The sequence below is a fragment of the Martes martes genome, assembly GCF_963455335.1.
Source record: "Martes martes genome assembly, chromosome: 2".
Lineage (NCBI taxonomy): Eukaryota > Metazoa > Chordata > Mammalia > Carnivora > Mustelidae > Martes > Martes martes.
Window position 1 is genome coordinate 111,102,661 of NC_137889.1, and position 288,358 is coordinate 111,391,018.

Consider the following 288,358-nt stretch of genomic DNA (forward strand, 5'->3'; position numbering starts at 1 on the left):
CCATGATCTTCTGGTTTTTATTATCGGTGTTGAGTAGTCTGCTGAGGGTCATGGTTCCCATAAATATAAAATGTTTCTTTGCTGGGTTCTTTTGAAGATCTTTATGACTTGGATAGATGTTTTTTAGTTTTGATATGATGTGTCCATATATGAATTTTTAAAAATTTTCCTGAGGAATTGCATTTTACAGATCTGAAGATTCATATCAACTGTTGATATTACTTTAGATATTATTTCCTTGAGTATTTCCAAACACTATTCTTTCTTGCTTCTCCTTCTAGAACGCCTATCATACTTGCTCATTCCATATCCCAGTCTACTAACTTCTCTTTCATAGTTTCATTTTTACGTACTAAATCTTGGGCAACTTCCTCAGAATTTTTTACTAGTTCATAAGTTTATGTTTTCTTTAAAATATTTATTTGTATCAAAGTAATGCATGCAAATAGTTTAAAGTACCAAGGAGGCAAACACTTGAAATTTTTTTTACCAATTCCGTAATTATGATTTTCATATCACTAAATAATATGGTTTTATTGCTAGTTCTTGATTTTTCAGATGTAGGTAGTATTTCTATTATCTATTGCTGCATTAAAAAACACCCCCAAAATTAATGCCTTAAAGCAATTTATTTCTCACTATACTGTGAGGCAATAGGATGTTTCTTCTGTTTCATATGATATTAGCTAAGATGTCAGATAACTAGAGGGACGAAATGATCTCACTTATATCCCTGGCCATTTGTCCTGGCTGCCAGCTGGAGGCTTGGCAGGAGCTGTCAGCTAGAGCATTTCAGTTCTCCTCCAAATGGTCTCTTTATGGCAGCTGGAGTCTCATATTCGATTATTAGATATACACATAAGTTAGGATTATTATGCCTTCTTAATGAATTCACCTTCTCATCATAATGAAACATCCCTCTGTCGAGGCTCAGAAAGTCCCCCCAGTATATGCCACTTGGGCATGGGGATTATTTTAAACTAAAGGTAATCAAGGCCCAGTGGCCTCAGGAAAAGCTCTTTACTTCCCTCTTATCTGTATAAAAGAAAGAAAAATTTCCCTATTTATTGTGAAATTTTGCAATTTCTGTACCAGAAAAAGAACTATTGCCAGAGATAATTTTTTATCTAAGAAACTGACATGCACAACAGGGCATGCTTGGTTTCCCAAACACTGCCCCCTCTCCCCTTCCTATGAATGGCCTTCCTCCCCTTGGTAGCCCCAGACCTCGGCACTTTTCCTTAACACAGGATGTTACAGAAACCTCAATTGTCTGGCTGCCTTTTGAGTTTCATATCTTTTGGGGGCTCCCATACATAGGTTATTAAATTTGTGTTTCTCTTGTTTTTCTCTGTCTTTTGTCATATTAATTGTTAGACCAGTCACAGAACCTAGAAGGGTAAAATGAAAATTTTTCATTTTCCCAACACCTCTTTATCACTAGTCATGTTCTTTATATTAATGTCTAATTTGTCTGATATTAATATAATCACACCAGCTCTATGATTATAGTGTTTGCATGGTTATATCTTTCTTCATTCCTCCTTTCAATCTATGTTTTCACATTAGAAGTGCATCACTGTGAACAACACATGGAGACCTTTTTTTTTTTTTTTTAAATAAACTCTGGAAAAAAAAACCCTCCCTAGCTTTTAATTGTTGTGCTTAGCCCATTTACATTTAAAGTATTTATAGAGTTGGTTTAAGGCTACCATCTTGTAATTTGTTATTCATTTGTCCTATCAGTTCTTCCTTCTTTTTCTTTCACTGAGCTCTTTTCAATTGAGTTCTTTATCATGTTTCGTTGCTTTTAATATTCCCTTTTACCTCTTCTATTGGATGTATAGCTATAACTCTTTGGGGGTGTGTTTATGTGCATGTGTATCCTTTACTGTGTCTTTTAGTGATTGCTCTAGGGCAGTGGTTTTCAACAGGGGAAGATAATGATTCCCAAGGGACATAAGGCAACATCGGAATAAATTTTGGTTATCACATTTGGAATGATGGGTGCAAATGATCTAGTAAGTAGAGGCTGGGGATGCTGCTAAATATCTTAAAATGTACAGGATAGGCCTTCGGGACAAAGATTATCTGGCCCAACATGATAATAAAACTCAGATTAAGAAATCCTGCTTTACAGATTATTATATGCATCCTTCATTAGCCATAGACTACCTTGGAATTATATTAAACCATGTTTCCATTAAGAGAAGAATCTTACAACTACACATTTCCATTTAACGTCTCCCTTCCTTTGTGTTACTGTTATATATTTCACTTCTCATGCTACAACTCCTATAATACATTGTTATTTTTTTATTTTTGTTTTATAAGGTCAACCATTCTTTTAAAAATTAAAATAAAATAGTATTTATATTTATCTATATTTCCAGTGCTCGCCATTCTTTTTTGTAAGTATGAGCATCAATTTGGTTTCATTTTCATGCAGCCTGATGAGCTTCCTTTAGCATTTTTCCCTTAAATTCTAGGTTTATTTCCTATACCCTACTTATAAAGTTCAGAGCAGATTTTCAGCATTAAATAGTGACACATATCAAGTTTCAGATATTTATTATTCAGTGTAAATCCCAACACAATACACCAACATGATTTCATGCATTTAGAGGGGAAATATTTTCTGGGTAAGTGGAAAACTGTGCGGATGGCTTCTGGAAGCTCTTCAGTCTAAGCAGCTTTATACTGAAACGTTTCATTGAGAAATCTGGACCTTCTTTCTTCAGTTTGCTGTAACCTACATTCACTGAGCAGAACTTGTGTTGATCACTGGGATCTAGTTTGTTCCAGAGTTCTGGGTTATTCTTCCTATCCCGACTGACGTCTGGATTGAACAATGCCAGTCACAAGACTACAGCACTGCTCTAGTACCTCTTGCCCCAATAAATACTAAAAGAGGGATCAAGCGCGGACGCTCCTTGACCTGACCAATGATCTGTCATAACATGGTTGTGGCAAAGGCTTCTTGTCCAGGAGAAGAAAAAAAACAAATCTGCAAGGCCCAGCACTTGCAGAATAATCCCTACACTGGGAATGAACCCCCTTAGCACTTTTTTTTTTTTTTTGTAGTAGAAATCTGTTATATTGAATTCTCTATTTATCAGAAAATATCCTTATTTTGCCTTCATTTCTGAAAGTTATTTTCCCTTAATGTAGAATTTTATGTTGACAATTGTTTTCTTTCTCTTTCTCTTTTTCTTTCTGTCCTTTAAAAATATCATTCCTTTGGCTTGCATTTATTCTAAGGGGAGGTCAGGCGGAGTTCTTATTGTTGTTCCCCTGTAATGTATTCTTTTTCTTTTTCCCCAAGATTTTTTTTTTCCTTTGGAGATTTGCTCTTTATCTTTTGTTTTCCACAATTTTACTATGATATGCCTAGGTGTAAATTCTTATTTTTCACTTTGAGGATTTATTGAGATTTAGGAGTCCATGTTTGGTTTTTGTTTTGTTTTGTTTTTTGTCAAAATAAATAATTTTTTTTCTTTTGCCATTATTTGTTCTTCAAATACTTTCTCTATCCAATTCTCTCTTTCCACCCCTTTTGGAACTTATAGCACACAAGTATGTTGGACCACTTGATATTATTTCATAAGCCTTAGATGCTGATATTTTTTTTCAACACTTTTTCTCTCCGGATTAATTTCAACTGAACTGTTTTCAAATTTGATAATCCCTTCTTCTATCAAACCCACTGTTCAGCCCAACTGATAATTTTTTTTAAGATTTTTATTTATTTATTTGACAGCAAGAGTGAGCAAGAGAGAGAGATAGAGAGCAAGCACAAGCAGGGGGAACTGCAGGCAGGGGAGAAGCAGGTTCCCAGCTGAGCAAGGAGCCTGATGTGGGGCTTGATCCCAGGACCCTGGGACTATGACGTAAGCCAAAGGCAGATGCTTAATCGACTGAGCCACCCAGGCACTGATAATTTTTTATTTCTGATACTGTATTTTTCAAAAAAATTTTAAGTTCTAAAATTTGTTTGCTTCTTCCTGATGTTTCTACTTCTTTCCTGAAATACCACATATTTAACCTATTACATCCATACTTTCTTATATATGCTTTCAATATTTATAGTGGTTGTACTAAAGTTCTCTATAAAGTCTAATAAATGGGTTATCTTCTCTAGGTCTACTTTTATTGTTGTCTTTTTCTTGATTATGGGTTCCATTTTTATTTTCATGCCCATTAAAAAATTAATTTATAGAGATTATATGTAAAAGAACAATGAAGCTAAAGCATAATTTTTGCTCTGTTTTGATTCTTCCCAGAGCATAAGCCCTTTCTTCAGCTAGGGTAAGAATGATAATTCAGATTCTTCCAAGAGTCATGTTGCACACACTCAAGCCATATATATATTTTTAAACTCAACTGTAATTAGTCTTTGATGATAATGATTTTTTTTAAAGTATTTGAGCTCGGAGTAGGTCAGGTTACTTTCAGGTAATTTTGGCTCATCTTCAGATTCAACTCCAGCAGGACTCATAATCCAAACATTGCAAGGATGCAGAGAAATGTACAGTTTATTCTGGTTGTCCAGCCTTTCCTCCATTGCAGCTTTCTTGGCAATATTTGGATGTGAGTGGCATGTGGAGAGAGAATTGTCAAAATAATTTATTTTCAAATCTGGAGCTTATTCTGGTTATCTATTACACTAAATTTAAGTTTAAACATTTGAAATGAAGATATTTCAGTTGAAACAAAATGATAATACTTGAGGGGTGCCTGGCTGGCTCAGTCAGTTAACCACCTGCCTTCAGCACAGGTCATGATCCTAGGGTCCTGGGATTGAGCCCTGTGTCTGGCTCCCTGCTCATCAGGGAGCCTGTCTCTCTCCCTCTGCATCTCCCCCTAATCTGCTCTCTCTCTCTCTCAAATAAATAAAGTCTTTTAAAAAAAAAGTAATATTTGAAATAAAAATATTTTATTATGGGGGTGCGTGGGTGGCTCAGTCAGTTAAGTGTCTGACTCTTGACCTCTGCTCAGGTCTTTATTTCAGGACCAGGAGTTCTAGCCCCACGTTGAGCTCCACAGTGGGTATGGAGCCTACTTGAAATTTAAAAAAAAATAAAAATTATTATGTGGACCTGGCTGGAGGTAACCCAATGGCAAGGAACAAGAATTACCTTGAGATGGTCTAATTACAGGCTTGCTATTGCCTGGGAACTCCACTTGGGATGACCAGATCATCCCCACACATCATATCACACATGGACTCCTTACACTGCACTCAAGGTTGCAAAATCATGTGTCCCAAGAAGGTCAGAGAGAACTATATCACCTTTATCATTCAGCCTCAAAAGTCACAATTGTTTCCACCATTGTTGAAACCTGACCAGATTCAAGAAGGATCATGGATACTACTACTTGATGGAGGATGTCAATGTCACATTGTAGAAAAGGGAATGTAGGATGGAATATATGGTTGAGGCCATTTTGAAAACTCAATCTGCTATAGTCTACCTCCAGATTTCAGTGTCTCCCACAAACCCACACTGCTGTCTAAAGCTTAGTTAGTTTTTCCTGATCTCCATCTTTGGTGGGCGAATTCTTCAACTGCCCATATTTTGATTAGCTGCTTACACCCAAGTATAATTTGTTCATTTATGAGTATCTCATTTCTTCCTGAGTATTAGTTCATTTAGGCCTTCTTCTGTTTATTGTACTTTGCTGATCTCATAAAAAATGATTTTAATTTTGTTAATGTTTTTGTTACCATGTGCCTTTCATGTCCTATATTTTAACTGGAAGCAGAAATCATTAATGTTTAATTTCAGTGTCTTTTTTTTCTATTTCTATTAATTGCTTTATTTTAATTAACTTTTCTTTCATATTTTCTTGTTTTCCTTTTTATGACATTAACTATTTTAAACATGCTTATTTTATAGTGTCTGACTGCTTGTTTATATTTGGTCTATAAAACCCATGTATTTGTTTTTTTCTCTGCTATCCCATGTGTCTGCTTCGTACCATGGTAGTTTGTTTGTAATATGTGATTGCAGGCTAATTTTCAGTGTTGTTTTTTATCTACGGAAATCCTGTGCAAGCTAGATGGAAAGTATATGTGCCCCCTCCTCTCCTCCAGTGAATGTTTTTGCTTTACAACAAATCTCAAGTATCAATACCTAAAAACCACTTTTTATGTTAATATCTTACCCTGGGGTTCCAAGACTAAGGTTATTGTAAATCCCAATTCCTTAACAGAAAAAGAGTATTTTTTTTTTCTAACCCAGATCACAACAATAATAACAAATTTGCTTTTTGTCTCCTACCTTTCCTAGCCCTACTTTCCAACGCTAGAACTGAACTCAGCAAAATACTTTCTCTTTTGCTAGCAGGTGCTATGTTGCGTTCTTCCAATGGGGGTACTGAAGGGACAGTACAAGATTTGAAAAAGCAACTTAATTATTTTTTTGCTACTTTGTTCTCCATATGATGGCAAATGGATCAGCAGCAAGGAGTCCTGGCAGTATTTACCACAGTGGCCCCAGCCCTCCTGCTCCAGTGGTAAGTGCCCCCGGGGCCACAGAGTTGGGCTCACAGGCAGATAACTTCCATCTAGCTTTTCCATGACCATAATGGCAGAGTATATTTCTATAGCATCCACAGTCTTTTCAGAGGTCTGAATATGTACCTTGTAGGGCTGTTCTCTAAATGTCTAAATTCCTCTTCTGTTTACTTTTCCTCAGTCCCAGGGTGATGGCTGCTCCTAGAAGTAGCTACACCTGTTTCCTTCTAGCACTAACCACCATTTATCTATTTAATAACTTCCAATGTTCCTTGTTCAAATTACTAGCTGAGTTTCTGACCAGGCAAAAGAGATCTGGAACAAATTCTGCTCAGTGGAAGAACTCCGTATGAATTACATAATTATTCTTATTAGTTTTTCTGTTTGTGAAATGTAAATGTAGGGTGAGCAAAAAAAGGAAGCAAATCACTTAATGTGCATTGTACTCCGAGACACTGACCAGCTAATGAAGCTCATCACATACCCAAAAGTCAGGAGAAATGGGGCACTGGTGATTCAGCCAAGAAATTAAGTAATTTCCTCTTGACTTTCCCTTTTCTCTTTAAGCATATCTTTGCATGTCTTTGTTCTTGGAAAAATCACTTAAATGTTTCATTGAGCTATTTAGTTATTCAAATGTAAAGTAAAAGACCATTGCAGAAATAAAGGCATTTGAGAGCAGCAATTTTTAAAGAGCTAAACCACTCTGCATAACAACACAAAGGTTTACATTATAGGCAGAGTTGGTTCACTTGGGACTTTTTTTTGGAGAAATATTTGGTTTTTACATATGAAATTTAGCTATGATGTGCTTGCAAAGTGTTATTCTTATGGAATTATGTTCGTTGTTGAGCCATGGTTTACCACTTAGTTACTGCAGCCAGCCTTAATGCACCTAAATTTTCACTTTATAATGTACATAAATATGTACAAAAGAACTAGGCAATTCTGGATCAAGTCAAACCTGGACTGGACTATAGTTCTTTCACATACTACTTAAGACTGAATATATAAGACTTTAGGAACCATAATGATACTGGATTATTATATTATGAAGAGAATGTTCTATTTGTTTCTAAGGCCAATACTTCCAGTTGGTAGTGGGTGAGGTCTCCTCATAAATCAGTGAATAATCTTATATTCAATCATCCTGAAAAGAGGCAGATCATGGGACAGACAATGCCTGAGAGATGGAGAATTCTTTCCTCCCTGTAGGCCACACTTTCTTAGAGCCTGACTTCATGAAGTGGTGTAAAGTATGCCTGAGTGCATGTCGAAGAGGTAGAATTTTTAAAAACTTAGTGTTTTTCATAGGAAGCTAGAGATACAGCTACAAAGAATAAAATAACTTATTGATGACATCTCCTTCAATCTGAGGACAATAAAAAAACAGCTAATATTTATATTATGCTTAGGGTATTATAGGTAATTCTACTATGGTATATATAGTACATTATGGAAATTATAGTATAATCATATTATACTAAGCAATGGTTTTTAATATTATGCTAAGCTCTTGGTTAAATAATCATGTATCCTGACAACAAACCCAACAGGTAAATTTTATTATCTCATTATCTATATATGTTATAGCCATTGTATCTAGTATTCTGCTCCACGAATTAAAAGAATGAATTTAGGGGCACCTGGGTGGCTCAGTGGGTTAAAGCCTCTGCCTTTGGCTCACGTCATGATCCCAGGGTCCTGGGATCAAGCCCCCATCAGGCTCCCTGCTTAGTGGGGAGCCTGCTCCCCCCACCTTCTGCCCGCCTCTCTGCCTACTTGTGCTCTCTCTCTGTCAAATAAATAAATATTTTTTAAAAATCAAAACATTAAAAAAAAAAGAATGAATTTATGTCCATTCTTGGACCAATGTGGTAATGGAGAACACAGAATTCTTCCCTTTGCAAGAACCTCCTAATCCTGAGAAAAAATATGATTGTAGCAACGGATCTCAAGACAACAAAAAGTGATTAGTAGCCAACAGAGGAATTCTGAGCAAAAAGAGATTCATATTTGGAACCACATAATCCAGAAGACAAGTAGAGGCACAGATTGCATGCTGACTGACTTCAGAGTATTCATGAGAAAAACTCTTCATTTGACTTAAGAATAAATCCCTAAAGGGAAAGGAATTTTGCAAGGCATGGGGAAGGAAAAGGTCCTGCTACCTGGAAGGTGGGTAGGTTGGGTCTCTAGCAAGCTGATATTAAGTGGCCATCACTGTAGATAAGCTCTGTGTCTCCTACTGGCAAATTGAATAGTCTACCTGGCAAACTGCCATAGATATGAATGTGCTAGCCATGAATATATCTTTCCGGAATATACTTGACTATTGTCTTTAATGATTTTATAACCATGTCCAAATGTAGGATTGATGACACAATACTGTGCCATGGCAGAAGCACAACAAGCCTTGTTGTCCAGAGACCTGTGTTTTCTTCATCTTACACCTTTGATACAGTGTGTGACTCTGGGAAAATCATGTAATTCCTCTAGAGGTCCTCTTTCTCATCTATAAAATGAAGGAGTTCATCTGCTTTACAAACATCCCTTCCAGTTACAGGGTTTCTCCCTGCTAATTCTGCTTAACTAATAGCAGATCATTCAACTGAATGTTTACAAACTTTTAAAGCTACATTGCAGTGAAGATAAGATTCTTGATGTCAAATTTGGTAAAAAAATAAAATAAAATAAAAATAAAAATTGCATAATAAATTTCAGGAACAGCCTATATTAGCTTCATAATTTATTTCCAGAAAAATATTAAGTAGCTCGACTCAATTTATTAGAATCCACCCACACTTATATCTTCATCACTTTCTAAATGTCTACATTTGTTATAAAACTTAATTAAGCTGGCTATCAATTAATCTTTCCTCCTGATAGGCCAGATTAAAAAATTTTTTCTTCTGATCACTTTTAAAAATTGAGACAATACAAAAAAAGAATCTCCCCAAATCCACATTCTTGATATAATATTATTAGTATTATTATTTACCAACTAGCTTTTATTTTCCCCTAGGAATATATTCAAGAAAGAAAGTATATGTGTATTTAAGAATGTATATGCTTTGTTTTAAACATGATTTGGAACACACAACATATAATTTTCTATCCTGATGTTTGACATTATTCAGCAGCATTTTGCGATGCTATTAGAGTTTTTTTCAAAATATATTTCAGATGGTTATGTAATATTATAAGACCATACCAGCAAATATAACCATCTTTCAATTATTGAGCATTAAGTTTGTTTCTGGCTCTTGACAAGTATTTCCAAATGATTTTTCAGAAAGAGTTTCACTAGCCCCAGTTCAGGAGAATACTATTTGATTGTCCCCTTGGAAAATCTGAACATTTTATTTGTAAATTTTTGTTGACCTGACAAGTGAACAATGACTTCTCTTTATGTTTTAATTTGCATTGTTTTGATTAGTGAAGTCAATTTTTTTATGAGTTAAGTCAATTTTAAATGTTTTAATCATTTGTACTGATTCTGAGGATCATTCATATAGATCTACTTTTAATAGAGGTTTATAAGAATGCCTATATATAGCAAAAAGTATCCATCAAGTGTCCATAATTGTGGTCTCGCATGCAATTGTGAAAAATAATAAGAGAAATCACCACATATACCCTTTACCCAGTTTTCCACAATGGTAACAACTTGCAAAACTGTAATGTAATATCACAAAGAAGATACTGACCTTGACACAACCCAGATACACATTTTCCATCACATGATTCCACTCCTTACTCTCTGACCCCTGGCAATCATGTAATCTACTCACTGTTCCCATAATTTTGTCATTTCTGGGATGTTATATAAATGGAATTATACAATATGAAAACTTTTCAGACTGGCTTTTCAATTCTATATAATTTCCTGCAGATTATTTACTATGTGTGTTATATCAATAGTATGTCCTTTTTGTTGTTGAATAGTATTCCACAGCTTTCTTTATAGCTTTCTAGTTGAATTTTAAAGATTATTTCAGAATATATTTGCTTGACTTTAGGGGCTGAAGAAGGGACAGAAAATATAGCTGCTATTTAGGAAGTCATTCAGTTGTTTCACTAACATCCACTGACTGCAGACTACTGGGCTAAACATTCTTATGCACTTGGTTACAAAAACGACTAACACCCAAATAAGGTCAAAATTATTTTTGTAGCAGTGCTAAGACTGAAACCCAGTTGGGCCTAGACTTCAGGAAACACGAAAATGACTAGCTCAATAACATTTTTTCATTAATAACAATTTTCTAAAATGTAACAACTGTCCTGGGTTAAATTATAACTGGTTATAAAAAGACACAGTTTAAAAAAAAAAGGCATTTTATCCAAAGGACTAGGCGCTTATTAAGCCACCCCTTATGTCCGATTTTTCCCCCTTATATTCGATTTTAAGACCAACTACAAAAATCGAGTTTTACAGGAGCACTTGAGGATGTAAACCAAGCCGCGTCTGAGTAGCTATCTCTTCCCATCTACTACAGTTCCCTGCAGCACACTTGGATCGGAAAGGCTGGTGTCCCTGAAAAACTTTAGCCCTTTACTTCCTCTGGACGACAACCACCCATCCGAAATTATTCGAAGGTTTGATTTTAAACAAAACAAAAAAGATGCCATTAGATCGCCATTAAAAAGTTTCTTTACAATACTGACAATACAGAGATAGAAACGCAAAGTAGAGACCGGAAAAGAAAAAATTTTGGGTGCGTTCAAAACTTCAATCAGTCCCTTGACACTTACGGTGCGGTATTAGCAAAACCTAAGCACACACTACACAAAGAAGTGCCCCTTCTCATACCCGATGACTCCCGGCCTTGGGCTCTAAGTAAGCCGCTCACAAGGCTTTGGTACAAAGTTCGAAGCTTGAGCCTTGACCGTTGCGACACACGGAAATAGTTGGGAGCCAGAGGCGGGAAATGCTAGGAGAAAAGGAGGTTGCTAGTCCGGTCAAGGTCCAACGAAGCAAATGCAACCAGGAATTGGACTAACCGCAAGGTAGAAGCTGCGGACAGCCGAGCTTGTGGAAGTGACGTAAGAACCGGTGGCCGGAGGAGGCGGGGCCGCAAAGGGAGCGCGCCCTATTGGGGCCCGGGAGAGGCCGGGGGGTGTGGCAGCGCCGGCCGCGAGGCGTCGGCCCGGACGCACGGGAGGGCGGGGTCTGGGCGCGCGACGCGCGCGGACTGGCTTCTTTCAGGGGCTGGAGGCGGTCACTTTAGCTAGATTGGGGTCCCGAGGCGAGCGAGGGGCCATGAGGACGGCGAGGGAGTCCAGATCCCGCAGCCTCACACTCCTCCCTCAAGCGGCAGCGACTCGGTGGCCCGTGGAGTAACCGCTGCCTTTGTTCCGAGCGCCTGTCCCTCCTGTCACCTCAGCCCCTCACGCCGTCACGCTCCAGCTGGCCCGCCCTTGGTCCCCGAAGCCTCATTCGGCTCGTGCCGCGCGGATGCGGCTGCCGGGCCTGAGTGTGGGCTTTGAGAGGGAGGAGGAGGAGAAGCGGCGCCTGGGCGGCATGCGATGGGGAACTGCTGCTGGACGCAGTGCTTCGGGCTCCTCCGCAAGGAAGCGGGGCGGCTGCAACGTGTAGGAGGCGGTGGAGGGTAAGCCCGCTGGGGGAAGGGCCGGACTCCTTCTGGCTCCTCCCTTTCGGCCCTTGCGGGGAACCCTCTTCACTGTCTGAACTGCGACGGCTTAGACTAGGCCGGGAGCCCCTCTGCCCTCACCACCTAGCGGGCGTCGAGCTGGTGGTCATAGTGGAGGCCCTGGTCGAGGGGGGCCTCCCAGGGAAAGCTAGAGAAGGGGGCGGGCGTCGCTCTTACCGCCTCCTGCAAGACTCCCTCTGATCGCGCTGTCACGCGGGGTAAGAGCCATGGAGGGCATCACCTCTGGGAAGCACGAGGCACCCTCCAAACGAAAGGGCAGTGGAACGGGCTCCACAACAACCCGAACACACCCTACGTTGAGTTTGGGCTTGATGCCAAAGGTTGTAGCTCTGTATTTGACCCTCCCTTTGCTCTGATGGAGCCGCTGAGAATCTGGCTCCAAAAAGTTGATGCCTCAAAGGGAATTTTAGTAAAAGTCATTGGGATGCTGTAGTAAAATAAGTAAGGTTCCAGACATTGAGTAACTCTTTGACAATGTGCGAAGACTTGCCGAATTGCTGGGATTCCAGTGGGCTTTCGGATTCTTAGTATTGATAATAAGAGAAGCAGTGTGTAGCTTTTCCATATTAATATTTTGTTTATTTCCAGAGGAATGTTGTACTCTGAGTGCTACCCATAAACTCCATAATCCTAGAGAAATAACAGTCCTTCTGAACCTTACTTCTCTTTATTAAAACTGGTATATGTAAAACTGACACGCGTAGGTTTTTCAACCCACACCATCCATAAGATAATAGAATTTCATAATCCATTTTTTGTGGTTTTTTAATTTCTTAGGGTATTGAAAAAAAATTGAACAAATTCCTTTGAAGTTGGCTTTGTTGTAAAATATTTCCCAGGAATTCAAACTTAGAATCAAAAATCTTAACCAAGCCACTTTCTGTACAGAATAAGACTTTGCACTTTATAGAACAGATTGCTACGTTTTCAGATCTCCCTCATTTAACCAACATTAGCAGGTCATAAGGTGTTCAGAATACATAAAGTGGAGACACGATTTATAATCTGGATCTTTTGGTGATAGGATCTTATATATGATTCACTCATTGGTTCATCAGGCACAGATTCGTTGCCTTCATTGAGTCACCTCTCTCATACAAAGTAGCCAAAATTGTATTTTAAGTGTCCCTGAATGGAGAAGTAAGGAATTAAAGATTTTGTGCCTAGTTTAGTATTTTGATTTCCCTGACTTAAGGGCTGTTACTGTCAAAGGGGAACATAACAGCTGTTTTTATCATATCAGAGAGAATCATCTAATTTACTTCTAATTTTTGTGTGCAGGTGCACCAGTGTAGTCAAGTATGCTTAAATAGGTTTGCCTAAGGATGAGATGCCACAAAGTCTCTGGCTTTGTTAATATTTTATTTGTACTTGTGTTGTAGCATATTCAATTCTAATTGTGGAAATCGGGTCTTATACTCTAATTGGGTAGACAAAAATCACTTGTTTTTTATTTTTGAGTACAATGGGGTATCTGGGATTTTTGTTTTGTTCTTTCTTTGTGATTTGACAAACTAATTAAGTTTTCCTTAGAGGGTAGCATTAAAATTGTAGATTTTATTCCCTGAGCAGGTGAGGTTGGCAGGATAGGGAAGGGGTTTGGAGAGATCAGTGAATTAGTGTGTTAATTGTCTGTAGATATGCCATAAAAACATAATAGTTGGATCAGTATTCTTTTGTTATGGGCAAAACTTGAACAAACAAGTCTTGTTGAAGCAGTGAATGTCTGTGGGTGTGGACACTGTCATCTAAAACCTTATAATGGTGATATTGGTACTGTTTATTTCAGTCCATAAACATAAGTATAGACAGTTTCCTTACTTGAATATTCTGAATAACTTATTGTTTTACATTAATTTTCACATTGTTTTAGGAGCTTCCAGTAAGCATGCAGAGACAGGTGGATATAGTTCATTGTTATTTACAGAATAAAGTTAAACTTTACCTCATTTTAGTTGCTTTTCTTTTTCTTTTTTAATCACCTGGGAATTCTGATTTTCTTTCAAGTATACGTCTTGAGAGTTAACTAATAGTTCATCTAAGGGCAAAATATTGAGGGGTGATCACAAAGACTTGATCTGATTTATATTTATCACTATAGTGGCCACAGGTAGAATAATCCTGGGCTTTCATAGAGTGTTTTAAGTTGGACATCACAAGGGTGCTTTATGATATAGGGCCTTAGCCTGACAGATTTCTCAAAGGCATCTCAAAAGTCAGATCCCTCAGTTTTCACTATCAGTTTCAAAACCAGAATTACTAATGTTTTAGTTTATAAAATATTAGAGAATTCTAGATTTTATATTCTAGAATATCTGTCAATAGTCAAAATATTAATATCAGTATTGAGATATGTCAGAAACCTTTCTACTAATAAAATTATCTGGGGATTAAAGCAGAGGGAGTTAAATATCTTTAAGCAGTAAAATTTAGACATCCTAAGGAGTCATCCTTTTCTACTGCAGGGAGTTTTGTTTACCAACATGTTCTAGAGGGCTCCACCTGCTGGTTGGTTCTTGGGCAGTACTAGAAATCTTTTGTATAGATAATTTTGGTGTTTTTTTTCCTCAAACTGAAGACCCATTTATGTTTTGTTGTATTTTCTCACTTTTATCTTGCCATATAATTCCACACAGTGGTTCCAGTTAAAATGTACTATAGTTTTATATAAATGTATGATCATGTTTTGTATCCTTGATATTTAACATTTGTTGGCTTTTTGGCTCCAGTAGCAAAGTTGCTTCAGGCAGTAGTTTACGGTGATTTGCTATTTTCTTTCCTGGTAAGAAATATTTTAGTAATAGCTGCCAACATTCAATTACTTCCTATATGTGCTGGCTCTGTTATAAGTACTTTACCTTATCTCATTTATTCCTCACCACAATCCTGTGAGGAAGATAAGTACTATTACATAGATCATAGATTAAAAACTGAAAAGTTTACCTTGCTTAAGACAGCTGAACTGTGATTGGTTCCAGGTCACTCTGAATTCAGAGCTTTTACCCTTAACTTCTAATGGCTCATGGCTTTTTATTTTGTAGGTAATGTGTGCATACTTCTGAAAACTTTGACTTTATTCTGTGTGATAAAACTGTTCTTTTCTTGAAACTATGCACTTGACCTTGGCAACATTACTTTTATTATTTTCCTGTTTATCTCCTGACTAGTTCTTACTCTATCTGCCTATTAAATAAACATTTTTCTGTCTTGTCTTCGCTTTATTTAGTTCTCTTCACACGTATACCCAAGCCTGAAGAAATTTTATCCATTCCTATGATTTCAACTACCGTGACTTCCAATCTCATTTCTTCTAAACAAACCTCTCGAGGCAGCTGGGAGGGTCAGTCGATAAACGTCTGCCTTTGGCTCAGGTCATGATCCCAGGGTCCTGGGAGATTGAGACCTGCATTGAACTCCCTGCACTGGGCAAGCCTGCTTTTCCCTCTCCCTCCTCCTGCTGCTCCCCCTGCTGTGCTCTCTCTCTCTCCGTCAAATAAAAAAATAAAATCTTTAAATAAATAAACAGACCTCCTTTCAAAGGTTCAGCACTATATTTTCAGTTGCCAACTGAATACACTGGATACACTTGGATATACGAAGGCTCCTCAAATCAACCTATCTAAAATACCTAAGAAATATCTAGAATAGGTATTTCTCTCCCCCAAGATTTCTTCTTCCTCTGCTTCATGTATTCTCTCATTCCCTTACCAGCTACATTCATAGTTTTCCAAGCTACTAACTCAACTTCATAGTCCTGTACCCCTCTCTTATCTGCTAAGTTAGTCTCTCCTTAATACATACTGAACCCATTTCCTTTGTTGGTATTTGTGCCTTAAACCTTGTCTTTCAAATCACCAGGTTTCCCCGTCTTAACTGTTCTCCGCTCTTGTATCTCTCATACTTCAGTCCCATCTTCCCTTTCTGTCATTGGAGTTAGGCTTTCTAAAACCCATATTGGATCATACCATGCCCTTGCTTAAGCCACTTTGTCTGTGTCCCATTTCCTGCAGGTAACTTGCTCAGTCTTTTTTCCCTTCTGTGACAGATGATAAGTTCCATGGCATTCAGATGGGCAACATAACATCCATTTGTATGCTCAGGATTTTATGCAGCTTCTGCATTTGGGGGTGAAGAGTGTAATCTCACTCTTTTTTGTTCTCTCGTTCAGAAAATCATTTCAGAATACAAATCAGTGAGAATAACATTGAAAAGAAAACAATGAATCTATTCTAATTTCAAAAAACTTAACTAATTCATAAGCCTTAATATCTTAACTTTTTTGATAAATGATACCTTCATAGAGAGTATCAAAAATAAACTCCCGACAAAAATAAACTCCTGACAAGGGGCATCTGACTCTTAATTTTGGCTCAGGTCATGATCTCAGGGTTGTGGGATTGAGCCCCATCAGATTCTTTATCTCCCTCTCAATCTGTCCCCCCCCCCCACATGCTTGGTCTCTCCAAATAAATAAATAAATAAATAACTTCCAACAAGATAACCATATCCATTTTACCAGCCTAATTGTGTTTTCTAATTATAGTTGTCTTAGAGTATACCATTTAAAATTGTAGATTTTACTTCCTGCTCACATGAACTTGGCAGCATAGGCAGGGAAGATCAGTGAAAGTATTCTCTGCCATTCTTTCACTTGCCATATCCCCAATATGCTATATACTAGATGGGCTATACGCATTCCTGTTTTCCTAAAATACAATGTTCTCTCATCCTTGGCCTTTGTGATGTTTCTTCATTTCCTATTCTTCGTGAGCTTTAACTTATCCATTGATTTTTCTATGAAACCCGCTCTAGCCCCCTGAGACAATATTATCTCCCTGAGGAAATAATATTTTCTATAGGCTTAAATCTGTTTTATAACGGATTGGCAAGCTTTTTCTGTAATGAGACAGATAATATATATTTTAGGCTTTGCAGGCCATAAGGTTGCAGCTTTGTTGCAACTGCTGTACTTTGCTGTATTAGTTAAAAAACACAGGCAATATATAAACAAATGCATGTGACTTTTACAATAAAACTTTGCCTTTCATGGACCACCGTTCGCTGACTTTTAGTATCTTACTTGGTAGAGGATTAAGAGCTCCTCAAGGTCAGGGACTATGCTTTATCTTTATTGCTCTCTACTCTCAGTGTCTCATGTTTGTTGAATGAATAGCCAGAGAGTATTATTTTTGAACTTGTAAGATTTAGAAAACAGTTTTCTCTTATCCTTCTTTTTCTTTTAGATGATTGTCTAACTTTCGCAAAAATGTCACTCATTCACAGAGTTAAACATAAAACCTACCAGTTTAATGTTGTTTTACTTAAAAAAATCATAGAGTACCAGTGAGCATTTAATATTTTATCATAATATATGTTGCTAAAATGGTAATCAATAGTGTCATTATTGAGAGATTCAGTTTACTTTTCTACATCTTTGTCAGCTTTGAAAAATATACAAGTTTAAGATGTTTCTTTTGAAATTTCAGAAATTAGGAAGGAAAACTGTAATAGATTTAAATGGATACGAATTTTCTGAATATTCTGTATTTTACCTTAAAGACTTCCCAGGGCTGTGTTCTGAACCTTACTCTATTCTTCCTTGATATATTTTTTTCTTCTTTAATGTACTTTTCCTGGGCAATGGCATGAAAACACATGTCTTTATCTATTATGTGCATACTAATGAGCCTGGTCATCTCAGTGTTAGCTCTGAAACATCATATTGCCCACTCAGTATTTCCATTTGGGTATCAAACATAACTTCAAAATCAGTTTACAAAGCCAACCTCATCTTTCTTTCCTTCTCACAGGTCTTAACTCATTTTTTTTTCTTTTATAAAGCACCAACCATTTCTGCTACTTTGTGCCCTACCTTGTGAGTGGTAAACAATGTATAGTCACCTAAACCACGAACCTGAGAATCATGTTAAACTCCTCCCTTTCAATCACCCTCCAAATCCAGGCTGTTAAGGTTCTGAATGGCCTCTACATCTTTCCAACTTCTACATCTTCCCTGCCTTCGTACAGATCCTTTCATCTTCTATATATTTATAGCTCTACCCTCTTGCCGATACCTTTTTGAGCTGAAAATCTGAAATCTGAAAACCAAAAAGAAACACTAAACCTTACTCAGATTCCCACATCTCCCTGTAGCTACTACCCTATTTCCTGTCCTTTCCCTTTAAAAACCTAAAGAATTGTCTTGGTATCTCCATTTCCTCACTTCTTACTCAGTCTTCAAGGCAAGCTAACATTCATTATCCCTGCTACTGCTGATGTTGTTGCCGACTACCAGCATAACATCAAAACAGCCATCATAATCCAGTGGATATTAGTAATCCTTATTGTAGGTGATTTTTTAGCTGCATTTATTGCTGTTGGCTCTCCCTTCACTCCTGTAATTTCATACTTACCATGTTTTCTATCTGCCTCCCTGGGTAGTGGATTTAAATTGATCTGTCTTCCCTATCTTCTGTGAATGTTCGTTTTCATCACTTCAGTTATTAAATGTTGGAGTCATTCAAAACTGAATTAGACTCTTCTTGTACTATACTTTCCTTAAAGCATAGCGTGCATGTCGTCACTAATCTAGGAGCATCTTTAACTGTTCCCACATTTCTTAGCCCATCCCCAAAACCAGATTTTTTTTGTACCTCCTAGTTTTTCAGCCTACCCATTTCTCTCACCACTGCCACATTGGTGCAAGCTGTCCTCATAGCTTGCTTAGATTTCCAATAACCTGTGTTAAAATAACACTGTTCCTCATTCACCATTTTCTGACACTGCTTTAGTCCCTCATAGCACTTACCATTCCATGACTTTGTAAACTGTTTGTTGTCTGTTCCCCTTTAATATGGCATAAATTTCATGAGGTCAGGAACTTTTGTTTATTCCTATGAATCCAGTATAGCAATAGTACTTGCCAGTATTAGGCACTAAATAAATACTTGTTGACTGAGTGAGTAGACTACCCACATGTACCCACATCTATTCTTGACCTTTTTCAGTTGGTCCTGTATTTTGGAGTCAAAGTAATCTCATGCAAATCCATAATACAAACACAACTTAAAATTCTTCAGTGGCTTATTGTACTTTTAGAATAAACACTGAAATCTTTAACTAGGTTTCAAGGCTTTGCATTATCTATTCCTTGCCTTCATTTTGGAGGAGGGGTGGCCCTCATCTGTGTCACATTCTTCCTTGAATCCATTTCTTCTCTTTTTACTTATGTAACTTCTCTCATCTTTAGATGCCAGCTCAAGGATTATTTCTCACAGAAGTCTTCCCAAACCACCTCCTACTCTCAGGGGATAAGTCCTCATACCATCATGGAATCATCTTCCTTTTTGAGCACTTCTTCAGGTTTTTATTATACCTAAAATAGTGTGATTAATTAGTATCTGTTTTCTGCTTTCAATGTAAAGGAAGCAGTCCATGCTTGTTTTTGCTGACCATTGAAGACTCAGCTCCAAGTTATATGCCTAATATGTAGTATTTAGGCAATAAATACTTGTTTATAGAATTAATGAGTATGTTTCTTAAATGTATCTTGCTCTTTTCATTCCCCCTTGCTTTTGGTACCTGCTACTCCCTGAAACATTTTTTTCTAACTACTTGGGGCCTGGCTAATTCCTCCTCCATCTGATTTTTGATGCCACTCAGAGTGTGCTGAGTTGTTAATGTAGTTGTTAATTTACCTGTGTATCTACCCCCATTAGATCCTAAGCCTCTTGGATACATGGGTCAGCTTTTATTCACTTCTGTATTTTAGCTACAAAGCTATATATATCTGTCATTCAGTAATCCAGGGAACTTCACTTAGAATTAGAAAGTTCAGTATCATAGATACATAAGCAGCAACAGTTTCTAAAAGAAGAAGGTGGTCAGCAATTTCAGATGCTGCACACAGATTACAGAGGATGGATAAGAAAGAACCAAAAGATTTCTAAGGTCCCTTCTAGTTACTAGTTTCCTCTAATTCAGGCCCCTTTAAATAGCAGTGACCTTCATACCATGCATCTTTTTTGGACACAGTGCTATAAACCTAGAAATCAACCACAAGAAAAAGTCTGGAAAGACCACAAATATGTGAAGGTTAAATAACATGCTACTAAACAGTGGATGAGTGAAGCAAGAAATCAAAGAAGAAATTTTAAAAATTACATGGAAACAAATGAAAATGAAAACATGACAGTCTAAAACCTCTGAGATGCAGCAAAAGCTGTTCTAAGAGGAAAGTTTATAACAATATAGGCCTACCTCAAGAAGCAAGAAAAATCTCAAACAAACAACCTAACCTTGCACCTAAAGGAGCTAGAAAAAGAACAAACAAAACCCAAAACCAACACAAAGGATTAATAAAAATCAGCAGAAATAAATGATGTAGAAACTTAACAACAATAACAAAAGAACAGATCACTGAAACCAGGAGATGGTTCTTTGAAAAAAGTCAACAAAACTGATAGGCCTTTTGCTAGACTCATCAAGAAAAAGGACTCAAAATCACAAATGAGAGAGGAGAATTAACAGAAATACATACAATTATAAGAGAATATTATGAAAAATAATATGCCAACAAATTGGGGCCTGAAGCCAGAAGAGATAGATAAATTTCTACCCAAAGCCAGAAGAGATGGATAAATTTCTGGAAATGTATAATTTATGAAAGCTGAAGCAGGAAGAAATAGAGAATTTGAACAGACCAATTACCAGGGAAAAAATTAATCAGTAATAAAATAAAACTCCCGAAAAACAAAAGTCCAGGGATCAGACGGCTTCACAGGGCAATTCTACCAAACATTAAAAGAAGAGTTAAGTGATAAGTTCCATGGCATTCAGATGGGCAACATAACATCCATTTGTATGCTCAGGATTTTATGCAGCTTCTGCATTTGGGGGTGAAGAGTGTAATCTCACTCTTTTTTGTTCTCTCGTTCAGAAAATCATTTCAGAATACAAATCAGTGAGAATAACATTGAAAAGAAAACAATGAATCTATTCTAATTTCAAAAAACTTAACTAATTCATAAGCCTTAATATCTTAACTTTTTTGATAAATGATACCTTCATAGAGAGTATCAAAAATAAACTCCTGACAAGGGGCATCTGACTCTTAATTTTGGCAGCATAGGCAGGGAAGATCAGTGAAAGTATTCTCTGCCATTCTTTCACTTGCCATATCCCCAATATGCTATATACTAGATAAATTTCTTCTCAAATTAGCCCCCAAAAATAGAAAGGAAGAAAAACTTACAAATTCATTCTATGAGGCCAGCATTAATGTGATAGCAAAACCAGACAAAGGTGCCACCAAAAAAGAGAACTATATGCCAGTATCTCTGATGAACATAGATGCAAAAGCCTCAACAAAATACTAGCAAACTGAATTCAACAATACATTAAAAAAAATCATTCACCACAATCATGAGATTTATTCCTGGGTTGCAAGGGTGGTTCAGTATTCAGAAATCAATCATTGCGATACATCACATCAAGGGGAGAAAGGATAAAAACCATGTGGTCGTTTCATAGATGCAGAAAAGGCATTTCACAAAGTACAACATCCATTCATGATAAAAACCCTTAACAAAGTAGAGTGAGAGGGAACATACCTCATATGTAATATGTACATTAATATATATGTTATATATGTTAATAAAGGCCATATATGAAAAACCCACAGCAAACAATATACTCATTGGGGAAAACAGAGCTTTTCCCCTATGGTCAGGAACAAGACAATACCACATAGTACTGGAAGTCATAGCCACAGAAATCAGACAATAAAAAGAAATAAAAAGACTCCATATTGGTAAGGAAGGAGTAAAACTTGCACTATTTGCAGATGACATGATACTATATAAAGAAAATCTTAAAGACTTCACCAAAAAACTAAAACTGATAAATGAATTCAGTAAAGTCTTGGGATACAAAATCAATGTACAGAAATCTGTTGCATTCCTGTATACTAATAATGAAGCAGCAGAAAGATAAATTAAGAAAAACAGTCGCATTTATAATTGCACCAAAAATAATAAAGTATGAAAGACTGTACTCTAAAAACTATAAAACACTGGTGAAAGAAATTCAAGAAGAACCAAAGAAATGGAAAGATAGTCTATGTTCATGGATTAGAAGAACAAATATCATTAAAATGTCTATACTACCCAAAGCAATTTACACATTTAATGCAATCGCTATTAAAAGACCAACAGCATTTTTCACAGAAGTGGAACAAATAATCCTAAACTTTGTATGGAACCATAAAAAAACCCTGAATAGCCAACGCAACCTTGAAAAGCAAAGCTGGGAGCATCACAATTCCAGACCTCACGTTAAATTACAAAGCTGTAATCATCAAGACAGTATGGTACTGGCACAAAAATAGACACACAGGTCAGTGGAACAGAATAGAGACCCCAGAAATGGACCTTCAACTCTATGGTCAACTAATCATTGACAAAACAGGAAAGAATATCCAATGGAAAAAGGACAGTCTCTTCAACAAATGATGTTGGGAAAATTGGACAGCCACATATAGAAGAAAGAAAGCAAAAATAAACTGAGACTGCAAAACTACAATGAGAGATCACCTCACACCTGTCAGAATGGCTAAAATCAACAACACAAGAAGCAACAGGTTGGTGAGGATGTGGAGAAAAAGGAACCCTCATGCAGTGTTGGTGGGAATGCAAACTGGTGCAGCCACCAAGAAAAACAATGTGGAAGTTTCTTTAAAAAGTTAAAAATAGAACTACCCTACAATCCAGCACTAGTAGGTAACTACTCAAAAAAATATAAAAACACCAATTCAAAGAGATACACATGCCCCTATGTTTATAGCAACATTATTTACTATAGCAAAGTCGTGGAAACAGCCCAAGTGTCCATCTATTGATGAATGGATAAAGAAGATGTGGTGTATATATTCAGCCGTATAAAAGAATGTAATTTTTCTATTTGCAACAATATGTGTGGGATTATAGAGTATAATGCTAATTGAAATAAGGCAGTCTAAGAAAGGCAAATGCCGTAAGATTTCACTCATGTGGAATGTAAGAAACAAGCAAAGGGGGAAAAAAGACAAAGCAAGAAACAGACTCTTAACTATAGAGAACAAACATGGTTATCAGAGGAGAGTTGGGTGGGGGTATGGGTGACCTAGGTGATGGGGTTTCAAATCCTAATGGGCACTGGGCAATGTATGCAATTGTTGAATTACTATATTGCATACCTGAAATTAATATAACACTGTATGTTAACTGTACTGCCATTAAAAATTTTTAAAAAAGCAGTGACCTTTTTTAACCCATGTTTTCTGTCTTAAACATGTTTAACAGAAAGAGTTGTCTTTCCCTTCCAAGGCATAAAATAAATTTTCTGAACATCCATTCTTCCTAAATTTGCCCTCATTAATGAGGGACTTAATAAACAGTAAATATTATTACTTTATTTTAAAATCAGTTAAGCATCTGCCTTTGACTTAGGTCATGATTCCAAGGTCCTGGGATTGAGTCCTGCATCAGGTTCTCTGCTCAACAAGGAGCCTACTTCTCTCTGCCTGCTTTTCCCCCTGCTTGTGCATTCTCTCTCTGACAAATAAATAAATAAAATCTTTAAATTAAAAAAATTACCTCTGTTGACACTATCCCCACCTGGAAAATCTATTGATGGATCATCCCTTGAGATTTGAATTATTAAACCTCCATTGAAGTATATGATAATAATTGAAAAATGATGTGTCTGTCATCTTTATTGTAATAGTCTGAGAGACATCTGATTTGTAACCTTTCCAATCTTCTGTTCAAAAGAAAAAAAGTCTTGGGAAGCTTTTAATTTTTAATATACTTTGAAACAGTTTATCATGGTTCTTCATTATTTATTTATAATGTTAAACAGAAGATGTAAGGAAAGACTTTCCTATTTTATTTTAACATATAGAAGTGTATGAAAAAAAGGAACAATGCCAATGTAGGATTTGTGAAAATTTTTCAGTTATCTTTTAGTTAAGTCACTTTGGTGTAAAAGAGTATCTGCTATGCAAAATAACATGTAGAAGCATAAAAAACTGCATTTTTGGTCTACTCTTTATGAGACTAATTTATTAGTAAAAGATTGTCTTGATATTTGCTTTTGTTAACATTGATAAAGATATATACAAGAATCTTCACTTGTTTAATACATTTACTTTTAAACTTTCCCAAATTCTTTTAAAAGATTTATTTATTAGAGAGAGAGAGAGAGAGAGAGAGAGCGCGATCGCCCTCAGGGAGAGGGGAGAGGGAGATGGACAGAGAATCTCAAGGAGACTCCCTGCTGAGTGTGAAGCCTATCGCAGACCTTGATCCCACAGCCCTGAAGATCATGACCCGAGTTGAAATCAAGAGTCCGAAGCTTAAGCAACTGAGCCACCCAGGTGTCCCACTCGTCTTAAGTTTTTTATGTGCCACCATTATTCAGAGTATGTTAGCTTATCTTTTCTCTCTCTTTAATATCCTTTACATGTTTGAGTCCACTTTCACTTTTTTGGCACTAGTAGAATGAATATACAGAAACTTTGTTTAGAGACATAAGGGCTATAAGTATTATATACAAATGAATGTCCATGAATGACTTTGGGGAGTTCTAGACTGTTATGGGAGAAGAAAAATAACCTACTATTTCCTTTAAATCATTGTTTTTGGAGCCACTTTTTCTTAGCAGCTCAGTTTTCACCATAATTATACACCTGAATATATATGATCTTAAATAGAACAGTGGATTTTTGCCCACATTATTTCCAACTTCCCCTTTCCCTCCAAGGCTTATGGCTGAATTCATAAAAATTAAATGCACACATGTTGTAACTTTAATCATTTTCTTTACAGTTAAGCTTTACTTTTTGTGATACTGATGTATTCCTAGAGGACTCTTCCAGCTTCTCATATCACTTATTTCTTTATTTTTACCCCTGGCATTTAAGTCTTATACCTTGGATTTGTCACATTTTTTTTTTTCCTCTCACACCTTCATTCTTGACTCCTGCTTTCATACTATGAAATCATACTATTATGATTCTGATCTCTCCATCATACCATTTTTCCAATCCATTCCCCATCCAGACGATTTTCATTTTCTAAATGTTTCTTTAATCTATCAGTTTCTCTCACTGACTTCACTATAGTACCTAGACTCAAATTTAATTGCAAGCATTATTCATGTATTCCCTTATTCTTTATGCATTTATCTCTACTCATTTCTCTAGGAGTCACATGGTTTCTGACACCTGGAGGAGCAACTTCTTATGTGGACCTAAGTTTAATCTCAGCTTGAAGGGAAAAGTGGTGTTTTTATTCCCCTGTAGTCATTCTGAATATAGTAAACATTGATTGATTAGTTCTTTGACTGAGGGTATTGATTTTTTTTTTTTTTTAAAGATTTTATTTATTTATTTGACAGAGAGAGAGAGATCACAAGTAGGCAGAGAAAGAGGGGGAAGCAGGCTCTCTGCTTGGCGGAGAGCCTGATGCGGGGCTCGATCCCAAGACCCTGGGATCATGACCTGAGCTGAAGGCAGAGGCTTTAACCCACTGAGCCACCCAGGTGCCCCGAGGGTATTGATTTTACCTGGAGTATTTATTCAAAATTTCCACTTTCATACATGCAGTTCTGGTTCATTCATTCATTTATGCTCCTGTGTGGTATGTCATTGTATAAATAGGCTATCATTAATTTATCCATTCTCTTGTTGATGAGCATTTAGATTATCTTGAGGTTTTTTTGCTATTACTACTTCAGTTAACATTCTTATAAATGACTCTTTGTATGTGTGTATGAGAGATTCTTTAGGTACCTATACCCAGGAATGGAATAGCTTTGTCATAGCTGACATATATCTTCAAACTTAAGGGAAAATGTCAAACTTTTCAAAGTAATTTTACCAGTTTATACTTTTACCAACCGTGGGTTTACATTGTTCTACTTCCTAACACTTGGTGTTGTCAGATATTTTTCCCTGTTAATGTGAATGCTGTCTAATATTTACACTAAAATTTTATTGTATTCCTATATTCTAGCAACAAATAATACATATTTTTAAAATTATTTTCCATGTTAGCAGTGAAAAATAAGCTAGGAATAAGTCAATAATAGATGTGTAAAATCAAAATAGGATTTAAAAACAAAAAACAAATGGAGGATAGTGACATGTTTATGGGTAGAAAGATGAGAATTGAGTGCAATTCCAGCAATTGCACTGAACTTAACAAACTGATTCCAACAAATTTTATGAAAGAACAAGAAACCAAAAATAGCCTGCAAATTTTGAGGAAGGCAACTTGCCTTATCAGATATGTTCTAATAATCAAAACCCTGTTGAATGGTCCAAGGCCAGATAAATAGATGAGTAGAACAGAATATAATACCCAGGCTCTGGAAATCAACCTGATGGGGAGCTCAGGAATCTTCATTTTTTAAGAAGGTGACTGTTACATGCCAAAGTATAAGAATGGCAGATTATTAAAACAGCTGTTAGAACTAAATATGTATTATTGGAGGTATTTTCATGTATTGTGTCTATTTCAGGGACTCACTTTTTTTCCCTTTCTTTTTTTTTTCTCTTAAAGATTTCATTTATTTATTTGACAGGCAGAGATCACAAGTAGGCAGAGAGGCAGGCAGAGAGAGAGGAGGAAACAGGCTCCCTGCTGAGCAGAGAGCCCAATGCGGGGCTTGATCCCAGGACCCTGAGATCATGACCTGAGCCAAAGGCAGAGGCTTTAACCTACTGAGCCACCCAGGTGCCCCTTTTTTTCCCTTTCTTATTTCAGCTCTCAGAGGTGTACTTCAGTTTCCTGTCAGTAATAATAACTTAATAATTGATTTTTGTCCCAAGGTAGGAAATGGATGCCATTCCTAGATTTACCGTTGCCATTTTCTCATGTTGTTTTCTTTTTTCCTTTTTTTTTTTTTAAGATTTTATTTATTTGACAGAGATCACAAGTAGGCACAGAAGCAGTCAGAGAGTGAGGAGGAAGCAGGCTCCACACTGAGCAGAGAGCCTGATGCAGGGCTCGATCCCAGGACCCCGGGATCATGACCTGAGCTGAAGGTAGAGGCTTTAACCCACTGAGCCACCCAGACGCCCCTCTCATGTTGTTTTCTCTGATACTTCCAACATTCACTCCTCTAAAAATCTCTGGTTTGTATGAGCTTGGGAGTTCTCTCTTGGAGTTTTGTTATTATAAATGAAACAAGTTGAGATTCTTTGAGATTCAATAGCTTTAGTCAAGAGTTACAAATATGAAAGCAGATAATATGGTTTTTAGCTGCCTATTTTTATTTTTAAGCAGTTATATTTGCATAGTGAAAAATCTTAAATTGTTCTGTACTGATTTACTTCAAATTTTTTAGTGACGTTTAAGGAACTTTGTACAACATGACCCATTTATGTGCTAACAATGGGTCTACAAAAGTAGGATGGCTATTCTTTATTTTTAGATTCTTAAGAAGTTAATGAAAGTATTAGACCAGATTTTCTTATAATTTTAAGTGTCAGCAGGTTTATTTACCCCTAATATTTAGTGAAGAACTTTTTATGAATAACAGAACAAATGCTTTATGAATGCTAAAAGCATATATTGTTAGCAGTGTTTTGTATAAAATCAGCATACGTTTAGATTCTCAGCTGCACACAGTATTGGAACATGCACATCAGTGTTTTCAACTGAAGAACTATGATCATTTGAACTTGGAGGAGGAATTGAGGAAGATCTAAAAGATGTTTGTGTTTGATCATGGATTTATGTTGAAAAGAGCTTAGTTATTGGAGCTAGATCATTTTATTTTTGTTGTTGTTGTTTTGGTTTGGTTTGGTTTGTTTTTTTTTGGTTTGGTGCTAAGTCTTCAAAAATCCAGTATCTATTTGAAATATTCAGACTGAATTCTTAATTCAGACTAGCCACATTTCAACTGCTCAATAGCCACACCTGGCTAATGGCTATCATATTGAACAGTTCAGATCCATAAGATTATAGTATCTCATAGAATTATTGTGGAGAGGAAATGTATATAAAAATACATATAAAAACTAAGTTCATTTAAGAAAAAAAACCCTAAGTTCATAATACATTATAATAGCCAGTTATAGGTACTGAATAAATGTAAATCTCTCTTTGATCTCCATTACAGTAATAGCTTGTTATACTTTGGTTTTTGTAACATTATGTATTCTAGGAAGCTTCAAGTCAATAAAACATTTTTTTCAAATTGAAGAAAGCAGTGTTATTTCTCTAAACCAAGTAACAGTAATCAAGAGTCCGGCTTTGGAATAGACATTGCTACTTTTTTTTTTTTTTAAGATTTTATTTTTATTTATTTGGGAGAGAGAGAGAATACAAGTAGGCAGAGCAGCAGGCAGGGGAGAGGCAGAAGCAGGCTCTCCGTTGAGCAGGGAACCCAATGTGGGACTCGATCCCAGGACCCTGGGATCATGACCTAAGCTAAAGGCAGCCACTTAACTGACTGAGCCACCCAGGGCCCCAGACATTACTACTTTTAATCATTTTGTTTATCTCCTAACATTTAACTTTGATCAAAGGTTGTTGTAAATGTAGTTTAATTAGTTGATATCGAATCTGGTTTTAAACTGATCCAGTTTCTTTTTTATCTCATTTTCCTCTGTTCTTTTTTAATGGTGCCATTTATATACAACTAAAACTTCATTTTTGAGGAAAATATTCTCAACTAGTACCTATGTACTATAATGAAATATTACTGCACAGGACTTGGGAGACCTGGATAAAGCAAGTCCTGTGATTTTTTTTCCTATGGCTAGCTTTGTTGTTTCATTAACACATAGCAATTTTGTTTGAACAATCACATTGGTGATTTCTCCTTGTCCCAGGCTCTTGCCCTCAGCTTTATTGGGTCAAATAGAGAAAACCAGAAGGCATATTTGGTAATTAAAAGTGTGAGATATAACTGTCCAGGAACTGCATAGTACTTGTATCTTCAGATAAGGACAGTCTTTCACTGTGATTAAGAATAATGGGGTGGAAGCTCTTAGTGAGTACAGATTTAGAAAATATTAGGCAGTTCAAATAACCTGTCACCTGGGAGCACAACCTACCACTGGAGCCAGACAGATCAGTTCCTTGAACCAGGGACTCCTCTACATATAGGCTTTGGATTAACTCTGCTAACATTTGCTTCTCTGTTTCCTGTACTTCCATTTCCTCTACTTTAACATATGCTTCTTTTAGATGTTAACTACTTCTGTTTAAGTTTCAGAACCCAAGAGCTATTCTGTCTCTTTAAGGTAATTTAGCTTGTCAAGGTAGCAGGTGCATTAATGGTATATTGCTTTTATAGTTTTAACTTTTGTTTCTTGGTATTTCACTTTTGGGGAAATAACTCATTCTTCCTCTCTTTCCCAGGAATAAGCTATACTTCTATATCTCCATAGTGATTGGAAGTAAAATTCTTAAAAAATAATAGCCATGTGTATGTATTAGTAATAACATGAAGCAGATGTATGGGAGAGGAAAAATTGTTGGCTTTGCATCTTTGTTTATAGGAAACCTTCCTTGAGATAGGAAAAGAAAACAAAGATGAATTTCCTGGGTTTGAAGCCAAGAAGAAAAGAATGGTGTTCTTAAAGATCGGGAATTGAGAAGTAGCCCCAGCGTTAATTATAGAAAATATAAGGGCATTTTGGACTGATGTTTATCTTAATGTGCTAGACTTGGAATTTGAATAGAGAACTCTTATCTAGAGTTCTAGAGAACTCTAACTGTGTATGGATGTCAAGCTTAAGGCATCTAAAAACACCAGGCCTCTCCTTTCCTAGCTTTTTTCATCTCAGTAAATGGCAACTTCTCATTCTTCTGGTTGTTCGGGACAAAAACTTAGGAGATTTCCTTGATTCTTCCTTTTTACATACTTTCCTACAACTAATTCATTAGCAAATTCTGTCAGTCTTGTCTTCAGAACTGCCTCTGAGAACTTCAACTTGATCCATCCAAGCTACCATCATTTCTCTGTTGTGCTATTACAAAAGATTCCTAATTGGCCTCTTAAAACTTATATCAGATCATCTGTGTAGGATCTTCCAGTGAAGTGCTTATTCAGCTAATAAATTCTTAAAGAATGGTAGATTTAAAAAGTCGTGATTTTGTACCTTCTCGTGAAATAATGGAGCTAAGCAATGATTAGTAGTGGATGCTGAAACCATTTGGTAAAATGTTGATGGAAGCTTTATAATAGATGAATTGGGCTGACAATACCTGAACCAACAAATCATTCTTAGAGTCAGTAAAAGGCAGACAAAAATAAAATTCCTCATAATTTGGTTCAGTAGCAGGTACCACATATGAAGTGTTCTTGCCTTAAAAAACTTCCCTCAATTTAAATCAAATTGTCAGTACATAGGAAATACAGAGAATAGAGGAGGCAAACAACACCAAGAGGAAAAAAGTCAGCCAAACCTAGGAAGTAAGAAATTCTACAGGACAAATGACACAATTTCTCCAAGAAATTGGGACATGAAAAAAGGTGATGGCGCAGCAAGGAGGGCTGTTGTAGACTTTAAAAGAGACTTAGATGGGGCCTAACAAGCAAATGCAGTAGGTAGACCTTGTTGGAAATCTGATTTGACCAAATCATTTATAAAAAGATAGGAAGGTTGAAATATAGACTGGCTATTAGGTGATGTTAAGAAATGATTTTTAATTTTGTTAGGTGGTAATATGATTAGGTTGACAAAAATGTTCTTAACAAATAGAGGTAGTAACTGAGGTAAGGGTAAGATAATATACATGTCTGGGATTTGCTTTAAGATACTCTACCAAAACAAAAGAAGGGAGTTGTAGTAATAAGACTAGGAAAATGGTAATTTTTTAAGTAGGGTGATGGGTACAAGGAGGTTTATGATGCTTTCCTCTCTACTTTATTGTATATTTCAAAATTTTCATAATAAAAGCTAAAAAAACAAAAAAAAACAAAAAACGGTAAATGCCAAAGACCAAAATATCTTTTGTGAATTCTCAGCTATTGAGAAGAAACTCCAAAACCCTCTCTATGGCCAACAAAGGCCCAAAGACCCTGGCTGTTTCCCAGACCCTATCTCTTTCTCCTCTACTCCAGCCATTCAGGTCCCCCGCTCATTTAGAGTATGCCAAGCACAATTTTGCCTCAGAGCTTTTGTTTGTCTTCTGCTCAGAATTCTTTTCCTCCAGTTATCTAGCTAGCTGGCTTTGTTTAAAGCCTTAGGAGTCTTTGTTTCAGTTTTTCTTTAATAGAAAGACTTGCCCTGACCACCCTATGTAAAATAACCTCCCTCTCCTGAGGTATTTATTTTTTCATAGCATTTCCCACCACCTGATCATTTATGTACTTATTGTTATTCATTCCCAGGAATGTTAGCTGCAAGGCAGCAGGTTCTTTGCCTGTTTAATTGACAGTTGTATTGCCAGCACTTTAGAGCTGTGCCAGGCACTTAGTTAGGTATTCAATAAATATTTATGAAATAAAAATGTAAACGCTTGAGGCCACATTTAATAAACAAGTACTCCCCATCCCCCACCCCCGTTGTTCTACTTACCTTTCACTTGTATTCTCATCTATACCTAGAAGTAGAGGAGGATTGCCAGGAGTCTCGCTCCTTACTCTAGAATAAAACTGTGAGGTAGAAAATACAAAATATCAGGGCAGTTTATTATAGAAAACACTGAGAAAGTTATATTCCAAATATATTAGGATTTTAAGGATCCAATAATATGAAAAGATTTTAGTTTTAATTTCTTTCATTTACTGCTTAAGTAATGGAGAGCTCTGAAATCTGAAATGCTACTTTCAAACAGCTGGCTTTCCAATTACTTTTAAAATGTGTATCACAATATTTCTCAACTTCCTTTCAGATAAATCCCAGGATAAAGCTCTTCTAATAAAAAATTTTGCCTCTGAGGTTGCCAAATTGAGTATTTACTTTAATCTATTAATATAATCTTGGCATTTATGGTACTAGTAGCCAATATATGCCCTTTGTGAATAGTAAGGTCACAATCTAATCTATCTGAAAAAGGAAAGCTTAAATTTTTTTTTACGTATTTTGCTTTTCTGTTTACCTTCCATCTTCATTGTTTTGGTTTTAGTAGGTTTTTTCCTATTAATTTGCTCTTTTGCCATTCTATTATATAGACTCATGTTTATTTATTAGTCGGGACTTTGGTTGTGGGATGAAAATCCAGATCAAACAATCTTGGGCAAAAGGTAGAACTTCTTATAAGAATACTAGGTTTCTCAACTACTGCCAAATCATGGGCAGATTGGGGATGTAACTAATTATTAGGGATGACTTCAGCACTGTCAGAACATTCATTTGATTGATTTCAGTCCTCTCTTTGCAGATTTTCAGAAGCTTAACTCCTAGCACCACCCTAGAGCTCTGAGGAAAATATTGTCTGTCTGCTCAGTTTCTGTATAACCCTGAATCAATCAAATGAGGTCTGGGGGTTGGCTGTGGTCTAGTTAGGTCAGATAATCAGAAAGTCAGTCATGCAAGAGCATGATCATCCTCACTATAGTTAGATGTTAATAAAAGGGACAGAAAAGTGAGGCATTTACCACAGCCAATACCTTGGAATTCTAAGTTTAGTCATGTATCTGTGTATAATTAGAATAGAACATAGTGCTCTGCCATCTAATATAGTGTAGTGCAGTGGTTACTTCCCTTGGTTTGGACAATGTACCACTCGGCTTTAGGTTTTGCTTCAGCAGTGAAGTCACACTGATGGTTTATACTGAGATACTTAGTATTATTGAATTTTATTTCATTATCCAGCTACATCACTCAGTAAATCTGGAGGGAAAAATTGACTAATCAGAGACAACTTTTTCATTCAGGAAAGAGAGTAATGGTTATAGGGAGAGAGCATACAGTATTTTAAGCATGAATTCGAATGCCAGAACACAGTGCTATTCAAAAGCTCAACTCGTTTCTGTTTTTGTCTCAGAAATAGGGAAAATAGAATAATGGGACAACTAGATGCTTAGAGAATTAAGGGTATTTTTTTAATACTGGATATGTTCTATAAATTATTAAATCTAGGAAATGACATTACCAAATCCTCTTGTTTTTACTAATGATCTCTTAATGGGCAATAAAACTGTTTTGCATTTGTTAGCAAATAAAGATTGTACTAAAAATGGGGCCAGTGATTTCATTGTTCTTTCTGTTCTTTATAATAATAAAAATTTAATCATGATAATATAACATTTTCTTTCACTAAACCTATATGCCCCTTCATACAAACATATACACATAATACTCACAAAGCATTCTGAACTGTCCTAATCCAGGATTCTTCTGATCTCTTAAGGGGGTACTTTCTGTCCAAGGATCCTGACACATCAGGAACCCTCAGTGTGACTTTTGATCTCTGTGGGAGCATGGAAGTCCTTTCCTCCATTAATTTAAGCAGTATAACAGGAACCACATTTTAAGTTAAAGTCTTATGGTCTCCTGGCACTTCTAGTACTAAAGAAATTTGGGTGCTTCTGCCCTACAACCAACTTCCATACTATAATAGAGGACATACATGTCTTTGGAGCAGCTATAACAAAGGTTCTCATTTGATTACATGTAAATTTCACTAATAGGCATGGAAGAGAATGATTAAAATTTGTATGGGCATGGAAAGAATAGAAACCACCTAGCTTTATATAAACATGGGATTCCAGCATCTGGAGATAACCACTCTTAGCATATTGGCATATATATTTTCAGATTTTTATTGTTTTGCAAATGTTTAAGAAAATTGGAAACATACTCTTACACATTATTTAACACATCAGTATTTTAACATGTTGCTTTCCTTGATACAGTAAAAATAATGAGATAAATTTTGAAACTTAATTATATCCTGTTCTGTGTAGTAAATACAACAAATTTATTATTACAGGTTTAGTAAATATTAGGATTAGTGGAAAAATATTGGTTGAATACTTCTAAACTCATAACTTAGTTTGAAAGTCTCAAAAATGTTTTTACAGAAATGTTTTTATGCTACTATATTGGCTCAGTTTTGGGATTAATTGTAGTTTTGTAAAGCTTTTCTGTTTTTCTTCCCAGATCCAAGTATTTTAGAACATGCTCAAGAGGTGAGCACTTAACTATAGAGGTGAGTAGAGTCATGAATCTGATTGGATAAAAATACCTTCAGGAGGACAGGAGGGACATTTTTCTTTTCATTAAATTTAGTATGGACTTTTTATATTTCAGTATTATTGATGCTAGCAAAGAGGGAAGGAATTGGGGTGATGAAGGGAGGGTGAACAAAGAAAAGTTTGTAGATTAAGGGCCTGTTCTTCTAATAGAATTGCTGTTTCTACTTAAGAAGTGGTGTTTTTGTTTTTGTCTTTTTCACTCCGCACAATTCAGAGAGGGAGTACTCTTCTTGCAGTTATAATGGCTCAACAGGCAGTGATTCTAGAGATAGATGGTTGGCCTGCCCCAGTAGAGAGGTGTAGCAGGATCAAAGCAGAAAGTTAATTTTAAGCAACTTTACGATTTGAGTCACTGAGTTGCTTATTCTCTGTATGTAAAATATGATAATAGAATCTATTCAGCTCCTGCTATGTATTACCTACTTCACCATATAGGTTATAAATGTCATCAACATAATTCTTGATACAGTCGCGTTGAACAGGGGGCAGTCATCCCATTTTAGGGATGAGAATCAGAGGCTTAGTTAGACAGGTGATGAAGAAGTTGGGCTTTGTTACACAGCCCCTTAAGTGGCAGAACCTAATTCTAGTCCCAATCTGCCTGGCTTCAAAGATTGAACACTGTACTTTACTGCCTTCTATATTAAATAAAGAAGCATATAAATCAGAAACTAGTTTTTTTTTTTAATCTCAAATAAAAAAAGTTCAAGATAGTTTGAAAAATTTTTGTCATCTCTTTAAATTCTTGTCTTTCTAAACCTTATGAATTCATTGTTTTCTTGATCTTTAAGTAATAAAACAATGTTAGCAATAAAACTCTTTTCTTTCAGTGCTTATTTAGCAAATTATTTATATTTAAAATATACATATATTTGTAATATAATTTAGTAGTAATGACTTTCATCCAATCATTTGACATACTCCTGTTTATCACATCATCATCTAATTGTTTACATTCCTTTATGCAGAAAGACACTGTATTTGGGAGTAGTGACTGACATCTGGCAGATATTCAGTAAATAGTTAAGTGAATGAGTAGATGAATAAATATAAACATTATAAGATATATTCTTATTTGGGTATCTTTGAAGTCCCTGTTTCTTGAGTAAATTCTCCCTATGACACTTGATTTGTTTGGAACTCAAATGGAAACTGGTAGTGTGGGTTTAAAAAACCCATATGAAATAATTCAGGTGAAAGTTTTAGTTTATAAATTTTAAAAAGTTTCTGATTGATGAAGAAAATTGCTGTACTTATCCTTTTTTTCACATAAAATCATAAATAATAGTATATGCTTATCTTGGCTATCTTACTGGATTATTGGATGTATCAAATGAACTCATGTATGAAGGGACACATGACTCAAATATCCTAAAAATTAAAGATATATTATTTCGGAAGTGAAAAAAAGTGACAGTTTTTTCTGAGATACGTATCTTAGACAAATATCCCTCCTAACACTTACTTTCTTGTTCTTTCAGTTTGAGAATCTAGTAGAAAGTGATGAAGTAAGTATTTCCACAATAGTATAAAACCTATATTTGTTCTCATGAGTCATCTCATTAATTCTAAAAGTTGTTTTTGAAATGTTTATTTTATTGTCTTTATTTTAGAATTTTTATCTTTTGATTTTTATTTAGTCTTTTTAGTCCTTTACTATGTCCTTTTACTAATTTATATTAGTATGTAATTCATAATTTTCTCATATATAATGTATATAATGTTGTATATATGATATGTATATAGTTTTATGTATTAGTTTCATATACTCTATATATGTAAGTGTGTGTATATAGACATAAAATATGATTTTAATATTTTATGTAGAAAATATATATTATATAAACATATAAAATATATTTTAAAGCATACTGTAGAACTCCAGGAACTTTAAAAAGAGCTATTTCTAACCTCTTGCCATTAGGTAAGTAAAATTCCTCAACAATCCAGGGTGGATACATTCTTTAACCATAGTTTTCATAGATTTCTCAGGATGGAATTTATACATGTCCATTCTACAATCACTTTCTGACTTTAGTCATTATCTATTTTAACAGTTACTCTTTTTGTTGATTTCTTTGCATTTCATCTCATCTAAAACTGAAATATAAGATGCATTTCAAGTACAGATGTATGAAAATAGGGGGAAAGTATGGTTTAGAATTATGAAATGTAGTGTGTATTTCTGATGCCCTGGTTGTAGTTAGAAGAGTTTTAGTCTATGAGCTAAGTTTCAACTTAACTAAACTAATTGTATGAATTTGTACAAGTTACTTAGCCCCCATTGGGCCTACTCTATACAACTCTAAAATGAGTTCTACTGGAAGAACACTGCAAGCTCTGACCTTTTATCACTTTTGTTTCCTAAGGAAAGAGGAAAACATATCAAACAAATTTAAATTATTCTCTAGCCCAACGTTTCCCACAGTGTGTATGGAAGAATACTTGTCTCAGAATGTAAATTAGCACATTAAAGCTTCTAAGAAGAACTATTAAAGAAACTATTAAGAAAATTATTTAAACCTATTTAACTTAGCCTTTCCCAAATTAATTTGGGTGTAAATCCTTTTTAAAAACAGTAATACATATTTATTATCATCTGGTAGAACACATTTGAAAACTAGCTTGACCTTTTGTTTCCCAGTAAAATTTCTGCCAAATATTTTAATGTTTCCTAGAACCTAGTTTCTTTCCCATTTCAAAGGTTACTTTAATTCCATGTATTTTTTAGAACTAGTATAAGCAAACACTTACTGTAGTATTTTTAAAGTTTCTAAACTTCAGAAGTGCTAAATGTAAGAGCTCTTTCAGTCTTTATTACGGTTCACCCCAGCATCACACTGCTTTTTAAAAGAATATGGTTCCATGGGGTGCCTGGGTAGCTCAGTAGGTTAAAGTCTCTGCCTTTGGCTCAAGTCATGATCCCAGGGTCCTGGCTCTCTGTTCAATGGGGAGCCTGCTTTCTCCTCTCTCTCTGCCTGCCTCTCTGCCTACTTGTGGTCTGTGTCTGTCAAATAAATAAAATCTTTAACAAAAAACAAACAAACAAACAAACAAAAGATTATGGTTCCATGTATTTTCCTAAGGTGTTTTTTGTTTGGTTGAGTTTTTTGTTTGCTTTCATTTTTACTAACCAGTCTTTTCCTCTTTCGTGTCATATTTTGTGTTTGCTTTAATTGAGCATCATCTTGTTTTATAGTGCTATTTCTTATCATTTGGAGTTTTATTCCTGCTGTTACTTGGCCATATATTTTAACTATCACATATGAATAGCTTAAGTGTGTAAGAAAGATACATAAATCCGAATCAGTCTTGAAAGTAGTTATGGTTTACTTTGGAGGAAAAAAAAAAACTATAGGTAATTTCATAACCATGTAAAAAAAAAAGAAAAACAATTAATTCTCATTATTTATGGTAGTTATGTCCTATAAAGTTGCCATAAATGCTGAATTAGTGAATACCAACTGTAACATTACTCTCAGGGGGAATAGAGAGATTCCTGTAAGCTTTTAGTCATATTTTCATAAACCAATCAGTAAATAACCTTGTTTCATGTGTCTGTTTGACAACTTATTTTAATATATATTATTGATTCATTAACTTTGAACTCAAGCCTAGCAGCACTATAAGTCATACCTGAAGTCTGTCTAACACACACATTTTCTCCCTAAGGCTTGCTTCAGCCTCCTTGGGACAAGGAACATTAGACAGCACTTCAACACCACACAGGGGGGTCATTTTAAATAGTGGAATCACCAACAAAAAAGCACAAACATACCAAAAACATGGTCCTCAATAGTCTGTAAAGAGGACAGTATGAGAACTGAAACGAGAAGGCAGAGCATCACCATGTTCTACTTCCACTGGGAATATGTATTTTGGGCAACTCAAAGTTTTTGCTGTTTTGTGGAAGTCTATTCATGATTACAAAAGCACAGGGATTATTAATTTTGATGTTACATAGTTGAATTTGCAAATATGGAATTTATAAATAATGAGGATAACTGTAAATGATGAAGTCATAGAAGATATCTTGTCTAATACTATCCTGACCCCAGAAGTTCATTTGGTATAGAATATATATTAGTTAGAAAAAATTAAGAGGGGTGCTTCGGTGACTCAGTTGGTTAAGCGGCTGCCTTCGGCTCAGGTCATGATCCTAGGGTTCTGGGATCGAGCCCTGCATCAGACTCCCTGCTCAGTGGAGAGCCTGCTTCTCCCTCTGCCTGCTGCTCTGCCTACTTGTGTGCTCTCGTTCTCTCTCTCTCTCTCTCTCTCTCTGTCAAATAAATAAATAAATAAATACATCTTTTATTTAAAAAATTAATTATTTTTTAATTTAAATTTAATTTTAAAAAATTAATTATTGGACATTTCTTAATTTTTTCTTTAAAGATTTTATTTATTATTTTATTATTATTATTATTATTATTTATTTATTTATTTGACAGAGAGAGAGAGAGAGATCACAAGTAGGCAGAGAGGCAAGTAGAGAGACAGGAGGAAACAGGCTCCCTGCTGAGCAGAGAGCCCGATGCGGGGCTTGATCCTAGGACCCTGAGATCATGACCTGAGCCGAAGGCAGAGGCTTTAACCCACTGAGCCACCCAGGCGCCCCCCAATTAATTGTTATATAATTTAGCTAGATATTAAATTTTGCTCTTGAGAAACAGTAAAATTTTAAAGCTTTTTAAGATAGTTTTAATAATAGAATTTATTTACTGTGATAAAAATAAGAAATATTTTGATTAAGTAAAAATTTTGTTGACTTGCCTTATTCAGGAAGTGAAATTTCTTTGTTTAATTTTTGCACAGGGGGAAAGCCCAGGAAGCAGTCATAGGTAAGGCTTTTTATTTTTTAAACAATGTCTGTGTGAACCATGAGAAGCTAAGAATCGAGGCTCTGTGATTTGCTTGTTTTGAGGCATTGAATAGTTTACAATTCAGGACCTTAGTTTTCTCCTTCTATAAGTTTGAGGCAAATAATATCTCAAAGTATTATTTTGAACATTAAGGAATTTAATGTACATAAGTACCTAGTGCTCTCCTATTGAACCTAAGTCATGTATTTTTTAGTTTTAAAAAAATACTATTTAATATAAAGAAATACATTTCCTTGAATTTTTAAAATATTACCCCTCTTTTCCTTCCTCATGACATTCTAAAACTTGTTTTACTAATAGGTTAACTAGAACCTTGATATTCTAATTTATTTAAGCAACCTTTTTAGATTCTTTTGAAATTATATGAGCTACTTGAAAAAGAACCATCTGTCTTTAACTGAAGAGTTCTTCATATCAAGAGAATATTTTCATACACTGTTTCATATTTTGAATGCATATTCTTTACCTTTTTTAGTTTAGCATACATTTATTAGGCAATTAATTATGTGGCACTGCACTAGGCACTGGAATTAAAAAGTCAAACATGCTTCTCTACATTAGAAGAAAGGATATCCTGGTCTGGGAGGTAGTTCATGTAAATGACTAATTTCAACATAAGATGGAAAAAGAGATTAAATAGCAGTTATAAAATATGCAAGGAAAACCTAAAGGAAAGAACATTTGCCCAAAATGTGTGAGAAGAGGTGTGTCCAGGTAGACTTTTTAAAGGAGATGACACTTAGGTTGGTCCTGGAAGTGTTAGCTCATGAGAACTAACCAGTGGAGGAGAGCATTTCAGACAGAAGAAATTGCAAGAACAAAGTGGGTTGAATGAAAAGAGGCACAAGAGAACTTTGTGGAGGGATGGATATGTTTGTATCTTGCTTTGTGTGGCAGTTACACAAGTGTATGCAATTGTCAAAACTTAATGAACTGAACACTTAAAATTTTATTTGTTAAACCTAAAAAAAAAAAAAGCTGTAGGCAGAAAGGGCTAGAGGAACAGAAGTAGGGGACATTAGCTTATACTGGTGGTTAAAACCGTAATTATCAAGTTAACCTACCTGAGATTGAGAACAGGAGGAAGTGAGGTACTTGGAGCATGGAGAGAGAGTAGCAGTCTGAAGATTGAATGAGCAAATACTGTAAGAGGATTCTGAAAACAACCAAGACTAAGTAAGCAAAAAGAAGTACGAGAGTATAGAAAGCCAAGGGAAGTCACAGAGATGACTGGCCAAGAGAAGGAATGGAGAGAATGGCCATCACTGTTGCATCAAACTGAAGTAAGAAGATGAAGACTTAAAAGTGTCTGCTGGGGGCGCTTGGGTGGCTCAGTGGGTTAGGCCTCTGCTTTTGGCTTAGGTCGTGACCTCAGGGTCCTGGGATCAAGCCCTGTATCGGGCTCTCTGCTAGCAGGGAGCCTGCTTCCCCCTCTCTCTCTGCCTACCTCTCTGCCTACTTGTGATCTCTGTCAAATAAATAAATAAATAATCTTAAAAAAAAAAAAAGTGTCTACTGTATTTGGCAACATAGAAACCACCTTTGCTAGAGTTACTGAGGAGGAAAGCAAAGCTAGACTGCCATGAAGTTATGAGAGAATGGGAGGTAAGGACAGAGAGGGTAAGATAAGCATAGTAGTTAAGACCAAGGAGCTAGACTACTTGGATTCAGATCTGAGGTTTGTCACATATTATGTGACTTACTTGGACATAATCTTTCTTCATCTCATTTCCCTCATGTGTATTATCTCTATATCTACCTGATAGTGTTGGTGTGAGGATTAAAATTAGTTAATATGTGTAAAGTGCATGGGAGAGAACTTGACACAATAAGTGCTAGATGTGCTAGCAGTATACATTCAATTTCATGAGTTTTAGCAGAAGTGGGAAGGAGAGAGGGTGTAGCTAAAAATAATTACAGTCAAATGAAGGTTTTCCTCTCTTTTCTCCTTTTTTTCTTTCTTCCCACTTCCCTTCACATGGAAGAGAGGTGAAGACAGGAAGAAAAAGAGTAGGTTAAGATGAAAGAGAGGGGCTAATTGTTAGAGCAATGTCCCAGAGAATTCGGTGGAGTAGGGGAGGAAGGGTGGTATCAGTGGTGAATGAGTCAAGAGTATAAGTGTAGCAGATGACCTTGAATAAGTTAAGGAATGCCACCTCTTCAGAGGATGGAGGGGAAAATAGAGAAGATCAACTTTAGGTAAGAGGAGGAGGAGAAAGAAGTTGAAGGAGTTGCTGGTTGGTGCTCCCCATGTCTCAGAGTGGGATGGAATTGACTTCTAAGAGAAAAGAGTTTGAATGAGGAACTTAGAGTACTTGAAGATTTGAAGTAATTAGCTTAAGATGTGAGAAGGAGTTGACCATGTCTAAGAAAAGGGTTATTGCTAATGTTAGGTTTTCTCTAGCAGCTCTCAGGAGAAAGGGCTAATCATGGAATTGATCCAAGGTCAGAAAGTAAGCTGGGTGAATGAGGTATCATGATAGGAGTGCAAGAAGGTGAGTATGTTGGTAAGAAAGTACTTCAGATTTGCCATGGTGTCCACATTGGTTGTATGTGAAGCATGGCAAAGTAATTAGGATAAGTAGACTGGGAGGAAAGGGAAGGATCAAGGCCCTGGAGTAGTCAGAGCAACTGAGCAGGATAAACAGGAGAGTAGTGTGTATGTGAGTTAAGAGTTCCAGAATGGTAAGAGGGCTATCAGAGCATAGTGTACTGAAGTTTATACTTTATGGTGAACATTTTGGCATATGGTCAGATGGCTGAAGCAGAGCCAAAGTAATAAATGTAGTCCGCATTTCTTAAAAGTGGTTGTAGTCCTGATGATGATCTCTGATGATCTATCATCATCTTGTTCAACGTATATACCAAATTATAGCAAATGTTAGAATGTATACCTTTTTACTCTTAACCATTGAAGTTATAGCATCAAATTGCTTTAGTACTTTTTTGACAATACAATTTCAATATTTTTCTGGTTGATCAGTGTTTTATTTGGACTTGTTCTCTTCAAAAATGTTTTTTCTTTTCTTTCTTTTTTCTCCCTCATTTTTTTCTGTAGGCCTCTTACTGAGGAAGAAATTGTCAACCTAAGAGAGAGGCATTATGATTCTATTGCTGAAAAACAGAAAGATCTTGATATGAAAATTCAAAAAGAGGTAAATAGTATTTTTATGTTGCTTAAGTATATGTTATCATAAGACCTCTGTTTATGTTATGGAGAAACTTTTCACAGTCACTGGATCTATATTTAGATATTATACAGATGAAGATTATTTAAAATTTAAAAAAGATTATTTAAAAATTTTTTAAGATTATTTAAAATTTTAAAAAAAGTTTAGTCTATTATATAGTTTGTTTTATTTCAGTTTAATTTATCAGAAATCATATGCTGCCAAAAATGAAGATAATATGTTCTTTTAAAAACTAATTTCTTAATTCACAAATAGAGACTCTGACAAGATACATGTATTTTTATGTTTAAAAACAACTTTTAAAAAGTCTGTTTAACAATAAATATTTTTAAGTCTTTTTGTTTGTCTTAATTTGTTTATTCTTAGTAAGTGAACCATAAACTATAATCATAAATGTTATACTTACTTTAATGTGTTTATAGGAATGGTCTGTAATTATAGTTTTGCTATTCACTAAATGGAATTAGTCATAGTCTATTATAGATTTAAGAATAATCTTTTAAGTATTAACTAGTGATTTCAGCAGCATTCATTTAAGCAATGCAATAGATGCTAATATTAGGCTAAAGAGAAAAATTGTTGAAATTTTTTTAAGTTTGATATGACATGCAGTGGATTACCACTAAAGCAGTTAGTATGCTTATTATGAATGGCAAGAACTTAAATTTGAAAGTAACTTTTGATTAACTTGATAGAAATAAAATTCAGAACACATGTACATCAATGAGACATGAACTTTGTGAAAGCTTACTTTACTTTGATAGATGGTGATATGATTGGCCTTAGTTTAAAGACCTTGGACTTATGAAAGCCAAACCATTAAACTAGTCAGGGTGATAGGCATTGGAACAGTTGTTGAGAATGAAGATCACTGCATATTCTAAAGGAAGAAACAGTTTTGTATTTCTGCAAATTAAATGCTACTACTTCATAATTCAACTTCTAAAGAGTTCGATAATATGTTTGATAGAATTGGAATTATTTTATAAAAGGAGAAATTGAAATGAGAAATCACAAATTTTGATTCTGTTATGCTTTGTAGAGATCATTTATTTTTTTAATAATTTATTTTTAATTTTACAAACAAACATTTTGTTTTTAGAGCAGTTAGACAGGTTCTGATTTTTGTTAATCCTTATTGTTTTGTTCATGTACAGTTAGCCTTACAAGAAGAGAAGTTAAGACTAGAAGAAGAAGCTTTATACGCTGCACAGCGTGAAGCAGCCAGGGCAGCAAAGCAGCGAAAGCTCTTGGAGGTGAGGGGAAAAGACCCCAACATATATTAGGGCTGCTTTTCTCCTGATTTTCTCTGACAAATCCTAGTTGAGATTCTTTCCCCATCCTAGAATCAAGGGCTTCTTGTTGAACAATGAATGTATTTATGTATATATTCTTAGGAATTTTAAAGACAAATTAGCTTGTATTTAAAAACTAGAAATAACATCAAAGTATGTGCTTGATATTGAATGTTGTTTCGCTTTAAATTAGCAGAAGCTAATTCTTGTTTATCCCAAAGATGAAATGTAGTTTTCCAAAATCCAGTATTCTTCTGGAAAAATAAATATACTCTTAGGTGGAAACATTGTAAAACTACTCTTTAAACATAATTTCTGCAGCATTTTTTAGTTTATTTTTGTGAGTATTTTTTTTAAACAATTCCTTGAACTACTGCAATTTCTTATACTTCTTTGAATCTGGTAAGCTGGGCAATTTGTTTCTTTTTCAAATATCGTATATTTTTCGTCTTTATTCTTGTGTCTTTGGGAGATTTGGGGTTTGAGTCTTAAGAAATCTTTGGCATATTATCAGAGAAAGCAACAGATTTATTATATCTCACCATGCTACATGCTAATACGGCATTACTATAATGCTAGACCATTATTAATAACAGACACTTACGGTATTACTGTTTTACTTAGTTTACATGTTTTACTTTGTTTAATACTCACAACAATCCTAGCAGGTGACATTTTCAATCCTCATTTTATAGATGGGGAAGCCAAAGGACAGAGATGTTAAATAACTTGCTTAATAAAATCCTAGTTAATAAATGGTAGAGCCAGCATTCAAGTACAACAGTGTTTAGCCAGTTATTCTGCTTAGTATCTTCCTCCATATCTTGCCTATGTGAACTCTCTACTGTAACATTAACTGAAGTAGTACAAAGATCATGTCACATTATAATTATTGTAGCTTAGAGAAACTGAAAAATCATGTCATACTGCTATGAGTTTATATGTGACCTGCGCCTTTTTTCTCCCTCTCATTCTGCCCCTGCTCCCCTGTCATTTTGATTAATCTGTTTCAGCAGACTAATTAGATTATATGGGAGCGTGGGGGGGGTTGTTTTTTTAGTAAGTTCTAACTAGTTACTAGTTAGAAAAGTTTAAAAATTAACTCACCTTCTAAGAAATAAAAATATTTTTCTGGCTGTAATTTGTATAACTCTTTTTACTATAATAAATTCTCTACTGCTCACCTTTTAAAGACAAAAGCCTTCCATATGCAGAATCTATTTGGGTCCTCTGAGTTTTTCCCGAGTTCTCTGAGTTTTTTCTTCCCTGATTAAATACTGATGCAGGAACATATAGCAGTCTGTACAACATCCATTGGCACAGAAAAGATACACAGATATATGCAAGTTCATCTGATTTTCACAATAGCTCTGTGAGTTTGCTCGGGCAGTAGTATAGCCATCCATAATTTACAGATGAAAAAAAAAAAAACAGAAAGTGAAGTACATGCCACGGGCACATAGCTAATAACTGTCAGAGCCTTAACTATCTGACAGGTCTTCTAAATCCTTTGTTTTTATTATTTCTGAGTCAGCTTAGCCAGGTCTTGTAGATCTTTAGTTCTTTTGCTACTTATTTCAGCCAAAATAGAACTTCATCTACTGTTTGAACTATTTTTTTTCTTACCATTCATCCTTCCAGTTATTAGAAGTTCTTAGGGGTAAGAAGAATGTTCAATACACCAATGTATATCTGTTTAAAAGTTAGTTTTTAATAACATTATGAATATTCTGACCCTTAATGATTATACACTGAAAGATCAGGAGAAATTGCAACCATAAATAAGAGGATATAGAAATGAACAGTGATACATTTAAGGAAAAAGACTTAAGTAGAATAACTTTCAAAGTTTTTTTTAGGAACTAGAAAAAATATCTTTTGGTGTTGCATGAATGATTTTTTAAAGTATAATTTTGCAATGGAGAGTGATTTTGTATTGCATTATGTTTCCAAAGCAAGAAAGGCAGAGAGTTGTGCAGCGATACCATCCTTCAAACAATGGAGAATATCAGAGGTAAATAGTGAAACATACTACTTCCCTTTGTGGTAGAAAATGTAATTTCCAAAGAGACTACAGTTCAGCTCTGGGTGTTTGTATACATATTATGTTTGTGTGTTCCCTAAAAAACATAGACACTATCTTGTAAGAATACTGAGAACATTTGCTTTCTTTACATTGGAAAGTGATCATTATTTAATTGAATTGATTTCATTGCATTTTTAAGAGTGCTCATATCTTCCAGTTGAAAATGATGCAGTAATACATTGAATGCTTTTGGATAAATTGCTTATCTCTTGCCTTGCTTGTGTTTTCCTTAGCACATCTCTCTTTTTTATAAACATCTCTCTCTATTTATAAACAATAAAGTTTATATGTGATCGTTTTTTAGAAGACACATTCCAGAGTCATATTTTCCACTCATTCAAAGAACCTTGTTCATGATTCATTATTATAAATTATGAAGATGGGCTTACTACTAAACATTGACTTCAGTGTTAACCAAAATCTTAACATTTTCAATTTACTGCTAGCATTAAGAAAATTAAGACCCATTTTCATTAGGTTACTCTAATTGTATAATAATTATAAATTTGTGTGGGATAGACCTTCAGACTAAAATGCCATAAATTAACTTAAGCATGCATTATGTTGCATCTATTACGAATATATTTCTTTTACTTTACTTACAGTTCAGGACCAGAAGATGACTTTGAATCTTGTTTGAGAAATATAAAGTCACAGTATGAAGTTTTTCGAAGTAGTAGTAAGTCTTTTAAAATATATGCATACTTTTTTACTTCATGCCACTGTAAACAGATAATTGGAGATCTTGGCTCTGTTTCGATAGAACTTTCTGACCTCTAAATTTGTATTTTCCAGATAGGTCAGTTAACTAGTCCTTAATATACAATTTTATCTTTCCTTTTTATTTTTCATTTTATTTATTTTTTTTTAAATTAGGCGCCACGCCCAGGCGTGGAGCACAACAGGGGGCCTAAATTTGTGACCCCAAGATCAAGACCTGAGCTGAGATCAAGAATTGGATGCTCAACCGACCAAGCCACCCAATCACCCCCTATCTTTCCTTTTTAAAAAGGAGTTGGAGCAAAGAAAAATCTCAGGCTATTACTGTAGATCTGGATGGAGAATCAAACACTCATTTTTCCATTTCTACTGTGGTGCTACCTCTCTGCCTCCCAGAAAAAGGGAAGGTGGGAAGAAGTAGTACAAAAGTATACTTATTTTACTTACTACAAATTGAGTTATAAGATCGAAGTGTTTTTCTCTAAGTTTCAAAAGTCAGAACTCCTGTACTTCCAATAATGGAAGCATAGTAGTGTTTCATTTTGAAAACAGACTTCTTTCGTTTTTATTTTTTCATTTATTTTTTGTTCCTCTTTGTAATTGACTGTTACCTAGAGTTCATTGTATTGGAAAAGTTTATAATTCATTTAAATTTGCATGTTTATCATGCTGTATGGCAAAAAAAGAAAAGAAAAGAAAAAAAGGGAAAAAAGCACTATGTTCCTAACAAAAACTTACCAGTGTGATGATTTCAATAATTGTTTCTTAAGATATTAAAAGGAATAATAATAATATATATTATTATATATTAATATATACTTGGTATATATTAATATATATTATAAATTATATCATTATAATAATATAGATAATATTACAGAATAAATGGTTGTGATAAAAGAGTACAAATGACCACATTTGTGGTATAGTATAATGACCACATTATATTTGGTGTATATCCTAGGACTCTCATCAGATGCCACAGTTCTGACACCAAATACAGAAAGCAGTTGTGATTTAATGACCAAAACTAAATCAAGTGGAAATGATGACAGCACATCCCTTGATCTAGAGTGGGAAGATGAAGAAGGTATTTTATATTCACAGTTTTACCTTAAATTTTAATCCATGTTAGCCTATAGAAATCTACTTGGTATTTTACTTTATATTGAAGGGAGTGCAAGGCCTTAAAAAATCGGTATAAAAATTTCTTGGTCTCTTACCTTATTAGTGATTATCATTTGTTGATAAATGGTTTAGAAAATAGTGTAATTCTTAGTGTTTCTTGAGCTTTTAAAAATAAATGTTAATTTTTCACTTTAATATTTCTGTAATCCACCCATTTTATATTACTCAGTAAGAAGAATTACTGCCCCCTTGTGGTCAACCTAAAGCCAAAACTTATTATCTTTTGGTTCATTATAAATTTAGCCATTTGTTAGGAGTTTTTTGTGTAGTACAACAGCTTTAATATGAACATAGGTTTTAATTTTAGCTGGTATGTTTTCCTAGCTGTAGTATTTTAGGTAGATTTCTTATTCTCTTTAAGCTGCAGTTTGTTCATCATAAAAAGGGAATAATAAGCTTACTTTAAAGGATGATTATTCACCATTGTATACCCAGGGTCTAAAAATGCCTGGCACATAATAAGCAGTTAGTAAATATTGAACAAATAAACATATGAATGTTGTGAGGATGAAATGAAACTTACATAAAACACCTGTACAGGTATGGCAGATAGCAAGGCCTCTAATGTGGATTTTTTTTTTAAGATTTTATTTATTTATTTGACACAGAGGGAGATCACAAGTAGGTGGAGAGGCAGGCAGAGAGAGAGGGAGAAGCAGGCTCCCTGCTGAGCAGAGAGCCCGATGGGGGGCTTGATCCCAGGACCTTGAGATCATGACCTGAGCCGAAGGCAGAGGCTTAACCCACTGAGCCACCCAGGCACCCCTCAAATGTGGATTTTTTTTTTTAAGGCCATTTCACTGAATAAGGCTCAAGTTTTCATTTTCATTTTAAGAACTATGTAATCCATGATAATGAAGAACCTATTACAGAATGTAGGACTTTAAGAAGAATAGTAAGCATGAAATATTTCATAGAATTTTGGGATGGAATACCTTAGTCCTCTAATTGAGCCATTTTTTTTTTTATCATAAAGAAACAGAGATACAGAAAGCTTGAATAACTTTACCAAAGATTGCATTAACTTAATTAAGTCTTCTTCTCAGCCAAACAGTGTTACCACAATGCTGTACTTATGTTATTTCCTATCTGGATCCCAATTAGCAGACTTTAATAAAATATATTTTTATTGTAGTATCTTGTTCAGTGTGATCTAAAGCCTTTTAGATATTTTAATTCCTGATTCTGTCATCCAGACTATCCGTATGCTAATTAGATTTGTAGATAACATGACTTTCAAGGTTATTATTCAAGTCATTAACACAGTTATTAAACCAGACTATGTAGAAGACAGAGCCCACCAGAAACCTTCCCATAACATAAGGCCTCCATAGGACTGACTCTTTAAGTAAATTTACAAATCAAGTCTGATTATTAAACAAAAACTACATTATTAAACCGTAATGTCTTTTAATATAGCCTTTAAAATTTTCACTGAGATTTCTAATAACTCCTTCCAAATAACAGGAATGAATCGCATGCTTCCAATGAGAGAACGTTCCAGAACAGAGGAAGACATTCTCCGAGCAGCACTTAAGTATAGCAGCAAGAAGACTGGAAGTAATCCTACATCAGCCTCTGATGATTCCAATGGCCTGGAGTGGGAGAATGACTTTGTTAGTGCTGAAATGGATGATAATGGCAATTCCGAGTATTCTGGATTTGTAAATCCTGTATTAGAACTGTCTGATTCTGGCATAAAGCAGTCTGATGCAGATCAACAGAAACGATAGGGTAAAATTGTATGACCCTATTTATCAGTTGTGACCAAATGTTAAAAACCAACTAGAATGTATCAGTGGTTGTGCTGAGCCTTTTTGTAAGAGGGAGATAAGAAAACATGTTTTAAATGCTTATTAGAAAGGAATAGGAATGATAGGCTATATCTGAGTTGCTTCAGAATTAAGTGCAATTTCATCATCTGCCTTCTGCTTTTCAAAAACAATGTAATGGTTCTGTCATGTTATCAGTTAAATTTATTTTAACTCTTCTTTATAGCATTTATGTTTACTATTTGTAGATTTTCACTTTTAAAAATAGTTTTATTAGTTTTACTTTGAATGCTTTCTTAAGCCTATTTCAGTAGTTAACTGTGAAAATATTAAGGCATTTTGTGTTAATTCTCAGCAGATGTGAAGGGAGCATGAGGAGGGACTGCCAGATCAGATTTATAAGTGTTCCCTTTTCCAACATTATTTATTCCTGTGACTTATTTAAATTTTATTATCTAATAGTAAGCACAATTGAGTTGATGACCCTAAAGAATGCTGAAATATCAGTTTTTTTCTACACTTAACTGCATATCCTAGTATAATAATGTTGATTCAGTCTGAACAAAGGATATGAGATGTTCAAATAGGCTTTTAGAGTTCAGACACTTGAAGCAAGTATTCAAAAGTAATATTTAAGAAAATATATATATTTAGGTTTTCACTTCCTTTTACATGCTGCCACTATAAATGAATATTGACTTTAAGTTAATTGATATATTAAATTTCTAGGTGTCATTTTTTTAAATTCTATATTTCCAATGAATGGTCTTAGAAAGATTTTACACAGAACATATTCTCTGTGCATGATTTATAAGAAAGGAAAACCTAAAAAGGCAATACGGGTATTTCAAAATAAAATCCTTTCTGGTGTGAAAGGATTCATTGATTTTATTAAGCTTTCCTTTGCCTTGTAATACAAGGTACTTTAATGGGATGGAACTAAGCATATCAGTATAAATAACTGCATTTGTGATATACAGTGAACTCTTCTTTTCCCTAAAGCTTGTGTCTCACTTTGAAAGGCCAGGGCTATAAAGCACTCCCTAATTGCTTGTCTTAATTTTGCTGAGGATCGAATATGATTTTAGTAAGCAAACTCTTTTCTGATTTTTCCTTGGTGTTTTTTTTTCTTTTTTTCTTGCAGCGATGACAGTGCATGTTCTCAAAAATATAGGAAGGTCCAGATATAAATAGTAACTTAAAGTTCTTGCTGTACTTAAAAAAAAAATCATGTGGCCCTTTCAATATTTGAACTGCTAGGCAATGACATCTATAGTTTCATCTTCTTTTTATCTCATAGAAATAAATATGATGCTTTAAATATGTAAATATATTAGGTAATGCTATTATTTATGACTATCTTAACATAATTTAAGTTGTAGCTTTGTCACTGGAAATATTTTAAAGGTAATCTATATTCACATTGCCTGTGTTATGCTTTTTAAAGTTTGTATACATCAGATGTATATTTTTGGTTTGGCATAAGCTACTATTGTAATTTTTCTTGGCATTTTGTTCATAAAAAATTTTTTGAAGGAATGGTAACTTCTCAAGGATTGTGAATAAACACATTTTTACATTTAAAAATAATAAATTATTTGATCATTACTAGTTTTAGTCTATAAACATAACCATAATTATGTCTCCTTAGGTATAATTACTTTATTAAATCTGCTGTGAAGACAAAAAGGAGTGAGTTAGGAAAGCAGGATGGAACTAAATTTGAAAATGTTTGTGTTTTAACTGCTAAGAAAACATTAATTTTCTTGTCTTATATATTTATAAAAAAGACTGGAAATAACTTTTTTTTATTCAGCAGATACTTGAGAATCTACTGAGTCTGATAGCTTGTTAGGGACAGAGTAGTAAAAAGACAGTGCCCAAGCTCTCGCCTACATTCTGATGAGAGAGACAAGGCAATAACGAGTAAACATGTAAATAAGAAAACAACAGATCACAATTAGAAAATATACGAGATGATAGGATGCAGGATAGCTGGGGACCAGGTGACTGCTTTGATAGTTCAAGAAAGTCTTCTCTGAGATGATATTTGAGCTGAGACCTAACTGTTGAGCAGGAACCAGCCAAGTAAAAAGCCTGCATATAAAAAGCATGTTTATAAAACTCCTGAGGTATAGGAGAACGTTTGGTATGTTCTGAGAATAAAAAGATCATGGGGACTGAAGCATCATGAGGTAGAATAATATATGATATTGGAGGGGTGTTTAAGGGCCAGATCGTGTAATGTTTTGTAGACTATGGTTAACAGTTAATTTTATTTGATGTATAAAGCCACTGACTTTCTGTAAGCCAGAGTGGACTGTGATCCAATTTGCATTTTTTAAAAATTTAAAAATTTAAATTAAAAAAAAATTTAAAAATTCCTCTAGCTGCTGTGTAGAGAATCGGTTATAAGAGGACAAGAGTGTATGTGCGATACTTGCCATGAGACATGAAGTGACTTGGGTTGATAATTGTGATAGGAATGCAGAGCTGACAAACTTCAGAGGTAGAGTTAATAAGATTTTCTGATGGGCTAGCTGGGGGGGCAAAAGTAGAGCTGGAACCCGAGAGAATCCAAGAGAACTGTAGGATAATGCATCTAGCATGGTGCTCTGGCGACCTTGCTCACCGCACATCTATATAGCAACACTCAACCACACTCCTACTGAAATCTTGACAAAGCCCTGTGATCCTCCCCAGAACATGGCAAGATAGGCAGTCTTCTGGATGAGACAAAGCCATTTATCATCTGCTCCCCTATCTTGCAGAAGGCTGCCATGAGGCAACTTCTCATTTCACTCCCTGGTTCTAGTGAAGCAGAGATTTCCGCTTCACTCCCCTTCACTACAGATGTAGGCTAATAGGCTGGAGTTTAGAGTTGGCTCTTCAACAACAGAGCTGTCCTCCATTTAGGTGTCATTTGGCCTCCCTGGTCCAATGTCCAGGGGATAGCCCTAGGGTCCAGGGATGTGGAACACTGACTTCATGCTGACCTTGCTTTTGCTATCTGTGGAAGTAATTAAGTCTATTTGAGCTTATTGTCTCCCTGCTGGTTAAATCTGGAAATACGACAGCCAACCTAGCAGCTACAACTACACTTCACAATAACTTTGGTTTCCAACTTGACAAATGTAGTGGGAGGAACAGATTTAGGAAGGTGAAGGAAATTAAGAGTTCTGTTTTGGAAGTTAAATTTGAGGTGTTTATGAGGAATTTATATCAAGACATCAAGAAGGTGATGGGATGCATATGTCTGTCGTTCAGAGAACAGGTCGAGGTACAAGTTTAGAAGTCATTAATAAGTAAATGGTATTTTAAGTCATACTAGGTAAGATCACCCTGGTGCAGCATATAGGCAGAGCAGCCCAACTAAGTGTTGATATTTAGAGGTCAGGGGTAGAGAAACTGGCAAAAGAAGCAGATTTAAGATGGATGCAGGAAACCAAAGAATGTGTATCACAGGAAATACTGGTGGCCATGTGCCACCACGTGGAGCGATGTATGGAGATTTGGAGCCAATACGCATTGAGAGGCAGAGCTAGAGCCATCTTAATCCCCAGTCACAGCCTCTGCCTGAGGCCTATGGCACTCCTTCCTTAGAGTAAGCAGTCTGAGAACAGTTCTTTCCCTTCTCCATAATGAGTTTCAAAGAACATGGTTACAGAATTAAACTTTGACTTTATTATATGCATGAATGTTGTTAAAATTTCAAATTCATGGAATTTAAAAATGCATGGTACATAAAAGTCAATGTTTGGTAAGAAAACTGAAAAAGAATCCTAAACATAGCAATGGTTCATTAGAATGTCCAAAATACTGGTTTTAGATACTGAATATATACAAGGAGAACTCTATTTTTGGGAATAAACACTATTATTCTATAGAAAGGAAATCATAGAAAAGATTATTGCTCAGATAGGGCTTCCTATACTAAAACCACAATGATGCACTGACAGTTCTCCAAAACACATTACGCTAGTACTCTAGTACTGCAGGTACCAACAGGCTACACCACCAGTAACAACATGCCCACAGCCTTGACCTTGAAAAACGGCTACTTGTGAAATAATATGACCAAACCAAGAGACTGTTCCTTACAGAACAGAACATAGGACTAAAAGCAAGCATAAAAAGAAAACAATCCTACTGAGAAAACTATCCCTTCATCACCACGGATACTTCTTGTACATTAACCCTCACAGATGTACACTTAAATATGCTTAATAATTCTTAATAATACACAGTAATTCCAAAATACATCTAGGAATGTAACAAATGACTAAACTGATGACTAATACAATTTAAAGACTTCAAAACGATAATAAGAGATGCCAAATTTGACAACAGATGACAGTAATATACTAATAAACTGTGAAGTATCCATAAAATGTCTACAGATTTCTTCATCCTTCATGATTCTCCTCTCAGCCCTCCGTGTTCACAATTCATTTTCATCCATTTCTGTAGGAGAAGTGTTTTGGGTGGAATAGGATGAGTAATAACCATACTCAGGTATGGGCTTCTGGAGCGGCCAGTTGTTTTCTTGCAAGAGTGATCTTGGAGACAAAATAAATTGAGTCTCAAAAAACTCTAATGACTCTCCATCTTCCTTCTCTATCAGGAACTGATAGTCACCAAATCTGACCATGCACTTGTAAGGCAGGTCTATTTTATTTAGGTAGCACAGCTCCTTGTTGTCCACAAGCAGACTGGTCTTCTTACTCATGTTTTTAATTTCAAAAGAGAGAACTGAACTATCAAACTTTTTAAACAGCTGCAGAGAAAACTGAACTCGGGAAACCTGTTTGTCCTGAAAGGTATAATGACAGATGTTGGAATTTCGGCCAAATTTCACCACTTCGCTGGAAGGAAGTTTTTCTCGGTTATAAAACCTTATTGATTGGAATACTCCACTTTGCTGCTGGCCAGGATGGTAAACAGTTATCTGGAGACAAGTCACTGTCTCTTCTGTATCAGCATCTTCGAAATTGGACATGATGCGTCTTGGAATATGACTTGCCTGCAAGAATCAAACCAGCTTGTTAGTACACTCCCATTTTTTAGGCACTGAAATCTTTAATTCTAATATTTTGATGAAAATCTGATAGGGATTTATTTAGACTTTAAGAAAATAATACATAGACTATGGTGAGTGCTGTGAAGTATGTAAACCTGGCAATTCACAGACCTGTACCCCTGGGACTAATAATACATTATATGTTTATAAAAAAAATTAAAAAATTAAAAAAATAAACTATGCTAAAAAGAAAAGATCATACATAGAATACTCAATTAACTAGCACATATGTAAAATTTTATACCAAGTCCCATGAGATCTGGTATATTACTTTTTTTTTTTAAGATTTTATTTATTTATTTGAGAGAGAGAGAGAGAATGAGAGTAAGAGAGAGAGAGAGCATGAGAAGGGGAAGGGTCAGAGGGAGAAGCAGACTCCCTGCTGAGCAGGGATCCTGATGTGGGAATCGATCCCAGGACTCCAGGATCATGACCTGAGCCGAAGGCAGTCGCTTAACCAACTGAGCCACCCAGGCACCCTATTACTTTATCTATCTCTTTTTTCACTTCCAGTTTGACAACAGACCATACACACAATCTAGACAATAACAAGGAACACTTGTTAATAATCAAGTGATTTGATAGGGGCATAAAGAAACTTCAGTTCCATTCTCATTTAAATATAGTGACTTGGCCCATAGAAAATATGACAGCTATATTTTAAAAATCAGGAATAAATAATCCCCTTGGTTTGAATGCCCTCAGAGGATATACACATAAAGAAAACCTACAGTTTATTAATTAAATTGGAATTAGATGTTATGAATTATAAAACCTGATTAAAGAAATTTAAAAATTATAAACAATTGCAACATTTGTTATTTACATACTCATATTTCTAGCAGGTAAAGGGTTAAATATAATAAATACTTAGCTAAGATAGGGAAGCAAGCTAAGTGTCCACTGATAGATGAACAGGTAAAAAAGATGTACACACAGACACACAGACACACAGACACACACACACACACACACACACACACACACACACACAGGTATATTATGCAGCCATAAAAGGAGATGAGATTGCACCATTTGCAATAACTAGGATGAACCTAGAAGGTATTATCCTAAATTAAATTAAGTCAGACTGAGAAAGACAAATACCGTATGATTATACTCATATGTGGAATCTAAAAACAAATGAATAGACAAATAAAAAGCACAATATGACCTGCAAATACAGAGAACAAACTGAGAGTTGCCAGAGGGGAGGGAAGTTGTTAGGCAAAATGAGTGAAGGGGAGTGGAAGATACAGGCTTCCAGTTACAAAATGAGTAAATCACAGGAATAAAAGGCACAGCATAGGGAATACAGTCAATGTTACTGTAATAGGTGTGTATTGTGACAGATGGTAGCTACACTTGCAGTGAGCATAAGTATAGAGAAGTTCAATCACTATGTTGTACACCTGAAACTAATATAACATTGTACATTAACTATACTAAAAAAAAAGTACTTAAGTGCTTTAAAAGTTTTATACTTGTAAAATTAGACATTACATAAGTTAGTTCTAAATAACATAGTCTGTACTTCTATTGGAATTATTTATTTTTATCAATTGTTCCCTAATGACTGAACAAACTGTCATTAGTCACATTCTAACTGCTATTAAGAGCTAAATCCCTCTAGAGCTCTTGGCCCTGTGGTGCCCTCCATCTACACTTGCCTACATGCACCTTTGATAATCAGTGGAGTAAAGCAGTATAACAGGACCGGAGAATTAATTACCAAACTCTTGGAGAGATTATTCTGACACAGAACTGCCATTTTAAAACTAATTTATTTTAAAATAATTAAATGCACACAATTTAAAAACTGATATGGTAAAAAAAAAAAAAAAGATTTTTAAAGAGTATCTTCCCTCCACCCTAATCCTTCTAGAGTCAATCACTGTAAAAGTTGCTCTTATCCTTACAGAAATTTTCTTTATACAATAAACATAACTATGTGTGTGCTCATACACACAAACACTTATGTTCTACACATAGAGAAAATTTTTTCTGACACAAACAGGAACAAACTATATTTAGTTCTAGACCCTGCATTCTTAAATTAATAATACAAATGGGTGATTTGTTTCCATATCCACACATATACATATACCTTATATTTGAATGGCTACGGAGAATTCCTTTAATCCAGCGTGGTGATAAATTACATCAATAGAGTGATGCTGACTGTTCCCTGCATTCCTTAAAAACTGTCTAGGGTTTGGAAATCAATGATCTTAAGTGAAGTTGATTTGTGGTTTTGTTTGCCATCTATATTAGATGTTGGTATCAGAATTATTATGCTGCTTAAAAAAAAATGCTTTCCTTTTCTTTCTACACTTGCTATTTATTTCTAAAATACAATCTTTCCTCCTGTTTTGCAGCTATGGTGCTATTTTTTTTTCTATTATTAAATTCTTTATTTAAATTCAATTTAGTTAACATATACTGTATTATTAGTTTCAGGGAGAAAATTTAGTGGTTCATCATTTGTATATAACACCCAGTGCTCATTTACATCAAGTGCCCTCCTTAATGCCTATCACCCAATTATCTTCCCTCCACCCACCTCCCCTCCAGCAACCCTCAGTTGCTCAGAGTTCAGCATCTCTTATGCTTCGCCTTCCTCTCTATTTTTGTCTTATTTTTCCTTCCCTTCCCCTATGTTCATTTGTTTTGTTTCTTAAATTCCACATATGAGTGAGTGCTAAAAATCAAACTATCAATTTATTCAATTTTCAACAAATGATAGAGCTAAGAAAAATTTCTTTTAAAAAAAAAGATTTTATTTATTTGTCAGACAGAGATCACAAGTAGGCAGAGAGGCAGGCAGAGAGAGAGAGGGGGAAGCAGGCTCCCTGCTGAGCAGAGAGCCCAATGTGGGGCTCAATCCGAGGGCCCAATGCGGGGCTCGATCCCAGGACCCTGGGATCATGACCTGAGCCGAAGGCAGAGGCTTTAACCCACTGAGCCACTCAGGCACCCCCAAAATTTCTTTTTTATGGATTCAGAAATATATCTTTAATTTTAAATTTAGTGGTCATACATTGGTTTTGGACATTATTACATCATATCACACTACCCAAGCAAATAGGACATGCCCAGCTATCAGCAACAAAGTGAGAGGAACCCTCAAAATCACGGACCAAGGATAGTAAAAATTACTATGAAACCAATGCAGCAAGAATTAACACAGAATGGGTAGAACTGTGATTCGAAGATGACTTTAATTTTGGTAATAAAGTCTCATTATTCAAGAAGCTGACAGCATTAAAGAGAATAATTATAACAAATCATCAGATGATACAATTAGTGGCTGACAAGAAAAGAATTAGCTGTTAAAAAGTAAAGAACCTAAAAAGGAGGGGCAAGAATCTGTCAGTGATCTCGGCCTTGTCTAGGACACACCACCACCATTCCGGTTTGTTCTTGGACTTTGGACAATAACAGTTCCAAAGGGAGAATTGGATTAAAAACCATTGTGTATTCTGGGTACAGTGTTTTGGTAACACCCAAATTTTGTTTTGTGTTCTTCCTGTAACAAATTAGCTTAGAATTCGTGCTTTTGAGCAAATCTACCAAGAAAAGTTTGCCCCATACAAGTTCTTATGCCTAGTTCTCAGGGTAGATATATTACTCACTGCAAGGGGGGAAAATTGGCATTCTGGTTTATCAAATCAATGGCTACAAGTTTCTTGGTGTGAATCAATTCTTAGGGTTTGACAAATTTTGGGATCACAATGTGACTCTCCAAAAATACTGAGGTAGACAGTACTACTGTCAAATATTTGCTGCCCCTCCCTACCAGGCCTTGCCCCTTCAGAGAGATGATACTCCCACTGCAGTGACAACCATGTCAATGAAACATGAATGGAAGTAACACAGAAGCTTCTTTGCAAGCAGAAGCTTTAAAAGCCACTGTATAGTTCCACCAATACTCTTGGCCTCTGCCACCCCAGCCGTCCCCCGGAGCAGCTCAGCTTCCATCCCAGAGGGGAGAAGGGCCAAAGACAGAGCCAAAAAGGATGTGTATGTAATATGAGCACGAAATCAAATTTTTTTTTAAGTCATTTGTTCTTGAGCCCTAATATAGCCTGGGCTGACAGGCACCCACCTCTCCAGTGAAGGTACGAAATGACCACACAGACCCTGACAGTTAACAGGGTTACTACTTACTGTACGCCCTCCATGTGCCAGATACCATGCTAGCCATTTACACATACTGTCTCATCTTCAGAATAACCCTATCAATCACCCTTCACAGATGAGGGAGCTAAGTCTCAGAGGGTTTAGCTGAGTAGCCCAGGTCACAGCCAGTATCAAAGGCAGGATTCAAACAGAAAAGAAATACACCCTCGGGCGCCTGGGTGGCTCAGTGGGTTAAGCCGCTGCCTTCGGCTCAGGTCGTGATCTCAGGGTCCTGGGATCGAGTCCCACATCGGGCTCTCTGCTCAGCAGGGAGCCTGCTTCCCTCTCTCTCTGCCTGCCTCTCTGTCTACTTGTGATCTCTGTCTGTCAAATAAATAAATAAAATCTTTAAAAAAAAAAAAAAAGAAATACACCCTCACTGACCCACAACAAATAACTGCTCCCTGTTACCAGTTACTCCACAAGCGATAGCAGTTAATCGATAGAGAGGAAGGCCAAGGAAGTGTACTAAAACCAGCAAGACACCAACTTAGACTCTAGTGTTTGGGAGAGAAATGTGCTGTTACTGCTACCTCATAGGCGAAAGAGGATTTGAAGCAGGAGGTTACTGATAGTATTAGTTATCCCTAAGTCTGCTTGTATGGGTATTCGCAGGGACCCAGTACTCACTAGGAATTGTGGTGGGTTGTTTGTGGAGCTCCAAAGTTGAATAAATCATGGTCTCTCAGCTCAAGGAACTGAGAAAGTAATTTATTTGTTAATTTCTAGAGCGGCAAGTTCCCTCTACCACGTGGCCTGTATCTCTGCCATTTCTGAGTGGTCAGTAGAAAAACAGGAAAGACTGAAACTAACAAAAACCCTAAAGTAAACTAAAATAAATTGGTAGGGGTTTTTTTTAGATCTTATTTATTTATTTGAGAGAGAGAATGAGTGAGAGAGAACATGAGCTGGGGGAGGGGCAGAAGGAGAAGCAGATGCCCCACTGAGCAGGGAGCCCAATGCGCGAGGATCCTGGCTGGCATCATGACCTGAACCAAAGGCAGACACTTAAATGACTGAGCAACCCCGGTGCCGTGGTAGATCTTAAAAAAAAAAAAAAAAAAAAAAAAAAAAAAAAAAAAAAAAAATTACTAATGTGCAAATGCTCAAAAGCAGCTTTTTGAAATGCCTGGCATAAGTTATCAAAGATAGAAAAACAATGAGCTTATATAGTCATAAAAGTGGTTACCTCTGGAAGGAACCTGGGGTCAGAGGTGGAAAGGAGTCTTTTCATTGCACATTCTATACTTTTGAAATTGTATACCATGTGTACTTAATGTCTAATCAAACATTTAACAAATATTTTCTTTACAAAATTACAAACCATCTGATTCTTGTGGAATTAAATGGAAGTGGAGATTAGCTAAGTATTAAAGGGGCTAACTGTGATGATACCTGACATTAAAAAATTATAAAACATGGTTTGCCTGGTTGGCTCAGTCAGTAGAGCATGCAACCCCTAACCTCAGGGTCATGAGTTCTCACTCCATGATGGGTATAGAGCTTAAAGAAAAAGTTCCAAAACACTGCGGTGATACATAGTAACATCTATATTCACAAATGAACCACAATAAATAGATAAATATATAGAAATGAAAATGAGAAAATGAGCCCTGCTATCAAGAACTTTATCACAGAAAGCATAATACATAAGGTGAGGGCCCCATTCTTGAGTGTCAGAAGAGTAAACCTCTCCTTTGCTGGACACGAAGAAGTAAGTACATACTTACCTGGGAGTCTCTGAGCTGTCAAGAGAAGGGTTAGACTCTGAGGCTGCCTTCTGACTCCTCTCAAAGGAAATAAAAATAGATTTGTATAGAGGTGGTATGAGCAAAAATATGGTCTCTAGGGGCCTGCTCACACTCCCACATCCCCACCCCTGCCTGCCTCTCTCTCTCTCTCTCTCTCTCACACACACACACACACACACACACACACACACACACACACCCCAGCTATCCCCCCCCAAAGTTGGGCAAAGCCAGTAAAGAGACATACTACCTGACCTTGCAAAAAGGCTGCTTGGACCTCAACTGTCATGAACAAAAAGATATTTCTGCTCAAAGGAGGAGCCAGGTGTCCAAGCAGTTTAACAGAAAGTTTGGTGCCCCTGGGTGGTCATGCATGCCAAGAGCATTCTCATGCTTTAAGTTTGTTTTTTAAGGTAAGCTGTAGTGAAATAATGGAGTTTGTTCTGGGCCATGTGTTAATAAGCAAGGTATTCTAACAGTTTTATTTTCATCCCTCCTCAGCTCCCACCCTATGGATAATCTCAAGAGAAAGTATGTCATCGGTCGTTGCAAGTAGCCTTTTTTAAAGGCCCCCTCCCTGACCAACACCCAACACTGAGCTAACAAGAGGGAAGAGAAACCCGAAGCACAGCCAAAGGCAGGGTTATTCCCGCGACTAACTTCCCTCGCCGGTCATCACCCCCAGTGAGTCTTCGAAGACATCTGTGAACTCTACTACCGTTCAGCAGAATCAATTCTTGAAAGAACAGGTTTCTCAAAAGGAGTGGTGAAAACCAAAAAAAGCAAGAGGAAAACCTTAAGAGAGCTCACTTTTGCTTCCGAGACAGGGTCCTCCTTCTCCCACTCGACCTGATTAACCTGTTACCCTAATCAGATCTGCAGAGTCCAGCTTCTTGGTGGCTGGGGACATCCGCTACGGGGTACAGCGTGGGTTCTGGCTTCCGGAGGCTTTGCGAAATTCCTCCTTTCAAGCTGAAAGCTGGGGAAAGTCCCAGAAAACAGGAGATTACTGTATTTTCCTAATGAACCACTGAGGCAAGAAGGGCAGGTCCAGAAGAACCCTCGGCAGAGAACCGGAATTCCAGGGAAGCCGAAGCCCCGCGGAAAAGTCCCCTGGGGGACGCTGAGGAGTCCGCGCACAACTGCTCTGTGAGCTCCGCTTGATAAATGGAATTCTTTTTTGTTCTCTGATTAGGAAAACAAACAAACAGAACTCTTGCAAAGCACACGGAAAATTATAAAGAAAACTCATCCCATTTCTGGTATTTCCTTTCAGTATTCCCCACCCTCCACCCCGCATTTATAAATACTCCTAAATTTTATAAAGCTGGGGCCGTGCCGCATCGAATTGTTCGAGCGCGCCGTGCGCTGAGCCCGCAGGAGCAGTGGGTGTGACTTTCCACCGAGCCCCGCGAAAGACTCCGGGACAAACTTCCCTCTCGGGGCGATGAACAGACAAGACACACTCCCCACTTCACCCCCAGCCCGCAGCCCGCCAAGTACCTTCGGGCCCCGGAGTCGGTGACTAACTCCCCAGAGCGGCTTCGCTTTCGGGGTTCCACGCGACACTAATGGAGGCCACCCCGCGGAGGCTGGAGTCGGGAGACGGTCCCCGCCCACCGCCCGGCGCCCTCAGCCACACTAGAAAGCGCCAGCCGGCCGCGCTGCAGCTCCTGGGGGAGGGACAGGGCGGGAGTGAGCCGAGGGGGCGGGGCCGAGCTGGGGAACCGAGGGGCGCAGACGCGCGCGAACCCGGGGAGCGGGCGGCTGCTGGTCACGGATCCTCCGGCGCGCGCCACCCTCCTCCGGCTCCCGGCTGACTGCGCCCCCTAGCCCGCCCCGAAGCCTTCATAAAGCCCGGACGCAAGCCCCGCGCCCGCACACGCGCCTGCACCCTCCCTCCTCCGCCAGGTATCTGCGGCTGCAGACGCCGGATCCACGCGAAGCCCAGACGCCCGACCACCTTGCTACGCTTCCAGGCCAGGTCTGAGGCGCAGTAAACTGGTGGGGACCTCACCGCCCCAAACAAGAGGCCCCTCCGAAGAGGATGTGGCTAGTGAGCTAGATTTTTGAAAAGGGAACAGAATCCCTTCAATGTTGAGGACCCCTCACCTCTCCCCGCCCTTCCGCCGCCCCACTTCCAGTGTAGGCCTGGGACCGGCTAGGGACAGGCGGAGAGTTGAACTTACTTCCTAAATTAGCCAGGTGCGCGGCTTGTATTATCTCATTTACAGGTGACTGAGCTGTGGCCTTGAGAGTGGCTAAGTGTCCTGCTGAGCAAGAGCAGAGGCGGGATTTGAACGTGCCCCAGAGCTCCAGATGAGCCCGTGGCTACCCATGATGTCCTCACCTTGTCCCAGACCACTCCAGGGGCTTCCTCTCCCGCCCCCAGGCACCCGACGGTACCCTCACTCAACATCCAGGCTCTGGGGTTCCACAGGTACAGGCTGGTACAAGGTACATTGAGAAACACTTAACCTCCCAGGAGTCCTTTATAGCCTCCAGTGAAATAGGTAATAGTATTTTTTCTGCCTCAGGGAGAAGGTTTGAAATGAACTAAAAATGAAGAGAACCTCAAAACAGTATAGAGCAGGATAGGAGTGAGATTCTATAATGAGTAGAACACCGAGAAGACAGGAGGAAGGACGTGACTGACATGGAACGGGCCCACTTAACATCAGAGCATGGAACTCTACCCGCCAATCCTGGTAGGTGTCAGATGGAAGCCGCTTACCTGTCTGGGTTCTAGCCTTGCCTTGCGGAACAGTTGCTCTTTGCAGGTCAGTTTCCTTGACAATAAAGTGACATTAATACTTGCTGCTTCCCCATCTGATAAAGAGATTCTGTGAGGGGTTAAATTTTGACCTCTCAGTTAGATGTGATCAGGAACGATAAGCCTGGGGAAGGAAGAGTACAATTACATATGAGGCTGATTTCCTGTAAGGCTGCAACTTTGTTTGTTAATCATCAACATTTATTATCTCTTCGCTGGAGTGGGGATAGCCAGAGTATCTTCTGAAGAACATTAGAGCAGGTAGAAGGTAAGATATGTAACTTGTCAATGCCGATAAACCTATACAATAAAATAATATTATCAGAACTGGAGTTTCTGATCTCCAGCCTTTAAGATTAAGACTTGGAAATGCTTTAAAAGCTGTAAAGGACTGGTGTAGTAGATGTTATTAAAAATACTAATAAAGAAAATGAAATGAAACAATTGCCAAAATTTAAGATGCTGAATATCATTTCATTTTTCTGTTCCCTTTAAGTAAGTATTCCTAGGCTACGGATTTAGGAAGAGATTAAAAGGAACCCTTCAGAGAAATGGATACCCCAAAAGTCAGGCTAGGATTGTTTATCAAGGCAAAACAGAGAAAACAGTAGGCAGATATTTCGTTGATACAAAAAAAGAGGTATTTGCTATTTGAAATATCAGTGATGAATCATTTAGTGTAAAAATAACATAAAATGCCCACAATCTAGTATATTTTTCCATGGAAAGATTCTCAAAAATAGTTTTTTGATATTTTCAGTAGCCCGTAATTAAGCAAATATACCTGAAAGCCTATTGTATTTCACTTAAGATCAAAAACAGAGGAAGCTAATTTGTGATAATACAATCACACCTTATAGGGAAAAAAAGAAAAGTGTTGCTTGTTTGTGTTGCTTGCTAATAATTGGGTTATATGAAACCCACCTTCTGTTCAATGCACTCTATGCCCATTGGATACACATTCATCCAAGTCTCCACTGCCCAGCTCAGATGCTCAGATTTGGGGTAACTCAACTCAGGAGTGCCTCATTTCATGGCTCATGTTTTCTACCAACTGGTGAAAATACTCAAAATTACTTGAAATTTCTCATTTAACTCTTTTGCCATTATTCTCTAAATGGGAGACAAGTGGAAGCCCGAAGTGTTGCGATTGGGACAAAGGAAAGCTAGTGTGGACTTCTCTTCCTCCTCCATATTGTTGGAGTCACGTGACTACAATTAACCTGAACAACTTAGATCTACGTGGAAAGATCTGCCAGATGCACTACTAAAGAAAAAAACCAAAGTGCTGAACAAAGATGCTGCCATTTGCAGAAAAAACAACAAACAAACAAACAAACAAAAACCTGTCTGTAAATGAATGAACTACCTGCAAAGAAATGCAAGGAACAGAATAATTAATCTGAGAAAAAGAATTTGGGAGAGAGAATGCAGAAGATCCATGTGGGGAGATATTTTTCATTATGTACTTTTTCATGCTGTTCAGAATTTTTCTTATTTGCATGCATTGTCGTTACACACTCAAAAAAATCAGCTTTTAAAAGAAGAACCAAGCAAGAGAAATCTCCCAGGAGACAGGTTTCAATGCTCTAATGCCTCAGTATTTCTCATAAGATAGAAGACTACAATAGAATTCAGATTCTCAAGAGAGTGGTCAGATGGTGAGATGAAAATTAGAGCCTGTAAAGGCAGGGCACCGGAAGGTGAAGGAGGAGGAGTCAGCCTGTTTGGGGCCATCTGTTTTGCTCCTCCCTGGAGGTAGTTGTGGGAAAGTTCTGTGGTAAGATAGCCCCCAACATACCCACCCACTGGTGTATGCAATTTATATAACCTCCTGCCCTTGAGTGTGGACAGAACCTGTGACTATGGTGGGATATCACTCCTATGACTAGGTTTCCAATCATTTGTCTTTGAGATAATCCAAAGGGAAATTATCTAGCTGGGCTGGACCTAATCACATAAATCCCTAAAAGGGACTGAGCCCTTCAGGAAGGCAGAGACATATGCCCATGTTAGCCAGGAACTGCCTATGGAGACCACGTGGCAAGGAACTACTGGTGGTATCTAAGAGGTAAGAGCGGTCCCTGGACAACAGCTAGCAAAAAAAGGAGGACCTCAGTCCTACAACTAGAATTCTGCCAATAATCGGAATGAGCCTTGAAGGAGACCCAAGCCTCAGATTAGGATTGCAGCATTCTCAACTATAATGTGCCCAGACTTCTGACTGCTGGGAACAGAAATAACAGATGAGTGCTTGGGTTTTTTGCTTGTTTTTCTATATCATAGAACCTTTGTTATTTTTTCTTCTAAATTTTTAAATATTATTGTAACATCCATCTTTTAGTTATGATACCATTTGCTGACATTTAAAATGTATCTTCATGGAGCCCCTGGGTGGCCCAGTTGGTTGGGCGCCTCTTCTTCTTTTTTTTTTTTTTTTTAAGATTTTATTATTTACTTATTTATTTGACACAGAGAGAGAGAGATCACAAGTAGGCAGAGAGGCAGGCAGAGAGAGAGGGGGAAGCAGGCTCCCTGCTGAGCAGAGACTCCGATGTGGGGCTCCATCCCAGGCCCCTGGGATCATGACCTGAGCTGAAGGCAGAGGCTTTAACCCACTGAGCCACCCAGGTGCCCCCGGGCACCTCTTCTTGATTTTGGCTTAGGTCTTGGTCTTGGTCTCAGGGTAGTGAGATCGATCAGTGAATCAGGCTCCTTGGTGAGCAGGGAGTCTCCTCATCCCTCTTCCTCCCCCTGCTTGTGTGCATGTGTACGTGCGTGTTCTCTCTCTCTCTCTCTCTCTAAAAAAAAAAAAAAAAAAAAAAATCTTTTTTAAAAGTAAATAAAATAAAACATATCTTCATTTACAAATATTTTATGTTTAATGGGTTTATTTAATGCGTGCTGCTTTATGCTGCTAAATTTGTGGTAATTTTTTTATGTAACAATAAAACAGTCTTCTAATAGAGTTTTTTTGTTAGAGGATCTCAGTGGATTATGAGAATCCCCAGTAGATCCAGTCCTAATAACCCATTATGCGATCTAGAGGCTTTGTAAGCAGGGAAAAAAGGGTCAGTTTCGGGGGGGGGGTGCATAATTTCTACCTATTACATGTCCTCCAAACCAAATAACTTAATCTTTCGCTTGTTGATTCTAAACTTTGTCATATAGTACTCCTCACTGGTGTAATTTTTAGGAAAAAACTAAAACAAAACCCAAAAACCTCACCTCTCCTTTAATATTATACTTAAGTATTTACATTTGTTAGTGCTTCTTATTAATTTTTAAAATCTAAGGAATCACTAGCATTCTAGCAAATAACACTTTATACTACTGAGAAATCAGAAGCTATACATTAAATAATGTATAACACAATACTTTTATTTTCTCATTTTTTTAAATGATTTTATTTATTTGACAGAGAAAGATCACAAGTAGGCAGAGAGGCAGGCAGAGAAAGAGAGGGGGGAAGCAGGCTCCCCACTGAGCAGAGAGCCCGATGCAGGGCTCGATCTCAGGACCCTGTGATCATGACCTGAGCTGAAGGCAGAGGCTTAACCCTCTGAACCACCCAGGCACCTCTTATTTTCTCATTTAAAAAAGAAAACATTGCCTTAGAGAAATGCCATACCTGGAATAAGTTCTCCATCTGGCCTCCATCTCTAGTTTTCTGTTTATGTTTACCATAATTGTGCTGCCAACTAAGTGCATAATTCAGGGGGAAAAGTTCCAGAGTAACATTCTGGTCATTAACACCATAGAAATATCACTGTTCCTTGCTGTTGGTGGCCCTCAAGTTCATTATATATGTAATTATAGGATATAATAAAAGGGTAAAGTTAGTCTTCAGATCATCTTACTCCAACCCAGAAGTAACTTCAGAAGTGTAACCCCTTCTGAACACGGGCTCCATGTGTACACTTTATGTAATCTAGGATGGAAAGACTTATCTAATCCAAGATGGAAAAACTCTCTTTCTACGCTACTTAGTTATCTTCTTAGGATTTAAAAATATTGGGGCGCCTGGGTGGCTCAGTGGGTTGAAGCCTCTGCCTTTGGCTCGGGTCATGATCTCAGGGTCCTGGGATCGAGCCCCGCATCAGGCTCTCTCCTTGGTGGGGAGCCTCCTTCCTCCTCTCTCTCTGCCTGCCTCTCTGAATACTTGTGATCTCTCTCTCTCTGTCAAATAAATAAATAAACAATCTTAAAAAAAAAAAAAAATTCCATCTGCTTTCTGCCACCACTTCACTGAATTTGTACTTGTTAAAGCTATCTTTGACCTACTTGCCAAGCCAGTGGACACTTCGTGTCCTCATCCTTTGTCACTTCCCAGCACCTTTTAGTACTGTTGACCACCCCCACTTTGAAATGGAGTCCTAACGTGAGTTTGTGTTTTGATAATAGATCAAAAGCAATGTCATGTTCATTGTTTCTTACTGACCTTCTTTTTCATTGGCCCTCAGACGACTGACTCCATCCTGACTTCATTCAAATAAGGAGTTTCCTTGCACTTTGTTTAAAAGAGGAAACTTCTCTGTAGTAATACAACTCCCAGAATACCTCTCACCAAAGCCATCCCTAAAGGGGTGTGTCTTATGGTGCAAAACTGCTGAAAGTCCCAGAGTTGAATTACACAATCAGATTCTGGCACAGTGACAGACTGTTTTTGGTCAAACTCCTGCTTCCTGAAACCGAGGCGGTTTATGAGAAACAGTGTATTTCGGGGAGATTACACTAAAATTAACCTTTTTCAGAGTCAGATTTGCTGGTCTTAAAAGTGTTTATCCTCTTCTTCGAGACAAAGGTGAGTATCAGCCTTTAAATGACAAAACACAGTAGATGTGGATACAAAAGATGCCATAATGTATAAGAAAGTATTTTTTCTGAACTGTGACCTTGTTTCTACTTCCTGATCTTGTCTACATTTAATAACTTTAAAGCTCTAAGAATACTTGGACTTCCAAAAAACTCCACAGAAAGGGGGTAAGGATTGGGAAGGGGAAGGAGCAATAAACTTTGGTTACTGGGGAAAGGAAAAAGGAACCTGTTTTTTAGAAGGTTTTTTGTTTTGTTTTGCTTTGTTTTTTATAGAAGGTTTTAGTAACAAAGTCCCTATGTCAGGTAGCTTGCTATTGAACATCTGGCTTTGTCACTGAATTGAGGTGCTTGATTAAAGCATTAAAAGAGATGGGACTGGGACACCTGGGTGGCTTAGTCGGTTAAGCGGCTGCCTTTGGCTCAGGTCATGATCCCAGGGTCCTGGGGTCAAACCCCACATTGGGCTTCCCTGCTCAGCGGGGAGCCTGCTTCTCCCTCTGCCTGGCTCTCCCTCTGCTTGCTCTCGCCCTCTCTCTCTCTCTGTCAAATAAATAAATAAAACCTTAAAAAAAAAAAAAAAAGAGGTGGGATTACTTACATGAAAAATTAACCCCAGGACTTTTGCCTGGAGTACGTAGGTAATCATAACAGAAACTATCACTTGTACGATGACCTCAGTGATTTTGCCAGGAAACAGATAAGAGTGGAGAATTACTCTTTTTGTTTGGGAAGAATTGACGGGAATTCTGGGTGTGGTGAAGCATTATATAGACAGAAAGCATCTAGAAAAATTAAATTACTTCATGCTTTATGCAAAGGAGTCTTTTCATTAACAAATTTTATCATTTGGAATTAGGGCTCTAAGACTAAATTGGAAAGCCACAAATTGTGAGCTTTAGAATAGGTTGGGACTTGCAGGTGGGCAGAAAGGAGGGGATTTATGTGGCAACATAATGGCACCACTGTAATATTTGCTTCTAGCTTCTTCTGCCTTTTCTTTTCTTTTTACTTAGTGCAGCTAGTGCTTTTATGAGAAGCAATCTCTGCTTTTGACTGATACTTCATTGTTAAGAACCTTTTAAATTCCTTACACATAATCACTGCTGCTGTTCAAGTCTACACATGATACTTCAGCATAGTCTCCATGTTCCTTTGTTTCTCCTGTTTCCTCCTTTGCCTCGAATACATTTTTAGTTTTGAACTATATAGAGCATTTGTAATTGTACTACGGGAGCTGTGCACCCCTGTCTACATGGGGCGTCAGCAGATTATATGTATGGTGAGCACAATTTTGGGTAGGGCTGGGTGTAGGTTCACTTACCACCTGAGAGACACACCAGACCTAAACAAATGCCAAGTCAAGTCTTTATATCCAGTGACCAAAATCACTTACTTCTCTCTTTCCACCTCCCCCTTCCAAACTCTGTCAACTTGCAGCCTCGAGAGAAACAAAACACTTAAAAGTATTCTGGCAGTAATTTTACTTTCCACTTCAAATATCTTTTGAATTGAAGTTGAAGGAATTCAAGTTCTTCCCTAACAAGACACCAGAATTTTATAGTATCCTTCACTGGCATGAGTAATGTTAGGGTGGCTGATGATGGTGGCAGCAAAAAATGTACAAAGAGTAGAGCAACAGGCAGGAGACAGTTTATTCACTCTCCAAGGGAAGACAAGGGCCGGATGTCAAGAGAGATGTCAGCCTGAGTTTCTATTAGGTTGGGCTTTTGAGGGATTTTAAAGGATGTGTGAGGGTTTCAGCTATGCCCATGCGGGCGGGGTGTGTGTGACATGACTCTTGGCCAGGTAGAGTGGGAGGTGACAGGTATCTCCAGGAGCTCTCTCCAGGGCTTGTCCAGGATGTGCATTGTGGTCAGGCCAGAGAAGAGTATGTTTTGTAGTGGGGTCTATTTTCTGAGAATAAAGCGTACCATGACATAGAAAAACAAAGAGTGGGGCGCCTGGGTGGCTCAGTGGGTTAAAGCCTCTGCCTTTAGCTCAGGTCATGATCTCAGGGTCCTGGGATCGAGCCCCACATCGGGCTCTCTGCTTGGCGGTGAGCCTGCTTCCTCCTCTCTTTCTCTGCCTGCATCTCTGCCTACTTGTGATCTCTGACTGTCAAATAAATAAATAAAATCTTAAAAAAAAAAAAAAGAAAAAGAAAAACAAAGAGTGAGGGCCAGGTATAAACACCTATGAGTTTTGTCTGTAAGATTGGCTGGGGGGGGGGGCTTTAAATAGATTCCTTTCCAGAAAGGAGCCAATAATTACTTTAAATATATATATATATGTATGTATATATATGTATGTATTTTATATTTTAAATATATATTAATTTTAAATATATATTTATATTTTAAATATATATTTTAAATATTTATATTTGAATATATTTTTATTTTAAATATATATATTTAATATATATACACATACATATATATTTTAAATATATATGTATTTTATGTATATATAATATATATATTTTATAAATAAATATATATATTTATATTTATTTATTTATATATAAATAAAAAATTGTATATAATATATAAAATTTTATATATATATAATTTTATATATTATATACAATTATTTTTAGAGCCATATGTAAATCATGATGGATGTTATAAAATCTCACATGAAATAATACTGTATAATGAGCACACCTGACATATTAAGCTCTAACAATCTCCCCTTGAGTCCTATGTGATCTAAATTTGGGTTTAGAACCTGGAATTTTCTTTAAGAATAAGTGTATTCATTTCAAAATATTTTCTGAAACTCTGTGGTTCCTCCCATTCCAAAAGAATTTCACTGACTCCTTTCCCTGAACACAGTACACTGACTACTTTTACTGTCCCTTAATCTATTTCAGAGGATGATGGCTTTTTAGCATAAAATGTTCATTGAAAATGCTTTCCTGAAATTTTAAGCACCTAAGTTTTGGAGAATTTTCATAGGAATGTGTATTCAAACTTTTGATGTAAACTCACACCATATTTTTGTTATTGTATCTGTTGCCTCTCTATATAGGGGATTCTGTTTCTTGTTAATGATAGTGACATCAATTTTTGCAGGATATTATGGTTTCCTGTGTTTATAGAGTTCTGTGAGATAGTCAAATTAAAAAGTAAGAATATTATCTGGTGTCACCATTCTATGTGTAAGGAACAGAAAGAGATGAACATAGCTTTAATATCAGTGATATATTAATAGTTTTCTCAAAGTGTGTTGTACAAACTACTGATTTTAGCTGACACATATGCAAACTTCAAAAATTTGAGTTTTATCTTTGGTTTAATGTGAATTGAAACGATAATTAGCTCAGGACATCTAGGTGGCTCAGTCAGTTAAGCATCTGACTCTTGATTACGGCTCAGGTCATGTTCTCTGGGTGGTAGGATGAATCCTGGTGTTGGGCTCTGCACTCAGCACAGAGTCTGCTTGCGATTCTCTCTCTCCTTCTGCCTCTGCCCATCCCTCTGCTTGCATGTGCTCTCTCTAAATAAGTAAATAAATAAATAAATAAATAATTTTTAAGACCAAATAATTAGCTCATAAAATTTATGATTTAATGGATATTATTGCTCAGGAAGATGTTAAGTGAAAAGAAAGTGAGGTGTTTACTACTGATTTTAAGGAAATGAATTACTCTCACAGGTAATATGCAGATATGGTAAAAATTATGAAGGTGGAATGTAAATGGCTAAAGTTTTGGAAATATTGAACTAATGTGTTTGAAAAGTGGGTATTTTCTAAATCACTGTAGAAATTTGAACCTCACTGATCCTTGATTACACAGCCCAATTAATAATAACAATCTGCTAAATTTCATAATTACAGATGTACAAAATAGTTGATAAAAAATCCTTTATCATTTTATCATATCTTCAGTCCTCATGAATTGCCATAAAATTGAAGGAATATAGAAGGTAACTGGTATTTTTTGAAACAAGAATCATAGAGAGGATGGGGTATCTGGGTGGCTCAGCATTTGGGCAACCAACTCTTGATTTCCACTCAGGTCTTGATCTCAGGGTCATGGGATAGGCCCATGCTGGGCTCTGCACTCAGCGTGGAGTCTGCTTAGGATTCTCTCCATCTCCCTTTGCCTTTTCCCCGGCTCTCTCTATCTCTGTCTAAAATAAATAAATCTAAAAATAAAAAAAAAAGTTGGAGAGAGGGTGAATCAACCCCAAATAAGCGCTATAGTTCTATTCTGCCTGTTTTCCCACATCCTGATATCTTTGCAGGGCAGAGAGGGGTGGTGTGGGCTAAAGGGTGGGAGAGGAGGAGGGAACCATGAGCATCATCTAGGTCAAGGGTCATTAATGTATCATGAAGTATGCCAATGGTCCTTAAAAAAATGATCATATTGGTCATTTCTTTTAGGGAATCCATTCTAGGGAGGATATAATTCTTAATATGGAGAAAATTCACAAAGATGTTTATCATAAAGTTATTTATGGTAACAAATTATAAGCATTCTAACAAAAGGGAAAGGTCAAGCAAATTATAGTACAGTAGTCTCTCCTTTATCCATGGTTTTACTTTCCACTGTCTCAGTTTCCTGCAGTCAACCACCACCAGAAGCAGATGATCTTTTCTGACACTTTGTCACATGCCTGCATCGTTCACCTGACTTCATCTCCTCACATAGTCATTTTATCAGCTCACATCACCACAAGAGAAGAACGGTGAGTACAGGACAGGCGTATCTCTTTTTATTGTGATTGCTTTATTGCACTTTACAGATACTGAGCTTTTTATAAACAGAAGGTTTACGGCAACCTTGCATGGGGCAAGTCTGCCGGTGCTGTTTGTCCAAGAACATTTGCTCACTTCATGTCTCAACGTCACATTTTGGTAATTCTCTCCAACTTTGTTGTTATTGTTATGTGTGCTCTGGTGATCTGTGATGAGTGATTACAACAACTTACAAAAGCTTCAGATGATGATTAGCATTTTCTAGCAATAAAGTATTTTTTTCATTAAGCTATGTACATTTTTTAGACATAATGCTATTCCACACTTAAAAGACTAAAGTATAGTGTAAACGTAACTTTTATATGTACAGGGAAACCAAAAACATTTATTTGACTCACTTTATTGCAATATTCACTTTATGGTGGTAGTCTAGAACTGAACCCAAGATATCTTCAAATTATGCCTGCACAGGAGTGCCCGGGTGGCTCAGTCGGTTAAACATGTGCCTTCGGCTCAGGTTGTGATCCCAATGTCCTGGGATTGAGCCCTGCATTGAGCTCCCTGCTGGGCGGGGAGCCTGCTTCTCCTTCTCCATACTTGTATGTGTGCGCGCGCTCTCTCTCTCTCTCTCTCGCTATCTCTGTCTCTCTCTCTCTCTCAAAAAAAAAAAGGTATGCCTGTACAATAAGGTATTTTGAGAGAGATACCATATTAACATATGTTTTATTACAGTATGTTGTTATTACTGTTTTATTATTATTGCTGTTAATCTCTTCCTGTGCCTAATTTATTTTTTTTAAAGATTTTATTTATTTATTTGACAGACAGAGATCACAAGCAGGCAGAGAAGCAGGCAGAGAGAGAGGAGGAAGCAGGTTCCCCGCTGAGCAGAGAGCCCAATGCGGGGCTCGATCCCAGGACCCTGGGATCATGACCTGGGCCGAAGGCAGAGGCTTTAACCGGCTGAGCCACCCAGACGCCCCCCTGTGCCTAATTTATAAATACATACTTTATGTATGTATATATGGAAAAAAAATACGGTTTATATTGGGTTCAGTATGGCTTCAGGCGTCCATGGTCTTGTAATGTATCCCCCAAGGATGGGGGGGAAGGCTATGGTATATCTGTAAAACAAGGTGAAGAATAGTACCAGCATAGAAAATACTGAGTGAAAAACAGATTCAGGATCAATTAACTATTATACTTACAACTACACAATTCATATACAAAATATAGAAAGATATAAATTCACAAATATTCTAAAAGTGGTTGCTGTCTTAAATTAATTGTTCCTTTTCCTTTTTCTATGTCTGTATATTTATTTTTATATTACTATATAAAATAGTAATATACAGGGGCACCTGGGTGGCTCAGTGGGTTTAGCCTCTGCCTTCAGCTCGGGTCATGATCCCAGGGTCCTGGGATCGAGCCCCACATTGGGCTCTCTGCTCGGCAGGGAGCCTGCTTCCTCCTCTCTCTCTGCCTGCCTCTCTGCCCACTTGTGATCTCTCTGTCAAATAAATAAACAAAATCTTTTTTAAAAAGTAATATATATATTATATATATAAATATATAACATATATGACATTATATATAACATATATAATATATATTATATAAGATATAATATATTATATAACATACTTATATTACTTTTTGACATAACTAATAGAATGTGTTAAATAAAACTATGCTGCTGCCTACTTAAAAACCACTGTGCAGTCTTTGAAAAATAAATCTTACCTTTCCTTTATTTGGCATACAAATAACTAGCTGTCTCAAAAAGAGAGGATTGAGTCTCAGTGCTAGAGAGAATGGGCATAGCAGAGTCAGAGAACATAGATGGACATACCCATTGAAACACTTACTCTCAGTTGATTTTTCTTGCATTGATTGCTTCAGTCTCAACCATGGTTTTTACTGCAGTCAACTTATTCTTTTGAAGAAAGGAAAGAAAGAGGCATGGAAACTTTACATGGTATGCATGCTAATAATTTCCTAATTAGTTTCTCATTCTTTTGGATTCCCATAAGCTGGAGTTGTATATTTATGTCTATATGTGTTATACTTAACATTCATTGTTGCCATATCTTTGCCTATACTCCTAGCACCCCTCAAAGTATATTGTGTTGTTGGCTTGCCCAGGAAACTTTGCTTAGAATCTTAACCCTAGCATATCTAGTTACTGTGATACATTCCCCATGAGTGCATTATAAGCACTAAAAAATATGAAAAATTTTCAACAAAATCCTTGTCCGTTCATAAGTGTTTTTCTTTTCTATAAAAAAGAAAATGCTTTGGTCCTCATTACATGTCCTTTTATTTGACCACTTTTTCAGAACTTAATCTCTGATTATAGTTTGGATGCTGCAGGTCATCATTTTCCAAGATAACTGTATTCCTACCCAGAAATTTGCTTCCCTAAATCCTGCCCCTTGTTATTGTGAGGGATAATAAAATGTGAGTGAATAGCATCTCTTCCAAGATATTACTCAACCAGGTTTGATTCACATCTCCAAAAGTTGCAGGTTCTTTAATAAGAAACATTTGAAACATTTTGATCCCAGATTCCCCCTGCCACCTCCCACCTCCCCTCTTCCACAGTGGGCCAGAGAGATGGGTGGAGGACACCAGGAACTAGGTGGAGCTTCTAAAGGCACAGCTTGCCAGACAGCTAAGAAGCAGACAGAAACACCCCTACACGGTCAATTCCAGGCTGCAGGCTCCAGCCTCTTAATGTTGATGTGGCAAAGCACTTCATCTTTGTAACTCTCCTTCAGGACTTTTTTTTTTTTTTAAAGATTTTGTTTATTTATTGACAAGGAGAGACACAGGGAGAGAGGGAATACAAGCAGGGGGCATGGGAGAGTGGGGAGGCAGGCTTCCTGCAGAGCAGGGAGCCCAACGTGGGGCTCGATCCCAGGACCCAGGGATCATGACCTGAGCCAAAGGCAGATGCTTAATGACTGAGCCACCCAGGCACCCCTCCTTCAGGACTTCTGGAAGCATATTCTTTAAGTATATATCCACTCAGTAAAATGACCTCTCATTACTTTACTCAAATCCAAAGGTGATTTTTAGACTTCATCTTTCTCTGTCTTTGCAATTTTGACACTGTTGACTTGTGTGAATTTTCTTTTTTGGTTTCCATATCACCATGCATTTCTGACTTCTTTCCTACTTCTCTGGCTGCACTTCCTTTTTTTTTTTTTTTTTAAGATTTTATTTATTTGAGAGAGAGAGAGCATGAAAGGGGTGAGGGGCAGAGGGAGAAGCTGGCTCCCTGATGAGCAGAGGGCCTGATGTGGGACTTGATCCTGGGACTCCAGGATCATGACCTGAGCCGAAGGCAGTTGCTTAACCAACTGAGCCACCCAGGTGCCCCTGCACTTCCTTTTTATATGCTCTTTCTCTGCCCACATCATATACTGCTTTGTGCTCTCTGCTTCCTCTCTCTCCTGCGTGTTCACATTGGATGAATGCCTGTTGCTGCACTTGTACCAGTTTTCACTAAAGGTCCTGCGGTTCTTCTTCCAGAGTTCTGGACTCACATCCAAGTGTAAACTTCTATTACTAAGTACCTGTATTCTACATCCCACAGGCATCTCACATCAAACATTTTCAACACTGGATTTATTTACCACCTCCATGAATATTTTTTTATATTGATATCTGGCACTAAAAACCATGCACTTGCTCAAGCTAAACACTTGAGGCTCTCCTAGACCCCTTATTTTTTAATCAATAATACGTAATCAATTTTGAAGTGACATTGATTCCATTTCTTAAATGTCTTTGGAAACTACCCGTATGTACATATTCCTGGCTTAGGCCCTCAAGATCACACAGTATATCCTGATCTCCTCAGCCTCTAGCCTTTGTCCTGTTGGACAAGATATTTCCAAGAGCCCAGAGCATTCTTCTACCCCAGAACTTTTTTGCAGTAATCATTTTGGAAAACTAAGTCTGTACCTTTTATTTCTGAATTCCCATTACCTAGCCCAATGCATGACACATTGTAGATACCCAATATGGATTTGCTATATAAGTAAAATTTCATGGATTCCTACTTCTCTGCCCTATTTCTTTTGTTTAAATGAGACTTACCACAACTTAAAGCTCTCTAGCTCACAAAGGACATAGTTTTTCTCCAGAATTAAATTTTTTAAAAAAATCCATCAACTCAACACTTGAAGAATTACATCTGCTTTCCCACACACACATAATGATGTCTACTCAACTAGAGGCAGTAGAAGGTTGAGACATTTGACAAGTTGTGAACCCTGCCAAATGTGTCTTCTAATTTGGTATTTTTTTTTTAATCTGATAATAGCTCTTTTGTGTGAGATGACATACTTGTCAGACGAGATTTTCCTCATCTGTGCCTATGGTAGCTACAGATGTGTCCGCCCTTCAAGGAGGTTCTGGCCCTACTCCAGTCTCTTCCATCCTGCTATATCTGCATCATGCTGTCCTAGACACAATATGAGGGGCCTTTTCCTTAGATAAGGTGTGATAAAGATGAATATACCACTGACGAAGTTTGGTTACTGGGATTCATCATTTGTGTTAGGTGGGATTAAAGAGGGAGGCAGAGAGGTGAAAGTGTCTAGTTCTAAAGTAAGGCTGAAAGAAAACAGAAGATAATACATGCAAAAAGCATACCTAAGTTAACCATAAGACTTGAGTGGAAAGGAAGTGCCACTAATATATGTACAGTGTCACAATGTTTGGTTAAATCACTTCTGACTACACCTAGCTACCTCAATTGAGAAGCAAAAATCAGACTGCTCAGTAATTGTCAAAGAATGCTTAGTTTAATTTTGAAAACTTACACTTTTAAATACTTTATTATAAATATGAAGATATATGTATATATAATAAAATATTTATATAAACATATAACTATGCAAAGAAACAATGATATCAAAATGTTTATAGTGCTTATGTCTTAGTGGTACTTTGGGTTATTGTTATTTTCCTTTTTTTTTTTTAAAGATTTATTTATTTATTTATATGACAGGCAGAGATCACAAGTAGGCAGAGAGGCAGGCAGAGAGAGAGAGAAGGAAGCAGGCCCCCTGCTGAGCAGAGAGTCCGATGCGGGGCTTGATCCCAGGACCCTGGGATCATGACCTGAGCCGAAGGCAGAGGCTTTAACCCACTGAGCCACCCAGGCGCCCTCTTATTTTCCTTTTTACCACATTTTTTTCTCCACATTTTAAAATAACATCATTTTGTGCTCATTATAATGAAATGTTTCAAAAAATCTAGATCTTTAGGGGCACCTGGGTGGCTCAGTGGGTTAAAGCCTCTGCCTTCAGCTCGGGTCATGATCCTAGGGTCCTGGGATCGAGCCCCGCATTGGGCTCTCTGCTCAGCAGGGAGCCTGCTTCCTCCTCTCTCTCTGCCTGCCTCTCTGCCTACTTGTGATCTCCATCTGTCAAATAAATAAATAAAATCCTAAAAAAAAAAAAAAATTTATATCTTTAAAAATACATCAGAGGTGGTGGCTCAGATGGTTAAAAATACATCAGAGACCACTATGGTACAATCTTCAAGATTTTCATGACTTAAATACTTCGTGATGGAGGCTACTGGAAGATATCCAGTAGACTGGTAATACCTTTCACTCGCAAGCCAGAAGCCGCCATACATGAAAAAGCAAGTTACAGTGAAAGAAAAGAAAAGCACTACTTACTATGCAACATAGATTACAGAAGTCTTATAGTACCTCAACACAGTCTTTCCCCAAATCACAGTTGTCAAGGAAAAGCTTTTGACCACAGCTGCACATACACAACATGTGAAAGTCTGAGGGAACATGAAGGAATTAGGGAGTTCCCCCTGGCCAAGTTTTCTCCAAAAAATATATCCCTTCAGGGAAGAAAAAAAAAAAAAAAGAGTGGGGTGGGGGGACAAACCATAAGAGACTCTTAATGGTAGAGAACAAACTGAGGATTGATGAAAGGCAATGGGTCGGGGGATGGGCTAGATGAGTGATGGGTATTAAGGAGGGCACTTGTTATGATGAACACTGAGTATTGTATGTAAGTGATGAATCACTGAATTCTATCCCTGAAACCAATATTGCACTGTATGTTAACTAACCCGAATTTAAATAAAAATTTGTAAGAACAAAATATGTATATATCCCTTCAGGTCGCCCCATCTGCTCCCATTCAGCCTGTTCTGAATGCACAGCTCAACTAAGACCTGGCCTTTCATTTCACTTTCCCGGAAAGGTAGAGACCTTAGCTGAGACCCATTTGGAGTTCAAAGTGGACGTGTTGAGAATGTGATGCTTACTGGGTATGCAAGTGCAGATATCCAATAAACAGTTGGAAGTATGCATCTGAAAATTTCAAGAGAGAAGTTTGGGACTCAGGAACATGAGTTTCCTCTATTCTCTTATCTGGATGTTTCAAGGAGCAATCATGCAACAATCCCTATGACATAATGCAGGAAATAAAGAGTAGAGATTATCCCTTATTCTGTTCATTCTCTTCTTATAATAAAGTCCTTTGTGTTCAATATTTTTTTAAAGATTTTGTTTATTTATTTGACAGACAGAGATCACAAGTAGGCAGAGAGGCAGGCAGAGAGAGAGAGAGGGAAGCAGGCTCCCCACTGAGCAGAGAGCCTGATGCAGGGCTCGATTCCAGGACCCTGGGATCATGACCTGAGCCGAAGGCAGAGGCTTTAACCCACTGAGCCACCCAGGCACCCCCTCTGTGTTCAATATTATTTTAAACTAGAAAGTTCTAAATTACAAATGGATCAGAATCTATGAAAATCTATTTTGGGTGATTTCATATGAAGCTTTTGAATTAATTCCTTTTCATAATTATATAGCTATACATAGTCATTGTAGAAATTATGAAAAGAAGGGGAAAATAATTGAAAAGTATCACTGAGAGCCAAGACTTAATATTTTGATGTATTTTTCTCTGATTATGTTTCTGCCATTTTTAAAAATTATGGTGAGGTGCACATAAAGTTTGCCATCATAATCATTTTAAGTGTACAGTAGAGTGGTGCTAATTTACATTCACACTCTCGTGCCCCATCACTCCCATCTATCCACAGAATTCTTTTCATCTTGCAAAACTGAAACTCTGTACCATCAAACCATAGTTTCTCATTCCCTCCCTTCGCTCTCCCCTTGCAAACACCATTCTACTGTCTGTCACTATGAATTTGACGACTCGAGGTACCCTCATGTAAGTAATGTTGTGCAATATTTGTCTTTTAGTGACTGGCTTATTTCACTTTGTATAATGTCCTCAAATAGCATGTGTCACAATTTCCTTTTTAAGGCTAAATAATATTCCATTTATGTATATACCACATTTTGTTTATTCATCTGTTGACGGGGGCATAAGTTCCTTCCACCTTTTGGTTACTGTAAATAGTGCTGTTATGAACATGGGATACAGATGTCCCTGAAAGTTCCTGCTTAAGGTTATTTTGGACATGTTCTCAGAAGTGGGATTCCTGGATCATATGATAATTCTGTTTTTAATTTTTCTGGAAATACCGTGTCTTCCATAGCAGTTGTACCATTTTCTGTTCCCACCAACAGTGTGCTAAGATTCCAATTTTCCACATCCTGGCCAATATTTATTTTATTTTCTTTCTTTCTTTTTTCTCTCTTTCTTTCTTCCTTCCTTTCTTTCTTTCTTTCTTTCTTTGTCATGTAGCCATACCTGTGGGTGTGAAGTGGTTTCTCATTGTGATTTTTATTTGTATTCCCTATTAGTGATAATGAGCATCTTTTCATGTGCTTATTGAACATTTGTATATCTTCTTTCAAGAAATGTCTATTCAAGCCCTTTGCTATTGATTAAATTAGGTTGTTTGTATTTTTACTGTTGAGTGGTATGAATTCTTTATATATTCTGGATATTGACTCTTTACCAGGTATATGATTGGCTAATATTTTTCTATTCCATGGGTTTCCTTTTCACTCTGTTTAATATGACCTTTGATGCACAGAAGTTTTTAAAATTTTGTGTAGTTCAATTTATTTGGGGTTTTTGTTTGTTTGTTTGTTTCTTATCTATGCTTTTGAGATCATACCCAAGGAATCACTGCAAAATTCAGTATCATAAAGATTTTCCTGTTTTTTTTCTAAGGCTTTTATAGTTTTAGGCTCTATGTTTTTGAGTTGGTTTTGTTTTTTTTTAAAGATTTTTATTTATTTATTCGACAGATCACAAGCAGACAGAGAGGCAGGCAGAGAGAGAAGGAGGGGAAGCAGGCTCCCTGCTGAGCAGAGAGCCCAATGGGGGGCTCTATCCCAGAACCCTGGGATCATGGCCTGAGCCAAAGGCAGAGGCTTAACCCACTAAGCCACCCAGGTGCCCCGAGTTGTTTTTTTTTATTGTGTAAGGTAAGGGTCCAACTTTATTCTTTTGCATATGCATATCCTGTTTTTCCAATGCCATTTATTGAAAAGATTGTTCTTTCCCCCATTGAATGGTCTTGACATCCTTTTCAGAAATCATTTGACCATATAATGAAGGTTTATTTCTGGGCTATCTCTGCTATTTCATTGGTCTGGGTATCTGTCTTTATGCCAGTACCACACTGTTTTGATAGTGTAGTTTTGTAGAAAGTTTTAGAATTAGGAAGTGAGAGATCTCCAACATTGTTCTTCTTTTTCAATATTGCTTTGGCTATTTGGCTATTCAGCATTTTTTGAGATTTTATATGAATTTTAGGATGGATTTTTTCTATTTCTGGAAAAAACTTCATTGATCTTCATTGACTTTTTTTTAAACATAACAGCTATCACACTGTGTGGACAATGTTATATTCTGCTTTTCTTCCTTAATATTATATTTATCTTATTATTAAAAATAAACACTACTTCTTAGGGCACCTAAATGGCTTAGTTAAGTGATCAACTTGATTCCAGCTCAGGTCACCATCTCAGGGCTGTGAGATCAAGGCCAGCATCTGGGCCTGCAGTGGGTGTGGCGTCTGCTTAAGATTCTCTTTCTCCTTCTCCCTCTGCCCCTACCCACCCTGGAAAAAAATAAAAAACAAATAAAAATAAATAACCATAACTTCTTTTAATTTAAATACTTTTTTTTAAAGATTTTATTTATTTATTTGACAGACAGAGATCACAAGTAGGCAGAGAGGCAGGAAGGGAAGCAGGCTCCCTGCTGAGCAGAGAGCCGGATGCGTGGCTTGATCCCAGGACCCTGACCTGAGCGGAAGGCAGAGGCTTTAACCCACTGAGCCACCCAGGCGCCCCTAATTTAAATACTTTGTAAACATACTTTACAATGACTACATAAAGGAAAATGTACAAATGGAAGTATAACTGAAAGATTAGAAAAATTTATACCTCAAATTATGTGACTTGTATATGTATTAGATACTATAAACATAGAAGTGGGAAAAATTTGATTCAACATTGTAATTCTTACATTATTTTTGACCAACTACAATTCTGGGATTCATTTATTTACTTAGCAAACTTTACTGAGTCTTTATAGTTTTTCAAGCCCTGGAAACCTAGACATAAATTCGATATGATCTTCACCCTCAGCAAAAGGGAAAAAATACTAAAATTTTGTGAAAATCTAGTATGTGTCATGAGTTTTCACTTTCTATTTTAATGTTTGCCTTAATCTAATGGGGAAGTGGTGTTAATCCCATTTAGAGATTGGGAAAATAATGTTCATTTCAGAAAGGCTGAAGCCACCTGTCGGAGGTGACACAGAGTGAGTGGCAGAGCTGGGACACAGCTCAGGGCTAACTGCTTCCAAAGCTCATGCCCATTTCCCTCTTCCTAGTTGCCTTTTGGAACTTACGACCTCGAACAAGAGACAATACATACAGCTAAATGTAACATGAACAAAACGCTGTTATAGCTATTAATTGTGCTGGAAGGGAGTCAACAAGGGCTTTAGAGAAATAGCTTTATAATTGAAGACTTGAAACCTGAGAATTTCATTAGCTACAATGGGGAGAGCAGCATTCACTGACTCATCCATTCACAAACCTGCACCGAGCTTCTACTGTGTGCTAGTCCCACAGGTAGATCCAGCTGTGCTCCAAAGACTTGAAAGAGAATGAGTGTGACACTGACCACCCTCAGGAGTCAGTCTCTTGGGAGACTAGGAGGTAACTGACAAATGACAGAGCCTTGCGCCAAGTTCTGCCACAGAGTCAAATACAGAGTGCTGGGGGCCACGCTTAGGGTACTCAGGCCAGAAGCCATGCTGTGTTGCAGGTATGCTGAGCACGGCAGACTGGATTCTCCATGCGAAGTTCAGATGCTTGCACTTGATTTGATAGGCAACAGCAAGTCAGCAGACATTTTTAAGCAGGGGAGTGATAAGGTTAATTCTGATTTTAAAAAGCTTTCTGGCAGCGTGTGAAGTACAGAGTGTAGAAACGTGGAAGAGACAGGTGGCAGGACAACCAGTCTGGAGGCTAACGGTGTCAACTAGAGATGGAGAGGACCCCGTCCAGATAACAACAGAAGAAACTAGAAGAGTAGAGACCATCTTTATAAGAAGATGGCAGAATTCATGGACTGTAGGATGTATAGCAAGAATCAAGAGAACAGCATATACAAAAGCTTCAGGTCATATATATGTTCAGAACCACGGCATTGTTTACAAGTGAAGGACTCATTCAGCATTTTATAAATAAATAATGAATTCTCTTTGAATTATCAGTATTCATTTTAAATATTTAGTCATTCTAAAACACTAATAGTTTAATATTTGTGGTTTTTTTTTTCCCCAAGCAGTTTACACATAGCCTGCAATGCTATTTACACTGTTAATTCTGTTAGCAAACTCTTCCTACATGGATAATATAAGTGAAATTTTTATCGTTGTTATATTGAAACATAAATTTTGAGAAAATGGACTAGAGAATTTTTTTCTATAATGAAATTCAAAAGATTAATGGACTTTTTTTCTGAAATGCGGTTCAGAAAAGGTCAGAAATGGTCAGGTAAATAATATGCAACCCTATTTTAATGTTTCACAAAAGTTTTCCATTTTCTTAGGTCATTACTAAGTCTTGTAATTTATTTGGTTCTTTTTCATTTTGTAGAGCCACATTTGTTTTCATTAATAAGCAAAGATACACATCCGGTTAAAAGTGGAATCTCTTGCGCCTGTGCTGTTATGTGTGACCAGAAGAGGGCGGCAGTGAGGCACTACAAAGAACAAACAGGCCCTTAAATTGCAGAGGCAGTTAAGACCATCCTGTAAATGACCTAAACATCCGTTTGGGCTGACATCTTAATTAACTGATTCATTTTCTGAGCCAGAGACTATAACATAAATATTGTTACAGAATTTTCAGAACATCAGGTGATGTCCTTATAATGCAACAGAGTAATAAATTTGTGGAAATTTCTGTTAAGATTGATGACCATTAACGCTGAGACATATTCTGAAAATTTTACATCAGAAGGGAAAAGATTAGAGGATGGATTAAAAGTAAACATGTTATTTCTTGTTCAAGAGCATAAATTCTCTAATTTAATAGTTTACAAAGACAATAAAAGGAATCTTATTTACTTTGAACATTGCAGATACTCCTGAAATAAAAAGAAGTATTTCCAATTTATCAAATATATGGTAAGCAAGGCATAGGATTAAGCAACTAAGAGAGGTTTCCCAGATTCAGTAAATATCTCTTCTTATAATCAATTACTGAAAACAAATATATTTTGAGTACCTCATATGTGCTAGGAATTACTCCAGACTATAGAAGGGAATAAAACTGACACAGGCCCTGCCCTATTGGAGCATATATTTTGGTGGGGAAGAAAAACATTAAGCAAAACCGCAATTAATTCCTAGTTTTACAACTGAGAAAAAAATGAAAACCAGTCTACCACAGGGCCCCAAGTAAACTAGTTTACTTTCATTCTCAAAATTGGAAATTAAATACAATTTAAAATAGGACTTGGGGCGCCTGGGTGGCTCAGTGGGTTAAAGCCTCTGCCTTCGGCTCAGATCATGATCCCAGGGTCCTGGGATCGAGCCTCACATCAGGCTCTCTGCTCTGCGGGGAGCCTGCTTCCTCCTCTCTCTCTGCCTGCCTCTCTGCCTACTTGTGAGCTCTGTCTGTCAAATAAATAAATAAAATCTTTAAAAAATAAAAATAAAAATAAAAAAATAGGACTTAAGAACAACTCATTTGAAGTTCTTAATACCAATTTATATTATGTATTTCCCTTAACAATAAATAAAATGGGTAAGGAGGAATTTAAATATTGATTAAAATATCATTGCGTAAGAGTATTTGGGTAGTTGATATACGGCAATAAAACACTGCCAATCGAAGTGTCATAAAATGCCGCAAGCCTTCTCTGGTGGCCTGAATTTGATTAAACACCATGTCAGTCATCAGGCTGGCTCCAGCTGCAACTGAGAATCTGTCCTCACTTGATCCACTCTAAATCCTAGGTCCCAAACCTGGAGAACACTTATGTAAATAGAATCCCCCACCTCCTCTTTTTCATTCATCTTCATCGGCATCTCTGACATCCCGGATTTCCAGTTTTCCCAGGCTATGAACCCACTTGTAGGCCCTCCAGCCTTTCTCTGAGCAGGGACCCATTGGCTCAAAAGGTTATCTATATTTTTTTTTCATTCATTCAAGCCTTTATTCATTTTTGTTCTCAGTACATGTTCTAGACATTTCCCAGACCCTGAGCCTATGGCAGTTACTAAAACAGTCCATTCCCTTATGACATCCTAACCCCTCTTTGTTTTGTTTCATCTTGTTTCTTCCCTGTTTATCCCCCTTGTCCATTCTTATTCCTTTCTCTCTGCCTATAATAACCCTTTAGTATCCATCTTTTTCATATTGATTTAAATATATGTATATTCTTTTTCTTTAATTAATTTATTTATTTTAATAAACATATAATGTATTTTTATCCCTAGGGGTACAGGTCTGTGAATCGCCAGGTTTACATATTTCACAACACTCATCATAGCCCATACCCTCCCCAATGTCCATATCCCCACCACCCTCTCCCGTCCCCCCTCCCCCCAGCAACCCTCAGTCTGTTTTTTGAGATTGAGTCTTTTATGGTTTGTCTCCCTCCCAATCCCATCTTTTCATTTTTTCTTTTCCTACCTCCCCCCAACACCCCACATTGCATCTCCACTTCCTCATATCAAAGAGATCATATGATAGTTGTCTTTCTCCGATTGACTTATTTCGCTAAGCATAATACCCTCTAGTTCCATCCATGTCGTCGCAAATGGCAAGATTTCATTTCTTTTGATGGCTGCATAGTATTCCGTTGTGTATATATACCACATCTTCTTTATCCATTCGTCTGTTGATGGACATCTAAGTTCTTTCCATAGTTTGGCTACTGTGGACATTGCTGCTATAAACATTCGGGTGCACGTGCCCCTTTGGAGCACCACATTTGTATCTTTAGGATATATACCCAGTAGTGCAATTGCTGGGTCATAGGGTAGCTCTATTTTCAGTTTTTTGAGGAACCTCCACACTGTTTTCCAGAGTGGTTGCACCAGCTTGCATTCCCACCAACAGTGTAGGAGGGTTCCCCTCTCTCCACATCCTCGCCAGCATCTGTCGTTTCTTGACTTGTTAATTTTAGCCATTCTGACTGGTGTGAGGTGGTATCTCATTGTGGTTTTGATTTGTATTTCCCTGATGCCGAGTGATGTGGAGCATTTTTTCATGTGTCTGTTGGCCATCTGGATGTCTTCTTTGCAGAAATGTCTGTTCATGTCCTCTGCCCATTTCTTGATTGGATTATTTATTCTTTGGGTGTTGAGTTTGCTAAGCTCTTTATAGATTTTGGATACTAGCCCTTTATCTGATATGTCGTTTGCAAGTATCTTCTCCCATTCTGTCCGTTGTCTTTTGGTTTTGTTAACTGTTTCCTTTGCTGTGCAAAAGCTTTTGATCTTGATGAAATCCCAATAGTTCATTTTTGCTCTTGCTTCTGTTGCCTTTGGCGATGTTCCTAGGAAGAAGTTGCTGCGGTTGAGGTCAAAGAGGTTGCTGCCTGCATTCTCCTCAAGGATTTTGATGGATTCCTTTCTCACATTGAGGTCCTTCATCCATTTTGAGTCTATTTTCATGTGTGGTGTAAGGAAATAGTCCAATTTCATTTTTCTGCATGTGGCTGTCCAATTTTCCCAGCACCATTTGTTGAAGAGGCTGTCTTTTTTCCATTGGACGTTCCTTCCTGCTTTGTCGAAGATTAGTTGACCATAGAGTTGAGGGTCTATTTCTGGGCTCTCTATTCTGTTCCATTGATCTATTTGTCTGTTTTTGTGCCAGTACCATACTGTCTTGATGATGACAGCTTTGTAATAGAGCTTGAAGTCTGGAATTGTGATGCCACCGACTTTGGCTTTCTTTTTCAATATTCCTTTGGCTATTCGAGGTCTTTTCTGGTCCCATATAAATTTTAGGATTATTTGTTCTATTTCTTTAAAAAAAATGGATGGGATTTTGATAGGGATTGCATTAAATGTGTAGATTGTTTTAGGTAGAATAGACATTTTCACAATATTTGTTCTTCCAATCCATGAGCATAGAACATTTTTCCATTTCTTTGTGTCTTCCTCAATTTCTTTCATGAGTACTTTATAATTTTCTGAATATAGATGCTTTGCCTCTTTGGTTAGATTTATTCCTAGGTATCTTATGGTTTTGGGAGCGATTGTAAATGGGACTGACTCCTCAATTTCTCTTTCTTCTGTCTTGTTGTTAGTGTAAAGAAATGCGACTGATTTCTGTGCATTGACTTTATATCCTGACACTTTACTGAATTCCTGTACAAGTTCTAGCAGTTTTGGAGTGGAGCCTTTTGGGTTTTCCACATATGGTATCATATCATCTGCAAAGAGTGATAGTTTGACTTCTTCTTTGCCAATTTGGATGCCTTTAATTTCTTTTTGTTGTCTGATTGCTGAGGCTAGGACTTCTAGTACTATGTTGAACAGCAGTGGTGATAACGGACATCCTTGCCGTGTTCCTGACCTTAGTGGAAAAGCTTTCAGTTTTTCTCCATTGAGAATGATATTTGCAGTGGGTTTTTCATAGATGGCTTTGATAATATTGAGGTATGTGCCCTCTATCCCTACACTTTGAAGAGTTTTAATTAGGAAAGGATGTTGCACTTTGTCAGATGCTTTTTCAGCATCTATTGAGAGTATCATATGGTTCTTACTCTTTCTTTTATTAATGTATTGTATCACATTGATTGATTTGTGGCTGTTGAACAAACCTTGCAGCCCTGGAATAAATCCCACTTGGTCGTGGTGAATAATCCTTCTAATGTACTGTTCGATCCTATTGGCCAGTATTTTGGTGAGAATTTTCGCATCTGTGTTCATTAAGGATATTGGTCTGTAATTCTCTTTTTTGATGGGATCCTCATCTTGTTTTGGGATCAAGGTGATGCTGGCCTCATAAAATGAGTTTGGAAGTTTTCCTTCCATTTCTATTTTTTGGAACAGTTTCAGGAGAATAGGAATTAATTCTTCTTTAAATGTTTGGTAGAATTCCCCTGGGAAGCCGTCTGGTCCTGGACTTTTGTTTGTTTGGAGATTTTTGATGACTGTTTCAATCTCCTTACTGGTTATGGGTCTGTTCAGGTTTTCTATTTCTTCCTGGTTCAGTTGTGGTAGTTTATATGTCTCTAGAAATGTATCCATGTCTTCCAGATTGTCGAATTTGTTGGCGTAGAGTTGCTCATAGTATGTTCTTATAATTGTTTGTATTTCTTTGGTGTTTGGTTGTGATATCTCCTCTTTCATTCATGATTTTATTTATTTGGGTCCTTTCTCTTTTCTTTTTGATAAGTCTGGCCAGGGGTTTGTCAATCTTATTAATTCTTTCAAAGAACCAGCTCCTAGTTTCGTTGATTTGTTCTATTGTTTTTTAAGTTTCTATTTCATTGATTTCTGCTCTGATCTTTATGATTTCTCTTCTCCTGCTGGGTTTAGGCTTTCTTTGTTGTTCTTTCTCCAGCTCCTTTAGGTGTAGGGTTAGGTTGTGTACTTGAGACCTTTCTTGTTTCTTGAGAAAGGCTTGTACCGCTATATATTTTCCTCTCAGGACTGCCTTTGTTGTGTCCCACAGATTTTGAACCGTTGTGTTTTCATTGTCATTTGTTTCCATGAATTTTTTCAATTCTTCTTTAATTTCCTGGTTGACCCATTCATTTTTTAGAAGGATGCTGTTTAGTCTCCGTGTATTTGCGTTCTTTCCAAATTTCCTCTTGTGATTGAGTTCTAGCTTCAGAGCATTGTGGTCTGTAAATATGCAGGGAATGATCCCAATCTTTTGATACTGGTTGAGACCTGATTTATGACCCAGGATGTGGTCTATTCTGGAGAATGTTCCATGTGCACTAGAGAAGAATGTGTATTCTGTTGCTTTGGGATGGAATGTTCTGAATATATCTGTGATGTCCATCTGGTCCAGTGTGTCATTTAAGGCCTTTATTTCCTTGTTGATCTTTTGCTTAGATGATCTGTCCATTTCAGTGAGGGGAGTGTTAAAGTCCCCTGCTATTATTGTATGACTGTCGATGTATTTCTTTGATTTTGTTATTAATTGGTTTATATAGTTGGCTGTTCCCATGTTAGGGGCATAGATATTTAAGATTGTTAGGTCTTCTTGTTGGACAGACCCTTTGAGTATGATATAATGTCCTTCCTCATCTCTTATTATAGTCTTTGGCTTAAAATCTAATTGATCTGATATAAGGATTGCCACCCCAGCTTTCTTCTGATGTCCATTAGCATGGTACATTGTTTTCCACCCCCTCACTTTAAATCTGGAGGTGTCTTCGGGTCTAAAATGAGTTTCTTGTAGGCAGCATATTGATGGGTTTTGTTTTTTTTTATCCATTCTGATACCCTGTGTCTTTTGATTGGGGCATTTAGCCCATTAACATTCAGGGTAACTATAGAGATATGAATTTATTGCCATTGTATTGCCTGTAAGGTGACTGTTACTGTATATTGTCTGTTCCTTTCTGATCTACTACTTTTAGGGTCTCTCTTTGCTTAGAGGACCCCTTTCAATATTTCCTGTAGAGCTGGTTTGGTGTTTGCAAATTCTTTCAGCTTTTGTTTGTCCTGGAAGCTCTTTATCTCTCCTTCTATTTTCAATGATAGCCTAGCTGGGTATAGTATTCTTGGCTGCATGTTTTTCTCATTTAGTGCTCTGAATATATCATGCCAGTTCTTTCTGGCCTGCCAGGTCTCTGTGGATAGGTCCGCTGCCAATCTAATGTTTTTACCCTTGTATGTTACAGAGTTCTTTTCCCGGGCTGCTTTCAGGTTTTCTCTTTGTCGCTAAGACTTGTAAATTTTGCTATCAGGTGATGAGGTGTGGACCTATTTTTATTGGTTTTGAGGGGCATTCTTAGCATCTCCTGGATTTTGATGTTTGTTCCCTTTGCCATATTAGGAAAATTCTCTCCAATAATTCTCCCCAATATACCTTCTGCTCCCCTCTCTCTTTCTTCTTCTTCTGGAATCCCAATTATTCTAATGTTGTGTCGTCTTATGGTGTCGCTTATCTCTAGAATTCTCTCCTCATAGTCCAGTATTTGTTTGTCCCTCTTTTGCTCAGCTTCTTTATTCTCTGTCATTTGGTCTTCTACGTCACTAATTCTTTCTTCTGCCTCATTTATCCTAGCAGTAAGAGCTTCCATTTTTGATTGCACCTCATTAATAGCTTTTTTGATTTCAACTTGGTTAGATTTTAGTTCTTTTATTTCTCCAGCAAGGGCTTTTAGCTCTCCGGAGAGGATTTCTCTAATATCTTCTTCTATGCCTTTTTCGAGCCCGGCTAGAACCTTGAGAATCATCATTCTGAACTCTAGATCTGTCATATTACCAATGTCCATACTGATTAGGTCCCCAGCCTTCGGTACTGCCTCTTGTTCTTGTGAGTTTTTCTGCCTTGTCATTTTGTCCAGATAAGATTTGCTTTCTCCTCCTCTAGAATTCCACTGTTCTTGGCGAGTGAAGTTGGTTTTGGATGGGTTTCTTGTTGATCTTCAGGGGGAGGGGCCTGTTGTGGTGATTCTCAAGTGTCTTTGCTGCAGGCGGAATTGAACTGCCCTTGCCAGGGGCCGGGCTAAGTAATCCGCTCGGGTTTGCTTTCGGGAGCTTTTGTTCCCTGAGCGCTTTCTGTAGAGTTCCAGAGGACGGGAATGAAGATGGCAACGTCCCAATCTCCGCCCGGAGGAGCCGAGAGCTTGGGGTCCTGCTCCTCAGTGCGCCCTCAGAGAAAAGCGCCCAACCGCCCCGCCTCCCTGGCCTGCAGTTGCACCTAGAGGAAAGCAGTCAATTGCTGGCACTTGGAGAAAAGTGCCCGGTTGTTTCCGTCTCTGTGGCCTCCGGCCATGCTCCGAGCCCACCCAGCCTGCGACCGGCACAAGGTAACCCCGGGCTGAGAGCTCACTCCTCGGCTTTGTCGCTGTAGCCGGCTTCCCCGCTCTAATACCTGCGAGCTGTGCGGCACTCAGACACCCCCGGTCCTTCTGTGACCCCGTGGGACCTGGGGTTACGCTGACCCCGCCTGGGCTTCCCCCCGGTTTAGCCTCTGGAGCGATATCCCTCCATGGAGCAGACTTTTAAAAGTCCCGATTTTGTGCTCCGTTGCTGTGCCGCTTGCCGGGAGCCGGCCCCTCCCCCCGCAGTCTGTCTTCCCGTCGCTTTGGATTCACTTCTCCGCAGGTCCTACCTTTCAGAAAGTGATCGATTTTCTGTTTCTAGAATTGTTGCTCTTCTTCTCTTCGATTTCCCGTTGGATTTGTAGGTGTTCACAATGGTTAGATAAGCTATCTAGCTGATCTCCTACTACCCAATGTCATCTCAGCCTGCTACTTCTCTGTCATCTTGACTCCTCCCAAAGGTTATCTATATTTTTAAACACATTTTCGACTTTTGTTATCTTCCTTCCTTCCACTGTATACCCTTTCCAGATGTGGGTTGACTGAGACAGCCAGCCCCTCAGCTGACTCTGATGGGATCCATTACTGATGAACCATGGCTGGGCCCTCACTGATTCTTTTATTCATCCTTAATTGATTGTCTTTCTAATTCTGTACAGTCCCTGTTTCAATCCAGGATCCCCCTTTTCCAGCTAAACTCACTCCTGCCGCCCTACCTCGCAGATCTCCATTTGTTTGACTTAGGATACTGGGTTATCTTTGGTGAACTCTCAAATTTTCTCCTTCCCTTCTGCCTCACAGAGACAATGCTCTCCCTTGTATCTAAGCTGTCTCCTGATTTCTTAAACCAACCCCTTTTTAACTTCTCTTCTGGTTTTTCTCATTCATATTCCCTCTTTCATCTTTTTTTCTTTTCTTTCTCTCTCTGTTCCTCTTTCTTTCTTTCTTTTCTTTTTTCTCTCTCTCTCTCCCTCTTTTTTTTTCCTTCTGACATCTTCTTGGCCTACACACATGTTCAAATCTAATGATTCTTATGAAATATTCATTTCTCCTGAGACTGTATTCCATCTTTCTCCTTCCCTTAACAGCAGTGCTTCTCAAAGTAGTAGTCTGTATTTATCCCTTTCACTTCCTTGTTTAACACTTGTGCATCCATTTCTTCCCTCTTCTGAAATGTCTATTTATGTGATCAACGAGAACTTTCCCATCACTTGATCTAGTCACCTCTTCGTAGTGGCTACTCTGGGTCTTCCTGTGGAACTTGTTGCCCATTGTCATGTCTCCACTGTTCTTTGTTCTCACATTTCTAGCTGTTTCTTTGGAGGCCATTATATCACTATCTGGCTCCTGGGTAGAGGCATTCTCTAAAAGGCCATGTCTTCTTCAAATTCTACCTTTGCTTCTTTTAATCTAGTGTAATGGCTTCTATTATTGCCAAACTGTGCCCTTGTGGATGCACCCCAAATTCCTCTCCAGTCCTAATCTTTCTCCTTAGCTTGACTCACATTTCCCACCTCTTACAGAGAGCTTCATTTCTCTACAGGATTCATGGGTACATCAAACAGAACTGATCTGAACTCATCATCTCTCAGTGGTGCTCCATGCACCCTAGACTACCTACCAGCTGATTCTGATCATGATCTGTGAGGTCCTTCCGTGCCCTTCCTCTTGCTCTTTGCTCCCCACCCCACCCCATCCATCTGAAATGCATCTCTTTGTATCACTCTCTTTTCCCCCAGACCCTGCCTCTCCCATTTTCTCCATTTGTTGGAGTCCTATCCATTCTTCAGTTTAGTTCATATTTGGCCTTCTTAACAAACACTATCTTAACTGACTCTTCCTGTCCCCATTTTTCACCCATTCTTTGCTTGGAAGTCTGCTTTGCTTAAGTGTACCTCACATTTTTGGGACAAGGAAAAGAATAGTAACTCAAATTCACTTGAAAATAAAGGTATTACCTCCAAAAATAGAGCTTGATGATCTTTTTTTAAAAAGCAACTTCTCAGGACACCTGGCTGGCTCATTCAGAGAGGCATGTGACTCCTAATCTTGGGATCATGGGTTTGAGCCCCATGTTGGTTGTAGAGGTTACTAAAAAAGATTTTTTTTAACTTAAAAAAAAAAAAAGTAACCTCTGAAGAAAAACTCCAGAAACTTCAACTTGAAGATCCTTTTGTAAAGAGAGCCAGGCCTTAGGCATTATTGATTGAATGTGACTTTATTTAAGGTCCACAGGGAAGATTAGGCATGACCTGGAGACACCTGCCACCTAAGCTCTGGGAGAAGGAGTAGCAGGTCACAGCTTCACCTCAACTTCTGGAATTCTGTTGGACTAAACTTGGTGATGCAGGAGACTTCTTTACAGTTTCTGCTTGTACTCTCGATTACTGTACAGCACCTGGAGAAGAAAAGTTTTTCTTTCCCACTCACTGAAGTAGCAGGGAGAAAATGCCTATTTGGGAGGGCACATATAAACCTCTAAAGTGGGAGGGAGGTAGTTGAAAAAAGCCACAGGCAGTCATTCTTGGTTTGAAAAATAGAAAAATAAAATACCTGGAGGCAGGGGCGCCTGGGTAGCTCAGTTGTTTAAGCATCTGCTTTTGGCTCAGATCATGATTCTGGAGTCCTGGGATGGAGGCCAGCATCTGGCTCCCTGCTCAGTGGGGAGTCTGTGCCTCCCTCTCCCTCCTTCCTCCTGCTGGTGTGCTCACTCTCTCTCTCTCTCCCTCTTCCTGTGAGATAAATAAATAAAATCTTAAAAAAAATACTTAGAGGTAGTTTGGTGGGTTTGCCAAGAACATTGGAAGTGAGACAGATCTCCAAAACCATTTATCCAACTTACTAGCTTAGCTCTATGCCCTGGGTTAAGCTGTCCAAATGCTTATAACTTCAGATTTCCCATGTACAAGATGAAAATAGTAATTCATACATTTGCTATAAATATTAAGTTAGATAATGCCTGTAAGTTTCTTGGCCGATGGTACCAAGCTAAGTGCTCAGTACACAGTAGGGATGATTAGGATTGTTATTGCTTAGTAATTCAAGCATTAGTGAAGAGTGTGTTGCTTTTTTGTTGAACAAAAGAGAGATTGATATTTTTGAAGCTGAAGAAACATGGCACTAAAACATATGATTAATAGCTGTTCGCTATTGCTTTTGTAACATAAATCTCTACATGTTAGAGAAATGTAAAAGAGACAAGTAAACATCTTAACAAGATGGTAGTTGAACAGTAAACAACCGTTGATTGTGGTATCAATCAACAGTTAGAAGTATAAACTTCCTTAAAAAAAGGAAGAAGGAGGAGAAGAAGAAAGTCCCTAAGTAGGAGGCACTTGTGAATGAATTCTCACATGCAATCTTCTGACCTTAAAAGCAGTTGCGAACTCTATGACCTGTAGATGGCGAACTTGGATAGGGTGAATACTAAAGAATGACTACCTAGAGAAGAAAGCAATGGTTTCTGTTTTGTTAAAGGAAGGCCTAAGTAAAATTGATACATTAATAAAGGCTGCACACTACAGCAAGCCAAGAGAATTCTTTGCTGACACATTCTGTTCCTTCCTCTAAATGGACTGTCCATCTACTTGTCCAAGTGAGTCTACCATCAGTCATATGTGCTGTTGAGGGACAAGACTGTTAGTTTCTGAAAGAAATGTTTTGGTTCAGCATTCACGCTGGCTACTAGTCACTGATACAAGAGAACAGAGTATCACATAGGGGACATAAATAGATTTCTGAAAGTCTCTTGAGGAATACAGTAATGTTGCCCTCTCAGAATATCCATATGTGACATTTTAATTATCTGAACCCATTGTACATGTCCAAAGTATCCACATCTTTTGATCTATATGAATAATTATATCCTCCCTTGCTTCTTTATTGCCACTCTTGAGCATTTGTTCTGTACACTTCCCAAGGCAATCCTTTAGGGACCAATTACCATCCTTTATTGACATCATCTCACTGGCTGATGGAGATTTCTCTGGAGTACCACACTGGGCATTCAGGAGTCCTAAGGGAGCTTTGTAGTACTTTACATATCTATGTACCCAGCTTGAGAAACATATTTTCTTACTTAAAATTCTACCCTGGGGTACTAGTTTTATCATATTTACTAGTTTTATCAGATCACAACTACATATAATATGTGAATTTGTGGGAAAATTCACGTGGCTTTCCAACACTATGGTTACTCATGCAGTGGCTTGAGATGTTTTTTTGGTTCTTTCAATTGTGTAAAAGCCTAGGAACTCGCCCAACATGTAGATTGATGACCTTTTGCTGCCTTATAAAAGGGTCACTGTCCCCAGTGTGCCTCTCAGCTTGTGGGTCAGGTGAAGGGACATCTTTAGACTTCTATGGTGCCTCTGTCCTATCATTTATCATAAGGGTGAAATTATTGCCCACACATTGGCCTCCCCACAATTGTGTACTTCTGAACTACAGAAACTATACCATATTCATCTGTTTATTCTTAAGCAGACTGTGTCTGGCACATAGTAGGTACTTGGGAAAATGTTGAATGGATTAAAGAATAAGTATATGGCTTTGGAAGAACAAGAGAAGGCAGGATAGAAGAAAGATCAATTTAGGGGAAAAAAGAGGAAAATAAGCCAACCATCCATGAGGAATTGTACCTATGTTAGACAAATATTATTCCAAAAGTATAGAAAAAAAGAGAGAACAGCAATAGATTGTGTCCAGCCCAATACATTTATTTTTACTAACCAGACTCTCAAAAGAGGTTGACTTATAAACTAACGTGCTATTTTACCATCTCTGGGAGAGAACACATCCCTTCAGAGACTACAGTGTTTGTGTCGAGCTTACACAATCCCTTACCCAATCCCATCTACTTCACATCTGCATTCATTTCAAAATGAAGAAAGTCCTTAACTTTTAGGATAAGACTGGTCTGGTTTTCCAGTAGCTTCTAAAAGCTTCTAAAAAGTTGCAGGCGCTCTAAGATATGGTAGAAAGAGAAGTTATCAGGAAGTTCAGAAATGGTAAGATCTTATCTAAGAGTAGATTTGGATTTAAAGGTCCACTGGTGAAAGCCATCTTCTGGAAGGTGGGAGCGAAGAACAAACAGAAACAGGTTCTGAAAGACAGTGGAAATAAGGGGAGCCACACATTATCCCAAAATGTTACCATGGAGTTTACCATGGGGCATCTCACAGGAAATAATAGGGATGGCGGAGGACATGAGGACCATACACGGTGATGGAGAGCATAGGACAGTCATGCCTGCACATGGTGAGCACTCAGTAAATGCTGACTGAATGAGCGGGCCATTGTGGACCTGAGCTGCTGCTCCGGGAAGTCATGAATTGCTTTGTGAATGGCAGGGTTTGTTTATTTATTTACTTATGTATTTACTTGGGTACATCTAAAAAGGAATTGAAGTGATGTGCACTATTCAAATGTACATAAACCAGAGTAGAAAAAGTTAAAGCAGAAACCATTTAAAAGAAAGGAAGAAAGCAATGTGCTGGAAACCTGAGGCTAGAGAATCATGACAACGGAGCTAATTGGAAGCTCTGAGCTTCCTGGCAACCAGTTCAAAAAAGAAACATGCTGGATTATACAGTCTCATTAGCCAGTAAAGGGACGTTTGTAAACTTATCCGGAAATGGAGACTTATTCTTGGAGCTTAATTCTAGAAAGAGTTTATTGCATGGACGCTTTAAATGAGGAAAGAAGACATTTAATAATGTTTTGCAAAAGCTACATACATGTAATTTATAGACAAAGCTCTAAAGGTAACCACCAACAATATACTATATAACATAGTAGATGACAAGGAGGGGGGGAGAAGGGGTTAATGTATGCACACATACACTACCACTCAAGCAAGAAAATAAAATATTGACTACAGTCCCCATGTTTGCAACTAATTGTGAGGCACATCTATAACTTCCTTAATGCCTACGCTCGGTAAGGAGGAGGAGGGTAGTATGGAATGTTCTTCTTCTACTTCCCTACACTTTCTGGACCTGTGTAATCTGCACTTGGGTGAAACAACACCATATATTGGTTATTGACTTAAAGCATATACCATTTTCTCTAGACCAGTACCCCCACCTCATAGGATGTCCTCCAGCTGGCTTTGTAACTGAGTCTTCAATAGACTATTGCTTTGCTCTAAAAGCCCAGCTGCTCCTGGGTTATGGTAAGACCAGTGAATCCTGTGGGAAATGGCCTATACCATCCTGACCACAAGCCGTGTTACATGGATTACCGTTGATGAATTAAGCCTTTAGTGAGTCCACAGAAGAAGAAGACATTGCTAATAGAAACATAGCAGGAAAGTCAAATCTATATCCAGAACAAATACCCATTCTAGTGAGAAAAATTGCTACCAAGTCCACAGTGAAAGGGGTTCAGTATAATCAGTAACTAGGAGGCTGACCATGCCACCCACATCACACATATTTGGAACTGTATGCAGGGCTCAGCGTGGGTCTCTGCTCCTGGTAATGTAAGCATTCAGTGGTGGTGGTGGCCAGGTCTGCCTTGTGAGGGGAAGTTCATGAGACTGAACCCACGAATAACTTCCCTCTCTGTCACCATGGCCACTCTGTTCCCGAACCCAGTGAGTAATACTCGTGAGGCTGGGGAAAGAGGACAGCTGACATTTGCAGTCCTGGTCTTCTTGCCCATCTGATTCTGGAAAGTCCTCTCTGTCCATTGGTGAGCTTTCACATGAGACACAAGCATTCTCACACCATCAACCTATTTTGAGAGGTCCATGAGCATACCTCTACCCTAGACCTTCTTGTAGTCCAATTATTGTTCCTTTCAACTTCCTCATCAAACCAAACCTTTAGGTTCTATGTACAAATCTTCACTCTGATAATCTTCCCTTCTAGATAAAGTATGCTGTTTGATCTCCTTCTCAAAGTTCTGCTTATTAAAAACATTTATCTTCTACTTGTCCTTTGTGACCAACAGTGTGAAGAGCTCTAATTCTATTATCAATTTATTTATGGCTGATGCCAGTATATTATATGCATAATCATTACTAACTCAATCTTGAATCTTTTTTTCCCTGCCTATAGGGAAATCCCTTAAGGCTAAGTTAATAGGTGTAGGGAGAGATGGCATTATAGGAGGATGAGGTGCCATGAGAGTTGGAGTCATTTGCTTGTGAAACTTTCTTGTGCTTTTAGAACTTTCTTGAGTCTGCTCTTGTATATGCCACTTCAAGTTGAGGATGGAGAGCTGCTCCTCACATCCAATTTTGAGAACAGGTCAGTCAAATAGCATGTAATTTGGAAGGCAGCTCAGGTCCCAAAACCAGTTCATTTCCTATGGCCAGATATTCAGTCTTTACCAGAATCCAACAACAAAGATCAGGAGATGTTTCCCAAGGAAAATAGTTACTTGTCAGAGAAGCATGGCTTTGCTCTCAATTATGGGGCAGTGTTATGATTTCTTACTGGGGAATTTCATAGGCTCAATGATCTGTTATAGATATTTTGTACACAGTAGATTTTCTGAGTCACAAGATCTAAGTAGTTAGAGTGGCTCATTCTTTAAACTGAACTGCTGAAGAATATTCTTTTGCTGTTGGCCTTCCTTACATATAGAGCCTTATGGTTTATTCAATAAATGGGAAGGAACAATACTGGTGTAATGTTATTTTGCCTCTATAATGCTAAAAGCCCACCAAATGTGTGTGCCTCTTTCTTCATGGAACTGGGTACAAGATGCAGCAAATTGTCTTTCACTTTGGAGGGGATACCTCTAAATATTCCAGATCTCTAGACTCCCCAAAACATCAATGAATTGGTAGATCTCTGAACTTCCATGGAATTTATCTCTTATTCTCAGTCAGATATGTGTCTTACCAAGGCATCTTATGTATTTGTTACTTTCTGACCAAAATGTGATAACAAATCCCACCTAGTACAACTAGCACAGTGAACCCAGAATCTCTGGTGCATGTACCCATGTTAATAATTTTGATCCAAAGGAGCTATGTTGCTTTTTTCCTCCTTAGTCTAGTATTTTAGAATTCATTTTCACACATATTCTCCTGACTTCTGCTATATAAATTAGAAGTCATACAAGTCTTTTGATATATATGCCGTCTCCTCTAGGTATAACCTGGTCAGACTCTCCTGATACTTAGATGCCTCAGCCCCTTAGTTCCAAGAAGTAAGACAATGAAGCTCCTTGATTCTTTTTTTTTCCCTTTTCCTTTTATTTGTTTTATATTTCCTTCCTTCTGTCCTTCCTTCCTTCCTTCCTTTTTTTGAGTAAACAGCATATATTGTCTTTATTTTTTATTTTTCAACTTGATATACAGTAAAGTTGATCTTTTATTTAGACTTTATTTTATAATTTTAATGTATCTATAGATCTATGTAATAACTAACATCACAATTAGGATATGGAACAAATTTTCCTCTAAATACTGTTTTAGCTGCTTATCACAGTCCCAAAGGGAAACAGTGTTCCCAGTCCAAACTGTCAACAGTTGAAACTTTGTGAAGACCATTGTTAAAACTGACAAGTATTAAAACAGTGATTCAGATAGCATAAGCCTTGAGGATATTATGTTTCAGAAAGTGATCAGCTTGGTTCTGGATATATAGGAATTTTAGTATATTAACAGAGGCTATATATGTCAGAGTGGAAAGTCAGGATAAGGATGAATATTTCTTATTATTTTAAACCAAGTAACTCAGGGCTTTCCTAAGTTTAACCGAACCCCTGTGCTATAGGCTCCCTTTGGATCTGATTACTCCACTCTAAGTTGGATAAGAAAAAATCTTGGGATAATTTGTTTCATAAATCTTTATTTCTTGCATATAGTTCCTGCTAGAACCAGGGAGGCATACTGGATAATGAAGATCTTTGCATTTGCTTTTGCCAATCCTGTCACATTCCAGAGAGAGGCAGGGGAGTCATCATAGTAGTTATAGTAAGAATCAGGAGAAAACAACCATTTGCTTTAGGGAGGTTGTTGTTGTCATCTTAATCACTGAGATGTAGTTTTGTCTGAAAGGAAAAAATAATCCGGATGGTTAAGTTTCTTTTCATTCTTCAAAAGATGGGTGTTACTACTTTTGAGGTATATGGGATGGTTGGGGGGTACTGGCCTCCTGGAATATTGGATGGTTTTAGCTGGAGTGGAAGCTGGTGCCTTCTTGGGCAGAAAGGAGTGAACTCATTGGGGTTCTATTTGAGGCAGGACAGAAGGTAGTATCAGTATGAGGGTGAGTCTCAGAATCTCAGCTTTGGGAGAGCTGCGTAGTGAATATAATATATTAAAACCACATATTCAAGAGGCAAAATATAGTTTCTTATACTTTTCAATGACTTATTTTTGAACTTCTGAGGGTGATAGATACAAGGTTTTCACAGACGGTCAGTCAAACATCTTTGATGAGCTCTTGGGATCTTTATTCAACCTGAATAGGTGGAGAAAGTATTTACTGTTTATAGTCCTTTGCTATGAACTTTTCTTTTTCTTTTCTTTTTTTTAAGATTTTATTTACTTGACAGACAGAGATCACAAGTAGGCAGAGAGGCAGGCAGAGAGAGGAGGAAGCAGGCTCCCCACTGAGCAGAGAGCCAGATGGGGGCTGGATCCCAGGACCCTGGGATCATGACCTGCGCTGAAGGCAGAGGCTTTAACCCACTGAGCCACCCAGGTGCCCCTGCTATGAACTTTTCATGTGGCTTTGCATTTTGGAAAAATAAAAACAATCAAACAATAAATCCAGGCCCTTAACTTGAGTCTATCTCTCAAAACTATTAAGGCTTCTTTTGTTTACTGCTGTATCCTTAGTACCTAGAATCATGCCTGGCACATAGTAGATGCTCAGTAAATATTTGTTGAATAAATGGAAGTGAGTAAATAGATGAATGAATCAAAATTCTAGGCTTTGAGGGTGCCTGGGTGGCTCAGTCAGTTAAGCTTTGGACTCTTGGTTTCTGCTCAGGTCTCTTGGGTCCTTAGATTGAGACCTGTGTGAGGCTCTGCACTCATAGGGAAGTCTGCTTGAAGATTCTCTCCCTCTGCCCCTCCCCCTACTTGGACACACACAGGCTCTTGTATACACTCTCTCTGTCAAATAAATTAATCTTAAAAAAAAAAAAAGTCTAGGTTTTCATTTGTTCCTTTTAGGCCTAGTTTCCCTGGCAGAAAAGTAATCGAATGAACAACCATATACTGTAGAGATAGAAAAAGAATTACCCTGGATAATGGAAAGAAGATTCACTCATAGAGTGGGTAAAATGAGATTCAGGTAAACATCTTTCAGTTTTGAATCAGAGACAGGCAGACAGAAACTATATTTGGAGGTATAAATTCTAAGGTTAAAAAAAAAAAAAAAAAACTTTAACTGCAAGCAAGTTATTTAATTATCTCCTTGAATGAGTATCCTTTGCCTTTTGTGTAAATAGGGATGATCAAAAATAAATGAATGAAATTTAACTAAATTTATAAAATCTTTACTTAGATATAACTTATATGCCATAAAATATACTTATTTAAAGCATACAATTAAAGTTTTTAAAAATAAATTTACCAAGCTGTGCAAATATCAGAATCCAGTTATAGAATATCTTAATCACCCAAATATGATTCCTTATGCTCATTTACACTTAACATTTACACTTACATTCCCAAGCCTCATTCCTACTCCATTAAATCTACTTTCTACCTCTCTTGATTTGCCTTTTCTTAAAATTTCTAATAAATGAAGTAATAAAATACTTGGTCTTTTGTGTCTGGCTTCTTTCACTAAGTGTGTTTTTGAAGTTCATCCGTGTGGTAGCAAGTTCTTTTTTATTGCCAAATATTTCATTTCATGGATATTACATTGTATTTATCCATTTATCAGCTGATGGACATTGGGTTGTTTCTACTTTGGGGCCATTATAAATAGTGCTGCTATGAACATGTGTGGGCAAGTCTTTAGGTGACATATGTCTTCATTTCTTTTGGGTCAATATTAGGAGTGGAATTACAGAGTTTCATGGTAAATTTATGTGTAACTTTTTAAGAAACTGTCAAACTATTTTTCCAAAGTGGCTATACATTTTGTATGTCCACTAACACAGTATGTGGGCTCCTGTTTCTCTACATCCTTGCCAACTTGTGTTATTTTCTGCCTTTTTGACAATAGCGAATATAATCTCATGAAGAAAAAGCAATCACCTGTGTTTCTTTATGCCAGCTTTAATGCTAGTGATATAATGACAGCTAAGATATGATTGGGAACATTTAAAAATATTTGGAATGGAAGTCATAAAACTTGAAAAGAAGCAAAAACTCTCTGCCATCCTGTTAATTTTCTTAAATTCTGTTTTTTTCTAGTCCCCCTTCTATTAGGAACTCTTCATGACCCCTCTTGGTAGTCTGCTGGGGTTGTCTCATACTGGGATTTATGAGAACCAATTATTAAATTTTCAGGAATTTTGTGGGCCATTTGTTAAACACAACCACCAAAATTAAATATTTAAACTTAAAATTACTAAGTTATTTAAATACAAAGACAAAACTTATTTCTTAATTATTTTATAGTATTTTACTATTATCTATGTTTTGAAATTTCCTATGTCTATTGCATTTGCATGGTGGACACACTACATAGTGGTGTGCTACTGAACATCTATCTCTTCCTAACGCTATTTCCAGTGATCCCACACTAATAGCTTGAAATCATCTATGGTAGGAATATTTACACCACAGAAATTGGCAAATGCTACAAACCATGGCTGTTTTTTTCTCCCAGAGAAATGGTTGTTAAGTATTTACTGAGTCTAAATTTATCCTGTCAGTATTTTTTATTAAGTTTATTAAGGCTGTCGATGGTTTTGGAGAGAATCGCATCATTAAAATATTAAGGCAACTATTTGGTTGTTAGTTCCTCTTCTATTCACCTCAGTAAAATTTTCCTTCCACTTATAGCTTGAATCGCCTTCTTAGTAATATTATACTTGACAATTTGTATTTTGGAGATAGACAACTATGTCTACCATAATTATATACTTTTTCATTATCTTGGTCAGGCACTAATTATAGAATTATCTCCACCTTATACAATGAACTGGGAATGTCTTTCATATTTTTCTATCCTCTGTAATAATATAAGTTCCTAGAAATTACATATTTCTAAAAGATTTGGTCAGAATTGACTATGACATCTGAGCCTGGCAGCTTTCTTAGAAATACTAGGTAAGTTTTTTTACTCAGTCTTAATTAAATCTTAGATTTTTCTTCAATTTTAAAAGTATATCAAATTTATCCTAGAAAATATACACTGTAAACAAATGTTCATGTTTTCTACAAGGATTTGTACATTATAGTCTCTCTCTGTCTTTTTAAAGATTTTATTTTTAAGTAATCTCTACACGCAACATGGGGCTCGAACTTACAACCTCGAGATCAAGAACTGCACACTCCACTGACTGAGCCAACCAGGCACCCAATGATAGTTTCTTATGCTTTTAAAATCTTAATCATGATGGTGTTTATACCACTTTTCCCATTCTGAAATTATTATCTCTTCTTTTTTCCCATTAGATTTTCGTGAAAGCCAATTAATTGGCCTTTTTAAATAGCTACCATTTTGATTTATGTGCTATTTCTTAAATCTTTATTTAGAAATGTTTTATGTTTATTCATTCCTCCTACTCCCCTAAGACTTAGTTTGTTACTCCCTTTCCACTTGCTTAGTATGAAAGCACAGTTTGTACTTCTTCATTTTTATTATAAAAAGTTATCAAGCTATGCATTTTTTTCTGGGTATAGTGTTGTTTGCATCCTTTAAGTTTGGAAATAGATTGGAAAAAGACAGTAAGATGAGTTGCAAGTGCTATTGAAATATCCAAGCAGACCAATTATAAAATCTAATTTTTTGTTAGTAATTTAGAACTTTTATGCATTATGGCCAAATGATTTTTCCTTTTGGGGGTTTGTGAAGTTTCTTTTGAGCCTACTATATTATTGATTTTTATAAATGCTCAATAGTTACACACATTTAAATATATATTTTGGATAAGAGCAGAAGGGTTTGCATTTTAAGTACTTTTGATTAATAAACTATTTTATGCCTTATTTATGCTTATGTATAATTATACTTAGTGGGGGTTTTTTTTGGAAGACACTTTTTGATTAAAATATAATAAGCAACTTTAAATACACCTCTATCTTTACTTATTTCCTACCTTGTTTAAATTAGAAGTATGAGAAGAAGGTGATAATAAACAGACAATCAGGAGAAGATGTGAGAGAATAAGAATCACACAAAACAGAAGCTTTAATAACTTTTAAAGTGGCACAGACATAGAAAAGGCACACTACCTAGGAAGAGTGTTCGCTAATATCTAGATGATTGACATAAAATTGTTCAGAGTACATTTTACCTTAGAAATGACTGAGATAGAAAAATAAGCAGAGAATTATACTAATTATAAATAAGACTTCAGTCCGAATTTGGTTGGTGCCAGGATTAAAGGGCAAACATGTAGCTAAGTCTCTTTCTACTGTCTGAAAGGGCCCAAGGGGCTCACAGCAACAGAAATAATTGGTCACCTGTCTCATAGCTTAGTCACCTCAGAGAAGCTGGCGAGTAATGCCTGCCACATAGTAAGTGTGTGACACATCAGGCCTCCTTAACTCCAGACCTTGAGTTCTTTCCATTTGCCATAAAGCCTTTCTAGCATATGCTCATGAAGAAAATGGCTGCATTGAATAAGGAACACTATTGTGAAATATATTTTAACTTGTATACATGTTCAAAATTATTTGAAACCCATTGAAACCCAAATTATTTGAAACCTATTATGAAACCCATAGTTGTGCCTAGAACTATGAAGCTAAGGGTAAATAATGTAGACCAAATAATGAAGGGTCTGGGTTAGATGATTCATACAAGATTATCTAAGTGAAGGACACCCGTGGAACTGTTTACAAAATTTGGCTTTGAGTTTCCTGGAAGTAAAGGTGAAAAGGGACTATATGATGAGGTTTAGATCCTCATAATCCAATAAAAAGAAATGCATCCATTTAATGTGAAAATCTGAATATCTCCTGTTTAAGATAATTTATTATGTGGGACTTTAAATAAAAATAACACTAACCAGTATAATGAACATCTTCAATAGCAATTTTTATGAGACAATTATTTTCAAAATTATAATTTATAAACCAATTATATTTTTTACAAATTAATTATCATAAAATAAGGAAAACAGATAAATTCCATTTTGTTTATAGCATAGCACTTTCCTTTTAAAAAAAGAAAATTCATGCATTAGTAAGGGAGTACCAGTAGTAGACTAATAGAATTCACTTGTTTTCCATTGCTTTAGATAAAAAATTACATACGTTTTCTGCAGTGTTGTACAATTTTTACTGTTTGTTATATTTTACTGAAATTGGATACTGGATTATCTATCTGCTGTTCAGTTGGGTATCATCAGCTGAATCATCTTCGTCTGTAGGAGTGACCTACAAATTATTGCACCTAAATGTTATCCTGTAACATCTAAATGTGATTCTGTAAAAATAAGGTAAAGGAAAAAAGACCTCTGCCATCACTGAGTCTCTTTCCCCTGATTACCCAGGATCGGATTCCCTAGACAGATGATGTGGTTAGCATTTGATCCTAATCAAAGGACCCCAAATACTTAGATACAGTTCATTTTAATCTTAGTTGAAAAGACTGTGGACAGACACTTAGGAGAAAGTGAAATCAGCATAATATCTCCTCTTCAAGTGCAGTCCAGCTTTCAGAGTGGTAACGTGGATTTCAGCCCTCCTCATAATTGTCCTTGATGAAAACAGAAGGATTTCACAGCACAGAAAGCAGTGGTTTATGAGCCTGGGTACAAGACAGACGTACAAGAGAACTCTGTTCATCGTCTTCAAAGTGAGGCAGCGATGGCACTGCCGCTGCTGTGGCCACATGTAATATAGCCTGTAGCTCTTTAAAGAGGATTAGCTTTAGCGGCTGGGAGCATTCAATGCTGGGTTTCATGTAGAGTAGAATATGCTAATGAAATGTAAATGTCCAAGGCAAACATTGCGTAATATGGAAAACCCTCAAAACTGAGCTTTGTGTCTTGTACAGTGGGAAAACAAACTTTATCATCAGAAGAAGTAGAAAAGGAACGACCTTCCACTTGTCTGCCTTATGTATCTGCTTCTATAAAAAGTGAATTAAAATATATACATATATTTATATTTAATTTAATTTTAATATCAGTGGAAAAGCCAAAATTCAGTCATTCAAAAATACCTTGATAGATCTATGCTCAGAGATGGGTGTGAAATAATTCATATTTGTAGAAAGGGATATATACGTAATATGGGTTTTTTAAACACTATTTTTTAAATACTACTCTAGGATTACAAAGGGCTTGACAGAGCAGGTTCCCCTCACCCATTTCACCTTAAAATTTTTTTCTGCATAATGTCCTGCTGCTCGCTGTTGAAATATACTGTGTCTTTATCATAATTTTCCACCCATTGTTTTTACTGCCTTATAGGAAGCCAGTATGAAGCTTGATCAGTCTCTTAAAGCTGCACACACATTCAATTAATATTAAAATTATTTTCACATATTTAGAATTTCAGAACATATCAGACATTGGGAAGGTGAATTCGTGATAAGGTGTGTGATTTGCAATCCATGTATCTGTGTGACACAACTTGGAATCCATATACATGATTGCCAAAGATTGAAAGGCCACTAAAGAATTTCATTTCAATTGCTGGGAAATAAGGATCCCAGGAAACACAGGGAACTGGGTGCCTATGTGCTCTTTCCTTAGCTACGAGCATTTCACTACACTCAGCCAAGTAGCTTAGGTTCTCTTGGGTTTTGTTGGTCAGTGGTGTGTGTGTGTGCGTGCACGTGTGCATGTGTGCATGTGTTTTATACCTCAGTTTTGAAGGATTTGTCTCTGTAGACACCGAGGAGGAATGGTAATACATATTCATGAAAGAGTGCTCTTTCCAGGCGCTGCTACCACTGACAAAGCCTTAGCTGTTTCACACAGCAAGCTGACTGGGATTGTGTGTGGGGACTGCATGGCCAGATTAGTGCAAACAGCAAGCCCACTCCTCTGCTTGTTAGGCCTTGCCGTCCTGACAATTTCCCCAATTGTCGCTTGTGACAAGGCTGTCATTAGGTGATGGCTTCTTTTGGCCATTTTCAGATAAAGATAATTTCCTTAACTTCCATTTTATTTGACAACAAGCAGTTTGGGAGAGAAAGGAAGTGCTTCAGTAGTTTATGGATTAGGGTTTTGTCACTTCAAAGGCATCTTTGATCTAAAAATATGTGCTGTACCAAATTCATTATGTCTTTCCTTAAAGAGCCTTTAAATTTATTGATCTTCTCCTCAATTATTCTCCTTTTACGTCCAGTCATGATGTGTGAGATGGTAGTGTTGGGAAAAGCCTAAGGAGGAGTGTGGGGAAAATGCAGCCAACTGGTCACTTCTAAGGCCATTACAAGAACGAAACAACAGGTGCTTTTGTTTAGTGTGGATTCTCTTCTGAATCCCTGTGCGGACAAAGGCCCTTCTGCTGTTTCTCGCTCAACGCAAAGATATCAGCACCAACAGATAAGACAAAATTATCTTTGGTGTTATAACCTAATGAAGATCAGAACTTCACAGTTTTTATAAAAATTGTGTCTGCAGTTGTTTTCCTTCTCACCGCTGACTACATGAGTTTCAAAAGCCCGTGTATGAGTAATAGAGACAGAGCAAGCGACTTCTTTATGGACCAATGCTTTGGCTTCCCCTACAAGCAATCTTACATTGTGCTGAGGCTCAGCTTGCTAAAATTCTTAAAACTGAATCGTTATTCATAGCAGGAAATAAGAGGATAAGAACCCATATGTGAAAATTTACTTTAGAAACCTAGCAAGAGGAGAATTTACAGCTTCCGTAGTAGCTTGTCTTGTTTAGAAAGTCTTCTTGCCCTTTTTGCCCTCTTTGTGTGGTGGTGGTTGTTCTAACAACTGCTGTGTGGAATTATTGTGTTTTAAACAACACCTAGGACAAAGAAGTAAATAGTTTACATCTGAACTATCGTGGTTAACCATTGTCTTCTAACACTTCACATGTAATAACTTCAATATAGGACAGAACAAGCTACTCACTTCCATTTCTGCAACTAGGAAAAGAGAGTTAAAACAAACAGCTTAATTTCTTTTTTCTTTTTTTGTCTAAATGGAGTATTTTAGTAGCCTTTTGGCAGACTGTTTTCTAATGTAGAGATATCCTGATGCTTTTGATAATCAGGAAGTTCATTTGAGCAAAGCATGATTTTAAAACTTTACACATTAAAAGAAATAGGTAATTTGAAAGCATGACCTTAGGTTCCTAAAAGCAATAAAAGTTGTTTCTTTTGAAAAGTCAGTTTTCTGAATTTCCAAAGACTAGTAGAACATAATGTCTTTCATTTTGAAACTAGTTTAGAGGGTTGGGACTCTACCCTTAGGCCCATAATACTACTCTCCATGAAGTCAGGATAAAAATAGCCGGCAAAGCAATGTCAGAAGCATTTTCCATGTGTTAGGTTATTTCATCCTTATTAAGAGGTAGATACTATTATTGACTCGATTTTCAGAAAGAAACTGAGGCTTAGAGAGGTTAAGTAACCTGCCCACTATCTCATATCCAGCAAGTGGTAGACCCAGACTCATGTATTTTGGATACAAAGCCTCTGCTCTTAATGCTAGAAGACATAGATCGGGACTATCTGCTGTTCCTGAACAAGTGTTAGTCCTGCTGTCCTTCCCATCCTTCAGCTCCCCAGTCCCCATCCCCTGCTCCACACAATCCAAGAAAATGGGAGGAGAAAGGAGAGGAGAAGGGGAGAGGGTAGACCCAGGTTTCCTTCTGCCTGCATGTCAAACACAGAGGGCTGACAAGCCAAAATCTGATAAATTCAGACGGTGGGGTTCACGGTTCCTTGTGCTGTCTTTTCAACGAACCCTCCACCACTTCATTACAGACCTCTGATGTCATTTCTCTTGACTTCATTGTAACCAGGAAACCTTAGTTTTGACTTCCTTGTGAAATCAGGAAAGGCCGCTTTGGAGGAGGAAAGGGGTACTTCTTGAGCAAGAATGTTTTGGAGAAAGATCTCTGTTTTGTCTTGGAGTTCACCGGCCTGGTGACACGTGAAGGTACCACATAAACGGGCAGGCAGCAACACCAACAGCCTGCCTCCGAGGAGACCGGAGTAAATACCCGCTGCAAAGAGATTGTCCTGAAATATGATACCAGCTGCAAGAGAGAGCCCTCTCCTCTGGTCAAATGAGAAAAATCATATTATCCTCACTGTGGTATACAAATAGCTTGTAAGCCACATTCTCCATTTGAATGATAACAATAAGTGCTAACCTCACTGCTGCGGGCCAGGGCCAGCCTGATCCCATCTCCAAACACAAACACTTCTGCCTTGGTCTTGGCTGGGGGCTGTGCAGCGGCCTCCCAACCCCCACCCCTTTTTCCCCCCTGTTAATTGGCTGAGACCACCAGAATTTGGAGGACACAGATGTCACTGATAGTTTTCCTAGGGAGCACATTCATGCCCATCTGTTGCAGCCTAGAAGGCTGTTCATATATCCACAAGGCCTTCATTTAATTCTTGTCAGAAAGTAATGTAAATCCAGTTTACCTCAGAGGTCGCAGCCGAGATTTATGCCAATGAGCCCCCTGCAATTTACACACACTGTAGTTGTATAGCATGAAAAGAAAGCCTTTCATGTTGGTGCATATTAACAAGAAAGCCTGCCTTCCGAGAGGGGCTTTTTGATTGAGGTTTCTCCTGATTTTAATACAGCCGATGCCAGTTGGTATACCCAGCTTTAGAAAAAGCAAAAAAAAAAACAAAAAAAAAACCCAACTAATCTTTAAACTTAAGTTTCTTCTTTTATAAGATGTAAAAGAGAGAGAAATCCTAGCAAGTGGCACTGCTATGTCTTTAATTATCTGTTATGAGACAAAACTCCCCTCCACTTGCTGAAGATGGAGTGTGACAGGAGAGCGTGTTCTGGCCGGGAGTCTGAGGAGAATTCAGTTGTAAGCAATTGTCTTTCCAACATGAAAATAGTAGGAGTGACCAATTGAATTTGTCCCTGACTTTTCAGTTGTCTCTTTGTAGTCTGTTCAGAGGAAATTTCGGATTTTGATTAACTTTTTTGGACCAGGCTGGGTAGAAATTGATTCATCAGTACAGTGGAAGAATAATATGTGATATACACATATATATTTACAGAATTATTTTATTGGGAATCTAAGAGTACTGAAAGGACTTCCATTTATCCTATCTTTCTGTACATTTTGAAATATTCAGGACTGTGTCAGTAAGCTGGAAGGCAAATGGTTTTAAAAACACCCATCCTGTCAAAATCTTCTGGAAAGTCTGAATATGCTTTTTATGTAGTATGTGACCTTGGGCAAGTTACTTAACCTCCATGACCTCAACTTTCTCAACCCTAAAGTGGGAATAATAAAACCTACACTATAAGGTTTTGTGTCTGAGGTATCTCCCATAGTACCTAAAGTATAGAAAGTATTCAACCAATGATAATTTCCCTTTCCATCCTGCCTTTTGGCGGTGTCTGTGACAGCAAACTGTATATTAAAAGTATCAGTTAACTTAGTTTGAAAACTCTAAGCATTCACATCATCAGATTACTTTTTCACATTAAAATAAAATTGAAACAGAGATGAAGTTGGAGATTTTCTTTCTACAGTTCGGAATTTTTGTTTTGAGGTGTTTAACTTTTTAATTCTGTAGAAAGTAGAATAATAGAAGTGGGTTACATAGTTTTGTTAAAATCAGGCTTGGCTTCTCTACTCATTCAGGAGTAGCTTGTGATTTCCCAAGACGGTGTTAATAGGGGGCGTACTTCTCTTGTTTTTGTAGACAATGCTCACTTACCCGTGCTCATGGCTTTGAAGTAGTGGGTATGATTATTTTTGCACACATTTAACTTTTTGTTTATATTTTACTTAAGATAATATTAAATTGGGTTGTGATTTATGAGCACATACTGCTAACTGGAAAGTGCAGCAGAGAAGCCTAGATTATATGAGGAAAATGTAGGCAGAACAGACAGATTAAAAATACGTGTTGCTGATAACTCATTAAGCAAACACTTCCAATATACATAGTCATAGTCTGGACTTAATTACAGAATCAGATGAAGCAGTGGCTTCACTTTCCAGAAGAGAGTTCACATTAGGGAGGCTAAAGCCCAGTTTTGTTGACTCTCTAAACCTGGGAGTAGGCAGATTTAAAATAATTTCAGAACGGTCCTTTTCTGTTTCTCAGAGTTTATCAATACCATTTCTTTTTGCTTGGAGTCCTTGAAACAGAATCTTAAATTTTTTTTACTATTAGAAATTTCAAACGTATTAAAATAGAGGGGGCAGTATAAGAAATCTGACATATTTTACTCAGCCTCAACATGTAACAATCTGGAGCCAGTCTTGCCTAATTTATACCTTCACTTTCTCCCCACCTCCATGTCCCAAATTATTTTGAACCAAATCTCAGACTTCATGCAATTTCATCTGTAAATATTTAATATTTAAAAATACTAAGATATGATATGAACTCCTTTTCTTTTTTCCCTTTTTTTTAAACAAACTCCTTTTTAACATAACCACTGTACCGTTATCTCACCTCAAAAATTAACACTAATGCCTTAATATCACTTATTGCAACTTAATGTAATCAGTGAGAAAATGGAGGGCCCTCCTTTTTTTAAGGGAATGGATTATTTGGCTTCAGTGTTACAAAATTGGCTATTTTGCTCCCATGTTGTAAGAATTTCATGAATACTTTTTTGTAACAACTTTTATTGCTGATTTATGTGGTCAATAGGTTTTGTGGTATATGGTAATACCTTTCTAGAATGAAAATGTGTTGTTTTATTGGAAAATAAAAATTGCATCATTATTTTAGTCCTACCCCACCTTCATTGATTCATTTGGATAAGTGTTTTCCAAACTTATTAGCTTCAGATGAAATTATACATGGAAAGCCACTATATATAACGGATGGAAATGAAATTACTCTGGGGCCATGCCGCCAACCACTCATTTGGCCCATTCTTTCCCCATGTGGGGTCTTGCAGGTTTTGGTAAGTGAAATGTCTTTTTATAAACCTATACCATTTTCCCGTTTTGGTTTTAGGGTAAGACAAATTGCTGTGTGAAGCAGTGTAAAGAATAAGAGAGGGTTGCCTACATAGTTGAAATTACCAAAAAATAACTATACAGTACTTAATTTTGAAGCTTACTACCACTAAAAAGAATGTTTCACTTAAAGTAATTAAAATGTTTATTGTAATGGGAAAAATCCACTGTGCTCATAAATAATGGCCCCACTTCTTAGTTGACTCTACTGGGGCCTCCTGGGAGGAGATGTATTTGCTCCCTGTCAGGATTAATCTATAAATGCAATCACCACTTAGACCTCATCAGTTCTTTCCTTCCCCTTCATTGGTCCCTCTGGAATTATATTGCAGCTTGAATAAGGTCAAAATTAGGATAGTTTTCCCAGAAAAAAAAACACAGCCATTATTATTTCAGTGCTTTAAAATTTGAGAATCAACCCAAGAGTTGTTTCTTTAAACAGCCTGGAAAAGACATTTCTGTCACAGAATCCATATTCTACCAAAGTAGTTTTTTAGTGTGGTTATTGGTTTCTTCTCCCAGAAAACCAGGGGCACAGAGTGGTCTCACATAAAACCACAGTGGATTGGATGTTTAAAAGCTTGTGTCTAACACCTGCAGATAATCCCAGTGAGTTGCCATTTGAACTTGGACAAACTATTGAGCTTCTGACTATTTCTTCAAATGGGGACCATGTTACTAGCTATCTTCCTCCTTGTAATCTTACAAAAGTAAGATAATTCTCCTATTTCCTTTCGTCAAGATTTGATATGAATGCCTTTGCTTCTGTAATAGTGGAAAGGATAGAATGGATTCTCCAACTTGTCTAAATGTAAGTAAACTCATCCTCATTGGTTAGAATAATGTTTTGGAATTTTTTGTAAGCTAAATTATATACTTATTTTCCTTCCCCAATAAGGCTGTCTTTGAGGGTTGTCTATTCTGTTTCTGGGCAACCTTCAGAAGTATCAAATGCAAGATATAATGGATACTCAGCATATGCTTAACTACCATTCAGGAGTTTGCAAATGCAGTACATGTTATTTTATAAACCTATAAGTTAGCTATGAAAACCAAACATTAAGGAAACAGTAGGAAACAGATGGTTAATTTTTCCTGGTAAAAGGCTGTGTAAAAACTAATGTATTTCACTCGCTTACTTTGATTTACTTATTTTTAATTTTTTTTCTATTAATTCTACACTGGTAAATCTTCCTTCATTAGCTAAAAGCAACAAACACAATTAACGCTAAGTCTCAGATCTCCACCCTCCTCATTAGAGAAAAGAGAAAATGTGAGCTCTTCTGTTGAGGAACTACCAAAGAAAGTGAGTGGAGTAGTCCAAAAACAATGAAGTTATCCCCCACATCAGGTGACTGATGCCCTGAGCACATTTGCTCCATGACTGAGCAGTATTTTCCCCAGGAACAGAACTCTTCTAGAAAGTGGAGAATCCTGAAATTCTAAAACTGTTTTCATTTGCCAAGTCAGCCTCAAGAAAGGAGGGCCTCAAAGCTGTCTGCAGGTTACAGAGAGCAGAAGTAGGTCTAGTTTTTTAATAGTCTTTCCGGCTTCTAAAATGACCCGTGTTAATTAAGGACTTTGTAATTTGTATACAACATAGGATGCATAGGAGCTGTGAAGAGGTAAGTAAACAAAAAATTAAACGTGCCACCCTTTCTTTATAGACACCTTTCTCCCCACCTTAAGATCACACAGGAGTGGTAAAACCCTGCTGTCAACTGCTACAGATCCCCTTGCCCCTGAGCTGGATTGGTATCACTGTGTGGAAGTAGTTCGGGGTGTGGAAGTCTGCCTCACTCAATGCGACTTTTGCCTCTGTGCCCTCAAAGCATGTGGATGTCCCAGCGGTCGTCCCTCAGCAGTCTCTTGCCACTCGAGAAAATGTAAGACGTGTTTGTTCCCAGGCCAGTAGGAGGCTCCCTGCCAAGACCCATTGGTGGCTGGTGACATGCACACGCTGTGTGAATCACACAGCCACATGGCGGACTTTGATTATGTCAGGCCCGGAGTGTGGGCTGCCAATCCCCAATCCAGAAGCCCACCCCCACCCCGGCGCCTTTGACATTTTAAGTAAAAAATAAATAAAGGGCTTTGTGTGTATCTCGGAGTGAAGAAGAAGATGTGGGGTTGCGGGTGTTTCTGTCTGATCTGTAATCCGGTGGACGCTCTCTCCCTGAGCCACTTCAGGGCTCACTTGCCTGCCGCCTCAGACAGAGGAAAGAAAGGCTGAGTGCTGGAGGCAAACAGCTGATTAAACTGAGTTGGCTGGGTTTTAAGAGTTTTTTTTTAAGCAAATAAAACTCACATCTTTCTTCCTGAAAATGTCTAACTGGTCATAATATTTCAATTCTCGAACAGATTTTTATTAATTGAGGGTGGATCTGGCGAATTACTTAGGGAAGAATCCCATTATTATAAGACTTGATACTGAGAAAAATATCAAGAATTTGAAAACGTTGCATAGCGAAGCAATTTTCTTTCTTAAGAACATAAATGCTAATTAAGTCAATAAGGAAATCGAATCCAAATAAGATACAGAAAAATTAGGGGGCCCTTTAAAAAAATGAAATTTTATTTCCTGAAAATGTTATTGATAACAATAACTGATAACTTTGGAGCACTTATTATATGCTAGGTGATTCTCCTTGTGTTTTACATATATATTATATTTACATGGTTGTATCATACAATGTTACAATATAACTCAATTCAATAAAACTCTGTGAGATTGGTCCTATTATTACCCTGTTTTGCAGATGAGGAAGCTGAGACCTGACTTGTGTAAGGCTGCTCAGCTAACAAGCAGCAGAACATAAATTTAAATCCAAGAACCCTAACCGTGCTTACCGTGGCTCTCTACTGATAGCTCAGACAGTGAAAGTACACATCTTCATTTTGCTGTTCCTATAATTTCGCAGCCTTCTTATCCCTTTTGTCTTGAGACAGACTGTTGCTTTGTGGGCTACCTCTAACTCAAAATCTGCATGGCTGTTTGCCAAATAACTCTCCTGGCTGTGAGAATTATGAATACAGATTTGAAAATATTTTGTTGGCGAAGTAACCTTAGTCCCCACATTTGCTGGCTTTCATCAAGTATGTAATGCTTCATAGTCCTAGCAGTTTTTGTACTTCATGTCATTTCCATATACATACCACACCATCACCTGCACTTTCCTCCTACTTCACCCCTGGAGACACCCAGCAGGTTTGCCCTTCTGACTGTGAAACGGGGCATTTCTGTTGCCTCGTCCACCAAACCACACACTACATTAGCAATCGAGTCTACACCATTTCTTCTTCTTCTTCTTTTTTTTTTTTTAGATTTTTCTTTATTTATTCGACAGAGATCACAAGTTGGCAGAGAGGCAGGCAGAGAGAGAGTGGGAAGCACGCTCCCTGCTGTGCAGAGAGCCCGATGCGGGGCTCAATCCCAGGACCCTGAGATCATGACCTGAGCCGAAGGCAGAGGCTTAACCCACTGAGCCACCCAGTGCCCCTATTTCTTCCCTTCCAGTGAATTTTTCCTTGCTGTGTTTTTCTCTAGAACCCTGGTATCTATTTCATGAGAAGGTAAGTGTGTTTTGAGGACAAGTCAGAAACCCTGAATTCTTACCTTGATCTTTGCTTGGGACTTTGGGCAGGTTACTCAACCTCCTCCTGCCTCAGATTCTTCACCTAGAGTTTGGGTGGATGATACCTGGCTCTGAGAGTCTACTCGCCAGTTTGAAGATCCTTCCAAGTTTGTAAAATAATTTTTTCCTGCTCTATGATTGCCCCCCAGTGTTATGACAGCTCTGGATTTGGGGACATATGGAGTCAGTACAGGTGGCAGTTCTTCTCTTATTTGGGGTGCAAAAATATGAAGAAAACTCTTCCTGAAGTCCCATTTGCAAGTGCCGAATCCTTGAATAGGACCAGATGGCAGGTTTGGCTCACCTTGACCTGAGATGTTGCTCTTCCAGCCACGGGGGCCGGGCTCATAATTCGTCAGATGTCACCATGGCTGATGGAGTGGGTAACTGTAGCTGGGGACTATGAGCAACAGGCCCCAAGATGATGACCTTTTTTTCCCCTCCTCTTTCTTCCCGAGGCCAGCAGGTAACCCATTGGTGACCCGGAACACTCTGACTGCACTTTCCTGTGCAGTCAAGTTTGATAAACACCTTCAGCAGCTGGGAAATGGAGAGGGTGGGGCACAGGGACAAGAGAGACAGAGACAACTTGGAGAGAAGGGACAGCAAAGGCCTCCAGTCTCCCATTCTAACAAGGTGTGGCCCTCAGGCTGGAAGTCTTGATATAAAGAGCCATTGGAAAGAACTTCTCTGGTAGAATTCCCTCCCCCCCCCCCGCTTTTTTTTTTTTTTTAAATCACAGCACACTCTTTTATTTTCTTTGTAAGTGAAAAGAAAAGGAGAATCAAATTTCTTAGCCATCTAGTGTTTGTTAAACTAATGGTTCCAACTGCCTGTCTCATCATTATTTCAATAGTCTCTGTGAACTCATGGATCCTTAATACGAGATGAGGATCTCCTCCTCAAAGTCTCTTGTGTCACTCTCCAACTAGATTTCTTTTCCTTACCTCTCTCTCTAGCTGTTCCAAACCCTACCCCCTTAAGAAGTCCCAGGGCAAGTGCCCCTCCCTGCTCAGAAAGGCTCCTTTGCTGTCTCTCGATGGAATCACTTACTCCAACCCCGAGGGCAGAAACTGACATTTATTACCTGTGCAGTACTCCTAGACTTGAGTTTCTGTTTTCCTCTTTTCAATTTTTTAAAAAGATTTTATTTGTTTATTTGAGAGAGAGAGAGAGCTTGAAAGAAAGATCACAAACAGAGGGTAGGGGTAGAGGGAGAAGCAAACCCTGTGCTGAGCACAGAGCTCAATGTGGGACTCCATCCCAGGACCCTGGGATCATGACTTGAGCTGAAGGCAGATGCTTAACTAACTAAGCCACCCAGGTGCCCTCCTCTTTTTAATTTTTTCATTAAATGTCAAATCAATATCAAAAAATTATAAAATAGGTGTAATATAGCCAGAACATGATAGATGTTCACAGATTAATCTAAGTAAAAAACACACCACTTTCTTTGAAGTCTCCTGTGTTCATACACTTCCCTCAGATCTTCACTCCACTCCATAAACCCACTGTTGTGAATTTTTAGCTTATCATTCCCTTTCTTTTCTTTGTAATTTTACCATATATATTTGTATCCTATAATATTATATTGTTTAGCTATAAACATTTTAAATGTTATGCATGTATTCTTCTGTGACTTGCTTTACTATATTTCTAAGTTTCATCCATATATTGCTACAAGTAACTATAATTCATTCACTTATTTGCTTATTCTATTCAAGTGCATAAATACACTTCAGTTTTTTAATCTATTTTCCTGTTGAGGGACATACGGATTTTTTCCTTTTGTTTGTTTACTATTACAAACTGTGTCATTGTGAACGTGCCTATATTTCCTAGACTCTGGTCCAAGATTTTCTCTAAACTAGAGTCTATGCCTAAGAGTGAACACTGGGTCATAGTGTACCCACTGTGTGCATTTTTTATTTTACTGAATAATGCCAAACTGTAGTTTTCAACAGTGGTGAAGGGAGGTAACACTGTTCTTGACGACTGTTACCCAACTTAAATTTTTTCCCAGTCAAGAAGTTGTGAATGTTTATGGTTTGAATTTGTATTTCCTGATTACTAATGAGGTTGGACACATTTCACATGTTCATTGGCCATCAATGCTTTCTCTTGTGTGAAGTGTCTATTTGCTCATTTTTTTTCTACTGTGTGATTGGTCCTTTTTTTCATTGACTTATAGGAATTCTTTATATATTCAGAATAGAAATCCTCTGCCAGTTTATATACATTACAAAATACTTTCTCCCAGTTTATGACTTGTCTTGTCACTTTCTTTATGGTGTCATTTTACTAATTAGAAGTTTATCTATCGAATTAAATATCAATCTTTTGTGGTTTGCTTTTTTTTTCAAGTAGTTTGAGAAATTCTTCCCTTACCAAAGGATCAAAAGGATATTCTCCCTTAGATATTCTCCTTTAGGAAATTCAAATCAAAACCACATTGAGATACCACCTTACACCAGGTAGAATGGCCAAAATCAATAGGACAGGAAACAACAAGTGTAGGAGAGGATGTGGAGAAAGGGGAAGCCTCTTGCACCGTTGGTGGGAATGCAAGTTGGTGCAGCCACTTTGGAAAAGAGTGTGGAGATTCCTCAAAAAATTAAAAATAGAGCAACCCTATGACCCTGCAATTGCACTACTGGGTATTTGCCCCAAAGATACAAATGTAGTGAAAAGAAGGGCCATAAATACCCCAATGTTCATAGCAGCAATGGCCACAATTGCCAAGCTATGGAAAGAGCCACAATGCCCTGCAACAGACGAATGGATAAAGAAGATGTAGTCCAATGAACAAACATTTCTGCAAAGAAGACATCCAGATGGCCAACAGACACATGAAAAAGTGCTCCACATCATTTGGCACCAGGGAAATACAAATCAAAACCACAATGAGATACCACCTCACACCAGTCAGAATGGCTAAAATTAACAAGTCAGGAAACGACAGATGCTGGCGAGGAAGCGGAGAAAGGGGAACCCTCCTACACTGTTGGTGGGAATGCAAGCTGGTGCAACCACTCCGGAAAACAGCATGGAGGTTCCTCAGAAAGTTGAAAATAGAGCTACCCTACGACCCAGCAATCACATTATTGGGTATTTACCCTAAAGATACAAATGTAGTGATCTGAAGGACACGTGCAGCCAAATGTTTATAGCAGCAATGTCCACAATAGCCGAACTATGGAAAGAACCTAGATGTCCATCAACAGATGAATAGATAAAGAAGATGTTGTGCATAAAAAAAAAAAAGAAGAAGATGTTGTGCATATATACAATGGAATACTATGCAGCCATCAAAAGAAATGAAATCTTGCCATTTGTGATGACGTGGATGGAACTAGAGGGTATTATGCTTAGCGAAATAAGCCAATCAGAGAAAGACAATTATCATATGATCTCCCTGATATGAGGAAGTTGAGAGGCAACATGGGGGGTTTAGGGGGTAGGAAAAGAATAAACGAAATAAGACGGGATCAGGAGGGAGACAAACCATAAGAGACTCTCAGTCTCACAAAACAAACTGAGGGTTGCTGGGGGGAGGAGGGGAGGGAGAGGGTGGTTGGATTATGGACATTGGGGAAGGTATGTGCTATGGTGAGTGCTGTGAAGTGTGTAAACCTGGTGATTCACAGACCTGTACCCCTGGGGCTAATAATACATTATATGTTAATAAAAAAAATTTTTAAAAAAGATGTAGTCCATATATACAATGGAATATTACATAGCCATCAGAAAGGATGAACACCCAATTTTTGTATCAACATGGGTGGGATTGGAGATTATGCTCAGTGAAATAAGTCAAGCAGAAAAGTCAATTATCATATGGTTTCACTTACTTGTGGAGCATAAGGAATAACATGGAGGACATTAGGAGGGAAATCGGAAGGGAGACAAACCATGAGAGACTGTGGACTCTGAGAAACAAACTGAGGGTTTTGGAAGGGAGCAGGTTGGGAGGGATGGGTGAGCCTGGTGGGGGTATTAAAGAAGGCACGTATTGCATGGACACTGGGTATGGTGTATAGACGATGAATCTTGGAACACTGAAAAAAAATTAAATTAAGATGTAAAAATGAATAAATAAAAGTAAAAATAATTTAAAAGATATTCTCCTTTATAAGTTGCATACTTAGGGGTGCCTGGGTGGCTCAGTGGGTTAAAGCTTCTGCCTTCAGCTCCAGTCATGATCCCAGGGTCCTGGGATCAAGCCCCACATCAGGCTCTCTGCTCAGCGGGGAGCCTGCCCCCGCCCCCTTTCTGCCTCTCTGCCTACTTGTGATCTTTGTCTGTCAAATAAATAAATAAAATCTTTAAAAAAAAAAAGTTGCATACTTTTGTCTTTAACATGTAAGTCTTTAATCTAACTAGTATTGATAAAAAAAAAATAACCAATTAGCTCAATGCCATATACTAAGCTAGTATAGTAAACAAAATTTCCCTATATAAACGTGTCTCTTACTGGATTCTATTTTATTTAGAAGCTCAATTTGCCTACTCTAGTGCCAGTAACATTTAAATCATTTAATATAATATTGTATTAATTATTGGCATCTGTTATGACATGCTGCCTCCTCCTTTGTTATTTTTCATTAGAAGTATTTTGATTATTCTTGAGCATTGTCTGTCCACATAAATTTTAGAATCATTTGGTCAGGTTGACACACAAACACACATAGAGCTGTGGCAATTTTGATTGGAATTGCATGAAGATATAGATAAATTTGGGAAAAATTGATATCTAATAATATTGCATTTTCCAGGCCACTACCATAGAATATCTCTTCATGTAATTAATTTTTGTTAATGCCTTTTAATGAAGTAAGTTCTATAATTTTTCTCCAGAAGTCTTGCATATTTATTATTAGAATTATTAAGTTACTTCATTTATATATACACATTTACACACATCTATTATTTTTTATTATACCTTACATATTTTATGCCCTGGTAAATGGTGTATTTTTATTAAATTATGTTTTCTAGCCACTTTTTGCTGATTTAAAGGATATTTTACATAAGATTGGATTTATTGGTTTATTGAATGGTAAGATCTTTCTAAACTGTATGTTCCTGGTGTTTTCCTTGTAAGAAGATTTTTCAACTACTAGTTACAATTCTTTAAGATTTTAGGACCATACAGGTTTTCTGTTTCTCCTTGGTTTCTTTTAAGTAACTTATACTTTTCTAGGAATTACCCATTTTATTATTTTCAAATTTATCAGTAAAAAGGTTTCCATAATCTCTTATTAACTTCTTAAAAATCTCCATAGCATCTGTCACACCCCCTTCTAAGATTTTTATTCTTACTTCTATTTGTTTGTTTTCCATCTCCTGGTCAGTTTTGGCAGCAGCTTATCAATTTCAGTGGTCCTTTGAAAGAACTTTATTTTGTTGAGCTTCCTATTGAATATTTTTTTATTCCATTAATCTCTGTTCTTATTTTTATTTCCTTTCTTCTACTTTTTTCATATTTTTTTTCTTACTTTTGGTTATTCAAGCTTAACTCTTTAATTTTCCAGCACTCTTTATTGCTAAGTATTTTGGCTATTAATTTCCATCTGTGTTCCACTTTGACTGAATTCCAAATTTTAACATGTAGTATTTATCATTGCATTGTTATGTTCTCTAAATTTCATAATGATTCTGCACCTGCAAGTTACTTAGAAGTATATTTCTTAATTTCCATCTATATGAACATTTTTCTTTTGTTATTGATTAACAACTTAATTGCCTTTTGGTCATACAGTGTCATATGTATACTGTTAATCTTTTGATATTTGTTGAGATTTGTCTTATGGCACAGTAGGCGTTAAATTCTTATAAATGTTCCAGGCATGCCTGAAAACAATGTATAATCTGCAATTGTTTGATATGTTGTTTCATAAATATCTATTAGATCAAGTTTGTTAATTGTGTTGATCAAATCAATGATATCATTACCAATTTTTTTAGTCTGCTTAATTTATTAGTTTCTAAGAGGAGTGTGTTAAATTTTCCCACTATGATTATGTATTTGCATATTTTTCTCCATGGTTCTTTCACTTTTTTGTTTCATATATAGTAAAAGTTATGCTTCCAGATGCATACAAGTTTAGAATTGCTTGCTATACCTTCCTGGTGAACTGAATCATGTATCATTGTAAAGTGGCTTTTTTTATCTTTATTAGTGCTTTTTTCCTTAAAGTCTATTTTCTCTGATATTAACGTAACTATACTTTCTTTTAGTTAGTATTTTCCTAATATATCTTTTCTCTATCTTATTTTTAGCCTTTTTTAATTCTTATGTTTTAAGTAAATCCATGTAGCTATTTTTTTAATCAAGTCTATCTTTATGTTTTTACTGTAACATTTAATTCACTTATATTTGTTTGAAATACTAATATATTTTAATTTATTTCTACCATCATATTTTGTATTTTAAATTTATCCTGGGACACCTGGGTTGCTCAGTTTGTTAAGCATCTGACTCTTGGTTTCAGCTCAAGTCATGATTTCTCAGTTGTGGAATGGAGCCCTGCTGCCCTGGGCTCTGCGCTCAGCACAGAGTCTGCTTTGTATTCCCTCTCTCTCCCCGCCCTTCTCCCAATAAATAAAATCTTTTAAAAATATTCATTTATTTATTTATTTGAGAGAGATTGAGAGTGTGTGAGCAGAGGGAGGAGGAGAGGAAGAGAGATAACATACTCTGCACTGAGCATGGAGCCCACTGTGGGACCCCATCTCAAGACCCCAAGAACATGATCTGTGCTAAAATCAAGAGTCAGACACTCAACCAACTGAGCCATCCAGGTACCCCTTTTGCCTTCTTTTGAATTGTTTTGTTTCTTTTCATTTTTTGCCTTCTACCAGCTTGAAAGTTGTATGTTTTATTTCAATTTTTTAAGGATTATCTTAGAAATTTTTGTCATAGTCTAAAGTTAATATCTCCCCTCCTCCTAGCAATTCCAAGATCTTAAAACACTTTAACATAAATCACTCTCCTCCTGATATATATGCTCTTTATGTTTATATGTGTATTTTTCTATTTTTTTTACCTCATTGTTATTGTTGTAGCTTTATACAATCAGTTTTTACCTTTAGCCAACAATTCACCATTTTTGCTGCTTATTATTTTTCCTTGAATCTCAGACCTTTCATCTGTGATCACTTTCCTTGTATCTAAAGCATATACTTTAGAGACTTGGTTAGTAAGAATCTGTTGATGTTTATTTTTAAATATTTTTATTTTTCAGGTTTTTCCCCCAGCATATTGAAGATATCCTCTCACTATCTTCTAGTTTCCATTGTTGCTTTTGGGTAGGCTATAAATTCATTGTTGTTTCTTTGAAGGTATTCTGTCTTTTCTCTCTGGCTACTTTAAAGACCCTCTGTATGCCTTTGGTGTTCCCTCGTTTTGCTATGATATTACTACATATAGATTTTTATTTATTTATTTATTTAACCTGCCTGAAGATTATGGGTATTTTAATTATTTTCTTTCTCGTGTTCTTGGTCCTTATCTCCAAACATTTCTTTTGCTTCCCTCTCTTATTCCTTTCTAGGATTCCAATGAGACATGTTCTAGAGCTTTTCTATCAATCCTTTGTTTCTTTCTTTTTTTTTTATTAAAGATTTTATTTATTTATATGACTGATAGAGATATAGTGAGAGAGGGAACACAAGCAGGGGAGTGGGAGAGGGAGAAGCAGACTCCCCACTGAATAGGGAGCACAATCCAGGCTCAATCCCAAGACCCCAGGACTGTGACCTGAGCTGAAAACAGACACCTAACAACTAAGCCACCCAGGTGCCCTAATTCTTTCCACTTCTCTACCTCTTTTTTGTGTTTTCCATCTTTTCTGTCTTCTTTTGTTGTGTTTTAGATGAAATGTTCTGATTCATCAACCAGTTTAAAAATTTTAGCTTCAACCAGAGCTGGTATTTTTATCAAATCTATCTAATCCATGGAATTTTACATTTTTAATTATTATTTTTTCTTTTATAGAAATTCTATTTGATTCTTTTTCAATCTGCCTGTGCCTTTTTATATTTTTTTAAATAATTTTATTTATTTATTTGACAGACAGAGATCACAAGTAGGCAGAGAGGCAGACGGGGGGTGGGGGGAAGCAGGCTCCCTGCTGAGCAGAGAGCGCGATGTGGGGCTCGATCCCAGGACCCTGGGCTCATGACCTGAGCCGAAGGCAGAGACTTTAACCCACTGAGCCACCCAGGTGCCCCTAAGATTTTATTTATTTATTTGACAGACAGAGATCACAAGTAGGCAGAGAGGCAGGCAGAGAGAGAGGAGGAAGCAGGCTCTCCGCAGAGCAGAGAGCCTGATGTGGGACCCGATCCCAGGACCCCGAGATCACCACCCGAGCTGAAGGCAGAGGCCTAACCCACTGAGCCACCCAGACGCCCCAGGACATCAGTTTTATGCAAGGGAGGAGTTTCCTCTTTTATGTCCCACCTTGGGTGGGTCTTGGGTTTTATTTCCCATCTTCCCACACTCTTAGATAGCGAAAACCAAAGTTTCGGCTTAGAGTGCTTATAATTTCTCTTGAGGCAAAGGCTAGTTTCTGTTGTTGGTTAATTTTCTGTGTTCCAGCTTTTACTTGGTTTACGTTTCCTGAGTAGACCTTCCTTTCTTACCGTTTTATTGACACATTTTGGAGGTGTTAAAGTGCTTCTCCGGCATTTTTGCCTGTTTTCAGTGAGCATGTGGGTGAGGGTATATAGCCTTCCATACTGCTAGAAATAGAAGTCTGCTCTTTCAGGTTTTGATGATTTAGAAGTCGCCTTCTCTTCTCCCTTTTTATTCAGTTCTAAAAAGCTAAAAATGGCCATTACCCAGACATATCTATCCAAGCCGCACGGTTGTCTTATACTCCAATCAAACTTCTCTTTCTCCTTTTGTCTCCCCACTTGCACCAACCAGTACCAGAGACACTATGGTCAAAGCTGGTGTGTGGGATTGCTCAGGGAAGGGGGAAAGGGTGGAAAAGGCTGGATTGTCATTGCTAGTGATGGACTGGAGAAACACATTCTTGTTCTGTGCTGGAGAGCAGAAAACATTTTCTCATAGAAACAATACAATAGATGATTTAGAACGTAGATGAAAAGGTATATTTTGCATAATTATTCACGTACTTATGAATTAGATGAGCTCTGTGACTTTGTTTATGAATCTAACCAATCATAAATTGAATTCCAACAAAGATATTTTAAACTGAGCTTTTAGACTATAATTGTGTTTAGTATGCCTTGTGTAGTTCATTTTAAATGTATTTATGTCTTATAATTATATTCTAGACTTCTTGGCAATATAGGCCATCTCTTCTACTTCTTTGTGCTTCCCCACATCTTCTAGCTTAAGGACTATGACTGGTTGGCCAGTGGATTATTACAGAGGTGGCAGCCAGTAGACCATGGAATACATTCAGAATTCTTTTATTTTCCCTGATCTACCCCCATTTCCTTAGTATTAATTGTCCAAGGAAAAAGACTTACAAATGCCAAAAGAAATGGGGCTTTGAATAGTCTGCTGATTTGCTGACTCTTAATGATGGCTGATTTGTCAATTATAACTCAGCCACTCAGTTAAATTCTACATCACCAACAGAAATAAAGTACATGTGTATCAAAATCAAACATGGAATGTATGAGCACATGACAATTTGGCTATGTGTGTGCATGTGTGCCTTAAATTCTAACTTTGTTGGGTATCTAGTGTTATTCTAGAGGTATCTCTATGTCCTATTGCTTTTTCTGGCCTCTCTCTATTTAATTTTTAGACAAAAATACATAGGGATATGTCTAAATAGAAAAAATGATCAATACATTACAAAAAATAGGAAACTAACATGATTCAATTTAGAAATACGTACAGTTCACAGAATACCACAGTTCAGGGAGCAAAAATTGATATGTGTTGAAATTGAAAATGATTCTTTTATAAAGGAAGCTGACCAAAATTTCCAGCAGGACTATTGCCTGAAGGAAAATTTCCTAGGCTCCAGCCTCTGTTATGCTTAACAATGAACCATACAAGTCTGGACAGATGGTAGGATTCCAAAGTGTTTCTCATGTTACAGTATTTTCATCCTATTGTCTCTCCTGAATTCTGCAGGGAAAAGAGAAAATGCTATAACTTTCAAAAAGTATAAAGAATATCCTCAGTACATTTTGGGTAGTCACAAGTACTAAACATTAATTATCTCAAAAAAATCTCCTTTTTTTTTTTAAGAAATACTTTCTTGGTTAAAATTGAATTACTTATTCCTGACAGTAGGACTTATCTTTCTTACTATCTTTATTGCTAGAAGTACAAAATCTAAGATGTATTTATGTCTTGTCCATTCAACTTTTAGCCTTGGTGAAGTAGAAACTTGGGACTCATTTTTAAGACCATTCATATCCATCCAACAGCAATACTGAATTTACTCTCTAAACGGCCCTCAAATTTGTCCAGTTTTCTAATCCTATGACTCTGGTCCAAACTGATGATATCTTTTACCTAAATTGTTGGCAATAAATGTCTGACTGATCTACCTGCAATCACCTTCTTCTCTCTGCCCCCAGTACACACTACAGCCAAAACAGAGTGAACTTTTTCCAGATGCAAATCTGGGGTCATGTTTCTCCTGCTACCAATAGTTTCCTATGACTTTTAGGGTAAACACAAAATTCCTTACCTGGTATACAGGGCCTTGAAAAGCCCCTCCTTAGCTCTCCAAACTCACCTCATATTAACTTTCTCCTTTAATCCCTGTTTCAACTAATTTAGCCTTCTCTCATTTCCTCTATATTTCTTTCTACTTAGGTCCATTCCTCACCATTTTAACTTCATTAAGCCCTGTTCTTCTTACAGAGTTTAATTCCAACATCACATCCTCAGGGAATCCCCCATTCACCTGCTCTCGTTTTACCCAAATTATTAGGTCAGTCCTGTTGTTTGTCCTCACAGAACCACATAGCTTATCTCTCTTTCACAGCACTTAGACAAAAGGAAGAGATTTATGATCCTGGGCGTTAGGATCAGGGTTTCAAGTGAGGGAACAAAAGCAGAGTTATATTTATTTAGTAATCAACCTCTAAGATTCAAGCCAACATTTCTAAGCCACAGAGAAAAGTATACATAAAGATGTTATACTTAAGCGTTCTCAAAAGAGACAGGAATTATTTAGTAAATAAGTATCAGATATTTTACAGCAACAGACAGGCTGCTAAGTGTGTAATTGAAGGCCTGGGAAGATATTAGCAATTGTTCCCACTTAACCCCCATAAAATACAGTTACGAAAAGTGAGTCTCAAAAGTGCGTCTCAGAGGTCTCTCAAATAGTTAATGACAGAGAATGAAGTTGAATTAGTCACAAATATCCATTGAACACTTTCATGTGTAACAGTTTTCCTATATCCAAGTCTGCTTTTCATTTCTCCATGCTATTTCTGTTTAAACATTTACAGAAACGGATAAATTAAAATTTATTTCAATTTGTTAATATAACAAAAGATGACTTTCTACCTTAAGAGGATGATATGGCACCAATAAGATCTTGCTATAAGCCTTTAGACAAAGGAGTGGTATGGTATTAAAATTATAGTACAGTAGTTTTATTTCCTTGTGCATGAACTCTTCATATTTTCTTCTTATATCCCTCTTTCTACATGAAGTCTTAAAAATGATCCTAGCAAAGAGAACCCCCTTCTTGTTTTTATTTGAAGAAAAGCGAATGTGTCCTATTCACCCATAGCTAACTGCATTTCTCAGTCTTCATACTAACCTCCCATTCTAGCCACATCTCCCTTTTTCAGGAAAGCTGGGACTAGAATGCCTTTGCTACATGGCCTCTTGCTCATGATAGTCCACTAATTAGCTCTCTGACTAGCCCTTACTTCTTGATTCCTTTCGTAGAAAGGCAAGCTAATGGCCAGCTCTTACTACACAACATTGACTTAAAAACACTTGAGCTAAAAGGGACACTGAAAACCATTTAGTCCAGCAATCCAAACCATGCAGGAACACTTTCTGAAACATATTAAACAGAAGAGCAACTTAATTTATAGTTATGCTTAAATGCTTCCAGTAACTAATTCCTCACAATCTCACTTTTGTGAATACTCTCAAGTAACAAGAATTTTGTATTCAAGCACTCTACTTGTGTTCTTCACCAACAATACACAATTATTTTAATGAAACAAGCCTGTAACATCCGAAAACTTTGCTTTGGCAGTTTGTCTGTGTAAAGAATATGTGTGTATTTTAAAATCCAAAGCATATGAACTATACCAGTCAGGTTAGAATGAAAAATGAAAAGTGTAGATTACACAATTAGCTCATCTTTCATTCTGTATTCCTCTTAAGTCTTAGAATAGGAAAAAAAAAAAAGTTTTTTTCTTGCTATTTAAATTCAAAACTAGCTTCTTAAAGTGAGGCCTTTTTAATCCCAAAGCCTACACAATAATTCACTGCTTTAATGTTTTTGATGATTATTTCATTGCATGCTAGGAGAAAAAGGGACTGGGGCCATCCATTTATCTGTTGCTTTCTCCACTTTCAGACTCTCTTGCTTTGGTAATAAAATTCTGTGTGCCCTATAAGAGTGTCTAAACCAGACAGCAGCTCCACAATCTATCCTGGTCAACTCAGAAAGAGTTCCTTTGTTTCATTTGTTCATTGTAAACAAAACAAAAGGAAGTTTGTTTTGTTTCCAATGTATATTCTTTAATAAAGGGAAGACAGACAAAAAGATTTATTAATCTAGTAACTTTCCGGTTAATTTGTTAATCTAGTTACTAGTCAATCTAGTAATTTCCCAGGCATTTTTGTACTGTTAATAATTTATTTTGTTCTTGAAATTACCTTGACTACCACAGATCATTACAGTATATTCGAATTTGCTTATGAAAACTCTCAACTGTACGTATGTTAAACAGCAATATAAGTAGATTCATCCATCCATATGATAAATTCATCCATATGATAGATCTAGGAAATTGGGTTTTCTGAGATATCATTTCTCTATCTTATTTGGCAAGGTGCCTGGCTGTGAAGAGCTTTAAATTTGGCATCTGCCATTGCCTATCTTGGTCCAAATTATGCGATGCTAAGTACCATGAAGAATACTTCACAGGGGAAATCAGTAGCGGGTTATGAGAATGGTAAACTGCATATCACCATGTGCTTGTAACTGAATATTAGAACTGTTAGCCAGATGCTTCCTGTAGACTTCCAGAGAGACAGAAAGTGTGGTGCCACTGGGATCCAGAGGCACCGATGTGAAGTATGCGGAAGATACATAAATCATAGGGTATATTCATTTCATTTGGCTTCGTGGGATTCTGCTGACATCACTGCGGGTAACCAAGGTCTGTACCAGGAGCCTCTCCCTTCTGCTCTCTGACGCCTTCGAGGTGCTGCCCATCTAGACCAGGCCCTGCAGTAATTTCACACACTCCCCTAATAAAGTCCTCAGGGGCTGTCATGTATTTTCATGTGTTTGCCCTATTATCCCTCCCTGCTTGAGCCTTACAGATAATTGATGATGCTTCAGTTAATCATCTTTCTCCCGCTTTTGTTCACCAGGTACCTCCGCCTTGAAGGGGCTCTTTTATTGAGAATCGATGTCTTCTTCTGGGTAATTGATCACCATAGACCCAGGGACACTTGACTCATCGTTGAGGAAGAGTAATCGTCATGAATAATCAAAAAGCGGTAGCTACACTACTGCAAGAGTGCAAGCAAGTGCTGGACCAGCTCCTGTTGGAGGCGTCAGATGTGTCGGAGGAGGACAAGAGCGAGGACCAGCAGTGCAGAGGTGAGGTCCTGAAGGGAGGCACTGGGGGGAGGGAGAAGCCAGCAGGTCCGCTCTCAACTCCCCTGCCTGAACGACATGTTTTCATCTCTGCCCTATTTTTCTTCTCTTGGCAGATGACCACCGAGAGATGAGTGGATTTCTAGGGCATGAATGGGACATGGGCTGCAGGCGGACGGGCAGGGGAGGAAGCCCACTTTGTTGCAGTGAATTGCTGTCAGTTCTAATTTTAGGCTTCAGTAAACATGAGGCTACAAGAAAACAGTGTAGTTCAAGACGAACAAAGAGTGCAAGTGGACCGGTGCACGTAAATTTCAATTATTAAAAAATTGAAGCAACTTCTGAATGGTGGCACATACTTTTTTTTCAAACGAGGCTTTTGTGCCTCGTCAGTGTCCATAGGCTTCTGTGGTTTCCATAAATATGTCATCTCATTGGTCCAATCTCTTTTTTTTTTATTATCGATACATTTCTCATGCTGCATTCGCATGCTGTTTGTAAAATAAATTCTCTCACACTGATAAATACTGATTGCATCACCATCAGAATTGAAGTGGCCTTTTGCTCATTTCATAGTTTATGCCATTCACAGTTTTAGATAGGTCATTATTTGGGAAGTTTTGATCACAAAGTCTAGAAAGCTAAAGTATTTCTTACTTCTTCCATAGCCAGTTTTGGAGAGAGGAGCTTCTTTCCTTAGATTTCTTTTTAGCATTTGAATAAATGTTTCTCCATTTCTGTAAGTGTGTCCCTTTTGTGTGCTTTTAATATTTTTCTTTGTATTTTTAGAGACTTGCTGTTCCTTGCAGAAATAAGATGACCACGTATAGTGCACACTCCCCATCTCTTTTGTTTTTGATGTTATGTAATGGGAAAATGTTCTGGAGAAGCCTCTTCCCCCATATTCTTGTATATAGGCACACACATTTTGTACAGAGGCACTTTTAGGGACCTGGAGATGTCTTAAATTTTTGTAATCTGTCATTTGTGCTCCTTAGTTTTTGTGATTTCCTTATTTACTGCCGCATACACGCTGTGTGCTTTTGCTTGTTAGTTATAGGTGCCCATCAGCCCGAGCACACACTGGCAGGTGTTAGCCCCTTGTCAGGGAGCGGCGGGTACTCAGTGCCTCCAGAACGTGCTGCAGTTCTCCCCAGGGGCAGTGTGTTGTGTTCTGTCTACTGAAGTTTTTCCTCTGGTCCTTTCACTACACGGCATCCTTTGTCTACTCAGCCCAAATTCCGTTAAGCTTTGTGTTCTCCCTCGTGAAAACTCAGGAGTTCCCAGTTGGGTAGCATTTTCCTCTTTTTCTTCCCAAGTGGCACGGAATAGGAGAAATAATCAGTTTAGTTCCAGATAAGGCAAACAGGCCCACAAAAATCACTCAATTAACAACGGCCCTTCAGGCCCTTCCTTCCTTCCTTGGAGAAGGAAGTGATCAAGAGGCAGAAGAGGGTACTGCTCCATCAGGGGCTGACTGTTGCGCTTGGCTGAATCTGATAAGCCAATGGGGGAGAAAACCTATGCTGAGCCATTGACAATTTCAGCATTAATCGATCCCCATGGAAGCAAGCTGTGGGGTCCTTCCCATGCGCTGTCAGTACAACTGAGTGTAGTCTGACACAGAATCCTTCCCTTAGCAGGTGGTTTCTGAGTAACACTTGTGGGCAGGTTGTGCTGTCCCCAAAGTCATTGCTCGAGTGTACTCCAAGGGAAAGACATTAGTACAGGGTCACCTATGGCAACAGGACTCGTCAGAGGACTTGAACATGATCATTGTGATTTTATTCTTTCTCTTCCTCCTCTCAATCCTATCCTCTTCCCTCAGAAATTGTTCTTGTCAGGGGCGTCTGGGTGGCGAGGTCATTAAGCGTCTGCCTTCAGCTCAAATCATGATCCGAGGGTCCTGGGATCAAGTCGTGCATGGAGCTCCCTGCTCCGCCAGAAGCCTACTTCTCCCTCTCTCACTATCTACCCCCCCCATGTCAAATAAATAATAAAGTCTTAAAAAAAAAAAAAAAAAAGAAATTGTCCTTGTCAGCATGGGAGACTACCCCAGCAACTTCCTCAGAAACAGAGAAGGAACCGAAATCTAAACACAGATATATTTTTAAAATGTACTTCAGAGGCATCACTGACTTTGGCGGGCACACTAGACTGTCCATGCTCTGGCATGGTGTAGAACAGATTTTCTCTGGTAGATTTTCATGGTGTAGAACAGATTTTCTCTGTCATCATGAAAAAAATTGGAAAATATTTAAACGATTCTGTGCCAGTGTATGGTAAAACTCTTCGAATCCAGAAATCAGCTTCCTATTGCCATTTAACTACTCGTTTGCCTCCTGAATTTGATACTCATGGACAGAATTTCCAAATAATCAATCAGTCAAATGGGACACTTCAGAGTGAGAAGCAACACTACAAATAAGTACTCTAGGGCCACATAGGACTGTCCTAAGTGAACAGGACTTAGCAGTCACCCTATTCCCAACTCTTTACAAATATCCTTTAAGAAACTTTCTTTAGGGGGCACCTGGGTGGCTCAGTGGGTTAAAGCCTCTGCCTTCGGCTCAGGTCATGATCTCAGGGTCCTGGGATCGAGCCCCACATCGGGCTCTCTGCTCAGCAGGGAGCATGCTTCCTCCTTTCTCTCTGCCTGCCTCTCTGCCTACTTGTGATCTCTGTCTGTCAAATAAATAAAAAAATCTAAAAAATAAAGTTTAAAAAAAAAAAAAAGAAAGGATCGGGGGAGGGCAGTGCAAATGTGAGGACGAGATGTACAAAACCATTAAAGAATTTTATTCAGGGCAATGGCCTGGTCTGTTTTGTATTTTAGCAAAATGGGGATCAGCACCGTGGAAGTTGGAATGGATGGGGCAAGGTAGGGAACAGTGGTTCAGACAAGAGTTACTGATAATGAAAAGGAGGAATTTAGGATCTACAGAATTTGATAACTGGTTAGGTTGAGAGGGGAAGAAAAAGCCAAAAGTCTATCCTGATTTCTAGGTTCTATACTTGGGTGGCTCAGTGAATGGTGGTAGCAGTCATCAAAATAAAGAATAGAGAAACAGATTTAGAAAAAAGATGGTGAGTTCAGCTTTAGATACTTTTTTAAAAAAGATTTTATTTATTCATTGTTCATTTGAGAGAGAAAGCACAAGAAGAGGGGAGAGGGAGAAGCATATCCCACTGAGCAGGGAGCCCGATACGGGGGCCAATCCCAGCACCTGGATAGAGATCATGACCTGAGCCAAAGGCAGATGCTTAACAATCTGAGCCACCCAGGCACCCCCAGCTTTAGACACTTTTGAGTGTGAAATGTCTGTAAGACAAGTACCTAGAGCTTTCTAACTATCAGTCATGTAATCAGGTCCATAATCCTGAATGCTGGGGCTTCACACGTGCTTCAGAATCCAGAATTTTTCAAATGTTAGGAAGGTAGTATGGTGCAGGGACCATCTGTTACATTCACACTCCAACAGAAGCAGGGGCAACATCTAGAGTCAAACATTAAAATTTTTGCAGCAAAGCTTTTGGCTAATCTCACTAAATAAGATAAACAAGACCATAAAGAGTTCCCAGTCAGTTCAAGTCTGGTTAGGGTGCCAAACTTATGAAAAAACATTCCAGTTTCCAGAGTTTTGGGTTTTCTAAGTTTGGATAGGAGATCGCGGAGCTCCGTAATGAGGTTTGGTGCCCAGGAAGATATGGCACGTGTCTACTCAAGTGAAACAGGGCCATTTCACAACAAATTGATACTATTTCAAATTTCATTTGGGTTTTTTGTACCAATCACCTCTATTCAACTATAGTCCGTAGTGAAAGTATGCAATGAGCTGAGGTCTTAGGGAAGTAAAAAGAGGTTGTACAAATTGACTCTCTGCCTTACCCAGCTGTCACAAGTCCCAGATGTCAGTCCATCTCGGTCCCTTTCTCATTTTACAGGGAAAATAATATTTCCTTCATTCCTTTCTCCGATTCTTCACGCAGATATAGTCACTGAAGTGCTTTACTTCCTGCTAAAAACCTTTCTTAATGCCTGACTACCCCAATTTACCTGAAGGGCAAAGTAGGCCAGGTCCACCCCTGACAGATAGCTTTGCGCTATTATTCTTTGAGTCAGAACCCTCAGCTTTCCACCAGCCAGCAAGAGGTAGGAAAAATGTTTCCTTGCCACTGAGGTGCTTCATCATAACATTGGTAACTCAACAGCCTTTTCTTTGACTGCAATTTCCTTACCTGAACTCTGACCTTTTCAGCTTCACTCCCCGGCGACTTGAGGACCCTGATCCAGGAGGCAAAGGAAATGAAGTGGCCCTTCGTGCCTGAAAAGTGGCAGTACAAACAAGCCGTGGGCCCAGAGGACAAAACAAACCTGCAGGATGTGATTGGCGCCGGGTTGCAGCAGTTACTGGTAGGGAGAGCCACACCACCTGTTCCTCTGACACCCCCAAGCCAGGCATTTAGCCTCTAAGTGGTCTAATAGATTAAATTTCTTTGAAGCATAAGACAGTCCCTACCCTTATGGTCGGCTCTGCCAGATTGACTAATGTGGGGGAAATAGCTTTTAGAAAGCATCGCCTGCCTATGAGACCTTCCGCTGGAAAGCCGAGTCAAGTAAAAGTGAAGAAGGGTGGTCGGGAGTCTAGGGAGAAACCCGTCATCCTGAAATATTTATTGTATCCTTGGTAGGCCAGGAGGAGCAGTTTTGGTTCTACCATGTCTCGTAATGCTTTTATTTTGAAATGCTCCTTTTTTAAAGTGGAGTAGCTTGAAAAAAAAATGAGTTCACCACTATTTCATCAATGCGACTTGCTCTCTGCCATGTCCCTCCCTGTCCCCCCAAACCCGGGATCCTCCTCACTTGCTTATCCCCTCATGATGCAGGCTGTTTGGAGGCATCAAATCAAAGTCCTTGATTTGCTTATTCCTCGACTCACTTATTGGAAATTAGTCAAACTAATATCTCTACCTCGGATAGAAGAGGACCTCACAAATAGTACGTGGACTCGGGTTTGAGCTCAGGTTTCAGACTTAGGTTCTGGGGATGCTACAGGGAGTATCATTGTTCTTTTGGGTAGCACTGACAAGGAAGAGAGTTTATTAGCTTATATGGTTTTTTTCCTCATATAAAAATATTTATTTGTCTGGAGACCAGGCATCACAAACAATGATAATATCCTAAACTCTTTATTTCAGCAGTTTACATGAGAATCTGTTTTTGGGTCATCCCAAAATAAGTGTATAGATACTGTCTTCGCCTATCAAAACAGAAATCCGGGGAAAAGTCCCTGATCCACATACATATAATGGGGTCTTTGGAGGCTTCATAGAATAACAAAACCCCCACGTTTCCCACACCTTTCCTCCCAAAAATAAACAAACAGACTGGAATTAAGTAGACCGAGGACGGCGGGCCAAGAAAAGGGAGTACTTGGAAAGAATGCAGGGATGAGCCAGGGATTTTAAATTAGCAGTCTTGGTATAGGTGGAAAAGTGGAATGGAATAATAACTACAATTAGTGTAAAACTGTGGATTTTACAAATTGTTTGCACATGCACAAACAAATGCATGTGCATTTAATTCTCAGAATGGCCTTCCAGTGATTATTACCATTGTCATCCCCATTTTACAGATGAGGAAATTAAGGGGCAGGGAGATGAATGTGCCCAGGGGAACCGACCAGTGATGGTGGAGCTACTCCTTTCTCCACCTCAATGCCAGTTCTCCCTCAGGAAGCCCCAAGTGAAGAACTTGAAAGCACAGATAGAATTCCTGAAACTTGTTAACCATAAGGCGAGATGCAGGCTCTCCAGCAGAGCTTCCTGCAATGATGGAAATGTTCCATATCTCTGCTGCCCAATACATTAGGCCTTGGCCACCTATGGCTTTCCAGTACTTGAGATGTGGCAAGTATGATTGCAGAACTGAATCTTTTTCATATTATTTAATTTTTTTAAAAAATCAATTTCTGTATAAATAGACACATGTGGATAGGGCTACTATTTTATTGAACAGGGCAGTTCTTCAGCAGTGATGCTGAAAATGAGACCTCACAGCAGCAGCACTAGATTACCTGGAAATTTGTGGGATATTCAGATTCTTGGGCCGCACCCTAGTCTTAGCAAGTCAAGAGCTCTGGGGCTGAGAGTCTAGCAATGAACATTAGACAAGCCCTCTAGGTGATTCTCACGCATGCTAGAGTGTGAGAACTGGTGTTCTAAAGGAAAGAATAGGATAAAGAGCAAAGAGGAAAGTCAGAGAGCCTGACCAGGGATGTGAAGGGAGAAGCGACATGGTAGTGGGTAAAGGGGACTCCAAAGTGAAGACTGCAGGAGACCTACGTTAAAAGCAGTCTCCTGGGGCACCTGGGTGGCTCAGTGGGTTAAAGCCTCTGCCTTCAGCTCAGGTCACGATCCCAGGGTCCTGGGATCGAGCCCCACATCGGGCTCTCTGCTCAGCAGGGAGCCTGCTTCCTCCTCTCCGTCTGCCTGCCTCTCTGCCTACTTGTGATCTCTGTCTGTCAAATAAATAAATAAAATCTTTTTAAAAAATAAATAAATAAAAGCAGTCTCCTTCCCATCAATTCCAGGAGCTTGTTTGGACTGGGACCAGTTCCTGAAAAGCCAGTAGTTGTTTACCTGCTTGGAAAGCCTTGTGTGATTGGGCAGCTGGTGGTATGAAACTTTCAAGGTTTCCAGGGAAGGTGAGAACAGGATAGCTTCACAGATGGCGGGACCCCTGCTTTGACGTTTGGGGCTTAGAAAGTTCCTCTGGGGGCGCCTGGGTGGCTCAGTCGTTAAGCATCTGCCTTCGGCTCAGGTCATGATCCCAGGGTCCTGGGATCGAGCCCCATATCGGGCTCCCTGCTCCGCCAGAGGCCTGCTTCCCCCTCTCCCACTCCTCCTGCTTATGTTCCCTCTCTCGGTGTGTCTCTCTCTGTCAAATAAATAAATAAACTCTTTAAAAAAAAAAAAAGAAAGAAAGAAAGTTCCTCTGAATTTCAAACACAGGCTGAGAGAGGGAAACACAGCACATCACAATAACCAAAGTTTTACGCCCCTCCGTCCGTCCCACAACCTCCAGACCCCCCTTCGCTACATGCACAGCTGAAGTGACTTTACTGAAAAACTGAAGGTGGTCTTTTGAAAACTTGGTCTTGCAGCATTTGAGGATGAGTGTGAGTTGGGAAACAAACTGCTCATAGTCGTTAGACTGTTTTAAGGGCCCATTTGTTATTCCTTCTACTTTCCCTCTGTATACTGCATGGATGTCACAGTTGGGGGAAACAGAGACATCAGGAATTTAAGATGTTTGTGTCCAGCTCCCAAGATCACGAGAGGCAGCTCCAAGAATCGGTCCATTAGGCTTCTTTAGCCCCTGATGTATTTAACCTGGGAGCTTGTTGAACTCTGAGCATCATTTTCTTTAGCTTCCGCATCAAACTATAAATTAAGTAATCACACCTCCCCAAGACTCTTAGGATTCTTTCCTATTGTTTCAGACCCCAAGTGCACAATTACTAACCCACTCTGTTTTGTAAATACGGAGAACTATAGCACTTTGTGAACTCGTGTGACTTTTGATATCTTAGCTTGTCAAAAGTATCTCGAGTGAATTCCATGATTTGTTGTTGTCCCATTACCCTTGATTTCAGTATTATACTCTACTGGAGCTGGATGGCCATGTTTTAATAATCAATTAATTATGAGCTTCTGTTCTTACATAAAAAATTAGTCAAAGGCTACTGACCTTGTCTTTTCAGCCAAGTTAGTTCTTCTTACAGTTTTTTCACAAATCTAAACTTGCCATGGTTTTCTTTGCCTTGAAATGAACCGTTCCCATAAAAAGTTTCCCCTCTATTTTTAAAATCTGCATTACACTTAGAATGTAAACCCTGTTAAGTTTAATTTAATTAAACTTAATTCCACAAGTAACAGATCAAAGTTAAGCATAGAATTCTGCTGAGTGCCTGGGTTGGTGAAATTAAGGGTCATTTATAATGTTACTCTCTTGGGCTGAACTTAATCAAGAAAAATTATATGTGTTTCATGCTTTGCTTTCTGCTCTCCTCAGCCTCCCCCTATTTCCTCCCTCCCCGTGCACCCCCCTCCTCTTCCCCCACCCCCAATCTTTTCTCCTTTGGTGTGTGGCCACAGACAGAAATTTATGGCAGAGGCCAACCTCCTTTACACTCCACACAAAGCTCGCTGACTTGAGAGAGTTTGTTCACTCTCTCCCAGGAAAAACACCTGCAGTACGCTCCCCAAGAAACCTGAAGAGATGGGAGATTAATGTGGCTGTAATAGCTGGGCAGTGTTTTTGGTATTATGCCCTCTCCCCAGGTAGATGGGTCTTTTCCGAGATGATACCAATTATTTATTGCCGAAACATCTGTTGATAACTGCAGCTGCCCCATGAAACAAAGCATATCATGGGGTCACAGGCTACAGGGACCTACAATCCTACCTCATGCTAGTTTAAGACTATTCAGCAACACCCCCAAGTCCATGGGTTACCATCATCTTTAATGTCTCATCATGCCCTAGAAAATACTTTGTAAACACTGCACTGCCCTGCCCTACAGGCTTTGAAGTATTATTTCATCTTCATTGGTAATTTATATTCCAGTGCCATTGTGCTGTGGGAAAAAGAGGGGGAACCTTTTTTGTTTTCCATTTAATTGTATATCGCCTGACACTTTGACCCGTATTATTAGTATTAGTCAGAAAAAGGATTTTCTCCCTCTCTTATTTAAAAATAAAATTTCAAGGCAAAGTAAGCGCTCCTTCAGCTCTTTTCACTCAAAACAATGTTTACACTCTAAGACGGAAAGATGAAAAGCACAAGCGATTTTTTTCGAGTGTCGGAGAAGGGCATTTCAGTTTTTGAAAGAGAACAGTAAGGCCCTTAGAAATATCATTCAGCAAAACCTTTGATGGATTTTTTTCAAAAGTATTGAAGGCATTTACCGTTCGAGTCTGTTTAGCTTGCTTTTAGGCAGGCACAGTAGAGTTCTGACTAGTGAATCTACCCTTACTTCTGAGACGCCAGGGAATGAGGGCACCAGCCTCAGCGGAGATGGCGCCTTTGGTCATTTTTCCAGTAACTTTTACACTCCAAAAAAAGGATGATTTCTGCATAATTAAGGAAAATATGAAAATAAGGCTTTTAAAAAGGGGATGAAGGGCGTGTTTGGATTTGCACACGGGTGACAGTTGAGAGCAGGCTGAGTTGCCAGACTAAGAGAAAGTGTTGGATAGGCCCTGGTTTTGAGGCTTCCCGGCAGCAGATTTGGGGGTCCTGATCTTGGTGAGGAGCTGTCCTCTCCCCAGTCTTGTTTCTGTGGAGGGAGGGAACCTAAATTTAGTGTGGTGCCTCTGCAAAGAGATGCGTGGTAATTTTTAGAGGTTGGCTAAAAGTCAAGTCCAAGGAGATAAAACAGTCTCAGAATGAGGATATTTATTCCATTTTCTTCTCAACTGTATAACCATGAAAATGGGTAATCTGATAAGCTTTATTCCACAAGTATTTTTTGAAATATCTGTGCTACCTTGCAGTAATTTGAAGAGAGACCAAAAATAATAATAATAATAATAATAATTAATAATAGCAATAATAATAAATGATTAGTTGTTTTCTTATGCTATCGTGGATGAAAAACCTTTGTGGTTGAATAAAGTTTGATATATTTAGCTTCCAGAATATTTTTCTAATATGTCTCTTCAGATATTCTTGGTGCCTTTAACTTGTTGATATTTTTATTTTTAAACTACTTAAATACTAATGAACCAAAAATCAAAACATAAGTAAGCACAAATAAATAGAAGAGTTGGTCATTACAATATTGTGGGGAAATGTTTTTAAAATGTCTAGTGTGATCAACCTAGGGGCAGAGAGGGGCAAAAGAGTCTTTAGAAACAGATAAGTATAAATTTATTAGGAAATGAAAAGCCAAGTTGAAGAAAGATACATGGTATGGGGATTAGGTAAAGTGAGATGCTATCCTTAGGAGCAATAAAATTCCCCTCCTTAAAGCAGCTCTGGGGTAAGAGATTTTTTTGTGTTTTTTTGTTTGTTTTTAAAGATTTTATCTATTTATTTGATAGACAAGTAGGGGGAGGGGGAGTAGGAGTGGGAGAGGGAGAAGCAGGCTTCCTGCTGAGCAGGGAGCCTGATGCAGGGCTGATCCCAGGACCCTGGGATCTTGACCTGAGCTGAGGGCAGACACTCAACGACTGAGCCACCCAGGCACCCTTAAAAAGGTTCTTAAAACTGGGTGCCTGGGCGGCTCAGTTGGTTAAAGGTTGCCTTTGGCTTGAGTCATGATCCCAAGGCCTGGGATCGAACCCCACATTGGGCTCCCTGCTCAGTGAGGAGCCTGCTTCTCCTTCTCCCTCTCCCTCTGTTGTTCTGCCTGCTTGTGCTCTCTCGTGCTCTCTCTGTCAAATAAATGAATAAAATCTTTAAAAAAAAAAAAGGTTCTTAAAACTAATTTAAAACACATTCATTTCAGGGGCCAGTTTTCATATTACCAATAAAAACTTCAAAAGCAGTAATAGGTGATTTGGGGATTATGATTCTTTCAGCAAGTGATTTTTTCCAAATGAAATTTTCGTCTTTAACTATGTGCTTTGGGGTTTTAATAGCTGAGATCTTTTTCATCAGGGTGTATAAAGCAAAATGAATGCAAGCTACACATTCATTCATTTATTCAGAAAAACTTTATTGAGTATTAACATGTACCAGACATTTGATATGTATAGAACACAGAGAAATGCAAAAGAAATAAGAGACCTAGTTCATGTCCTGGGAAAACTACCTGAATGAAAAGACAGCAGCCAGCCCTTTGGCGAATGACCCACTTGCTGGAAAGGTTCTTCCCGTTTATTGACCACCTAATATGTGGCAGGTGCTCAAAATTCTTCTAATCCTCCTCTTTATTTTTTAAAAGATTTTATTTATTTATTTGAGAGAGAAAGCATGGTGGGGGAAGGGCAGAGGCAGAGGGAGAAGCAGTCTCCCAGTTGAGCAGGGAGCCTGATGCTGGTCCTGATCCCAAGACCACGGGATCATGATCCTAGGATCATGACCTGAGCCAAAGCCAGATACTTAACCAACTGAGCCACCAGGTGCCCTCATATTCTAATTCTTACAGACTTGGCCATATGACCTGTCTTAGCCAATGAAATGTGACTAGAAGTGACATATGCCAGTCCCAAGCAGAAACTTTATAAGCCATGGTGTAGTTCAGCCATTGGAAGTTTTCCTTCGCTTCACAAACAAGATAGTGGCTATTCCCTCAGACTGGATCCTGAAAAGGGCAAGATACATGGAGCAGAGTCTCAGAGTTAGAGCCAAACTGCAGCCAATGCCAAATATGAATAACCCCAATCAAGACCTAGAAATCATCTTTAATTCTGTCTTCCCCTTCAACCCTCATATCTTACTGATTATCAAGCCCTCCATTTCCTCTTAAATAGCTCTCAAATGTGTCTTCCTTTCTCCAACCCTACTGCAACGATAATGGTTCAGACCATAACATCTCCTTCCTAGATTATAGCCAACCCCTCTCCCTACCTCTAGTCATGTCCTCTGTATAAATAAGGATTGTAAGGTTATGCTGCAGAAAAAAAAAGTGCCAAAATCTTAGAGATTTGAAGCAATAAAAGTTTGTTTCTTCATCTTGCTGTACGTCCATCTGAGGGGAGAGGGTGGGAAAGAGTGCTATCTGCTTCATGTCACTCTCCCTCAGGGACCCAGCTTGATGGAATATCTACCATTTAGAATATTGCTGGTTGCCAAGGCAGGAGGAAGGGGGAAATGATGAATTGGCACAGTGCTTTTAAATACATGTATGCAGAAATGACCATAGGTCACTTTAAGGTGGTTTTGGTGGTGACCAGAGGTCAAATTAAGCCATGTAGTCACACTTCACTTCAAGAAGGCAGGGAAGCACAATTCTACCATGTGCTCGGAGGGGGAGACACAGAGATAGATTGGCAGACAGTATCCACAATCCCCATGGCTCACCAGCTCTACTCCATATTGCAACCAAAACTGTCTTTCTAAAAGGGCAATCTGACACTTTTTCCTTGCTTAAGTCCCTGGGGGATATCTCAGTTAATTTAAACAAAAGATTCGTAAATATACTTCTTACAAAAGCACCTACTAGTAATCCTGAACAACAGAATCTAAATAAATTTAAATAAATTTGGATGATCATGCTCATTAAAGGGGTGGGATAACTAGTTACTTTTGTTCTTTATATATATACATATATTTTTTATATATATACATACATTTTACATATATATATGCATATATATATATATATATATATATATATAATTCTTCACAATCAACATCTCTTACCATTACAAAAAAGGAAGGCGAGAGAGAGAAGAATATCCGTTGATCAGTTGCCTTTAAATCTAGATGGGGTCAAATGTTCAGAAAAACCTAAGTAGAGGTAGTAAGGCTATGCTGCACCACCTCCTTCAGAGCAAGTATAAATGCCACATTGCTTCTATCTTAACAATGAACAAGCTAAAGCCATTATTTAAGTGACAGAGACAAGGCATCTTTCACTGATAAAGTAAGGACTATTCTTATTTCGGAATCTTCTCTGCCCATGTGATGGCCTGCTATTAGCTAAGTATCATTCTGCTCCTGCTTTGCTTCTGGAGATCGTTTTAAATTCACACACCTGTGGGCCAACACATATGAAATATGGATGTGTATATATCTATATAATTAGTATTCACAGATACAAGTTATTTCTGTATCAAATGCTAGACCGTCAAAGCTGGAGGGAAATTTATAGATCATCTATTTCAAGCCCATCTGTTGATAGATGGGGGACTGAAACCCAGAGAAAGCAGTGGCTCCTCACAGGGCACAGAACCAGTCCGTGGGAGCCACAGGACACGGCACCCAGGCATCCTGGTCCTGAGCCTGATGTGTCCTCCCTGAGTCTGCACTGCTCCATTCTTCACACGGACCTGTTGCAGGATTGAGCCAGACTTTCCCTGCCCCTTCCTATCCCTCCTGCTGCCCTATCACCTGCCTTGCATCCCCTCTGTTCACACAATTGGACTTTTGTACTCAGAGCAGAATCAATTAAGACAGAGATTTTATCATTTCCAATTGTCAACACTCAAAACTTTAGTTTCTTCTACAGAACATTTTAGTCCTTCTTTTGAAAACCAGTCAGACACAATGTTCAGATTTATCAAAAATAAATTTCATTTAATGAATGAAAATTAGGCGCCCTTGGAAGATAAATATTAGCGCAAGGCCTATGAAGTTTCAGACTTTAAGATAGAGTATGATTAAAATCACCAAGGATTTAAGCCCTGCTCTAAAACTGTGCCAAAAACTGCCCCTTTTAATACGGTACTTTCAAGTTTCAATGGAAGATAAATTAAAACGATGACTTGTTTTTAAAATTCTACCAACGAAACTCTGGTTGCCCCAGAATCAGGCATGTGAGTTATCCCTTTGATGAGGGCTAACCCTGTGGCATGAGTTTCATGTCGCCCCATAATGAGACCCAAAGGCTGAGCCAAGTCTTGGAGGAGTTGATCTAAGATGAGCAGGCAGGACAGCCCGCTTCAAAACGCAGGAAATGAAGAGGTTGCTGCGCTGGGCAGACAGAAGAAAGCAATGACTTTCAGAAAGGGATAAACCCTCGGGGTGTGTTTATTCAGTCCTGTTAACAAGTAAGAGTAACATTACCTAAGTTGTGCATGTGAAATAAATAAGGACCTTAAACAATAATATTATCTTGGAAAATACATCTTCATATATCTGACACTGTTTATATTCGTTTAAAGGCTATGTCTTTTTATGCCAACAAATACCAAATTGTGGCAATTTCATATGATTCAATATGATACGTTCTTCACAACATACACTCCTGATGAAAACCCTGGAAAGAAAATTGGACTATGCCCATTTTCCAGATGAAGTGATTGGCTCAGGGAGCTCAAAAGCCTCTCCTAGCCCACACCACAATGTGGCTAGGCTGAGACACAACCCAGACCTCCCCTTTGTGCCACCTCCCTCTACCTGCCATCTTCCTGTCATCACGTGCAATCACCGGCTCAGCTTATTAAACCAACTTGCCTCAGTCTCAAGGGCAGACACTATGAAATGTGTAGGCTTGAGAAATTTCACAGGTATTTGGAATTAGCCCCTTCTTTTTTAGGATGTATTTGTACCCCACAAATGAGAGACTTGCATGATCCCACTGATAAATTTATTCTGAATCAGTTGCCTTTGATTTTTTTTTATGCTCATCCCTTCAGTAAAAACTTTTTAGCATTTAATAAGTTATATGCTTATACTATGCTTTACTATGTTATATATATTTTAGAAATTTAAGAACACTAAGATTAAGTGACTAATTTAGAATAATTTTTTTAAATTGCATTATTGGCATGAGAACCTTTTGGTTCATGTTAAAATTATAATCAAGTATGTTTAATTCATTTTTCAAATCTTAGCACTGTGTTGTGAAGATATGGCTAGGACAGGTTTTTTCAACACTTACTTTTAATGGCTGTCATAGTTGAAAAAAATTAGGCTTCCAAGATAGGAAGATCCCAAATAAAAGAGGTCAGCTAATTCGTGACACTCATATTTCAATCCATCCACCAACCCTGAAGAATCATTTGTTGAAATTCAGCTAAAATTTCCACCTTCTCTAGTATCAATTGTGTCTTTTTGCAAGTTAATCAGAAGATATTCTTCTTTTAACAAAGGATGTAAAACTCTTCATGTGGAAGATTTTTTTTTTAAAGATTTTTTATTTATTTATTAGTCAGAGAGAGAGAGAGAGAGAGAGCGCGAGTGCACAGGCAGACAGAGTGGCAAGCAGAGGCAGAGGGTAAAGCAGGCTCCCTGCCGAGCAAGGAGCCCGATGCGGGACTCGATCCCAGGACGCTGGGATCATGACCTGAGCCGAAGGCAGCCGCTTAACCAACTGAGCCACCCAGGCGTCCCAATGTGGAAGATTTTTAAACAGGTTAAAATTTTCCCATTTGTGTGAGTTATCTTTATGTGATGTTTTATTTTTGGCATGAAGATCACAGTGATGAAAACATTTCCAGCCCCCAATACCTGAAAAGTTTTTTTTCAAAATTCTGGTTGGATAGCATACTATTGTCGACCACTCATCACAGGAAAGGCAGGAGATTTTGGAGAACTTGTCTGTTTATAAAAGAAAATGTCTAAACTCTTTAAACATGACAGTTCTTTAAAGAACTTTGCCTTGAGATATCCATAGTCTTTCCCCCTCTCATTACGGATTATTCCAAAGTATCTGTGAGTTGTGACAGTACAGTCTGTCAATCTACTTAACCAGGTATACATAAACTGCAGTATGAGCAACTGAAGACTGAGTTCAGTGTTCTCACTGTCGGCCCCTCCAAGACGAGGGCTTCCTCAAGCGCCATCCATGATGAGTGGCCATCTGACATACAGGCAAAGTAAGGAGCTGGTGTCCATCCATTTTTTAAAATGTCAGTAAGCTTAATTTCTTTCTTACCGGTAAATTTCAGCAGAATCTTTTTGAAATTTTCATTCTATTTTGAGATCTGAGAGACTGATTCCATAGATCTACCCCCAATCCACTCTGAAAATAATGAGACATTGTTTCTTAAGCAGCTACTATTGAGCAGTTTACATATATTTTCTTCAATTTTCTCAGTAATCTATGTAGTATTATTATCCTTATTTACATATAAGAAAGTTGAAATTAAAAAGTTAAATGAATTACCCCAAATCAGATAGTGCCTCGGTATACTAAAAGGCCCCCCTTTGCCCTTTCCTGCAGTATCTCCCTAAAGCAACTGAGGTCACTAGCTCCCTTGAGAATAGCCTCAACAAGTTGGCTTCTTTTCTATATGTATGTGTAATCTGTCACATTTTGGAAGTATTACCAACTCATTCTGGAACTTTTTATATTTTTTCACCATTAAAGACTGGAAGCAAAATCTGTTTCTTTCATGGTTATTGAAAATTTATCATACTGGGCATGAATTATTCCCACTGACAATGTGTATGAAACTGAAATCTCTGGGCTTTCTGGAGTCATTGTCAGGTAGAACCCTAAAACGTCTTGCTTAGAGAAAGTCAATTATCATATGGTTTCACTTACTTGTGGAACATAAGGAATTGCATGGAGGACATTAGGAGAAGGAAGGGAAAAATGAAGGGGGGGGGGACTGGAGGGGGACACAAACCATGAGAGACTGTGGACTCTGAGAAACAAACGGGGGGTTTTAGAGGGGAGGGGGGCAGGGGATGGGTTGGCCCAGTGATGGGTATTAAGGAGGGCACGTATTGCATAGAGCACTGGGTGTTATACGTAAACAATGAATCATGGAACACTACATCAAAAACTAATATGGTGACTAACATAACATTTTTTTAAAAATCTTGCTTAGAGGTTAGACTCCTAATCTTCTCTCTCAGTAGCTTTCTCATTTTATTACTTTGAGCACGAGAATGTGACAGCTTCCCTTCACTCTTTGTGGAAGACTGTATCTTTGCCTGATATGCTTAAAATGTACATTACTGACACCTGTTTATGACTTTAATGTTTTATACCAGAGATTTCAAATGCTGCTTAATGAGCTGACTGAATCAAGATTATCTGGGATGTGTGTGTGTGAGAGTTGGGGGTGGAGGGAAAGGCCACTTCTTTAAAATATACCCAGAGATTCTGATTTTAGGTCTCTATTGAGACCTAAGAATCTATATTAACAAAACATCACTATTTACTAATGTACCACCTGGTTGAAGTCCTACTATTTTGTTCCCCTTCTTAAGCATCTTATTTGTCATTAATAACATTATTTGTAATAGAATCATATTTTAAATATATTATAGAAGTTCATTATTTAAGAATATTATAGTGAATCATGAAGACTACTTTGTGACATGAATAACCATTCCTTAAGTTGACATTTCCTAGTACAGTAATCTGAAGTTTTTTTCTTAATGAGGTTTTATTAAAGCAAGGTTAACCCTTGCTGATTGAATATTTATTTCTGCTGCACTTATGTGAATATAATTCTCTTGGACTATAAGATTCTAAAGTGACGATTCAATCCATTTGTTTCTCTAAGATCGCAACAAGCACAAGTCAACTTTCAATCCTTTCAGTGATAATTAATACTTTGAGAACCAGTAAAAAGCCCTAGGGACAATGAGATCCAAACAGTTCTCTTTATACTATATATGCCACTACTCTAGTATATGGTTTTGGTAACAATGACAATGACAATCTGGATAAAATCAAGACAGCATAGGTAGGGGCTAAGGAAGCTTAGTTGGTAGCTAGACTGCTTGGGTTTGAATCCAAGCCCCCTTATTAGTTTGTCATCATGGGCAACCTATGTATACTGCAGCTATAATGATAATAATAACAGTATCTACTTCATAGATTGGAGGATTAAGTAAGTGGATAACATGGAATGCCAAGGTGGTTAGGACATGGGAGAAGAATACATCTTCATCAAGTAACCCTTCTTCTAGGGACCCAGTTTTGGACTCGTGATCAATGTGTTGAGTCAGATTGTAATGCTAAACTTGTGATCTAAATATTAAATTTTTGTTTTTAACTCTGACATTTATATGCTTTGTATTTTCTAAAAGTCACCCAATCCATTTAGCTGGGAATTTGCATCTTCAGAATGTTTATTGATCAGATAACACCATATCTGTTTTTCTTATTATTGTATATCCAATGCCCATAAGATGCATCTAGGAGATGCTCAATAAATATTTTGTTGGGTGACTGAATGAATTCTCAGTAAATCATATGCCAGGAATCATTTGCTACATTATAAAGCTTCATGTGCAAAGTTTTCCCCTATTAATGGAGTGTATTGTAATGACGAGTTGCCCCTCATTTTTTAGATTAAGCTCATGGGCCCCAAATCAGTTTTCTGTCCACAGCCAAGTGTTACATCAAATAATATGGACTTTTGATTTTGCTTTTCATTTTATATTTATTTCCAATGAAAAGACCTCTAAGAAAATAGTTTTGCTATGGTTTTATAGACATTTTCATAGTCAAAAAAGAAGGAATAAGAATTCCAATTTCTCAGGCTTCACTAACATTTTTTTGTCACCACAAATAACCATGACATTAGCATCAATAATAAATATCGTAGACATTTGTATGTAGTTTAAAGCACAGCCAACAGGATTTGCTGGCACCTTGCTCTTTGACTTCCCAGACTCCAGAACTGGGAGAAATAAATTTATATTGTTTATAACAGAGTTTATGCCACCCAGTTTATGGCATTTTATGTCATGGCAACATCCTGAACAGACAAAGACAAAGCTGTGTGGATAAAGAAAAACTTCTCAAAGATGGAAGATGCTAGGTTTATATACTGATGAGAATGATGCAGTAGAGATGAGGAAATGAATGATGCAGAAAGAGAAAGAGGGTGTTTACAGGCAGTGTCCTTAAGCAAAGAGGAAGGGATAGAACCGAGTGGGAGGTTGACCTTAAACCTGCCAATGGGAGTATAGGTGGGAACATGGGCTTCACAGCAAGAGGGTTGCTAAATCTGGATAAAACGATGAGGAAGGTTGCTTCTCATTGACTGTTTGCTCAGTGAAATAAGAAGCCTGGTTGTCCATGAGAGTGTGGAAGCTTGAGAAGAGAGCAGAAAGGGGGATGGTGTCCATAGACATTCAGAATGGTCCAGCGTTTGACCTACTGTCATAGGCTGTCCTACAACACAGCCTCTAACAAAACTAGACTGCCCTGAACCCATGGCAACAGGATCATTTGCCATTATACCAAGAAGGTTGGGAAAGCACCAAAATCTGTGTGTGACGTGTGCACAGGCCGACTTCGAGGAGTTTGTGCGGTAAGATCGGAAGTGCTTATGAGGTTGTCTAAAACTAAGAAACACGTCAGCAGGGCCTATGGTGGTTCCATGTGTGCTGAGTGTGTTTGTGACAGGATTAAGCGTGCTTTCCTTATCAAGGAGCAGAAAATCGTTGTGAAAGCATTGAAGGTACAAGCACAGAGTCAGAAAGCTTAAAAAAAAAGAAAAAGAAGCTTTTCTGAGTAATAAAAAATCAAAAGAAAAAAAGAGGAGAGCAGAAAGTGTGAGCATAGCTGGACTCTTGGACTGTGCTGAGGGCCAACTTACAGTTATGACCATAAATTTAAAGTGTCGCGGTTGTGTGTTTTTCTCCAGCCACATTCAGTTGCTTGGGCTGCAGCTTGGGTTAGGCAGAGAAGGAGATATAATATGGGGATGGTCAATGGCAATCAATAATATTCATCATCACCTTCTGTGTTCAGAACCATCTGAAAGATAGATACAGAAGAGCAATCTTCATTATTCTAAAACGGATAGGAGAATGTAGCCTTAGGTATTCAGACAGTGGGCTGATAAATTGTCTCTCTCTCGTGCACATGCGCTCTTTCTCAAATCAATAAAATTTTTTAAAAAACAAAAAAAGAAAAGATGGGAGAGGAAGGTCTGAGGCAGGTATACTCCTTCCATTAGATAGTTCATTCCATCTTTAGCAGGAAGGAGGAAATGAGGGATGGGGAAAGGCTAACAGGATAGCCCCAGGGGTTTGCAGCTACACCTGCACTTTGGAATCACCTGGGGATATTAAAAGAAGTCGATGGCTGGGTACGCTTGCAGAGAGTCCGATTTAACTGATCTGGGGTGCCATCTGGACATCTGAGCTTTTTAAAGTCCACCTAGGTGATTTTAATGTGAGGCCACCGTTTTCCCTTAACAATAAATATGATTGGAATTTCCAGACAAACAAGACAGAAGCAGAAAGTGACAAAGGAGTCAAGAATGCTTTTTTAAAAGTCCCTATATTTCTGCACCATGGGAATTTAAAGAATCGAGTGAGAACATGAGGAGATTGGTAGCATAGCAAAAAATAGCAGGGTCAATGGATTACGTGGTTGTCCCTATAAGGTGGCAGAATTGTTGGAGTTGACCTCCTGAGAAAGGCAGCTAGAATACAAGAGAAAGCTCAGAGAGTCAAGGGGTCAAGTTGAGATTCAGATTGTGTTGCCACCAAAATGGCAAGTCCTAGGGTATTTCTGACCATGGGAGTCATAGGGACTAAGGCTGGGTATAGAACAAGATCCTTGAGGTACAGAGACTGTGGCAAGAGAGACCAGGGTCCTGAGGGAATCATCGATGTAGATGTTGAAATAACCAAGGATGACTGGAGTCATGGTGGCCATAGCAACCTGAAAGAGGCTAAGGCATGTGAGTCCCTGGCTCCCAGGGACCATGAGATTCACAGGATCCTGGAGAGGTGGTTCTCTGTTTTGAAACTGCTTTCTTTTTCTTTTAAAAAATAGCCAACTCCATCTATGGTCGATCTGAGAGAGAGAGCATGAAAAGCAGGTAGAGATGATTGAAATGTTATCTTTAGGTATATAAAGAAAAAGATACCCAACTGTTTTCCAAAAGGGCTTGAATCTGCATGTTCCACTGGTAAAACAAAGGAAGGCTGACGAAATGTTAACCGGCCTTCGGCATAAACCTTAGGAAAGTTCAAGTTTTGTTCTCTTCCTCCCTCTCCACATTTCAGTGGGTAGATGAATACAGAGCATGGCATACTTGGTCTTCCATTGACCTTGAGTAGTCCAGTTCCATGGCTTCTCCTCTTAACTCTGCTTTTATTGCTGATGTATAACTATGCAGGCATCACCACTTCTCGTTTGTTTATTCTGCTAATTCCTCACCTCAGGACATCATCCCCCACTTTCCCCTGCCTTCTTCCAATGTCCCAATTTGCTATGCAACGATAATTTCCCTTTACACTGTTCCTGCCAATTGCAATGCCAGATGGCTTCAGTTCTGAGCCCCCTCACCCAGCCCCCCTAGAGAACAGCTGCCATTGTCATTGCCGAGAACGCATCCGGCTTTGAACCCATAGCTGGGACCCAAACTTGATGCTCGGCATCGGGAGGGGCTAACACTAATGCAAGGAACCATGAAAACAGCACACACTTTTCCTTGCTGCTGTTCAGCAAAAGCCCTTAGCAAAGGCTCTTTAGCATTTTTTCAATCATCTGTGTATTGAAATCTCATTGTGGAGTTTAATTCCTTTACCACCTGACTCAGCTTTCTAGCCATGAAGTTCTCTTTGTGCCATAAACTCAATTAGAACCCCGTATTTCCATTCTGAAACAGATGTGAAAAAACAACTGTGGGGTTGTTGCGCGTGCACACACACACACACACACACACAAGCCTGTCTCTAGAAATCCAGACACTCTCTCATCTACACCCATATATTGTATCGCAACATGATCAGTCGACAAGAAAAACACAATTTGGTGGTGATGTGGGCAATCTGACAGCCTTTACCGTCAGGCTGAGAGAAGACAAAGGGATAGAATTCCTGCTCGGGTTCGGTTTTGTTTTGTTTTTTTTCTTGAGTTATCCTATGTTGATTCCAACACTAAAACTCTGTTGCTGCGAGATTGTCTAAAAAGATCATATTTTTGAGTCCTCTGTGATGGCAGGTCAGTCATAGGCCTACAAACCCAAACAAAAGAATCCTGAATCAAATTCCATGTAGACCAATATGCATTTCAAAGGCACTGCCCATGTAGGCCTTGGGTTAGGGTTTTTGTGTTGTTTTCTTTTTCTTTCTTTTTTGGGGAGTGGGGGTGGGGGGAGGGACTCTCTTTCATGTTAATCTAATTGTGCATAACCCAGGCACATTTTACCACGTAGGGAAACTCTCTCTTTTAGTGTCCTTCCCTGCCACACACTCTGGCCTCCTTTCATTCCCCTCCTTCTGAAGTCAGAGTGCTCCCCGGGTGTACATTTGGGGGAGATTCCCAGGATGGTGATGTATTCTGCGTTGCTGCGGAGGAATTTACTATCCCCTCACTTGGCAGCAAATGAAAGTGGGTATTAATTTCTCAGAGTGCTGGTAGGAAGGCGAGAGAGGGGCCGCAGGAATGATACCCACCTCGATCTGTATGTAGAGCACAGCAGGCCGCTGTTTCAAAAGAGGGAGAGAGAAGACAATGACAAGAAAGAAAAGATTCTCCTGAGTTGACTTCTCCGCATTTTGCATCGTTAGGTTTTGGAGAGAGATGCGAGAGGAGAGGTTCGGCACTGAGCGCAGTTAAATTATGCAGCTGTGGGGATGCCAGGTCCTCCAGAATAGGATGCTTCGTTTAGATTTTCCACAATGCTATTGAAGTGCTTATTTTCCTCCTGAAGAGACACAAACAGATGCAAACTTCTGTAAACACTTTAGAAATGAATTCAGTGAGTTTGGCCTCTCAGCAGTGCTCAATAGCTGACAGAAAAATGTCTAATTAGTGCAAGTGGAAATAATAGGGCCACTTGGATTCCTTCCATCCTCCTCCAAGTCTACTTTTCCAAGGAACTCAAAGGGCCTTTGTCTGGCAGGTCACCCTCTCTCAGGCTTTTGTGCTCCAATCTATTAAGAGTAGAAGGGGGAAAAATAGATTAGGCAATGTTCTCTGCTCAAATATATGGCGTGTTCATGCGGGATGTAGAATAGGGTGTTTGCAGCATCAGTTTACAGGTGCTCGGGGAGGGATTCCTCCATTGGCGACAGCCAAAAGCAACTCGCACGTGCTGAGAAGGCCCCCTTTCAGGAACCAGCTTTCCCTCACCAACTGCCATAAAGCCTGCTCATTTTCCTCCTTCTTTCTCAGTTTCTGGTAACATCGCTCCTCAGAGTTGGTGGAGAGAAGAAGGAGCGTAAAAGAAATTAGAGGCTGAGCCATTTTCAGAAATAAGCCTTAGAGAGGTTATACACTTGATCTATTATTTCCTTTCTACTCTATTGAAAAGTCCACTGACATTTATTCCAGAGCCTGTCTTTTTTGCCATGCAGGAGAGTAGGAATGCATGAACTGACTTCTTCTCCCTATTTTTCCCCCACCGTGCTCCCTGTCATTTATTAAGCAACCCACTCTGTGCTGAGCACTCAACTCACATTTCCTCTAATCCAAAACAGCACTGCAAATAGATATTATCCACATTTCACAGAGGAAACCACTGAGAGTAGGAGAGTTTAAGTAACTTGCCATGGCAAACGAATGGCAGCTAGGAAACAAACTCAGATATCTGTGTTTTCATTTCTGACATTATGTATTCTTTAGTCTCTAGACGTTGGATTTGGATCATTTTTACATCTCCCTCCCATGTTTTTAATTCCACCTTTTACTCTATCTTCTGGAACTGATGAAATACAGTTATAACAACTCATTTTGAGGTCAGTTTCTGTTGGTTTATTTTTCTTGCAATATGGGCTTCTTTTCATGCCTGGTAATTTTTGACTGGATGCCAGACATTGTGAATTTCACTGCATAGGATGGTGGGTACTCTGTGAGCCTACAAATAGCCTTGAGCTTTGTTTTGGGATTCAATCAAATTAGGAAATCGTTTGATCTTTTTCAAGCTTGCTTCTAAACTTTTAGATTGGCCCAAGAGCCACCTTATTCTGATTTTGTCTCACCATTGAAGTGACACCTTTTGGAATACTCTACCCCATGCCATGTGAACAACAAGATTTTCCTTTCTGGTTGGTGGAAACATACGTCCTACATGAAACCTGGGGACTGTTTCCACCAGTCCTTTCAGGTGGTTCTTTCTCCAGCTTTGGGTGGTGTCTTTCCATGCATGAGCTCTGCTGAAAATCCAAGAAACCCTCTTCAGATCTCTGGACTTCTTGCTTTGTGCAGCCCTCTCTGTGAACTCTGACCCCCTTGGCCTACCCAGACACCTAGAAGATTAATCATCTCAAGTCAGGAAGACCACCTCATAGAAGTTTCCACTGAACTTGCAAAGTGTCTTTGCAGCTCAGTGTGAAGAATGTTTGCTGGTATAATTTCCAGGTAATCACCAACTCATCATTTGCTCTCATGGTACCAAATTTTACTAGAGAATTTCAAAACACTGAAATTAAAGGCCATCTCCTATAAAGTTTTCTTTTCATTACTTTACTTTTAAATTCATAAGAAGAATGTTCTTTTCAATTTTTTTTTGTCCCTTTTAGAATTTGCTCATCATAATAAAGGATATGGTTTCTTTAAACGCAGTTTGGATTCAGTGAGTGACAAGTTTAGCCCTTGCTCCAAAGACCCAGCTTCCTATGCCCAGGTTAGTCACTGAGCAAAATCACCTTGATCAGACCATAGGGAGAAAGTGGAAGAAAACTTGACCCTTAATACGCTTGTGTTCCTCAAGTGTTGGCCAAGGATATGGAGAAGTTGGAACTCTGTTCACTGTTGGGATTGTAAAATGGTGCAACCTCTAAGGAAGACAGTCTGGAGCTACCTCAAAAAAAATTGAAACTAGAATTACACTATGATCCATATATTTCACTCCTGGATATATAGCCACAATAATTGGAAGCAGGATCTTGAAGAGATATTGTCATGTGCATGTTCTTAGCAGCACTATTCACAATAGCCAACAGTTTAAAGCAACCCAGATGTCCATCAACAGATGAATGGATAAACAAAGTTTGGAATATACATACAATGGAATAATTCAGCTTTAAAAAGGAAGGAAATTATGTCACATGCTACAGCCTGGATGAACCTTGAGGACACTATGCTAATGAAATTATCACAAAAAGACACAGTCACAAAAAGACAAATACTATATGATTCCACTTATTTGAACTACCTATAATAATCAAATTCATAGAAATAAAAAGTAAAATGGTGATTACCAGGGGCTGGGTTGTGGTGGGGCAAGGAAGTTGTCTGATCGGGAAAGACTTCCATATTTGCAAGATGGAAAAGTTCTGAGATCTATTCCACAACAATATACTAAACACTACTGAACTGTACACTTGAAAATGGTGAAGATGGTAAATTTTATGTTATTCATTGTTTACCACAATAAGAAAATTGACTTTAAAAAGATACAGTCTTGGGTTCCTGCCTGACCCTGACCCTTTGGGCTTTGTAAATTTTTTTTTAAAGATTTTATTTACTTGACAGACAGACATCACAAGCAGGCGGGGCGGGGGGCAGGGGGGAAGCAGGCTCCCTGCTGAACAGAGAGCCCAATATGGGGGCTCGATCCCAGAACCCTGGGATCATGACCTGAGCTAAAGGCACAGGTTTTAACCCACTGAGCCAATCAGGCACCCCTTGGGCTTTGTAAATTTGGCAAGTCACTTAACCTCTCAACTTCAGTCTCCTTACCTTACTTAGATGTTATAGTTACTATAAATTTAAATGTGATAATGTCTGTGAATGTTTTTCATGAACTAGATGGTGCTATAATAATGGAAACCATTTTTATCAGAGAGGTAAGGATCAAGAATCACCTCTGGAAAATAGCCTGTCACTAAGCGTTGCATCCCAAGTAGGTATATGGTTACCCGGAAACTGAAGTGGGGCACCTGTGAGAAGGGAGAGCAGAAATGACCTTCACACATACACCAAACGGCAACCTCAAAGAGAGGGAACTCACTGTCGTTTGCTGAGAACCCTGCAAGATACACGGTCACGACGAGCAGTAACATTGCTCTTTCCAAGCACAAGTTTTAGGAAGCCTAGTGGTGGAAGAGGCTACAAGTTCTGCAGATAACAGATGAAGTTGCAAACTGAAGGACTGTGTCATATGTATTTAGCATAGGAAGGACTCTTGACCAGAGACCAGCCTCAGTGAACAGAGCCAGACATACATAAAACCATAAATTTTCCTTTCCATTTGAATTTACAGTTTATGAATGGCAATTGACTGACTAGTTCTTATTTTAAAATTTGAAAATTCTCAATAGAAGTTTTGAACACTTCAGTTTTAGTTTTTTTTTTTTTTTTTTTTGGATTGGAAGGAACAGAGGTTCACTCAAGCAAATTCACAAAATAGGGTGTACATTATTGTGAAAACATAACGGAACAATCAAGGAGGTCTGGAATTCTAAGAATGGCACTCATGACAGGTGCATTTAGATTCAGAGCCATCATTCTTCCATCTTCAGTCTGTGGCTGCCCATAAGTGTGACTTAGCTACATTCTATTTTCTGCTTCTTTCTACCCTACCATTCTTTCTATGTTTTTTAGTTCAGATTTTAAAGTTCATTTTTTTCAAGCCAGGCCACAGAGTCATGAGACCAGGGATCTGATGAGTACTCCCAGTTTAGCTTTGAGCTGGTGGTGGGGTAGGGAAATGGAGTCAAGGACAAGTAGCAAAATACACGCCAGTTTCAAAATCAGTAACTGTGGGCAGCTCAGTTTTCCTTAGAAAGGATTATGGCATATTAGGCCATGATTAACTTTGGGATCCTTGAGAGCATCTAGGATTCTTTCCCTCCTGGATTCTGAGCAAATTGAGAAATATATCAAGAGTTAGAAGACAAGAGGTTAAACATTACCATTAATTCTGATAAAGGCAAAATTGAAAGATATAGCTTCATTATTAGACCACAGGAGGTCTGCTAGCTGAATCCCAGAATTATGTAGACATCCCCATTCAGTCACAGGGATTACAAGGGCAAGCAGAACCCCACATATAGTGTGGCTTTCTAGATAAGACTTTTGATACACAAAAGTAGAGTATTCTGTTTCCCTTAGACAGCCCATCCCCAAGGAAAAAGAGAAGAGCTAAGCCAGACATGCCTGTTTCTTCTTCCCAAATTTACCAGTCATATTAGTCATTCCACCTCCCCTGGGGCAGAGTGGGTAAAGGAGTAGAGACCAGGAGTGCTACAGTAAGCCAGCTCCCTTCACATGGAAGGAAACACCAAGAAGAGAGAAGAGGTATCCCCATCCCCCCACCCCCACCACCGCCTTAATAATTGGCATCTCTATCACAATGAGAACAGTGATCAGTTTGAACAAAAGGATAAATACAAATGCAAATGATCACTTTCTAGACTTAATAAACACAGTGATAGCTTAAAAGCCTTAACGAGTTAAGAAAGCATCAGTGTGAAAATAGAGGGGTTATTGTGGTGGTTATTGGTAGGCATTATCTGATGGATGAAAACCTATAAATATATGTTATGTTCTACCTACAGTGCTATAGACAGCACACAAGTATACCAAAATACCAAAACTCAAATCCTGTTATCAGCACCATCGATAGAACTGTGGAATGGGCCAAATATAAAAGTTTAGGCCAGTTTTACTCAGAGATACACAAGTATCAAATTAAAACCCAAAAGAACAGTTCCAGGCAGATTTTGAAAAGCAGAGATTCCTCTCTACCAATTTGAATACATAGTCTTTTCGTTTCAGTTCGTTAAAGTAAATAATGCTCAGACCAGCAACTGTAACAAGACCGATTACGTATTTGGTATTTACTGGCATTACTGCAAGTATCAGATAATTGATATCCAATTCCTGTTTTCCTAAAATAAAGTCGGTACAACATGGGACTTCAACATGTGGGATTTGGACCTAGACTTCCTGTGTTCAAATCTCCCCTCTTAGTCACAGATCATGTGATGGTGGGCATGTTACTTAACCTCTATGAGTCTCAGGTTTCCCATCTGTAAAATGGGGGTATTACTAGAATCTGCCTGTTAGGATCGTTGTAAAGAGTGAGTGAATTAGTACATGTAATGCACTTAGCAACCTGCCCCACGTCTAGTTTTACTCAATAATTGTAAGTACTTAGGATTACGTAGTGAAGAAAGCAGTGCTTTGTGTAGTAACATTGTGCTAGGAAAATGAGCAATGCTTTCTTGGGCTTCCCATGTGAACCAATATGCTCAGAAAGCACTGCTTGATTTACTTTAGCAAATGGAGAAAGTACTACCGAGTGGGAAGCTTATTTGTGCCATTGGCTCCATGACTTTGAACATCTTGAGTATAACACCTTGGAGATCAAAAGATGATGTTTTCCCATTCAAGTCTGCCTTGCTTATCTCTACTTCTCACTCTATGTTACAATTTCATTCCATGCCTGTTTTCTACTTTTTCTTGTTTTATTCATTAACTAAATACAAGATAAATTTAAAATATTTCCTAAAATTCTATATTTCTTCTTAATTAAAATGTAGGCAGTAAGTGAAGCAGAGTGTTATGAACTGATGCATAACGCTCTTCTAGATGCTAAGATGACTGAAAGAAGCAATCGGCATGACAATAGGTCTCGTGTAATCTCATTTATGAGAGAGAAAACGAGGGAAAAGGGGAGAGAGCAAGGCAAGACAAGGAACCCATTAATGTCTAAATATACACAAGAGGGTAGAAGTTTCTAGAAGGATTGCCCTGAAACCATGATGAGGAAGAATGAGAATGAGATTGGGGAAGAGGAGGGGAAAACATCAGGTAAAGAGTCAGGAAACTAAGGGGCACTTTTCATTTTTACCTCATGTTGTTTGAATTTTCCAATGACAGGAAATATGCATTTATCCCTTGTATAGTTTCAGAAATGTAGTGGGGAAAACAAAATCAAAGAAAGGTTTTATCTCACAATTGACTTGGATTTTCCTTATTTATTTTTTTTTTCTTTCCGTTCGGCTGCCCAATAAAGTAGGTTTCTTCCCCTAGTTCTAGGTTTTGTTATTCTTGTTTTGACTGAAAGAAAGAAAGAAAGGAATGAAGGAAGAAAGGAAGAAAGAAAGAAAGAGGGAGAGAAAGGAAAGAAAGAAGAAAGGAAAAGGAAGGAATGAAGGAAGGAGGGAGGGAGGGAGGAAAGAAAAGGAAGAAAGGAAGCAAGCAAGGAGAAAGGAAAAGGAAAGGAAGGAAAAGAAAAGAAAACCAAAAACCTAGAAGACTAAGCTTGGTCCCAGGGCGGCCTTCTCGTGCGGGGCGCGGCCTCCGTGCGGTTCATTGCGTCCCGGGATGTTCCCGCAGGCGTCCCTGAAAGCCTCCATCCTCGCCCGCGACTGTGCCACCGCCGCTGCCATCGTGTTCTTAAGCGACCGCTTCCTGTACGGGCTCGACGTCTCGGGCGAGCTCCTGCAGGTCGCCAAGGGGCTCCACAAGCTGCGGCCCGCGACGCCCATTGCCCCGCAGGTGGTCATTCGCCAGGCCCGACTCTCGGTCAACTCAGGTAGGCTCCCCTCTGCGGCCCTCCCGGCCCGGGGCCCCGGGGCCGCCCGGCCGGGGGCTCGCCTTCCCTCCGGGGCTCCTTGACTTCGGCGGGAGGCCGGCGGGCCCCGGGCGGGCGGGCCGGCTCTGCAAACCGCGGGCTCTCCCCGCCCCCGGCCCTCCGAGGTGCCCTTCCACCCGCCTCCCGCCGGCACAAAGGCCTGGCATAAAGGGTTTCAGAGCCAAAAGCGGTAGAGAAAATTGTGAAAGGGTGTGGAAAATACTAATTGGAGCTTTTGTCTTCTAACAAATCTGTCCTGCTGCTTTCAAACAGGGGTATCTGAATTGCTATACTTCTGACCAAGAGCCTTTAAAAAGCAGATTAAAATTCGACTATTTTCTCTTAGTTCTCCTGTCTCCAGCCACTTGACTATGCTGACAATAGAGCTGACAAACCCACCGAAGTAATCCGAGGGTTTTTTCCATCACTGGGGACACCGGTACAGTACCTGATTAGGCCCTAAAGTATCTTTTTTTTTCCTTCTGTCACTTTGAATGAAATGAAAAATGAGGCTGACGTTCTAACTTAGGAAGTACTGTAGAGGGGGGTTGGAGGGAGAAAAGGACCTGCTATGTCTTACAGTGAAGTTTACTTCTATAGGATTTTTGAATTATTTAAATTACTGATAACCATGAGGTTGAGAAATGTGTAGCCTGCCATCCTCATTTCTAAGAGTGAAAGAATACAGGACAAAAGTAGAAGGCAAATCTGCCCTTCCCAGAAACAGGACTGGCTCATTTTTAAAACTGATTTTATAAGTCTGGTCTTCAAGGGGTTAAAATATCTTTACTCCATTTCCTTTGAAAAGGAACTGTACTGACTATACTAAATGGGACAATTGTTGGATGCAGAGAGGGACAGAGATAAAAGGGCATGAGGGAAATGGGCTTGTGAAGGTTTACTTTTCAAAAGCCCAACTTCATTCACTTTCAAGTTCTCGCAGCTGTGCATAAATTGTGTCCGTGTTTATTACTTTTCTAGAGTAACCGCAGGGACAGAGTTGAACTTGGGAAAACTTTCTTCCTTCCGATATCCCTGATTTCGGACATTTTACAGTGTTTGGAGTTTATACAGTTTGGGGTATGAGGGAAACATAACAACTCATCTTCTTTTGGATGACATCAGATGGTCATGATGTGTGTGCAGGGTGCTCTGTAGGGAGAACAGAATGATGGAGGCCAGGCGTGCACAGGCAGAGTTCTAGCATTGGTTCTCTTCAGTTAGAACTTGGAATAGAGTCGATGTGGCCTATTTTATGATATATGGATTTGCTATAGTGTGACATGGAAATTGAGGTCAAGCGGTAAGTGGGTGTGTTGATAGCTTTGCTTTGCACAGCCAAACTGATCTTTTCACTTGTTTGTTGTGTTGTTTCTCTCATGCTTGTAACTGTGATAACAAGTAAGCCTAGATATCCTCATGAGCCATATGTCTAAGATAAAATCTGAAATCTTAGTCCCCAGTGGTTGGGTTGTCTTTTCCTCAAAGATACTACCAAAAGAGCCACAAGAAAACAAACACAGCTTCAGAGTTAAGTGATTTTTGTGAACTTCTCCCCCAAACAACTCTATTATTTTTCTAATTTACTTTAGAGAGAGAGAGAGAGCGAGAGAGCGCAACAGTGGGAGTTAAGGGGAGAGAAAAACTCAAGAAGACTCCACACTGAGCTCAGAGCTTAATGCAGGGCTCGATCTCACAACCCTGAGATCACGGCCTGAGCCAAAATCAAATCAGATGCTCAACTGACTGTGCCACTTGCACCCTCCCAAACAACTCTTAGGCTTCCCCATACAGTAAGAGAGAGACAAGGGCTTAGAGCAGCGGTGGTGTCCTGGTAAAGAAAGTAACAGGAGAAGAGGTCTCCATTCTCAGCATTTGGGACTCCTGGGATAGAGAAATGAGAGGACGATATGATATTATGAGAAATAAGGAAGAGGAATGAAGGTAATATGAGGGGACAGCACAGTCGCACTGTTACCCCTTTGACTCAGTCCTTCCTGGTATCTACCCAAAACACACGTCTAAGGTCAGGGCATTCAACATGGATTTCATACACAACAGAGGACATCCTGGGCCTGCCCAGTAAGGAGAATAATCCTTTTAAGCCATAATTAGAGATAAAGGTTCAAATTTTTAGTTCTTTCACATGGAGGATTAAGTAAGCATATAATCTCCTATTACACAGATATTGTGAATATTTTTTTTAAGTGCTGGAAACGTAGAAAGTGTTCAAATTTAAAACAGTAGTCTACTGCTCATGACACTGTGGGCAGAAGCGTTTACACTTGGATATGGTCCAAAGGAAAGGGATTGTCATTTTAAACTCCATGTAGGGGCAAGAGACATGTCCGTGGGACTACATGAGGAGTGAAATATTTGCACAAAGCGGAAATTCTTAAAGGTTTGCACAGCTATGAGAGGTGACTGACCAGCTCCACCAGCTCACCCAGAGAAGTGGCAAGAAAGCTTGCTCTCTATCCAAGCTCTGGGGTAGAGGCCAAAAAATATCTCCCCAAATAAACAAAAAACCCAAAGACTATGTCAAATGTGTGTGAAGAGTCTGAATTTACTCTATCCAGAAGGGAGGGAATCCCTCCAAATAATTAACAAAAAACTAGTTCAGCACTGACATTTTGGGGGCCCAGCAGAATATCAAGTACGGAACTATATTCCAGAAAAAGATCCACACTCCAAGGGCATTGGAATCCCACAGGAGAATAATCCTTGCTGAAGATGCCCTTGGTTAAACCATATAAGCAACAAAAGGAAATGAAACATGTGAGAGAAGAACAGTATATACAACAAATAGGAAAAATGGCCCTCCAAAACAAAACATAAAAATAGAACAACCTGAAAGACTCAAACAGCTTAAAAAACAGTATGTTTGAAGAACGGAATGTAACAGGAAAAGAAAATGAATTCACCCTTTGAAGAAGAACTAAAGAGACTTTTCAGAAATTTAAAGATACAGGCGACTCAGTCAGTGAAGTGGCTGACTCTTGGTTTCCACTCAGGTCATGATCTCAGGGTCATGAGATTGAACCCCTTATCGGGCTCCAAGCTCAGTGCCGAGTCTGCTTGAGATTCTTTCTCTCCCTCTGCCCCTCCCCTCAAACACATGTGCATACTCTCTCTAAAATAAATAAATAAATCTTAAAAAAAAAAAAGAAATTTAAAAAAACAGCAATTGAAATTAAAAAGCAGTGTGGTTGTCAGAAAGTTTAGTAATTAATAGGGAATTGCTTAAAAGCAAACACAGCTTCTCAGTTCCTCTTTTGTATCTGCAGGCGGCAAGAATGTAACCACATGAGGAAGGCTAGAGAGAGCCAAACATCCAGCGGCTCTCCTAGTTGGTGGCTAAGCTTCTCGAATTTCAAGTGCCAATACAGACACCAGCTGCCAAACAAACTCCTTAAGCTGAGGTGAATACAATAAAATAGATCGTTAGTAAAATGAAATAAAAACAAAAATACATACAACTGTTAAGTCCAAAGTATTTATTAGATTGAAGAGTCATAAAATTACTTTGGCAAAAGTTATAAAAATTACTAAATGCTCACTCTCCATTTTTCACTTAATCTCATCTCAGACCAGTGATGAAAAGTCACAAATAGCTGGCTTGGTCAGACGGCTCTTAATCTGGGAGGTGTGAGTTCAAGCCCCACATTGGGTATAGAGAGTATTTAAATAAATAAAACCTTAAAAAAATTCTCATTATAGCAGCATTTCCCAAACTTCATCAACTCTTGGAAGATCTTGCTAAAAATGCAGACCCAGTGCACCTGGGTGGCTCAGTAGTTGTACGTAAGAACCTGAGCTGTCATGATCTCAGGGTCTCAGGATGGAATCCTACATCGGGGTTCACACTCCTCAGGGAGTCTGCTTGAGGATTCTCTCTCTCTCCCTCTGCCCTGCCCGCCCCCCCACCTCATGCACATGTGCACTCTCTCTCTCAGTCTCTCTAAAATAAATAAATCTTTTTTTTTTAAATGTGCAGATCCTAATTCAGTAGGTATGTGGCAGTGCCTCAGATTCGACATTTCTAACCAGCTCCCAGACAACACTGATGCTGCTGTTTTCCAGACCTTTGCTTGACTAGCAAAGGACTCTCCAGGGCGGCCTGGGTGGCTCTGTCAGTTAGGCATCTAACTCTTGATTTCAGCTCAGGTCATGATCTCAGGGGTGTGGAATCGAGCCCCAAGCGGAGCCCCTCCACTCAGTGCACAGTCTGCTTGTCCTTCTCCCTCTGCCCCTCCCCCTGCTCATGCTCTTTCTCTCTCAAATGAATAAATAAATAAAATCTTGAAAGAAAGAAAGAGAGAAAGAAAAAAGAAAAGAAAAGGAAAGAGAAAGAAAGAAAGAAAGAAAGAGAAAAGAAAGAAAGAAAGAAAGAAAGAAAGAAAGAAAGAAAGAAAGAGAGAGAAAGAAAGAAAGAAAAAAGAAAAGAGAAGAGAAGAGGAGAGGAGAGGAGAGGAGGCATTTGGGTGGCTCAGTTGATTGTCTACTTTCAGCTTAGTTCATGATTCTGGGGTCCTGGGATCAAGTCCCCTATGGAGCTCCCTGCTCAGCAGGGAGCCTGCTTCTCCCTCTCCCTCTGCTCTACCCCCCCACCCCACTTGTGCTCTCTCATGTGTGGGCTCACTCTCTCTCTCAAGTAAATAAATAAAATCTTTAAAAATAAATAATTTTTTTAAAGGGGCTATTCAAAGATTCTAAATATGTGCCTACCTGTTACAGATGAGTGGTAACAGCCTTCCAATAAAGATAATTCTGGACTAGTTTCTCAGGTATTCTAACTCCCTAACTGACCATCCTGAAATGCAATCCTGCAGCAAATCTAACAGAAGGAGAGAGAGTGATGGCGTTGGAAATTATATTTAAGGAAAATACTGAGAATGAAGCATATAGAGATAGGTGGATGAAAATATGAAAGAGGAAACTTGGAGAATAGAATGAAAAAAGCACATAAGTATAATAGGACTTCTGAGAGGACTGACTGAAATTGGAAAAAAACATGTCTTTGCATGGAAGAGGTGGACCCAATCTTGAGCAAACTTTAAAAAAAAAAAAATCACCTACACATAGTGTGGTGAAACTACAGAAAATCAAACAATGAGAAAATCTTAAAGGAAACAGAGAGAAAAGACAGATTATGTGTATGGGAACTATATTTAGACTCACATAAAGCATTTTATCAGGAACAACAGAGTCCAGAAAGCAGTGGAATCTACAAAAAAAAAAAAAAATTTGAGAGGAAATAGCTTTCAACCTAGAATTTTATACTCAGCAAAGTCATCATTCAAAAGTAAGGATGAAATAGACATTTCAGACAAAGACTAAAAATATTTATTATTCTCAAAACATTTTTCTCCCTGTTTCTCTCTCTCTCTCTCTCTCTCACACACACACACACACACACACACACATTAAAGAATGTATTTTGTTAAAGAAAAAGTTGAATCCTTAAGGATGGAAGAGGAGATTCAAAAAGCAATGATAAATAAAGAATTGGTAAATGCAAATGCAAACTAATTAAGATAAAAATAAAAGGAAATTTTATAGTAGTATCACTTACATAATTTATCAGATGCAAAAAATCTTATAATATTATCAAATTGACCAACATTGTATTAAGTTAATGATAATACAATACAGGCAAGGAAGGCTTATTCCAGACATATAAGGAAGGTTGATTATTTAAAAGTTGATTCATTCAAGGGTACTTGTCTAGCTCAGTTGGTAGAGCAATCAAGTGACTCTTGATCTTGCATTCATGCATTCAAGCCCCTTTGTGGGTAGAGTTTACTAAATAATAATAACAATAACAACAACAATAATAATAATGTAATAACTGATTCATCCAGTTCACCTCTTGGACCGAATAAACAGGAAAACTATGTGTTCACTGAAATTGATGTAAGAAGTGTTTTACAAAATTTTCATCTTGTTTAGGTTGAAAATATAAACTAGAGTTAGAGATGTTCTTGGTCAGGTTCTACTCAAGAGACAGAAACAACACAGTAATTTGAACAAGGAGAGTTTAATATAAAGAGTAATTAGTTATGTCAGGGGATTAATGAGTGATTACTATTAAGTGGTAAAGAGAACTCTGAAGAATACAGGATAAGCAGTTATAAGGAGCAGCTGCTATCCCTTGTACTGAGATAGAGAATAAGAAAAAGTTCCCAACCCCACAGCCAGGCACACCGGGACTATGATCCAGACCTTGTTGGAGAAGGCACAGCCATGGTTTACAGGACGGCAGAGAAGTCAAGGAGGTTCCATGTCAGTAGAACTCCAAGGAAATCCACCTTCTTGGGTGCTGGGGGAAGCCACCCACAGAGAGGCACTCTGGAACTCACCACACGGCTGCCTTCATGGAATGCCAGGAGGGAACATTTAGGGGGACGTCCTTCCCTGGCCCCACTCCACTGCGAAGTCACCTGAGAGGATGCTGCAGGCAGCTGCTGGCCGCTGGGCACTGTTGACCTCCGCACACTGAGGAGCCAAGGGCTGGGGAAGCCACCTGTGTTGGAGGATACAGGCACAGGAGAAGCCAGGAACGCGGGGGGGGGGGGGGGGGCAGGCACTGGAGAAGCGACACGCACTGCGGGAGCCTGGCAAGAACTGCCCACTGAATCAGGAAGAGAAGCAGCCTCCCCTTGTGGTGTCTCTCCACACCTTCTAATGAAAAAGCTGACAAAGGAGAACTATTTACAAGGTCCAGTCCCATTATTGCAAAGCAGGCAATGAAGGGTGAATTTGGAGCTGAACGGCCATCAGCTGATCTGCACAAGGGGAGACTTCTTAACCTAGTAAAAGGAAGCAATCAAAAACCTTGGCAAAACTACTGATGAAAAACTAGAAATGTTCCTTTTAAAATCAAGTAAAGAAAAAAATATATCTTGTTATCATTTCTATTTGATACTGACCAATAAGTCCTCCCGATGCAATGAAAAAAGAAAAAGAAATAAGGGCTACAAAGATTAGAAATGAGTAAACACAGGGGCGCCTGGGTGGCTCAGTGGGTTAAAGCCTCTGCCTTCGGCTCAGGTCATGATCTCAGGGTCCTGGGATCGAGCCCCACATCGGGCTTTCTGCTCGGCGGGGACCCTGCTTCCCCTACTCTCTCTCTGCCTGCCTCTCTGCCTGTTTGTGATCTCTGTCAAATAAATAAATAAAATCTTAAAAAAAAAAAAGAAAGAAAGAAATGAGTAAACACAGTCATCAGGATTTTTAGAAAGTACGATTGCCCACATAAAAAACTTCAAGAAATACACAGATTATTAGAATTAAGACATTCAGCAAGTTTGGTGATAATGAATCAATATATTTTAAAATACCCACCCTTAGCTATCAGCAAAACCTAATTAGAGGGGCACCTGGGTGACTTAGTTCATTAAGCAACTGAGTCTTGATTTCCACTCAGGTTGTAATCTCAGGGTCCTGGAATCAAGCCCCAGGTGAGCGCTCCCCACTCAGTGGGGAGTCGGCTAAAGATTCTCCCTCTTCTTCTCTGCCTTCCCCTGCTCATGTGCGCTCTCTCTCTCTCAAGTAAATAAATAAATCTTTTTTAAAAACCTAATTAGAAAATATAACTTTTAAGAAGAAAGATACCTGGATGCCTAGTGGCTCAGTCATTAAGCGTCTGCCTTCAGCTCAGGTCATGATCCCAGGGTCCTGGGATCAAGCCCTGCATCTGGCTCCCTGCTCGGCAGGAATCCTGCTGCTCCCTCTCTCACGACCCCTGCTTGTGTTCCCTCTCTAGCTGTGTCTCTCCCTGCCAAGTAAATTAAAAAGAAGGAGGAGGAGGAGATGAAGAAATTTTTTTTTTGTAAAATTCATTTACACAAATATTTTATGTTATTGCTCTCTTTCTAAACACATTGGTATGAATAAATTTTAATCAGACAATAAGTCATGATTTCAGAATGTGCTTTTCTTTTTCTTTCTTTCCCTCATTTCTTTCTTTCTCCTCTTTCTCTCCTTCATTCATTCTTTCTTTTCTTTCTTTCCTTTCTTTCAAAGTCATTCACAAAAAGAACACATAACATTTTACAAGGGTTTGCCTTTACTTCCCAAACCTTATTCTATATGAGTGCATATGTGTATGAGTGTGTGTGTAAATCTAATTGCCATTTCAGATACTGTACAACTTCCCACCTTACCAGTTCCTGGAAATCTCATCCTTTCTGTTCACTTTAGTGTACAATGTAGTTATTGATTTAAAATTTTATTTTTATTTTTAAAAAATATTTATTTATTTATTCTAGAGAGAGAGCAGGGGAGGGGCAGAGGGAGAGGGAGAAGCTACAGCAGACTCCCTGCTGAACAGGGAGACTAACGCTGGGCTCAATCTCACGACCCTGAGATCATGACCTGAGCCGAAATCAAAAGTCCATCACTTACTGGGGCGCCTGGGTGGCTCAGTGGGTTAAAGCCTCTGCCTTCAGTTCGGGTCATGATCCCAGGGTCCTGGGATCGAGCCCTGCATCGGACTCTTTGCTCGGCAGGGAGCCTGCTTCCTCCTCTCTCTGCCTGTCTCTCTGCCTACTTGTGATCTCTGTCAAATAAATAAAATAAAAAATCTTTAAAAAAAAAAAAAAAAGAGTCCATCACTTAACTAACAGCCATCCCATCACTCCTGACTTAAAATGTTAAAATAGAATGTTTCCAAGACAGGTTATGTTCCCTGTTATAATGCGTTCATCTTAAAGCATAAACTACTAGTAGTATTGAAGGCATGTGTTCAGAACTAATTGTGTAGCACTTGGTTGCTTCTTTTTCAGGGAAACTTTTAAAAGCAGAGTATATCCTGAGCAGTCTGATAAACAACAACGGAGCGACGGGTAAGGTGCTTTCCTATCTTACAATGACTCTCACCTGCAGTCCTATCGCAGTTCTAGTTTAAAAGGAACTGAATGACCTAATAGTTACTGTACGCTAGACATCTCCAGAACTACCTGGAAGTTGGATAACAAATCATTTAAACCTTCAGATATCTTGCCTGAATTTCTGGGCATTAAATTCAACAAGTTTCCCAGTAAGTTGAACAAAACTTCCGCTAGACTTTTAATCCCAGTGTGCTTGGATCCAAGGTTCCCAAGCTCCTTGAAACTTAGAGACATTTCCAGTGGGGAGGCACTTCGGAATACAGATATTGGCCATACACCCCTCATTTGTGGCCACCATCGCTAACCTATGGAATGCATACTTCCCATCTTCCACACCACACACATACACATACCCCCCCCACACACACACGGGATTAAAAGCTAGGGAGAAAACAGAGAAGGTGATGTGACACAGAACCAAGGAGGGTGTAATAATGAATTTGACTCTATTTTTGGTGTTTGACCACTGACAGTTTTCAAGCCCCAGCCTACCCCCAACCCCATTGTCCCACAACTGGGCAGGCTGGCATGTGGGGGTGTTGTTTTTTGGTTTGTTTTAAACCAACTCATCAGTAAACCAAGAGTAGTTTGTGGGAGATTTTACCCCAGCCCCACATACCCTAATCACAATAAAAACCAAAGCCACTCACCCCTCTTTACTCACATCAAATGGACCAGCTTAGGTGCCTGCCTGCTCTCCTCAGAAAGGCTCCTTATATGAATACAAAACCTTTTCATACCTTCTCGGAGTGCATGTGCAGCCATCAGTCTCGACCTCCAAACCAATTTTGGATGGACTGGAAGGAGGAGCTGGTTGTCCCCAGGAACCAGAGGGAAGCAGACCCCAGGCAGAGGTAACAGCAAGAGACAGGCCCCATGATATGGCACACAAACAAGGTCAGTGTGGCAGGACATAGTCAGTTGGGAGAGTTGGAGACCAGACAGGAGTTCATTTCTGTGAAGCCTTATAGGTTACAGCCGGGACTTGGGACCTTTCCCTAAATGCAGAGAAAAGATCTCTTGAATCTGGATCACATGTGCTCATGACGGCTTCTGTGAAAATACTTTCATTTCACCAGGCTATTTCCTTGATAATTCAAAGCTAAAACTATCTATCTATCTATTTAAAATATAAATATATTTGTTTATTTAGTAAGTTAAATAAATATAATAAATAAATAAAAATAATAAATAAATATAAGTTTATTTATTTTTATTTTTTCCTCTCTTTTGTCGTAGGTACCTGGCTGTACAGAAATGAAAGCGACAAGGTCCTGGTGCAGTCAGTCTGCATACAGATCAGAGGGCAAATTCTGCAAAAGCTAGGTACGGTCATCAAACATTCGCAACCCTCGGGGCTTATTTACAAAGGCTGGTTGCGAGAGTTTACCGTGGAATTTTCTTCATGTATCTGGTTACCATTGCTAATCCCCACTTTGCTGAGTTTCCTTATTGAGAAGAAAATGACATTTAAGATCCCAGGAGTGTTATGAACATTAATAGAGCAAAATATTTTCTGTTGAGTTTTGTTCAAGAAATACATAGTTGTATAATGTGATGTGAGCCCTAGGGTTCTCCGTGTTATTTCTGGCCCCTGATTTTCAGTTCTAGGGCCTCCATGTGCTAGAGTGACACCTTATTCTACACCACCCTGACACCTGACCCATTCATTCCTCCAAGGGCATTCCTGAGCTTGTCAAACAAAATTTATAGAATGCTAACTGTGCTTTAAAATGCATGGCGGCGCCCCTGCTGTTTAGGGCCCAGCAAGCCTGAGCGCTCTGCCAATAGTCCAGGAGAGGGCTTCTAGCACTGTCCCCACAGACAGAGCAACCTGAACATGGGGGTTTGGGGGTGTGGTCTCAAGGAGGGGTCTGAGGAGGGAGGGGCACAGGGCAGAAGCTCTGCTATAGGCTGGAGAGAGGAGGGAAGGAGATTTGCTAGGAGGGAGGAAGGAGCCCCTGGGGGCCCTGTGGGCTTCTTAGTCTATCCCAAAGCCCTTTCCTCACCTAAATGCAGAAGACTTTAAAAAAAACAACAAAAAGGAAGAATAAGAAGGAGCTGCAGGTGCTCAAATAAATTTGCAAACTAAAGTGTCTGAAAAAAATAAATTTTTTAAAGATTTTATTTATTTGACAGAGAGAGACACAGTGAGAGAGGCAACACAAGCAGGGGGAGTGGGAGAGGGAGAAGCAGGCTTCTTGCTGAGCAGGAAGCCCAATGCGGGGCTCAGTCCAGGACCCTGGGATCATGACCTGAGCTGAAGGCAGATGCTTAACAACTGAGCCACCCAGGCACCCCAGGTGTTTGAAAATTTTTAACATAGAATGGTAATTACTTTTCTTATAAGTAATGGAATTGATTTTATATACATAAAATCAACAGTAAAGATTATATATATAGGGGCACCTGGGTGGCTCAGTGGGTTAAGGCCTCTGCCTTCGGCTCAGGTCATGATCTCAGGGTCCTGGGATCGAGCCCCGCATCGGGCTCTCTGCTCAGCGGGGAGCCTGCTTCCTTCTCTCTCTCTTTCTCTCTCTCTCTCTCTCTCTGCCTGCCTCTGCCTGCTTGTGATCTGTCTGTCAAATAAATAAATAAAATCTTAAGGAAAAAAAAAGAGAACTTAAAAAAAAGATTATATATATAATTTATATATATATATATAATTTATAATTTTTACTGTTTCTCTGTGAAAGGGAAGAATTATCTGTATTAAACTAACTGGAAATATAGGTTGCTGTTTTTCCAGCAGATTGTTATCTGCTGATTGCTATCAATATAATTCAATCTCAAGTTTTCCTAACAGGAGCCAATGAGTCTTCTTTCTGTATTAATTTTCAAAGGTATTTTCTTTTTTTTATTATTATTAACATATGATGTATTATTTGTTTCAGGGGTACAGGTCTATGATTTATCAGTCTTACAGAATTCACAGCACTCATCATAGCACATACCCTCCCCAATGTCCGTCATCAAAGGTATTTTCTTTCACAATACACAGATACTGGCAGTTTGTCCCGTCTCCCCTCTTTTTCCAGGGATGTGGTATGAAGCAGCAGAGCTAATCTGGACCTCCATCATAGGATATTTGACACTTCCCCAGCCAGATAGAAAGGTGGTGTATCTAGTGCTTATTTTTTCTTTTCCTACATTTGTCTTTGGGTGACTATCTCCTTATGGCACAATTCAGTGTATCATTTGTCAAGTTTATTGGTTCTGTTTTTATTGATTCTACAAGGGCATAGGACCAGGGACATTTGATTACCTTCCTCTTGTGGCTTGCCCTGCCCCCACTCACAGCTAGACTCCTAGCATGTATTTAGTGTTTCTGCATTCATTTCTATCTATCTATTTATTTATTTCTATGACCCATTCATCTCTTTATTTGAGTATGGACTTAGCCTTTACCTGATTCCACAGCAAAGTTGAGGTGGCCAAGTTGCTTATATGTAAAGTCATTTTCCTTGAGTCCGTGGACAGGCTTCCATTCCATGCTCCATTTGCTTCTGGGGCATCTTTATCCAAAAAATCGAGAGGCAACACTTGCTTTCCTACTTGAGGTTTTCCTTCTCTGTGTGTCTGTGGGAATGTTTTCCTTGTTAACTGGAGCAATAGGTCATCTCCTTTCCCTGAGCTGTATCAGCAGTGCCACTGCCTACAGTCCGTTTACGACACAGACAGAATGGGACACGAGGACTCTGGCTTGAGCCCATTCTTTAGGCCTAGCAGTCTGGAGAAGTTAGGGTTGAGAGTCCAGTAAAAACAGTTGTGCTCACCTTAGGTCTGTGTCTTCAGGATGTGATGATCTTTCCAGCCCTGTGGTGTCTGTTTAGAAGTATTTCCACTGTCAGAATAACAATCACAGTAAGAATAAGAAGAGCAGCCACAGTAGTTCATGTGGAGGACTGATTGTTGCCTTCAGGCCTTGAGAGGAGAGCAGCGATGGACCCCGAGTTCCTAATCTGTGTTTTGTTTGTTTGTTTCCTACAGGGTATTTCCACATCACTAGGTATACTGGCAGACATCTTTGTTTCCATGAGCAAAAACGATTATGAAAAGTTTAAAAACAATCCTCAGATTAACTTGGTAATTATCACATGTCACAACCGGGGTGCAGAGTGGCCTCCCCTAACAAAACTGCCAACATTTTTGGTGCTCGGTGCATCAATCTCATTCTTTCTCCTGGTATCAGGAGCACAGGTGTTTCCCCTCTTCGAGTCACGTGAACAATCCTGGGGACAATTTCTATGGTGTCCTATTTGGCTATATTATCTTAGCATCTAGCACAGTACTAGACATACAAGGTTACTAAAAAAAAAAAAATGACGAGTGAATGAATGAATATTAAATATCGTCGGGGTGATAAATGCTTTGAATCCCACTGATCTTCCAAATCATCACAGAATTCCACTTCCACACTTGGGCTATCTCACTGATAAGGTAAAAGAGTAACAGTTTAAAGATTTTATTTTGTTAAGTAAGCTCTACACCCAACCTGGGGCTTGAAATTCAAACCTTGCGATCAAGAGTTGCATGCCCTACTGACTGAGCCAGCCAGGTGCCCCTAAGGGGTAACAATTTTAAAACTCTCATGAGCCTCTATTCAAATCAGAGCCGCAGTCACTTGTCAAGGTTCTTATCCTTAATAGCAATGATTACTAATATTTATGTATTCCTTTCCAACTCAGCATGTAGGAGCTACATAAAACCCCATGAGGTGTGTAGAACAAAATGTATTATTCCCATTTTAGAGGAAAAAAGCCTGAGGTCCAGAGGAACTAAATGAGCTCTATAGTTTGCACACCCAGTAAGGAAGAATACTAGGAGAAGAGCCAAGGTTTCTGGCCAGTCTAGAACATTAGCATAGACACCGAACTGCTCTCCTGCTCAGCACTGGTATTGAGAGTTTTAATATTACATGAAGATTACAATTTTTATTAAATACTAAAATGACAATAAATAGTAACTGTATTTAATAGTAATGAGTGTAGCATAAGAACACACGCAGCTTGCTGCTGGCGATCTGAGTCTTAGCAAAATGTTGCTTTTGCTGTCAGACCAACACACAAGAAAAGGGTTATATCCCTTGTTCAGTGACGTTATCTTTGATGATTGCTTAAAATTATAAACTACCGGGGTACCTGGCTGAGTATGTGACTCCTGATCTCAAAGTCTGAGTTCAAGGCCCACAGTGGGTATAGAGCTTACTTTAAAAAAAAAAAAAATTATTAAATTTTTTAAAAATTGCAAATTTCCTCCCCACCCTGAACCTCCTTGTGACCCCTTCCTGCTTTATTTTTCTCTGGAACACTTATCACCATGTCAGACACTATGCATCTTACTTGTTTTGTGTACTGACTGATCCCCTTCCCTCAGTAGGAAGTGAGGTTATTACAGGCTTACTGTCTGCTATCTCCTTCATGCCTCGAACAGTATTTCTAGGAAGAATGAACAAGTCTTAATTGCTGTGAAGTCATACATTAAAAGGCTCTTTGCCAAGAACAGCACAGAAATCATCAGCTAATCTGACTGCAAGATATGCAGCTTCTGTGAACAAAGACTTGCACGATCCTCCAGAGAAACTTGTGTCGGTTATTTTGTACAGGCAGGCATTGTGAATTTTGGCACATGTTAGGCCCTCTCTGGGGAGCACAGGGTTTGTGACAGGATTGTATATGGGTGCTGGGGGAAAGGGCACTCAAACCCTCGGGTCTTTTGGGCCACTAACTCTTTCTTGGCACTGTTCCGAAATAGTTGTGATGAGGGGCAGAGTGTCCCTCAGAATCCTGAAAGAAAAGCAAAGGAATTTCATAGCCTGCGTTTTGCTAATGGATAAATGATTGTCAATACAACGTTTCATCTCCTATTTTCTCATAGGGTTTGCTGAAGGAGTTTGATCACCATTTGCTCTCAGCTGCAGAAGCCTGCAAACTGGCCACTGCCTTCAGTCCCTACACACCCCTCTTTGTGCTCTCAGCAGTGGTAAGCAGGGGGCAGCCCCCACCCCGAACCTCTGCCCAGTGAGGGAAGTAACCAGCGAGAGGGAAAAGTCTAACCCGAAGTGGGCTTTGTGTACATCATTAGATAATTATGATCAGGCCTTGTATATGGAAGGGTTTTATCAGTCAGAGTAGTAACATCCTGGTGAAGGTGGAATTAATTCAGCCTGAGGGTATGATGCTGTCTGCCTTAGACCAAGAGTTCCCAAGCACATCAGAATTGCCCAAGGAGGGGCACCTGGGTGGCTCAGTGGGTTGAGCCTCTGCTTTCGGCTCAGGTCATGATCTCAGGGTCCTGGGATCGAGCCCTGAATTGGGTTCTCTGCTTGGAGAGAAGCCTTCTTCTCTCTCTCTCTCTGCCTACTTGTGATCTCTGTCTGTCAAGTAAATAAATAAAATCCTTAAAAAAAAAAAAAAAAAAAGAATTGCCCAAGGAGTCTTTTCAAAACGCACATTCCTGATCCACCCCCCCGAGATCCACTAAATACAAATCTCTGGGATTGGTACCAGAAATCTTTCATTTTGAAATACTGCCCTGGTGCACAGAGGGCTTTGGAAGTGGCTGCTGTATGGTTTTGACTACTATTAAATAAATGGTGCTTTTGTATATGGTAGCCTTATTTACACAGAGAAAATTACTATGTTCATGTCCCATGTAGAGAATCTCTTTGCTAAAACTAACAACAGAAGTAACAGCAACAACAACTTTATAATCTTTGATCAAAAATATCAGGCCTGAGTCTCCTGGCTGGTTCAGTCAGAGGAGCATGCAGCTCTTGATCACTGGGTCATGAGTTTGAACTCCACCTTGAGTATAGAGATTACTAAAATAAATAAATAAACTTAAAAAAAAGGAAGTATCAGGTCTACAGCAAGATGGTAACTCGAGCTAATTTCTTACCCCCTCATGCCAACCAATCACATACAACCCAGTCCCTTCTCCCGATTCACCAGAAATACTTTGGGTCCTTGACTCAAGACTTGATTGTGTATTTTCCTTAGAACATCTGTGGCGTGTGTTTATTTTCCTATAATACTTCTAACGAAGTATTATTATAGGAATGAAGTTTTTCCTGATTCAATTCTAGTTTCTAATTCAATGTCTGATTTTGTATTTGGTATTTTCCTCAGAATATCCGTGGCACATGCTTATTGTCCTATAGTAGTTCTAATGACTGTCCTCCAGAAATGAAAAATTCATATCTGTATGAAGCCAAAGAGGCCTTCGAAATTGGCCTCCTCACCAAGAGATATGACGAACCAGCCACTGGAAAACAAGAGCTTCATAATCTTCTCAAAGCTGCTTTCGGCCTAACAACAGTGCACCAAAGACTCTACGGGGAGACCGAGATGGTCCGTGTAGCCAGTCAGCTCTGTAATGAAGCTATGGGAAAGCTGTACAGTTTCAGTACTTCCTCTGGAAGTCAGGAGAGAGAAGCTCTCTCTCAGCAGATCTTGTCTATTATCACCCAGGTGAAGGATCATTTACAAATTCAAGGCTTCTCAAATTTAGATGACAAGTCTTATGTTCCAGAGAGTTTCAAACATGGGTTGGGTAAACCCATCTTGCATGGGCATGTGGATTTCCAAAAAATCCTTGGAGCCTATTCACAGCACCACACTTCAGTGTGTGAAGTATTTGAAAGCTCTTGTGGAAACAACAAAAATCAACAGAAAGATGCAAAAACCAGAGTCTGTATCACTACTCTAAAAACGGAGACAAAAAACGTAGATACTGTGAGTACTACCGAAGACAAATCACATTTTCAAAAAGCCATGGTAATATCGTCCTCCCAAATGGCTAAGAATAGTCAGGAGACACTCAGGAGGATAAGAGGGAAAAACTGGACCCATTCTGATGCATTTCGAGTCTCCTTGGATCAAGATGTAGAGGCTGAGGTTGAGTCACCAGACCACAGCCACAGTGAAGGAGCTGTTTTGGACAAGTCTCTGAGTGACAGCCATTGCTCTAGTTGTTGGAGCAAGTTATCAGGGGCTAGTTCTTCTACAAGCTGGGAGGAAGTGAATTATATAAATGATAGGCCAACCAGAAAAGAGCCTTGCAAAGAAAAACATCTTGTGGATACTCAGTGTTCCACTGCCCTGTCTGAAGAGCTAGAGATCAATGAGGAAAGCAGAGCTGTACACCCACTGTCTTCAGAACTTCATGGTCTCTCTCTCCAAGTGTCCAAGGATGACAGTTTAGAGTCTTCTCAAAGTCAGCAACACAAACACATGCCCTTGACAACCTTCTGTCCTCATAACACAACAGGCATATTCTTGGCCTCTGATGCAGGGCTGTTAGAAGGAGCTCCAGAAGGTGTGCAGGAAGTCAGAAACATGGGATCCAGAAACACTTCTGCTCATTCCAGTCCCTCGGTTGGTTCTGCTTCTTTATCCTCTTCTGGTTCTGGTCCACCCAAGAACATAGCCACATACCCTTTGGTCCAAGAAGAAAGCTTTGAACTAACTGAACTTCCAGAAATCAACTGCGATGATGAAGACAGGCATGGGAAAGAAATCAAAAGAGGCACAGGCCCTACATTCAAAGATAGCTCCTCTTGGATTGACCCAGAAGGAGAAACAGAGGAAAAAGAAGAGGATACGCCCTTACACTCTCACATAGCCATGGAGGTGTCTCTGGGCAAAAGTTCTGTGACAGCATGTAGCTCTTCCACTCTCCATTGGCCTGTGCAAAATCCTGACTCAGAAAAGAGCGGCGGCTCAGTCAAAGAGCAGGACATTGACCCTGATGCCTCCACAGTGGATGAGGAGGGCCAGCTGCTGGACAGCACAGACGTTCACCCCACCAGTGGGCGTGGCTCTTCTAGCCTATGTGCTCTGAGGCAGCCGCGTGATCAGGGGGCTGAGACCCCCGGTGCAGCTGTGAGCAGTAACATTGCCTTCCCTGATTTTAGCAAGGACTGCACTACCACAGAGGAAGGAAACAAACCAGGAAACACACTAAACTGCAGCCAGAACTCCAGCTCATCCTCACCATGGTGGTTGAAATCACCTGCATTTTCCAGCGGTTCTTCTGAGGGGGAAACCCCATGGTCCTTTCTGAATTCCAGTGGAAGTTCTTTTGTTTCATTGCCAGGAATGATAAGGCAAGAGATCCTAGAGGCTCGAACCCTGCACCCTGATGACTTTGAAAAACTCTTGGCGGGGGTGAGGCATGAGTGGCTGCTACAGAGACTGGAGAATACAGGAGTTTTTAAGCCCAATCAACTCCACCAAGCACACAGTGAGTACAACCTTTTTGGTAGGCAGAGCCTCAGGAAGCCTCTGTGTACGCTTGGGGTCCTCTGAAGAACTTGATGTGTAGGTCACTTAAAACTCATGAAAGACACAACCCCTCTTATGCTTTGTGAATATACGGAAAAATATGTACTTCGGGGGTTGCCCTCACTCTTTGTGTGGTGGACGCTAATGGTCGCAAAGACTAGAGGCTTATTCAGGCCACCTCGTGTGTTGGGGGCTTGCTGTGAAGACACACAAGGCAGTAAGGGAGACAAGAATCTTACAGGACCAAGGGACAGTCATCAGTTGGGGTTTAAAAAAGCTCAGCATCTGTCTTTTCCATGGATTCTCATTACCAACCAGCTGATTTCTGTTTTTCCCCATTCAGATTCTAGGGGGCAGAGTTTGACCTAGTTAAACATCACTCTTCTGCAGGGCAGAGATTTTCACACCTGTCCGCAAGGTTTCTTCCAGCCAATGGGTTGAGCAAGTGCCTTCTACTATTGCAATCAGCAATTCCTTCTTGCTTATGGAACAGCCCAGTGTCACTTACCATAGCAAGGAGTCTGGGTTGGGGCCATCCGATAGTCAGTGTGTCTATTACAGCTTAGAAGTGGTGGAGAGGCGGGGAAGGAGACAAAAGAAGGTTCCTCTTTTAGCCCCGAAGATCATATCGTAGCACCCTCTAAGACACTGAAGAATTATTTGAATGAGAGAAAAGAGACAAACTCTATGGATTGCTAAGCACTGGATACTAAAGTAATAGTTCTTGGGGAGCCTGGGTAGTTGGTTAAGTGTGTTAAGTGTTGGTTAAGTTGGTTAAGTGTCCAACTCTTGATTTCAGCTCAGGTCGTAATCTCAGGGTCCTAGGTTCTAGCACCCCATGGAGCACAGCGTCAGGGTCCATGCTCATTGGGAAGTGTGCTGGAGGATTCTCTCTCTCCCTCTCCCTCTACCTTTCTCTCCACTCACTCACTCTCTCTCTTTATCTCTCTCTCTCATGTAATCAATCAATCAATCAATAAAGTAGTAGTTTTCAATCTTGTCATCATTTAAGAATCCCTAGGGTTGGGGGAGCTTTTTAAAATTTCCAGTGCCTCACCCCAGAGTGTCCAATCTAATGAGTCTGCGGTTTGGATCCAGGCATCAGTATTTTTTAAGAGCTCTTTAAAAAAAAAAAAAGATTTTATTTATTTGAAAGGGAAAATGAGAGAGATAGAGCATGAGAAGAGGGAGGGTCAGAGGGAGAAGCAGACTCCCTGTCAAGCAGGGACCCTGCTACGGGACTTGATCCCAGGACTCCAGGATTATGACCGGAGCCAAAGGCAGTCACTTAACCAAATTGGGCACCCAGGTGCCCTTAGGAGCAATTCAGTAAGTTTTTATAAAGACAATGTCAGTCACTTCTGTTCAAAGTATTCCAGTGCTTTGCCTGCTGCCTTGAAGTCACACTAAGATACAGACCAGTTTTCACAAAAAGAAGTGAAATGCTACTCTAGTAGGGTCTCCCTATTCACTATTCCCTTTCTAGGGATTCTGTAGGTTCAGAATCACATTTCTTAGAGTTAGGCAACCCTTTATTGTTACGCCTCTGTGCCAGTTTGTGGGTAAAGAGCCACATGTACGTGATCTCAGACCCAGTAGGGGAATATTATTATCCCCAGTGTACAGATAAGAAAAACAGAGGAAGCCCAAAACAAGTTATACATTCCTCCGTCTTGCTTCCCCCAGTTCACTGCCTCTCCTATGGATGTGTGCAAGCGGCTCGCCTTCTGTTTCCATCCCCAGCTTCTCTGACTGAGTGACCCAACCCTGGCCACTGTCTTCCCCAGCCTCCAGCCATCTCCCACCCCAGTCCCAGACCCGTGAGTTTACCCTACTTGAAGTGTTTTTCTCTCCTGAGTCACCTGTACCTTCACCCATTATCACGACCTAGATGCAGGAGGTCCTTGTTCACATCATTGCAACTTGGATCCCAAAATGTTGCATTTCTTCTTAGAATTCATGTCTTTTCCCTCAAAGAAATGCTTTCTTACTAGCCCTGTTCTGCCTTTCCTTAAGGTGGAGATAGTTTTTTGCTTTTCCTTCTTATCTTTTCTTTCTTTAATTGAGTAGAATCAAATTGTATGGTAGCTATTTTGTCAAGTAATTCCTGGACTTTCCCAGCTTAAACAGAACAAGTAAGAGAAAATTAAGGTGCACTTTAATAGATAATCATGGTTTCTGGAGTTGCCAGGAGTCTCTGAAGGAAAGTTATTTTGTTTATTTCTATCTATATCGTCTGGTACCAGTCGTAGGTCCCAGGTCCCCCAGATAATTAGAAGAAAATGCAAGCATATATCACTCTTCCAAGATGGTCTCTGGGGCTTTGCTGCTTAAAAAGACTTTCTTTCCCACTATTTTCAGACAAAAAACTCTGGCCTTATCTTAACCCCTCACCATCACAAGCAAAAGATTTTGTGAATCTTCGTTACATTTGCAAAGCTTTAGTTTATTGTACTTCACTAACTTTCTAGTAGTAGTCATAGAAGAGGCTGAAATTTGAGAAAATGTCTAAAGAAACTGAAGATTTCAGGCAATTTTGATTCAACTTTATTCATAAATTGTAACAAACTTTGAAAATAATATCCATTTTTATCTTCTCTTTTTTTTTCAGATGCTCTTTTATTAAAATACTCTAAAAAATCAGAACTATGGACAGCCCAAGAAACTGTTGTATATTTGGGGGACTACCTGAATGTGAAGAAGAAAGGCAGACAAAGAAATGCTTTTTGGGTTCATTATCTTCATCAGGAAGAAACTCTGGGGAGGTATTTCTTTAAAACATCTATACTTCTAATGTAAAATGGGCTAATTATGACTTTCTGTTACTTAGTCACTTATGAGATTTTGAAAGAGCCAGAAAAGTTGGCCACAATGTATATTTTCAGATTCCCTACTCCTTTCTCCTCATTCTCTGATAGTAGTTACCACACACTGAACAACATTATGTCAGCCTTTTTACATAGATGTACGTGATGTCAAACCTCTCACAAAGACATTGTTATCCCCACTGTACAGATAAGAAAAATGAAGTTTCTGACTATATGGCAGGACAGAGAGCCTCAAACACTCCCACTAAAAATGCTGGCAAGAAGTCTAGTTCAACTTTGAAAACTACACTTATATGTAAATAAACGGTCTGCAGAAAAGGTAGGAAACTCCTTTGAGGCTAGGGATGAAGCATTTTTGGAGGTATAAGTGCATACTGAGCCCTTAAGACACCTCCTGTAGACATTCTGAGTGGGGTAGGATGAGGTGGCAGCCAGTCACCAAAGTTACACGTGTAAGGGAGTGTTTAGAGATCATCCATATAAAACAGGGATGCAGGAATGGCTACATCTTTAAGGAGAAATTTATCTTTAAAAAAAAAAAAAAAAACCAAGGGGCACCTGGATGGCTCAGTGGGTTAAAGCCTCTGCCTTGGGCCCAGGTTATGATCTCAGGGTCCTGGGATCGAGCCCCGCATCGGGCTCTCTGCTCAGCAGGGAGCTTGCTTCCTCCTCTCTGTCTGCCTCTCTGTGATCTTTGTCTGTCAAATAAATAAATAAAATCTTTAAAAAAAAACTAAATTAAAAAATAAATAAAATAAACAAAAAACAAAACAAGCAAATAAACAAAAAACTCCCCAGGCTCCTGGGTGGCTCAGCTTCTTAAGTGTCCAACTCTTGATTTCGGTTCAGGTCATGATTGATCTCAGGGTCGTGAGATAGAGCCCTATGTCAGTTTTCTTTTTTTTTTTTTTTTTTTTTTTAAAGATTTTATTTCTTCATTTGACAGACATAGATCACAAGTAGGCAGAGAGGCAGGCAGAGAGAGAGAGGGGAGGAAGCAGGCTCCCTGCTGAGCAGAGAGCCCGATGCGGGGCTCGATCCCAGGACCCTGGGATCATGACCTGAGCCGAAGGCAGAGGCTTTAACCCACTGAGCCACCCAGGCGCCCCCCTATGTCAGTTTTCTTGTTCATCAAGCAGTCTGCTGGAGATACTCCCTCTCCATCTGCCCCCCTCCAGCTCTCTTTCCCTCTCAAATAAATAAATAAATCTTTATTTTTAAAAAAATCCCACTGAGGTAAACACCTGGAAAATTTTTTGTTTGGCCTTAGTTCTAGATGACAACTTCAAGCAAAAACTCACCTGAGAAATAGTCACCACAAGTGGTCCCCATTAGGTTTGAGGCCTAATTTTACATCGTCTGTATATTTAAAAAGACCTATAAGGCAAGAATTTTAAGGTGGACCCTCTTCTTTATCCAAATCCAAATAATGTAAGAAATAAATAGGAAGAGAAGAAATGAGAGAGAGTGAGAAATTGGGTGATTCTTAAACAATGGAAGTAGATTTCTTGAAAAGGTTGTTGATGATGATGATGATAATAATAATAATAGGAACATGTAAATCTACTTACCAAGTATATATGTGCCAAGTCTTATGTTAACTAATTTATATACTAATTTAATTGATCATCACAAAACACTATGAGGCAAATATTATTATCCCCATTTTACAGATGAGGGAACTGAGGCATAGAGATGTTAAGAAACTTGCCCCATGTCACACATCCAAGCGATGAAGCTGTGTGTTATGGGTTGAATGAGTTTTTTAACAGCTCTGTACCTCCAGTCTCAAATTCATATGTTGAAGTCCTAACCCATAGTACTCAGACTGTGATCTTATTGAAAGAGAGTCATTGCAGATATAATTAATTAATTAATTATAATTAAATGAGGTCATTTCAGGATAGGGTGGGCCCCTCATCCGCTCTTATAAAAAGGAAATTTGGAGATAGACCTGCACAAGGAGAATGCACGTCAGATTGTAGTTATGTTGCCACAGAGCAGAAACCAGCAGAAGCCAGGAGGGAGGACCGGAAAACATCCTTCTCTAGTGGCTTCAGAGGGAACAAGGCCTTGCCGACATCTTGTTCTTGGGCTTCCAGGCTCCAGAACTGTGAGAAAACCCATTTCTGTTGTTTAAGTCACTCAATTTATGGCTCTTGGTTATAGTAGCCCTAAGAAATTAATACAGCAGGATGTATCATAGAGGATCTGAAATGGGAAATGAAAGAGAGAATAAGAAATGTGAAAGATGAAATGGAGGATCCAACAAATATCTGATCAGAAAAAGATAACAGATCAAATAGAAAAGAATTACTATTTAAATAGATACTACCTGATAATTTCCCAAAATTGCCAAAACACATTAATCTTCAAATACAGGAGTCATAGTAAATCCTAAGTAGGATAGAAAAGGAGGGAAGAAACTAGGAAGGAAGGAAGGCAGGCAATCATAAATATACTTCTAGCTACATAGTAGTGAAACTTTAGAACACCAAGGATGAAGAAATAGTCTTAAAAACTGTCAAAGACAAAAGAGTTTACTGCTAAGAAATCCTTACTGAAGAAAAATGATCCCAACAAAATGGCATAAGATGCCAGAAAGAATGGACCTCTGTCCCCAGATTGATGATCCTGTACCTAGGGCTGGAGGTCCTCTGACAAAACGTTTGGGAACGGTTCTAGTACCAGGGTTTGCTCAAAGTTCTGAACGGATTCAAAGCTACTGCAAGCTGAGCAGTCTGTCCAGAGCAGAAACACTGGATTACCCCGTTACAGCAACTGCTCCTCTGCTGGCTGCTTTCTGTTGCCTTAGAGGTTCCTCCTCTGCAGCCTCCATTGTCAGATTGTCTTTTTTTTTTTTTTTAAGATTTTATTTATTTATTTTCGAGAGAGTGAGCAAGCAGGGAAAGGGACAGAGGAAGAGGGAGAGAAAATCTCAAGCTGATTCTGCATTGAGTGCAGAGCCCATCACCGGGCTTGATCTCAGGACCCTGAGATCATGACCTGAGCCAAAACTAAGAGTTGGACAATTAACCAACTGAGCGACCCAGGTGCCCTTAAATTTCCCTTCTGACCCCCAGGGGTCTGAATGGCCAAAACTTCAGCGAACTTGGATTTCACAATCCTATTGGACTCAGTAATCTTTTTGTTGTTAACATATAATGTATTATTTGTTTCAGTGGTACAGGTCTGTGATTCATCAGTCTTACACAATTCAGAGCACTCACCATAGCACATACCCTCCCCAGTGTCCATCACCCAGCCACCGCATCCCTCCCACTCCACTCCCCCCGCCGACAGCCCTCAGTTTGTTTCCTGAGATTAAGAGTCTCTTATGGTTTATCTCCATCTTGTTTCATTTTTCCCTCCCTTCCACTATGATCCTCTGTCTTGTTTCTCAAATTCCTCATATCAGTGAGATCATATGATAATTGTCTCCCTCTGATTGACTTATTTTGCTTAGCATAATACCCTCTAGTTCCATCCACGTCATTGCAAATGGTAAGATTTCATTTTTTTTTTATGGTGGACTCAGTAATTTCAGGAGAGCATTTTCTCTAGTTGAGGTCTATAACTCTGACAATTCTCTTTGATTTTTGGAGGTCACTCTGGACACATGCAAATTCCTCATAAATTCACACTGGCTTATAGCAAATATAAACTCCAGTAAGTGTGATAGTTACTGTTTTGCTCCTTTCAACACTTAATCATTTACTGCCCTCATATGTTGTCTCCAGCTATGCATAAGGCCTTGAAATATACAAATCCTGTTTCACACTTTCTTCAAAACACTCAGGACTAGCACAGGACTACACACATAATAGGTGATGATGGAAGCAAGTATTTGTACAGATGAAGTAATCACAAAAGAAAGGGATAGAGGAAGACTTCAGATTGATTAACCGACCTGTTTAAGGCCACGGTGCAGGTAGTAAAATATCTGATTGCAGAGCCCGCACTTTCCAGTGTCCATCCTGGCTCCCTAGACTCACCAAGGGTGGCTGGCCAACTGCTACAGTAACTGGATGCTTGCTTTATAATCACCATTGTCCTGGGTCAGTGTATCAGAAAGTGTTCTTCAGGAAAACAGAACCAAGAAGATATATATACATATAGACAGAGAGTTATTGTCAGGATTTGGCTTGCGTGATGATAGAGGCCAGGAAATCTCAAGTTCTGCAGTTGGCCAGCTGGAGACCCAGGAGAGCTAATGGTGTAGTTCCAGGTCAAAGGCCAGCAGGCTTAAGACCAGGAAGAGCTGATGTTTCAGTTCAAGTCCAAAGACAGGAAAAGACCAGTGTCCCAGCCCAAAGGCAGTGTGACAAGCAGAATTCTTTTCACTTGGGAGAAGGTCATTCTTTTCATTCTATTTTTGTCCTTCAACTGATTAGACTAGGCCCACCCACATGAGGGAGAGCAATCTGCTTTACTTAGACTGTTGATTTAGGTGTGAAATTTATCCCAAAACAACTTCACCAAAACTGCCAGAATTATGGTTGATCAAATATCAGGGCACCCTATGGCCAAGTCAAGATAGCACATAACATTAGCCATCACCATCAGCCAACGTGAATTATGTTCTCATGTTCAGGAGGCTCTTACAAAATTATTTGAGTCATGAAATAAGAAAGGATAGTTAATATTGACTGTCCAAGGTAGAGAAAGAGTAGTGTTTTTCAAGAATTTTTTCATCTCTCCTTTCGTCTCTGTTCTCTTCCTCTGTGATAAGATCACTCTTGCATTTCTTTTGTATGGTTTTTTCCTCTGGTCATAGATATGTTGGGAAAGAATATAAGGAGCAGAAGGGGCTGTGGCACCACTTCACTGATGTGGAAAGGCAAATGACTGCACAGCACTACGTGACAGAATTTAACAAGAGACTTTACGAACAAAAGATTCCAACACAGATATTCTATATCCCATCCACAATATTACTGGTAAGATTAAAGAGGGCAGGGGCACCTGGGTGGCTCAGTGGTTTGAGCCTCTGCCTTCGGCTCGGGTCATGGTCTCGGGGTTCTGGGATCGAGCCCCACATCGGGCTCTCTGCTCAGCAGGAGCCTGCTTCCCCCTCTCTCTGTCTGCCTCTCTGCCTAGCTCTGATTTCTCTCTGTCAAATAAATAAAATCTTGAAAAAAAAAAAAAAAAAAAAAAAAAAAGATTAAAGAGGGCAAGTGTTTCGTTCAACAGGTCTATAAGTACATTTTTGGTAATGACCAATAAACTCAGTTACCAGACTCCCTCAGCTGCTTCATCTTCTTCATCTACTTAGAGAGATGTGTAAGAACTATGACCTTCTAGACCCTGAATACGTAATTTGGATCTTCCAAGTCACCCTATTAAGTCTGGTATCTGGTCCCACATGGTCAAGTGAGCATTTTTCGTATCCTTTCTTTGGGTACTGTCTGTACTTTCAAAGAGAGAAAAAGGACCCTAAAGATGATACGGAGTACAAATTAACCCCTCAACAACATGATGCACGAATTCACTGTTTTACATCTGTTAGTCCCCATCCCTGGCAGCCAAGGAATTACCAAGTCATAGTTTAAACACCTTTAGTAAGGAAAAATAATTATTCCCTTTTCACTTTCAAACAATTCTACTCGTTAGGAAGTTCTTAGATCTAGCCCAAAGGTGTCTTCCTCTGATTTCTACCTATGAATTGCAACTCCACCTTCTGGGGTCATTGAGCCCAATCTGTTTTCACTAAGCTATCTCTTTAAATATAGAAGGACAACCATCCATCTCCACTGACTTTTCTCTTATTTGGGTTAAGAATATCCTACCTTCCCAAATATGTTGGATCCTTAGCTCATTCATACCTAAAGAATTTTTTTTTTTTTTACATAGGCCAAAGACATTTTTTGACCCATATTTTATTACTAGCAATTAGAGCAATCATCCATTTTTCACTTTCTTTATGTCAAGCACTATGCCAGGCATTTAACACATCCACTCCAACCTTTGAAACAACTTGACAAAAGAGATTATACCCTCAAATGTTTGAACTGCTATTCCAGCCCAGCATCCCAGGCCATGATTTATCTCCATGACAAGCTCCCTAGGGTAAGTCCCTTCATGGCCTCATTTTTATGTGAGTATTTTAATAAAAGAATAAAAATTATTTTAGTTTCCATTATATGCCACATAAAATGTTATGCACTTTACATGCATTTTTCTCATTTAATTTTTTTTAACAATGCTGTAAGGTCGTTACTATTACAGTATCTGCTTTACAGATGACCAGACCAAAACCTCCAGAAGTAACAGAGCTCCTAACAGCAAAGCCTAGGTTCAAAGTGAGGTCTACCCAAGCCCAAAGCCTGTGGCCTTCCTAGTCATTATGGTCTCCCATTTCTATTTTTCAGATTTTGGAAGGCAAGACAATAAAGGGATGTATCAGTGTGGAACCTTACATACTGGGAGAATTTGTGAAGTTATCAAATAACGCAAAAGTGGTGAAAACAGAATACAAAGCCACAGAATATGGATTGGCTTATGGCCATTTTTCCTACGAGTTTTCTAATCATAGAGATGTTGTAGTCGATTTACAAGGTATGTGAAATTGGGATTTTTAAGTTTTTAGTATTATTCATATGTAAACATGAGGTCTTGTAACTAGCTCTTGCGGTCAGTATTTAATAGACTGTTCAGTGCCTAGACTGCTATTTATAATTCAATTGATTGATTTTACTGTATGTAGCAAATGATGTCTGGAAAAAATGTCTTAAGCGTCTACAAGGGTCTAAAGTGTCACAAAATCAGTGAGATCTGGCTCACATTCTGCTGGGCTCAATTCTAGAACAAATCCATTTTTTTAATTTCATTTAAGTATATTTGAATGATGAGTTTTTTTATATTGCATGCTTTAATATGTGGAAAGACTTTCCACTCATTCTTTTCTTCAGCCCTTTACCTTTATTACAAGTGTGACATTAGGTTTCATAACGGGGTCATTATGAAATAGAAAGTTGTGTGCACTCGAATCTGACTTTTAAAAAAATCTCTGCATTTATATTTTAATTTTATTTCAGTTCATCTAGTATTTTATTTACTGGAATTATTAGCTAATACTCTTCATTTAAATGATAAATGAGGTTTCTTATAACTATTTTTAGTAATGATTCTATGACCATTCTCCAAGATTTTCTCTATCCCCCTTCCATAGCATTTATCATCACTCTCTGTCATATTATGTATTTTACTTATTTATATTGCTTATCAATCTGTCCCACTTCACCAGAATGTTAGCTCAATGAGTATAGTGATTTTTTACTTATTGCTTAATCCCCAGTACTCAAAACAGTGTCTTGTATAGTGTGTATGCTCGATAAATACTTGCTAAATGAACAGATGAATTAATGGGTTAGGCACTAAAGCAACTTATGAATCATGAAATGTTCAGTATATTGTTATCTCCATAATTAAACTAAGTGCATTTTTTTGCTCTCTAATTCCTTACAAATTGATAGTCTAGGTATGTCATATTTGACAAATTTAATTATCCAATGTTCAGTTTCCCTTCTTAAACCAGTAATTGGAATACACAATACCGAATCCCTTAACAGAAACTTATTAAACATAAACTTCAGTATAACCAAGTTTTTAAAGTATCTCTCTAAATAAATATATTTTATTTTTCTGAAATACTTTACTGACCTTTATAAAGGATTTAATTCTCAGACATATGTATTTCTCTTTTAGGTTGGGTGACTGGTAATGGAAAAGGGCTCATCTATCTGACAGATCCCCAGATTCACTCTGTTGATCAGAATGATGTCACTACCAATTTTGGAAAGAAAGGAATTTTTTACTTTTTTAATCACCAGCATGCGAAATGTAATGAAATATGCCATCGTCTTTCTCTGACAAGACCTTCAGTTGAGAAACCAAATAATTCATAGACTCTCTGGCGTGGTAATGGGATGGGCTTAGTGCTGCTTACGTGTGGGGGGCCCTGCCCTCTTTCCAGGCACACACAGTATGGCACAGCCCAGTCCCCTTGGGCTTAGGCAGGACCATGGGACTAGTTCTAGCCAATGATTTGTGAGACGAATTGTTGAATATCAATTTCAGGCCCTTATTTAGTTGCCAGTGCAAGTGGAGTGACTTTCCTTCCGCCACAATTAGCAGAATATGTCAGGAGATAGCTGCTTGTCAGTGTTAAGTCCTGCAGTGAGGGTAACCTGAAAAAGTCCCCCACGGCCCCATCGTGGACACAAAACAGATGAGAAATAAACTTTTGTGGCTTAAGCCATTGAGATTTTGGAGTTTTCTGGTCAGTATCTATCAACGATGGTACTATGGGTGTTTTTCCTATCGATTTAGGAGTTTTCCGTATGTATTAAAGAGTTCAGGACAGGGTGCCTGGGTGGCTCAGTGGGTTAAGCCTCTGCCTCCGGCTCAGGTCATGATCTCAGGGTCCTGGGATTTAGCCCCGCATAGGACTCTCGGCCCAGCAGGGAGCCTGCTTCCCCACTCTCTCTGCCTACTTGTGATCTCTCTCTGTCAAATAAATAAATAAAATTTTTTAAAAAGAAGAACTCTTAAAAAAAAAAAAAAGAGTTCAGGACATTGTGATATGAGTTCCTGTTGTTTTCTGTTTGTCTTCTGACATTTAACTTCATATGAAACTTTTTTTTTCCTTGCAGAGTTTACTTTATACAGTTGAATTCATTCATCTTTTATTTTACGGCTTCTAGGTTCTAGGTTCTATGTAGATCCTCTTCCCACGGGTTTCTTTATTTTTAGAGTACGTTTCTAGTATGTTTACATTTGCAAAAGGTCTGAGGGAAGAATGGTGCGTTGTAAGAGGCACGACAGTCCACTCCTTGCGCCACACAGATCTTCTTCTTCACACGCGTGTGGGGAGCAGCTCATCCACGGTCTTGTTAAAAGAAATTTAGAAAAAAGATACTGGTGAGGTATTCCTTTACTGAGGTTAGTCTTTGGGGACACAGCTGGTTTTCACTCTTTCCCTCCTCCACTATTCAGTCTAACTTTCCCTCATTCTGAGGTATTACTTGAGCAAGTCTTGGTGGCTAATCTGGTATGATTCAGACCTCCGTATGTGCGGTTTCTGCATACTTGATAGTTAGAACTTCCCCAGTTTGGCTTACAGGGCAAATCCGTCCACAGCTGCGGCTGTGGAAGGGAGAACCGTATAGATCTCCTGCTGTGGGGGTGCGGTTGACCCACACTCCAGCTCTGAGCCCTCCGGATCACAGGGAAGTCATGTACCGCCCCCCACACCCCCCAATGCTCTCAGCCAGTGACTCAGCAAGGCCAGGAAATCCAGGCTCCGAATACTTCAGACAGGTGGCTGTACACAACATCTTCCCAGTGGCCTGAGAAAAACCTTCTTAACACTCTGTTGCTGTTTGACACTCTTCCTTCCCAGGCCTCCTTTGCCCTCTCCTTTCACTGGTACCACACCTGCATATCCCGCTTCCCACCCCTTGGCCTTTAGAGTCATTTCTCCCAACAAATATCTCGTGTGTCTAATCCCTTTCAGGCATCTGCTTCCTGAACAACCCAAACCAACAAAAGTTTCTTAAAGAAATGGAAAAAACTTCATCCTGTTAACAAAGAGGAAAACTTGTATCATTCTCAAAGATGCAAAAAAAAGGGCATTTAATAAAATGAAAATCAATTCATAGTAGAAAGCTCTCTGCAAACTAAGCGTAAAGGAAAGCTTTCTAAATCTGATAAAGGGATTTTTTTTAACTTTTTTTTTTTTTTTTTAAAACAAACAGCGATATCATGGGGCACCTGAGTGGCTCAGTGGGTTAAGCCTCTGCCTTTGGCTCAGGTCATGATCTCAGGGTCCTGGGATTGAGTCCCGCATTGGGCTCTCTGCTTGGCAGGGAGCCTGCCTCCTCCCATCTCTCTCTCTCTCTGCCTGCCTCTATGTCTACTTGTGATCTCTCTCTCCTTGTCAGATAAATAAATAAAGTCTTTAAAAAAAAAAAAGCAGTATCATAATTAACAGTGAGACACTTAACTTTTTCCATTTGAGAAAAGTAACAAAACAAATTTGCTTACTATCCAAACCCTATGCATCATTTGTGAAAAAAATTAAAAATACATATATTGATGTCTGACCCTGGTTTCTGGCACAAGGCTCCTAAAAGCCTTGTAATTCCCTAAGTGATAAGAGCACCAGCTCCTAAATTCCTTGAAATCCTGAGTGATAAGAGTATCTTTTGTTGGGGCACCTGGGTGGCTCAGTGGGTTAAAGCCTCTGCCTTCAGCTCGGGTCATGATCTCAGGGTCCTGGGATGGAGCCCGGCGTCGGGCTCTCTACTCGGCGGGGAGCCTGCTTCCCTCCCTCTCTCTGCCTGCCTCTCTGCCTACTTGTGATCTCTCTCTCTCTGTCAAATAAATAAATAAAATCTTAAAAAAAAAAAGAGTATCTTTTGTTTTAATGGCACAACTCTTGATGAGCTCCTAGATACCTTCTGGATAAGGACTGGTCACCAGCAAGACCACGTCATGATCAGAAGCTTGGAACTTTCAGCCTCACCTCCCAACCTCCTAGAAAGGGAGAAGGCCTAGCAATTGAGTTAATGATTAATCATGTCTACATAATGGAGCCCCAGTAAAAATCCCCAAATTACCAATTCTGAGAGCTGCCCGGGTGAACGACATGGAGGTCGTGGGAGGGAGGTGCAGCCACAGAGGGCAGTAAGCTCTGTCGGTGTCGCTCCCCCATACCCTGCCCTACGCATCTCTCCCACCTGAGGTTCTTCTATTTCTTTCATCATATCCTCTTATAATAAACCAGTGAATAACTAAGTGTTTCCCTGACCCCTGTGAGTCACTCTAGCATAGTATCAAACCTGAGGAGGTCATGAGAACCTCAATGAGCAGCCATGCAGTAAGAAGTACAGGGAACACCTGGGACTGCAATTAGTGTCAGAGGTGAGGGATTCCTGTGAGACTGAGCCCTTAGCCTGTGGGATCTGATGCTAATTCCAGGTAGAGTGTCTTAGACATGAACTGAATGATAGGACATCCAGCTGGTGTCAGAGAATTAGTGTGGGGAGAAAACCCACACCACTGGTTTCAGAAGTACTGTGAATGTGGTGCTAGTGTATGTGAGTAAAGGAGAAATACAAAGGAGTTTCCCCCTCTAAAACATTATAGAAGAATTCCAGCTAATGAACATAAAAGGAATGATGGAATTAGGAAATCACCATACATCCCTTAATGAAATAATGGGCCTGGGCAAAAATCATGGATAACTGTGAATACTATTAGGAGAATAGTTGATGAGGAGCTTTATAACGGAAGAATCAGGCTGAAGTTACTTACACCTCAATCAATTGTATCACCAAAAGTGGGACAGTAAACAATGATAAATAACACTATGGGCACAATTAGGGATTTTTAGTGTTTGCTGAGTGTTAGATAAAATCAATGAGGTGGTATCTTAAAACAATACTAAAGCCAAAAAAAAAAAAAAAGTGAAGGTGGAAGTAAGAAAAACGTGGTTCTTTCTTGATAATGTTGAAGCAGTCGTAAGGGTACATCGGGCTTCATTATACTAGTCTTTTTCTTTTTGTATATATTTTTAAGTGTTCACAATTTTTTCAAACTAGAAGGTCTTAAAAGAAGAACTACCATGGATTATCCAAAGAATGGGTGGATAGAGATGATAAGGACTATGATTTGTATCAACTAAGCTAGTCAGAAAAGAATATAAGAAGGAGCCGTCAACAATGTAAAGTCCCACAGAGAAATCAAGAAGAAATAGAATATGCCCTGGCTGAGGGCCTGAGGATAATGAGGAGAGACGGCTGACAGCAAAAACAAGTAACTGGTTGACAGAGTGGTGTTCTGGATATTGTAGAATAGAGATCAGCAAACTATGGCCCCTGGGTCAAACCCTGCCACCAGCATTCCAAGTTTTATTGGAACACGGCCACACTCACTCAGTTACATATTATCTGTGGCTGATCTTGTGTCACAGTGGCAAAGATGAGCAGTTGTGTCAGAGTCCGTGTCCTACAAAGTCAAAGGTATGCACTATCTGGGCCTTTATAGGAAAGGTTTGTTAACCCTGGTTGTAGAAGATGAAATCAGAAATAAAGGTCAGGATGTTGACATAACAAAGAAATATGGGTGTCTCTACCAACACACAACAAAAGGAGGTAACAACAATGGGTGAAGAAATTGGAAATCGGAGGCAATAAAGAAGTAGTTGATGAAAAGCATAAAGCATGTGTTGGAGCTCCCTTTTCTTTGTGATGTCAAAAATCTAGGTTATCCGTTGAATGAGATGAGGCTAGCAACATCAGGCTATGAGAGGAGGGAAGCTTATGAAACAATGCATATTCTGTATCATAAAGAGGAGAAATACTTCAACTGAGGGGAATTCACAGAAAATTACATTTTAAAAATCTCTTTAAATTGTTATTTATTTATACCAACATTAATATACCCAATGTCTGGCTTAAGAAAGTAAATGTGATACTAATGTTGAAGACTACAATGGACCTTTCCCTAATCTTCACCTCCTCTTCTATGCAAGAGGTAATCACTACCCAGAAAGTGTTGGTTATCATTCCCTTTCATGTGGCTACACATTTACTTTTATTTAATGTTGTTATTCATTTATATTTTGTATAAAAGCAACAATAAATACCCAGTGCTAGGTGTTTTTGAAAAAATATTTTTAAGGTTTGTATAAATACAAAAAAAGACCAGAAGCATTTAAAATGAGCCAGATTGGCTTTATAGAAAATGAAAAATACAGTCATTGATATTTCACATTTAATAGAAAGGTTAAACAGCAAATTAGGCATCATTCAAGAAAGAATTACTGAAATGTAAGGTAAGTGTGAAGAAATGAGCCAAAATGCAGCAGAAAGATAAAGGGATGGAATATACAAAAGAAAGAACATGAGATTTGGGGGAAAGACAGAGAGGCCTACCCTCATGTGGTGGCGGCTCTAGAAGGAAAAGAAGAGAACGAGACAGACAGAATCCTCTCGGTCAAGTGAAGAAAATGAATCAAGAAGCACATGATCAATTGTATCAAATACTGCTTATAGACAAGAAGAGTACTGTGAATTGAATTATTTACTAGTAACCTTGATGTGAGCACATATAGTTGAATATTGGGGGTGAAGGCCCAAATGGAAAGACGCAATCGTTTTTTATTGCTGCATAACTAATTACCACAACTGTAGCAGCTTAAAACAACACACATTTATTATCTCACAGGTTTTGTGGGTCAGAAGTCTGGGCACAGCTTAGCTGGTCCTCTGTTCAATGTCTCCCAAGGCTGCAATCGAGGGGTTGGCCAGACTATACTCTTATCTGGAGGTTTGGCAGGGGAAGAATGCACTTCCAAGTTTACCAACTTGTTTCAAAACTCATCTCCTTACAGTTGTAGGACTGACATTCCCCACTTTTTTGCAAGCTGTTAGCTGGAGGCCCAGCTCAGCTCCTGGAGACCCTTGTGGCTTCCTGCCATGTGACCCCCCTCACAGGCCATCTCATCAGCTGAACTCCTTCAAGACCAGCGGAAGGGCATCTCCCTTCTTCCCAGGAAGCAAAGGGTGAGTTTTATGCAGCATAACTTAATCAAGAGTCTGTTGGGTAGAAACAACTCACAACTTCTACCCACCATCAGGGAGAAGGAATTACAGCGGTGTGGTTCATCGGGGGTTACTTTAGGGTGCATCTACACAGAAGAGTTTAAGTGAGGAGAGAGGAAAAGAAATGGAGAAAGAGCATGTGGAATACTGTGCGAGGTATGCTTCAGTAGAGAACAAAGAAATGGGGTGGTGGGTAGTGGGGGAAGTGGAATTAAGAGAGATACAGGATATTTTTATATAGATGGGAGAAGTCACAGCATACCAATGGGAGAGTTACAGAAGAAAATGAAGAAATGGGGTGCCTGGGTGGCTCAGTCGTTAAGCGTCTGCCTTCAGCTCAGGTCGTGATCCCAGGGTCCTGGGATTGAGCCCCATATTGGGCTCCTTGCTCAGCGGGAAGCCTGCTTCTCCCTCTCTCACTCCCCCTGCTTGTGTTCCCTCTCTCCTGTGTGTGTCTCTCTCTCTGTCAAATAAATAAAAATATTTTTTAAGAATGAGGAAATGAGGGGCGCCTGGGTGGCTCAGTGGGTTAAAGCCTCTACCTTCAGCTCAGGTCATGATCCCAGAGTCCTGGGGTCGAGCCCCACATCGGGCTCTCTGCTTGGCAGGGAGCCTGCTTCCTCCTCTCTCTCTCTCTGCCTGCCTCTCTGCCTGCTTGTGATCTCTGTCTGTCAAATAAATAAATAAAATCTTTAAAAAAAATAACTGCATATAAATTTTTTAAGGATTTTATTTACTTATTTGACGCACAGAGAAAGAGCACAAGCAGGGGGAGCGGCATACAGGGAGAGAAAGAGGCAGGCTTCCCACTGAGCAGGGAGCCCACACAGGGCTCAATCCCAGGCTTCCGGGATCATGACTTGAGCCAAAGGCAGATGATCAACCAACTGAGCCACCGAAGCACCTGCACATAAATTTAAAGTAAAAAAAAAAAAAAAAAAAAGCATTTATAGTATTGATCCCAATATCAGTACATATGTGTATGTAAGTAGAAAAAGTAATACATAATATATGGAAATGGCTATTGTATTTTTCCCTAGCTAGTGAATTTATGGTAGTGGACTTTATTTTCTTCTTTGTCATCTATATTTTCCAAGTTTTTAGAATAAGCATGTACCACTTATATCAAAAGATGTATTTTATGAAATTTGAATGGTTCTCTTTTTTAATACAAAGTACACATTATCAGATGAGCATATAAGGCCCATCTTTCTCCTCAGAGCATCACACCTCTTGGTCTTGGAATGTACTCTCTAGACACACTGAACTGCTAATGGTTTCAGTTTGAGATCCACCTGCTTCCTCCCACCTACTACAGGCTATTTTGTCCCTTGATGACTGTTTTCGTGCTTTTCTTATGCCTACAGGACAGTCACCTCCTATGTCCTCTCATCCTTGAAGACTCACTCAACGAACACTTTCTAAAAAAATCCTTTACTCCCACCCTCTTTTTCTCCACAACCTAAAGTATCCCTCTGTTGATGTCCCCAAATAATTGTGCAACTCTCACTGCATGGTTATCGTGGAAGCTATTATACACTTATGTCATATTATCTACACTACAGTTGGATTATAATTATCTATTATTTTATTTCTTATTTATTTTTATTTTTATTATTATATTATTTCTCATTGCTGCTTGACAAATTAACCCAAAACTTGGAGGCTGTGAATAACAAAGGATTATTATACACAGAAGAATATAAAAGGCTATTAGCTTGAAGTTTCCACAGATCAGAAACTGGGGAGTGGCTTTGCCGGATAGTGCTGACTCAGGGTCTCCTGAAGTTTCCATCACGGTATCAGCTGCGGCTGCAGTCATCTGAAGGCTTGACTGGGACTGGCGCTGGCTGCTGGCCAGAGGCCTTGGTTCCTCTCTACGTGGGCAGGTGGCTTCAATCAGAGTGAAAAATCCAAGGGAGAGAGAGAGAGAGACAGAAGTCACCATGTCTTTTATAACGTAACCTCAGAAGTGACATACCATCACTTCTATATACTGTGGGTTACCCAGATCACTGTCTTACCACGTGGGAGGAGACCAAAAGGGCATGAATATCAGGGATCACTAGAGGCTGGCTTGGAGGTCATTCTATTTCACCAGACTAAACGGAGCCCTTTGTACCCCCAGCACTTGCTTCTATTACTGTCTGCCTAACAGTTGGTGCTTAGTTCATTTTTGTTTAAATAATGAATGAATAAGTAACTGCTAATTCTATGCATTTTAAATGCTCAGTAACTGCTTATTAGCTAACCATCTCTTGCTACGTAAGGCAAGAGGCTAATAAGGATTATGTCTTAATTACAGAAGAGTGTCTGAGCTCTCCAGACTTTAGGAAGCCGTTCTATAACAAGGTAGGATATGGGCGGATAAGTGGGTGGACAGAAGAGTGGAAAGTTGGAGGGAAAGAAGGACAGAATATACTCAGTTCAACTTCTAATTTATAAGGAAAATAATTTTGCTTCCTTATGTTTAAGCTTTTCTCATTTCTTCCCCCATTCCTATTCTTTAATGCTTATTTCTCACAGCAACGTGGCCACTGGGATATTTTCAAGTAACTTCTAGAAAAACTCCATTATTGTGTTTCTAAATTGAATAAATAATTTTTATTTTAATCTTTCACGTGTAGTGTCAAATGACAACGTATAAAAAGCTGAGTTTCAGGCATTGGGTTCAACTTAAAGAGACTTAATTTTTCTCCCTTCCGACATCAGAATTAGCAGGCTTTTGTTGCTGTCTTTTGGCACTGCTATTGTTTTGGAGATGATGTTTGTTCTGTGTAGTTTGGTTATACAGACGTCCTCTGCCCGAACCGTTCATAAGAAACTAGGTGTAAAGTGTAAGAAGCAAGAGTGAGAGGAAAAAAAAAATAAATCTCTTTATTATGGTGCATAAACCTTCAGTGTGAGGGGCCTTTGCAGCTGCGCAAGGAGAAAAATGCATTCAAAACGATAATGCCAGTGTGAATAATCCTTTCTCGAATGCTGCTTGCAGACTGCTCCAGCTTTGTCAGGTGAACTTGAACCGGGCCATCAGCTTTGCCCCCATTCCCATTGCACACTCTGTCTATCACCCCGGGGCATTCACCATCTTGACTGTTGTTTAAAGAGAACAAGCAATCCATCATTGAACCAGGGAGTCACTTTCTCATAGAAAAGTAAAATCAGCATGTGACACGACTCAGCCCAAGTGTTTTGCAGATTAAAATGATACATGGCGACTCACGTGTTACTAGGAAGATTAAGTCGGTTATCTTGTTCCGCTGCTCAGACAAAAGAATCCCCCTCAAGCAGTAAGTGGGAGCTTTACAGAAGCTGAAAAAGTTGGACCCCACTGTACGGTGGTAAAAGAGAATTGAACCAGAAGACAGAAAAAGAATGTTATTTACATCTCCACACCTTCCCCGCAGAAGACGGGACAAAGAAGAGTCCGTCCCGAAAGGGGGAGCTGTCAAATCTTTGCAGAAGACTTTACAGTTTGAGATGCCAATTTTATGACCAGAGACACACACACAATTTACTGTCTGACTGCCCCCTCAATTGATTTAAATATAGTGAAATAAATGAGCAGCCGCTGGCCTGGGGGCAGTTTGCTTCATAAGAGTAAGTTGCAAATCCTGCAGCTACAGTATCAAGTTATTAACACTGTTATTCCATTGTGTGATCGACACAGTAATAAAATTTCAAATGAATCTCCTACAGAAATGAGCTCACAATGGACAGCCTGTAATTTACCAAGCCCAGGCAAGTATTTATCATATCTCAGAAAATAGCATCTTTTTCAATAATTGAATCCGTAACTGTTATATTTGTTTTTACAACGTAATTTTCAAATGGGGGCAGACAAAAATAAGTATCAAAGTGCTTAATTTTAGATTAAATAAGTGCATTAATGAAAATTAATGTACGAAGAATCCATTTCTTCCTCAGGAAATATTTTTTAAAACTTAAAATAATTTTAAACTTTAACACATGTTTTGCCATTTAGACCTTAACACTGTAAATGACACAGGTTAAAGAGAAAGAATCCTGTGTTTTCTTTCAGGTTCTGGTGAATTTTAGGAAATGCTTCCTTAAAATACAGACTATTTTTCTAGTTGAAGGGATTCAGAATCAAAGAATGCCTTATTCTGTTACTTCTAACTAAATTTTCAAACATTGCTCATCTATCACCAGCTGGATATGTGTTATGTAAGTGTTCTGTAAGAACAAACGAGAGTCCCGGAAATGTGTACGTTTTCTCTGCCAAGGACAGAGACCAGATTTAACCTTCTTTTCCTACACAAATCACCAGAAAGGAGAAGGACTGTTTAAACACTTTTGTTAGACATTTGACATGGTCTTTTCCAAATAACAGAAGGACCCACAGCGACTGGCTTTGAGGGGCCATATTCCCAATGTGCTTTCAATAGGGAACATTCTCTCTGGGCTGAGCACCTGGATCATGTGCAACGTTCCCTTGGGCGGGACAGCAGTCAGGGAGCCACCTGCACTGGAGAGGGTGGTGGATGAGGGACAGGAGCCTCTGGCCAGCTGTAGCCTTCCCCAGCCTGCAGGGCATATTGGAGCATGAGCTGAGCCGGGCCAGGCCAGACCCACACCCAGGCATCCATCTGAGTGGCTGTCCTCTTTGCCCCACCATAGACAACTTAGCAAGAGCCTTCAGTGGTTATAAATAAAGAGTAAGAGCAACGGAGCCCAGGAGTCTTTGAAACATGCCTGTGCAAAGACTCGAAGGCATCAACTGTTCTGACAAAGCCAGTTTAAAATATCAGAGCCCTAGGACTTTCAGACAAGCACCAGACCACCTACTTCAAAATAGACCTAAGCTCATCCCCTCCCCCCATCTCCTCTTGCCCCTTTATCCCAGCAGCACAGCCTCTGCACTGGGCTGAGCTGAGCAAGGACAGGCACTCACCAAAGATGCTTCCTAGGTATCTGGAGACAGTGTGATCTCAGAGAAAGGTGAACTAAACTTCACATCTCTAAAACCTTACATTGCCAAGTACTAGCTTTTTTTTTTTTTCTTTTAAACACTCAACACTTGGTTACCAGAAAGGAGGGGGAAAATGCAATCAAAAAGAAGACTGTTGGGGCACCTGGGTAGCTCAGTTGTTAAGCATCTTCCTTTGGCTCAGGTCATGATATCAGGGATCGAAGCCCCACATGGGGCTCCCTGCTCACCAGGTAGCCTGCTTCTCCCTCTCCCTCTCCCCTGACTTGTGGTCTCTCTCTGTCAAATATATAAATAAAATTAAAAAAAAAAAAAGAAGATGAAGAAGAAAAAGACTATTGTTTCAGATTCATCTTATAGAGGCCGATAACAAGTTTGTTGTTGTTGTTCAGTGGCCACATGGCAACTGATGACTCAGAGGTAGACAGCTCCCAGATGTCCTGAATGTCAGGAGAATGCCAGACTTTGTCATCAGTAACCTAAAAATTAAGTTTCAATACAGACCAGGATGAATTAAGTGCTTGATCCCTTGGTATATGTCAACTATTTTACTGCCTTGACTGTTTTTGAAAAGTTGCCCAAAATGCCATGCTCTGAACATTTACCGACCAGAGTGTAACTCAAGTGTTTTTAAAACATAAACTGAAAAAGATACTTGAGGAAAGTTAATGTTCTATAAATGTTGAAGTTCAAGTTATGAAGAAAATATCATTTTCAGGAAGCGTTTTATAATTTGGCATAGCTGAGTCGTGCAAATGCTAGAGGAGAGAAGGGACTTACTAAGAGGTTTGCATATTTATTATAGTGTTTCCCATTGGAAGGATTACTGATCTATTCCACTCTTGCTGAAAACGTCTTCCCTTCTGCCCCTGCAAAATAACCCTACAGTGATTTTTCTCTTTCAAACTCTAACAAAATCATGTTTTTTATGAAAAGAGGTAAGCCTCAGAGAGGTACCTAAGTCTAAATTCAAACGTGTGATCTTTAGGGAAATACACTCACTTTTTTTTTTTTTTTGAGAAAACTGTTTAAAAATCCAGAGTGTGAATAGCTGCTTCTCAGTTGGAAAGGTCACTCTGAGTGCACTGTCCACAACATTAACTAGAAATGATCCTTGTCATCACTCTCAGCATGTGGGACAGAAGAAACAAATGAAAAGACACACCCAAAAGATGGTTTCTAGAATAGGCCACTTGGATAATAGATGAGATGCTGTACTCATGGGTCACATGGGCCTCCTGAGGCATTGTTCCCACTGCGCATTGTAGTGTGCTGGGTGGCTTTGAGATGACAAGGCCACAGGGAACTGCCGAGTCTCAACTGGACCGCCATCACAGAGTGATGGAAATGCTGTCTACTTTCAAATCTCCCAGCTGAGAACACTCCTTTAGCAACACACTTCAAGTTTTGGTTTTGCATTTTCCTGACAATGTATTCCTCTCTATGCACATTTTTCCGGACAATAAATCAAGAAAAATGTTTTCATCGAATGTTGTCCACACAGTTTTCTCCCCCTGCTAGGTAACTGTTGTCAGGAAAGACTTCACTGAGCAGACTGTGCTTTGTCCTTGCCACGGTAAACAAAGAGTTAAGTTACAGAGCCAGCTGGTTGCTTTCCAGGGAGGTGAGAGAGGGAAGAGCAGCCTGCCTTCCCTTTTCTTCCCATACCACCAAGCTTCATCTTCTACACTCCCATCCCCCTCTCCTGCCTCCTCCCACCTGCCCCTTTCTACCCCCCTAAGACCAAAAACATACAAATTAAAAAGCAAAGACTTGTGACACTGAAGTTATTCATGGGGCTATACCTACCGTCTGGTCTTTGCTCTTCCGGGCAATACTTAAACATCAACTCGTGGGACGCCTGGGTGGCTCAGTTGGTTAAGAGGCTGCCTTTGGCTCAGGTCATGATTCCAGGGTCCTGGGATCGAGCCTGGCTTTGGGCTCCCTGCTCAGCAGAGAGTCTGCTTCTCTCTCTCCCTCTGCCTACAGCTTTGCTTACTTCTCTCTCTCTCTCTGTCAAATAAATAAAATCTTTTAAAAAAAAATCAGCTTGTGCTCAGTCCCTTCTGGTTCTACTTGCAGTCACTCTCATGAGGCCTCCCAGAAGGGCAGGGGGCAGGGAAATCACGGGAACATGCCCCAGCTCTGCTGTACACCAGAGAGTGGCCCCAGAGTTCCCGTATGTGAAATAGGTATAAAAAGACACAGCTAGGGATGCTGTCGTGAGGACTAGAGACCATGCTTGTGAAGGACTTAGCACCGTGGCCAGCACATTTTGGTGTTCAGTAAAGGATAGAGCTTCAACATCATTACATCCACGCTCTTTCCCCAGGGCCATCTGGCAAAATCCATTTTCCCCTCCCACTCTCACCAACTTTGGCAGCCAAGAACTCTTCCCTGTGTGTAACCTCAGATTCTCCCCCAGACTCGGGACCGGTCCTGGTCCTAGGGACAAGTCATTTCTGATCCGGGTGGGGAGTGAAAAATGCAAATAACAACACCGATGACAATAGAATCGGAGTTCGTGTATTTACTGATGTTCATTCATCATTACCACGTCATCTTGAAATATCATTGAAACCATATCAAGTTGCTGTTTTTGACGTCAAAATCATCTGATATGGGCAAGTTCGTATGATTTCAAATTAAATCATGCCCAAACACGATCCTCTCATTTTCTCTCTGTCCAACCTCATTCCCAAGTAGTCCTACATCCTCCAGCCTCACCTGACTGTGGGTCCCCAGATGTGTCGGGTGCTCCCACAACTATGTTTCCCCAGGCTCTTTCCTGTGCCTACAGTATCTCCCCCTACCTACCCTCCTTGGAAATTCTTGTCAGTCAAGACCCCGCGCTTGTCATTTCTTCAGGGATCCCTTCTCTGGCCCTTCTCCTCACGCTCACATACACACTCATGCACACACACACATACAACGAGAGGCTCCATTATACCATCACAAACCTTTGAGGTGGGACCTCTGTTGCACAGGAACTTTTCGTTTACGAATCTGCCTCCCCTATCAGATTATGAGCACGTGAAAGCGGAAATGGAGCGTTCCCTTCATCAGCGCCAAGGCCTAGACCTGCACGTGGTTGTTAATCAGGCCTTGCTGAATGAAAGAAGTAAACCATTAAAAATCACAAGATTAATGAAGAGTTTAGTTTTATGGGATGCCTCGGTGGCTCAGTTGGTTAAGTCACCGCCTTCAGCTGGGGTCGAGATCCCAGAGTCCTGGGATGGAGTCCCATATCCGGCTTCCCCTGCTTTGCCGGGAGCTTGCTTCTGCCTCTTCTCGTGCTTGTGATCTCTCTCCGTCAAATGAATAAATAAAATCTTAAAAAAAAAAAAGTGTAGTTTTATGATTGGCCCGTTGTGGCATAACTCATGGCGGAATACAGTATTTAACGTTGCACCATGCACATAGCACGTGTTCCATAAATGTTTGTGAACTGAATGAATGATGGCAGGTGAAAAATCTCTTAATTAGATCCAGAGGGTCCTCTTTATTTGTACAATCCAAATAAGAAAGGCGTTCTCAGACACTGAAAAAGCTCTGCCGACATCTTTGTCTTACAAAAGACTCATCTGAATGATAATGAGCGTGGAAAATGGATTAGCTCTTGGGTGGACAGGGTTTTTTTTGTTTGTTTATTTGTTATTTGTTTTGAGGGTTTTTTTTTTTTTTGTCTGCATGCAAAAGTAAAAATGTTTGAGTGCCCCATCATTTAAGGAGATTAGGTCCCCTCTTATTTTTCACGATTTTGAATTTAGTACTTATTTAATTAAGAAAATTAAACTATCTGTGGGTTGCAAATTAAAATTGGCAAAAATTAATGGTTCCTTGTATTTATTAATGTTGATTTTTACTATTATTTTATGTATCTGCTAATTAGACAACTCTGGAGAATTGATTACCATCTGTTCTTGGACCCTAGTGATAAGGCATAATTATCATTACACATACTCTACCACTGTGTGGCCAAAATGTGTTAGTAATCTAATTTTTTAAGATGATTAATTGGGGAACCTGACTGCCTCAGTCAGTAGAGCATGCAACACTTGATCTCAGGATCGAGAGCTAAAGCCCCACACTGGGAATAGGAGATTGCTTAAAAAAAAGATGATCAATAAACATTGCTAATTCACATTACATGTATTATATGATAGGCTTTATATAAAGCATGAATTATCTTAGAAATATAGAAGGTCTAATTTATTGGTCCTGGCTCAGAAACCATGTGTTTTTAAGTGCACTAAGAAGGGTATTTTTCAAGGTGCATGAATTAAAGAATTTACCTCCTTCTTTAGACAGAGCAGATAAACATCATTAAGATTAAGGGCACATTATAAAACTGTAACAGAAACTTAATCTTGCTGTATCAAAATGCTGCCACTGTTTCCTGGCTTTTTCCTGATTAACCTCAGGGTCAATCTTCATGACCCCCATGCAAGGGTTAAAAGAAGACTAACAGCATCAAACTCAAGATTTTAAGATCAGAAAAAGCACATGTGACGTCACTGCAGCTGTGTCTGGTGCAGAGTAAATACTCCACCGATGGTTGTTGTTGCTCTTGTTTTATCATCATTATTATCTACCACCACATTTTCATTTTCTAAACCAAAGCGGAGTCACAGTTACACACAAAAGCAAAGTTTTGCTTTCCTCTTGAGCAAAAGCTATTCCTACTTGAACGGGGTTGCTCTAATTCTTGTTTACTGATAGAATCTGCCTTCTGTGTAGTTACCTTCCTAGTCATCCAAGTGGTGTTTCTGTATTTTCCATGCTTCAGTCTCTGCTGTAGTCCCTTCAACATCATGAATCTTACATCCTGATTAGGAAAACATGTGTTTCGAAAGGCCTCCTCTTCCAGTAACGCAGGGTCACAAAATAGCTTTGGGAGGGTTCCAGTCACCTGAAACCAACACATACTCATTTTTCTATTGCTATATAACAAATTACCAGAAATGTAGCACCTTAAAACAACACAGCGTGCTATCTCACAGTTCTGTGGGTCAGAAATCCAGACTGGTGTCGCTAGGATCTCTGTTCAGGATCTCACAAGGTTAAAATCAACGTGTCAGCTAGCTATGTTCTCATGTGGAGCTTAAGTCCCTTTTCCAGCCTCATTCTTGTTACTGGCAGAATTCTGTTCCTTGCAGCTGTAAGAACTGTGGTCCCCTTCTCCTTGCTGGCTGCTGGCTAGGGGATGCTCCCAGCTACTTGCGGCCACTCTCCAGTCCCTGCACAGAGCCCCCTCCACCTTCAAAGCCAACAACAGTGCACTGAAATCCTTCTCATGCTTCAAATCGCTCTGACTTCTGCTACCAGCTATAGAAAAACTTTCTGCTTAAAATGGAGTCGCCTGATTGAGTCAAGCTCACCTTGATAATCTTCAGATCTTAAGATCAACTGCCTGGGGATTTACATCTGCAAAATCTCTTTAGAGCATTACCTAGAAAAGTGTTTTGACTAACCAAGGTGTGAGAATCTTGGGAGGCCATCTCTAAAATCCTGCCTACCACACACACGATGTGCATTGGGTTCTCCTGATTTTGAGATGCGGAGGCTGTCACTGTGGCAAACGTATGACAAACCCACCGAGCCCGCTGGGTCATTCTCTCATAAAAAGCAAAAAAGCCTGAGCCTACTGGAGGAAGGGGCATACCTATTTTTTTCTAGGGGCTGGATAAAAGCAAAAGCCTTATGCCCGTAGGCAAAAATAGGAAAAGTCTTGAATTCGGTATCCTGCACTAGTATAAGGATAGGTGTACTATTTCTGGGAATGGATAAGAAACCCTTTTCTATCCATGACCTACAAATCAGAATTCAGCAGGCAAATGCTGATAAAACCCTGTCCCTGAGAATAAGGCACAGAGAGGCATGTCCATTTTCAGATTTAAATGTTATTCAACTCAGCTTGTATTACTCTTCTACAAATGCTGTCAAGACTTCATTGAAATGATACGAAATTTTGAACAGCATGAAAAAACCCACTGTTAACAGGTAAAGCAGTCAACAGAACTAGTCATCAGACATGACCCAGATGGTGGAAGTATCAGTCAGAGATTTTTAAATCACTATGATTAATATTTAAAAGATTTAATAACAAAGTTGATAGCATGTAGGAGAACAGAGAGGGAATCTCAGCAGAGACATAAAAACTATTTTTTTTCAAGTCAATGGAAATTTTACATAAAGAAAAATAGAAACACATTATCAGGGTTGAAGAATTCCCTAGATGCGCTATCAGCAGATTGAGCACAACTAAAAAAGCGTCAGTAAATTTGAAGATAGATCAGTATATATTATATAAACTGAAATAAAAAGAGTTAAAAGAGTTAAAAAAAATGAGTAAAGCTACCAAGAGCTGTGTAACAATATCAAAAAACCTAACATATAGGTAATTGGATTTCCAGAAAAAGTCATTAGAGAATATGGCAGAAGAAATATTGAAAAGGTAATTTCTCAGAAACTTCCAAAATTAATAAAAAACAAAATTCTATAGGCCAAAAACCCAGAGAATTCCCCCAAAACATAAATACCAAAAGAAGCCACACCTGGATGCTATAGTCAAAGTGCCGAAACCAAAAAATGCAGAGAAAATCTTGAAAGCAGCCTGTAGTCTGAGTTATGAAGGGGGTATAACGTTAAAACATACAGAAGAACAGAGATAAGAAGTATAGAAGGTTTCTTGTCAGAAACTAGACAGGTCAGAAGACAATGGGGAAATATATTTGAAGTACTGATGAAAATCTCTTTTTAAAATGAAGACAAGGGGCACCTGGGTGGCTCAGTGGGTTAAACCTCTGCCTTGGGCTCAGGTCATGATCCCAGGGTCCTGGGATTGAGCCCCACATCCGGCTCTCTGCTCGGCGGGGAGCCTGCTTCCCCCTCTTTCTCTGCCTGCCTCTCTGCCTACTTGTGATTTCTGCCTGTCAAATAAATAAATAAAACCTTAAAAAAAAAAAAAAGAAACTAAAAATGAAGACAAGAGAAGTGCTTGGCGGTTCAGTCGGTTGGGCATCTGACTTTGGCTCAGGTCATGATCTCAGGGTCCTGGGATCCAGCCCCATGTCTGGCTCCCTGCTCAACGGGGAGTCTGCCTCCCCCTCTCTCTCTCTCTGCTCCTCCTCCCTCTTTTTTTTTTTTTTTTTTTTTTTTAAAGATTTTATTTATTTATTTGACAGACAGATCACAAGTAGGCAGAGAGGCAGGCAGAGAGAGAAGGGAGGAAGCAGACTCCCTGCTGAGCAGAGAGCCCGATGCGGGGCTCGATCCCAGGACGCCGGGATCATGACCTGAGCCGAAGGCAGCGGCTTTAACCCACTGAGCCACCCAGGCGCCCCAACTCCTCCTCCCTCTTATTCTCTCTTTCTCTCTCTCAAATAAATAAAATTCTTAAAAAATAGTTAAAGGTAAAAGTGAAGACAGAGGTTTTCAAATAAACAATAGCTGAAGGATTTCGTCACAAGCAAAACTGTGCTACAAGAAATGTTTGAGGAATTTCCTCATGAATCTATAAAAACCAAAGAAGAGTGGCAGAAATATTTACAATCAATTAATTAAGGAGAAATAAATAAATATAAATGTATATGTAAAGGATGATTTTCTTATTTTCAGTCACTTAAGATAATTGTGTAGAGCAAAAATTATAGCAATGTATTATGATAACACAAAGGGTAGGTAATAGTAGATATAACAAATATTGTAAGTTTCTTATATTATACATAAAATGAAATGGTATTATTTGAAATAGACTGTGATAAGCTCATGGCAGATATTGTAAGCTCGAGATTAAGCATTATGAAAAAGTCCAAATGAGAATATAGTTACTAATCAATAGCAAAGATAAAAAGGAATCATAAAAATAAATCAAAAACAAGACAGAAAAAGAGGAAAAAGGAGAACAAACAGAAAAAAACTAGAAAGATGATAGATTTAAGCCCAACCATATCATTAATAGCGAAAACATGGGGGTTGGGGGAATTCACCATCAAACATTAATCAAAAGAAAGCTGTAGTAGCTGTATTAATATTAAAGAAAGTAGGCTTAAGAAAAAAAGATTATTATTAGAGGCAATGAAGGATTTTGATTGGAATTAGTATTGAGTCTATAGATCAAATTGGGAACCTAAAAAAGTGACTCCATTTTTTTTTAAGATTTATTTATTTATTTATTTTTTTTTTTTTTAAAGATTTTATTTATTTACTTGTCAGAGAGAGAGAGAGAGAGCGCGAGCACAGGCAGACAGAGTGGCAGAGGGAGAAGCAGGCTCCCTGTGGAGCAAGGAGCCCGATGTGGGACTCGATCCCAGGACGCTGGGATCATGACCCGAGCCGAAGGCAGCCGCTTAACCAACTGAGCCACCCAGGCGTCCCTATTTATTTATTTTAGAAAGAGGGAGCTGGGGAAGGGACAGAAGGAGACAGAGAGAGAGAGAGAGAGAGAATCTCTAGCAGACTCCCCACTGAGCACAGAGCCTGACATGTGGGGCTTGAACCCATGACCCTTAGATCATGACCTTAGCCAAAATCAAGTTGCTTAAGTGACTGAAGTTTGATTGTTGGCATCTTGGAAGCCCCACCATTCTTTCTTACCTTTCTGCTCCCCATCTGGTCAAGTGACCAGAAAGCCCAGGGCCTTTCTTCTTTGACACCAGCAGGAAGCTAAAAGTATGCAAATTCCAACTTACAGAAAGGGTTCTTAACCAGCCCCACCTTCTAAACACCATAAAAACCTAAGCCTCTTCTTTCAAGCCATTTTAGACATATCTGGAAGCCTGTCTTGTTCTCCCCAGAAAGTTTTCTTACATGAGTGGTACTCTTTTCACACCCTTTTGGTGCATTTGTGGCATCATTAGTCTTGACATCCAAATTTTGCGGCTGCAGGCTGATCACAATAGGGGAAAATTAACTACTGTAACAACATAGAATCTTCTGTTCCATGAGTACCATACATTTCTCCACTTATTTAAGTCCTCTTTAGTGTTCCCATAAATGTTTTCTAGTTTGCATCATGCACATCTTGTCCATATTTTGCTATATTTATCTTTGAGTAGTTGACATTTTTTATGCTATTGCACAAAGTATTATTTACTTATTTCAAATTCCAAGTGTTCTTTAATAGTTCATGGAAGCATAATTGAAGTGCCATCAGCAAGATGGCAGAGTAGATGTTCTCTACCTTCTACGCTTCAACCTTCAACCCTTCAACCCTTCAACACTTCTACCTTCAACCACAGTGCACCGATTTTGACAGTCACCCACAGACAAAAGTCCATTCATTGGAGTTCAGGAGCCCAAGAGAGGAGTTGCACGCCATTATAGCAAACGAGTCTGAGAATAGATGCATTGAAGAGGGTAGGAGGACCAGTACCACGTTTCTTCCATCAATCTTCCCCCAGGCAGGATGGCTCAGTGTCAGGAGACACCTCTGCAGGCATGGTTTCTCTCACAGGGAAAACTGAAAATATGTGACTGAGAGCCTGGCTTTCCTAGCTATGCAGTATGCTACCCAAGACACCCACTTCTTTCTCACCACACCCAGATTACTGAGGTGATTTGCAAGCCTAAGGGGTTGGAAGAACTTAAGAGTATAGCAGCCAGGGCTCTGAACTCATCAAAGAGATCCTACTAACAGCTTCCTGGTTCTTCTGTCTACTAACCTATTCACAAACTCCATTAGGAAACCCACTCATCAAAAAGTGTGGGTGCCTCAAACATGGGGCCCCCAATTCCCCCCGCATCCATTCCTAATGTTCCCCATGCATAACCCTACACTCCTCACTTCCTAACTCACAAGCATTTCAGAGCACTGCCCCAGGGGAAAACAGGAGACCCTCAGCACCTAGCCTGGTTTTGCAGGATTGAGAGAAGGTATACAGTCTTAATTACTTCCCCCAAGAAAAGCAGAAAGTCTGGAGTGGGTACACCCACAGAGGATGTCTGAAACCGCTTCAGAATCCTAGCTGGACTAACATGTGAAGGTATCTCTGTCCAAAAACCTGTCAGTAAAGTCTGAAGAGGTACTGGCTCCTTCAAAAGTGAAGACAGCAATGTAAGACTTCAAGGAACCTGAAAAGTCAAGGAAATACACCACCACCAAAGGAACACAATAATCTTCTAGCAACTGACCTGAAAGAAATGGAGATCTATGAATTGCCTGACAAAGAATTCGAAATGATTGTTTCAGGAAGCTCAATGAATGTAACTCAATGAGTACAGAGATAATGCTGTGAACTCAGTAAAACAATGCATGAATAAAGAAGAAGTTCAATGGAGACATAAAATACCTAAACGAGAAAGTAAGATAGGAATCTCATTTACTATAGTATCAAAAAATAAAATACTTAGGAATAAATCTAACTAAGGAGGTAAAAAATTTGTATTTTGAAAGCCATAAGACACTGATGAAGAAATCAAAGGCTCAAATAAATGGGACGATACCTTATGTTCTTTGAATTGGAAGAATCAGTATTGTTAAAATGTCCATACTACCCAAATTAATCTATAGATTCAATGCAATCTCTATGAAAATTCCAATGTTATTTTTCATAGACATAGAAAAAAAATCCTAAATTTTTTCTGGAACCATAAAAGACCCCAAATACCCAAAGCAATCTTGAAAAGAAGAACACAGTTGGAGGCATCACATTTCCTGATTTCAAACTATATTACATAACCATAGTAATCAAGGGTATGGTACGATTTTATTATTTTATGTCAGTACCATACAAAAAAACACATAGGCCATAGAACAGAATAGAGAGTCCAGAAATAAAATACAGTCAACTATTCTTTAACAGTGGTACCAAGCATACACACTGGAAGAAGGATAGTCTATTCAATAAATGGTTTTGGAAAAACTGGTTATCCACCTCCAAAAGAATGAAACTGGACCCCTATCTTATTCCACTCCCCAAAATTAACTTGAAATAGATTTTAAAAGCCTTCAATGTAAGATTTGAAACTATAAAACTCTTAGGAAAAAAAACTTATGGGAAAAGTTCCTTGAAATTGGTCTTGGCAATGATATTTTTGGATAAGAAACCCAAAGCACAGGCAACAAAAGCAAAAATAATAAAGTGGGCTACATCAAACTAAAAAGGAAAGGGGGGAAAATCAACAAAATGAAAAGGTAACCTGGGGTGCCTGGGTGGCTCAGTCATTAAGCATCTGCCTTCGGCTCAGATCATGATCCCAGGGTCTGGGGATTGAGCCCCGCATTGGGCTCCCTGCTCAATGGTGAGCCTGCTTCTCCCTCTCCCTCTGCTGCTCTGCCTGCTTGTTCTCTCTTGCTTTCTCTGTCAAATAAATAAATAAAATATTTAAGAAAAAAAAAAAAAGAAAAGGTAACCTAGTGAATGGGAGAAAATATTTGCCAACCATATATCCAATAAAAGGTTAATATCCAAAATATAGAAGGACCTCATACAAGTCAATAACAGAAACAACAAACAAACAAAAAAGTAAAAAAATAAAGAATAATACTGTTTTTAAATGAGCAGAAGAACTGACTAGACATTTCTCCAAAGAAGTTATACAAATGGCCAATGGGTATATGAAAAGATGCTCAACATTACTAATCATCAGAGAAATGCAAATCAAACCAAAATATCATTTCATACCACTTAGTATGGATAGGATCAAAAAGGCAAGAGATACCAAGTGTTGATGGGGATGTGAAGAAAAGGAAACCCTTGAACTCTGTTGGTAGAATTGTAAATTGGTGCAGCCATTACAGAGAACTGCCTCAAAAAAATTTGAAATGGAATTACTATATGATCAAGCAACCCCACATCCGGGTATATATCCAAAGGAAATGAAACCAGTATCTCGAAAAGATATCTGCACTCCCTTGTCCACGCAGCATTATTCACAATAGTGAAGATATGGCAACAATCTAAATGTCCGTCTACTGGTGAATGGATAAAGAAGATCTGAGACAGAAAATGCAATATTATTCAAGGAAATCCTGCCATTTGGGACAATATAAATGAAACTGGAGGACATTACACTAACTAAAATAAACCTGACAAAGACAAAAGTTGTACAGTGATCACTTACATGTGGAATCTTAAAAAAAAAAAAAAAAGGTTAATTTCATAAAAACAGAGTGTAGAATGGTGGATGCCAGGAGCTTAAGGGGTAGGAGAAGTGGGGAAATGTTGACAAAAGGGTACAAGTTACAAGATGAGTAGGTTCTGAGGATTAATGTACAACATAGTGACTATAGTTAATAGTACAATATGTATATTTAAAATTTACCAAGAGTAATTCTTAAGTGTTCTCATTTCAAAAAGAGAAAAAGAGGGGTGACTGGCTTGCTCAGTCAGTGAACCATGAAACTCTTGATCTTGGGGTGTGAGTTCAAGCCCCACATTGGGTGTAGAGATTACTAAAAGTATATATAATAAAAATAAATTTAAAAAGATACCTAATTGACTTCTGTAGAATGTTCTTATCTCCTGTGGTCATACTCAATTCTCTTGGTTCTCGTAGCTTTTTTGTAAATAGGTAATCTTGTCTGCAGTGATTAGTGGTATTTCACTTCTTCCTTTCTAATCTTTACACCTTGAATTTCTACTTCTAACCATTAGCACTGACTAGGAACTCCTGTACAATATTGAATAGAAGTGGTGAGAGTAAACATCCCTGCTTTGTTCCCAATCTTAAAAGGAAAACATATAGACTTTTATCACTAACTATAATAATCATTAGGTTTTTTGTTGAGGTCCATTATGTTGCCAACATAATGTCTTCCTATTCCTAGTTTTCTGGGAACATTTCTGTTGAATTAATGTTGAATTTTGTCAAAAGTTTTTTTCTGCAATTATTAGTCATATGAATTTCCTTTTTAGTTTCTTAATATGGTGAATTACATTGGTGAATACTCAAAAGTTGAGCCAACTTTGCACCCTTGGGATAAACCTTACTCGATCCTGATGTATTTTTTATATATATTGTTAGATTCAATTTACTAAAATTTGAGGTGTTTTTGTTTTTTTTTTTAAGATTTTTGTTTATTTATTTGACAGAGAGAGACACAGCGAGAGAGGAACATAAGCAAGGGGGAGTGGGAGAGGGAGAAGTAGGCTTCCTGCAGAGCAGAGAGCTGGATATGGGGCTCAATCCCAGGACCCTGGGATCATGACCTGAGCAGCAGGCAGATGCTTAATGACTGAGCCACAAAGGCACCCCCTTAATTATTTATCTAATAAACAAAATAAGTTAATACTTAATAAACTAAGCTATAATAAACTAAGCTATAAAAACTAGCTATCTAATAAAATAAATTTCTTTTATTATAATGTTTTTGTCTGTTTTTTTATCAGGGCAATCCTTGTCTCAGAGAATGTGCTGAGAAGTATTCCAATCTCTTTTATTTTCTGGATACATTTGTGTGGATTTGGTGTTATTTCTTTCTTAAATGTTTGGAAGAACTCATGAGTAAAACTAACTGCATCTGGAATTTTCTTTTGTTTTGCTTTTTTTGTTTGTTTGTTTTTGTGGGTAGTTTGTAAGATGTATATTCAATTTCTTTAACAGGTTAGAGACCTGACACTAAGAGGAAAGTCGCCATGTTCTAGTATGGTTCATCTCGTACAAAGTACCTCGCCATCAGCCGCTAAGAAAATAGAGATTATGTCTTTCTGGTTTTGTTTTAAAGATTTAAAAGAGTGGGAATTTAACTGTGTTTAATGGGTACTGAATTTCTGTTTGGGATGATGAACAAGTTCTGGAAGTGGATAGTGGGGATGGTTGCACAAAATTGTGAGGGTATTTAATGCTGCTAGTTGTACTTGAAAGTGGTTAAAATGGTAGGTTTTAGGGCGCCTGAGTGGTTCAGTTGGTTAAGCAACTGCCTTTGGCTCAGGTCATAATCCTTGAGTCCCTGGATCGAGTCCCACATTGGGCTCCCAACTCATGTGGAGTCTGCTTCTCTCTCTGACCTTCTCCCCTTTCATGCTCTCTCTCACTGTCTCTCTCGCAATTAAATAAATAAAATCTTTTTTAAAAATGGTAGATTTTATGTTATATTTTACCAAAATAAAAAAGTAATATGTGTTCAATGTTGAAAATAGAAAATATCAAATAAACAAAAGTTATAAATTTTTAAACATTCATAATCCAAAGAGATTACTCTTGATATTTAAAGTTTGAATGTCTCTGTCTATAAAACAAAAATAATTATAGTGCCTACATCAAAGGGTTATTGTGAGGTTTTTACACAATAATCCATGTAAAAAACTTAGCAACAGCCTTCACATGGGGTATGTTCATGGTGAAATGTAGCTGTTATTTTACCTATTATGTGATAACTTTACACACATTATTGTAAACTGCTCCTTTAAATCTAATGATATATTGGGAGGATATGTCAACGTGAATAAAAAGACACATGATGTCTTATTCCTGTGCACTCTTCCACTTTAAGAAAATTAATGTCCCCCATATAGTTTAGTTACAAGGCTCTTATTTACTACAGCAATGTGTAAACTAAAGAAAAACTGGAAATAGTCTAAATATCCTGTGATTGGAAATATAGTTTACAGGTGTGGAACCAAGAGTTCAGAAAAGCTAAAGAGCTTACTCAAAATTACACAGAGAGCTCGAACCCAAACCCAACTCTTTCATTACAAGTGCTGTGCTTTTTCTTTCAATATACTCCTTTTGATTATCAAACCATTAACCATTAGTATAGTATAGGCAAGAGGGTCTTTTGTTAGACCTTGAATATTTTGAGAGATAGAACTTTTTTCAGCTTGTAGGAATTCTCACTCTCCCCTCTACCTGTTGCCCCAGCAAAAGACCATTGTTAGAACCTTCTTCCAACACATGCTCCTGCTTTATTTTCAAATCATCAACTGATCAGGAACCTTAAGCACACCAGAAGTTTTGAATACGTGGTCACCTTCTCCTGGTAGGTCTTTGGTCAAATTACACTCCATAGGCCTAAAGTGCCTCAATACTCAAAGTATATTTAATGACTTTTTCCTTCTTTGCATAAAAAAAATAAAATAACAGGGGCACCTGGGTGGCTCAGTCTATTAAGCGACTGACTCGACTTTGGGCTCAGGTCATGATCTCAGCGTCGTGAGATAGAGCTCTGCACGGGGCTCCACGCTCAGCTCTGCCTTCTTCCCACTCGTGTGCATGTTCTCCCTCTCTCTCAAAAAAATAAATCTTTAAAGAAATGAAATAGGGGTGCCTTGGTGGCTCAGTCTAAGCGTCCACCTTTGGCTCAGGTCTGATCTTGAAGTCCCGGGATCAAGCCCTGCATCGGTCTCCCTGTTTATCAGAGATTCTGCTTCTCCCTCTGCCCACCCTGCTGTTTTTGTTCTCTCCCTCAAACAAATAAATAAAATTTTTTTTAAAAAATGAAATAACACATTGTAAACTATTTTCTTCTTTTTTTAAAGATTTTATTTATTTATTTTACAGAGAGAGATCACAAGTAGGCAGAGAGGCAGGCAGAGAGAGAGAGGGGAAAGCAGGCTCCCTGCTGAGCAGAAAGCCCGATGTGGGGCTCGATCCCAGGACCCTGAGATCATGACCTGAGTCGAAGGCAGAGGCTTAACCCACTGAGCCACCCTGGTGCCCTGTAAACTATTTTCACTTAAGTCACACCGTGATCACTGTGCATCTTTCTCAGAAAGAAAAAAAAACTTTACAACACAACAACAAATAGAATGAATGTTTGTCAAGTTCTTTTGGGTAATTTTTCTCCAGAAATTATACCAGCTTACTATTTAATGTTGCTACCGAAAAAGAACCAAGCGTCATCTTGACTCAAACAAGGAAAATGAAGCGAGGATTAGATGTTTCCATTGTCAATCTTATTTGCCTGAGCAGAAGCATTAAGATGACTTTAAGGTGACTTTGAAGCAGATGCCAGTTTAAGGGCAAACCCAATTGGAGAGTCTAGATTTGCTTAGATAGATAAGAAAGAAAGAAATTTCCCAAGGAAGGATCTGAAACTGATTGGATTAATCTACTGAGAGGCAGGAAATAAAAGGGCAGCAATTTACCCCATGACGGTCTCCAGATCCCTTGGTGTCCTGAAATTGCTGCCCCTTTGTTTATTGTTAAAGCAAAGTAAAGCCTCGTTTAAAGAAAGGAGTCATACCCCAAACTGGCGAGTGCCAAATATACACCCTGACAGAACTTCAGGAGGCTTGTCTTGACCATATTTCATGTGTTAATTGGTTATTTTTAATTACCTGGGTGATACAAACTTAGAAAATTTCATACCCTGCTGTATATAGTATAAAGGAAAAGGGCCTCCCTTACTCCACCAATCCAATCCCATTCCTCTACGGCTTCTGTTATTATTTGGCATATATTCCTTCATATGGTTTTCCATGTTTGTAAGAACAAGTGGGTATAGATAAAAACATGTTGATATTTTAATTTAGATTGGATGATTCCATGCCTGCATTGAGCAAGGCATTACAATCCACAAAGTTAATTCTGCAGCGCTTGAGAAAGAACTTGGCCTTCGAGCCACTTGCTCTGCTGCCCTCAGCACACTGGACAGTTCCAGCACGGCCCCACGCCACCCCACCCCCACCTACCCGCCCTCTCCCGCTCAGCTGCGAAGGAAAGGCAAAAGAATTTGAGTTCTCACAGTTGCCCCTCAAGCAGAGTTCCTGGAGTTCAGTGCCAAGGGTATGAAGCGGGGACGCTGACTCCACCGACATCCAGGACCTGGGGAAATGGCTGGCTAAAATGGCCTGAGGGGCAGATCCAAAGCACAGGATGTGAACGTGTACCTGTGCGGCCAGCGGTTTGGGAAAGGGGTGTGATAGCTTGCAGTTGGTAAAGAGGGGTACAGAATGTCATTAAGAACATTTTCTTGTTCTGGAAACACATTACTGTTGAAGGTAACTTGGAATTTTTTTTTAAGTTTAGTTCTCCCTCATTGCTTTCCAGTCACCTACTCAACTTGTGTGCTTTCCCTTTTCTAAGGTGTACGTCATGTCCTTTTTGTGTATGCTTGATGTAGGGTCAAAGTGTTTGTGACCATAATAGGTAGATCCATGTACAGGGTATATTATCGTGAGGGTATGGTTATCATCTGAAAAGGTTCTTATCCTCTGCCTCTGTGCTTTGGTCCCTTTTCCTGAAACAAACTTGTCTGTGTATGGAACCAACTGATTTCCGGTTCCCCTTGACATTCGTGGGCAGTACATCATCTGGTCCTTTGTGACTTTTCGGATGTGTGGTTATAGTTCAAGTAGTCTCCCGACCTGTGGAGATAGGTAGAAGATAGCAAGGCTGTGTTGACAGTGGGTCTGTTCTTCATCAGCTCGGTGACTTGTCCACACTCCAGGCTCATAGAACTTAGGTTTCAAAAACGTCTTGAACCCTTGGACTCATTCCCAGATAATGGAACTGTAAATGCTAAATCCTCAAATGCCAAGTGCCTGATGTGTTCTAGTGGTCTCCCTTAACTGGGGAGCATAAGGAGATTTAGAAACTGTTCTGTTTTTCTGGGCGGCCAGGGCTCCTGGGCTATATTCTTGTGTCATTTGCCTAGCTCCAATGTACTTTTAGCTGGAAGGCTATGGAACACATATGAATAAAAAAAGTTCTCCATTAAAAAAAAAAGATTGGATGATTCCATACATAATATTCTACAACTTGACATTTTCATCTACCAAAATAATATGGACAATTTACCTCTTCCCAGTTTTGCTTAAGGCAGACTTTCCCGGGAATAATGTACATGGGAAGCATGACCACAGCTAATTCAAGCCTCTTGCCAAAGAACCCTCCCAAATTATATGCACGTAGCTTAACCAAGGCCATCTGGAAATAATCCTTCATATTCGTATTTATTGTCTTACTCCTCGGTTCCTGAATGCCCATCCCAGACTAGTGCCAAACTGGTTGCATCAGAGTCAGTTTAGTTTGGGGGGACACCTGGGTGGCTCACTGTGTTGCGTGTCTGCCTTCCACTCGGGTCATGATCCCAGGGTCCTGGGACTGAGCTCCCCCTCGGGTTCTCTGCTCAGCAAGGGTGACTGCTTCTCCCTCTCTCTCTGCCCTTGCTCGTGCTCTCTCTTTCTCTCAAATAAATAAATAAATCCTTTTTTAAAAAAAAGAATATATTCTGACCCCCTAACTTGCACCACACCCACAGTACTTCACAGTATTGTTGCATGTATGCTTTTCTCAGCTCTGGAAGATCCTAGATGCAGCTTGAAAAGATGAACTACTGTATGAGGAAGAAAAATTTTTATTTAGGCAGATCCATTTATGACCACATCTATGACAGAGGTTGGGGGAAAGGTTAACATTTGAGAAAAACTACTTTCTTCTTATCAAAGAAAAAGAAAGAGGAACACTGAGATGTGTCTTCATTGAGTATGCATGTAAATAAGAGATTTAGAACTGACTGCTCTTTGTCTATAAAAAATTACTTCATCAGCATTAGCATGACAAATATTCATTGAGCTCCTACTGTGTGGGAGGCAGTGTTACAGGTAATGGAGATAACATTGAAAAAAGCACACACACACACACACACACACACGCACACACACTTGTCCTCCTGGAGCTTGCATTCTAATGAAGGAGGACGATGTAAGCAAAACACAAAATACATTACTTGTTGGTGATAAGTGTAAGAAAAGTCAGGATGGGTAAGTCGGAGCTAGGTGAACGCTAGTTCACAGGAGGGAAGTAAAAATCCCAGCTGCCAGGCTTGAGGCTGGCTCCTTCAGGTTCCACTACCTCTCCTCTCAGGCCCGCCTTCTCCCCTCTTCAGCAAACCAGACCATCATGTTAATAAGAGTTGATTTGTAAATAGCGTCTCCCTCACCCCATCTCTACCCCCCTTTGGCCAGGCTCCTACTTTTCTGCTCAATGGCACAGATGCGGCTTTGAGCTGACTGGGACCAGGCAGCTATTAGCAGCAAATCCAGTGAGGGAAATTAATGAAGGGGACAACTAATAAAAGACAGCTCAGGACAGCCAGACTAACTTGCTCGGAGCAGTAATTAACTTTTTTTTCTTTTTCTCTCCCCCCCCCTTTTTTTTCCTTAGCTCATGAAGGTAAATATGCCATCAGCCCTGGTCCAACTCTTCTTTATTAAAATGGCGAGAGCAGAGCTATTCATCGGGACCTGAGACTTAATCTGTTTTCGCCCCAAGAAGAACAATTTTAAATTACTTGTGGGATGTGTTTATAGATCCATGATGGCCAAATCAAGAGACGCCTTTAAAGATGAGAAATAAAGAAAGCCGATGAAGGAATATGAGTCTCTGAATAACAGAAATAGTCATCCTCTGCCTGGAAGCAGTTTAAAAGACAGAAATCTTTTTGAAAGGTTTGCTTTTCTCCCCCACCTAAAATGATTGGTTTCTGTTCAGTGCAAGTGCTGAATGAAACACAAGATCGGATTCAAGGTGCGTGGCAAGTCTTATGCATCGATGTTAAATACTAGCCCAGCTTGAGGGACTTCTCAGTTGTCTTCCTCAAGCCTCTAGTTTTCATTTTCAAAGACACATTTTTTTTTCTTAATTTGACAGACAGAGATTACAAGGAGGCAGAGAGGCAGGCAGAGAGAGAGAGGAGGAAGCAGGCTCCCTGCTGAGCAGAAAGCCCGATGTGGGGCTCGATCCCAGGACCCTGGGATCATGACCTGGGCCAAAGGCAGAGGCTTAACCCACTGAGCCACCCAGGTGCCCCACAAAGACACGTTTATTAAAGGCAACTTAAAATTTGGTTCCCCCATCTATTTTTGGAAATCAATCTGGCTCTTTTAAAAGTAAATCTTTCTAAAAACATATCAAGATAAAACTGTTAGGGTGTGTCCAAATGTGTTTCTAAAAGCAAATCTATTGTATCTTATACAATCTTTGAAAATCGGAGCAAGAAGAGACTTTGGACATACCCCATCTTACCACAGGCAAATCAGGCTAAGGGACTTACTCATGGTCATGTGGTCACTCAGTAACAGAAAAGAACTCTCACCAGGAACTCAGCCTCTTGACTCAATCCAGAGCTCTGGTTTCTCCAAAATGGAAAAGCCTCATCACATATACTCTGAGTTAATAAGTTAATTACAGTACTTCAGTTAAACATGTTTGTTTAACCATGTGTCCCCTTATAGGGTTGGGTACAACAGGATCAAAAGACATTATATTATCACAGTGAGTTTTATCCATAGTGTCCCAGGAATCACTGTACTCTTCAAAAGAACCTCCAGAACTTATCAAACCACCTCAATCACATTCTGGATAGAATGAGACAAAAATATCATCACCTTCAGGGCTCTCTCAAGAATAGGTGGCTTCATTTAAGAGGGACAGTTATTCCGTTAATGGGTACCCTCTTGCAAAATTGCCCTCAATCAGCCAACACTATACAAAGGGGAGTACAGCTCCATATCACTAATTATTTTCCACAACATAGCAGAAAAGCCAGGTGCAGTAAATGATAGAACTTTATACAATGTTCACTTTTACATCAGCAGTGTGGAGAAATAAAATTAAAGTTTATTAAAATGAGATAGAGAAAAGTGGGGTAGGGGACAACACATCCTTCAAAAATGAAAACAGCTTTTATTGTATAGGTATGTCAAGCAGTCAAATTCATGGAAAGAGAAAGAATAGTGGTTGTCAGAGTAAGGAAAATGGGAAGTTGTTATTTACTGGCTATAAAATTCCAGGTTTGCAAAATGAGAAGTTCTGGAGGGTACTTGCACAACCGTGTGAATATACATGAAACTATTAGACTGTACACTTACAAAATGGTTAAGGTGATTTTAAAAATCACTTTTAGGCTGCAGAGTCCAAGGAATGAAAACTTTTTTGCATGACCCAAAATTAAAATTAAAATGGCTTTTATAGGAGAATCTTCAGGGTGCCTGGGTGGTTCAGCAGGTTAAGCATCTGCTTTCAGCTCAGGTCGTAATCTCAGGGTCCTGGGCCTGATCAGGTCCTTGCTTGGTGGGGAATCTTCTTCTCCCTCTCCCTCTGCAGCTCCCCCTGCTTGTGCTCTCTCTCTCTCAAATAAATAAATAAAATCTTTAAAATAGGGGCGCCTGTGTGACTCTGTCATTAAGCAGGTGCCTTGGCTCAGGTCATGATCCCAGGGTCCTGGGATCAAGCCCCGCATTGGGCTCCCTGCTCAGCGGGAAGCCTGCTTCTCCCTCTCCCACTTCCCCCTGCTTGTGTTCCCTCTCTCGCTGTGTCTCTCTCTGTCAAATAAATAAATAAAATCCTTTTTAAAAAAATTTTTTAAATAAAAAAAAGAGAATCTTCAAATTTTTCAGAGATAAGCCACCAAATTTTAGTCAGCTAAAAGCATTTTTCTTGCTACAAATAAATTATACAGGTCTCAAATAAACATACATCCATTTTAATCAGAGTGGGCTGTTACAATACAATAATAACCACCAAGTCCTGGTGGCATTTATTTACTTATCTATTTATTTATTTGTTTGTTTTTAATGTATATTTATTTGAGAGAGAGAGCAGGTGTGCAGGGGGAGGGAGAAGCAGAGGGAGGGAGAGATCCTGAAGCAGGCTCCCTGCCCAGCATGGAGACCACGATGGGGCTCCATCAGAGCTCTGAGCTGAAATCAAGAGTCAGACGCCCAACTGAGCCACCCAGAAGCCTCTCCTAGTGGCTTTTAACTCACAAGTTTTCTTCCCTCACTCAACACCCACTGTGACTTCAGGTGACTCTTGAGGACTACTGTTCTTTATATGGTCACTCAAAAGCCCAACCAGTTTTAATGTTTTGTACTCACCATCTCAAAAGAAGAGGAAGATAGAGATGAGAGGGGAGGCCCCAGCCAGCTGTAAAGGGCCTGAGCATGCCCAGTAGGGCTAGAGCATCAGTTATCAGTAGGGCTTGGACATCAGTTATTGGTGGAGACTAGGCACATCCTCCACAATGTCTGGCAGCAGGGTTTTGTCAGATGGAATGAAATGAAATGACAGGCCTTAAATAAGGGTTGCAGAGTAGTGTGAAGATAGTACCACTGAAGCTATGTTTCCTGGAACAGGCAGGAATAGTGGCCAGTGTATGCCGGAGGCACTGTCCGGACAAAAATAGTTCTCCTCAAACAATGATACAATGCTGAAGGGTGCAGCTGGGGATGTTACAGTTTCTGTGAGAAGCAGTGAGGATGCTCTGTGGAATAATCCGTAGCTGCCTTGTTTAATGTTGCTTTGAGACTCCTAATTCCTTCAAACATACTACCAAAATTTCTGAAATTTAAAAAAAAAAAAGAAATTCTAGGATGCCTGGGTGGCTCAGTCGGTTAAGCGGCTGCCTTTGGCTTGGGTCGTGATCCCAGTGTCCTGGGATCCAGTCCTGCATCAGGCTCCTTGCTCGGCGAGGAGCCTGCTTCTCACTCTGCCTGTGCTGGCTCTCTCTCTCCCTCTCTCTCTCGCTCTCTCTCTGACAAGTAAATAAATAAAATAAAAAAAAATTCTAAAATTCAAAACAGTATTGTGAATACCAAAAAGTTGAGAAGCTTAATATTTATGAACAATTTCCTTCTAGTCCCCTCCCAGGGGTCTTATAATATCACTTAATTTGCAGGGGTAGAAAAAGGGAGCCCTTGAAGAAAATTGAATTCTGGTCTCTTTTAGGTAGAAAGATACAGAAGCAGCAATTACCTGGAGAGCTATACCCAGCAGGTGCCACCCTAGAGGTTTGCTCCAGCCTGTTTTGTAATGTCTTATCATCATTATCATCTTACACGTGTTATTATGGAAGACATGAGTGTCCAAGAGATTCAGAGCAATGTGAAGGTGTGGAGGGTACCACTGGCTGGGGCCTTCATCAGGTCAGTTTCATCTGCTATTGTTCAGAAGACTTTGGCTTTGAAAAAGCTCTAGGAAGTCTAGAAATCTCTCACCAGTATAGGAGAGCAGAATAGTCTACATTTCTAGAACAGTTTTACTCAAGTAGAACTGAAGCCTTTTTTAAATTATTTGGTCACACAAAAAACTCATTTTTCACTGAACTCTTTCTGAACTTCCCAGACTGAAGACATTGTCAGATGGACTCTTCAGGTCCCCTGAAAAGGATAGGAACTTCTTTTGCAAATGCCAACAAGAGCTCAGTAAAGGTTTGCCTGTGCACATACCCACTGCATTGGACATGGTGACTCATTTTCTTCCAACTCAAGAGAAACACTAGATCTGAACTCAGGGCATCAGGATGCTTTACTGCTCCACCAGCAAAATCATGTCTTCCTCCTTGTCTATTTCCAAGTTCCTGCCATGGCAGTTTGAGAGTTAAAGAAAATAAAATTAGTGTGATTTAAAAAAAATTTCTTTGGGGCGCCTGGGTGGCTCAGTGGGTTAAAGCCTCCACCTTCGGCTCAGGTCATGATCCCGGGGTCCTAGGATCGAGCCCCGCATCGGGCTCTCTGCTCAGCGGGGAGCCTGCTTCCCCCCTCTCTCTACCTGCCTACTTGTGATCTCTGTCTGTCAAATAAACAAATAAATCTTTAAAAAAAAAATTTCTTTGATCATGTTCAGGCATTGTGATATGAAAAGAAGTATGAATGCATTAATACCATACTTATCTAAAGTTATGGCTAGACTTTCCTCCATATAGTTTCAAAGGTATGTTCAAATCAAATGCATTTGATTTCTTTTCTGAAATTATCTGGAAAGCAAGTCAAGAAAAAAATTAACCATATCCTCACACTCGATCAGTTTTCTTGTATTTGTTTGGATGTGGTGTTTCAGTAGATACAAAAGGTTGAAAAACACAAAATCAAATTCAAGTTATACCCAGAATCCCTGATTTTTAATTATTCAGTGCATACCAAGATTTATGTATTACAGAGAGAAAGCAACGGCAAGCCTGTGGGGTTACTCTTTTGTCACACTGGCACTAGTTGGGTTTCTTTCTGCTTTTCTTAGACCAAGGAGGCAATAAACCCCCTTGAGAGTCATAGAGCTGCCCGCAGAGCCCTGACCATGCGGAGAAGCTTTTATGCCAAAATACAATGCACAAAGGGATCATAAACACGTTTGAAAAGGAAGATGACCTCTTTGTCACAAGGAATTAGGCTTTATTGCAAGCTGCTGCCATGGAAACCAGCCTGAGTCCTCTCTGCTTCTGTTGAAGGTTCCAGTTTCCATTTTACATGGACTCCAGCACTTTCACTTCATTGTTTCTAGATCAAATAAAATAGGTGAAAGTTTTGATTCTTTGCTCCAGGGCTGAACATCTCCAGGTATGCCTCCGGGCACTGGAGTGAAGAGAAAGGAGAGAAGGTGATGATGGAATCATCAGAAAGAAAGGAGAGATGAAGAAAGATGTTGGTGACCCCGCCTGCTCTGCAATTCAACGTGATCAGAGAAGAAATACACTCGTTTCTGAATCTTTGAAACCCGGGTTACAGTCCAAACGGCCTCCCTCGGAGATGGGTCCTTGAAATAAATTTAACTTTTTGTATCTTGATTTCCTACATCCTGGAATTCAATGTACACTACTATCTACAGAGGCTACCAGGTAACGTGAATCTAAAGCACTCTCCCCAAAGTCCAATCAAAATTAAAAGTATGCTTCTTTGGGGAGGAACCTTACTTAGATCCTAAGTCCTTTTCTTTCTTAAGTAATACGATTTTTGTTTCGTGAGAATCTTGACATGAAATCCTAATGCTTACACAGTTACAGTCTTGAAAAGTAAAAGGAAAAAATAAGTAAAAAGAGAACTGATGATGAGCTAACCACCAGCGAAGCTCTGCGTCCAAAAGCTTGTAGAACACCTGAAAAATGGCGAGGAGTCAGCTCGGTGAGAGGCGGGGGCTAAAGAGGGAGAGGAAAGCTCTGCGGATCCCACTTTCCCGCCTGCATTCTCCACCCCCACCCCTGCGAGATTCCAGCGCTCAGATCCCAGGAGGCTGAGCGTCTCTCCCGCAGGTGAGACCTACCCAGGCTGGAGCGCAGAGCTGGCGCCTGACCGGATGCTCAGGGAGCCCGGGCCTTTCACCGGGCGTTCCTAGTCAATAATCCAAGTTGACTTTCCCCTCTTTGCGCTTCGAGCGGCTGGAGAAGGCGGGTGCGAGCGAAGGCAGACAGGAGCACTCCCATCGCCCTCCCTCCTCCTCCAACCCTGGCACCAAGGGGCGGGGTGGGGGGTGGGGGGAGTCATTTGTTGTAGTGCACACACCATCAGGACCCTTTCCCACTCCATCCTCCCAACTCACGCCACCTTGCAGGAAAATAATAGCTTCGGCCACACTGGCTTTCCCGTTCTGCTTTCCGGATGACTGAATTTCTTTGCTCCTCTCTCCCATCGGGGACCATCAGAAACTGCCCCCAAGTTGCGTTCCCAGGAGACCCCCTCGGATTCAATTCGGGGACTAAAGAGCAAACTCACTTCAGCGTCCTCCGTAAGAGGAGCTCATCCAGGCTGGATAAACCAAACTGGGAAAAGAAAACCGTGGAAGTAGGGTGGGGGGGTGCAACAGAACCCCTCCTGCAGTCCTCGCTCCTCCCTACCCGGGCGGACCTTGCCGGTGCCCACGGCGTGCCACGTGGGGCGGCCCTAAGGAAGGCGCATCCCCCCAACACACACCCCCAAAGGCTTTGGGAAAAAACTGCCGAGAACAATGAACCCTAAAGGACAGGGAGAAGTGTGGGGGGGTGAACCCTCGGTTTTCACCCCCCATTTTTTGACATTCCTTAGGTTTCATCATTAAAATGGATCCTTTAAAAAAGGAGCTTAAGGCTGCCGTTCCGACAATTTGCCCCACACACTGTTAGCGAAGTGAAAGATCTGGATCGAGCTTTGTTGCTTCGCTACCAATAGTAGACTTGGGGAGACCAAGCCTCCGAATTCTGGCCACATCAAAGCAGTGATTATGCAAATACCCCCTTTTTTAAAGAATAAAATGGAAGGGGAATTATTTATCACACAATGAACCCCCTGCCAGGGAGGGAAACAATAGATCAGACCAGATAGCCCTTCTAGCCCCAGGCTGGGGGAGCGGGATGGGGGGATGCCGGAGCCCTCACGTTTTATTGGTCTAACCTAATTTCACTAATTCTCTTTTCACACATTTTCTTTTGCGGATTCGGAGGCCGGGACTTTCACGCTCCCGGGAGCGCCCTGCATCGGTTCGATTCAAGGGCTGCCTGCTTTATTTAATTAATACATTCAAAGCTCGCATGGGAGCCCTAGTGCCGAGGGGGCGCAGGGGGCGGGGGGAGGCCGAGCACGAGGAGGAGGCGCTTTTAACGGTTCCAGGTGTCGGTGCCCAGAAGTCACAACCTGCCCAAGGCTGTGCAATGCAGGGGGTGCACCAGGCGAACTGCAAGCGAAGGGCGAGGCGGGTGGGGGGCTCACAGCTCCCAGCCTCTCCCGCAGGCCTGGCCCGCCGCAGCCAGGAGCCCCTGCCCCCCCGGACCGGCTGGTGTGCGCAGCTACAGCGGGCCTTGGGCCCAGATGTCCTTCATGCGTAATCGGGCTAAACTCAGGGAAGGACCGACTGGACCCTCGCTCTCTGCGGGGAAAGGCCGCCCGCTGCCCTCGCCTCAGCCGGGCCTGCAAGGCTCGGCCCGGGAGGGCGCCCACCGGACCCCTGCTCAGGTGCGGCCGGACTCCGGGCTCCTCAGCCCTGCTCCCCACTCCCGCCTCCAATGAGCCTGGGCCAGGGTCCCGCAGTGGGCCCAGCAGTTGGCAGCCTGTCTCTCTGCTGCTTTTGTTCCTCCTCGTTGGCCCTCAGCTGGATTTATTTAAAATCTGGTGAAGGAAACATTAGTCCGGTAGCAAGGCCTGGGGCAGTTCAGAACAAATAAATCAACCAGTGCGGGAACCCTGACGGTGTCGAAGCGAAGTTTCCAAAGAGGACAGGACCGACCGTCGCACCTCTCAGCCCTTAGGTACACACGCGCAGCGCACTCGCAGGCGCCGGAAAGATGTAGCAACTCTGGCGGTGTGGGACCGTCATTGGAAGAACGTCTCCTTGGCCTTGTTTGAAACGTTCGCCACCAGAGAGCTGCCAGAGAGAGAATGGCTGCTCAGCCGCCCACCAGACCGCTCGGCGCAGACCCAGCTCCTCCTGTCGTGGTCACAACGTGGAGAGGAAATGGAAAAAATACAAGAGCGACTCTAATCCCCACGGCAGAAGCAGCGGCCTCAACCCTGTAATTCTCATTCTTACAGAGGAGGGGAAAGGACGGCTGGGCCTCAGCCCACGGGCTGTGGAAGCTGCTGCGCGACATCCAGCGCGCAATGAGGCAGAAAGATCATCCGTAACCGCGGAAAGAGATTGGGCGCCATCAAAAAATCATTGCACCGATTTAGTGTAAAATAAGGTCTGCTCTACAGGAGGAAGGGAGAGCCTGAGTATAGGTTACAAATGGTAGACGGAATTCCCCCCGTGTATGATGTGCTGCGGATGTGTGTGGGGACCCACAAGCTCCTGCTAAACGTGTCTCGGGTCCTGTGTACTGGTGGCTGCTCGATTCAGCTTAAATAGGGGGCTCAGTTGTTCGCTGTATTGGACTTACTCAAAGCTGCGGTTACTGGACTGTCTCGCCATCCATGCCTCTCCAACTAAACAATTAGGGACACCGGTTTATGGGATCACCCCACCAATTGAGGAGGCTTCCCATTGTCTTAGGAGACTAACTGCCCCTGAGGGTTTGTCTCTACGGACCTGCGCCATGACATGTTTCTTTGGCAAATTTCCAAAAGAAGCACCATATATCGTCATAAGCATCATCACTAGAACAATTATTTGGTATTAAAACTGATGTTTTAAAACTACCCTACGAAAATTGTCTTACTTCCTGCCTTAGCTTTTTAAATATTAGAAACATAGATGTGAATATTAAAGATATAGCATTGCCTCCTCATATCAGATCATCAAGAGAGGCTAGGGATAACAAGATCTTTAAATTAGAAGAGTTTTCCAACAAGTCTCTTTTATATCCAGCTATGAAATCAAAACAAAGCAAACCCTTGGCTTGGTTCTTCCTTTGATTTAAAAAAAATTGTTATTAAGATATTAAACACTTAATATTTTCTACTTGGATAGAGAGGAGGAGTAGTTTCAGATAGCTATCTCAGGAGAAATTATCATTGCTTAATGCAGAGGAGTGGAAGATTTAGCCCAAACCAGAAGCAAATATGAAGTTCATGGGGGGGGGGGCGGGGGGGGGGAGAGCTGCAAGGAGGCATAAGCAACCAACATTTCTTTGCTAAGCTGATTTTTTTTTTTTTTAAAGCTTGCGTCCTCCTGTGGACACCCTCCACCAAGGAAGGGGCTTAACCCTAGGATGTGATCAACCTTCACTTGGTCATCTTTGACCTATGGTGCTATTCATTTCTGGAAATTGAAGTACAAGTTGTAGAGCTATGTGTTTGGGAGATTAGGAAACGATTTTTGCTTTCCCTCTGAAGAAGTTTTGACTATGTGATTATTTTAACAAAAATGGAAAGCTTAGCTATTTCCCACAGACACAATTTTATCCCAGCTCACTCTGAATATATTTTCTCCAGGAGTTTGCTTTTAAAACCAATAAGTTTGTTAAAATGGCTAATACAAAATCAGCTTCCAATAATGAATTATAAATACATCACAGATGTTAGAGTTGGAAAGGATCTTGGAAATCACTGTCCAGTCCCTACAATTTACAGGTGATACAGGTGATAATTGAAACTCAAAGTGTAAGAACACATTTCTACACATTCTAACAAGAAACTTAAGCTCCACTATTTTTTTTTTTTTTACATCAAAGTTTCTGAACTTTGGAACTTATCATGATTTAATTATCTTCTAACTCTATACCCCCTTTTTACTGTTGTTCTTGTTCACTCTGAAATTGACTTCTTAAAAATCAAGTTTTGGGGGCGCCTGGGTGGCTCAGTGGGTTGAGGCCTCTGCCTTCGGCTCGGGTCATGATCCCGGGGTCCTGGGATCGAGCCCCACATCGGGCTCTCTGCTCCATGGAGAGCCTGCTTTCTCCTCTCTCTCTCTCTGCCTGCCTCTCTGCCTGCTTGTGATCTCTGTCTGTCAAGTAAATAAATAAAAATCTTAAAAAAAAAAAAAAAAAAAAAAAAATCAAGTTTTGTTTGTATGCAGTTAATTCTGATGTCAGTATTAGTGTCTCAAATATGACTCAGCTAGCTTCTTGTGATCTCTTAGACTTTATATGTCAGTGAAATTCTACACACAAACACTGATGAAAAATACAACTACTCTATCTCAATCTGCTACAGGGAGAATTTCAGAAAAGCACAACACATTCTTCTAAAAACCACAAAAGCAGGGAAAAGTTAGAATACAGCACAAAAATTATGAAAATTATATATTTTATTTATAGTTTAATCACAAGAACAATTTTTTGTTCAAGGTGTAAATACATACTAGAATAAACTCTGTAAAATATACAAAAAATACATACTTTTCCCATGAAAATTTTCTTTATAATAAATAGAAGGGAACACGTGTGTGGCTGATCCTGATAATGCTCCGTGTCTGCTCAGGTTTTCAGTCTGTTGATTTATTTTTAATCTCTTGAAAGAATGGGGGAGTTCCTTCTCCCCTAAAAGGTCGAGATAAATAATGCATGAAACAATCCTCCCTCCCGATTTTTCCCTTTTCCTCCACATTTTTCCTTTTGATAGAGAGTTCAGCCTAAATTTCCACGCTTGCATTCAATCATTACAAAGCCTACAAATTATACAATGACTTCTAACCTGGCCCTCTAACAAAACAACTTTTTTTTCCCCTTATAAATCATAAGAGACAGATGGCAAAATGGAGAAGAAAAAGGAAAGAGAAGAACGGGACAATAGGCATTGTGACGAATCTGGGAAACAGAACAAAGTGCACATCAGAGAGGGAAAGTTTGGTTTGACAGGTGAAATTCCCACAGCCCGCAGACAGCAATGGGAATAAAGCAGATGCCAGCCATTGCAAATCTGTGGATAATATTATTACCGGTAAAATCATTCAGATGCTAAGATACATTTGTTTCTACTCGACATTAACATCTCTATGTAGAAGCAAAGGTGAAGAGATCAGAGGAACCAGTTGCATTCCCCCTGGGAGATTCACACGAACTGCTCCGAGTCCCTCTGGTGTTACAGAGAGGGGGAGGAGCGTCAGTCCGCTCTGCAAACTCTTTAGACAGGCCACCTCGTCGCTTCCCAGCATCTTTCTAGCCGTAGAAACGCCCCCCAAATTCTACCATCCTCTTTGACAATAAGCTCCATCACACCGTCAATAAATTAGAGACCGTCTGAGGGAAGGAAACCCTTAGCCAAGGAATGCAGCAAACAACCCAGGATTCAGAATGCCTACATCTGCCCCGTAAAGTGAGATGGTTTCCAGGGCATATAGAAGTGGGGATAGGAGAGGGGTGGGAGGAGGGCTTGGTCAGGGACAAGAACGGGAACCTACTAAGGCCTGGCGCGGGTAACAAGGAGGGCAGTTCTAGATACAGTCCCTGACTATGGGGAGGTGAGGTGCGTAGCGGTGCTTGTCGGGAGGTGGGGGCTGCCAATAGTCCATGTCAGAACCCGCAGGGCTGGCAGGAGATAAAGTGCAGCTGTAGGGGGAGGTGGAGTTGGAGGACGCCGAAGAGGACGGCGCTGGGCTGTTGGTGCAGCTCCAGGTGGAGGCAGGCGACGGGCTGTCTCCGCTGCTGCTTAGGGAGGCGCTAGCGCCTCCGGGGCTCAGCAACACAGTCTCGGAAAAGAGCGCCCCCGGCAGGCCTCCGCCGCCACCCCCGCAGTGGTCCGCCAGGCGCAGGGTCTCGGTGAGCGCCCAGATGTAATTGTGGGCGAAGCGCAGGGTCTCGATCTTGGTGAGCTTGGCGTCCTCGGGAAACGTGGGGAGGACCTCGCGCAGCGCGTCCAGCGCGGCATTGAGGTTGTGCATGCGGTTGCGCTCACGGTTGTTGGCCTTCAGTCTACGGGTCTTCTTGATGCGCTGCACCGTCTCGGCCGTCTTGGCGCCGCGGGAAACGGCTCGCGCCCTGGAGGGGCGCCGCTTGCACTCATGCACCAGACCCAGCAGCCGCGCGGGCCGGCAGCCCTCGGCTCCGGCGGGAGAGCCGCCCAGCCCCCCGGGCCCGGCCTCGGCCCCGCGCGGCTGGCGCGCCCCGCCCGACGCGCCCAGCTCCTCCTCTTCCTCCTCGTCGGCGCTGGATGACAACGGGGTGAGGGCAGCAGAGGCGGGGGAGGCCGAGCCGAGCAGCACCAGCACGTCCTCTTCCTCCTTCAACTCCAAGGTCTCGGATTTGACAAACATCCTACCGAAGAGAGCGGGGAGGGAGAAAGAACCAAACGAGCTGTAAATAGAGGCCGAGGCACGTTCTCGGTGTCAGTGGGAAGTACTCCTGCGCGCACCCGCGAGGACTGGTTCGGAACCGCGCCAAGGAGGAACGTAGTTAGGGAGGAAACCCCGCCAGTGCTCTCCAAGCTCCTGAGAGCCCCTCGTTGTGATCCCGCCGCCAGCCAACCGGGCCCCCCCGCACTCGGCGAGCCGACCTCTGGGATGTGTAGAAGTCCGGAAAGGGACAGCGACCCCCGGGACAAAGATTCTACGCGAGCAAAGGGCATTCGGACGTGGTGGAACCGGGTGCCGGAAACACCCGTGCAAGCTGGAAGCCACAGGGAGGATACTTACGTAGTTCGCTCCCTAAATGAGTCTCAGGGTCGCTAGTACTTTGGTGTGTGCTGAAGCGATTCTCCGCGCCGCTGGAAGCGCAGCGCTGCGTCCTCCTCGTCGCCTGAGAACAGCGGCTCCGGTGCGGCTCCGCGGGGGACCGGTCCGACGGACGAGTTTGCCAAGAGCCCCGGCGGCCGCGGCGATCCGCCTGGGTCTCGTGTGTTGTGGTGGTGGTGCGTGTCTGTCTGTCAGTCAGTCCTCGGCCGTGCGGCTCCTGGCACGCGACTCCCGGGCACTCCAGTTAAAGCGAAGCTGCTTGTGGTTCAGTGGCTGCGTGTCTGGCACACGACTCTCCTTAAAACCCCTTATATACCACCAAGAAAACAATCAGATCTGCCCCCGGGGCCCCCAGCTCCCCCCCCAACCCCGGGCCGCCGCCTCCTCCTCCCCTTGTGACGACCCCCCTTCTCCCCCGCTTTTCCCTCCCCCGGCTTATTCTTTTCATTGCATTATCATCATTCATTTCTTTCTCTTTCTTCACCCACTTCCCCCCTCCCCGGCCCTGCCATCCATCCTCCTCCTCCCATCGCCCCCGCCTCTTTTCCCCCTTTATCTAATCAGCATAAAATGGTTCTAAAGCTCCTGTTGGAGCTCGAGGCTGCGGTCGGAGCGGCTGAAGCCGCGGTGGCGGCTTCAGCTCAAGCTGCGGCTGTTGTCGCCGCCGCTGCCCATTGTGATTGGTGGCTCGCGCTCGGCTGGAGCGTGCCGCTAATTTATTAATGAATGGAGGTCGCGAGGCGCAGCTGGCCAATCACGGCGCCCCGGACTCCGGGAGGCCTGCGAGCCACGCGCACCGGAGCCCGCTCCCTTTCAGCCGCTCATTAGGGGCCGGGGCGCCGGGGGCCGTTGGGGAGACCGAGGCTACCGCCCCCGCCCCCGTCCTTGCGACCGCACCCCCCGCTCCCCACCCCCGCCCCGGCGCGCGCTCTCGCGCAGTACCCGGCGCTGCCCGGCCTTTCAGCTCCCGGACCTCGGGATCCGAGGAATTAGTTAATGGGGGTCAGAATGCCGGGGAAAGCAGCTACCTTCTGGTGCTGCCGGGCGTCTCTTGGCAAAGCCTCTTAGGGGCTGTATCAAACAGGAAATGATTTTAAAAACGCAGTCATTTGGTTAAAGGGGGAATATGTAGTAGGGGTTGCGAGTTGTGGGCACGTGGTGGGCACGTAGGTTCCAGAGAGACTGGAGTGCGAGGGTGAAGGAAGAGGACGGTGGCGGGTTCATCGAGGGCGTCTCGTAGAAGGACAGAGACCGAGTGTGGGAGCGGTTGATGGGCTTTAAGAGGACGTGAGAATAAAAGCGCTCACGTGTTAGAGCTGAAAGGACTCTCCTCATTTTACCTGTGACAAACTGTGCCTCCGGGAACTGACACAGGTTTTGTTTTGTTTTGTTTTGTTTTTCGGGTTAACCTCGGTTTACCGCGGGGCCAGACAACCAGATGACTCCCCGCGACGGTGGCAGCGAGCGGAGTGGGAGGAGCGGCCGACCTGCGGCTCCCGCGGGCGCCTGGGCTGCGCTGACATTTCCGTGACCTCTGCTCCGCGCTGGGGGGCGTTGTAGGGACAGGAGGCCCGTCCTTCCCATACTCCCGGCTTGTCAACAGGAAAATAGAACTGACGGTGACTGGGCTTCGGAGGAAACTTGTTCTACATTGCTTGTCAGCCCTCCCTCTCTCCTCCTCCCTGCGCTCATGCCCACCCTCCTGTCGACGTGGCTGACTTTTCTTAGAGACAGAAGCAGAGTCCCTGGAAGTGTGTGCTGGGCCGGGCAGTAGACTATGCTTGAGTAGTGGCGATGGATCTGGACTCTGGTCGATGCGAGAGGACTCCCTTAAGATCCCTTTTGCAAATTAAGTTGAAGCAAGGAGCATTTGGAATGTTGGGCGTTGAAAAGTGGCAAGAGAAAAAGATAATTGTCTGCAGGTCTCTGTCTCATTCAGTCTGTAGGAATTGGAAACAAGTTTATTTGAGAAAAGGGCATGATGAAAGTGGTTGTTAGTGTTTTGGCATGGTTTTAATTTGTTTGATATTTTCTGCAGGAAGTAAGCAGGATTGGAAAGCACAAAGTAAAGAAAATGAAAATTAGAATCCCACGAAAGAGACTTTTCCCAGTTCAGCTCTACAAACTCCAGACTTCCTTCTGTCTCAAAATGATTTTAAAACTGCCACGATTTTCACTTTCCTCACTCATATTTGTGATTTGCCTCTCCTTCCTTTTGAAAAACAAGTTCCCTAAATTTAAAAGCATTATTTCCTCCAGGTTACCTCCTCCATCTTTTCCGAGGAGTTTGATTTCATTTGTGAGAAGTGCAAAAAATTATCAAGAAGGGAGAAACAGGTTCAGTCTCCAGCATACAGTATTTGCCTCTCTGGCACTTCTTTGGGTCTCTGGTTCTAAATCATGAACCTGCAGAATCAGAATTTCATGAAAGAGTTGGATTAAGCAGAAGAGGTGTCCGTAGTAAAAGTTACCAGAAGTGCTTAACATGGTTGCATGTACACCTTAGCATTAGCTTCCAGGTGATGCTCCACTGATCCCAAACAAACATGTAGATACTCTTCACAGTACCCCTAAAAGAAAGCCTTCAAGACTGCAGTGGATGCCAATGTAACAGAAAACAAAGAAAGGTTTATTTTAGTATCAGTAGAAAGGTACCTCCTTGGACAGTTGTTTTAATATTTCAGTTTGGCTAGAAGTGCTGGTTTGATCTGATGAAAAGATATGGGGGGGAGAACAGAATCAGAAACCAGTTAAGAAGAGGCTTAAAGGAAAGACTGATCAGTCTTGTATAACTGAACAGACACGGAGATCAAGCTGGGTCTAGTGCTTAGTGTGAGTGAAACACAATGGATTTCTTTAGTTGATTGTTAACAGCATTTGGGTGTATGACCCCCCAGTTTTTATGTTCTCCCACGATTTTATGTTTTTATGATGCACCAAAAGTGTACGTGCTTTCTATTGTCAAAATCCAAACTTTCTATAGTGTCTATGAGAAGTTAATGATGCATATTTAAGTGTGTCCTATGCAGATATTTAGTAAAAATAAAATATTATTAGGATAGATTTCACATTTATGATTCCAGAAATTTCGTTCGAAAGGGAAAATTGTGCCAAGAAACTTAAGGTTGTACACATGTTCAAACACTGACATCAATCAACCTCTAATCCATGTAAATATAAAGATATCATGGGCATTACAGAATTTTGTCTTTGAAATAAGGGCTTCTTGGGGTCTATGCTGTGGTGTATGTTAGATTACTGTGCAAACTCCAAGAGTTTCCAAAATATCACCCTTTAGATCATCTTGGAATTCTAAGAGTTTTGGTTGTATGTTTGTACTATAGCTTTTGAGAGAAGCATCACTAAGAGAACACGGAAATATTTCCCATTATGAAGAATATTATTTTTAAAAAGAAAAGAAACAGCCCCAAGAACAGTCTAACAACGTTAGTGAAATTCAGAAGCCGGCCATTCACACACAGTTGCAGAATTCTATTTGTTCAGCATTTTGTTGGGTTTTGCTGAAAGAAAGAAATTTCGATTTGTACTCAGATTTGCGAAAACGTTACCAATGCCAAACATCCTTAGCTGGACTCTTCTAGCACTCTTTTAACTTAAATAAATTCAAGAGGCACTTGTGTGGTCTAAAAGATTGTCCAGATGAAACGAGGCTGAAATGTTATGCGAAGGGGGAGGGGAGAGTGTGAATAGCATCAGTGAGGATGGTGACCGAGGGCCGCTCCTGTCCACTGCGTGAACTGTCCTGAAGGGTCAAACTGTTCATCTTCAGCCCTCTTTCAGTGTGCAATCCTACTTTAAGAGAACAAAAGCTCAAAGCAGGCAGTTATCAAGAAATGGGAGCACAATGATTTAAACTCATCCCTAAGCCTTCGAAAGAAAGGGGGTCGAATGCGTGTAGCCAGAGAAAAGTGAAGTAAGGGGAGGGGTGAAAGGGTGGAGATCTTTAGAAAGTCTTTGTTGCTTCTAAGAAGCTTGAACTTTAAGGCGACCCAAAAGCCCTAAAGTTTAGGGTAGGTGTTGCTGTGGGGCCATAGGCTACATCCCATCCACACTTCGACCTCACAAGTGGCCAAAAAGGACAATTGGTCTCCTCCCCAAACTCTTGCTGCGGCAGGTGAATGGGGGTGAGGGGGGCGGCGAGGCGGGGAGGGGGGGCGCTGTTCCCAGAGAATGCAAGAGGAGAAGTTTGCCTGCACAGCGGGCCTGCCCCAGCTCCCAGTAAATCACCCTGCTTGCAAGGAGAGGGTGCGTCTACTCTCTGCTTAAAGGACAGGATGACATGCCTGCCAAGAGGGGTTTGTACCCTGAGTCCCGACCCTCCGAGTGAACTCTCAGAAAGGCGGAAAGATGGCGAGTACAAGTTAGCCAATCCTGAACATCCTTAGTTTTTCCCTGGGGGGCTACCAACGCAGTTTCCAGAGCCGGGGGAGCTGGACTGGGAGAGATTAGCTTTCCCCGCCGAGGACTCCTTGCAATGCCAGAGTTCGTTACTTGTGCTGACAAGCGCTGGGAGCTAGGGTGGGCTGGGATTTTTTGGCGGTCTTCTTCCGGGGAAGCAAGGAAGCCCGGAGAAATAGCTATGTAAACTCACGCCCCACCCTTCATCCTGGACCCCTGCACGGAATTCTCCGTCTGCCCTGGTTTTCCCCTCGGATCGCGTCCGGGGAGGATTCCGCGTCAACCTAGTCCGGGAGAGTAGCGAGCTTCACCGCGCCAGCCCTTCCCCCTTCCGTGCGCGCGTACAGCCGAGACATCCACCACACGAGATTCAAGGCGAGGAAGATCATCCCCCTGCCCCGGAGCCCCGCTGCCGAGATCCTTGCCCCAAGCCCGCACAAAGTGCTTTGGTGCCTCAAACCGAATATTCAGGAAACCGATCTTGACGCACAAGGCTGTCTTGGCGGTGGCGACATCTGCCCAGCCAGTGCTGTGAGGCTCCCTTTCTTCCACGCCGGCCCTACCCTCTCTCTACCGGTTCTGGAAAGGCAGCGCCCTGCAGGCTTCTCTTCACCCCCGATGCGACCCAAGTGCCCATCTTCTTTCCCAGAAGGAAAGAAATCACTGTTAGAAGATTTTGCCAATCCCCGCCAGCTTTCTGATTGTTTTCCTCAGGTAAGGGGGAAAAGAACAGCCGGCGCGTGAATGGGGGCCTTGGGGGCCCACTAGTGAAAGAAGTCTCCCCCACCCTAGCCCTCTGTGCCTGCAAAAAGGGACATTGGCTATCCAGGGGAAAGTGCAAGAAAGAGAGCACTAATCGCTGAACCAGGAGACAAACACGATTACCAGCTCCGAGCCTTGAGTCAGAAAGTCTCATAGACTTTAAGATGTTAATCCCCAGCATAATCCTTCCTTTGGCGTGTAGGAATAGTGCAGCCACAAGAGTTGTTTTGTTATTTATATTGGCGTTTAATAAAACTCAGCCAGTGGTGAATGGGCTGCCCACTCTCCAATGGTAATTAATTCCCTATTTCAGTGACCCAATTGTCCTGGGACAGAGCGTTGGGCCCGTCCCGGTGCCCCGGTCCCCCTTTGTGCGGATACACGGCCCTCGTGCTTCAACAGCTATGGAAACTCATTCTTTTGATGTCATTCAAGGAGTTTTCCTTGGGCATCTTCTAAACTTCAAGGACCCTTTTCTTTCTCCGTTTCATGAAAAGCAGTGCGAGCTTGACCACCTCTGTAGAATTTAATGATTTGGTGAAAGGGCCCTTTGGGGTTTGTATAAGGAGTTAGACTGAGAGAAAGGAAATTTGGCAGCCTGCTCCCCAGCACGGACAGTACCAAACCTGGAAAACACAAAACTTATTCAGAGCAATGGATAAAGATCTGAAAGCTGATTTTTCCCCCTCTCCTTCCCCGGCTAAAGAAAAAACAAAACCCCTCAAACACCGAATTCTCTTCTGGAAAGAAACGTATTCTTTATTGTGGCTGATATAGATTAAAAGGGTGAGATTGCGGTAAATAGATTTGCATCTTTAGGAGTTTCTTTAATCGTATCTTTGGGGGTTAGGGTATCAGCTTCCCACTTCAAACCACTCATGCAATCATCCCTCCTACGTTCAAAATGCACTTAACGAGCACCCAGTGTGTGCCAAGCACTGTATCAACCTCTGGGAACAATGCGACGCCCAAGACGCGATTCCTACACCGTAAAGCTTGCATTCAAATTAGCGGGTGAAAAAGAAAAAAAAAAAAAACTTAAATCAGGAGACCTTGTGTTATGTAGACAGTAAGACGGGGTAATAGTGTCAGGAGAGAGTGAGGCTACGTTTTGTTTGTTTTTCAGAGACCCATGGTATATTTTAAGAACCCAACACATTCGGGGTCGAACCTTGTAGCTGATGTTATTCATGCTTTCATTCCCCCAAATAGTTCTCGAACGCCTACTGTACGCCAGGCGCCGTGCGAGACGCGGGGTACGCCGGGCGAGCGAACCAGACAGCTGCGGCCGGCTCGGTGGTTGGTCACGTCAGTGTGATAATGCCACCGCTGACACCGCGCTGCGCGGAGCGGCGACGGCCGGGTCTCCAGGCCGGGAGGGGGCGGCCGCGGCGCGCCCGGGCAGCGCTCCCTGCACAAGTAGCTCTTCTATGTCTTTATACGCACTTCCAAAAAAACTTCGCAAGTCACAGAAACAATACAGAATTCAACTAAGAAAATACAGAGTGAACCATATGGCCTGGGTGGCTCGAGTCGGCTGCATTTTCCTCCAAACAAAGAAGGGATTGAGAGTTGAAGGAAAGGAGAAAAAAACCAACTTTCCGGCTGATGAAGCTGTTGTCTGGAGGCAATGATCCCAAATCTGAAGGCTTTATTCCGGCTCCGACGGAGACGTGATATGTCATATGATTAGCATCTTTCATATTTACAAGAGTGGTATGGGCTGCCAGTCTTGAGAGAAAGGCCAGAGAAAGAAGGGGGCATATGCTGAAATGGATTTTGCATTTGAAAGAGAGAAAGGAGATCGGATAAATACACTTAAACGAGGATTTCGTTTTACTCCTGTTGAGTTCTAATGGATTGTTGATTGAGATTTTAGGGGCCTGGAACCGAGGTGTCAGCAGTAATTTAAAGAAGGCATTCAGTCCCCCAGCGCCTTTTTTCTCCATTTCCCCCTCCCACCCCTCCCACCGTCTCTCATTTACGCCTCCAAGCAGTACCGGGACGGAGGAGGCTTTTAAAACAAAACACAAAACAAGATCTCACTCGAGGGTGATATCCAAGGACCCGAACGCTGATGGGTTTGAGGAAGGCGCCCCCTACCGCCGGCCGCGCCCCCGGGGGTCATGCTCCCTTCCTGTCACACCTAGAGTTTGCAGGTCGCGCAGCTGGTCCCGGAGAGCTGGGTGCGCGACGGGGTCCTGGCGTCCCCTGGCGGGACCACGGGGGACTGCGACGGGGCCCCTGGTCGGCCGGCTGCAAACACGACTTTGGGCTGGGCATCACTTCGCAGTTCCTCGAGGTTCACCCTCTAGATTCTTCCATCTGGGCTCGTGTTACAAACGCTTGGTACGGCTGCTTCTAACCATCAGACTCAAAAGCGTCAGTGGTGTGGGCCTCGGAGCCGAAATAAACATACAAGGCACCACCACCCCCAGCAGTTGATAGCAGTCAAGTTCGAGAATAAGGGGGCCTAGGCCCCAAGACTTTTGAGGATTTCTCTATTCAACAGGTAGAAGTGATGCCAAGATGCAATAGACTAAGGGAAAGGCTTGGGTTCCAGACTGTTAAAAGGACTTCATACACACTTACCAGGCATATGCTGTGTCTGTATATTATGTAATGTGTGTAGATCAATGTTTCTCCTCACACAGACAGAGCCACTTGCCAGATTCCTTCTCAGATTGCTTGTCATTCCCCTGGTCTGTTTTTCTCTTCCAAATTGATATTCGATACACATTTTGCCCAGATATCACACATGATGGGAGAAGGGGCTATGAGGCACATGGGGCCAGTTGCCTTAAGCCTCATCCTCTGTATTCAGGTGCCCAAATTCCTATTTCTGCTCCCCATTTTTTTTCTTTCCCACTATAATTTACTTGCCCTTAACTTTGTCAGGCAAATTGTGCATTCCCAAGTGTCAAAGATAACTTAAGGACTTATACTTTTACACTTCACCTGTGAATCTTATAAGCTTGCCCATATTTACCAATAATAAAGTCTGATTAATGTTATATTATTGTCACAATAATGAAATGTCATGCAGAATTTATAATATTTTGGGCAGATATTTAATCTTTAAAATCATGATGTAATGCTTAGTATAACTCCAATTTGTAGACAACATGTATATCTGGATAATTGCAGGGAAATACAAACACATACATCCTGGAGAGAAAAATATTTATAGTGCAGTTTTTTGGGGCCATTGGGTAGTGTTTCCTTCTTTGTGTTTTCCAGGTAAATTTGGGAACATTTATAATCAGAAATTATTATTTACAAACCACTGGCCTTCTGGAGACCTCCTTTGCCTTTTGTAGCTATACCGAATTTGAGATCAACACTTTCTCAGGAAATGAGTCATTGGAAGGCTTAAGGGAATGTTTTAGGGCTAACTGCATTGGTCATTGGGATAAATTGCTAGCTGCTCCCAAAGAATCACATAGTGTTTCGTTTCTTCTCTGAATGAATATTCCTTTGGCCCCAGTATCATGAAATAGGCATCAACAGTACTTACCTTCCCCCACAGCGATGCTTGGAAACAATTCTTTTGTTTAAAATAAGCTAATTAAGGAGTAATGTCTTATTAAAATAACAGCTTTTTCCTTCCCTCTTATTCTAATACCTCAAAGTGACTTTTCTTCTCATAAAATAAAATGAAATCAAATAAGATATACAGACTTTTCGGGTATGTGGGTGGCTCATCAGTTAAGCCTCCGACTCTTGATTTCAGCTCAGGTCATGATCCAGGGTGTGGGATTAAGCCCCATGTTGGACTCCGTGCTTGGTGTAGGCATGCTTAAGGTTCTCTTCCTCTGCCCTTCACTCCCCCCCTAAAAAAATAAAAATACTACATAAAACATATTAAATAAAATGCATACAGTCTAATAAGTCAGTAATACATTTCTTGGTTCTAAGCATTTGGCCAAGAAAGAATACCTAGTGATTTCAATCACAATTTGGTAATTGGAAATATATGGAGAAAGAAATCTAACTAGAGAACACAAAGTAAATTTAATCATTGTAGAGAACCAAGTCAAAATTTAAGTTAACATAGCATTCAGAGAGATGAGGGCCATTAGTCACTTTTCCTCTTCTTTCTTTTCGTTAGTCAGTATTGATTACATAGTACATAGTTTGTAGCTGTGCCAAGGCTGTGTCAGATCAATATCAGTGATCTTGACAAAATTATCTTCTAATGGAATTATTTCTTCTGCAGTTTTTTCTCCATTTCATCTTACCTCATATTTTTATGTTGCAGTGAACAGCCAAAAAAAGAGACAGTGTTTTCTGGCTGATACTTGATGGAAACTGAGAAATTAGAAAATACTTCTTGTAGAGGGGTGGCAGACTTACAATGAGCCAGGCATTGCACCAGGTAGCAACTTGAAATACATTATTTCATTTAGTCCTCACACAAATCCCAAGGAGGACATTATTGTTGTGACCATTTTCACAAACAAGGAAACTATTGCCCAAAGGCACATATTAATTTAAAGTCAGGATCCCAGGCACAGAGTAGATCTGCCACACTGTGTATTCATACTTGAGGACTCCAAACCTACACCCTTTCCTTGAGAAATAAACAAAAGAACTATTTGAAACAATAATGACTGAAATTTCCCCCCGAATTGATATCAGACACCAGCCACAGATCCGGAAACCTCAGATAATACCAAGCAGGATAAATACTCCACCCTCCCCCCAAAAAACCACATAGGCCTATCATTTTCAAATTACAGAAAATTAAAGATTTTTTTAAATCCTAAAAGGAGGTGGGGTGGGGCACACCTTATCGGCAGAGGAACAAAGACAAGAATTACAGCTGACTTGTCAGAAACCATGTAAGCAAGAAGAGGGTGGAGTGAAATATTTAAACTGTTGAGATAATTGGGGTGTCTGAGTAGCTCAGTCAGTTGAGCGCCCAACTCCTGATTTCTGCTCAGGTTGTGATCTCAGGGTTGTGAGACTGAGCCCAGCATCGAGCTCCATTCTGGGTGTGAAGCAGGCTTAAGATTCTCTCTTTCCCTCTGCCCCATCCTTCCCCTGCTCACTCTCTCTCTCTCTCTCAAAAGGAAAAAAAAAAGTGGACACACAAAAAAGCCCCACCCACCTAAAATTCTGTTCCCTGAGAAGTGAAGGCGAAAAAAAGACTTTCTCAGAAAAACAAAAATTGGAGGATTTTTTGCCAGTAGGCCTGCCTGATCAGAAATGTTCAAAGAAATTCTTTAGAGAGAAGGAAAATAATATAGTTTAGAAACTCAGACCTACATAAAGTAGATAAGCATCAACTAAAGAATAAATGAAGGTAAAATGAAACCCTTTATTGTTTTTATTTTTAATTGAGCTAACAGATAACAATTTGTTCAAACTAATAATAACAACAATGTATTCAGTTATGTATACTTATGTGTATATATATGCTTATGTCTGCTTATATATAAGTGAAATGAATAAAAGCAAAGATATAAGGTAGGGAGAAAGGAATTAGGATTATTTTATTATTATAAGGTACTTGTACTACCTGAGAGGTGGTATAGTGTTATTCGAATATGAATTTGGATTGGTTGTAAATAAATTTTGCAAACTCTAGGACAATTACTAGAACAAGTAAAACAAAAACAAAAAATAACAACAAAAAGAAAAACTGATATAATAAGGAGGAGAAAATGGAGTCATATAAAATGTTCAACTAAAACCAAAAAGAGGTAGAAAAAGACAAGAAGACAAAAATAGGAATAAAGATAAAGGGCAACAGCAATAATAAATATGTTAGATATTAATCCAACTATATCAACAATCACATTTTGAATGTCAGTGGTCTAACTAAATGCACTAATTAAAAAACAGGGTTTGTAAGAGTGGGTCTAAAAACACAACACAACTGTATGTTGTTTATTGGAAAACCACTTTGAATATAGATAAATACAGATTAAAAGTAAGTGGAAGGAGAAAAATGTACCATACTAATACTAATCAAAAGAAAGTGGGAGCAGCTATATTAAGTTCAGACAAAACAGACTTCAAAGTAATGAAAGTTATCAGGGATAAAGGAGAGCATTATATAATGACAAAGGGGTCAGTTCTCCAAAAGACATAACAATCTTTAATGCGTATGCACTAACAACAGAGCATCAACTTAAGGGAGGCAAAAACTGATAGAACTCTAAGGAGAAATAGATGAATCTACTATTATAATTAGAGACTTCAATACCTTCCTCCTTCAGGAATAGGCAGATCCAGCAGGCAGAAAATCAATAAGGACATAGTTGAATTCAACAACACCATCAATAGATTGGATATAATCAACATCTCTAGACTACTTTATTCAGCAATAGAATACACATTTGTCTCACATGAAAAGTTCATCAAGCTAGAGCAGATTCTGGACCATAAAACACCACAGCATAACACATTTAGAAGTACAAAATCATACAATGTTTGTTCTTAGACCAAAATGGCATTAAACCAGAAACAGAAAGATAAGAATCCCAAAATATATGGAGAATAAACAACACCTTTTTTTTCCCAGATTTTATTTATTTTAGAGAGAGAGAGAGAGCATGTGCATGTGTACACATCAGGGACACAGAGAGAGGGAGAGTGAGAATCTCAGGCAGACTCTGGTTGAGCATGAAGCCTGACTTGGGACTCGATCTCATGACCCTGAGATCATGACCCCAGCCACAAGCAAGAGTTGGATGCTCAACCAACTAAGCCACCCAGGTACCCCTAAACAATACACTTCTATATAACATATGCGTCAGAGAAGAAATCTCAAGAGAAATATTTTGAACTAAATGAAAATGAAAACATAACTTATTAAAATTCATGGGACGCAGCAAAAACAGTGCTTTAAGGAAATTTATAGCACTGAATGCACATATTAGACAAGAAAGAGCTAAAATCAATAACTTAAGTTTCCAGGAAACTAGATTTCCAGGAAACTAGTTAAAGAATTAAATCCAAAGCAAGCAGAAAAAATGTAAGAAGAATTAGAACAGAAATCAATGAAATTCAAAAGAGAAAGTCAGTAGAGTAAATAAATTAAACGAAAAGATGACTCTTTGAAAAGATCAATAAAATGGATAAGCTTCTATGCAGACTAAGAAAAAAAGTGGGGGAGGGACACAAACTACTAATATCAGAAATGAAAGAGAAAATATCACAGATCTTTTATAAATGGGCCAATTCCTTGAAAGATACAATCTGCCAGAACTCATAAAAGACGCTCCACACCATATGTCACCAGTGAAATGTGAATTAAAACAACAATGAGATATCACTACACATCTACAAAATGGCCCAAATCCAGAACACTGACACCACCAAATGCTGGTGAGAATATGGAGCAACAGGAACTCTCATTCATTGCTGATGGGAATGCAAACTAGTATAGCTACTTTGGAAGACAGTTTGGTAGTTTCTTACAAAACTAAATATGGGGGAGCCTGGGTGGCTCAGTTGGCTAAGTGTCTGCCTTCCACTCAGCTCATGATCTCAGAGTCCTGGGATTGAGCCCCACCTTAGGCTCCCTGCTCAGTGGGGAACCTATGTCTGCCTCTCCCTTTGCCCCTCCCCCTCCCCCTGCTTGTGCTTTCTCATGTTCTTGCTCTCAAATAAATAAATAAAATCTTAAAAACAACAACAACTAAATACGCTCTTACTATATGATCCAGCAATCACACTGCTGAGTATTTATCCAAAGGAGTTGAAAACATGTCCAAACAAAAAACTGAACACGATGTTTATAGCAGCTTTATTCATAATTGACAAAACTTGGAAGTAACCAAGATGTCCTTCAGTGGGTAAATAGATAAATGACTTGTGGTGCATCCAAACAATGGAATATTATTCAGTGCTAAAAAGAAATTAGCTATCAAGCCATGAAAAGACATGGAGGAATTTCAAATGCATATTACTAAGAGAAAGAAGCCAAAATAAAGAGTACATAATTATACAGCTCTAACCATACACATTTTGGAAAAGGCAGAACTATAAAAAAGATCAAAGATCAGTGGTTGCTAGGGTTGGGGAGATGAATAGGCAGAGCACAGAGGATTTTTAGGGCTGTGAAAGTATTCTGTATGATAATGAATATATGTCATTATATTATTTGTCCAAACCCATAGAATTAGAAGTACAACACCAAGAATAAACACTATTGTAAACTATAAATTTGGGTGATTATGACATGTCCATGTAGGTTCATCCTTGGTTTAAAAAAAGGTACCATTCTGGTAAGTGATGTTGACAATGCGAGGAAGGTATCTGGGAAATATATACACCTCCTTTTCAATTTTGTTGTAAGGCTAACTGCTCTAAAAAAGTCATTTAAAACAACAAAAGAGGGGTCACTTGACTGGCTCCATCAGAAAAGCATGTGGTTCTTGATCTTGGGGTCATGGGTTTCAGCCTCAACTTGGGGATAGAGATAAATAAGTAAATTTTTAAAAATTAAAAAAATAAATAAAATAAAACAACAAAATAAATTCTAAGGAATCTCCTTGAGTGTGGAGCAGGGGGCAAAGTCAAAGTCATAGACAACATTAAGGATAAAATACTTAGAGGATCAGTCAAAGAGTCCGTCATCTAACCAGCAAGTTTCAGGAAAAAACAGAAAATACAGAAGGTGAAATTATCTCAGATGTGAAGGACCGGTGAACAGATTTAAAACAACAAATACTGTATGTTCATAGAATATTACTCAGAATTAAAAGGGATGAAATGCTGATATACATAATAACATGTATATACCTCAAAAACATGTTGAGTAAGAAGAGTTGAAAGAGTAGATTCTGTATGAGTCAATTTCTATGAAGTTTTAAGGCAGGCAAAACTAATCCATAGAGACAGAGTAGATCAGTGGTAACATGGGCGGGGAGGGATTGACTTCATGGGATTGTTATGTTAGAGAAATCATTCTGGTGGAAGAGTGCCTGGAGACAATGAGTTGAAGAGCTGATTAGGGACATGAACTTCTGGGCACATGAGATCTGTGAGATCAGTTATCATAAATGTGTTCTGGCACCCAGCTGCACATTAGTATAATTTTCTCTAGCGCACCCAGCAGCCCAGGTGTGAGATAGGGAAAAGGATGTTTGGAGTAATCAATCCATGGTCAGAGTTTTATCAGGTAGAAAAAAAACTGCAGCAAAGAGTCAATGTACCAAGGCAGTTGAACGTAATTAAACACAATGTTGTCTGGGCAGACAGGAAAAGATCAAAGGAGACCAATAGATTGGCAGACCAGTAAGGAATCAGGAGGTGAGAGATCATAATGAAGCCAGGAAGTACATGTTGGGGTAGTGAAGGAGAGGCTGTGGCCAGTGGGAGACTGGAGTCATTTAGGGTGATGATAAACTCCAGGCAATTTTTAAAAGTATAGACAATATGGAATGAACTCTAAGGTAATATCGTTCAGTGAAAAAGGCAAGGTACAAGAAAGTGTGTATAGTAGACTACCATGTAAAAGGGTAACACCACTGGTATTTATTTACTTGTATGTTAATAAAATATTTCTGGAAAGAAATATAAGAGCCTTATAATACTGGATGACTCCATGGAAGAAAACTGGGTAGCTGGGGGATACAAGGAGGAGGCAAACTTTTCACTCTACTCCCTTTTGTTCCTCTTGAATATTGAATCATGTGTATGTCATTACCTATTCAAAAACATATTTTTAAAGTAACAAAAGAAGGAAAAGGAAAACATAATGAATAAACATAATGAATAAAAACATAATGAATAACATAATGAATAAAACCAGAATACAAGTGAGGTATGTATGCTTCAAGTATATAAATTAGGCGTATATATATATATAAACAAATATTAGATGGTAAGATAAATAAGCTCAGTTTGATTTGTTTAAAAACATAGAAGAAAATGTTTAAAAAGAAGAAAGGAAAATACATCGCCTGGACATTCCAGATTTTTTATTATTCAATGGTTAAACACTGAGCACCTATTGTTCTGGTGCTGGTCCCTAATTAGAAACGCAAACTATGGTTCTGAAGAGCCACTGACACTACAGTTATGAATGTAGTTCCTTTGCAATATGTTCTTTATTTTGTCCTTACTCCCTTATATTCAGTCAGCTTGCTTAGGCAGTATGCTTGGCACGTGAAAGCAAGTCTTTTACAATAATGTCTAGATTCAGCGGTTACCCTCAAATGCTGTTCATTACACGCCTGATGCTCTGATTTTGTAGTCATGTGATATTTCCATGTGGGTCTGGAAGGACATCACTATCCATTCAAAACACTGGTAGGGCCTGTGATACCTAAAGAGAGTCACAGACACTTGGAGATGTCTTCTGGTATACACGTGTGTGCACACAAACACACCTATACCTCATCTCTGCTGAAAGACCTGGTATCTTTTCATGCTTCAGAATTTGTCAACCATGTGTCTTCCCTACTAGTTACCTCTCTCCATGCACAACCAGCCCTCTTCTATTTCTCAGTGCCTTACCTGGTCTTCAAAGATCTGGCCTCTACCTCACACCCCAAAGCCTGATACTGACTCTAGGGATAAGGATCCTGAAAATGTAGGAAATCATGTATCTGAGCTCCCAACATCATTATGGCCATGATAGTTCTTGGTTTATTTAGAAGCATACTCTCCAAAAGAAGGGTCAAAGGCGGCTGATTTTCTTACCTCAAGAATTCTGTCAAATTTCTCTATCAGGGAGAATTTTAGCTTGCCCCACGTAGGAGCAGAGTGGTGTGTATAACTACTTCATCTCTACTCCATGCTTGGGCTGTCAAATGAAACAAGCTGCACATATGTGTTCCAGAATATTGAACCAGACTGCTCTCCATTGAATACAGGACCAGCCACAGAGTAGATGCTCAATGAGTACACTGACTTCGACTGGACCAAAGAATTCTTTCTATTCCCCAAAGCCACAAATCCATAATTCAGTCAATAAAATAAATGTACTCAAAATTTTTGTTTCAAAAGAGGTGCCCTAAGACTTTCACTTAGGAAGTCTTCTCTTTACTGGCTCTTCCACCTGAAAGTTGACCCACTTCCTGATTTTTCATTCCTGATTTTTCACACACACACACACACACACACACACACACACACACACACACACACCCTCATTTACTCTAGTATCAGGACCAGATTTGCCTGATTAGAAAGAAGAATAAGAAGAAAAGTCAATAATTAAGAGACTAACAGAAGAGTTAAAAGATATCAACCTAAATATTATTTCAGGATGAAAAGAACTCAGAGGCTTGCAGAGATATTTGGGTTGTATGTTTCCTTTACTTTATAATCAACTCATGCTAATATAAACCAAAGACACAACTTGAGCTAAACACACATTTCACTCATGACTAATTACAAAGCAGGCATTTCAAATCAACATTGAGCTAATGTTTTTAGAATAATTATTTAGTTTTCAAGGTCCAATATCTGTCGAGTAAATCACCAATTTCCATTTCATTCTTATTTAATATAAAAAAATCAAATTAGTATAAAGCTATTTCACAGCTGCCTTTAAATTAAACCACAGTCAAGAGCATGCAGCATTTGGGATTTGCACTGGCATTGCCAAACCAAACATTTGTTTTGTTCAAATATTAAAGAAACTTACTAAAAGTTACATTTTACTGTGAAGTTTTAAGCTGGACTTCATAATCTCTGATTTTAACTTGTATTTTTTCACAAGTGACTCAAATACTAAAATGTACATTTCTAAGGACAGGGGTCAGCGGCAGAGCAGAATATGAGATATTCTTTCTAAATCAACTTTTGAAAATAAGAATTTTTAGAATCACTAGCTCAGCTATTAAATATTTTTGTTGATAATCACTTTCTTGCATTAAGTAGCAAACTGGATCCTCTAGTAGCAATGTAGACCTTCAAAGACCTTCAAAGAGAAATCAACAATCTCATTTCTTCATAGTTTGGATGAATGCTTAAAAGTGCAATTGCTGTCACAATCAATAACACATTTGAGACAAGGCTAGGGGAGTTATGAAACATTTTATTTGTTCACTGGCTCTTTTTCCTCCCAAACATAAAAGAACAGTTCATAGAAGTGGGTTGGTCATTTTTTATTGTAAAATAATTCAAGTAAGCAATTTTCTTCATCTTTAAAATGAGTATTTAGTGACTTGGGTCACTGACATATTTTTTGAGTTGGCAAAAACAAACACTTCATTGCTGTTAATTAAAATCAAGCCCTTGCCATTTTTCCATATAGAATAAATAAATGGTCCTTTGTTAATGTCAAAAATCATACAACAAATGGGTTAACATCCTAACATATATGGGTAACATCCTAACATTATATACATGTTAGAAAAGATTATCTCTGGGTAGTGGATCCCTAGGTGCTTTTAGTTTTCTTTTGTATACTCTTTGTATTTTCCAAACTTTCTACAAAGAGAATGTATTCTTTTCATAATAAAAAAATTCTTAGGGGTGACATCAACAAGTTGGTGATATAGGTTGTTCCTGACTTTGCCCCCCCACACAAAAAGAACAACTGTTCAAGAATAAGACACCACTGAGAGTCCTAGAACATAAAGGCAAGGCTGAAAGCATGCCTTGCACCACATGAAGAGGTCTTCCCTGAGCCTCTGGAGCTTCCAGGGAGGAAAAGAGACCCATGGGACAACCCAACATCCCCAGTATTGTGGGTCATTTTAAGGGAGTCTCTGCTCTGATCTCACATCATGGGGATTGCAGGGGAATTTGCAGGGCCCAGCCACTGGGAATCTGACGAAGGGGAAAGGGGCTTACAACAACCAGAACAGGCAAACTGAGTCCATACCTACAGTGCCCAAGTCGTCATCCCAACCAGGGGTTTTGCTCATCTGTAGAACCAAGACCAGACCACACTCTGACCAGGGAACTCTGCAGTTTACAGATTGCCTGATTTGGTTCCTCACACAAGTTCTTCTTATTCTTTTTATTTTTTTAAGATTTTATTTATTTATTTGACAGAGAGAGACACACAGCAAGAGAGGGAACACAAGCGGGGGAGGAGTGGGAGAGGGAGAAGCAGGCTTCCCAACGAGCAGAGAGCCCAACATGGGGCTCCATCCCAGGACCCTGGGATCAAGACCTGAGCTGAAGGCAGTTGCTTAACCAACTGAGCCACCCAGATGACCCCTCACATGAGTTCTGCCAGCCCTAAAGCTGGGCTTCCCCCAAGCCCTGGCCAAGGAGCTGAATCACAGCCCACCTGTGGTGGAATGTCTTCTGGCCCCATTTCACCAGAAGCAGTGGCAACAACTCCTAGAATCTGTATGGTCCAACAGCCATAGAGCAGAGAAGTGGGCGGGCAGAGCAGACTGCTCCCAGAACAAAGCCAGTACTGGGAGTGGAGTGTCCTCACACTACACATAAGGAGAGGGATTAATTCATAGCCAATATTGAGGGTAACTCCTGGCACCTCTCAAAGAGAGAACCTGCTCAGGAAATTCAGAGTAACCTGAAGTAGCCCCTCCCCCTCCCACCCAGACAAAGGAGCTTCAACAAAGCCTCATCCCTGTGAACTGTGTGTTTCGACCCCATCTCACTAGCAGGGTTGGTGACAACCCCTGGAAACTCCTGGTAACTGTGTGGCCCAGCAACACTCAAACCAAGAGGTATGTTGCAGAGCCAACAGTTTGACAAGCAAAGCCAGTGGCCCTGTTCAGTCAGGGAACGTGGGATGTAGGTTGGCTTAAGACAACAAACAAGCAGCTTTAAAGCTGCTTCTCCCACTGCATCTGGGCATCTAATGCATAGCCCCACCCATTGCTAAGTACAGCCTTCAGCCCATCTGACCAAAGAACCTAACATATAGGAAACTACATAGTCCATTCAACAGCACTACTTACTCTGCTGGAACAGAAAGCACAACCCAGGCTTCCCCCCATCTGCAGAGAAAAACCAGCAGCCTCACCTGACCAGGGAATTCAGTGTACAGACTGGCCAGATTTAGGTTGCTAAACAATGAGCAGTAGAGGGCCTGGATCCTGTCCTGTTGCCCTGCTAGAGCAAGAAAGCTAAGTCACAGTGCTGTAACACTGAGTCTCAACCATGTAGTAAGCCTAACCTGAAAATCCAGGCAACTGCAGAGACCATCCTCCAGTCTCACTTAGGTAGGGAGCTAAGTCAGCTGTTCTATTCAATTGTTCTCAGCCAATAGCACAAGCCCCACCAAATCCTCAGTGCTCAAACACTTACCTCACCCAAAAATAGACAAGAGTATGCCCCACTTGCTCAAGGACAATATTAAGAAATCCAAACAGAGCTGACTGGTGAAGAATTACTTCTGCCAAAGCAAATCTGTAAAGACTAGAAGAGGAGCCTGATTACTCAAATGTACAGGTGCCAACATAAGGAATCAAAGATCATGAAAAAAAAAATCTTGAAAAATCAGGCAAATATGACACCACTAAAGAAAATTAATAAAGTTCCAATAATTAACCCTAAAGAAATGGAAGTGTATAAATTGTCAAAGAATTCAAATAATCTTCTTAAGAAAGTTCAGACAGACAAAGAAAACACAGACAGACAACTAAACAGAATTAGGAAAACAATGCATTAAAAAAAAACCAAGAAGTTTGACAAGGAAATAGCAATAACCATCCAATAAATAAACAAAGACTACCTCCAATTTTTTAAACTTTTAAATGAGGATTGTTAAGTGAATTATGCACCACTATTACTATATTGCAGAATCTAACTATAACTATATATACGAGATTTACATTACCTGTTATTATGGTGTTAATTAGCATTCTTTTAGTTTTGATCAAAGAACTCCCTTTAGGATTTCTTGTAACATAGGTCTGGTGCTAATAAAGCCTCTGAGCTTTTGTTTGTTCAGGAAACTATTCCTTCATTTCCTTTTTTTTTTTTTTTTTTAAGATTTATTTATCTATTTGAGAGAGAGAGCAGAGGAGCAGAAGGGGTAGAGAAAGAGGGAGAGAGAGAATCCAAAGCAGACTCCATGCTGAGCATGGAACCCAATATGGGGCTCGATCCCATGACCTGAGATCACGACATGAACCAAGATCAAGAGTTGGATGCTTAACTGATTGAGCCTCCTAGGCACCCCTTTACCCTTTTGTTTCTGAAAGACTTTGTTGGGTATAAAATTCTTGATTGCCAGGTCTTTTCTTTACATATTTTGAACATGTCATCTCATTTTCTTGTGGCCTGTAAAGTTCCTGTTCAGAAATTTGTCAACAGTCTTACACCAGAAGTTCCCTGGTATGTAACTTCTCTCTTTTCTCCTGCTGCATTTAAAATTATCTTTGACTTTTGACAACTTAATTACAATGTGTCTCAGTGTAGCTCATTTGGGTTCAACCTATTTGGGATCCTTTGTGTCTCATGGATCTGAATGTCCATTTCTCTCCTCAGGGTCTCTGATTGCCTTAAATGTAGTTTCTGTCCTTTTCTCTTTCTCTTCTCCTTCTGGAATTCCCATAATGCGAATATTGTTTCTTTTCATTGTGTCTCATAGTTCCCATAGGCTTTCTTCACTCTTTTTCATTATTTTTAGTTTTTGCTCCTCTGACTGGATAATTTTCAATATGCCTTTCAATGTCCTCTATGTCACAAATTCTTTCTTTGGCTTGGCTAAGTCTACTTTTGAAACTCTCTACTAAATTCTTCAGTTCTATTTTTTAACTCTAGACTTCTGCTTTGTTTTTGTTTTAGAGGGTGCCTATTTATTTGTTGAACTTCTTGTTTTATTCATGCATTGTTTTCCTAATTTAAATGCACACTAAATGGATCATTCACCATGATCAAGTGGGATTTATTCTTATAATGCAAAGAGGATTCAACATATACAAACCAATGTGATACACTACAATAATAAAATGAAAGAAAAGAATCATATGATAATCTCAATAGATGCAGAAAAAGCATATGGCAAAATTCAATATCCATTCACAATAAACTCTTAACAAATTAGGCATAGAGGAACATATTTCAACATAATAAAGACTATATATGACAAGCCCACAGCTAATGTCATACTCTATGATGAAAGGTAGAAAGCTTTTCCTCTAAGATCAGGAAAAAGACAAGGGTGTCTCCTATTATCACTCCTATTCAACATGGTACTGAAGTCCAGCTAGCACAGTCAGGCAAGAAAAGATATTGGAGTTGGAAAGAAAGAAGCAAAACTGTCTGTGTTGCATGTAACAACATGATATACATGAAATTGTATATTAATCATGTATATCATGAAATATACATGATATACAGAAATTCTAAAGACTCAAAAAAAAACCACCCTTCAATCTAATCAATAAATTCAGTAAAGCCGCAAAATACAAAATTAACATACAAAAATCAGTAGTGTTTCTATACACTAATATTAAATTTTCTGAAAAAAGAAACAAAAAAATTTATTTCACTTATTATAGCATCAAAAACAATGACATACTTAGGAACAAATTTAACTGAGGAGGTAAAAGATCTCTACTCTGAAAAGTACAAGACACTGATGAAAGAAATCAAAGAAAAAATAAATGAAAAGGCGTTCATAGGTTGGAAAAATTAATATTGTCAAAATGTCAAAACTTACTTAAAGCCATCCATAGATCCAATGCAATCTCTATCAAGTTTCCATTGATATATTTTTTTTTAACCAAAGTAGAAAAAACACTCCTACAACTTATATGGAACCACAAAAGACCCCAAACAGCCAAAGAATTCCTGAGAAAGAACCAAGCAAGAGGCATCACATTTCCTAATTTCAAGCTATACTATAAAGTTGTAGTCATCAAAACAGTATGGTACTGGCATAAAAACAGACAATTAGACCAATGGAACAGAATCAAGAGCCCAGAAATAAATGCTAGTATACAGAAAATAACTGACAAGGGAGCAAAGAATATTGATAAGGGAGGGACAATCTCTTCAATAAATGGTGCTGGAATAACTGGATGTTCACATATAAAAGAAGAAAACTGGAAACATATCTTACAACACTCACAAAATTAATTCAGAATGGATTAAAGACTTAAACATAAGATCTGAAATCATAAAATCCTAGAAGAAAACATAGGAATAAAGTTCCCTGACATGGACTTTGGTAATGATATTTTGGATATGACATCTAAAACACAGCAACAAAATAAAAAACGAGTGGGACTACACCAAACTAAAAAGCTTCTGCACAGCAAAAGGAACCAACAGCTAAGTGAAAAGAATACTTACAGAATGGGAAAAAATATTTGCAAGTCATATATCTGATAAAGAGGTAACATCCAAAATGTATAAGGAACTAATACAACTCCGCAGCCACCAAACAAATAATCCAGTTTAAAAAAGTAGGCGGAAGACCCGAATAGACATTTCTTCAAAGACGACATATGAAAGGCCAAGAGGTACATGAAAAGATGTTCAACCCTAGTCATTAGGGAAATATAAATTAAAACCACAATGAGATGTCACCTTATACATCTTATAGCTCTCACCTTATACCTCTTATACCTTATACCTCTCACCTTATACCTCTTATACCTTATACCTCTCACCTTATACCTCTTATACCTTATACCTCTTAGAATGGCCATCATTAAAAAGACAACAAATGCCAGTGCAAATGTGGAGAAAAGAGAACCCTTGAGCATTATTGTTGGTAGGATTGTAAATTGGTACAGCCACTATGGAAAACAGTATGGAGTTCCCTCAAAAACTTAAAAAAATAGAACTACCATATGATACAGCAATTATACTTCTGGAAATATATCCAAAGGAAATGAAAATTCTAAGTCAAAAATGTATCTGTACCCCCATGTTCATAGCAGTGTTATTTACAATAGCTTAGACATGGAAACAACCTAAGCATCCATTGATAGATGAATGGATAAGGAAATTTTGATATAGGGGCACCTAGCTGGCTCAGTTGGTGGAGCATGCAACTCTTGATCTTGGGGTCAGAAGTTCAAGCCCCACATTGGATGTGGAGTTTATTTTAAAAAACAGAAGTTGTGATCTACCTATTGATCAATCAATCAATCAATCTATATTATTCAGCCATTAAAAAATGAGAAACCCTATCATTCATGACAACATGGATGGACCTTGAAGGCATAATGCTAAGTAAAATAAGTCAGAGAAAGACAAATACTTTATAAGCTCACTTAAATGTTGCATACTTTTTTAAAGTTTTTTTTTTTTTTTAATTTATCTGAGAGACAGAGTGAGGGCTTGAACAGGGGGAGGGCCAGAGGGAGAGGGAGCAGACTCCCGCTGAGTAGGGAGCCCATCACAGGGCTCGATTCCAGGACCCTGGGATCATGACCTGAGCTGAAGGCAGATACTTAACCGGCTGAGCCACCGAGGCACCCCTATTCATGGCATATTAAATATCAAAAAACCAATCTCCTAGAAAAAGAGATTGGACTTGTGATTACTAGAAGTGGAGGGTAGAGGGAGGAGGAAGTGAAGGAAGGTGATTAAAAGGTACAGAGTTCCAGTGATATCATAAATAAGTATAATGTACAACACGATGACTTTGGCTAACACTGCTATAAGATATACAGGAAAGTTGCTAAGATAATAAATCTTAACAGTTCTCATCACTAGGAAAATGTTTTTATTTCCTTTCTTTTTATTGTATCTATATGAGAAGATGGACATTAACTGAACCTGTGGTAATTCATTTCACAATATATGTAAATCAAAGCAACAAGCTATGTCTTAAACTTATGCAGTGATGTATGTCAATTATTTCTCAATAAAACTGGGGGGAGAAGAGTAGTATAGATAAGTGACCTGTAGGGCACCTGTGTGGCTCAGGCAGTTGAGCATCTGCCTTCAGCTCAGGTCATGATCCTGGGGTCCTGGGATCAAGTCCTGATTCTGGCTCCCTGCTCAGTGGGGAATCTGCTATTCCCTCTGCCACTTCCTTCCCTGGCTGGTGAGCTCTCTCCCCCTTTCCTCTCTCTCTTTCTCTCATAAAAATAAATAAAATCTTAAAAAAAAAAAAAGTGAACTGTAGAACTGTAATTATTTTTAGAATGGAACATCAAAAGGAATGAGAATATTAAAAACTCAATATTCAAACATGGGAAGGCATCTCATGAGAATATTTAATAAATCAGCTGTAAAAGCATAATGTGATTCCATTTATTTAAAGTTGAAAAGTCTGCACATGATAACACACATTATAGTTTTCTATGTTTTCAGAAGTTCAGATATCCTGAGGATGACAGTGTAGTAAGGGGACACAAAGGGGCTTCCTTGATGTTGATTATGTTCTATGACCCGAGTGCTGGTTACAAAGATGTATTCACTTTGTGAAAATTCACTTAACTGTATACTTGTAATTTATGTACTTTTCTATACATGTGTATCAAAAAATACTTCAAAATTAAAAAAAATTAAAATCCATTATATAATCTATCCATTATAGTCTATATGCCAATAGCTACCATGTAAATAAATGCACAGGAAAGAGACTAGAAGGGCATGAGCCAAAAGTATTCTCTCACTCTTTCATTTGTTCACTCATCCAACAGATACTTATTGAGCACCTGCTATACCAGGTACGGTGCTGGGTATTGGCCATGGCCTGGTACTGGGCACTGCTAACTCCAGGAGTGAATTTCTAGTGTTTGTCTTCTTTTTGTACTTCTAAAAAGTTTTACTGTGAATATATATTTACTTATAAAATAACAGGGCATCATATATATTTATTTTTAAAAGATTCTGATAGAAGGACAAGAACCGCATGTTCCTCTCAATAGATACAGAAAAAGCATTGACAAAGTACAGCAGCCTTTCTTGATTAAAGCCCTTCACAGTATAGGGATAGAGGGTACATACCTCAATATCATAAAAGCCATCTATGAAAAACCCACAGTAAATATCATTCTCTATGGGGAAAAACAGAGATTTTCCCCTGAGGTCAGAACACGACAGGGATGTCACCACTGCTATTCAACATAGTACTAGAAATCCTAGCCTCAGCAATCAGACAACAAAAAGAAATAAAAGGCATCCAAATTAGCAAAAAAGTCAAACTCTCACTCTTTGCAGATGATATGATACTCTATGTGGAAAACTCAAAAGACCCTACCCCAAAACTGCTAGAACTCATACAGGAATTCAGTAAGTGGCAGGATATAAAATCAATGCACAGAAATTGCTGCATTTCTATTCACCAACAAGACAGAAGAAAGAGAAATTAAGGAGTCAATCCCATTTACAATTGCACCAAAAATCATAAAATACCTAAAATAAATCTAACCAAAGAGGTAAATAATCTATACTCAGAAAACTATAGAGTACTCACGAAAGAAACTGAGGAACACACAAAGAAATGGAAAAACATTCCATGCTCATGGATTGGAAGAACAAATAATGTGAAAATGTTTATGCAACCTAGAGCAATCTACACATCCAATGCAATCCCTATCAAAATATCATCAGCTTTTTTCCACAGAACTGGAACAAATAATCCTAAAAATTTTTATGGAACCAGAAAAAAACCCTGAATAGCCAAAAGAATGTTCAAAAAGAAAACCAAAACTTGTGTCATCACAATTCTAGACTTCAAGCTCCATTACAAAGCTCTAATCATCAAGACAGTATGGTATGGCACAAAAACAGACACATAGATCAAAGGAACAAAATAGACAGCCCAGAAATAGACCCTCACTCTATGGTCAATTAATCTTCAACAAAGCAGGAAAGAATATTCCATGGAAAAAAGTCTCTTCAACAAATGGTATTGGGAAAATTGGACAGCCATATGCAGAAGAATGAAACTGGATCATTTTCTTATACCATACACAAAAAATAGACTCAAAATGGATGAAAGACCTCAATGTGAGACAGGAATCCATCAAAATCTTAGAGGAGAACACAGGCAGCAGCTTTTGCACAGCAAAGGAAAGAGTCAATAAAACCAAAAGACAACTGACAGAATGAGAGAAGATATTTGCAAAAAACATATTAGATAAAGGGCTAGTATCCAAAATCTATAAAGAACTTATCAAACTCAACACCCAAAGAATAATCCAGTTAAGAAATGGGCAGAAAACATGAACAGACATTTCTCCAAAGAAGACATCCAAATGGCTAATAGACACATGAAAAAGTGCTCAACATCACTAAGCATTAGAGAAATACAAACCAAACCACAAAGAGATACCACCTTATACCAGTCCAGAATGGCTAAAATTAACAAGTCAGGAAACAACAGATGTTGGCGAGGATGTGAAGAAAGAGGAACCCTCCTACACTGTTGGTGGGAATGCAAGCTGGTGCAGCCTCTCTGGAAAACAGTACAGAGGTTCCTCAAAAAGTTGAAAATATGACCCAGCAATTGCACTACTGGGTATTTATCCCAAAGATACAAATGTAGTGACCAAAGGGGCACCTGTCCCCCAATGTTTATAGCAGCAATGTTTACAATAGCCAAACTATGGAAAGAGCCCAGATGTCCATCAACAAATGAATGGATAAAGAAGATGTGGTATATATACACAATGGAATATTATGTAGCCATCAAAAAATAAAAATAAAATCTTGGGATGCCTGGGTGCCTCAGATGGTTAGGCATCTGCCTTGGGCTCAGGTTATAATCCCAGGGTCCCGGGATCGGGTCCTGGGCTCCCTGCTCAGAGGGAGTCTGCTTCTCCCTCTCCCTCTGCCTCTTACCCTGCTGTGCTCTCTCTCTCTCAAATGAATAAATAAAATCTTTAAAATAAAATAAAATAAAATAAAATCTTGCCATTTGCAATGATGTAGATGGAACTAGAGGGTATTATACTAAGCAAAATAAGTCAATCAGAGAAAGACAATTATCATATGATCTCACTGATATGTAGAATTTAAGAAACAAGGCAGAGGATCATAGGGGAAGAGAGAAAAAAATGAAACAAGATGAAACCAGAGAAGGAGATAAAACATAAGAGACTCTTAATCATAGGAAACAAACAGGGTTGCTGGAGGGGAATGGGTATTATATAAAACTGATGAATCACAGACCTGTACACCTGAAAAAAATAATACATTGTATATTTTTTAAAAATAGTAAAAAAATTAAGAAAAATAAATTTTAAAAAATATTCTGGGGGTGCCTGGATGGCTCAGTGGGTTAAGCCTCTGCCTTCAGCCCAGGTCATGATCTCAGGGTCCTAGAATTGAGCCCCACGTCAGGCTCTCTGCTCAGCGGGGAGTCTGCTTCCCCCTTTCTGCCTGCTGCTCTGCCTACTTGTGATCTCTCTCCCTCTGTCAAATAAATAAATAAAATCGTAAAAAAAAAATTCTGATAGAGCTATGGTTCAGAAAGGAGTGTTTTGATATAAGTGTGTAGCCATGTTCTAATAGATGAGTTTTTGAGATATTTATTTTTTTAATCGCTTCTCAGCCTTTTGGCTAAGATCAAGTGTTGAGATATTTACTTATTTTTGAAGTAATACTGGTATTCCCCAGGAAGCCTTTTCCATGTTCTCTATAAAATTTATTCCTTTAGCAGACAGAAGCCATAATTTTAGAAAGAAATGTCTTTTTATTAGTAAATTTTATATTACCTTCAACATCTGCCTATCTAAATATATGTATATTTTTTTGAAGAGCAAATTTTTTACATGTGGTTATTTAATATTATTTAAATACTTTAAAGGGTTTTTTGATAACAAGGTTTTAGGATAATTAAAAAATATAAAAACTATATAGTGTAAAATGAATTTGGAATTCATATAAATACAAATTATCTATACCATGTCTTTTTGTGAATGAGATTTATCTTTAGATTTATCTTTTTCATTCTTCTTCTTCTGTTTTTCTTCTGCTTGTTTTTCAAAATAATCTTTAAGAAGATGGTTCAGCTGTGATTCATACTGGCTTGCATGTTGTAATCCATCCTCCCTTCCTTAAAAAGATACAAAACATGAGACACAGTATTTCATAGTGGTCCCCTATTCTTTTAGTTATCTCCCACAGTGGCAAATCCAGAGCTTTCCTATCTGAACCACTCTAAGCGCTAACTGAAAAGTCAGTTTCAATTCAAAATGCTTGAATTAAATATATTTTTATTTTACCTTCACAGTGTTGGATCACACGTCCCCAGAGTCGATTTTTCCGTAAACAGGCTAAATTTCCCACGATCAATAAATGCCTCCTTCCTCTGGTCAATGCAACATTCATTCTTTTTTCTGAATCAATAAATCCTACTTGTCTTGTCCTTACACAGGACAGAATAATGATCTCCTTTTCAGCTCCCTGAAAAGCATCTACTGTGGATACCTGCACAGCTTTAATATCAGGATGGTCAAAGTCCATAGCACTGAGTAAATGACAAAGCTATGGAGGAAAGAAGAAAGAGATCATTCAGGGCAGGGACTATGAAGAACTTAAGACTTGAACCTATTGACAGCAGCCATTTTTATTTAACTGGTAGTGGATAATTTTCATTTTATTTTTTACGACTCAGAAAGATTTAGTAGTTTCTAAAATGATACATAAATAACGAGAGGACAATATAAATTAGGAAACAAAATCAAAAGTGTTGATTTATCTATTGCTGGGGAATTCATCTGGATATGCTAATTCAGAGCTGATAAATAATGAAACAAATGAAAAATATTTTTTTAAAAAAGCAAAAACTAGTTAGAAGTAATTGGCTTATGCGTACATTAATATCTGGTATCTATCTTTGATTAATAAAATGAAATGATAATGAAAGAACATTTTGGAAAACAAAGATTGAATCCCATCTGTCCCAAAACACAAAGCATACACTGTATTTTCTTCCCTCTAATTTGTTTATTTGCATTTTTGCCCCAACAGCTGTAAACTGAATTTAATTAAGCCTTGTTAGGTTTACATTTAATTATACAGAAAAAAATCCAGACCAGATAAAAATCAGAATTTTTTTAATATGTTAACTACAGTCCCCAAAATTTTTTTAAGCACCAAAACAAACCACTACAAATGTAATATCAAATATTATAACATAAAATTATAATATTTAAGTATCATAATATGTAATACAAACCTTGTACATCTGGGATTTGTATAATGTTATCACCCCAATCATAGAGCCCGCTATTCCACTTGCAATCAGTGATTGAATCAGTTTGAGTGTAAAAGCAGCTTCTGCCACATTATGAAAGCTGTTATCTCTTTCAATCTGGAATAAGAAACAGATCCTAAATTATATTTCCCAGAAAGCCTATGGAAAGACCAAGAAAACCATATAAACAACAACAATAAAATTAAACCAGGAAACTAAACCATGTTGACTCTCATTAACATTAATGCCATTTACCTGTTCCAGTCCTTTAACGTTATAGAAACACAGGGTTGGGAGCCATTCCAATAAAGGGCTCCTCTCTGTTTCTGAAATGCCATTCATGAGATTTCCCTCATAAAACAGATCATTAGAGATAGCACTGATCACAGGGTGACAACGGTATTGGGTTCTCAACAGAACTGGCTTATGCCCCTAAGAAATTTAAATGCAGAAAAGTAGAAAATTGAAGCATTTTTTTTTCCTTAAGGAAAAAAGTAATATTTTAAAATTTAAAAGTATCACCATGTTGTGCTCTTAGCAAGTGAATTACAACCATGATTAAACAGACTATAAATACAATTTTCTTAATTACTAAAGATATTTTCACAGTAAACTATTATTATACCACAAAATTATAAAATATAAAACACGTCAAATCTTCAAATTATTACCTAATAAGTTGGGCACCTAACATTATGCTTTTATAATCTATGCAGAGTAGGGTGGACACTAAATTAAAACAGAATCTTCAAAAAAAATTAGAAAGTGTTATTGGTAACTCATTTATGAATTTTCCTCCTTGGGTACAAGCCATCTCTCATTTTGAATCTTCAAATAAGTTTTCAATTTTGTTAATGTATCATAAAATACACATTCCATCTACTTTAGGGGTCTCTGGAGCATATTCTTTCTTTGCAAAATGTTCTGTAGCACTGTTTGAACATTTTAAATAATACAAGGTACTCTAGTAATAAAAACACATAGCAAAAGGCAGGGTTAATGGTCACATAGACAAGGTATTTTTTTTTAAGTTTTTATTTATTTATTCATGAGAGACAGAGAGAGAGTGAGAAAGAGAGAGGGAGGCAGAGGCAGAGGGAGAAGCGGACTTGGGAACCTGATGCAGGGCTTGATCTCAGGACCCTGGGATCATGACCTGAGTGGAAGGCAAATCCTTAACTGACTGAGCCATGCAGGCACCCAACAAGGTATGTTTTATGGAAGAAAAATACTAAGTAAAAATCCAATCCTCAGTACTATTTAGGGCCTAAACTTGTGGATGAGTCTGAATCAGTGGGCACGTGGGTGTGGCATGATACTCTTAATCTCGGGGTTGTGATTTCAAGCCTGAGGGTGGTCATGAAGCCTACTTAAAAAAAAAAAAAATGCTCAAAGGACCATGCTTTAGAACTAGAAACAATGTTAGAGAAATGACTAAATTATGGTATATCCACATTACCTATTTGGTGGTTAAACATATTTATGACAACAGTGATGATTACAAAGCTAGTTAGTAACACAGGGAAATGATTTATTATAATGCAAAGTTTAAAAAAGTTAGGATAAAAACTATATAGTATGGTCTCAACTATATAAGAAAATACTTTTTTCCAGCTTTATTGTGATATAACTGACATATAACATTGTGTAAGTTGAAGGTGTACCAGGAGTTGACTTGATACACATATATTACAAACTGATTACCATCACAGTATTAGCTAACAGCTCCATCACAGCACATAGATACCATTTCTTTTTTTATGGTGAGAATATTTAACATATATTATCTTGGCAATTTTCAAGTATGTAATATAGTATTATTAACAATAATCAACATGCTGTTAATTAGATCCCTAGAACTTATTCATACCCTATAACTAGAAATTTGTACCCTTTGACCAAAATGACCCTTTTCCTACCTCTCTACCTTCCAGTTCCTGGTAACCATCATTCTACTCTGTTTGTACAAGGTCAGCTTTTTTAGATTCTTCATATAAGTGATATATACTACTGGTCTCTCTCAGATTTATTTCACTTAGCATAATGTTCTCAAGGTACATCCATATTGTTACAAATGGCAGGATTTCCTTTTTTATGGCTGCATGATATTCCAATGTGTGTTTGCACATATCAAATATATGTATTTTTATAGTTCATATATATATACATTTATCTGATATAAGCATATACCCCGAAGATAAAGGCCGGAAGGAACACTACTAAAATATTATAGAGGATTTTCTCTTGGGGGCAGTGAGGTTATTATAGTTTTTTTTTTTTTTTTTACCTTTTAGTTTTCTGTAATTTCTACACTTTCTATCATGATTAGTAGATATTATTTTTATTTCTTTTAATTAATTCTGAAGTAGTTCAAATACACAGAAAAGCAAAGAAATATAATACTCATGTATGTACTACACAGATGTGACATTAGTATTTAGTCCTTATTGCTTCAGATCTCTCTTTTGTTAAGACATAAAATGTGACATATATAGCTAAAGCCCCCACCTCATTTCCTCTACCACCTTCTCCAGAAATAGCTTCAAACTAACATTATGCATATATTAATATCTGGTATCTATCTTTTTTCTGAATCAATATCTTATGGCATTCCCATGGAAGTTCTATATGTTTACTACATAGGCATATACCTATGATTAATACATATTATTTGTTATGCTTTTGAAATTCACAAAAATTGTGTTTTACACAATGTAACACTTTGCACCTTGCTTCTCTCAATATCCACTAGTTTATGAGCACTATCTATACGGATCAAGTTAATTCACCTTAACTGTTTTATATATTCCATTTTATAAATTCTATTCCATTTTATTCTGTAAATAAATCACTTTTAAGTCCTTTATTTACCCTTTTAAAATCCCCTCTAAAAATCTACTTCATATTTTAAAAGTCATCAACAACAAATAAGTGAAAGAGCAAAGAGAATAACAGCATGCATACTATGCTAGCATTTGTTAAAAGAGAGGGAAAATACTTTATGTATTTGCTTACACTGACATAAATTAACACTAGAAGGGTACAAGCAAAGGTGACAGCTGCTTTGGGGAAGAGAAACTGAGTGGTTGGGGGCCAGGGGTAGAAGTCTTCACTGTACTTTCTGGTTCCTCTTAAATTCAAATCCCAAATCACGTGACGATGTTACCTATTCAAAAATGTTTTAAGAATCTAAATAATTTTTTAATTAAGATTATTAAGAAGCCACTGGAAAGGTCTGATTCAAAAGAATCTGGACACTGACATTATGGAAGCGGTAGAAAGTTATGCAATTCAATTCAGTTACAATTAAAAGCTCAATACCATTGAAAGCTTGAGTCTTCACAAATTAAGTACAACTCAACTCAAAACTTAAATCAACTTGAAACTCAGTGTATGGGGAAACTTCTGAAGAAAGTAGAATAAAACTGCCTTGCAGAATCCATTCTCTAATATCTAAAGGGACAACAAAACACTAAAATAACAAAATACTAAAAACAACAGCAAAGAAAAAATACAGTAGCCAGGCAACAAACGTTTATAGCCAACCCAATATCATAAACTTTAAAAAGTACCTGTCACCAAGAAAGAAACAAAATTTAGGTGGAAGGGAGAAATGCAATACAGATCTTCCTTGACTTATGATGGGGTAACATCCTGATAAACCCATCATAAGTTGAAAATATCATAAGATGCGTTTAATACATCTACCCTGTGCAACATCATAGCTTAGCCTAGCCTACCTTAAACATGCTCAGAATACTTACATAAGCATACAGTTGGGCTAAATCATCTATCAGAAAGCCTGATTTATAACGAAGTGTCAAATATTTCTTGTAATTTAATACTGTACTGAAAGTGAAAAACAGAATGGTTGTATGGGTGCAGAACGGTTGTTACATGTACCAGTTGTTTATTTTCATGATCATGATTGGGAGCTGCAGCCCAGCATCATGAGAAAGGATCTTAACACATATTGTTAGCCTGGGAAAAGATCAAAATTCAAGATTCAAAGTACAATTTCTACTAAATTTATCACTTTCCCACCATCAAAAAGTTGAAATTGTTAGGTCAAAACATTGTAAGTCAGGAACCATCTGTGTAGTGAGATTCCTAACTCCTCTAAAAGTCATAAAATAGAAGTGGCTTCTAAGAATAATAATGAAACAGAGGAAGTGAAATGGGCAGTTTTTAGTGGAAGTGAAGGCTCTGAGGACTAAACATCAAACTGAGAGGAGACGTGAAATCCAAGAATAGTCCTCATCTGGGAAAGGGACAATAACTCCAACCATGTGGGGTGAATACTGGGACAGGATATTTAACAAAACCTTAGAATTGAGAGAGCACATGTAAGCTAAAAAAGACATTACACGTTCTTATTTAGTTCTATTCCAGTCCCACTCCTACCCCACTTCCCTACTATCATATTTTCAGGATACTACAAAAATAGAGAATACAAATCTGAGAGAGCTACTCAAAGATGAACATCAAGAAATCAAGTAGGAATGGCAACTATGCAAACATATGACAGCTTCTCCCCCAAAATTAACAAAATAAAGGAAGACAATGCAAACAATATGTATAGAACCCAGCCTAGACAAAATACAAGCAAGAAACAGAAGAAAATTTTCCTTACGTATAAAAGCTTTAGAATATAATCAGAATATAATTGAGTGAAACAAAATCTCAAAGGTGAGATGATGAAAAGATAATAAGATTAAAAGGGAAATTTCAATCCTAAAGAAACAAACTAATTTTCTAAATGGTAACATTAAAGAACGGGTTCCCTCTCTTGCTGGGTCTCTGTCAAATAAATAAATAAAATCTGAAAAAAAAAAAAAAGAAATTAAGGTAACATAAATGGAAGACAGATAAAGACACTCAATATCAGAATAACTGGGGAACCTCTGTTTTAGACCGAATGTGTTCCCCACCCCAATTCCTATGTTGCAGCCCTGAACCCCAAAGTGATGGTATTTGGAGGTGGGGCCTTTGGAAGGTAATTAGGTTTAGATGAGGCATGAGGATGAGGTCCTCATGATAAGATTAGTCTCCTTATAAGAGGAAGAGGCCAGAGTTTTCTTTCTTTCCACCATGTGAGGATACAGCCAAGAACAGAGTTCTTACCAGGAACCAAATCTGAAGGTACCTTGACCTTGGCCTTCCCAAACTCCGGAATTGTGAGAAATAAATCTGTTGGTTAAGCCACCCAGTATATGGTATTTTGTTATAGCAGGCTGCACAGACAAGCTACTGATAGAGAATTCAACAGGTGGAACAAAAACCTTTCCTGAGACAAAGAACGAAAAGAATTTCCACTTTGAGATAACTTATATTACAGAATGATTACTTACAGAAAGCTCCACACTGAGATATACTATAGTAAGTTTATCAACTTTAAGGTTATAAAAATAGTTCTTGCATCCAGGTAGAAAATGTAAATCATTACAAGGGGAAAATAATCAGGCTGGCCCTAAAATTCACAGTAATAGCAACAATTCAATAAGCCAAGGTGCCATTTACATTTAAAGGAAATAGTCATTTAAAATAAAAGGAACTCAGGAAAGTAGGCATCTATGAGCCATTCTGGAAAAAAAAAAATGATGATGAAGTCCAAGGCACCCAGACGAATGAAAAAGTACTGAATTTTTAAAATATAGAACTGATTCTAAATAACTGTACAAATTATGATTGTAAAACAAAAAGAATAATGATATAATAACTAACAAAGATAGGAACATGGGAAGGGATAAGAAAACGGGGGTAAAGCATGAGAGCACTAGTATTTCTACCATTTAGAGCAAAGAAATTAATCCATCTGTCTAAAATCTGTTAGAGGATCTTTTAGAAAAACTATCTCTGGGACGCCTGGGTGGCTCAGTTGGTTAAGCGGCTGCCTTCGGCTCAGGTCATGATCCCAGCGTCCTGGGATCGAGTCCCACATTGGGCTCCTTGCTCGGCGGGGAGCCTGCTTCTCCGTCTGCCTCTGCCTACCACTCTCTGCCTGTGCTCGCTCGCTCTAACAAATAAATAAATTTTTTAAAAAATTTAAAAAAAAAAACTATCTCTTATGGGTAAAGAAATATTTATTTGAGATTTAATTATTTCTAGTTTCACTTCAGTTTTTCTCCTCTGCTAAGAAAGTATAGATTATTGGAAGTTCAAACAGCAGAATAACCCCCTAAATGCAATTTAAACTAGCAAGAATAGGGGTGCCTGGGAGGCTCAGTTGTTTGTGTCTTCCTCCAGCTCAGGTCATGATCCTGGGGTTCTGGGATAGCGTCCCACATCAGGCTCCCTGCTAAGCAGGGGGTCTGCTTCTCCCTTTTCCCCTGACCCTCCCCCAGCTTGTGCACGCTCTCTCTCTCTCTCTCTCACTCTCTCAAATAAATAAAATCTTTGAAAAAGAATAAACTAGCAACAATGAAAAATAAATTAATAATAAACTAGCAACAATGATAACATTTTTCTTTTGACAACAGATTTTCTAACTCTTTTGGGTAATATTTTAATCTTCTCCTTTTAAAATAGCTTGATTCAGATTATTGCATCAAAACAACAGTAATAATAAACAGGTACGCAAATTATAGTATATACATACAATGAAATATTATTCAGCCATAAAAAAGTAATTAAATCATATGCACCAATCAAATAGAATGGAGGATTTAGAAATAAACCCACACAGGGTTAAGTCTCTGCCTTCGGCTCAGGTCATGATCTCAGGGTCCTGGGATCGAGCCCTACATCGGGCTCTCTGCTCAGCAGGGAGCCTGCTTCCTGCTCTCTCTCTGCCTGCCTCTCTGCCTACTTGTGATCTCTCTGTGTTAAATAAATAAAATATTAAAAAAAAAAAAAGAAAGAAAGAAAGAAACCCACAGAAAGTCAACTAATTTTTAACAAGGGTGCCAAAACCATTCAATGGGGAAAGGACAGTTTTTTCAACAAATGGTGCTGAGAAAACAGGATATCTGCAAGAAAAAGAAAAAAGTTGATCTGTACCTTATATACCACATACAAAAATTAACTCAAAATGGATCAAAGAATTACATGTAAGAGCCAAAACTGTAACATTCTTAGAAGAAAACATTGGGGGAAGTCAGTATGACACTGAACTGGGCAACAATTTCATGGCTATGGCACCAAAATCATAAGTGACACAAGGAAAAAATAGATAAATTGGACTTCATCAAAATTACGAACTTTTGTGCATCTAAGGATACTGTCAAGGGGCACTTGGATGGCTCAGTTGGTTAAGCATCCACCTCTTGATTTTGGGTCAGGTTATGATCATGGTCATGAGATTGCACCCCATGTCAAACTCCACACTGACCTGGAGCCTACTTAAGATTCTCTATCCCTTTGCCTACCCCCCACTTGATTTGCTCATGCAAGTTCTCTCTCTCAAAAAAAATAAATAAATAAATAAAATATTGTCAAGAAAACAAAGACTACCTAAGAATGGAAGAAAGTATTTGCAAATAAGGGTTTAATATCCAGAAAATATAAAGAACATATACAACTCAACATGAAAAAAACAAACATCCCAATTCAAAATTGGGCAAAATATTTCAATAAACATTTTTCCAAAGATAAGCACATGCAAAAATGCTTATTGTCCTTATTCATTAGGGAAACCACAATGAGAGACCTTCTTCACACCTATTAGGAGAGCTATTATTTAAAAAGCCCCAAAAATATAAAACAAAAAAACAAATATTGGTGAAGATGTGGAGAAACTGGAACATTTTATTAAGAAATTCCTGTTGGGAATGTAAATGGTGTAGCTGATATGGAAAACAGTTTGGCAGTTCCTCAAAAAGTTAAACACAAAATTATCAAGGATATGGAGAATGGAGAACCTTCTTACACTGGGAATGCAAACCAATGCACCCTGAAAAACCGTATGGACATTCCTCAAAAAGTTAAAAATAGAACTACTATGTGATCCAGGGTATTTGCACTTCAGTACAATACAAAATACAAATATAATACAAATAAAATACAAATACAAAATACAAAAATACAAAACACTAATTCAAAGGCATACATGCACCCTGATGTTTACAGCAGCATTATCTACAATAACCAAACTATGGAAATAGCACAAGTGTCGACTGACTGATGAATGGAAAAAGAAAATGTGATATAGATATATATAGATATATATAGGTATATAGAGATACACACACACACACACACACAATGGAATATTATTACTCAGCCACACACACACACACAAAAAGGATGGAATCTTCCCATTTACAATGACATGGATGGAGCTAGAGAGTATAATGCTAAGCAAAATAAGTCAGAGAAAGACAAATACCATTTGATTTCACTCATATGTGGAATTTAAGTAACAAAACAAGCAAAGTGGAAAGAGAGAGAGGCAAAACAAGAAACAGACTCAACTACAGAGAACAAACTGATGGCTATTAGAGGGGAGGTGGGTAGTGGGATGTGTTAAATAGGTGGTGGGGAGTAAGGAGTGCACTTGTGAGAAGTACTTGGTATTGTATGGAAGTTGGGAATTACTATAGAGTACATGTGTATTTTAACTAACTGGAATTTGAATAAAAACTTAAAAATAAAAAAGAGAATAGATTTTAAAAAACCATAAAATTATTGTATGACCCAGTAGTAGCACTTCTGGGTACATAATCAAAAGAACTGAAAGCAAAGACTTGAACAGGTATTTATATACCAATGTTCATAGCACCATTATTCACAGTAGCTGAGAGATAGAAACAACCCACGTATCCATCCATAGATGAGTGAATAAATAAAATGTGGTATTACACACAATGGAATGTTATTTGGCCTTAACAACGAATGAAATTCTGACACATACTACAACATGGATGAACCTTGAATGTATTATGCTAAGTAAATAAGCCAAACACAAAAGGACAAATATTGTATGATTCTACTTATATAAAGCACCCAGAGTAGGCAAATTCATAGAGAAAGAAAGTAGAATAGAGGTTATCAGCTCAGGAAAGAAGCATATTAAATAATGGGTACAAAGTTTCTGTTGGGATAATGAAAAAGCTCTGGAAATGAGCAGGGTGATGGCTGCACTACGTTATGAATGCACTTTTTAAAAAATGTAATATAGTACGGACATATGCTACAGTGTGGATGAACCTCAAAAACACTGTGCTAAGTGACAGAAGCCAGGCACAAAAGGTCACATATTGTATAGATTCCAAGTTGTATGATATGAAAGTTGTAAGACTATATGATATAAAATCCCCTGAAGAGATAAATCTATGTAGACTAAAAACGGACTGGTGGTTGCCAGGGCTGGAAGAAGGAGGAAATGGACAGTAACTGTTCAAGGAGTATGGGGTTTTATCTTGGGGTGATAAAAATATGTTGAAACTAGAGAGAGGTCATTACACAGTATTGTGAATGTACTAAATGTCACTGACTTATTTAGTTTAAAATGGTTAAAAATATATTAATAATCAATTTCAAAAACTTTTAAATGTGAAGCAGCACTCTACAACAGCTCTACAATAGTGGACAGGGATAATAGAGACATTATAGAGTTTTTAAATTTTAGAGCAAAAGCAATATATTTACTACCCACTACTAAAGTACATGGGGAAAAGATTAATTTTATAAAAGGGCACTTAAATTACAGGGTTCTACTTATCTTTAAGGAGTACTTTCTAAACAATTACAGTTAAAATTATTTTAGGGCATGGGGGTAGTTCTAATATTTTCATTATCTATCAATCTATACAGTGTATAACCAATAAATGATAATTTTATATGAATTCAGCAGTAGTACCATTAAGCAAAGCCGATCAAAAAGAGTTTGTTCCAATCCATTTTCATGAGCTGCATCAGAACCCTGAATAGTAGGAGGAAGTTGTTTGGGATCTCCAACAAGAATCAGCTTTTCACATTCAAATCTAAAAACAGAATTCCAAAAGTTAATCTAAGCAACAACAAAAAAGGATGCATTGATATCACTTATTGCACTATTTTTTTTTAAAGATTAATTCATCTGAGAGAGAAAGAAAGGGCAGGGGTGGGGGAGCAGAGACAGAGGGAGAGAGTGGGAGAAACTTAAGCAGACTCCTCATTGAGCGCAGAGCCCAATGAGGCTCAACGGGGCTCGATCTCATGACCCTGAGATAATGACCTTAGGCCCAAACCAAGAGTCAGAGGCTTAACCAACTGTGCCGCCCACATGCCCCTTATTGCACTATTTTCTAACATGTATTTCAAAGAACTGGAATATCACAAAGAGTTCTAGGAACTGGGGTATCTAATTTGCTCAGTCAGTAGAATATGTGACTCTTGATCTTAAGGTTTTGAGTTCAAGCCCCACACTGAGTACAGAGATTACTTGAAAATAAAAAAATCTTAAAAAAAAAAAAAGTTCTGGTAACCAACAAGGCTTGATAATGCTAATAAATGTATTAAAAGGATTGAAGTTATTCAGTTAAAAATCCTTTACAACTTTTTTCCACATAAAACTCCCTAAATGGGGCACCTGGGTGGCTCAGTGGGTTAAAGCCTCTGCCTTCGGCTCAGGTCATGATCCCAGGGTTCTCGGATTGAGCCCTGCATCAGGCTCTCTGCTCAGCGGGAAGCCGGCTTCCTCCTCTCTCTCTCTGCCTGCCTCTCTGCCTACTTGTGATCTCTGTCTGACGAATAAATAAATAAATAAATCTTTTAAAAAAAAAAAAAACTTGCTAAATGTCTGCCTGCCTCTGCATGGAATTAGCATTTTGCAGAACACATTTTGAGAAACAATGACTTTTAAATTCTGTAAACTCAGAGGCTTTCTTAAAAGTCATTTGGCTTAAACTCTTGTTTTAGAGATGAAGTAAATTAGGCTCCTGGGGCTAAATGTCTTTCTAAATAGAGGTAGGATATCATGGGAAAATGTCTGGTTTTTGTAGAAAAGTCTATATCCAAATCTCAGCTCTATTATATTCTATGGACACAAGTTATTCAACTTCTCCAAGCTTCAGTATTTTCACTGGTAATCGGATGTGTTAATACCTTGCAAAACTGTTGTAAGGACTTAGTGAAGTATATAACGTGTTTAGGTGTTTAGTATACAGTAGGTGCTCCAAAGTATTACTCCTCTGTCCTCCATGCAACGCCTTACTGTTCCCCCATTCCTGGCTCCTGAGTAAGGTGACCAACTCATCCTGGTTTACCCAGGACTGTCCCAGTTTAAACTAAAATTCCTAGGATGAAGGACCTCCCAAGTCCCAGGGAAAACATACTAATTGGTACCCTGTTCCCTCATTAACCAGGGTTAGAGCAAGGACTAGAACTCAGGTCTACTGGGTCCAAGTTTAGCACTTTCTCCATCACCTTTAGGATCCCTCAATTAGAAATGTTTTAAAAGCATAATGTTTAAATTAGCTGATACAGCTTAGAAGATGTCATAGTCTTCTAAATTTTAGTACACAAATATTTAACTTATTTTTCTTTATATACTTTATATCCTTTCATAATATAATTTTCAGAACCTAAACACTGGAATTTTAACAAAGTAAGTAACTGAAGAACATTCTTCAATAGCTTAGGTTCTCAAAGTAGGACCAAAGTGGAACCTTTAATCTAGCTGCGAAATCTGCAAAGTCCTAGTAGAATCCTAGCACAAGAGCTATCAAGGCTTTAAAAATTATGTAATCTGGGGTGCCTGGGTGGCTCAGTTGGAAAAGTGTCTCACTCTTGATCTCGGCTCAGGTCCTCATCCTGGGGTCCCGAGATCAAGCCGTGTCAGGCTCTGTGCTTAACGGAGAATCTGCTCTCTTCATCTCTTTCTCCTACCCCCACTTATGTTCTCTCTTTCTCTTTTTTTTAAGATTGATTTTATTTATTTGTTTGTTTGACAGAGAGAGACACAGTGAGAGCAGGAACACAAGTAGGGTGAGTGGGAGAGGGAGAAGCAGGCTTCCTGCCGAGCAGGGAGCCCCATGCAGGGCTCCATCCCAAGACCCTGGGATCATGACCTGAGCCGAAGGCATACGCTTAACGACTGAGCCACCCAGGCATCCCCCGCTCTCTCAAATAAATAAATCTTCAAAAAAAAATTATGTGATCTATCACCAGAGAAATACAAATCAAAACTATAATGAGATACCACCTCATACCTGTTAGAATGGTTAAAATCAACCTAAGAAACAGTGGGACTGGTGAGAATGTGGAGAAAGAAGAACCCTCTTGCACTGTGGGTGAGAATGCAAACTAGTACAGCCACTATGGAAAACTGTGGAGGTTCCTCAAAAAATTAAAAACAGAACTACCCTATGATCTAGCAATTGCACTACTGGGTATTTACTCAAAGAATACAAAAACACTAATTCAAAGGGATAATGCACCCTTATGTTTATAGCAGCATTATTTATAATAGCCAAGATATGGAAGCTGCCCAAATGTCCATCAACTGATGAATGGATAAATAAGTGGTATCTACATATACAACAGAATATCATTCAGCCATAAAAAAAAGAATGCAATCTTGCCATTTGCAACGATATAGATGGGCTAGAGAGTACATGCTAAGAAAAGTAAGTCAATCAGAGAAAGACGAATACCATATGATTTCATTCATATGTGGAATTTAAGAAATAAAACAAAGGGAAAAAATATGAAAGAGACAAATCAAGAAACAGACTTTTCATTATAGAGCACAAACCAATAGTTACCAGAGGGGAGGCTGGCTGCGTGGGGGTTGGGGGGGCGGGCTAAACAGGTGATGGGGATTAAGGAGACACTTGCGATGAGCACAGGGTGTTGTACGGAAGTGCTGAATCACTATATTGTACACCTGAAACTAATATTACACTGTATGTTAACTAACTGGAGTAAAGTTAAAACTTCAAAAAAAGAATTATGTGATCCAAATGTCTCAACTGTGATCTAACAAAATCTTGACACATTAACTAAATCCCCCCCAAATTATCTTCTGCATTCTTTTAAATGAGTTTAGTACCTAAATTACTAAGAATTTTCACACAGGTTTGGTAAGAGTTTGAAGTGAGAAATTATTTGAAATAATTGTGATATCTGTGTTTTTCAGAAAAGAAATGTTTAGGTTACCTTGCAATAGGAAGGAGAGAGGCCGGTTCAGTTATTTGACTACACTCATCCAGCACAACTACAGGAAATTTAAGATCATTCATGCATGGGAATGGGCAGGCTGCACAGGTAACTCCAACTACTCGTACCTTTATTACAACAAGAATATTATTAATTAACAACTTTTTGAGAAAATAAGATAATGTATTTACCAAAGAACTTGTAAAGCTAAAATCAGAAATGAGCTGTCCTAATTTAATTACTGGCAATCAAGAATCACAAGTCACTTTACCTCCACATTTTTATTATTCCCACATAGGAAATGGAAATCACAGAACAAAGGCTACTTAAGCCACAAGTCCCTTAATAAGAACAAATAAAAGGCACACTTTGATATTCACAAGGAAGGTATTATATTATCAAGGATTTAAAAAATATTAAGGAAAACATACATATTTCATCCTCCTAGATGAAGCTGGATAAACACAACATCCATTATTATTATCAACACAGGCCAAAGTTCTCCACAAAGAGCACAGAACACGCTAATGAACTATACCTTGCTTAACCTTCAAGCATGCTAGGATTTTGACTTATTTTAAAAAGTAAAAATGTCTAACTATTTCTAAACAACAGTAAATTAAAGTGTACTTGTGGTCTGTAAGCATATTTGAATCTTATAATTCTCAAATATTATAGCAGAATACCATTATTCTCAAGGCAAAAAGCCTGATTAAAAAAAGCTAACATTTAATCTCTGGAACTAAATATAAACAAAAGGAAAATCACTGAATTTTCTGATTAGATGTGGTCAATTGCCCCTGTAGTCTAACAGCTACATACACACACACACACACACACACACACACACTCGCTCATACACACATACACACATGCATATATAATTTTTTTTCCCTCTTAACAATCAGGAGAATAATTCCACTTCCTTTTTTTTTTTTTTAAGATTTTATTTATTTATTTGACAGGGAGAGAGATAGTGTGAGAGGGAACACAAGCAGGGGGAGTGGGAAAAGGGAGAAGCAGGCTTCCCGCTGAGCAGGAAGCCTGATGCAGGGATCGATCCCAGGATCCTGGGATCATGACCTGAGTGGAAGGCAGACACTTAAGGATTGAGCCACCCAGGCACCTCTATAATTCCACTTCTTGGTAGCAAGGGCAGTCCACAAAAATGGACCATATTTTTTGTCAACAAACGTGACTGACAAAAATACGCTTTACAAATTAAATACTACCTCCATAGATCCCATAAAACAAGAAATATTATATACATTAATAATAACATTTATCACATATAGTAGCCCTGTCACTTAGATTTTCCTTTTGTTAAAAACAAAAACAAAATCACAAAGCCACATTTATGTTAGAAACTCCATACTTTTTATTTATTTTTTTTAACTTTTTTTTTTTTTTTTTGACAGGCAGAGATCACAAGTAGGCAGAGAGGCAGGCAGAGAGAGAGGGGGAGGCCGGCTGCCCGCTGAGCAGAGAGCCCGATGCGGGGCTCGATCCCAGGACCCTGGGATCATGACCTGAGCCGAAGGCAGAGGCTTTAACCCACTGAGCCACCCAGGCGCCCCTCCATACTTTTTAAATAGTCAGCTCTTTTAATATGATCCAGCAGAAGACACCACTGTAGCAATATACACTGCTCATGTTATCACTTTCAAATATCATTCATTATTTAATTTATGGAAACTATACCTGACAAAGACAACTTTAGACTAAGAACCTGAAAGTTGTGAACCAGGAAGCAATTTTTTTAAAGAAATACCTAGTACAAAAACCTAAAGAACTAAGGTTTCTTTAAAATATTATATGATTTGTATCTTTAATTTGTTATCGTATTGCTAAGATTCTAATCACAGAAGAAATTTTATTACTGATCTAGAAAATAGCAATTAACTATGAAGCATTTTTAAAATTTAATTTTATTGTAAAGACACGTCACTTTAGAAATGTATTAGCTCTGAATGCCTAATTGGAGCTTGGAAATTTGCCAGACAAAACTTTTTTTTTTTTTTTAAGATTTTATTTATTTATTTGACAGACAGAGATCACAAGTAGGCAGAGAGGTAGGCAGATAGGAGAGGGGGGAAGCAGGCTCCCTGCTGAGCAGAGAGGCCGATGCGTCAATCCCACGACCCTGGGATCATGACCTGAGCTGAAGGCAGAGGCTTTAATGCACTGAGCCACCCAGGCGCCCCCCTTAGACAAAACTTTTTAAAAAATGTTTCCTTTAAAAGAGTTTTCACTGGGGCACCTGGGTGGCTCAGTCAGTTGTACATCTGATTCTTGGTTTCAGTTCAGGTCACGATCTCATGGGTCATAATCTCATGAGTCATGAGATCGAGCCCTGTATCAAGCTCCAAACTCTGCAGGGAGTCTGCTTAAAGACTCTCTCCCTCTGCCCCTCCCCTCACACACGTGTGCATGCAGACATGTATGCACTCTCTCTTTAAAATACGTAAATCTTGGGGCGCCTGGGTTAAAGCCTCTGCCTTCGGCTCAAGTCATGATCTCAGGGTCCTGGGATCGAGCCCTGCATTGGACTCTCTGCTCAGTGGGGAGCCTGCTTCTCCCTCTCTGCCTGCCTCTCTGCCTACTTGTGATCTCTGTCTGTCAAATAAATAAATAAAATCTTTTTAAAAAATAAAATAAAATACATAAATCTTTAAAAATAAATAAGTAAAAGAGTTTTCATTTGTAAACAGATAATACCAATGAGCAATAGATTATGCTATCTGGGCTTTCACATAGAAAATTATCAAAGAAAAAAGAAAATTATCAAAGAAATCATTAACAATTATTCTTACATATCAATATTATGTTGGATAAGTGAGTAAAATGATAATTTACATAAATGACTAATTTGCATGAATTGAACCCAGTCAAAATAAGCCCTTCTGGATTTAGCTAGGGAAAAGGAAGTCATTAACTCTATAACTCGAAATAACAGAAAGCTAGTCTGAAGTCTTCTGAGGACTTCTATAACCAAAACTTGTAGATTGGTTATTATTTGCAATTTCTCCCTCCCTCCCTGTGAGAGTATTACATATCCACACCCTTTACCATGTGACTTTGCAGTCCTTCTCACCAGAGAGATAGGGGGAGTATATTTCCCTGTCCCACTAAATGTTAAGCTTGGCCATATGACTTGTTGCAGCAAATGGAATATTAGCAGACATGACATGAACAAAAGTTTTAAATGTATTTGTGTGATCTAGGCTTCCTTCTTGAACTTCTGCCATCTGTCAGGAGAAAACCATCATACCATCGGCAATTGTTCTCAGAATAAGAGATCTGAACCATAGCCTCAAGCTGGGCCTTGCCAACTGACCTTTAGAGTCATAATTTTGTTATCTTAAAGTATTGAGATTTTGTTTGTTAAGCAGCATTACTAATGAAATAGCTACACAATATGGGGACCCAAATATGCTGATTTTTCTGAATCTCCTGTAGAAAGTAACCAATGTCTATATGGTTCAAGAAGTCAACAACCCTCTTTTCTTCCCTTTCTCTTTCTTTTCCTCATGCTCTCCTTTCACTGGAGGAAGCTACTGACTGACTTCTTTCTCATCAGCTACCAGCTAAAGGAAGCTGCCCAGAACAGAAGGTGATAAAGGGCTGTGGCTACTTGTTACAGCTTGAGATCCTGCATGTCCAGTCTTGGCTTCTAAAACTTAGAAGAAAGTATATGAACCTCCTAGATTCTCAGATATAGACAAACCCTGAAAGGCTTGGCTTTCTAGGAAGGCATTAAAGACAAATTTGACTTGGGTATTTTGCCCAGGGTCAGACCTTCTTTTCCTTCCCCATTTCACCTAGAAAAAACCCAAGTTTCATTTAACTTGCCAAGAAATCTATTCCCATCTCTTTTCTTTCCTCTTTAAGCTTATAAAAAGATATACAAATACAGAAAAGGAGAAAGGATAACTCATTGATGGTTGGATCTGTTCACAAATTTGAAGAATGTTTTGCAATAAGATAAAACATGCACTGGATAGACATACACACACCTTTTATTTGACTCTAAACTATCACAGTCATTTGTTTTATTTAAAGGAAATATTCTTCACTAACAGGAATAAAAGAATTCTGAGTAGTATATACAAATTAAGAAACAAACTTACCTGCTTCAGCAGGGTTTTATTTGTCCCCAGTTTATGCTGTTCAATACTTTTTCTGACATAGACCCTTTCCAGAGGAGTCAAGTCTTCTTTCATTAGTGCATGTAGTTCTTTCAGTTGTTCATTTTCACTTTCTGAGCCAGCATGCAAACTAAAAAAAGAATTACATAAAAGAACACCCTTCTCTTTTTTTTTAATTAACATATAATGTATTATTTGTTTCAGGGGTTAGGAATACCCCTCTTTATCCCGTTTTCACAACATTAGAAAAAAGTAAAATAGAGATTTTCTAAGTTAACAACAACAAAAAGATAAAGCTTTCTCCACTCTTCTTCAAAAACCAAATTTAAAATTATATAAAATTATTATACTTCTTTGAGCACTCTGACTTTTGAAAATCAGTGTTCTTACCTATAAGGTAAAACTGGCTTGGCAATCTTCTTGACACTCCCAACTCTGACAAACTTTTCAAAGCCAAGACTGAGAAGACTTGAAAGAAAACAAGATAAAATAGATTCTGATTATTTAAAAGAATTTATAAAGCAAAGTTTCACCTAATATTTATGTTATTAAAATTATTTTTGTGTAACAGTGTATTTTATAGTTACAGAATTCAACCTGATATGCCTAAATGCAGTAAATACAATGTAGCTAAAAACTTTTTATATAATGCATTTTATAAAGAATTTTTTAATTATACTGAAGGTTCATTAAATGTTTCTAAAATACTGATGTTAGTATTTATCACAAATAAAACTGTCTCTGACATAATAATATGGAAAATAGCTACCATATACTTAGCATCAGCATTTATTAGGAATACGTGCCCTATTTTTACATACATTATCTCATTTAATACTCATTACAGCTCTGCATGATAGTACTCATTTTATAGATGAGGACTCCAAAGATGAGGTATTTTGCTGAGGCCACAGAGCTAATAAGTAGAGTCAGCCATGATTCAGCCTAGGCAAGTCTGTCTACCTTCGAAAGCTATGATCATTCTTCTACATACATCATCCCCAATTAGGGCTTTGTGAAGAAGCCACTCTCACCTACCTTTCCATCTCATTTATCTTAGAGCTCTGGCTCTAGGCTAGGAACAGAGTAGGGATCTCAATGAATATCCAGTTCTCTACAACATCTTCTGTCACCTCAAATGGGAATTTAAAGTGCTAGAAAGCTAAATAAACTATAGCTTTCCACACATAGTTTTCCTAAATAATTTGGAAGCAGTTTGTTTAATGTCAATACATGGATAAATTGCAACTTCTGCATATTTCATAGTCCTCATCTTGGAGACAGTCAGCCACTTTTCAGTCTCAAAACATAGGGGCGCCTGGGTGGCTCAGTGGGTTAAAGCCTCTGCCTTTGCCTCGGGTCGTGATCCCAGGGTCCTGGGATCTAGCCCCACATCAGGCTCTCTGCTCCGCAGGGAGCCTGCTTCCTCCTCTCTCTCTGCCTGCCTCTCTGCCTACTTATGATCTCTGTCTGTTAAATAAATAAATAAAATCTTTAAAAAAAATAGATTACATTTTTTAATGCAATTTTATGTTAATTCTGTGATAATAGAGTATGCAGTATCTTCATCATACCACTAAACTAGGATAAAAAGTATGTTTTTTGAGGGCACCTTGTTCACTCCAGCAACTTCTGCATATTTCATAGTCCTCATCTTGCAGACAGCCACTTTTCAGTCTCAAAACACAGATTACATTTTTCAATGCAATTTTATGTTAATTCTGTGATAATAGAGTATGCAGTATCCTCATCATACCACTAAACTAGGGTAAAAAGTATGTTTTTTGAGGGCACCTTGTTCACTCAGTCAGTTAAGCATCCTCTTGCTTTGGACTCAGGTCATGATCTCAAGGTTATGAGATGAGCCTCACCTCAGGCTCTGCACTTAGCCTGAAGTCTGTCTATCCCTCTCTCTCTGCTCCTCCCCCCACCTCACATGTTCTCTTTCTCTCTAAAATACATAAAATCTTAAAATATATATATATATATTTCTTTTTTTTTTTTTTAGTATATTTCATTTCTTCTCAAGAAACTCTTTGTCCCATCCTGTCCATTACTGTCAGAGTACATTGTCCAAATGTATTGCTAAATGTTATTTTAATGTGAAGAAATGTGTGAGTCTAGCCTATATGCAGCTGAGGTGTATATCCTAATTATAAATCCATATTTCTCAGGTCCTTATAAGAGGCTTAAACATTGGAGAATTTCTCCTAAATGTTTTAGTATTCAGCACTTACCTTCCTTCTTCATTCTAACTTTATGATTTTTCTAACTTTTCTAACAGACTACAGTTAAATTTTCATCTCAAGCTGAGCAGTCCAAAGCTTTTTCCTGTTTAGCCCCCAAGTAACTCCTCATTGTCTTGAATCAAGAAATGTATTCAGTCTCTGTTTTAGATTACTTAGAAGACTGTACACTGGCAGATCCTTTCTGAAGGACAATTTTGAAAAAATATATTAGGAAGCTTAGAAAATATTTACATCTTGGGGTGCCTGGCTGGCTCAGTCAGTAAGCAAGCAACTCTTGATCTCAGGGTTGTGAGACTTAAAAAAAAAAAAATTTAGGGGCACTTGGGTGACTCAGTCAATTAAGTGCTGACTGTTGATTTCAGCTCAGGTTATGATCTCAGGGTCATGGGATTGAGCCCCACATCAGGCTCCTCACTCCTTGCTCAGTGTGGAGCCTGCTTAAAATTCATTCTCTCCCTCTTCCTCTGCCGCTCCCTTACCCCCCTGCATGCAACACGTGCGTGCTCTCTCTCACTCTCTCAAATAAATAAATAAATCTTAAAAAAATAAAGTTTACATCTTTTATTCTAGGCCTAAGACTTTTCTTTAAGGAAAGAATCAGAAATGGAGATAGATTAATATCTAAGGATCTTTACCGCAATATTATTTATAATGGCAAAAATCTAAAAAAAGTTTACCAATCAAAAATTGCTTGATTAGGAGTGCCTGGCTGGCTTAGTTGGAGAAATGTGGGACTCTTGATCTCGGCGTCCTGAGTTCAAGCCCCATGTCAGATGTAGAGATTACTTAAATAAAACTTTAAAAAGTTGCTTAATTAAAGTGTAAGCATATCATTGCATTGCATATGACAAAGTTGAGAAAAAATTGTTTTTTCTAAAAAGATGCAATAACATACATAATCTTTTTAAAAAGATTTTACTTATTCATTTTAGAGAATGAACAAGAGCGTGTGAGAGCAGAGGAGGGGCAGAGGGAGAGGGAGAAAGAATCTGAAGCAGACTCTGCACTGAGCATAGAGCCCCATGTGGGGTTGGATCCCACAACACTGAGCTGAAACCAAGGGACAGACGTTTAACCAACTGGGCTACCCAGGTGCCCCAATACTTTATCTTTATGTGAAAAAAACAGGACACAAAATACTATATTATGTTGAATGCTAAGTATGGAAAATAAATGAGTATATGTGTATGCATTAAAAATCTGTAAAGAAATATATTATCTGTATAGTCTGCATATTTTCCACCTTAAGCATTCATTTATGTAATTATAAAAGTTAATTTTTAAAAAGCCTACACATTTTAAAATGAGTTCTTTCTTCTAATCAAACTTTGTCATTTATGTCAAAATTATGTCAATATGTCATTGGGATATTGGTAAAATATGTAATATTTTCTTTGCATTTAAAAAAAATTTTTTAAGTATTTTAGAGAGAGAGAGAAAGTGAGAGAGAGGATGCGTGACTGGGGAGAGGGGCAGAAGGAGAGGGAGAAGAACAAGCAGATTCTACATTGAGGGCAGAGCCCAAGACAAGGCTTGATCTCATGACCCTGAGATCATGACCTGAGCCAAAATTAAGAATCAGATACTTAACTGCTTAATTGACTGAGCCACACAGGTGCTCCTTTCTTTGCATTTTCAATAAAATTTTACACAATCACAAAAATTTTATACCTGCAAGACAGATTATGATTGTCTTCCTTAGATCCCTATTACTAAAATAAAAAATTAATTTGACTAAACTGATCAGCTATTTTACTATTATAGGTTCATACAGACAGGCATTTAAGAACGACCTATAAGTTGGTTCAGCAATTTTAGCCCACTTCCAGGCTTCTTGAGTCAGGAACAAAAGACTTTTATTCGTGGCACTGGTAACAGCATAAGCAACCACAAATATGCACTGGTTTCCCTTGGTCCCCAAGTCCAGTGGAAAAACACAGAAGATCCAGATAGATCCTTGTACATGCATTGTGTTGAGCTGCAGAAAAGGAACACTGAACTCGGAGAGCCACTCTTCTTATAACAATCAGTAAGCAAACCTGCTCTTTGTCTTGGAGGGAGACACTACCTTGTCAATCAAGGCTGCTTGCTGCAAACATAACACTGAAAAATGTCTTGGGTAATTGTGGTCAGGGCTTTGCATCCTTAACATCCCAGGAGGTATGCTCAGGGTTCCAGGGCAGATTGCCTCCCTCAACAATATACCCTTTAGCCCTACATGACCAAGCTTAATTTTTAGTGAGTATCCTGTCCTTGTGCCAACATGGTCAGGTTTGGTATTTGATTTTATCATTTATAACCTAGTAAGTTAGTTTATTACTGTTTCATTGATGCTCTCTCAGTCAGAGACTAAGGCCTTGAATTTTTGACATGCCCAACAAAAATATGCATGGACACTCAGGGCCCACGATGGATTCTCTCTCTCAACAATCACCTAAAATATTAACTACTTAGGGGCTCCTGGTTGGCTCAGTCAGGGGAGCATGTGACTCTTGATCTTGGCGTCCTGAGTTTGAGCCCCATGCTAGAGGCAGAGTTACTTAAATAAATAAAACTTTTAAAAATTTAAAACAGAATAAAATAATAAAATATTAGCTATTTTTTTTAAAGATTTTATTTATTCATTTGACAGACAGAGACCACAAGCAGGCAGAGAGGCAGGCAGAGAGAGAGAGGAGGAAGCAGGCTCCCCAGTGAGCAGAGAGTCCGATTCGGGGCTCAATCCTAGGACCCTGGGATCATGACCTGAGTGGAAGACAGAGGCCTTAACCCACTGAGCCACCCAGGCACCCCAATATTAGCTATTTAAATATACTAGTCATACGTACCCAAGAAGTACTCTGTCCACGGCTACATTAGTGGAAGAAGAAATGAGAAGTTTCCATGGTCTTGCATTTCCAGCTGTAGGAACTTCACTCTTTTCAAACAGCTGTACAAGAAACAAAATCACCACTGCCAGCAAATAACTCTTTCCTGCTCCAAAAACACCTAATTATTTTGAAGGAAGGGGAAAAAAATAAAGGCAATACTATAAATAAATTTCTGAAAGCACAAGAAACATTTCATCCATCTGCTTTCCTCTCTCCTTTCTTTAAATTAATTTGTTCAAAAAACATTCATTGAGTTACCACTATGTGCTTAGCACAGGGGATAAGTAGATAGATAACCAAAGACTTCCATATTTAATGAGACCCTAGACAAAGTAAAGGAACAATGATAAAATATGATAAGTAAAAAAGAACATTTCTTCTTTTGCCATTTAAAAATGTATGGTATGTATAAAAGAACATTTCTTTCTGCTTTGGTAGAGATGGGAATGATTCCTAAAAATAAGAAGTGCAGAACTAAGTCTTTCAGCATAAGATATCCAGACTGCTTAAAGAAAGGTCATTCTAGGCAAAAGCATGACAAAGTATGTAGATGCTAACTATTTCTATACAGGCTATCACAAATAGGCAAGAGATGAGGCTGACAAGATAGGCAAGAGGATAAATCACAAGAGTTCTGCATGGTATGGCTAAAAAGTTCATTTTGTCTTGTAGGCCAGGGACAGTCCCTGAAGGATTTCAAGCAACAGAACTGACTTAGGCAGATTGTATTTTGTAAAAACTACTTGAGTGAAAATAATTACAAAACTATAGGTAGATCAATTAGGTAAAACTAAAGGTAAAACTAAAGGTAGATCAATTAGAAAGCTGTATGACAATAATTGCTACAATATTCTTACAATACTTTAATACATGCTACCTTCCCTGAGTGCCTCCCTTTCCTGAGTGCCTAAGCCCTTTACTAATCAGTTAAGTCATTTAATCTTCCAATCCTAAGAGACAGACGCTATTATCAACTCCGTGTTACAAGGCAGGAAATTAAAAAGATAAGTAACCTTCCTGAGATCATACAGCTAATAAATAAAAGAGCCAGGATATAAATCCAGGATTCTAGCTCAAGAGCCCACCCTCTCACCAGTAGGCTATATGAAGGTATGATGAAGGCTAGGCTTAAGGGGATGCTAGTGATCTGGAGAGAAGAAAACTGATATAAAAGAAAGGTAGACACTAGAAAGGAAACATCTCAGTAACTGATATGATGAAGGAAGATAAACAAAGAGTAGGAGGAGGATTAAGAGAGGCACTTCATCTACGGAGAAAGAGTAATCAAGGACGACTCCCAGATATCTAGCTTGGTCAACAGGGTGGATGTGATGTAAATTCTAAAAGTAGCACAAAACAGCTCAGTGGAGGTCTGTGAGAGGAAATGAGCTAAAGGGGTGACAGAATCTGAATAGAATGATTAGTTCTAAGAGGGAGAAAGTAAAGCTCCCTTACTGAGACAGAACCAAACGAGGTTAAAAATAGATTCAAACTTAGGTAAATTGGAGAAGGAGAGCAGGATATTGAGAGGAGTTTCTGTTATAAGCTCCATTTTCTGTTTTAGAGGAAAGATCAGTTTCAGAAGAGAGTGGGGCAGGAGCAAGGAAGATGCCCCTTATATTCTTCATATAAGAATGAAGGTTTTGGGGTGCCTGGGTGGCTCAGTGTGTTAAAGCCTCTGCCTTCAGCTCAGGTCATGATCCCAGGGTCCTGGGATCAAGCCCCGCATCGGGCTCTCTGCTCAGCGGGGAGCCTGCTTCCCCCTCTCTCTGCCTACTTCTCTGCCTACTTGTGATCTTTGTCCAATAAATAAATAAAATCTTTAAAAAAAAAAAAAGAATGAAGGTTTGGAATAGCTGCTGGGGGAGGATGAAAGAGTGAGCTGACTAGGAATTAAGAAAAGGCTTTGCTGCTTAGAGTTGAAGTTCACTCTGATAGTACAATACGTGGATACCTAGAGCACATCGGGATGCTGTGAATAATGAGTGTATAATGCTACTCATTCATCAGATATGCTGCCTATTCTCCCTTTCAGGGTGGTCACTTCTGCTCTCATTTAATAGTTTACTAAAGTAGGTTCATATTCAAAATAATCTATGTAGAGTTTTTCTGGAATCTTGTCTGACTAGGAAATTACAAACAGACTAAGTTACAAAAGCTTATAGAATAGTATATTTACTAGAACTATTATCTTTCTTGCTTCTTACCATGTATGATTGTGATAGGGAGGGTATGGATTTGCAGTTCCTTCACTTCTTCAACATTTTCATGGGATGCCATCATTTGAGCTATCTGAATTAAAGCTGTAGCTTGATCCTTATTTAAATTGTGTGCCTGAATTAATTCACTAGCTAACCTCAATGTTGCTTCTAGGCTGAGAAGTTCAAATTTTGTGTTGACGTTTGAGAAGGCTGGTGGGATAAAATTTCTCTTGTTGACTCTCTTGTTGCTAACTATAGTTGATGAGGACCTAGTAAAAAGGCAAAAAAAAAAAAAAGAATAAAAAGAAAATGAGGGGTTTTTGAAATAGATAAATAAACCTATTCATAGCTTAACCTTCACTTCATATGCATCACAGAGAACCTTTTTTTAAAGGTACAAATGGATATATGTCCCAATCTGAAGCGGGGGAAAGAGAAGAGAACTAACATTTGTTGATGACATATGTGCAGGCACTATGATAAGCATTTTACATATTATTGGATATAATCTTAAAAACAATATTAGGAAGAAACCACCCCAAATAGAGATAGAGAAATATTAATTTTTTTCCCAAAAAGCACACAGATAATAAGTGGTGTACTGATTTTAAATCCATGTTCCACTATATAAGGCTGACTTAGATAATTAATATAGCTTCTATTTCAGGTAATACTGCAATAAATAAATTGGTTTTATTTATACTTCTATAAAGAATGAATTCATTTCAAAGATTAAATAACAAAGATAGGGTGCTTGGGTGGCTCAGTCATTAAGTGTCTGCCTTCAGCTCAGGTCATGATTCCAGTGTCCTAGGATTGAGCCCTACGTCGGGTTCCCCGCTAAGCAGGAAGCCAGTTTCACCCTCTTATACTCCCCCTGCTTGTGTTCCCTTTCTCACTGTCTCTCTCTGTCAAATAAATAAACAAAAAATATTAAAAAAGGAAAAAAAATCACATAATGGAATCAGAAGGATTTTAATTTTTTACCTAAAACTTCATTATAGTGAGAAAAATGAAACACCACAAGAGAGATCATAAAATTCCAAATTAGAAACTAGACTTTATCTATCATTTTAGTAAATTTAATAGACTATCACTTCCAATATTTTAAAAAAGGGAATGGTTATTGAAAAATTAAAATTATAAGTTACGTCAAGAATAAAGTTAGTATCAATATACTTTACTGAATTCAACCTATAAAAGGATTCTTTTAGATATTTAATAATTTGTGGCATAAAAATACAGATGAATAAAAAAAACAACATTCAAAAGATCCTTATTATTCCTTGACAAACAGAAAAAATTTTTATTAGTTTTTATTTTATTAGTTTTTATTTTTAACTACTGACAAGCAGTAATCTCATAGTCTCTGAAAGATAATAAAAATAGTACTGGCAAAAATTTATGTACTGTACTTTGACTGCATTTTCATATTCACATTTAGTCACACTTTGGAATATCAATGACCCAAAGGTAAAATAATGACTTACATTGCTAACAAATACTGTGTTAGAGGTAGAGTAGCTGGATTAAAGTTGTCCTGAATGTTTTTCAAAGTGGTCAGCTCTGTGCTAGCATTACAAACCAACAATGCATGGACCACCACTGTAGAGAGAATGCAGAAAATGAACATTTAATACAAAAAAAAGGATCATAAAAAAACTATCAAACGGGCGCCTGGGTGGCTCAGTGGGTTAAAGCCTCTGCCTTCAGCTCAGGTCATGATCCCAGGGTCCTGGGATTGAGCCCTGCATCGGGCTCTCTGCTCTGCAGGGAGCCTGCTTCCTCTTCTCTCTCTGCCTGCTTCTCTGCCTATTTGTGATCTCTGTCTGTCAAATAAATAAAATCTTAAAAAAAAAAAAAAAACTATCAAAACGTTCAATTGGGTGGCTCAATTGTTTACGCACCTGACTCTTGATTTCAGCTCTGGTTGTGATCTCAGCATTCTAGGCTTGATCCCTGTGTCAGGCTCTGTGCTGGGAGTGGAGCTTGCTTAGGATTCTCTCTCTCCCTCTTCCTCTGCCCTCCCCTCTCCCCAAATGCTCATTTAACTCAGAGCTCAACTGCTGATTAATCACATGACATAAAATAAACCCTTAAATACATGTGGAGGTCCTTTCACCCATTAAATTATAATACTACCTGCTTATCCATACATTTTATATGGGTATCCATAAATTGCATAAGTTAAGTCAAATTTAGGCTTCTATACATTAGCTAATGAGCAAGAACAACTGTTCTGAGTTAGTGCATGGTAACACTGCTCAACAGTTCCAACTAACTAGCATACCATCTTGTGCTGTACAGTAGGATTTGTGTAATTTCTGAACATTTTCTTTCATTTCTTCAACTATTTTATAGGAAAATACAGAAAGCACAAAGTCAGAAGGCTGATATGGGGGAACAACTGCAACAAATATGAAAATATGCATACAAAAGTGACAAATTAAGTAACAAATGTATAATTAGACTTTTACTGGACTCAAGCTAGTTGACTAGCTTTTTCAGTTCTTGAAAAAAATCAAAAGTTAAAAAAGTTACAAAATACTTGAAATAGGGGGGTGCCTGGGTGGCTCAGTGGGTTAAGCCTCTGCCTTCACCTCAGGTCATGGTCTCGGGGTCCTGGGATCAAGCCCCACATCAGGCTCTCTACTCAGGAGGGAGCCTGTTTCCCTTCCTCTCTCACTCTCTCTGCCTACTTGTGTTCTTTGTCTGTCAAATAAATAAAATCTTAAAAAAAAAAAAAATACTTGAAATAGGGATGCCTCGGTGGCTCAGTTGATGAAGCATCTGCCTTCAGCTCAGGTCATGATCCCAGGGTCCTGGGACAAAGTCCCATGTAGTCCCAAATTGGGCTTCTTGCTCAGCGGGGAGCCTGCTTCTCCCTCTGCCTACCACTCCCACTGCTTGTGCTCTCTCATAAATAAATAAATAAATAAATAAATCTATCTCACAAATAAAATCTTTCCTAAAAAAGTTTTTTAAAAATACTTGAGGGACGCCTGGGTGGCTCAGTTGATTAAGCGGCTGCCTTCGGCTTAGTTCATGATCCCAGCATCCTGGGATCAAGTCCCACATCAGGCTCCTTGCTCGGCGGGGAGCCTGCTTCTCTCTCTGTCTCTGCCTGCCACTCTGTCTGCTTGTGCTTGCTCTCACACTCTCTCTCTGACAAATAAATAAATAAAATCTTTAAAAAAAATACTTGAAATGAATCATTAAATGTTGTGTCTCTAATTATAGACCAAATTGAACCATCAGGAATTATTCCAAAGATCAGGATGTATAGAGAAATCTACAGATTCTTTGAACTGGACAGGGATTCAGGCAACTAAAACATCCTTTATTAAAAATAATAATAATAATAATAATAAGGCTAGTACCCTACTTTCTTATTAAAAATTTCTCAAAAATCATACATTCCTGTTCCATTGCTAGCAAAATCCCTACAAAATCTAAAAGACCTTCTCAATGTAAAAATAAATGATGTGTTTACTAAATGTACCCTATTAGAAAAATAAGCCAAAAGAATTAAAAAACCAAGAGAATCAGAACTTGATATGAAATTATCTGAGAAAATTCTTATTTATACTTTTAATGTTTATATTTTTAAAAATCAGTTATATAAAAATCAACTTAAGGGGTGTTTGGGTAGCACAGTCGGTTAAGTATCCAACTCTTAGTTTCAGCTGAGGGTCTTGGTCTTGCGGTCATGAGATCAAGCCTCACACTGGGCTCCATGCTCAGCATGGAGTCTGCTTGAGATTCTCTCTCCCTCTTCCAATGCCCCCCACACCTCTCTCTCTCTCAAATAATAAATGAATGAATCTTTAAAAAAAAAAATTTAACAAAATAGTTAAGTGAGGATTCAAGATTTTATTATATTGTTAGCTCTCTGACACTTGAACTGTAAAAATATATATTCAACTTTCATACCTATTTTTGGGAACACATTGCATACAATAGCAGGAAATAGAAATGGATACTTTTTCTTTTTTTGTAGAGAGTGTGCATGAGCCAGGGAGGGGGTTGGGGGAGGAACAAAGGGAGAAGGAGAGAGAGAATCTTAAGCAGGCTCCAAGCCCAGTGCAGAACCCCACCCTGACAACCCTGAGAACATGGCCTGAGCTGAAATCAAGGGTCAGACACTTACCCAACTGAGCCACCCAGGTGCCCTGAGGTGGCTGGCTTTTTGTTGGCCTTAATCAAACAATCCCACACAAAGTTAGCATCCTTGCTTACAATGCGTCTTATGTCTATCATTCTTCTTTTAATATAAATTAATATGGGCATGATAACACTTACCGTTAGTGGGCCAGTTAGAAGGGAAATAACCTTTCAAAGG

At 39.1% G+C, this 288,358-nt stretch overlaps 5 protein-coding genes and 1 pseudogene across 7 annotated transcripts in view; 3 read left to right on the forward strand and 3 right to left on the reverse strand.

Moving 5' to 3' along the window:
- The first annotated feature begins 11,687 nt into the window (after positions 1–11,687).
- Positions 11,688–51,137, forward strand: AP1AR (adaptor related protein complex 1 associated regulatory protein). Its single transcript, XM_080796634.1, has 10 exons — positions 11,688–12,135; positions 34,307–34,355; positions 35,883–35,909; positions 39,217–39,242; positions 42,343–42,439; positions 43,633–43,731; positions 45,726–45,784; positions 46,462–46,535; positions 47,541–47,666; positions 49,232–51,137. The coding sequence occupies exons 1-10, from the start codon at positions 12,053–12,055 to the stop codon at positions 49,495–49,497; spliced, it is 906 nt and encodes a 301-aa protein (XP_080652760.1). The 5' UTR covers positions 11,688–12,052; the 3' UTR covers positions 49,498–51,137.
- A 2,068-nt stretch (positions 51,138–53,205) lies between these two features.
- TIFA (TRAF interacting protein with forkhead associated domain) lies at positions 53,206–54,535 on the reverse strand (the record flags this gene model as incomplete). The annotated part of the gene is made up of 1 exon (XM_080797297.1): positions 53,206–54,535. The coding sequence occupies one exon, from the start codon at positions 54,533–54,535 to the stop codon at positions 53,978–53,980; it is 558 nt and encodes a 185-aa protein (XP_080653423.1). The 3' UTR covers positions 53,206–53,977.
- Positions 54,536–67,953: 13,418 nt separating this feature from the next.
- On the forward strand, positions 67,954–188,626 carry ALPK1 (alpha kinase 1). 2 transcript variants are annotated; one of them, XM_080796261.1, is made up of 15 exons: positions 67,954–68,126; positions 72,707–72,837; positions 129,726–129,957; positions 134,214–134,368; positions 158,796–158,994; positions 167,823–167,882; positions 169,167–169,253; positions 170,966–171,042; positions 171,918–172,013; positions 173,805–173,909; positions 175,058–177,173; positions 179,826–179,979; positions 184,820–184,982; positions 186,414–186,600; positions 187,750–188,626. In XM_080796261.1, exons 3-15 carry the CDS (start codon positions 129,837–129,839, stop codon positions 187,947–187,949), a joined length of 3,720 nt encoding a protein of 1,239 aa, XP_080652387.1. In that variant the 5' UTR covers positions 67,954–68,126; positions 72,707–72,837; positions 129,726–129,836; the 3' UTR covers positions 187,950–188,626. The 2 variants fall into 2 exon arrangements, with proteins under 2 accessions (XP_080652387.1, XP_080652388.1); XM_080796262.1 differs by lacking the exon at positions 171,918–172,013.
- Positions 148,681–149,334, forward strand: LOC308339156 (large ribosomal subunit protein eL34-like; annotated as a pseudogene). The gene has a single exon. The product of its transcript is annotated as a large ribosomal subunit protein eL34-like (transcript).
- A 40,415-nt stretch (positions 188,627–229,041) lies between the features above and the next one.
- NEUROG2 (neurogenin 2) lies at positions 229,042–229,860 on the reverse strand (the record flags this gene model as incomplete). Its single annotated transcript, XM_080797642.1, has 1 exon — positions 229,042–229,860. One exon carries the CDS (start codon positions 229,858–229,860, stop codon positions 229,042–229,044), a length of 819 nt encoding a protein of 272 aa, XP_080653768.1.
- A 28,086-nt stretch (positions 229,861–257,946) lies between these two features.
- Positions 257,947–288,358, reverse strand: part of ZGRF1 (zinc finger GRF-type containing 1) — a 78,650-nt gene continuing 48,238 nt past the window's right edge. The window contains exons 18-29 of the mRNA XM_080830616.1: positions 288,319–288,358; positions 285,507–285,621; positions 284,023–284,285; positions 281,774–281,933; positions 277,087–277,164; positions 276,679–276,826; positions 272,549–272,676; positions 269,268–269,391; positions 259,724–259,900; positions 259,451–259,585; positions 258,495–258,756; positions 257,947–258,325 (exon numbers count right to left, since the gene is read on the reverse strand). The exon at positions 288,319–288,358 is cut by the window's right edge and continues 104 nt beyond it. Of these exons, the coding sequence (XP_080686742.1) occupies positions 258,168–258,325; positions 258,495–258,756; positions 259,451–259,585; positions 259,724–259,900; positions 269,268–269,391; positions 272,549–272,676; positions 276,679–276,826; positions 277,087–277,164; positions 281,774–281,933; positions 284,023–284,285; positions 285,507–285,621; positions 288,319–288,358 (1,788 nt within the window). The 3' untranslated portion in view covers positions 257,947–258,167. The remainder of the gene's footprint in view (positions 258,326–258,494; positions 258,757–259,450; positions 259,586–259,723; positions 259,901–269,267; positions 269,392–272,548; positions 272,677–276,678; positions 276,827–277,086; positions 277,165–281,773; positions 281,934–284,022; positions 284,286–285,506; positions 285,622–288,318) is intronic.

Coding starts and splice junctions, on each gene's coding strand:
- AP1AR (XM_080796634.1), top strand. CDS start 12,053: ATGGGGAACTGCTGCTGGACGCAGTGCTTCGGGCTCCTCCGCAAGGAA. Junction 35,910..39,216: donor ATCTAGTAGAAAGTGATGAA/GTAAGTATTTCC, acceptor ATTTTTGCACAG/GGGGAAAGCCCAGGAAGCAG. Junction 46,536..47,540: donor TGAAGTTTTTCGAAGTAGTA/GTAAGTCTTTTA, acceptor TGTATATCCTAG/GACTCTCATCAGATGCCACA.
- ALPK1 (XM_080796261.1), top strand. CDS start 129,837: ATGAATAATCAAAAAGCGGTAGCTACACTACTGCAAGAGTGCAAGCAA. Junction 171,043..171,917: donor TTCCCCAGCCAGATAGAAAG/GTGGTGTATCTA, acceptor TGTTTCCTACAG/GGTATTTCCACATCACTAGG. Junction 186,601..187,749: donor TGTTGTAGTCGATTTACAAG/GTATGTGAAATT, acceptor TTTCTCTTTTAG/GTTGGGTGACTGGTAATGGA.